Source organism: Tetrao urogallus (genome assembly GCF_951394365.1).
Source record: "Tetrao urogallus genome assembly, chromosome: 8".
Lineage (NCBI taxonomy): Eukaryota > Metazoa > Chordata > Aves > Galliformes > Phasianidae > Tetrao > Tetrao urogallus.
The window spans coordinates 7,553,627-7,841,984 of NC_136821.1; the positions used below are offsets into that span (position 1 = coordinate 7,553,627).

General features: G+C 37.9%; 1 protein-coding gene across 1 annotated transcript; it reads left to right on the forward strand.

Moving 5' to 3' along the window:
- Positions 1-16,327: 16,327 nt before the first annotated feature.
- Positions 16,328-213,131, forward strand: DPP10 (dipeptidyl peptidase like 10; the record flags this gene model as incomplete). Its single annotated transcript, XM_079538808.1, has 26 exons — positions 16,328-16,402; positions 58,879-58,993; positions 64,820-64,915; positions 120,915-121,009; positions 128,827-128,901; positions 157,857-157,909; positions 158,010-158,091; positions 171,509-171,629; positions 175,102-175,256; positions 177,844-177,941; positions 184,945-185,068; positions 187,103-187,141; positions 188,267-188,374; positions 191,558-191,649; positions 193,089-193,136; positions 193,814-193,935; positions 197,257-197,304; positions 199,361-199,459; positions 199,562-199,631; positions 206,331-206,525; positions 208,041-208,095; positions 209,839-209,938; positions 210,540-210,598; positions 210,680-210,752; positions 211,974-212,047; positions 212,994-213,131. The coding sequence occupies 26 exons, from the start codon at positions 16,328-16,330 to the stop codon at positions 213,129-213,131; spliced, it is 2,409 nt and encodes an 802-aa protein (XP_079394934.1).
- Positions 213,132-288,358: the final 75,227 nt, after the last annotated feature.

Below are 288,358 nucleotides of genomic sequence, written 5' to 3' on the forward strand. Positions count from 1 at the left end.
TTGAAGGTATTGAAGAGAAGTGTGGATCTGCTCCGTATGGGCATGGTTTAGTGGTGGGACTTGGTATTGCTGGTTGGATGTTGGTGATCTTGAAGATCTTTTCCAACCCTGATGATTGTGTGATTCCATAACTCAACATTTCAGAGATTAGAAAGCAGTCTGTCTTTCTGTGCATCTTGATCTCTAGGAATATTATTGACAGCTTGATCTTCCTCTTCCCTATCTCATTCAAGCTAGCCGTCATACTTCTGATTTTTCATTATGTTATATGTAGGTTTAATAGACAGAATGGCATCAATTCATAAATAGATTTGGTAGTTTTTAAAAGGAAATAAGTACAGATTTGTGACTTCCGGAATTTTCATATCTGTTAAGCCTCTCTGAATAAACAATACTAGAAAAAATAATCCCATTTTGGAAGTAAAGTAACATAAAATAATCAAGTATTAGATAAGGCTATTCAAATTACGCATATTTGAAAAGATAAAGAAGTAAAAGGATGTGAAGCAGAAAAGTGTTATGAGTGATGCTTTTTTTAAAAAAAGTCCGTGGTAAATGTTATTTCTCAAAAAAAAATTTTTGCTTGTTCCTCATGTTACTGACCTGAATTAATTCTGTGTTAGAAAGATTCCCACACTACAGTTTGAGGAATCCGTTGCAGAATGAGTTATACATTCATAAACACAGAGTTCATGAGCTTGTTCTGCCACTCAGTCAGACCCGTCAGTTTTCCACCCTTCCAAGACCTAATAACGTCAGGATCATTTTTCTTCAGTTGCAGTGTGTCTGTGGAAGCACAGCAGATATAATTTAAACCAGAAGAGAAGTGTGTTTATTTCAGAGTAGGAGACATGAAATGCCAATGTTTTACTGTTGGGTAATGTTCCACATCAATCTCTGGGGATGCCAGGAGTGAAAACGAATAAGCACCTTGCAGAACATCAGGGACAGGAATTGCTTTACATGAGGTGTTCCCAGCTGAATAAAAACCTTTGAATATTTAGATGTTTCCTTTGGGCTCTTTCCTACTTGTTTTGTGCAGTGGACAAAGAAAACAATAATTTTGTGTTTCTCACTAACAATCTCAACGGCTCCCCTAGATTAAAATGTGGGTTCTTGGGAGGTTTACTGAGTGTTTGATGCAGCATTGGCATAACATTGGTCATTGGGATCACTGAATTGTGATGTCAGCAAAGAGAAGTCCAGTTGCTCTAAGGGTTGTAGAGAAGATGAACAACAGATTTTCTGCCCCAGGTCTGAACAGTTTGAAGTGTAAGACACGGAGCCGTGCAGTGTCTTGGGTAGTATGACAATTATTGAGAGCTCCTAGGCATGATATGAAATTATTATTATTTTTTTAATTTTAAATGGCTTCTGGTGTGCTTTTGTAGTAGATATTTAGAAATGAAAGTCTTCTTGTTTTATAACATATATAAATAGTAAATCTTAAGAAAGTATTTCTATGGAACTAAAAATTTCAGATGCAAAGTTGGCTTTCATTTCTCATACTATGATATAGTAGGTAAATATAATTTTATTCTGATTGAGCTGTAGATTTCCTTTAAAAGGTTCATCAATACATGGGCCTTGTATGTGCAATAAAATAAAATTTATTGAGCGAGAACTGCATTTCAAACCGAAATGAGAGAATTAAGATTTAAAAAGTTATCTGCAGATTTAATTAATGATCGAAGATGCAATTAAACATTAAAAGAGTTTTAAACTTTGTTGAAGAGTTTCCGTAATGAGTTCCTAATAATGAGAGATAGTAAATAACTTTGAGAAGTAGTTTAAATAGGCTGTTGATTCTGGCAAGTGTAATACTTTAACGCATTTTATTTTAAATCAGAGAATAAAAAGTATATGCTAATGGAACGTGTCCAAGAGTGATTCAAGGCATATTTTCATTATCTGTTAACTATTGCTAGGATGCTAGAACTGGAAGTCACTAAGTGTACCCCTACTTTCTCATTATAGTAGCCATGATGAACTAATCTTCATTCTGTTTCACAGGGATATTCCTACAATATTGTTTCAAATTTAGTTATTTCAGTTAATTTAAAAAATTGCTAAACTTTATTTTTTTTTATTTTATTTTATCTTCTTTGCTCCTTCTGTTTGAATCTTTATAAACAGAGATTATGTATGTATTTCTTATCTTAAAAGTCATACGAGATCGCACTATGAAGTTCTTTGAAATTAATTTATAGCAAGAGGATGCTATCACCTTTCCTCATCTGTCTAACAAAAATCAGTAGGGATCGTCACATTTCTGGGAATAAGTGAGTGGGATGATTCAATTAAAAAAAGAAGAGTGATTTTTTTTGGTGAATTTTCAAACTTACCACAGTAAATATGACCAAAGTCTATGCAGGAGAGGTAGATGTGATGGTACGCTTTACACACGTCTCTTTGATCTCATATAATGCTATTGCTTAGAATGTCAAATCTGAGTTTCCCTATCACAATTAAAATCTTGATTTTTAAAACCAAAGAAAAGTGTGCTAACTTGAGTCCTTGTGCTTTACCGTGTAAGAAAGAAAAAAAGGTAACTGGATTCAGTAGAAGTGCAAATTATTTGTTTTCTAAGGGTTATATGGAAAGTGCCAGGGATGTGATGCTTTGGTATCACAACTGGTTTTGAAATCCGTGTTTTTGGATAGTTTAAATTTGGAACAAGAAGTCACACCTTTTCACACTCAATGCTGTAAATGTTTCCCTTGAAAAGTAAAATGTGTGAAATAATTGTTCATTTTTATACTGTCACCTTGGGTGACTGTTCTGAACTGAGAAAATAACAGCTCATGGAGATGATTACACTTGAAACAGGAAAAAAGTTTCATAAAATTAATAGTAAACATTACTTTGCAATAGAGTATTTCAGGGTTCTTATTGGAATTCTTCATGCAATAATACCAGAAACTTGTGATTTTTTTGGCAAGTTTATTTAAATGCTGTGGTGTGTAGTATTCATTTCATCTCGTCAAATGCCCATTTGTTAAATTTTCTCTGGGAAATGAGAATTGCTTTCAGATTAAGTATTTTAGTGGTGTCATTCTTTATTAGGATTTAATGATATTTTAGTGTTGTTCTGTAATGAGTGACTCATATTGACTCATTGTTTCCACAACACAATTTTCCTCTGCAAATCCTCTGCAAATTTTCAGGATCTCTACAAGTTTATAAGATCAATTGTGCCCAGTCTTGGAGGGATCAGCCTCTCCGCTCTGCTAATTTTGGGGACTGATTATATATAATTATTGATCAGATTAGCTGCGAAAGACCAAAACCAGGAGAGGGAACATTTTGAAAATATGGAATGTGTTATCAAGGATAAAACTTGAGCAGGGTCAACACAGGTTTTCCTTTTCTCGGCATTTAGGGCTGAGTGTGATTGAGATGGGTCATAGCCATGTGATGCAAACCCAACTGTGCATTGGGAGCAACCAAATGCAGTGCCATGGGTCCATCGTGGCCTGGTTTTGAGCCCATAAAGAGGCAGTGCTTTGTAGAAGCTGTGCTGGCTGTTAGCACTACAGGAGGTAACATAGCTGGGATCAGATGTGTGAGACTCACCTGTTAAAGGTATTAAAGTGTTAAATAGTTAAGCAGGCAAAGACCCCAATGTCAGCTTACTCTAGTTCATCTGTTTTATAGGGGTAGGATGTTAGAATGGATGCTGTTCCTTGCTGCACAGACTCTTCTCTTGCAAAGCCCCAGGCTGAAGTCAAAGGTGTGTGGATTTCTAGCAGGTTTCTGAGCAATTAAAGAAATGTATAAAAGAAGTGTTAAAGATAGGAAAAAATGTGGATCAGGTTATTAATGCAAATTATATGAAATGAAGTATACTAACTGAATTCATTGAAAAATGGAAAAATGGAAATACTAAAATATACTAATTTTTGGGTATTCCTTCCTGGTATTAACAAGTACAATATGTTTCTTTGGATGAGAGGTTGCTCTAGTTACATGGCAAGCACTAAATTGGTGGAGAAAGCTTGCTCTTATGTTTGACCTCTAGAACAGACTCAGCATCCACTGCTGGTTCTAGAACATTTTCAGTATTTTTGAAAGACCAGTGAAGATGGTTATTGTTTTAGGGAATGTGGATTGATTTTTGGGAATGAAGGCATGTGTGACTTTGTTCGCTGATTTTGCCTTTGAAAGTAAGCGCATCTAACATCTGCAGCTATTAGGTGTTTAATACTATAACTCTCAGTCTAATGTACATAAAATTCATGATCTTTAATGACTCACTAATTAATTTTTTTAAGCGTAAAGTCTTGACTTTTTTTTTTTCCTATATGTTGCTTAGTTCCACTTGGTTTAAGGGATTGATTCCTGAATGATGATCATTGATAAGATGACAAGATGTTAGTGCTTGCTGCAACACTTTATGTGAATGTTGTAGGTGAATGTTACTTTCAATGTTAGAGTTAAACCTTGGGAGGGGATTTTTCCTGTTAAATAGTAGGTCAGAAAATTAATTAAGAAATACTCCTGGGGCAGAATAGATGTCTCATTTACTGTTTTAGTGTATCTTGGAGCCTCAACCCTGAGACTAAGGAGAGGAAACACAGCATCATCACAGCTATTACTATTGTATGCTGAGCAGGGATATGCCCTTTGTGGAGAAGGAAAAAAATTGTAAAGGGAGAAGAGAGAGAGAGAATCCAATCTGATAAAAAAAAACGGAGAAATGATGTCACAAAGAGTTTCCAAAGGCCAAAAAAAGAAAAAGAAAAGAAGGTGGTAATTCACTATTTCTGGGATTGTCTTTCCTTTTGTGCCAAATCTGCAAGCTCCTGTGCAGGAGGCCAGAAGTGTCTGAGATGGCATCTCAGGTCCAGCACCAGCTGAAGCTCTGCACAGTGCCTCCTGGCAGGACTGTGCCACCCCCAACAGAGCTGCCAGTGTAGGTGATTTCAGCTTCTGTAGCAGAGGCTTTCCTCACAAACACCACAAGGTGAAGGCTGAGCAAGAGTCTGATGGCAGGGTAATGTAAATCTGCATTTTCTAATCTTTGTGCTTTCTTTTTTTTACATGTCTGTTGCTATAAGTCTTAAAGATGGGGTACAGTAAAACTGTGAAGCATTTCTTTTTTTTTTTCCTGATTTTTGTACGGAAATACAGATGGCTGAAGTTTGGCACATTGCTTTTCCATGATATACAAATCTATCAGGACAGCTCTCCTGAGTTTACCTAGAACATATCATTGCTGCTGTATCCTTTAGAACTGCTATGAAACAGTAGATAAATGGTAATTTTTATTTTTTTTACAATATTGTCGATGGCTTTCATCCACTTGAGGCTGCTTTTTTGTTGCCTTTTCACTCAGATATTGCATAAAAAACAAAAGTTCCTTTTTTTACCCTCTGTAATATGTCCTGTATTCAAGTTATCAGTTGCATTCTGTATTGGGAGTTATTTTCTTGTGGTAGATAATGATTTATCCAAGGCAAATGTGCTTTCATAAAGCTGGAGCTGTGTTAATCACTTCTTTATATGGAAATATAAAATGATTGACCTTTTTGACACGCTCCTCAAAGAAAGGCTTGCTTCTATTTTGTTCTTCTTTTTCAATTTGGAGATGACATTCTCTACCAACAAACAATAATTTTCAAATATAGAAAAAAATAGGGGTTAACAGAAATTTAGAAAGAGTAATGGCTATATATTGTGGGTTTGATTATCTCCTGGTTTTCACCTTTTGTGATTCACACAGTAAGTGTGTTAGCATAAATGCATATCTTGCCTGATTTACAGAGATGTAAAACGATTGCCAGAAATATACAAGGACAGCAAAACAGGCTCAATATTTGGCATTTGTAATACTACAGAACAAATACACTGAGCATGTACCTTGAAGAGGAGCATGTGTTGTATTTATTTTTCCCCTAGAAGTGAGGAATGATAAAGTTTTAACAAAAGTGAGCTACCTTCAGTTGCCACAGAGGCAGACCCAGCAGACAGCTTGTCTTGTTAGAAATCTCGCAAAACTGCCTCTGAACTGTACAGTCTCCACTTCTCATTTGGTTACTGCTCTAGTGGATAAGCTCTTAAAGAGAATTTGAAATGTTAGTGCTCTTTCAGTTCTGTTATTTTCCTCTCTTTTTGTTCTCCTCTTGTGACTAAGGGAATGTATTCTTAGGGGAAGATGAAGAAGATAAAACAGCTTTGCTTCCCCCTCCCATGACCCTAACAGGGTGCTCTTTCCAGATTGCCAGGTGGGCTTTGGTGTAAAACTTACAAAGCCTTGAATGGTTCTGCAGAGATGTTATGACCTCAGCACACTCCAGGCATGCTACTGGTTCTTTTAGAACCAAAAGTGCTTCTGTTATCACTTATATCCAACTTGGGTTTGAAATAGCTGTCAAGTAAATCCTGCAGTAAGTACCCTTTTATCACTGTAAGTGAGCAATTAATGATTTTTCTTGTGCTGGGAAATCACTACTTTTCACCCCACCTGTTCTGTCTTTGGGTATAAAAGTCAAAGATTTGGCACAACGGGATGGCTGGTAGAAGGGACTCATACAGTAGTTTATATGCATGGCAGCAAGTGAAAGCTGTGAAATGCTTTCAGCATCCCAGAGATACCAATGCAGCAAGAGGGCATGGAGCTGCTCCTGTGCCCCACATTTAATGACTGTTGAGCTTCACTTGGAGACTGAGCCTGAAGTCTTATTTTCCATTTTAAATGAGCTGCATATTGCACATTTAACGTGTACATCACATCAAATGGTTTCAGATTAACTGCTATAAATTACTGCTTTGGTCATGTACTTTAAAAAAAAAAACCCGAAACTGCTATACTAAGCTGGAGGCCTCTTCAATCTGAACAGTTCAATTCACATTTGTAGCCTTACAATTTCTGTTGGAATAAAGTGCTCTAACTCTGCATTTGGAGGCTAAGCTCAGTGCTGGGACAGTGAAATGCCCACTGAACAGCCCTGCTACTTCCAGTGCTGTGCTGACCCAGGCTGGAGCTTTCCCAGATTCCCTAAACAGAGGAACTCTACAGTTAGAGTCTGAAAAAGGCTTTAACTCTGGAACATTATCTGAAGCAGACATTAGGAACAAACTTATTCCTGAATGTCCAAGTAGTTGTCTCCTATTAAGTGGTGCTACAGATCATTAACTGTGGCTAGTAGAGTGTAAGCACTAATGAAACTGTATCATTAATGACCTCCAGAATGTACATTCAAGCTATTATTTTTAATGGAGCAATGAATGGTTACTTTTGTTTTCTTCAGTTAGAGCCATGATTTTTTTTGTTAATTATATGTCAAGAAGCAACAAGCAAGGACAAGTTGGTGGAGGGAATAAAGTCACATTTTGGACGTATTATCAAACAATAATTTTTGATCTATAACTCTCCTTAATGCGTTAAAAAAAGGTGTCAAATTGTGACCCAACCCTAGTGGTTAAGCGCTATTTCAGAGTGTTGAATACGTGAATGTACAAAGCATTTCTATCACTCCAACCTATCTTGGCATCACTGTGATGGCCTACTGTAATTCTGCAAATTACTTTGTCTTCTTGAGACTTTGCAATTCTTTTTCTTGATGATGTGTCACTGATACTGCCACTTTTAACAGCGATTGTATGACACTTAGAATTACTAATAATTTTCTGATACCGATTTTGAGATAAAGATTTTAGATGACTCCTATTTCCTATCTTACTTTCCATGGAAATCTGATGATAGTCTTACTGAGAAAGATTGCTTACATCTTTGTGTTTAAATACACTTTTCTTTACATGGAAGACTGTTTTCCAAGATGAGAATGATGAGGCACCTAATTTTTTTTTTTTTTTGGGGGGGGGAAGAGGGGGGAGGGGTGCGTGGGGATGGTGTTTAATGCCTTCAAATATTTAGAGAGCTCTCACTTTCCTTCTGTTTTAAAATCATGTTTGGTTGTATTGGGTCATGCTGCTTTGGACAGGCACACAGCTTGGTCTCAGGTTTATAGCAGTGCTATGGCCTGTGTGCAAGGAGGACACTGGGGATCCTACAGTTTGAGTTTGATAACTCTATGAAAAGAGTTATGCAGAAGGCTATCATTTTCATCACTTTACTCTGAAAAAGATGTGAATGCACTAAATAAAAATTTACAGTATTCTTTTGCATTCTTCTTTCCTTTTCTGCATTCTCTTTTTTACAATCAGGCAATTATATTCCCATACTGCAATAATTTAGACCTGTGTCACCGTTGTAATGACTTTGGAAAGCTATAAAGACACAGTTTGCAGAGTTTTAAAGTATGTGCTTAAAAATATATTGCTTTTGTGCAAAGCACTTAAGCATGTGCTTAATTTCAGGTATGTGGTAAAGTGATTGATTTATGCTGCAATCTAAGGATGAAGTTAATTCAGGACCATATTCACCTGCTGTGCAGAGCAGAGTGTGAGAGGGAATGGGGTGCTAGGAACCTTGGAAATGGAAGGCTTGAAGGAACTCCCCTAAATCCTCTGGTCCTTGACAGTATCTGGTCAGTTGAGATCTGGTTGAAAAGGAGGTTGTAGTAAGGTGAGGGTTGCCTCTTCTCCCAGGTAATTAGCAATAGGACCAGAGGTAATGGCTTTAAGTTGCACCAGGGGAGGTTTAGATTGGACACTTGGAAAAATTTATTCTCAGAAAGAATGGTGAGGAATTGAAACGGGCTGCTCAGGGAGGTGGTAAAGTCATCATCCCTGGAGGTGTTCAAGGAAAGGGAGGATGTAGAACTGAGTGACATGTTTTAGTGGTACGGTGGTGACAGGATGATGGCTGGTCTAGATCTTCTTAGTGGTCTTCCCAACCTTAATGATTCTATCATTCCATGAAATTCCTTATCAATGAGGACATGCTTCTGAGCTCCGTCTGCTGTTCTTGAACTTGAAATTATTGTCTTTTATGACAAGAGACTTTGGAAATACAGTTTCTTTGACTACTCTTCAGACATGTTTGTTGCTTCCCTTCCTGTGTTTGTAGACAGTGATCAAAATGAACCACAGACTCATAAGACTCCTACTGAGAAAAGCAACTGATTTTTTGCTGGCATATGTATGAGCCCTGCTGTTCATTCATCCCAGGACTAAATGTGCTTTTTTTGGGAACAGCATTACTTTGCTGAGTCATATTTAGGCCACAGCTCACTGCAGCGTGGAGCACAGAGAGATCTTGCTGTGCTGCTTTTGCACTGCAGCTCCTAACTCTGAGTTTTGTAGCTGTGTCTGTAAAAATGCTCTCAAATGACTGAAATAATATAATGGATTTGCACATAAATCCCAGAAAGGCCCTAATTGAAGACTTCCACTTTTGGCAATTAAATATTAAAAGATAACACATTGTGCAGGTTAACAATCTGCTGTGCAATGTTATTTTCATCTCAATCTCACTTTCTTATCAGAAGACCATGGCACAATGTTTGTGAAGTTCTACAGGGATTTCTCCTGCTTGTCCATGGTTAGCTGGTTAAAGAAGGAAGCTAGATTAACTGGGTGTCTAGTTAAATTAATGCTGGTGTTCCTATAACTTTATCTTCTGTAAACTTAAGTTGGTTTTGTTCTCAGAAAAAAATATATCTAGACTTAGCTGCTTGCGTATGCTTTAGCCTATTGCTCTTTATTAAGCTTCGTTCTTGGTTTTCAGGGTTAAATAGGAAAAGAACGACTCCAGTAGTATGGCACCCTTAGCTGTGGACCTTTTATCTATATTCAGAGTCATTCAGAAGTAATTCCTTCTGACTTGCTGAACTGCAGACCTCAGGACAGGATACATATTATGATAGAGATGCAAGGCCTCCTCTGTTATCTCTTCCTGCTCTTTAACAGTTTATTACGCTTCTATAGCAAAATCTCAATTTTGCAATATATCCCATTAATTCTATAGTGCTGTTTATGTTGTTGACCGTGCCCCAAAACTTCAGGTTCTTGCAGCATTTTTTTATTTTCAGTGCATTTACACATTACTACTTCAGAGTCTTAATGAGAGTCTCAACCAAACAGCCCACCTGAGAGTTTCATACTTTCATAATATCAACTTTTTTGCTCATCTGTGTAACTTTATCTTTTTAGCAGTATCAGCTTAGCTTATGGGAGTGATGTGAAGAATAGCACTCATCCTTAATAGCATTTCTTTCTCAAAGTGACTGGATTCTTCAGTGTTTGAAGCATCAGCAATTTTTAATCTGCCTCTCCTGCCCAATAGCCTGTTGAAATCCCAGGAGGGTTTCTGAATGCAGCTCCCAGGTGAGTAATGGTGCTAAGGCTGGATTTTAGGTGGTTATTTAGAATCCAAGTACTGTTGTGCCAATATTTGGTGATCTGTAACTTTCCCAAGAGGACAGTATCATCACAATTGGGAAGTCTGGGGTTTGCATTCAGTTCTCAAGGTTAAAAATAGTCCAGAAATTACTGTAATATTTCTTACTGCATCCCCTTAATTCTCTAATGATGTTATCTTCCCAGCGTCTTCATTTTTCATACAAAGTCTGCTTCTAGTTAGAGATTCTTGATAATTACATTGAAAGGATTTTCTGCCTCAAATCACACTCTGTGACTTCTGTAAGCACCCTCAAACATCTCTGCTATCTTCTTTATTGAGAAGACATGCAATAATGACTGCCAGGTTGACAACATTGTGAAAAAATTAGTGTTATCCCAATGAAATGTCTGGTCATCAGGATCAGAGCTCTGACTGAAGTAAGAATTCAGCCATTTGCAGTCCGAATGGCAGCATTGGACTGGGTCTATGTTTTTATTTGCAGACACTTGGTTGCAAAAGCAGGGAAAGAAACCATGGGAAATTATGCTTGGATAAACCCTGTGGTATGCATAGCTTATCTAAGCTCTCCATCAGTGTTCGACTTTCAGTGATTCTCTTGCCTTTTGTCCCCCCAAATGGTCCGTTTCCTCTTGGCAAGAGATGCTGGTATGCTTTTTTCCTGAGCCAGTTCTCCAGTATGAGGCTGGCTTCTTCATACTGCTGTATTTCAATCAAATTATTGTTTACTCTTCATATTTAATATGGGGATTATACCTATTATTACTGTACTTAACTTTAGTAAAAGTGTACTTATTTTACTTAGTGTGATTGCCAAAGTGCAGGAGACATCCTACTACATTCTGTGAAGGAATCAGGATTTTAAAGGGAAGGATCTTCCTAAATCCCATGCATTTACATGCTTTTTTAAAATATCTTCCTCACACTCATGACTGAAGAATACTTTCCTCATTTCCTGAAGAGTTTTGTTTTTATTATATAGCTGCTTTTCTTTGCCTTGGGCTGAAGCTGTGTTTCCTTGATGGATGAATAACTTTCTGCATGAGTAATTTGCATATCAGTTTGTAAAACATTTTCAGACCCTTTTGGGGAAAGAAAAAAAGGTATTATTCAAATCTTGGATAACATATGTGTGTGTTATTATACAAATGTTTGATAGCTTTCGTTATATAACGTGTTATGGATGAATAGGTTTTTATCATATAGTTCGGTGACAGCTCCATTTCATCTTTTAATAACATTATAGAAAAAAGCTCAGTAGTATAATTGCATACAAAATCTTTTCTCCTCCCTTCTGATGTGTGAATAAGTCCTCCAGGATTACAAAATCTACTCCTTCAGTACCTGTTAATCAGAACTAAGGGTACTGAACAGAGAACAGGCCCCAGAGATCTTCACTTAGAATCACAGAATCACCAAGGTTGGAAAAGACCTCTAAGATCATCCAGTCCAACCACCCACTTACCACCAATATTTCCTACTAAACCAAATCCCTCACTAGAACATCTAAATTTTTTTAAACACCTCTAGAAACGGTGGCTCTACCACCTCCCTGGGCAGCCAGTTCTTTTGCCAATGTTTTAAATGATCTTAGAATTATGGTGGCCAGACACAGCTATTATTTTTAGAACAAAACTTTTTATAATTATCACCATAAAATGCACTTAAGTCTTGCTTTTAAAGGAAATACAGTTCTCTATAGAAAATTGCTTTGTGATCATTGTTAGCATCATAACACTTGTTGCTTTATTTGGTGACTGGAGCTTACAACATTGGTAAGGAGCAATAATTTTAAAATATAATGGAACAAGTTAATCAGAATGGCAGCAACTCAAAACCTCTCCTCTGAGTGTAGGAAATGAATGAAATCCCTCCCAGTAGCAGTGAGGATGTGCTGTGGAATCCCAGCTGGCTTTTGGCTGTGGCTTCCGATGAGGTGTAGAGGAAGGTTCTGGAAGAGTCTGCAGCTCTTGTAACACATGGTGACTGTGGAGTTTCAGGCTGTGATTAACAGATGGGTGTGTTTGTACACCCCTATTTCTTGTGGAAAGCGTGGTGGTTTATGACTGTGCATTGTTAGGTGACGTGAAGGGATGAAATCATGCCTCCTGTGCTCTTCTGCTCTGAACAATTTCTTCTAACACTCTGGAGTGCTGACTATGCATTTTACTGATTAATGAGAGGTGTTTTTGGAAATATGTTCCTTTTCCTGTAGAGTTTAGCTGAAATATTTGCATGTGAGTTTTAATAAGTCCTTTAATTGTCCTGCTGGAATACATTTGCATTTATTTGTATTAATTCAGGGTTTGCACTGATTGTTTCTCTAAAAGAAGACAAGAAGAGAAAAACAGGAGTACAGTTTGTTCACAAAAAAAAATAACCTTTCGCTGACTGCATTAGAATATAATGTATTTCTGAATGCAGAAGGTGACTGAAATTTTTCCCTCTTACAGAAATTCACCGGCAGTACTGGTGGTAGGTGGATGGTTAGACTAGATGGTCTTGGAGGTCTTTTCCAACCTTAACAATTCCATAATTCTGTGATTTTTAAATTCACTTTGACAACTTCAAGGATTTTTTTAGCCCAGTTGCTGAAGTTCTAAAAGGAACCAGAAATCCGTATTCCAAGTATATTCTATTAAGTCTGATTGTAAAAAGCTGCAGAGAAACTCTCAGGCCATGACCTTACAGATTTCAAAAGCCCTGTGCTGCGTGCACAGAGGCTGCAGGGAGCATGGCTGGAGCCTTTTCTTCTCAGGCTGAGGGATGCTGAGCAGCACTGCTGATCTACACCTGAGGTGCTTGGCTGAAGCTGAGTAAGGAGCTTTTGATCTCAGCCAGTTGACTTCATGGCAAAAAAGCAGATACTGTGTGTAGGAATAGGTCAATTGAATGTAGAAGATTTAGAAGGCTTTTATTTTTATTGCAGTGCTTATAATTAGTGAGCAAGTAGTGTTTACATCTTCACTGAGCTGTACAGATATTGAAGTGTTGAGTGCCATCTAAAATAAGCAGAAAACAAAACTAGCACTTCTCCTTTGTCCTGGTTTTGTCCTTGGAAAATCCCCTCCAAGCCTAAGGAAGGGATGAGATCTTCATTGTGCCGTGTGCTCTGCAGGTAAATCTCTTGATAGCCAGGGCTTCATTTACAGCAGACTCTGTATCTGCCTTCAAATCAGATGCTGCATTTCCCAGCATGTCTCCCAAGTTGTGATGGATGTGTGCTCTTTCTTATCCCATACCAAGTTCCCAGGTCACCTTCTGGCGGTCCAAAATCAGCACTTTGCATGACTCTGATGCATTGATACAATGTGTCATCACATGGTGTAATTTTTAACTGGTGAATAAGGCTCCGAAGGGTTCCATATTCACTTTGATGTGGGATGTAAAATACTCGTGCTAAATCCTTGATTTTTGCACCCTGATGTTGCATGTGACAAGTAAGATGACAAGTAAGTGGCAAGCAGGCTGTCACATAACAGTGCAGGTGGAAGAAGTACAGGTGGCATTAATTAACACAAGGACTCTGCAAAGAACTTAGCAAGAACACAGTTCCAGTTCCTTCTGCAGTTGTTTTACCCAATCCTTTAGAAGGTACACAAATGCACACAAGAAACTTCCATCAGTGCTATGTGTGGCAGTGGCTTTTGCTCATATGGCATTAGGTTTAGTACCAGGGTCCAGTTTCAAAGATGCTGCTGTTACTTTCTGTAAAGCAATTGTTCTTTTAAGCAATCCAGTCAAATGATTTTGAACAATTATACATGAAACCCAACCAAACAGAAGTTGGTGTGGGCACAGCTGAAAACTGGTGGGGGAATTTGTTATCCCCAAAGCACCGCTGCTACGATTTAAAGAACCAGCACACAAAACTAATGACAAAAAGGATGAGTAAATGTTATCAGAGGTATTGATAAAACAAAGATTTTGATTTTAAGAAGTTTTAGAGCCCAGTCTCTTAGCCCCTAGATACTTGTTTCAAATAATTCTGGTTGATTTATGAATGCCCAACAACCAGCACACATGGTCTGTAATGAAACTCATGCTGCACATCCCAGTCCATTATAGTGATAAAACCTCACAAAGAATGCATTGTGAATTTCCTCTGGATTAATAGAGAAGCTCCAAAACAATGGATCTCATCAAAAACAAGCTGAAAGAAGTCTATTTGAAATATGCCCATTCAAACCCTAAATCATTAGAGTGCTTTGGCTCTGATAGGCTCAGCTGACTTAAAACAAACCTGTGCCATAAACAGCATGCTGTATCTGAATCAGAACATGCCTGTTTCTAAGACTTATTATTTGTATTACTGTAGCACCTAGAGGCCACAGGCAAAATCTGAGTCTCTGGCTGTTATGCATTGCTCGGAAAGAATGAGATCCTGAGCCCTGCAGCACACAGGCAACACAAATGAAGGATTTTAATCAAAGGCTTCTTGAGAGAAATAACACAGAGCAGTGGGTATCGATGTGCAAAAGGTGTTTTCTTGGTTGCCCTTTTCGCTTTTTATGTGCACAGCACAATTATACAAAAAGAAATAGCAGCAGAAGGCAAGGCAAGAAGGTAAAGGGACAGGGCTCACAGCAGCAAGGGTACAGAGATAAGAAAAGAAAATAATGAATGGTGAGAGAAAGAATAGGGATGTGAAATGGGGAGGTGAGAAGGGGCATGGATGGCTTCAAGAGAAGCTGAGCAGAGGGATGAGAGCCACGCAAGCTGGCACTGGGCTGAGCAATGCTTGTCTGCACTGCGGGTACCTGAAGGTGGGTCCCATGTACTAGGATGTGGGTGGCCCTCAGCATTGAGCTGACAAGGAATTGTGAAGCCAGGAAAAAGAAGTGATTGTCAATTAATTGAGACCATTCTCCTACCGTATCCCTCGGACAGACTTTTATCTAGCTGTCAGGGCTGAAGGCCCCAAAACTTTGCAGAAGCAATCCATTATGTGGCAGTTGTAGACACTCACTTTAGTTTTATTGAGGTGAAGCTTTCCTCTGCCTCTCACAGCTGTTCTGGAAGACTATGCTGGAAGCCCTTCTAAATCAGGGTAGATGACATTTACTGCTTTCCTATCCACAGGCTTGTTATCCTATTGAAGAAAGAAATTAGATTTGTTTGACACAATCTGCACTTGACAAATTAACGGTGCCTATTAGTTGTTATCTTGCTTTCATTTAAGTGCTTCCAAAGTTCATCTCAGTATTTTTTTTTCCTTCAAGAACTTTTACTGGGTCATCAAAAGAAGTGGTGTCTGCTGCTTGGTGGAGGAATCAGCCTAGTGCTGGGTTATATGGGCACATAGATAAGTCTGTGATTCCTCAGTCCCATGTCAGCTCCCTGCTCCTACTAGAGGCTGAAACTTACTGGCAGTCTTCGTTACTCCTGCTGCCTGTGCTTACCATCCAGCGAGAGCTGCTCTTTCTTGGGAATTCCATGCAATAATGTTAAAACAGATCAAACGCTTTCATTCTAATTTGCAGTCTCTTGAGAGCAGGGCTGGCCAAGACGGTACTGGGCTGCATTTCCACCTTACCGTGTCATCTGTTTCACAGGGCAGTCCTGCCACTAAAACCTCAGGGCTGCCCTCGGCGGGGCCGGTCCCCGCGGGGCAGTGCCGGGGGCGGTTCGGGCATCGCCCCCGCGCCGTCTGTGCCGAATGGTCTCTCCCAGGCCGGCAGGCACCGCTGTGACACCTGCTGGCTGCTCGGCGGCGGGACGAGGCAGCCGGCCCCCGGCGGGTGGAGCGAGGCGGGCGGCAGGGCAGAGGGTGCCCGGCGCGGGGCGCTCGGCGGTGCTGGGGGGCCGTCCCCGAGCAGCAGGGCAGGAGCACGGCTGTGGGGCCGGCACGGGGCTGGGATTTCCGCCCGCGGGAGCGGTGGTTCCGCGCCTCCCGCCCGCCTTTCTCTTTTATATTTTTCCTCCTCCTCCTCTGCCGCCGCGCCACTTCCAGGGGAGGTTGGTGTCATGTGGCTGGCGCCGAGGGAGGGCTGCCCGGGGCCGCAGCGGCAGTGAGAGGCGGTGAGAGCAGCCCAAGCGAGCGGAGCCGAGTACCCTGCGATGACAGCCATGAAGGAGCAGCCGGCGCACCCGGGCGGCAGGGGGAACCCGCCGCCGCCGTCGCAGCCCGACCAGGTGGGAGCCGCGGTGCCGAGGGGCTGGGGAGGGGGCGGCCGCCGTCCCGGTGAAGTTGTGCGGAGATGAGCACGAAGTGCGGGGGGTGCGAGCATCCTCGGGTCGGCTTGGCCGGGGGATGCGGGAGCCCCGCGGAGCCCAGTCGGTGGGCAGAGGGCGGCTCACGGGTATTCAACCGTGCGGGGTCCACAGCGAGGAGGGATGCTCAGCATCTCTGCCCGGGGCGGGGAGCGGCCCCGCTCGGCTGGGGGTGTGAGGCTTCCCGGAGGGTTCACCCGCATCTCGGCGCGGGGAGCGGTACCGTCCGACGTCCCAGCGCCTCTCGGTGCCGGGCTGCATTGGAATGCCCGCTTGTCGGGCAGGGTAGAGAACAGTGGAAAAGCTGAACTCGGCTTTGAGCACCGCAAGATCGAAGTTTCCATTCTCGGTCCGCGGGAGCCGTTGCTCCATCCCAGCCACTTCCCGAGCGGTCCCGGGGCGCTGCCGCTGCTGCAGAGGCGGTGCCGGCGTTGCCCCGCGGCAGTTGCAGGGATCCATAGAGCTCATACGTTTCAGGAACTCTGTTTTGCTTTAGAGGATCTCTGCTTGCAGATAGAATAAAAAGTGCTTAAACTTAACCAATCTTCATATTCGATTCAGAGATGCTGGATTGCCTGAATAGCTTTTTGTTGTTGGAGGTGGATATCTTTTCAGAGCAGCCTTCATGTTATATACTGAGAATCAGTGGTTTGACTACTCTTTCAGGTGGTAATGAGGAACAGGAGTAAGTTCTCGATTTAAATCACTGCAGATGTGAAAACTGTGTCCTAAATATAGAAATAGAATTACTGGAGCACTGTGGAGCTCTCTCCTCTCTCATAGTGGGTGCAGGGACTGCTGTGCTGCAGGGAGCATGAGGATCAGGTCCTCTGCGGTTATTTGTGTTGCATTTCTCCATACCAAGGTTGGCTTTACTGGTAAAAGTTGACATTGAATCAGTGTTGATCATCTGTTGCCATAGATGCCAGGCCTGTAGATATTGACATTGCTTACAGAATTTGGCTTTCAATGAGTGGGAATCTTTCTTTAGGCTTAAACGATCACAATAGGGATGTGGGCCAAAGTCCTTCCAGGAGCTCAATGCAGATTGAGGCTGCTGTTGGATCTCCTCAAACACTCCGTTCCTATGCAGCCAAGATCCAGGCAGCCATATCTGAGCTCCCTCCAGGGCCAGGATGTGGGCAGTGCTATGCCAGATCTATGTTAGAAATGCTTCGTAGCACAGCAGATTTGGGCTGTAGCCTTAGCAGAGGGATATTATGAGTTACAAGCTTTGTTGGCTTTCTGTGATTGCTGTTAGAGAATGTGAGCCCTTGGTGGAAAAGCAGCTCGTATTCCCACTGTCCACATCTCGTGGCACTGTTGCTGGCAGGTCTGTCAGGAAGATGTACCCTTCTTAGGCCTTCAGGATATCCATCTCTGTCAGGGACCTCAATGTTTCATTTTGCTTGGTGAGCGGGTATAAGGTTGTGTCAGTACAGGTGACAGCTGTAGCTTCTTTATTTTTAATGATAAGCCTCATCTGCACAGAGGGAGCTTCTGTGACTGCAGGAGCAGCAAAGCTCTTTTGGTAGAGAAGTGGTTGGACCTGTGGAAAGGCCTATGAAGGAGCAAGGAATTACATTGAGATTTTCTAAGCATAGATCTCTTTTCTGATTTCCAAGTGCAGTTTACGAATACTCCTGAGAACAGTCTTTCTGAAGCTGATACATTGTGGTTAATTTATAGGCTCGGGACCTGAGCTGCAATGTGAAATTACAGCAGGCTAATGCTGTGACTTTCCACTTAAATAAAAGCTTGGATCGACTGACTGAAGCATCCACAGCCATTAGCTTATAAATAAATTGGATACAACTTCATATCCAACGCTTGCTTTGATGGTAGTATTAAAGCAGCCCTCCCCTGGGCCAAGGCATCTAATAACAACTTCCATTAACAGTGCTATCAATGTTTCAGCAATTCATTTGATAAATCTACCAGATGTATTTGTAACTTTTTGCTAAATAATGACTCCTATTTATTGCTGAAATTACAGTTTTATATTTTGATGATGTATCAGTAGAAGGGAAAACAGCTGTAAATCACTTGTATTCCTCTTCATTTCTGGAAAGCTCTATCAAAGGACTCAGGCTTGTGTCAGAAGTAAACGTGGCTTCCTCCATACATCAGTACAAAAAATAGCATTTTCCATCTTGCAGCTTTTAGGAACTGTCCCAGGGTCATAGACAATGATGTTTAGCGATCAATTTTAGAATGCACAACCTTTCAGTAGTCAGTGGACACAACATACTTGAAAAATATAGTGTACCTGTATGGCTTGCTGGTTGATGAATGTTGCTGTCTCTGCAGATGAAAAACTAGGATAATTCCTCTAGGTGTTACTTCTGTGAGACTTCAGTCTGTTTACAAAAAAAAAAAAAAAACAACACCAAAAACAGATGATCTACACCACCTGCTGCTGCTGGGTGTTCTTTGTGTGTATAGAAGACAGACCTTATAAATTTATGACCATCCTCTCTTGAGCCTTTCTTACTCTCCCAACTTAAGGACTTTTAAAAATTTATTTTAAAATACAAGAAAAATCCCCCAAACAAACAGGTTATTTCTTTACTGTTTGTCACTTATAAGCAACTGCATTCTTGTTCTTCAAAATAGGTGAGCAGAAGTGAAATCAGACTGTACTGCATTGCATTAAATAAGGGAATTCTTTAGTAAGTATTTCAGTTATGTACATATACAGGCACAACTGACTTCTGTTTGCTCCAATAGAACTATGAGTGTTTTGATTAATAAGTTGAATTGTCTCTGTGTCAAGACCAGTTTCTGTGGTCACCATGCAAAGGTCATATTCTGAAAGTGTGTCTGAACAAAAGAGAACAATCTGTGCTTTATTTTTCAGTGCCAAGGCTAAAGCATAGCATACTGCTATGTCTTCCTTCACTACATCACTTCTTTTCCCCAAAATTAGACTCTGATCTTGCAGTGGGAAAAATGCTGATGGATAGTTGTGTCTGTCTGGAGCAGTATTCATCTTAATGAGGTTTATTGAGGTGATGGGTTTTCCCCCTGCCCCACTCAGGTTATTTTGAGCTCCATGGGTCAAGGAAAAGCTTGAACTCTTAATCATATACTTGCAACAGCTCCAGTAATTTGAAAGATTTTGTTGGGTAGTCATCTCTTTGTCCTCCACTCTTGATTGTGTTTAGAGTTGGCTTTAAGCTGAGATAAGAATCTTTGTTCTAGTACATAACCCAGAGGGACTTCACATTTCTCCTTCTTACCTACCTAGCAGAGTCTTGTTATATTGTGGCAATATACCAAACAGTGCTGTGCAAGGTTCAACATAATGTCAGAAGCATCAGGTAGAAAAAAACAATAAAAGTAGAGAAATAAGGTTGTATTATTATGCCTAGAATGTTTGTAAGGAGTTAAAATCTAAATCTTATCTTTAACATTTACATTCTATTTCTTACACTATATATATGCCATACTATTTCTGTACTGGATACAGAAGCATTATAGGAAGAAGTGTTACAGATTTGTAAGATCTGTTGGGTTTATGATCAGGAGCACAAGAAGCTGATGTGAAAATATGTTAGTAGCAGTGGTTTGGAATATCATTCAGGATTCATGTTCTAGGGGAGGGCAAGGAACAAGCACACTTTCAATAGCACGTGGCCTTGATTTGCTCTTTTCCATGTGGCTGTTGAAGTGTAGTTCTGTCATGTGCCTGATTGATGTGATCAGGACTAGAAAAAACTGAATCTCAAATCTTCATTGCATTTCTGATCTTCTAAACTGATCTCTGTGGAGAAGGGCTGAGTAGGATCTCAATTCTAGTGAAGTGCTTCTTGTGTTAATTGAAAAACATCACTTCATGTGATATCTTATAAACAGTCTGCTTGTGGTATAGGATATTGGGTAGCTTGAATGAGCAATGAGAGGATATTTTTTAGGTGGCAGTATAGCACATAAATGTGTTTTCTGTAGAGATCTCAAATTCAGAAGTGTCTCTTCAGAAACTTTCCAAATGCAAAGAGCTTTTCAAAGAGCTTCTAGTGCTTGATCCTGTCCTGGGAACTGGGATCACCACTGTGGAGAGGTCTTCTGTGAGGGACCCAGAACAGAGTGATATGTGAGCTCTTACTTCTTGCACTCTCTTCCCATGTTTCCATGCCTTTATGCAGGTTTTCCTTGTCTTGCTTTCAAAACAGCACACAGGAGCCGTGTAGTGCAGCACAGCACCTGGTTTTTCAGCATTTGGAGCTCTCTGCTGTATGGGTGTGTTGGAAGGATTACTGCAGTAATGCAAAACCTGGGAAATAGGGCAGCCTTTCTGGTTGTTCAGTGTTGAAGTGAGCTGCAGGTACACTGTACACTACTTAGCAGTCTCACATATTTGAGTATACATACTGTACATTTTGCGTTATTTTCAAACCCACTTCCTGTGTTTCTTTCCAGTTTCTTCCATGTGAAGATATTGCTTCAGGCAAGCAATTTTGATAACTAACAAGGCAGAGGAACTCTTTAAGCCCACTGAGATGATGTTTGATGTTATTCTAGCATTTGAAAGCCATCACCTTAGCATTTTTTAGTAACTTGAAGGCATTTGGAGATTACACACATACATTACTGACTCACAAACGTGAACACAGGCTTTCTTTCCATGGTGGTAATAAGGATAAATGTAACTTGTGATCCCTATAGAAGTAACTTAGCTTTTGTTGTTCTTGTTTTAAACAAATAGAGCTTTGAAATATGCTTCACTAGAGAAAAACTTCTAGGTGTGCAGGACCATACTTCACATTATCTTTTCTTTAATGTGATATTGGAGGACACTGGAAAGTCTACTACTGGAAGTAGACTGGAAGTCTACTGGAAAGCTACTGCGAATCTCCTGCCAGTTGGTGGCTACAATTTGTTGATGCTATGTTCATAACTGTTAGAAGACCTGTGTCTTATTTCAAGTCCACACATTAGTCACAAGATTTCAGCAGTCTCAAACTCTGTACCTTTCTGCTGTAATCACATGCTTCTTTTATACTTCACTCAGCTGCTTCAAATAACTTTCATGAATATTGATAGTAAAATGAGCAATGCTGATGGTGACTGATGATGATAAATTGCTGTATTTATCTATTAGGAAGGACAGTGGATGACCTACAGATCTGAGGCAGAAGCTGAAAGACCTTTCCTAATGATTTGTAATGCGGCTAGCGACAGTCACATAATTGAGTGTATGTTGCATTTGTAGAGAACCTGAAAATAGTTTTGAATGATTCTTAACCAACATAAATGCCCTCTGATGTTTGGAGAATGAAGTCTTAAGCAAATCAGTTAGGAAGTATCAAACAGTGTTATGATTTAAAGAGAAAAAAGATTATTTAAAGGCTTATGGGGGTTATATTATACTTATTGCCTGGGGCAGTATTTGCAATTTGCATTCTCTAGAGTAGGGGGGAAAAAAAAAGCATTTTGCAGCTTTCTATAAAACAAACTGGGCAAATATTAGTTTTCTTTTTGGAAATACAGGGAAAATTTCAAATGCTAGTGGGAAAACCATTAAACTTGTTTGAAATGCTGAGCATGTGAGAAACTAAATTAAACACTGCCAGTGCAACTGATCATTTGTCCTCATTGTTTGATCTTTCTATTCCTGCCTGCGCAGGGGCTGCTGGCTTCCTTTCTTCTTTCTTATCCTACAGCTTCAGAGACTGCTTAAATCAAAGCATTTAATACATATTAGGGGAGTCTTTCAGAGGAAGAACTTGAGCTTAAGTACATTTAATTAGAAGTACTGATATGCCACAGTTTTGAATTTTATGGTAGAACTATTTAAATCAGATTGTCCAATGGAAGTTCTAAACAAACACAAAATATCTCTAAGAGTTGGGTGGTGTTGGTAATTATACATGCAGATTTGGTTGGTTGGTCCTTCCAGAAAGTTTGTTTTAGGCATTCCTACCTTATTTGTGAAGGTTATTCTATCCCAACGTGAATAGCAACACAACAAATTCCTTCTGAAAAGTTTAGGCAAGGAGCTCTTGTTCTGTGATTGCAGCGGGTTGTCAAGCATAAATATAAACATAAATCTTCTCCAGGTAATAAGCTCTCAAAGTCAGAAAACTTTTAAATATATGATTAGCTGCTATGCAAGGAAATGAGTTACAAAAGGTTCCTTTTGATTTTTAATTGAAAGGTTCATTGTATTGTAGGTATATAGAGTATGCATTACTTTTCACTTGAGATGGTTGATATTTATGTATCCTAACATGTTTACATACAGGAGTATTGCTCTGAAATCATGGGCACCATTTATGTGAATAATACCTATGGGACTAATTATATAATTTGCACTACTATTGTTTTCATTATATCCTGGAAAATAAGTTCTTTAGTGTGAGGCAAGATGGGTCAAGCTTCAGTACTTAATCTGTGTGTAAGGTAGTTACCCACTTGTTGTCACTGGCATCTTTTGAAGTTTTTGGCAGCAAACAGTGTAATGACATATTTTTGCAAGTAGCAGAAGTACAATGCCAGTACTGTAAGCCAGGCTCTAAAAAAGTTCCTGAAGTCAGCTGCCAGTGTATGCAAATGATTTGTTCACCCATTAAAAAAAGGCTGAATTTCTATCTATAGGTTTATAGTAGTATATCCACTATATTCAGTATGTTCATGTATATCCAGTATATCCATGAAGGGTCTCTACAAGCAATTCTATACTGAAGAGAGGACATCTTTCTGTGTCCTGTTGGTATAGGCGGAAAAGGAACTTGATGCTATAGTTGGAAGTAGCAGTAGCAGGCTCTACATTTTGAATTTCATTATGGCGTGAGTAGTGATCACTGAAGGAAGGATGAAAGCTGAGCTGGATGGTTCATGAACCATCCATTGAAGTCTCTTTTTTTTTTTTTTTTTTTTTTTTTTTTTTGGTGACTATTTGGATTGAATCTTTAGCTATTTTCTATGGCCCCTTTATATTCTCTTTTTGGACATGTTTCTGCTTCAATGAAATGCTCTGTTCTGTATGAGCAACTCTCAAAGCTGTCTCACTACTCTTTCCTTTCAGATTTGTTATGACTCCATGTGATTCTCTCCTGTATTACACCTTTTTCTACAGCTTCGACCTTTAATTTCCTGCACTCGCTTTGTCTAACACTTTTACTCCAACAGCCCCTCTGCCTTTCTTTACCAGCGTTGCATTTCTCTTTGTAAGCTAAGCAGTGTCTTCGTTGTCTTTGTCATCTTGTTCTCCTTACTTTTATTTCCTCATTGTGAATCATTTGGAAAATGTTGTCTCATCTGCTTAAGTGCAATGCTAGCTTTTGTTGACGGTGTAAGAGGAGTCTAGGAGCAGAGGGTAATAACATATGTAAAGAGTGCAGGTGCTTTGATATTTCCACAGCAAACCAGTGATTCTGTTATGTACCGAGAATATATGTACACCATATAGATGTATGGGTCCTTTTTCATGGATCTATGAATTATTAATGGTCTTACCACTCTTCATAGTTAATATAAATGAACTCCAATGAATAAAAAAAAACCAAAACAATAGAGGTTATTATAATAATAATGGTTGGTGACTCTGCAAAATTGTGACAGTCTTTTGAGACCTTCTTGAACAGCGATCGAGCAGCCATATCTCTTACTTTTTTTTTCTTTCCCACTCCCACCCTTCTGCTGCTTAACAATGGTATAAAGTGCCTGCTTCCTTTTTCATGTGCTATTGCACATCTTTGTCATAATAGTGAAGAAATAATAGTTAATCTTATATACGAATTCAAGAGGACTTCTCCTAAAGAGCTGCAGTTTGAAATATGAAATTCTTACTATTAGTGCTTCTCCATGCAGCACTTCAGAAAACTTGATGTGTGTTTTCTGAAAGCTGCAGCTGTGACTATTTTAAAAAAGATTTTGAAGCCTGAATTACTGGTGTGTATGGTCAGTATTCATCCACAACCTACAGTTAGCTCTGTCTATAGACCCCCCATCTGGCTGTCACTACTATGTAAAGTTCTTTTTCCTCCCTATTTTATTTTTTTCTCACTAACAGCTAGAAATTTTTAGTCATACCAGGTCTCACTTGCTGTCAATGTGTTGAGGAAATTCCGTGGGTTTTTTTTTCCTGCTTTTTATTGTATTGGCTATTCATTGACAGTTGGCTGTTCATTGACAGATCATGAGTCCTTGTCAATATGCTCGATGTTGGTTCAGTTAAAGCAGGCGTGCCTGACACCAACACTAACACGTGTTTTGTGGCTTTAGCAGATACATGTTTGGCTGTGTGAGTTATATCCCTCCACCTCTAGTAGAGTGATTCCATCTGCTTAGTCTGTCAATTACTCTATACCTCTGAGAGGTATTTTCCTCCTAACAAGAAGTCTTGCTTTACATCTGCTGTATTGCTTTTGAGATAGGGTCATATCTACAGCGTTATTTTGCTGTAGTGCATCTCTTTTCTTAACACTGCACGTGATTCGCAGACAAGTTTTGTATTTAAAAGTTTGCAGAAGTGGTGTTCAGTCATTGAAAGTGAGTTAACTGTGCAAAGGCTTTCGAATGGAGTGGACAGATTACTGGAAGGGTTTTGCACTTAAGGGCTTTCTTGAGGTTTTTGGTGTGGAGAAAACTGTGCTTTGAGATTAAATTATTCAGCTTTTTTTTTTTTTTTTTCCAAGTAATTAAAGCTTCTAGCATTTAATGTTTTATGTATGCAGATTAAAAATTAAGGTTGATTAAATCACAACAAAGAGAAGTTTATTCACAAACAGCGGACGGCAGTACCTCCTTTGTGACTGGTGGAGCAGTGTTGTGCCTGCTTCATTACAGCAAGCATTGACTCCACCTCATTAGGGCAGGTTTTTTAGGTGTCAGTGTGATTAAAAAGTGGGCAGTGGATTGTGATGCAATATGGCCCTGTCTTTGCTTGGTAGAGGAGAACGCATCTTTTTTTTTGTCAAATCTGAATTATAGGCAGTTTTCTTGTTTCTGTTTTTTGAAATGGCCAGGTAAGATAGGTTGTTTACTGCTACTTCATACACTTTTACAATTACAATCTAGGAAGAAAAATTAGGTTTCAGAAAAGGATTGATAGGAGATTTGTGTTGCAGAAATGAACAGACTAATGGTTGGTGACTCTGCAAATAGCAGGGGGGTTGAAACTAGATGATCATTGTGGTCCTTTTCAAACCAGACGATTCTATGATTTGGTAAAGATATACAAAGATCAACAAGATCAAGAAGCAGGCTAAAGTAATGATTTTCTTGTTGGAAAGTAAAAGGCAAGCTGATAGAGCATGTACAAACAGCAGGTTTTGCAGTGTGGTGCAGAACAGTAGCAATGTGAAACCTATGTTATGTAAAGTAGCTGAGCATAAGTTTCCACTGAGTTTTGGGCTTCAGTAACTCAGAACTCATTTGTTAGAGGAAGAACTCATTTGTTCTTTTTCTACTCACTGAGTGTTACAGTGCATAAATTCCTGCAGCCTTCTAAAAATTTTACTTGATTATCTTCTCTGGATTGAGTACATGGCCATTTGAATACATATATCTGATGTTCAGGAATCAATGAAAGTAAGAGAAAATAAAATCTTATTGTTTCACATGCCAACATGAGTGCCTGCTAAGCTGTTTCACAGAGACATTTTTTTTCCTCACTTTGCTGTCTGTGCTGCCCAGGGCTGAATGGTGCTGTGTTTCCCAGAGATGAGAAATGCCTTTATCTGGCAGAAGCCACATATCCTTAACATGGATCAGCCCAGTTTGTTCTGTCATTGTGGGAGAAATACCCACCTGTGGCTCACCATGTGCTTGGCAGGTGTTGCTGAGGTTGGGTACTGCTTATGCTAAGTAACAATAATGTGCAGTATTTCTAATGCACTTCAAATGATCTTTATCATTTCTACCATTCATCAAGGACATAAGCTTTCAGTTCAGAGGGTGACTGCAATTAATTTTTCCATTAATACTTGCTTAAAATAACAACAGTTCTTCAAAAGAGAAATTGAAAGTTATCTGTGTGTTTCAAGTGAAATAATTTAGTTCTGGCTGGTTGATCAAGTTAAAACCAGGATAAAAAGACTAGCTTTTAAATGATAGTCTCTGTTTATTGATCCACATACACCATGATTAAAAATAATCTGAATTGTTGGCTTAGCACAGAGGTTGATTGGACTCTGGGCTGCATAGTGCATAAGAACTATGGGAAAAAAAGTGAGCACTTGCTTTTTGGGACCTACAATCTAAGTGCTAACACTGAAAACAGTTGGTGGAGCAAACTCAGGAAACGTTTCTTAGCACCCTTGGGCCTGTCAGAGTTATTCTGATGTTGGATCTGACAGAGCAGGGATGGGGAGCAGGGATCACAAGGGCCTGGCTGGAATGGGGAGTAGGCAGCAGACCATGAAGGGGAGCCAGATGTCTTTGCAGTGCTCTCCATAGCCCTGGGCTCCTGCTTGGGCTTCATCTCCCATGCATTTGGGGCTCCTCTAACAATAGTATCTTTCCTCTCTCCACCTACATTTGCTATATTTTTACTGAATGCCTCTGGTATCTAGTGCCATATATGTACCGTACATGTGTAGATTGTAATGGGATTTATCAGTGCTGCTATGGAAAATTGTTCAGTCCCAATTTCTCCTTGTTATCCCATTGGGGTCAAAAAACCCACCACACTGCTATGATCACCCCAAACGACAGAAGACCATTCAGTACACAAATGTAAAGCTCTTAGAAAGAGAACACCAGAAATTGTGTGAGTTTGAGATGATTATCTGTTCCAATAGTTCTGAATTGTTCTGAGTGCTTTCTGGGGTGCTTTTGTAAATCATCAGTCATATTTGCTTTCATTACTCTACCAACTCATAAGATTTTTGTGTTTTTTGTACAAACACAGATTTGCTGCTTTTTTCCTATAATATGTTTTGAGTGTTCATTCCTGCATACATCAGCATATACAGTGCATTATAACAGCTTGCCCTTCTGTGATTCTTCCACAGCAGATCTCTTTTACAACATCCGGAGAGGGGCTTTGCACTTCTTAATAATTTCTGCAAAATCAGTCACCAGATGTTGCTCCCTAACATCTCTGCATAGAATAAGGGATGTACTGTTTCAGGCTAGAAATATGAACACTTGATGAGGAGGGACAAGTGAAAAGTGTAAATCCTTACCGTTTCAAGGGCATTGGAGGGATTTGCAAGCCCAATTAAATAAACTAGTGAGCACTATGAAATATCTTGAGGGAATCATTAGTTTCTATAGAAAACATGTAGTAGCTGTTTCTTAACCAGAAAAGGTTTCATGCTTTCATTCCACTGGGAAAGGCAGTTCCAGCTGAAATTGATGCATTCTTCCACATGGGAAAAGATTCTGCCATTTGAATGGTTTTGTTCTACCTTTGAGAAAGGCTACACTGGAGAAAGGGAAGCTAGTGGTGGTGATTTTGTTATTGTTTGCAGTACTTCATGGCTATTCTTATCCTTGTCACTCATCTTGCTTACCAAAATATTCCTTGCCCATTAGCATCAGAGCCAGTGTTTAGGGCTTGTTTGAGAAAGTACTTAGGGAAAATGCATCTATTTTCTGATCATGTTCCAGTCCTCTTCTGAGACTCAGAAGTGTCTGCACCTCACCTTGAAGTGTTTGGAAACAACTCCCTGTTATCAAGATTTAATAGCACAGGGGGAAAATCAGAAGTTAGTCAGCTTTTAAGATATTGCCCAAAGGCATTGCATTCTGGATGCAGCTCTCTCTGATGTCGGTGAAGTGTGAAATTTAAGACTCTCCAGAACTTCACCTTCAGTATAAAACTTCTAAGCAAAAACAGCATTTGGTGGTTGCCCAGAGGTTAATGCGAGTGAGGGTGAGTTGTTTTCTCCAATAAAAATGCATTCCATTATGGATCTCTGAACCGGGGCTTTTGGTATTGGGGCACGCATCTCAGAGTCCATCAAGGTTGCTGCAGTATCCCATCCTTTTTAGTGAGCAACGGAAGACTTTGCCGAAGGCTGTGGGACCTTTCATTATTTCTTTTTGGAGCAGCCACTCTTTTTTTTTTTTTTTTTTTCTGAGGGCTCCATTCTTTAACTAGGTGACGTCTAAGACTTTATTTCTGCACTTGGGTACTTCAGCAGTTCCAGTTTAGTTACGAGGCAGCAGGTGGTTGCGCAGCATTTCTGAAAGTTTTGTGACAGGTCTTCAATCTTCATCAAGGTTGGATTGCTATTCTAACATCAGGGGAAATCTAACTGGATAGGATAAGAATCGGGCAGATGAACAATGAAACTGTGATCTCCATTTTCCATTTTTCTATTTCAGTTTTTCTAAAATAAAAGTGAATTGCTGTGGTGTGACAAACATACCAGTTGTTTGCATTGGGTGTCTCTGAAATGGAGACAACATCTTTTTATACAGAGTGAGAGCATAGAGGGAAAAGTATTTAATTCACTTGAAGTCAACAGATTGAAGAAAAAAGGAAAGCAGCAGCATTACAGAAATAGGATATTGGCTAACAATCTCACCAAACTGGAAAAAGAAATAGTGTGTTTTCTATGTTTGGGAAAGAAGTATCTTCAGGGTAGTTGAAAACCTTTAACTAGTACAGTAGGATCATTTTCATGGTGACCTTTCTTACTCCGGAACTCATGGTGAATAGTAAAAATTTTATGCATGTAGTGAATGGATTTAAATGAATATGTTTAGCATACCACATAGTGACTTTATCTACTTTAATACTCTATCTATGTGATAATTGATAGTGTGTACTGCCTTGGAGATCCCACTTTTTATTCGCTGTTGGTATCTTGAACCTCGGTGTAAGTTCTCCGTGTCCTTTTGGGCCTTGCCCCATACTGAACCCCTTGAGTTCCTGCTTTCCCATAGTGTCCAGAAACCTTGGATGGAGTGCAGTTAAGGTGCAGTTAGGGTCTTTATTGAGAGCCACTGAAGCCAGAGACTGCAAAAAGAATCTGAGAGCAGTAATCTAAAGACAAACAGACTGTCATTTCAACAACTTTAACACTGGCTTTCACTCATTCTTTTTGTGTATGCGTGTCCCTCAACAACCCATTCTAGAGCTGTGAATGTGGTTTCTGGAAAAACAGGATGGCTTATTCTGCGTGCTGTTATTTTGCCACTGACCAAAACTACCTTGTCATGCCTGGATTTATGATATTTAGCATGTCTAACAGTCAGTGTCTGTTCTTCCCCTCCTCATCCTTTTTATTTCATTCAAAATGCAATTGCTCCCCTGGACAGATGTGCTAGTGCTTATAGTTCAGTTTGGACATTTAGAGGCACTAAATCACTTTCGATACCAAACCACGCTGTAATTGGATGTAATGATACCTGCTTCCCCAGAAGATTTGCATTTTGGGTAGTTAACATTTGTGAAGCATTTTGAAATGCTACAATGAAAGGTGTTTTAAAAATGCAAAATGTTGTTATTATTCCCCAAAATACAGGGCTTCCCATCAGAAGTGCTCATAAACATGCAGCTCTTACTGTTGAGATTCACTCATGTCTTCATCTTGGGATATATGCTGTGTAAATTCAGTCACAGATTTTATTGATATTTTTCTTAGAAATTAATGGAGCTACAAGTAGCCCTGCTGCTTGGAGAATAGCTGTATTCTTATTCACTGTGCTACAGCTTTGTAAAAACCAGCCTTGCCAAAGCGTTTCCTTTTGTATTTGATACTGAATGTGTAAAGCTGGATGTGCTCCATACTAATGCTTACACTGAGCAAGACAGCTTAGAACAAATAACCCTTTCCTCTAAGCAATAACCCTTCTCATAACGATCTTGAGAAGAGGAACAGAACAGTGAGTAAAAAGCTTTAATCCAGTCATCAAGTCCCTGAACGTTAATCTAAAGCTCCAAATCTCATTTCCCTGTTCAGAAACCTTGCATAATAAAAACATCAGTTATTCACATGTAATGTGCCTCTTCCTACTGTGTTGCTGGCCAAGTGTGTTTGTGATACCACAAGTGTGGTATCACCGATGCTGCAGCATCACCTGGTAATTTTGGTGTTGGCTGGTACTGCATGTAGTCAGTGATGCAGGTACAATTGCTGGCACTGTGTTTCTGGTTGTGAATGCAGTTGTTTAGGCAGTGTTTGGAGCTGCAGATGCTGAAATGTGGTTTCATATCTCAACCATGGGAAGAGCTGAGAAAAAAGTCACAGACTGATTTTTGCAAACTCATTTCTCTGGAATGTGACTGATCGATATTCAGAAATGCCAAATGCTCGCAACATCCTGGTACAGCTGGTCTCCTGAAAGCTCCTCTAGAGGCAGGAAGCAATTATGAAACAGTAGACAGCAACCAATTTTCATGCCACTGTGACAAAGCCTTTTCAAATAACTGCTTGAAAATGCTTTGAAACGTGTATATTCTGTTGTTGCTATTTATCAGGTAAGCATCGAGTTGTTAGAATTAATCTTCATTTACAGACTTCATTCAAGCAAAATGCTGCTGCTCTATTGTTATTAATCCTGTGAATTTACCAACATGTGGACATTAGTGGGGATGTTGCTTTGCTTTGATTGGACTCTTACGCGTAGAAAACAGCACACACTGCCCATCTGCTTCATTAAATCGTAAAATTGATTCTATTTTTTAACATATTTTAATGCACAGACGTTAAGATATGTTTTTATCTGCCTTTTAAAGCACAGTCTTCTATTGCAGTTTTCTGAGTTGCTTTTTGTTCTGTAGGGTTTATTTTAATTTCTTTTTAATTTTGAAGTCTTATAACCTGACTTTAAGGCTTTAGATGAAGTTCTTAAATCAGTGGGGAAGATGAGATAAGTTTTAGGTATTTCTATGGAACAATTCAGGTCAGACTGTTAATTATGAAGGGAAGCCTAGTAAATGAAATGTCTGTAATGATGCTGAAATGAGCTTGGATCTCAGCATGGACAAGTTATTTCAGATCCCAGTATACGTGGATTAAATCTGAAATATAGTATTTCTTTTTTTGTTGGTGGCTATTAAAATTGCATGATCAGAATCAATTTTCATAAATTTCTTAAACATAAAACAAAACTGAATTTTCTTCTGATGTTTCCCTTCTTCTCCTTTTGAAATGGAAAGCAAATGTAAGAAACCTCAGTTTGAAGAGGAACTATGCAAGACAGATCTAGCTGGCAGGGAAAGGGGCTGGTCTGCAGTACCTTTGAGCCATTACTGTAAGAAGTGACTGCTGTCTGAATATCATGGCAGCTACTTCAAGCCTTACGTATACCCAAACAGGGCCAGTGTAATTGTGGCAATCTACAGGAATTATGTCATTATTTCATATCTAGCTCAGGCTGCCATTTCCCAAGAGAGAAAGTTGCATTGTATCAGTGTGTCCAGGTGTCAGAGCATATAAACCTTACACAATGGTGATTGACAAAGATTAATGGCTTGTAACTGTGGGCAAGAAAAAGAAGAGGAAGACCTTTGTAATGTGCGTTTTTTAAAAACAACCTGCAGGCTGTTGAGAAAAGTGTATGTGTGGATTAGCATAGGAATTCATTTCTCTTTGTACTGAGAGCCTTGGGTGGTGTTGAGTACATGCCACTGTGCTTGGTTTGTTTGCTGACCTTGTTCATGGACTTTGCTATAGTGAGGATAGAACATGAAACACATGAACATCATTGAAGCTTGTACCAATCCCTAAATCTGCTTGGAGATCCACAGTTAAACTTTGTAGTGCAAGTATTATGTTTTTCACCATAGAGGTGATGGAGGAATAATCTGTTCCTTAATGCATTGCCCAAGCTGGTAACTGTCTTGTTTTCTGCTTTAGCTGTTGCATGTAAAAAGTGGAAGTCATCATCATAGCACTTCTTCAGCTTTTAGAAGGGAACGACAAAAGAGTTACAGTTCTCCTTGAAACTTCAGCTACAGGACAATGTATTTTTTCCCAGTGTTTTCATTGGCATGTAGAAGGAAGTTGTTCTTGGTTATGTGCATGCTTTTTGGTGAGGTTCAAAGCCAGGTTCACCTGCAAGTGACTGACATCAGTAAAACTGGTCCACATGGACCACATCTCCCTGTGTGTTGCTGCACTGGCAAAAAGCTGGTGCCTTGCTTCTTGTTGTCCGTGACAGAGGCTGTGTAAGCACAGGATGAAGATATAGGCGGGAAGAAGGTAAGTATTTCTGATATACAAGGGCTGTGACTGAGCAGAAACACTATGGGATGAAACCTGGCAGAAAATACAGCCCTGATACTGTTGACAGCAGGAAGCAGTTAAGGAATGACTACTTCCCAGTACTGTGGTTTTCTCATATTTTTTTCAGTTGAGTCACATTGAAGACACAACCTACCTATACTTTTCTCTCAAAAGAAAAGAAAAAAAGACTGGTAGTCAGATAAATGTTTGATTAATTTTTGTGATTTATATATTTATTGCCCTTTTTAAAATACAAGACTCTCTAAAAGGAAGTGATAACAATTGAGCACAGCCTAATTTCTAAAGTTCTACACTGGGACTTGAAAGTTGCTGGGACTTGAAAAACATATCACAATTCTAATTTCAACTGGTTAAAACAGAGATAACCACAGTAGCATCTTTACGTGTGAAAAGAAGGTTCTGATGAAAAATATTTGCAAAGCATGCAAACTAGGATAATTTGGGGAACAGAACAGGTTGGCATTGCTGAGCCATCTGAGGCCCCAGGCCCTCTCTCCATCCAAATTCAGTTTTTTGAGTTTGGGCACAGTGATGGCGGCACTTCTGCTGCGAGAGCCACAGGGAACCAATTTCTCCTGTGCTGTATGCAGGGAAGCTATGAGTATTTAATTTGTTCTTAAGACTAGGATCTACTGTGGGTTTTTAATCTATAAATCTGCATCATCATGGTATGGGAGAAATTGCATGGACTGAAGCTTGTCTGCTGGCCCTGTGTGTGCCCCCTGCACCAGGGTCTGCTCTCTGTAGTCCTGTAGATCTTCAAATTAATGATGCTGCTAATTTATGTGTTTCTGGGGCATATTTAACCTGGAGCTGAAACATGGAGCTCAGTGACAGGATTTCCTAGTGGGAGAGAGCATTTAAAGTCATACTGGAGATGCTTAGAAGCGTGTTTGATATATTATTGGCAATGAAATAGCTTTGTGCATGAGGCAGGTTTTCAGTCTGCCCTTGTAGGGTACTCATGGTTTCCTATGAGATATTTACATTCCTTGAAAACAGCAAGGCCTGCCCTGAGGAATCTTTGCGAACTCTGCTCATCTCTGCAGGTGCTTTTTCCCTAAAGGCTTGTGAAACCATCCTCAGTTGTACCTCTGCAGTACCTCTTTCATCTGTTTGTGCAGAAGCAGTTTTTAAAGAGAGCAAATGTCATGTGTGGTCACTCCTGTGTTCATTTTTCATGCATTTAATTCCTGATGCTGAGACTTTGTTTTTCAAAGTGAGACTAGAATTGATGAGGATATACAAGGCTAGTGTTGCATACAATAATAGTGGGAAGTGTATGAAGTGCAACCGGGATTCCTTATTGACAAAGCCTAACTAAAAATGAATGAAATTAAAGATTTTGTTGTTGTTAATCAGATGCCCTGGCATGAGTTATCTCATGCAACTATTTGGGCAGTAACACAAGAGGGCTTAAGCTTGATGGAAGTTTGATGAAAGGCTTTGATGCCAAGATCTGGCCTGTCCAGGGACTCAGGAAACTGGATTGGTGCACACTGCTGCCAAGCCCAATCAGTCCCTGTTGCATAGCTGCCTGCACTGCAGGTATCTCATTTAAATCTTAAATCCATTTCCTGGAGCTGTTCCTCAGTGCAGCCAGATTAGGCATGAAAGGATTGCCCGTGGCCCTAGGGCAGAGCTATTTGTTAAGGCTAATTAACGTGATGAACATGCTGCATGAGAATTAATGACACCCAAGTGTACTTGACCTCTGAGAATTTGCAGCACATCTCTGGAGAAGCTAGGTAAGAAGCAGTGATACAATCACTGCTTCTGCATTTATTTTGAGGCTCTTTTTTTTCCCTGAGTTATCCTGCTTACTTTGTCATTACTGTTATATTTAACACTGTATAAAGTGGTTGAATGAATATAATCTTTGTAATAGTTAAGAAACATACAGGAAGTGTTCCTGAATTAGAATCTTTTTTGTTTATTTGTCTTCGGAAGACGTGAGTAAAGACTTATGAACAGCTTTGTGGTGCAGTGTGTTTTGCTTTCATTTTACTGACAAATGGTGTTTTCTTCAGCCAGCAAGCTGGCAGGGAATTGCAAACAGTGACCTCATTTATCGTACCAGAGCTCACTCTTGTTGATGGTTTCATCAGCCAGTGGGAAGGCATTTACTGTTCCACTGCTGCCAGCAAAGCTCACACTTGTTTTTAATCTCAGCAAACTCTGAATATGCTGAACAGTGTGTCAGCTTTAATGGCATTACACTTATCTTCCAGGGCATCAAGTTTTGTTGTTGATATGGCAGCAGGAGGAAAACGCGGTCTTGCAGGCAGGTTAGTGATGTATTTTATTATAGTTTTATGCAACGTGTGCTTTGGGGCTGTATACAAAGTTGAACCTCATGAGCTGGAACCCTTTTGCAAAATTAATGTAGCATACTGGTTCATTGAACATGGTGTTTTTTCCTTTCTTAATAGATGGAAGAAAACAATAGAAATATAATATTCATCCACAATAATGTTGTGTAAAATTGTCAGTAAATGGAACAATAGTGAAATGAAATACGTAAAAGAAAAAAAAAAAACACCCTGGTTTCTTACAAGGAATGAATTCTGTACTGTGTCCTGAAGGATCACCAACACAAGATTAATTTCAAAGTCCTTTAGTACTTGTTAGCACTGGGTGTTCTGTGCTCCTACACACAGCTGTAACTTGTTTGTGGGGAGCTGCTCCACAGCTGCACCTTGTTAATGTGAGTTATATATGTGCATATATATGTGCTAAGGGAGTGGTGTGCACACTCTGCTGGCTAGCTACCCCCTGTAAGGAAGGCTTAAGTGAGTTCTCTGCCTCCAGTGATGTGAGTACCTGTCCATTAAATTGATAAATATAACCTTGTCTCTGTGTACTATTTGGGGATCAGTGAACCTTTCACAGAAGTGCTGGTAATTTTGTTTAACAGTTGGCAAACTCTGGCTTGTTGAGTGCACATTGGCAGTCGTCTTTTGTACACATCCTGGTAGTGATTTTGATGTGTATTTTATACTTCTAGGGCCATTTTGAAGAATGTGCTACTGCTGTAAGAATCCTTATCAATAACACTCCGTGTTGTTTCCTTTAAATCGAGGAACACAGATAAATAATCAGAAATAATGGTTATAAATAATTTGATGAGGGAGTTTTTGGATTTCCTACTTTTCAAAGTATGTAGCTCCTTTATTGCACCATTTTGTGCTAAGTAACAGGCTTTATTGGCACAGATTTATTAACTTCACGATTAGTGCTGTTTTGTTGATGCTCTTTGTTTTTACTGTGTTTTGTCTTAATTTATTTTAAAAGGATAAATCTTGTCTTCCAGTGTTTCTTGTTAGGAATCTGCAGTTCTTCATAAAGCTGGTAGCTACAGTTTTGGCTTACTGTTCAGCCAAATTTGTGTTCATTTTATGTATTGATGGTTGCATTTGATGGGCTTGGTGATTTTGAAGATCTTTTCTAAATTCAGTGACCGATTCAGGACTGAACAGGTGTTTTCTGTAACGAGCCCAGAGCAAACATTGAGGCACAGAGGAAAGCCTCTTCGTTAGGAGCTAGAAAAAAAACATGTGTTCTGTGTTAATTTGAAGACTGAGGATGGTGTGTAAAGCATTTTTCAGTAGCTAATATGTTGTTAAAGCATTAGAGAAGGAAGAGGGGAAATATTCATTACAGAAATTACAGCAAATAATGTAGCTGAAGGGAAGAATTCAGTAGACTTCTCTATCACTTGGCTGAGTAAGTGATGCTTAGGGCGAAATTGTTAGTTTCCTGTGCTCAGTGTGTGTATACATATGTGTGTGTATGTGTATATATAGCCTATAGAATGTGTGTGTATATATGTAGTTTTAGTTCCTGACTAGGTTGTTTGTGTGCATTTGCTTCACAAGATTCACGAAGAATTTCTTTTTGCCTTTTACTGCTGACATACTTAGTTCAGCCCTGCAGGGTCCTTAGCAGACAGACGGTCAGTAGCTCGTGCAGATATGGAGGTATTTGTTATGATTCATAAACGCTGACTGCGTGGTGATTAGGTAGGAAAGGTAAATCCCAAATGGAAAACTAACATATATTTAAGAATTCAGGCAAATATGGTGTGTTCATAGGAAAAATGACTTCACAAGGCAGTACTTTAAGGCAGGTTTGTCTGTAAATACTTGATGGATGAGGATAGGAGCAGTTCACTGCAGAAGTGTATTAAGGTACAGGAAAATGTAGAAAGTCAACTTAATGACAAGGAAAAAGCAGGGAAGATGAGAGTAAGAAAATGTGTAAGAAGTGCAGATGAGATGTCTTTCTCTGCATGATGCCTCCAGGGATGATTTGTTTTAGAAAGGGAGGCTGTATTTAGTCCAAGTAATACCTCCAGGAATAGTTAGAGGTGATTACTAAGGTCTCTTTATAAAATACTGTGTACCAGATAAAGTTACATGTGAAATTAATGATAAGTGGTGAGCGTAGATGTTGCTAGTAATTGTTCAGCCTTGTTTATACATGCATGCAAAGCATCACTCAGTGAGTATTTAACGAGAGGCTTTGAAGCTGCTTTCAGACCCTAAGCAGAATTGGAATATAGAAAGATTCAGATGGAACACTGAATCTTCATTGAAATTTACACAGAAAAAGCCCCATATTTTCAAAATAGAATATTAATACTGGGTGAAGCTTGGTTCGTTATTATGGTGGGTATCTAGTAGTCCATGTTTACCACACTATAACAATTACTTCTTCAAATTAGAGTTCAATCTCAGAGGGATTGAAGAAATTGTAAGGCCATTTTCTGTTGTCTTAATTCTGGATGGGCAGTTCATTTATCCTGAGAGATCCACAAAATTTAGGGTGAGAGCACTTTAAGATGGTAGGAAAAGTTGATAAAGAATTGGCTGCTACAGAAGCATGCTTTGTTCAGGTACTGTGCAAAAGGAGCTTACAGAATTAAGAGCCTGAAACCTTCCAGGAGTGAAGAGTTTACTCAACCAGAGCAGAAGCAGCTTTGAGGGATCATGAAGGGCACAGCTTCAAAAAACGATTTATTTCTGAGTCCTGTCTTTGGACTTGATCCCCCTCTTCTGTGCCTGAAGTAATCAGCATGTCCCACCATCAGCAAAGCCCTGGTCAAGGAAGGGACAGTCCCTTTTGTAACAAGACTTTTCAGCAGGGCCCCCTCCATTTTTTCTGTAAAATGTGCCATTTTCAGTCTGAAAATTCTTGATCTGTTTACGAGGCGAGCTGCAGCAGGAGGGATTTGTCATTGTCTTGGAAACTTATATTTGGGTGACCTCCTTACTTGAGCCTGGTGATACAGTGCAGTGCTCTGCTGAAGTTAAAAATGGGCTCAGCTTGAGTTTCATCTATGCTGGAATGATCTCCTTTGATTTTGATACGGCTACTCTGAAGTTGGAATTAAAATCTGAATCTGGTCTACTGTGTTCTCCAAGAAGTTGTAAAAATATAACCCAAACCCTGTTAATATTCTTGTGAAAATGTATGCTGTAACATACAGCCTTCTGAAGTGTGAGATAAGCCTGAATCTTCAGGTCTCTCTATTTTTCCTTTATTTTCTGCTGAGAAGTGGCTGTTAACCCTGGAATAGGGGACAGACTTATAGTAGCTTACAAGAAGAGAATTATTTCCGGGTAAGTGCATGATCATTTCCAAATGCTGCAGGGGAGAGGAAGGAGGAAAAAAGAAAAAAGAAAAAAAAAGAAAAAAAGAAAAAAAAAAGTAGCAAAACAGCCTTGCAGATCTCTTTTTTTTTTTTTTTTTTTTGTAGTCAGAAAAAGGCCATTGTGGAAACTTCTTATACATAGTCATTCCAAAGAACTTCTAATACATAGGCATTCCAAAATTGTCATTGTCTTAATGTTTGGAAATATATACTATCTCAAGGATTTGTATGCAATACTAATCGGGACAGGTTTTTAAAGTAAAGTTACCTCAAGCATTTTTTTTTTGTGTGTGTGTCAGGTTCTTGTTTCTTTAATTATTTCATCATAATTTCTCTGGCAGTTCAGATATCTGTACTTCTAAGGCTGGCTTGGATTCATGTTGGTGTCTGGCAGCAGAGTTCTTCTGAGAAGCACAGGAAGCGCCAAAGAGAAATATTGCTGCGTGAGTTATCATATTCTGCCTAGTGGTAAGGAGGAGAGTGGGCAGCCAGGGAAAAATGATTCACTTCTAAACGTGCCGTGCAAGGGAACTAGGCTCAGGGGGTGCTCTCAGAAGGCTTTCAGAAAAATCACTGCTTCAGCATATTTGGAAAGTAATGCATAACCATCCTTCCATTAGTATCTTATCTTCATTGCCAACACTATCCGAGAGAGGTGTATGTGTTAGGTAACGGAGAGAAGAAAAGATTAATAGAAATACCTGCTCAGGGAAGACACGTCATGATGGACGTGTCACAGATAAGTAAGAATATCTCTTCTGAAGCAGAGTTCAAGGAATATTTATGAAAAGGTTTTTCTTAATAGCAGAAAGATTTGAGAATTTATTTTGTTGCCTGCAGTGGTGCATATGTGGTTGTGATGTGGAGCAGGCAGCTCTGCTGGCTCATCTGTTGCACAGCATTTATAGTCAGGAATTGTCTTCTGCTGCTGACATCAAGAGCAGAAGAAAAGAGACTTTGCTCCAGTAGGAGCTTCTGGGAAAGATGAGGAGTTGTTCTTGGTGTGGTAGGCAGCTTAGTACATGTGTGGATTTAAGATCTGAAGTGCTCTTAGTAAAGTTGTTTTGTTTCTGGGAGATCATCAAAAGACAGAGCTGCTGGCTACAGGTTTTATGCAACACTGCTGAGGAGGTTGTATGCGCTCTGCTAGAGAAGCACACTTTCTCTTTGCCAGCCCATTGAGCAGGAGTTCAATGACAGGAAGGGAGTGCTGCTCATCTGATGTTCCTGCAGTCACTGCCCAGCTCTATTTCTGCTGAATCCTGCATTCAACCAGGATGGTGCAGAAGTGGGAAACCTTCAAGGAGGAATTTTTTACTTGTGTGGGCCCCCCTGTGGGTGAGGGGTGAGCCTCCCCACTTGTCCACCCTTCCATCTGCAGCCCCTCTGCAGAGCCTTTCTCACAAACAATCCTACATGATTGTTCTCCAGAATTTCTTTCCATTCCTGTTTGCTTACTAACACCTCTTCCCAACACCTCAATCTGATTTGTCTTTTGAGAAAGATTGTAATAATTTCCACTTTAAATCAAAACATAAGGCTCAGACATTGGCTGATTTGCTTCCTGGCTGACTTGTGGTAGATGAGCAGCTATCTAACTTGTTCTCCAAGCAGGCTTGGTTCCTCATTTAAATCCCTCATGTGAGCAGCGGTGGTGTACTTTGAAGTGAAAGAAACTGTAATGTATTGCCCACCTGTTTTTTTTTTTTCAGGCAGTGGAGATGTTGGATGAAGCACACCCATCCTGGAGGTACTGCTGTAGGATGCATGGAATGGTTACTTTTCCTTCCTAGTTCTGAGGCAGCTTTATTATCAGACTGGTTGTGCTTTTGTTGACGCTTTAAGGAACGGTAATATTGTAGCTCAGTGATACAGTAAAAATCAAGTCATGCTTTGCTACCAACCCACTCATGTTTTCCTCTGGACAAGGTGCAGCCCTTGCCATTGACTCTGTGCAAATTTTTGTTTTAGGTTTGTGTGGGCTCCTGTTGTTGTTTTTCACAGTTGTGATTATTGTTTCTGGGAGTAGAGGCAAATTAGTGAACTTGACAGCAAGGGTTGGTCTGTTCCTTGAGATGGACAGACGTTTCCCCAATAACTGGAGGACTGCATAGCCTCAGCTCTTCGTGATTGCACTTCAGGGGAAGGTAGTGGCCTCTCCGTAGAAAGCTGTGTTGCTTTGTGCTTACGTTTTTGGCGAAGATTTGCATTCCATCTGCTGAACCAGGTTTAGAAGCTGCTCAGAGCTCCTGTATTCAGTGTGTTCGGCATAAAATGAATCTGCTTGTGGTGATACGCTGTCCCCTCAGTTCACCTTGCAAGCTGACAATTTTATTCTCAAGAGAAAACTAATACTGTAACTTTAGCTATCACTTTTCTTCATAAAATTTTGAGAGAATTGTACTTTCAGAGTTCTCAACTGTTGAAATAATTTTTTTTTAATGATCTGTTATATTTTAATTAAAAGGTCATATTTGACGACTGAAGTAATTTTTTACGTATAATGGATCTGCTTCTGGAGCACCTTTGTTCATTAAAATGAGAAAATTAAAATAGAAAAAAATAGGCAAGGGGAGTGAGGCATATTATACTGTTACTTTCATGTTTGGTTTTGAAGGTAGAACTATGTCAAAATTATAATTAGATTTTGTCCTTAAAATGACCTTGCTTGAGTGAGTGCGTAGATGGAGGCTGCTGTGCTGCTGCTTCCTCTTTGGAGTTAGGGAGTTTTTCGTTGAGATACAAGAAGTATTTGTAAGTGGTTTTGCTGAGTAACAACATATGCTTCCTCTAGTGGAAGAAATACAGTATGTGGATAACTTTCCACCATGAGGAGGCTTTTTCATCCTTGAGAAAGCTCATATGAGCCCATCTCTAGCACAGGTAAGCATCCCTTTATCCCATTTGGGCATGTGGCTCTTGTTGACTGCTTTGGGATCTTATGGGCTTCCCATTTTAGATGTTGTCTTTCACTGCTGCGTCCATTGCTGTATCAGTTAAGTTTTCTGCACTCTGATTTAATGACCAGTACCCAGATACACAGAGCAGTTGATCCTCTAATTTCTCAGCTAAGCTTTGTAAATAAGGAATGATCATATCCAAATAGATGAATTTCCTCTAGTTGCACAGTGGGATGAAAACACAAAGTTTTCAACTAATGCTTATTTGTTTGTTTTTACTAGAGAGAATTCCCATGTGGTGAGGGGTAGATGTGTCCTGCTGTTTGTAAATGCTGAAGTACAGGGCAATTAAAATGCCATGATTCATTGTACTTACTTTAACTTGGTTAGGACTTAACTGGAACTGATTGTTCCAGGATAAAATAATCTCCATTGAATTAAAGAGCCTTAAATCTGGTGCCATTGAAAGCCTGACCCTAACAGATTGCTGAGAGCTTCAGGTCTGGTCAGAGGTTGGTGCATTGCATGATTCTTTCATAATCATGAGCCCTTACAAAGCACACTCAATCCAAATACAGTTACAGAGTAAATACTCAAAATTAGTAATTCACATCAATAAAAACCACAGCTGATTGTCTATAAACACACATTGTTTTACCTCTTCTCTGGTGGTTATAAAATGAAGCAACTCTGAAGTTTCAGTGGAAGATCCTATTTTTCTATATTTACTTTTTTTTTTTTTTTTTTTAATGCTCTTCATTTAAATTCTTTATTTGTTTTAATTTCTAGCATCCTGAAGTTCTAGTTGTTGCCATGGGAAGGTGTTGCAGTATTGTTGTCCTTCCAGGTGTGCAGAGATGTACATTAGTTACATGGATGGCTGTCGTGTACACATAGCATTTCAGAGCAATGTAATATTTCCTTGCAAGCTCTGTGAACTCAGTGTTCTACTGTAATTCAAAACTGTAGTATTAGCTCAAAAGAATGGACGTAAATGATGTCTGGAGCAGCAAAATATATAGTCATTGGCCATGAATTTGGCAACCTTGCTTATGGCAGAGGGCTTGGAACCTGATGATCCTTGAGGTCTCTTGCAACCCAAGGCATTCTGTGAGTCTGTGAATTAGCTTTGCATCTTGATACTGTTCATATTTTTACTTAAATATTACCGAACACTGTTCTTTTTGAATAAAGCCATAAGTGCTTATACACATTCTAAAATGTCAGAAGTTTTTATTATCCCTATGAACTTTTGATGAAGCGAAGTGATTTGGCTTTACTTCCATATTCTTCATAGTCACAGTAGTCACTGTAGATAACGGGACTTAACACTTTTTACTACCTAAACTGTTAATGTAGAGAAAAATGAGAATTGTGGAAGGGAAAAGGAGGGGAGCTCTGCGGAAAGGGACCTGGGTGTCCTGGTGGATGACAGGTTGGCCATGAGCCAGCAGTGTGCCCTTGTGGCCAAAAAGGCCAATGGCTTACTGGGGTGCATTAAAAAGAGCGTGGCCAGCAGGTCAAAGGAGGTGATCCTCCCCCTCTACTCTGCCCTGGTAAGACCTCATCTGGAGTACTGCGTCCAGTTCTGGGCTCCCCAGTACAAAAAAGACAGGGATCTCTTGGAAAGAGTCCAGCGGAGGGCCACGAAGATGGTGAAGGGCCTGGAGCATCTCCCCTATGAGGAAAGGCTGAGTGAACTGGGTCTGTTCAGCCTTGAGAAAAGGAGACTGAGAGGGGACCTGATCCAGGTCTATAAATATCTAAGGTGTGGGGGGCAGAATGGTGAGGCCGGACTCTTTTCAGTGGTGAGTGGAGACAGGACAAGGGGAAATGGCCAGAAACTGGAGCATAGGAAGTTCCGCACAAACATGCGCAAGAACTTCTTTACAGTGAGGTGACGGAGCACTGGAACAGGCTGCCCAGGGAGGTGGTGGAGTCTCCTTCTCTGGAGATGTTCAAGACCTGCCTGGATGCCTACCTCTGCGACCTGGTGTAGGGAACCTGCTTTGGCAGGGGGGTTGGACTCGATGATCTCAGGAGGTCCCTTCCAACCCCTACAGTTCTGTGATTCTGTGATTCTGTGAAAAGGCATAATTACATGATGCCTGTAAAAGGTAAAATTGAGAGGAAGTGGAGCTTTGGAAGAAATAGAGGCAATTAAAACCTTTTTTTCCTCAGTATTAAGGGTAAGAGAAAGAGAAGGAACATAAGCATAGTGACTGAAATGATAACAGAAATTATGTTTCAATCAACAATTACAGTGCTGATTCTTGCATATACTTGTATTTATACAAAACAGAATAAGATAAATTATTTTCTTCAGAAGTTGAGTGTTGATGAGGGTTTTAGCAATTTGAGAAGTCTTTAAAAATCAGTGACGAAGTTTGTAGTGTTTGAACAGTTGCATGAAGACTGAAAGTGGCTGCTATATGGTAAAGCTGGAAGAGCTACTTGCTATATTGTATGATTTTTTTTTTCTGCTTGAATTTTCCATTGTTTTGCTGTATCAAATCCACAACACCAGTTTGAATATAGACTTAGGTAGAAAGCTGACAGTGAGACAGAAGATTTGGATAAAAGTGCATAATCACTACACAGTCAACATTTTAGGCAGTTTTTCAGGTGCAGATAATCATGTTTCTCTTGTGGAAATTTTCTCACTGAATATCTCATTTTCCCCAGACCTTGTGTCAGCTGTGTTATCTGGTAAATTTAAACTGAGTCAGACTCAGAACCCATTGGAGTGGATAAAATGCTTCAGTTCTGGTGATCTTTGTGAGGTGAATTTAGTATAAAGCAAAACAAAGTGAGGAGAAAGAGTTGAGCAGATGTTTTTGCTACTGCTAGTGCCCACATTGTTGTTGAAGTGAGCAGGAGTGGAATCTTTTTATAGTGCCCTGTGGTACGTGCCACAATTTGTGGAGGTTAACAAAATTTTATCCATCCTGTGATTATTGATCTAAAATAGGTATGAAAATAAGTCTTGTAATTGCAGAAGACAGTGACCTATAAAAGATGTACAATTGGAAACTAGATTAAATAATTGAAAGTGTGATCATTGTTTCTTTAAATACACACTTCTGTGTTAGATCTATTTGGCAACACCTGTATTTGCTCTCAATTTAGCTCTCATTAGCTGGTTGCTGAGGTACAGGTGTCAGAATAGATGTGAGTTATGGAGATACTCTCCTCTGAGATGAATGTCCTTATTATCGTTATTTTTTCTTGAAAGGAGTCTTTCATATACGAGAATTACTGGGGAGCTGTAGCTGCTTGCTCTGTTAGAGAAGAGTGAATTTCCACTTGGTTTTCATTTTGGCTATCAGTTCCTATCTGACATGGATTTTTCAGCAGCAGTCTTTTGAGTTGAAATTAGTTGTACCAATGATTTCTTCCATTTGTGTGCCTAATCACCTGATGGCACCTGCAAGTCAGCTTGGCTGCAGTCAGAGCAAAAGTTGCTGTAACTTCAATTTAGAGACCAAGTGGAGCACTAGGAAGATTTGCAGCCTAGATGCATGGTCGTGAAGGAAAGTGCAAGCATTTTTTGTGGGCACTTTCTGACAAAACATCTGTAGCAAAGGCATTTATTTGATTTTTCTCTTTTGTTCTATCACAGTAACTTCACTCATAATCTGAATAATATGTTTGTCTTCTCTTTGAAACCTTCACATTAATTTCACATTCTTTTAATATTTTTTTTTATGCCTCTTTCTTGCTTGCTGTGTTTAAATATTTGAAGTCTCAGTCTTAAAATAAATTACTTGGCAATAGTACCAAAGGGTTTCTTTCATTTTTCACTTGCAGGGTTGCCTAAATATGCAACTAATAACCTCAAGTAATGCGTAGAAGGCAGAAAATAAAGCAGTTTTATTGTGGTCTCTTGATGTGTGTTCACTATTGAGAGATGTAAAGACAGGTTAAGTGGGCTACATTTTTTTATTGCTAGATGCTGGGTGATGCTCAGGTACGTTTTAGGTTAACTGCAATTGTTTGTTGCCTCTGTAACAGGGGCATAGAAGGATTAATGTATGTATTTTTAGTAGCCTCTTGTTTGAGAAGCTGATAGATACGCTTGCTGGTTGCGCATTTGTACTTCACAAAACTTGTCTCCAAGCCTGGATATTTTCATTTTTATTTCTTCAAGAAAAAAATAAATCACTTTTTTCCATGCTTTCCTAAAGTGCAGTCTAGATTTTTCCTTGAAATAAGATGTAAATTCTCTTGATAACAATACAGAGTAATACCCATATAATAAATATACCTGGACAAATGTCCTAGTTTAATTTTGTTGCAAAATCCTAATTGCAGTATGCTGGAAGATTATTGTATTTAATACTTAAATGTTCATTATACAGTGTCTGTGTATGTATATATATATATATATATATATATATATATATATATATATATATACACATACCTCATTGCAGAGTGGAAATAATGGAGTAAGTGCCACCATTGTTTTTCTAGGTCAAAAAATGATTGTTATAAAATTGCCTTAGCTTGTTACTTCCCAACTATGTTACATTCAGCTCTTTTGACGTGTTAATGAAGAACAACATCAGTAATGTAAATATGTAGTTATTATTATACTGGACTAGAAACTTGAAATACTTTTCCAATGAAATATATTGTGGTTTTTTTTTTTTTTTTTTTTTTAACTGAATCATGTTGAAATACCACGTGATGAAAATATTGTATTGTCTTGCAGATGATTCTCTTGTGGGCAGGTAGTCTTTGTGAAACAATGAGGTTGATAATGTTAGTGATTTTCAAACGTTAGTGATAAGCCATGCTGTTCGCCCTTCAAAACTTTAGTTGGAAAGCATACAAGAAAATAGGACTCGAGACTACTAATTCCTTTAATTTTTTTTTTTTTTAAGTTTTTTTTTTATTGACTCTAATTTTAAAAAATAGAAAGTGAACTGTGTATTGTACCCGATCATCTCCAGAAAAATCTGGATGAAAAGACTTATAACACAGACGTAAGATAAAATCTTGGACTATTTTGTCGCAATGTGAGACACAATGGGATTATTTACAATTCTTTGAGTGACTGCTAGATGTCTTCAGGTGATGGACTTATGTCAGAATTGGTCGATACATTGGCTTATGTTTTCAGTCATATGTAAATTGGGGGTTTGGCTGAATGCCTCCATCATCCTTCACTGGAGGATTTGCTTCTGCTTCCTTGGAGGGCAGCCAGGAGCCATGGGTGCAGATTTGGCACTTGATGTGTGAAGCCAGCTTTGAGGAAGTGCATATGAAGCAAAGGTATATAATTGATTTCCTCCATGCAGGAAAAAAAATGTCACTCATTGACATTCATTGATGCTTCCTGAATGTTTTTTGGTTTCCATACAGTAGATGTGAACACGGTGAGGTGGTGGGTGGTGCATTTGAGCAGTAGCAACAGCAATGTGGAAGATGAGCCACATCCTGGATGGTCACGCACAGCTGTCACACCATGAAAGGAAGAGCATCTCAATCAGCTCATCCATGTGAATTGATGGATTACAATCAGGGGATAGTGTATGGAACTGGATATATGTTCCAGTGCATTGGAAATAATGGTGCCAACATTGGAATGTTCCAAAGTTTGTGCCAGGTGGGTCTCACAAATGCTTGCACAGGGACAGAAGGAACACTATCAGGACCTACTGACCCAATGTGAGGCTGAATGGGACAGTTTTGTGGATTGCATTGTTACCAGTGACATCATTGTTACCAGTGATGTAAATGTCACCTCTATGAGCTGGAATTAATATGGCGATCCATGGAAGGGTGATGTGATTTTCCCCATTGAAGAACAAGTTCAAGACATAGCCCTCAGTGGTTAAGGTGATGTTTTTTTGAGATAGGAAGGGAGAGATCCTTCTGGATTTCCTGGAACTGGTACAAACCATCAACCATGACCACTGCATTGTGACGCTGAAGGCTCAAACTTTTCAAGTTGAACCAGGGAAGAAGACAGCCACGCCCCGTGTTATTTTTAAGACTGTGAAGCACACTGCTAATCTTGTCTGGACTGTCCTACCACACTGACCTTGTAGTCTGGATTTGGTGCTTTCTGACTTCCATCTGTTTGAGCTGATGGACGATGGACTGTATGAGCATTTTCCTAGCAACAATGTCATCATTGCAGCTGTGGAACAGCTGTCACCTCTTCTGGGGCAGATTTCTGCAAGCTCTGCATGCAGGCTTTTCTTCATTTCTGGTGAAAATGCATAGCTAATGGTGGTGACGATGTTGAAAACAGTGTTTTGTAGCTGAGAGTTTACTCTATCACATAGTGTATGTGTATTGTGCTGTTTTAACTGTTGTAGTTTCCGTGGAAATAATTAGGAGGCGTTATTTTGGGAACAGCTTGGAATAGACTTGGACGTTTCTTTAATTAATAACAGAGAATCGTGGAGTATCTCAAGAATTCACTTCCTTTAAAAATTATAGTATTTCTCTAAGTGCATATATATATATATATATATATATATATATATATATATATATATATATATATATATATATATGAAAGCCACAGTATTATAGCCACTCTTGTAGTCTAACATCTTCATTTGATTTGCCCTTTGCTCACTTGAAACTCTCAGACATTTCAGTAGGAGTTGTTCAAGTGGATCTGAAGAAGTTATTTGGCTCTTATGTTAAGGCTCAGAGCCAAGTAGAGATGTTGAACTGAATATCTGTTGTTAGTACTTGATCTGATCTGTAGGCAGCCAGTTGCCTTCAGTGAATTAATGGAAAATTCAGTGACAAGACTTGTTTTGAATTTTTCATCCAATTAAGTGCAGCAGCTCTGCCAACAGTACCTGCCTCTGCATTGGTCAGCTCTTTGTCTTCTTTCTCAGGATCTGTTTAACTGGCTTCTAATTAAAGCTCTTCTAACTCTCAAAATGGCAAGAAACCAAAAAGCAATAGGTTATACATACTTTTTTAAAAAGAATTATCCTTACCTTATATGACATGAGTTAGGTTCAGTAAGTTCTAAGAATAATTTACATTGGGAAAAAAATTGAAGATGCCACTCACTTCTTTATCTAAGTTAAAATTACTTCTTTGAATGGATTTCAGGTAAAACATCAGAGATAATGAGTAAACACACTTTTCTTAGCACAAATATTAAAGCATGTATTTGGATGCCTGACAACATCATTGCCTTTCAGGACATTGTCTGTTGTTCTCATGTTGAGAATATGATCGAGTCCCAGAGTCTCTCTGTGTAGTACTGCCTGTTCTCCTTTTGATTCCGGTGCTTTTCTGTTACAATGATTTTAAAAAATATGCCAAACTGACTTCTGTTGCTTGTCTTTCCCATGCAGGAGCTGCAGGAATGTGTCTCAAAAATAATTCTGTTCTTGGCAGTGATAGCACTTGCATGGATCAGAAATAAGTGAGCGTATTACAATTTATGTAACATAGCTTTAAAAACAGCTACGCTCTTCAGAGGAATTTGTGATTGTTACAGTAATTGTAATTCCATATTTGTATTGCCAAATCTGATCAGCTCCTTCTTACCCACCAAAGCTGTGGTGAAACGCAATTGGAATATTTTGTGTTTTCATGCAGTGCAGACATCTCCTTCTGGATTTAATAAAAAGGATAGTTTAGCTACAGGGAAGAACTCAACCATTGCTATTTGACACTGCTTGATGTACAACTGCCTGTCTCACAGCCTTATATGGCTTTGGGCTGTGGGCACCCTTTCATAAACCATTTAACTGAACTAAATGAGACCAGAGAGAAGTCATGATTGGTTGGCAAATGTGTTGGTAAAACAAATCTCACTGTGACAGAGTGAACTTAGTCCAGTTGAGCCAGAAGTAGTGTTCTGAAGAAGTTTTTTTCCCTCACTTCTCCCACAATGGAACTTGCCCTGGCTAGGTGCTGATGGCTGTGCTGGTGTGGCAGAACTGTTCTGACAGCTGGAGGGCTCTGACTCACCAAGAGGCATTCCCATCTTCCTTAAATCAATCAGCTGCTAAATTCTTGTGTGGCTCAAGTTTTTGCATGAAACATAGTGTATAAAGAGGCCTTTGAAGTAGGCAGCCTTGGATATTAAGAGAAGTTTGCAGGAAGAAAGAACAAAAAAATGCAACTTCTATTCTGCTGAAAGTATATTGCTGAAATCAATAAATCCTGTAAAATTGACAAGACATTCCTGATTTTTTTTTTTTTCCTCCTAGCACTGTGTTTGGTTTTTAATTGAGTAGAGTATATGTAAGGAGACAGGTTGATTACTCATAGTCTCTCTATGAATGCCTTTTTATAAGCTCGTGTGTGTGCAGATGGAAAATGCAGTGTTATCAGCATCATAAGGTGCTTGTACTGTTTTTAAGTGAGTTGTTTGGTTTCGCTCGGTGAAACCAAGGTAACAGGGATTATATATATATGTGTGTGTGTGTGCGTGTGTATCTAGTATCCAGTCTGACTCACTTCCTGTTTACACTCCTTTTCCTAACTATATGCAGGATAAAATCATGCCTTTATTTATGTTGAATCATAATATTCATCTGCTTTACATCAGTTTTTCTGAAAAGCAGATAATTTAATCACGAAGATAAAAATCCTAATAAGAACTCAGTGATGCTGTCCAACTAAGTTTGCTTGTTACATTTTTGCAGGTATTTATTTGAAGAGATGCTGGCTGGGAACCTTTTACAACCTTAGATTCACCTGTTACTCTTAGATACTACCTTAGATTCCCCTCTCTCCCCAAAAGTGGCAATTTGTGTGCACTTCTGCACTGATAGTCTCTGGCTTATTTATGTTTTCATTTATTTATAGCAATGTTGTTTTTAATAATCAGTATTTGCATATTTATCCAATGTGGATGTATATGTAAATACACGTGCACATAAAAGATAAAGGCATGCTTGCATTTAAATTACTTGTTTTATTTGTAACTTTTGCATAATCTGAACGCAAATAGTAAAATACTAATTGAAATTTGCAAGGTGTTCTTTAAAAATTTATTCCATGATTTGATAAATCCTAAATTAATATTATTAATCTAAAAATATTTTTGTCATATCCATTCTCCAGTGACTCTTAAATGTCATAAAGTCAAGTAGGTGCATGTATACCTGACCAATGAGAAAGTCTGGGTGGTGGTTTTGGTTCTTGTAGTCTGAGAATGGTCTGAAAGACTCCACTGTATAGTGTGGTGTTAGACTGGTAAATATTGTACTGTATTTAATTTAAATGTGAAAATGCCCTTTTGGCTGTAAAGGACTATATCAGTATTTTTAGATGCTTCCTCCTGTAGATCATAGTCATATACGGTATAATCGTGTTTGTGCCTGCTATTTTGCCATCCTTGCCTATCACTAGTGGTGCTAGTTTTAGTAAAATACAGTGAGAGTTTTATTTAATTATGACAGATGTATTGTTGCTTTTCTGTAGATATTAATGATGCATGGGCTCACTGGAAATGAGCCACTAGCTCTATTTCCATGTAATCTTGGAGGCAATCTTCAAGATACAGAGACAGATTTTTTTTTTTTGTTTTTGTTTTTCATCCAAACAAAAATATAATTAGGTTTGTGTGGAGGGGAAAATGTAGCACAATGTGAATGTTAGAGATCTGACGAGGATATTGGGAATGGAAGCTGCAGTTCCTCCAGGGCTAGCACTGACTCCCAAGTCCCCAAAAGAGGTGTGACTGCTTTTGGCACTGTATTTTTGGCCAACGGTATGGAGGTGAGATTTTTCAGGGAGTGTTGCAAGCAGACTCATTAAATAAAGGAAATCTTCAGTATTCTGCTTAGGATCTTAGAAAATTCACGACAGGTGGCTAAATAGAACTTAAATGTACGCAAATACATTAGAATTGCAAGGTACTTACATAATACTGGAAATAAGAGCACAGTATTTCTACTTGTGAAGCTTAGGATCTGCAAAAGATTGTGAACGCAAGATTAAAAGGCAGAAAGACTTTGCAATACTGTGTCACAATGAAGTTGACTCTGAAGGTGCATTAATCATACATGGCTTTATGTCTTTATATGCAACTCAGTTTCCAAAAGCCAAAGAAATTTCCTTGCCTGATGTAGTTTCTTTCTCTGTAACTAATAACCACCGTTTTAAATTCTTGTCCTGAACAGTGATATTTTTTTTGGTAGAAATGTTTTAGATGTTGTGCTTTTACTTGTGTGGTGTAATAGCATTGTTAGTGTGTTTCAGTAAATGTTACAAGGTACACTGCAGAATGAGTTGGAAGATGTGAAATGCCTTCTTAATGCTAGCTATATTATGTTGAGTAGTTTCCATAAATATTACTGACTGTTTTTGCGAGTAGTCAAAACTAAGGGCATTGACATAGCTCTTCTAAAACGTCATCCAGACTGTGAATGGGCACTTGCAGTGCTGAAGGAAAATCTCTGCTTAGAACAAAAATGATCAAGACTGAAAGAAGCACAACATGTTTTGCAGGGTTAAGAAAATACATAAACAGTGTGGGTGGATGAATCAATAATTTCTCAGAATTAGGTGCATATTTATTTCTGCTGTCACAGGTGGGTTTTACTGCTTTCAACCTGGTGTGGGTGGGGCTGCTTTTCTTTCCAGTTTAGTTCTCCAAGAAAAGGCACTGAATGACGTGGGTTAGTGGGTCCTGTGGAGTTGGGTTGATGGTTGGACTAGGTGACCTTAGTCTCTTCCAACCTTTATGATTGAATGATTTTAAGAGGGGGTTCCTCTTACCAACACATCTCAGAGAAATAAAAAGACAATGATTGATTGGACCCATACCCAAATCCCACATGTATTCTAAGTAGTGTGGTTGCTCTCTTTTTAAAAATTCCATTATCCACAGACCTAGTGAAGTCATGCATTCTGGTGAAAGAGGCTTCTGAAAGGAAGCTGCAACATTCTGATGAATAAAGATACTGACTGAGTAATTGCATGACCATAACTCAGACAAGAACTGGAGCAATAGGATCTTATAGCACGGTGAATTGGAGAGGAATGAAAATGATAGGTACTTATGCAAATGGATTAAAACCATCCTGTGCCACTTTGTGGGTCTGTCTTTTAGTCACTCTTGCTATCTAGGCCATGCGATTACTCAAAAACAGCTGGGAAGGAATGGATGCAATAATTTAATCACAAATTCTAAATGCTTTTTGTGGTAATTTTCCTGCAAATAGCACACTACAAAATCAAGGCAGGTAGTATTTACTACCAGTTGCAGGACTAGCTACATAATGAACTCTGGAAAGACTGCATGGTTTTTATTTATCCCGAGTCTGCCTTTTTTAAAACACCTGAGTGTCTCGCTCCAATTTATAGGAGGGAGATGAGGTTCTTTAATATCTGTATACCCGGTGTGAGATTAAGAAACAACGGTTCATATGTTGTTGCATCCAGTTTATTACTAAGACCTAATCAGGGAGACGGGGAAGGGAAGGAGGGCGATAGAAAAGATGGAAAAGAAGCAGGAGTTGCGTAAAGCGGGGATAGTCACCAGCAGGATCCAGCAGCGGTCCCGTTGCACGGGCAGAACGCAGCAGAAGACAGAGAGCAGCAGCGTGGCCGGACTTGGGCAACAGGCAGGTAGACGAGGAAGTCGAGGAGCCAATTCTTGAAGCAGCAACAGCAGTCCGGCAGCAGGCTCAGGAGAGTTCAACAGTATGCAGGAATCACCTCAATCTTCAGGAATCCCTCTATCTTCCGGAATTCCTCTCTCTCCCTGAATTCCTTCTCGTGGTTTTCAGTTCCTCTTTTATCCTCCTTGTTCTCCTGCCTACGTGACAAGGATGGGCTTCGAGCAAGAGTCATTGAGTACCCTCTAAGATGGCCCATCATCCTGAGGTAGGTCCACACAAAGGAGCACTTCACAGCTATTTAGCTGCAGTTCATCTCGCTCTCGTTGCCCCTGGCCTTGCCCATCTGCGTTGCCCCAGACAAAGGATTTCACAACCTTTGCCTAGGACTTGCCTGGACTTGTCCATCTGTCTCCTTGAGACAAAGGTTTTCACCGTCCTTGCTCGGGACTTGTCTGGACTTGAACAAGTCCATCGGTGTCCCCAGCAAACTTTGAGACACAGACGTTGACAGAATAATATCTTACAGAGTAATATCTTACACTGAGATAAAACATGAAACTATTAGTCTTTTTAGGTTTATCACCTTTTCTTCATGTTTGGGGAATGCAGATAATAGCTTTTAATGAAGTAGTTGCTGGGAGATTTATTAAGTGATATTGTCCTGATTACATCTAAGCTACAGAATGAGACTCATTCTCATTCCTTCTGCAAAGCAAATTATAAATTTGCTTTTCATAGCCTTATAAACTCTGCCTCTGAAATTCCTGCCAAAATAAGGGAAGGCTGTGACTCTTCTTAGAGCTTTCCTCTGTAACCTTTGTCCTTGTGGCAGTGCAGGAACAGCTTAGGCAAAATAAAAAACTCAAAAGAAAGACAATTCATTCAAGTCTTTAGAAGATGCTGTGCTGCTACAAAGTGCTGCATGCCCCAGTCTTCTGAGATCTTCTGTCTGTCTGTGGCACCTCACAGCAAAACTGTGCAAGGTCTGTGCACTGCTGCAGCTCAGCACTGCTGGGTTTTCTGTTCCAAATACTCAAAGTCTTGGTGCAAATGCCAATGCATCTGTATACATGTACCACTGAGCATGTAAACCTGGTGAAGTGCACCCAGGACTGCAAGAAATAAATAATGACAGTCTCAGCTTCAGTGTTGAACAGACTTACCAAAGAAGAAATAACAAAAAATTGGTGCAATTTTTATTTGTATTTTTTATTGATAAAGGAATATTTTTATGTTTGAGTCATCTCACCATTTATCAATTATTTTGGTGGCAGCATGGAAAGGTAGTACTATGAGGAAAAAGCAGTGTGGCAAAATTCCAGCTCTCAGGAAGGCATAATGTTTCTGTAAAACTTTGTTTTTCATTTCTTGTCCCAGTGGGGGTGCTGTGCTTTAACTGACTTGCCTCTCCTGGAGAAGCCTGTCACAGGCTTCAGCACTTCAGTGCGACTTCTCCCACAGACAGCTTCCTTCTGCTTCCCTCATTACAATGTGCTGTGGCAGAAAATACATTGTATTGTGATATTCCAAGGAGAAGATAAGATGCTATTAAGATCATTCAAAGACCAGACTTATTAATGCAGCATGTTAAAGCATTATTTTCTGATGTTGTGTTGTCATCTTAGCTGTATATGCACTTGTTAGAAAAATTGTCATGAAGGCTTTTTATCCTCATTGATTAACAATAAAACTGCAATTTGATAAGCTTTAGGAGGAAGCTGGATTTCTGGGTTTGCTGCTTATGAGAAAGAAATGTTTATTCAAGTGGAAATATGGAAATATTGGAGGTTTTTTTTTTTTTTTTTTTTTTTAAGACATTGCATATATTAATTTGAAGTGATTTTCTTTTTCTTCCCAAAAAATCATTATCTCCAATACTGCTTCAGAGGGAATAGTACACTTAAATTGTAAGCGCTTGTTTGTGTATCAAATGATGAAAAAAATCCATACATGAAATAAATTTAATGGAAATTTGCTTCATCTAATTAATTCTATTGTGTAGGATATTGGGTTATATTTGCTTGAATCACATTAATTATGGAAGTAATTTTGTAGTTTTTAAAGTGAAACATCTGTGTCCATATTTTGTTCAAAAATAATGAACAAGTCCTCAGCACTCTTGGATGAGGTTGCATACCATAGTTTAAGATTAAAAACTCACATACTGCTAAAAACTTAAAGGATGTTCGTGCTTGTGCATCAGTTCAACATCAGTCAGTCATTTATATTACGTTTAGAAACAGACTAGTAGAGGAGAGAGAAAAATGCTCCATTGTATTTAATTGATATTTGCCTTTTGTAGCTGTAGTTTTCCAGCATGTCTCTGAAATGCTTTGCCATGGCAGGGTGGTATTTAACACAGAGGGATGCTGAAAGGTTGAAACCATCTATGCACTCCTTTGGTAGCCTCAGCCTCTCATCCATCTCCTATTCAGTCTACAGATTTTAGTTTCAGCTTTCTTTTTAGAAATAGAGATTATTGAGATGTTCTGTCTGTTCAGAGTGGAACTGTGCACAACAAAAATGAGCTGCTCTTTCTTGTCTTAATTGGAACACTTACCCTTGCCAAAGAGGAGGCCTGGAGTGTTCTGACCTATAATATTTGTGTACATTTTTTTGTGCGTGCAGTATAACAGACTTTTCCCTTTGGCTGTATTTTAATAAGGCATTACTCAATCACAAATTACTTTCAGAAACGTGTATTACTTAAGGACTTTTTGGCAACAAAGCAATTAAATGGCTCATGAAAAAGATGCTTTAAATAGTGAGAATACTTGCAATTATATTATGCTTTGAGCAGCCATTTTCTGATTCATTGGAGTTAGATTGTAAAATCTGTAATAGCATTATAGATAGTATTGCATATAAAACGCCATCTTTGAAAGCTGATAGTTTTTCAAACTGCTTTAATGTAAGAGCCTACTTAGAAGATTAGATCCTTAAATCTCCAGCTCCATGCTCATTGTTATTTGTGATAGTTAGCAGTTAGTTATGATGGCAGGAGCTTCTAATCACAGAGCTTCTAATGATGTTTTCTCTGATAGAGTGCCTCTATCTTACTGTGTTCAGAAATGACATCTTCTGTCTTGCTAAATGTGCATGATCTAACAAGCTGTTTAACTGACATTTATTACTGTTTCAGAAAGCAGTGTGAGGCTGAATATATTTCTTTAACAACATACTATTATACTACATATACTACATATATACTATACATATATATATATTATATATATATATATATACACTATACACACATATATATATAATATATACATGCATACTATATACTACATATATATTTTAGAACTTTCTAGCCTGTAGTCAAGCACCAAAAAAGTTGATTAGGGATGTCCTTGATACTGATTGCATGGTTAATTCCCATTATTATGGGAATTTTCCTATTGTACATTAACTTCACGTAAGTCTTACAGAAAGCTTTCACTCAAACATTACTTTTTAATTACTTTGAATAATTATGGACTCCTAAATTTTATCCAGTTATTAAATTAAAGCACTTTTTTCTTAGAAATAATTCTTTCCCTTTATGCTCATTTCCCACCTTCTCTCTCACTATGAGTGTGAGCTTTCTATGCTCAGTATAGGATTCATCCATTTCTTGTTTTCCTTGCCAAAATTTGTAGAAGCATTTAAAGTATGCTTTTATTTTTAGTGACTGAGCAATATTCATGTCTGCAGAGGAGAATCTTCTGCATAATGAAGACATGGCACAGTTGTTTTTTTTTGTTTGTTTGTTTGTTTTTTTTTTTTTAGAAGCTTTGGTACAGAGGACATTCATCAAGTGGTCCAGCTTCTGTCATTTTAAGTCAGTCCTTTGGAATAGGCTTTCACAAGTCTCAGAATAACTACTATTTTTCCAGTACAGCTTGCTTATACAAGCTGCTGTTCTGTTTCAATTGAACTCTAATAAATGTCATATGAGTAAGGCTTATACTATTATGTTTAGGATAAGTCCTAATTTTCTAGACTGTGCTAGTAAGATCAAAATAATTTTTATTTGAGTGAAAATAGCACTGTGGATCTCAAGTATATCCAGTCCATGAAAGAATTGAGATTGTCTTGACAGCATCCAGTCCTCATAGCCTAGGGATTAACAAACAGATGCACAACAGTGGACATGCAGCCTTGAAGACCAACCACCTATAAGGCTATATAGAAAGTTGTAGCATTCATTAGTTTTAAATGAGGTGGGAGTGAAGACAGTGAGGTGAGCAGACAGGTCTGTTTGGAAATCGGGAATTCAGTGAACAAAATACAGGTATCGGGGATGTGTTGTTGGTTAATAGTGGCTGGGCTTCACCTGCATGGCTGCTCAGAGATCAAGCTGTGCATGCTGGCATTTTGTCAGTTATCTGTAGTTTCATTGGTATCAACACCAAAGAGTAGTGTAATGATTATTAAAAAGAAGTGTGGGTAGGGTGAGTACTGTACTCTATTAACCACCTGGAGGAAAGGGGAGGAGAGCAGCTGGGGGTCATAGAATCATAGAATCACCAAGGTTGGAAAAGACCTAAAAGATCATCCAGTCCAACCGTTCACCTATTACCAATAGCTCCCACTAAACCATGTCCCTCAACACAACATCCAGTCTTTCCTTGAACACCCCCAGGCTCGGTGACTCCACCACCTCCCTGGGCAGTCCATTCCAGTGCCTGACCACCCTTTCTGAAAAGTAATACTTCCTAATGTCCAGCCTGAATCTCCCCTGCTGTAGTTTGAAACCATTCCCTCTGGTCCTATCACTAATGACACGAGAAAAGAGGCCGACCCCCAGCTCACTACAACCTCCCTTCAGGAAGTTATAGAGAGCAATGAGATCTCCACTGAGCCTCCTCTTCTCCAGGCTGAACGTTCCCAGCTCCTTCAGCCTCTCCTCATATGGCCTGTGTTCCAGACCCCTCACCATTTATCATTTATCATTAGGTGCTCACCAAGGGCTGCCTTAGGCTGTGGGTTGCTATGGGACTCCCCTGTGGGATTGCTTACAGTCTGTGAAGTGAAATTCCTTTCAAATTTCCTAGGAAAGAGGACCTTTCCCAGGTAGAAATGAGGAGATGTAGGATTTAAAAATAAAATTTAAGACACTGTTAAAGATGTTGTTGCACATAACTTGTGTAGCACTCATGTAATGCAACTCTGCTTTGTAAGTAGGCTGAAATTGTACCTTCTGAGAAGTTTGTTTTTGTTGTGAGTGTTATCACAGCAATTTATTTTAGAGATACTAGGGGTGTGCATGGCTAATTGTGGCAGATAACTCGATATGGGTAGAAAAACTGTTGATTACCATCAAAGCAAGTTAAGATTGCATGAAATAATTGTTGAACTGGTTTTGTCACTCTAGTGTTAAATGCTAAACCGTTGTTTGGTTTAAGTTGTACTGTGAGTATAAGCAATGCATTGCTGCTATTGACAAACCTTAATCACATAGTACAAGTTAAATATGTAACCACAGAGAGCATAGCTTTATGTATGCTAGTAGCTACAGGAGCATTCATTTAACATTTATTACAAGTTACTGTTGATTTTTTTTTTTTATTAATTTTTTTTTTTTATTTATGGGCAGTGGGGGAACAGTTCGCAGCTGAACTACTGTATAGAGGAAGAAGATCTATTCAGCTTTGGATGAAACCTCAGGCAGTTTTGTAAATGTTTTCTATTACAAATAAGTTTAATAGGGTACATTAAAAAAGATGTATATTTAAACCTATATGGTCCATACTACGTTGGTAGAATTACAGTAAATTGCTGCATTTTATTTCTGTAATTATCTTACAAACTGCTAGTTGGTATTGTGCAGAATGTTATGTTCAGCACATTTTAAGAATAGTCATATTTTGGACAGCTTGTATAAGCTCATTTTGTTGTCTCATAGGGATATAAAATTACTTATCTAGAAAGAAAAAAAGGCATCTATTAAAGGGGGATAACGTCTGCCCCTTTGGAATTATGCATGTCTGCTGTTGAGAGGGGAGGGATAGTGATCATCTCCTGTGTTGTAGTTTTGGGTATGTGCAGTGCAGTTTTGTTATCAATAATATTTCTAGAAGTATGTGATTATGAAATGCGATCTTTTCCTTCTATTTTTTTTCCATTCCTGTAGGAACTTGGAAGTAACAGCCCTCCGCAGAGGAACTGGAAGGGAATTGCTATTGCGCTGCTGGTGATTCTAGTTGTTTGTTCACTCATCACTATGTCTGTCATTCTTTTAACACCAGGTAACCTACTTCTTTATTTTATCTTACTGAAGATGTATGATTCATAATGCACTCATTAAAATGACACATATGTTTTAAAACATCTTACCTTAAGCATTTTTAACTTCTGACTCCTATAAACTTGGTACTCATAGGGCCTTCTGAGCTACTGGAGGCTTTATGTAGCACAAGTACTACTGCTTCAGCAGTAGGTCATTAGGGCTGTATCGGCCTTGGGATGGCTACAAGCATTAGCCTCAGTGGGTATGAGCTTGAGTGCATGATTTTTGTCACTTGTGTCTTAGTGTAATTTCTCATTTAGAGATGAGCTGTCAGAAGGCTAGATGTCCTGAAAAACTAATAATGAGAATGAAACTTACAACTGAGCCAGAAGTATGCAGGTTTCATATAGACATGAACAAACTGTTGCCATTATCTTTCTCGCAGAAAACAGCTACTTAACTTAAAACCAAGGAAACTACTCAGCAGCTCACTCCCCAATAAGAAAAGGGGTTTGGGTAGGTGAAATTAATAGACAAAAAAACAATTGCACACGTGTAAAAACATATGCTTAATGGTTATTTTGTTCTAATTTGATCTGGGTTATTTTTCTGAAGATTTTATTGCTGGGACAGCAGCTGTTTGGAAACTTAAGAGAAGGAATCACTGCACAAGTTTTAAAGAATCTTTGAGTTCTTTCTACCAGAATTGAGTTCTTTCTGTCAGGTTTAAAAGCGTGATAAAATTTCAACTTTGAATGTTGTGTCTATGTAACAAATATTGGTCTTTGGCTAATTGGACTTTGTTATGCAAGTGTTCAATTTACGTAAACCAAAATACTAATGAAATGCCCTTCAGATGGTTTCAGGCCATTTGGCCACCGAATGAAATAATCAAGGGAAGCTTGGTGGGTTTGTGGATGAGCAACTGTACTAGTGTACTGCTGCTGAAAGGAAGATGGTAAACTCAATGGAAAAGGTGTAGGGAAGCTTTGTCCTCGTTTTACAAGTGAGAAAACTGAACTGATGTTTTCCTTTGCACAGAGCCAGGATCAGAGGGGATATTTCTGCCTTCTAATCCTGTTCTCAAAGTGCTCTAGGTTCATGAAGATGGTGGAGGGCCTAGAGAGGAAGATGTATGAGGAAAATCTATGGCGCCTGGGTTACCTCAGTGCTGAGCAGAGCTGGCTGAGGGGAGGCCTCATGGCAGCTTCAGCTTCTCACAGGGAGTGGAGGGCAGTGCTGAGCTCTGCTCTCTGAGATAGTCGCAGGGCCCAAGGGAACAGCATGGAGCTGTCAGAGGAGAGTCTGGTGGGGTTGAGAGAGGTCCTGCCCCAGAGGATGGTGGGCATGGAACAGGCTGCCTAGGGATTGGGCACAGCCCCAACCAGTAGGAGCTCAGGGAGCATTTAAGCACTGCTTTCAGACATATGGTCTGATTCTGGGCAGTCCTGTATAAAGCTGGGAGTTGGATACAATGACCTTTATGGGTCCCTTCTATTATAAGAAACTTTTCTTCTTAGAGGAAGTGAGACAGCTAAGGAAAGTGTGTAGGAATATTGTGGTTCATTCTGTTTCCCATTTTGTAGAAGTATCTAAGTATGCATAATGCTGTCCAAGGGAGTGATAAAGAAATGATTGTTTAGCTATTACTAATTACAATATTTGGAAAAAAGTAAAAGCAGATGTGCTGCTGTAGTCTCGAGATACAGGATTTTCTTTGGGGAATAAGAAAAGACAGACTTAAAAGGCAATTGGTGGCATATCCTGATGTGCTTTAAGGCAGAAGACTGTTCTTTTCAAGGAGAGGATTGTTTAAGGCTTGTAAAATCTAAAAGATGTTGAACTGGAATTCACAGTAATAAACATCAGTTCTGGGTCTAATATTACAGAATTATTAATGATGTAAAAATGTAAATGGAAGACTTTGAAGACACTCATCAAAAACAGAAATAAACAACCCAGGGAAATGTTAATTTCCTTTCAGTATGGTTTTAAAAAAAAAAAAAAAAAAAAAAAAAAAGCTTAGTGAAGTACAACATCTCTGGAGCTGTTAGAAAACCCAGAGAGTTTACCTGAAAACTTGACGTGATCTGGGACCTACATTTCAGTTGAAATCATGTGAGTGAAAACTAATTCTGTCAGCTCAGATGTTCTAAGATATCTCAAAGAGACTGTAGAGCTTGATAAATAAAAGCCTTTTTCCATGAATGGCCTAAGTTTTATAATATGGGTTTTCTTGCAGGTTAAAAATGCTTACCAAAGAAAGCTTTGTAGATATGTTGTAGGACAGCTCCTTTCCCTACTTTTGACCTTAATCTGTTCCTCTTTCAATGCATGATTAATATGTTTTTGAAAGTTATTTCTTACACTCTATTAGTTTCCTGGAGGGTGCTGAGCACTGCAGCAGAAGCTTTCCGACTCTGAATATGTATCCTAGGTGACTCTGGGTTATCTAGCACATAAGGAAGTGGAAAAACTCAGATTGTCTCACAACCCTTTCTGTCACTAAGTGCTGAATGCTGAGGTGCTAGAGATCTGTTGTTTTAAATATTTGGTTTTGTAATTCATTTGTAATGTTGCTATTTAAAGTAGCAGACTTCTTTCCCTGTTTATTTCTGCCTGTAGTGATAGCTGCCTTTTAGACTTGGTACAGTTTTCGTAAGTGCTATCGTGCTTCATTCTGCTTCTTTTTGAGGATATAGGGATGATTTTAGAGAGCAGATGCTTAGAAGCCTGCTTAGTTGTTATAAAGCATTTCAATGAAAATCACGTTAAGGCAGAATCGTATGTATTGATATGCCGGACAGATAAGCAGAATCTTTAAAGCAAAGTTGGGACCAACCCCTCCATGCCATTTTTCATGCTGTTCTTTAAATAAATAAAAAAGAAACTGAAAGTAAGCAGATATTCATTGCCAAAGAAATTCAGTTTCTGTTTTAATATGCTATAGTCTCCATGTAATTTCTGTATATTAGCAAGCAAGTTTTGATATCTCCTTACAGTCACGTTTTTTTCCTTTCTCATGTAAGTGTTATACAGACTATGCCAATTACCAGTTAGATCTGTTAGCTTGTGCACCTCTAGCTAGTGCTGGTTTTCTGCTTTTCAGGCATAATTTAACATCAAACAAGTCTAACTTTCTTTTTCCCCACAGAAAATTCAGTAAAGAATGTGTGTAAATAATGTATTATTACATATTATAAGTATTATATGTTATATATTATTTATAATATATAATATAATATATAATATATTATTTATAATATAATATATTATTATAAATATTATTATAGTTTCTAAGTTCGAAGGTAAACTTTGAGGTGCTTAAACTATTCTTAATTACTCATTTGCCAAAATCATAGAATCATGGAATCCTTAGAGTTGGAAGGAACCTTTGAAGGTTATTTAGTTCAACTTCCCTGCAGTAAGCAGGGACACCTACAACTGGATCACGTTTCTCAGCGCATGGTCCAGCCTAGCCTTGAAAGTGTCTAAACATGTGAAAATGAGTGAAGCTATTATTTTCTACTTTTGCATCTTGTAGTTTCCTAAACACAAACGGTTTGTCATTTTGAATGAACATACATCAGCTATTGAATTGTTAAGGTGTTTATTGTATAATCAAAAAATGTAGCCATTTTATTTTTAACCGACTTTCTTTGTATCTTTTGTAATCAGTGTTCATTTTCTATATATCATGTATGTAGTTTCAGAACAAAATATAGAAATACAGGGGAAACAGTGGGAGAACAGTGGAAGATGATTCAGTAAAATTTAAAATGGAAGCAAAACAGAGTAGGCTATTTGGTAATGTGGTAATAAGCATAGGATGGAAAAAAACTGTCTTTAGAAATAAAATAAGTGCTTTGAGAAGTGCATACCACTTTGTGCTTATGCTGTAGAAAGATTAACCCAGTATAGTGTGAGAGAGCTGAGATGATGTGTACAATTCATCTTACTATACATAAGTAAGCACTTTGGGAACTTAGAGTAGTATTTTATTTTTTTTAAGGTCAAATCAACATTTAGCTCAAAAATAACAGAATCTGCAGTATTGTCAGAGTGGGGAAAATGGGCATATGAAGACCTCAGTATTGATACTGTTAAGTATTCTGAAGGCAGGGGGTGTTAATATATGCTCTACTCAGCTCCACAAATACAACATATGCTTACTTAGGAGATAAAAATTCAGTGTGTAGCAGAAGGAAGAGCTAACAAGATACCATGACGTGTAAACAGAAGGATTAGGTATACATCATTAAAGATAATGCTACTCTGCTGTAAAGCTCAGTGAAGACTACAAGTGGAGCATTGTGTCCCATGCTGACTTGAAGGCTAAAAAAAACCCAACCCAAACAGGTTGTTTTGATCCCTGGAAGGTAGGAAGAATCCTAAAGCTTATTTGAGGATTAGAACATTTGTCTTGTGAGAGGTGATTTGAAAAACTCTTCATGCTTAGCCTCATAAGATATCAAGTGTGAGAAGAGCTGGTTATGATGAGTAAATGCTTGTAAGCTCCCACTGAGCTGTGGGAGGAGTGCATCAACACACTGCTTCACTGTGACATGGGTGTCTGTGTTGGCCTTGTCTCTCCTTAATTTATGGTGTGCATTAAAAAGGAGTTTGTCTTCAATGCAGCGAAGATGCACCTTATTAATACTAAATGAAGTGGCTGCAGCAGGAACACTTAAAAGGCTTGAAAACAATTGTTGTTCATTTCAGACAGCTTTCAACCAGGCCTCCGACTGAGCTATTTGGGTGAACAAACACTGATAAATGAACTGTAATGATCTCCATTTGCTGTTAGGGGGTCACATTTTCATTTGAAAGGCATTACATACTATCTTTCCAAAGCATGTTTTGTTAGTTAAAAAATGTGCTGTAGGACATTGGGTCAGCATAAGGATGACAAGGTTGTTCCTTGCTTGCTGTGATTGAAGACACTCTTGGCTATGGGTCTGTCATCAGTGGTGCTAATACCAACCATCTATAAAGATGAAACCAAACTCTAACCAAAAGAAAGCTTCTCTCCACAGAGAACATACTTGGGGATGCTGATATATTGGAAGAAAAGCTCACGGAACAAAGAGATGCTGCATAGTCTGTAATAATCCTGCCCAGTGATGATAAAAATGCTTACAAGACCGGAGTGGGCAGTTATCTGGTTGGTTGCTTACTAAGTGAACAGGGGACATAGCACACAGCTTTTGGCAACTGCTATTCTTCTAAGTAGCCTAAAGCAGTTAGGTGAAGTGCATAGCTGCTGTGTATGAATATTCATTGGAAACTTCATCTTTTGATAGCAAAATAGGACATCTGCTTTAATACTATCTCTGATATTGCATGTGTGTGGCAGTACACTTTTGAATCACTACTATTTATGACTTATTCAACCTACAGCACAAGAAAAGCAGGATTTGGCAGAGTTTCCTTTTCATTTCTCAATCACAGAAATGATTTTAGGAGCTTTGTTAGTTTTGAAATTAATACTGGCTGTGTCTGTCAGGAAATTCTTGTAATGCTTTGAAATCAGTTTTCTTGTGGAATAGAGGTGTGTAAAGGAGGACCTGTGCCACTACATTGCCAGAATAGTAAATAGTCAAGCACTTCACAGTTCACCTGTCATGTCTCTAAGGTGTTAGTGGTGGTTTGTTTTTTTCCTGAAGCTGTACTGAAGAAAAATGAAACTTTTCTTTCTAATGAATAAAGATAGAGCAGTGCAGTGTCATCAATTTCAGCAGCACCTCTGAATGTGTTCTAGTTCTTTAATTCCAATGTTTAGCAAAGTACACAGAATATATTGTTTTAATAACCGTGTAAAATGATTCTGTTATGTTTATTTTAGATGAGTTTGCAAATTCTTCTGAAACCAGATTGTCTTTGGAAGATCTCTTCAGAAAAGAGTTCATAGTTCATAATCCAGAAGCCAAATGGATTAATGGTAAGCGTATAACTTCTCATATAATTGGAACCTATGTAATTGCTTTGACTATTAAGTAATGTCATTGCCCAGTCATGGAAAAAGAACCAGTTAAAATCTAAACTTTTGCAATTCTCCATTGTCCTGCTTTTCCTTGTAGTTCTGAATCACATCTGTTTCATTAACTTCAGAAGTGGTTTTCTAATTTCAAATCTCTACCGTGTAGGAACTCAGTAAAATTTTCTGTTTTTTGCCACTGGTTCAGTTGGATGCACTGATGAAGAATTGTTAAGAACTGGTTCTTGTTGATGGATTCACAATGAAGATCAATTAACTGTATATTATTATATTAATATATTCTCAAATTTGGGAATTTGAGTACTGAATCATCTGCTTTGTATCTGGAATTATTCTTAAATATTTTAAAGTATTTTTGAAATGCTTAGGCAGTTCTTAGCAATTTTCTAATGTCTACAAACCGCGTTTAAGTTTCTACTTCGGGTATCTACATAGAACTTATAAATAATTAAAGAATACCACATTTTTAATGAAAAAAAGCAAATGAGTAGTATTAGTAACACAAAATATGTTATCTGTGTTATTCTTGAACTCTATTCTATGGCCTGTGTTAAGAAAAAGAAGAAACTTCTTTTGTAAAGTTTTCCAAGTGTGGTAAAAAGATGTTGAATTTGATGGTAAACATTTGAATACATTTCTTCTGTGGCACTCAGAATCCACCTGGAGAAACTCATGGCGGAAAATAATTTTGCTTGTGTTGTTCAAAGTAACGGAGGGTGTAAGCATTCTGATAGTGATACAGTTGTACAGTTACAAACTTGCTATTTATTGAATGTATTAGACAACTTGGTAAAATGCTCACCGTCTTATTAGCAGTACTGGCTTTCTAGAGGTGTTTTACTCAGCCAGGGTGAGAACTTGTTAGCAGTGAAGTGTTTGCATGTACTTATTTATATATAAAGAAAAAAAAACAACCAAGTCCTGTGTTTTTTAGAGGGGGGAAAAAGAAAGGGAAAAATGGGAGTTTTTATGATTGCTATGATGCCTATATGTGTGTGGAGAATGAAATACGTAACTTAATAATCAGCATTCATTAGTCTAGGGCTAGAGGGGGGCCATTAGGCCCTTTCCTTTGGTATTAGGAGGGTAAGTACTGCTTCTGAGCTTTGCACGGAAACATTTTGGTGGAAAATAAGTAGCTACTTACTACTACTTTATGCACACCTTGGGATGCAATAATTTGTATCTATCTCCAAGTTTTATCATCTTGACCTCTTAGGAAAGGTCAATGTCACGGAGTTGACCAGATCAATCTATGTCCATGACAGGGGCGACAGGCCTCTGCCCTCCCCCCCCACCCCAGTCCCACAAAAATGGGAAGGAAGGAAGGGAGGAAAAGAGCAGCGGCAACAATCTATGGAGGAAAACTTATTTTACTATAATATCGGAATACAAAATAACACAATATATACAATTTAGTTGAAGTTGAGATTAATAAATCAGACAAGATGAGAGAGAGAGTTCCCGGGACCGAGTCAAACCTGAGAAGGTTGGAACGGCTAGGAAAGCACCCTCCAGCACCCACTGCAAGGCAGCAAGAGCGCGCCCCCTCCACCCCGGAAGGGTCAGATCCCGTGACTGCTGTAATGTACAGGGATAGGTACTTGGAATTGGGGCAGTGACATTTTAATACCCCGTACACTACATGATGTTTTGATGTGGAATACTGAAACCATAAAAAAAAAACAAAAACAAAAACATAGAACCATGACATTCCACCCCTTATTCTACATCGTTACATCATGCTTAAAATATATATACATATAAACAAACAAACAAAAAATGATTAAAATGCATTACACACATATGGCTATATACATATACATAGAATTAGTAACTGCGCTCCCCCGGCATCAAGTTTCCTTGTGGTACACACTGAACATCCCCATTCTTCTGCATCACCCACCAAGTGGATCCTGGTCCCTGGGCAAAAACTGTACCACGGAGAGGTTTGCCCTTTCCAGAAGCTGGAAGAACCCAAACTGCCTTTCCTAACATGTTCTTTACATGTACAACAGGGACTTTATCTCCCTCTATGGTATGTAGGGAACTGGATTGGTTAGGACCATCACGATTGACAGATCCTCTGGTATTGACTAACCAGGTGGCTTCTGCCAAATGCTTCTCCCAGTGCTTAAATGTTCCGCCACCCAGTGCTTTTAGCATCGTTTTTAACAATCCATTGTATCGTTCAATTTTGCCAGAGGCTGGTGCATGATAGGGGATATGATAAATCCACTCAATGCCATGATCTTTGGCCCAAGTATTTACAAGAGAATTTTTGAAATGAGTCCTATTATCTGACTCAATCCTTTCTGGGGTGCCATGTCGCCACAGGACTTGTTTCTCGAGACCCAATATGGTGTTTCGGGCGGTAGCATGGGGTACTGCATATGTTTCAAGCCACCCAGTGGTTGCCTCCACCATTGTAAGCACATAATGCTTACCATTGCGAGATCGTGGCAAGATGATATAATCAACCTGCCATACCTCCCCATATTTGTACTTTTGCCATCGCCCTTCCTCCCAGAGAGGTTTCATCCTCTTGGCTTGTTTGATGATAGCACATGTTTCATAATTATGAACAACCTGTGCAATGGCATCCATAGTTAAGTCCTCCCCTCGGTCTCTAGCCCATTTGTATGTTGCATCTCTCCCTTGATGACCTGAGGTCTCATGGGCCCACCGAGCTAGAAATAATTCACCCTTGTTCTGCCAGTCCAGGTCTATTTGAGCCACCTCGATTTTGGCAGCTCGGTCTACCTGATGGTTGTTTTGCTGTTCTTCAGTAGCCCGACTCTTGGGCACATGAGCATCTACATGGCGCACCTTCACAACCATATTCTTTGTTTCGGGCAGCAATGTCTTTCCACAGTTCAGCAGCCCAAATAGGTTTACCCCTTCTTTGCCAGTTATTTTGCTCCCACTGCTGTAACCACCCCCATAAGGCATTTGCCACCATCCATGAGTCAGTGTAAAGATAGAGCATTGGCCACCTCTCCCGTTCAGCGACATCTAAGGCCAGTTGGACAGCCTTTACCTCTGCAAATTGGCTTGATTCGCCTTTCCCTTCAGTGGCCTCTGCAACTTGTTGTGTGGGGCTCCACACAGCAGATTTCCATCTGCGATGCTTTCCCACAATACGACACGAGCCATCTGTGAACAGGGCATATTTCTTTTCATTCTCTGGTAGTTCATTGTATGGTGGGGCCTCTTTAGCACGTGGCACTTCTTCTCCTGGTGGTGTTCCAAACTTTTTACCTTCAGGCCAGTCCATGATGACCTCTAGGATTCCTGGACGGCTGAGGTTCCCCATCCGTGCCCGTTGTGTAATCAGTGCAATCCACTTACTCCATGTGGCATCAGTAGCATGATGGGTGGAGGGAACCTTTCCTTTAAACATCCAGTTCAGCACTGGCAGTCGAGGTGCCAGAAGGAGCTGTGTTTCAGTACCAACTACTTCAGAAGCAGCCCGAACCCCCTCATATGCAGCTAAGATCTCCTTCTCAGTTGGAGTGTAGCCCTCTTCTGACCCCCTGTAGGCTCGACTCCAGGATCCCAGGGGTCGGCCTCGGGTCTCTCCTGATGCTCTTTGCCACAAACTCCAAGTGGGACCGTTCCCGCCAGCAGCAGTATAGAGGATGTTCTTTATACCCTGTCCCGTCCGTACTGGCCCTAGAGCCACGGCACGGGCTATCTCCTGTTTAATTTGTTCAAAAGCCTGCTGCTGCTCAGGGCCCCATGTAAACTCATTTCTCATTCGTGTCACATAATAAAGGGGGCTTACAATGAGGCTGTAGTTTGGAACATGCATTCTCCAAAAGCCCACTGCACCCAGAAAAGATTGTGTCTCTCTTTTGCTAGTGGGTGGAGACATAGCAGTGATTTTGTCGATCACATCTGTCGGGATGTGACGACGGCCATCTTGCCACTTTATGCCTAGGAACTGAATCTCCTGGGCAGGTCCTTTCACTTTGCTTCGCTTAATAGCAAAACCAGCACTCAGAAGAATTTGGATTATTTGCTCTCCTTTCGTGAAGGCTTCTTCTGCTGTATCGCCCCACACAATGATGTCATCAATGTACTGCAGGTGCTCAGGAGCACTGCCCTGTTCCAATACAGTTTGGATCAATCCATGGCAAATGGTCGGGCTGTGTTTCCACCCCTGGGGCAAACGGTTCCAGGTATACTGAATGCCCCTCCAGGTGAAAGCAAACTGTGGCTTACATTCTTTGGCCAAAGGAATGGAAAAGAAGGCATTAGCAATGTCAATGGTGGCATACCATTTGGCCGCTTTTGACTCCAGTTCATACTGGAGTTCTAACATGTCCGGCACAGCAGCACTCAGTGGGGATGTGACTTCATTCAGGCCACGGTAGTCTACCGTCAGCCTCCATTCTCCACTGGCTTTACGCGCTGGCCATATGGGGCTGTTAAAAGGCGAGTGAGTTTTGCTGATCACTCCCTGGCTCTCTAGTTGACGAATTAACTTATGAATGGGGAGCAAGGAATCCCTGTTGGTGCGGTACTGCCGCCTGTGCACCGTTTTTGTGACAATCGGTACCTGCTGCTCTTTTACTTGCAGCAGCCCCACAACAGACGGATCTTCTGACAGGCCAGGCAAAACAGACAGCTGCTTAATGTTGTCTGTGTCCACAGCAGCTATTCCAAAGGCCCATCGATACCCCTTAGGATCCTTGAAATGCCCCCTTCTGAGATAATCAATACCTAGTATACATGGAGCCCCTGGGCCCGTCACAATAGGATGTTTCTGCCAGTCCTTACCAGTGAGGCTTATCTCAGCCTCCAACACAGTCAATTCTTGAGAGCCCCCGGTCACTCCAGAAATATGGATTGATTCTGTCCCTTCATGACTCGAGGGCATCAGAGTGCACTGTGCACCAGTGTCCACCAGGGCCTTATATTTCAGTGGTTCTGATGTGCCAGGCCATCGAATCCACACAGTCCAATATACTCTATTATCCCGTTCCCCCCTGACTGAGGGCAGGGCGCCTCTATTCATTACCTGTGGTAACTGGAGCAACTGCACTGGTGGTTGATCTGCCTTGTAATTCTTTCACCCGGGCTCGTAGTACAGGAGTAGGTTGGCCGTGCCACTTCTTCATGTCTTCTCCATGGTCACGTAGGTAATACCATAAGACAATTCGCGGTGTATTACCCCTTACTTGAGCCGGAGAGCGTCTGCCTCTAACAGCTGAAATTTTTGATGGTGCATGTGAGAAGGAAGGTTCATCGTCTTTAGTTAGGTGGGCTCGCATAAATTTCATCATCTCCTTCACCTCCTTTGCTAGACTCATTTGATTATCCTGATCTTCATCAAGCGTCTCTGATACTGTTACAGGTTTGTCACGGTTAATCAGTTGAGACATTTGCTCCCACGTTTCATTCAGTTGGTCGGTCACTTTTGAGATAGCGGCTACAGCAGCGTGAATGGGGGATAGCAACTGCTGATAGTTTTGGAGCGTAAGAATTAATTCATAAATTAAGGGTGTTCTTTGTTGTTCATTGTATCTGTCACACGCTGACATTAGTGTAGAGGCATATTTGTCCGGCGCTGTTGTCACGAGTTTCTGCCATATCTCAGGCGTCGTCCTCACTCTTTCAGGGTCGCGGTTTTGGTGTGGTTGGTTAGGAACAAAGTTAGGGTCATACAACATTTCCACCACGCCTATTTCCCTCAAATACTGGATACCCTTTTCTACTTTATCCTATTTTTTCATCGCAATCTTCAAGCCATTTTTGAAGGGATACTTTTCCTTCACGGCTATTAACACTCGTTCCCAGAGGGAGGCAGCCTCATCCGAACACCGACTAATTCCTCTATCAATAGCTGGATCTCTGGCAATGGCGCCTAGCTGGCGAGCTTCATTACCATCCAGAGACAAGCTATGGGCCCCACTGTCCCAACAGCGAACCAACCAGGAAACAAGACTTTCATTCGGGTGCCGTGTAAACTCCTTTCTTGAACCTTGGATTTCAGTCATCTTTAGAGGCCGGCGAGTAGTAATAGAGATTTCCTCTTCATCACTCTCTTCTGCATGTCTCTTAGTTTTCCCTTTTGCCTTTCGCGATGGTGGTGGTTCTGAGGAGGGCCCCTCGCCTGGATCTTCCTCCTCCTCCTCCTCCTCTTCTCTTTTTCGTTCAAGACGCGAAGACACTCATTTCCATTTCTTGCCCTCCACAGGAGCAACCGGTATTGTTACTGGTGTCTCCTTTGATTGATTAGATTTGACTTGGGGATTTTCCCCTTTGGCTTGAACCTCAGCTCGGAAACTCTCTCTCTCCAGAATGGTATTATATAGGGCACGGTAAGCACAAGCCAAACCCCAAATAAGTTGTACCTCCTTAGATTTATGTAAGTCGCATAGTCCCTGACTCAAATACTGGCTTAATTTCTCAGGATCCCACAGGTGTTCAAGAGTAAAATCCCATGACGTTGCGGGTCCCCATGCTTCTAAGACCTTTCCTAAACCTCTCCATATTCCCTGCCAGTCATCATTCTCTAGTTTTGGAGGAGACTCCTTATTACGAATGCGTTGGAGTACATTCAGGAAAATTAACGACATGCACACCAACGTGAGTATTAATTCAAGATTCGAAAAACGTTTGACAAACCGAGAAGAAAACCTGGAGACTGGTCTGAACATCGTGTTGTTTGTAAAATTAGCTATTCCATTTGGGATGTAGCTGTTTGTGAAATTAGCCATTCCTTCTGGGATGTAGTTGTTTGTGAAATTAGCCATTCCTTCTGGGATGTAAATGTCAAAATTCAAATCATACCACATTGCAAGTAGGTAAAACATAGGTGTCTCCATCAGTGCCCTTAGGTAGCTATATACTGATGCAATTCCAAAACACGTAAGTGTGAGCTGGATTATTGGCCAGTAGGTTGTGAGTAACACCATTGCTTTAAATCCTTTACACAGTGCCCCCACAATAACGAGTGGGTTCATCGGTGGTGCCTGCTAAAAGGGGTTAATGAATTGAAGCTAACAAGAGGAGGAGAAAAAAAAAGAAAAAAAAAGGCACTACCCAGACTAAGTAGTGCTCAAAGTTTACAAATATCCCAGAACACTGGCAGTACGCCTAATCTTTCAAGGTCAGGTTTTCCAGCACAGAAACCTGAACTACTGATAATGCTCCCTAACGAAGCTCTCTAAGAGCAGAGAGAAAAAAAGATTCGTTCTAAAAGCTAAAAAGCAGTCGTGCCCCATGTTGGGCGCCAAAAATCTGTCACGGAGTTGACCAGATCAATCTATGTCCTTGACAGGGGCAACAGGCCTCTGCCCTCCCCCCCCACCCCAGTCCCACAAAAATGGGAAGGAAGGAAGGAAGGGAGGAAAAGAGCAGCGGCAACAATCTATGGAGGAAAACTTATTTTACTATAATATCGGAATACAAAATAACACAATATATACAATTTAGTTGAAGTTGAGATTAATAAATCAGACAAGATGAGAGAGAGAGTTCCCGGGACCGAGTCAAACCTGAGAAGGTTGGAACGGCTAGGAAAGCACCCTCCAGCACCCACTGCAAGGCAGCAAGAGCGCGCCCCCTCCACCCCGGAAGGGTCAGATCCCGTGACTGCTGTAATGTACAGGGATAGGTACTTGGAATTGGGGCAGTGACATTTTAATACCCCGTACACTACATGATGTTTTGATGTGGAATACTGAAACCATAAAAAAAAACAAAAACAAAAACATAGAACCATGACAGTCAAGAAGAGAGATTGAAATAATAGTTCCTGCTGTAAGCATTTTCTGCAGTCTAGAAGATAATTTGCAGTAAAATGTCCAATCTTGACTTTAGGATTCCAAGTGCTGTATGAATCTTAGGTAAGGTCTTGTGTTTAACTGCTGCGATTCAGTAAAACTTAACTTTCTGATTTATGAATTTGTTTAGCACTCTCTTCCCAATACTTCCTTGCTTTTAAATTCTTCCCCTACAAATACCATCCCTGTGTAGTTACCTCTAAAATAATCTAGTCTTGAATAAGAAAAGGTCCTATATATGTTTGTACAGTCCATTTCCTTTTCTGCCTGAAACCGAGTCCCCTCGCCACCAGTAAATAATAATCCAAATGATTAAAGCTGCAGTGAAATGCTGTTCTTTTGTCTGAGAAAATCTGATGTTGCCAAGGGGAAAAGAAAAAATCCTCAACAGGAGTTTTAAAAGTGTGTTAGCATTGATCAACTGTCATTTTAAGGTACACCTTTCCTTTATCATTTCTTCACAAAAGTACCATCCTCTAACACCTTTTTTTCTTACCTACTTGGTTCTAGGCTTGAGAATGTCTGTAGTATCTACATCCCTCTGTTTCTTTCTTGCTTTATGGATGATGGCTAATATTTTACTTGAAAATAATCACTCAGTAATTTGGTAAGCTTTTTTTTTCTTCAGTTATAAATTGATCCCTAGTGATATTTAAAATGACCTTACAGAGAGTGTACAGAACCACCAGTTCTCTGTAAATTGAAGCACTTGATTTCAGAAAGCATTCCTGTTCCTTCATGTGGTTTTGGAGAAGATGAATGAGAGACAATCTTCACTTAACATTAATGATCTTAAGGTTTCCTAGTGGGAAGTGAGAACTTAAAATGCTGCCAGTGCACAATGAAAGTACTTAAATCTGACAGCATGCAGTAGCATGGTAGTAACTGCTACTGTTTCCTTTACTTCAGTCTGAGTACAACATTGTAATGGAAGTTAAAAATTGCAGAGTGATTGAGTTGAAGGAAGTACTGAGTTAATCTTTCCCTATGGTTTCTGTTGCCAAAAAGCTTGTTGTGAGACTGACCTGTCTATCATATTACTTCTGTTTTGCAACAGGAGCCAGTCTTTGCCTTAGGTCAGGCATAGAATCTTGTTTCATAATGGCAGTTCTTTGAGGAGCCCACCTCCTCTGCACTAGTACAGCATGTTTAATGGAAGGTAATGATTTGTGATGTTGTCATTGATACAGCTAGTTTACAGCTAATACAACTGTGTCACTGCTCTGTTAGTTCTTCATAAACTGATGTATGAATCATAGCTTATGTGCCACCACTGGCAGTCTGCAGCTGGATCTTTGAATCAAACTGAAGGGTATGTTCAGTGTATTTTCTTCACTTCTTTTAAGAATCAACTTGGAAATATTTATGCTGCTTTGTGAAAAATTCTGAGGGCTTGAAAGGTTTGCAGTCTAATCCCTAGATCTTTGCTAATTTCTTTTTACCATCAGGGACCCTGGCTGTTGGTGATAAGAAAATTTTGGAACTTTGCTTGTATTTGTTCTGCTAACATGGGAGTTTGATGTTTAGATAATCTTTGCCAACCTGTTCTATATGTGGGAGCATGCTGGCTGCTAGTTTGTATTCCTTCAGATGGCCATGTTGTCAGCACATCAAGACATTTTCGTGTATCTAAATTAAAATAATTTAGTATCTAAATAAAAAGCGTTGGAGAAGAACCTGAAGCCTGAGTGACAGCCTGCAGCAGGTGCTGGGATCCTGTGTTGTGCTAAAGCTCAGCAAAGCACCTGAGTATGTGCAGATGTGCTTTACAGAGCAGAGAAGGATTTGGGCATCTTTAAAATAAAACTTCTGTATGGTGCTTTGCTGAAATGGTGAGACGATAAAAAGAAAATTTCTTTCTGCCTTGCTTGCCTCTGGTGGGGCTGGCTGTTCCTGCATTGAGTAACACTTGCAGCAGAGTCCTGCAGGGAGAAGTTAAGAACAAATGGGATATGTAAGGCCGTTCAGCATCACATTTCTGGAAATTGATGCAATTCCATTCCATTTCTGCAGATAAATGCACTGCTTTTTTTTCAGTGCTGCTGAAGGAGGGTGGATATTGGGACTGGTTGTCTGGTAGGCACTAGCATGGAGAGAATGGCTAGGGAAGGTTTTCAGTGATGTTTTGTGGAGGGGACTAAATGTCCAGAGGGGAACAGGAGATGATAGCAGGGATTCCCTTCCCCTTTAGGACCCTTTTGTTTAATCTTAAACTGTCTCATCTCGCATGAAGCAGCTGCCTCTATCTTTGGCACCAGGGGAAAGAAGAGAGAAAACATGGGAATCGTGGAGAGTCAGAAGCAATAGGAGAAGGAAGACTCTGATGTTTCTGGCAGGGCCAAATTGCTTTAAAAATTTCAATGGGTTTCTTTGAAAATGGTAATAAACAATTTTATCCCAACTCAGAATTATTTTCTCCCTGCTTTGAGAACTGTAACAAAATAAGACTTATTTTGTTTTTCTCTTTTTTCTATTATTTCCAAATGTCCTGTATTAGCTTCAGCAGAGACATGGTTTTTATTTTCTGAGCAACATTTACTAGCTTTGATGTTGTCATCTTTATTCCATCTCACGCATCAATTTTATCAGCATGTAGGGGGAAGGAATTGGTGATGCCCATCCTTGAAAACATCAGTGGAACCAAGGGACTGCTTTTTGGAGCAACTCTTGCTCCTCGTTTACATCTTATTTTGCAAACACTTACAGGGTTTGCCAATGTAGTATCTGTGCTTTTTTTATTGCAGTTTTTATTTTAAGGATGGAATCATGTTGTACAGCTGTACAATCGCTTCATTGCAAAGATCTGTAGACTGCATGTTAAAGCCAGCATGGCAAGACATTACCTGACTGAAGAACAATTCTTGTTGTTAGGCTTCCTTAAAGAGCAAGTGGGACAGTAGTTTCCCCATACGTATTTTTACAGCTTAGCACCTTATGCCAGCTGTGCACTGTCTTTATCACCTCGAGAGTAAAGTGTGTAGTTAGTGGTGTTTTTCTGGACCTAATGCTCTTTTCTCCTTGAGTCTCTGGCTCTAGTCTATCCTGAAAAATTGAATGAAAATCGAGTCTGGGAAACTCAGCATGAAGACCATTGAAATTGCTTTAAGAATTGTGGATGATAAAAATGAAAGTGGTTTGGGAAGCAAAGCACACCAAGATTCCATAGTACAACCTGTGCCAACTTCACATGGGAAGCTGTAATTTAAACCATTTGACATTTTTAAGGGAGTTTTTCTTGTGCACGATGCGAATGTGAACTTCATCAGAGCTGAGCATGGAATGTTGTTTGCCTGTGGGTATGCATCAAGTGTAAGGAGTCAGTCCATCACTGAACAAGAAGAAAATTCTGCTCCAGAAAGTTGCTGCTGAGTTAGAGCTGAAAAACAGACAAATATATTACAGTTACATAGCTATACAAGTTGGTATTACTCTTGTAATTTATAATGGGTGTCATTATAGAGGGAAGTCTTTTTATTTTTATTTTTTTAAATTTATTTTTCTCCCACACGAGAGTCAGAAGCAGCCAGGCTTGGAAGGCAGCCTTTGTGTACATGAGCGTTTTCAGTCTGTGCTTGGCATTCAGATGTTTGGAGTGTGATATGATGCCCTAGTGCTTTGGCAAGGACTTGGGAAGAAGTGAGAGAGGTATGTACATACAGTGGTACTCTTGCCAACTCTGGATACAGCTTTCATTATTTATCTTCCAGGAGCTGGAAGCCAGGCCAGGGAGTTGTTTTGTTGCCTGTGGTTCACTGTGAAGGGTTTATTTCTGAAAGGCGGATGCAGGCTGGTTGGACTTTGATTCCCCATATCGTTCCCCAGTTAGAGCCCCAATATTTGGAATACTTTTATCTGAAACTGTTCTTTCATAAAGTAGTCACATTGGTGTGAATTGTACTCACAGTTTTTTGTCAAATCTTAAGACAGGGTTTTGGAAAAGACCTAGAGAATGTGGAAAGGTAGATGGAATATCTGTGTATTGACTGAACTTTTTCTCGGAAACTACCGAATAAGGGAATAAAGGTTTTTATCAGCACCATTCCACTAAAATAAAGAGTTAAAAAAAAACAAAACAAACAAACAAAAAAACCTGTTTGTAAAAGGGATTGGGATAGCAGCATGATGAATTTCTCTTGTTAGCAAATTGAACTGAGGAGTTTGAGACTGTGCACTCAGGCTGAAAGCTTCCCTTCAGGTCAGTAGTAGCTGGTAAGCGCTTGCTAGGCCTGAGGTTGTGGCGGCAACTCTCTGTGGTCCCCTTCTCAAACAATGACCAATCTTAGTTGAGAAAGAGATTGATTTTATTTTTTTAGTTGAAGCTTAGGTGCTTTTCTCTGCATCTCGCTTTTTATGAGATAATTTTATTTGTAAGTATTATTGGTGAAGGATGCATGTAAAGCAGATGATGAGGTATATAAAGGTATATACTATAACCTTAATGCGAACAGAAAATAGAAACAGATTATTTTACACAGCATTGCAAGTAGGACTGCAAGGCATAGAACTAGAACCTGGACAGTCTCATGTGGATGTAACACACCCTTACAAAAGAATTTGTCTTAAAGATTATCAGAAAACAGATGGCCTTTTTTGTGAATAGTTCTTAGTGTGAAAAAAATAATTTTCTTCAATGGTGCAGAGATGCTGTTTTGCTTTAGATTCAAAGACTCAACTTGTGTATTAATTTTCCTTGATTACATGTGGCTTTGTAGCCAAAGCTGGCAGCAGAGATCTTCCCTGTGGGAGAGGGACAGAGGTCTGTTTTCCTCCTTTTATCCTCTGCCCTGAGGTTGAGAAGTTGCATGTTGTATTGTTCAGAAAGTTTTGTTCTCATTCTAATTGTTGTATTACAACTGGTGACGTTCTTTCCTGTTACGTTACTATTCTTCTGTATATGCAGTCTATGTAGTATTAGTGACTTCTTAAACTGAATTTCCCTTCCCATCCACGCTATTTGGATCTGCTGCATGTACTGTCCTTTCTGTTCCTGTGTTACTGATGTCTCTAAGGCACTATGTGATTTGTTTGCTTAAAAGTGGATCTTGGTGCTCAGATAAACTATGCTAAGCCACACTGCTACATCGATATTGGTGTCAGTGTTAATGATTGTTAATAAGCATTAAATAGTGATGTGTATGCAAAGCCATTAACTTGTGCCACTTTTGCGTTTCGTAAGTGACAACTTGACAACTTAGTACACCTCATTAGAAATCTCCCTTCTCTCACAGATGTTCTTTGTTCACAAATACAGCATTGTATTAGATATTGCCTCTATGCTGTCTTGTACCTGTCTTCTTTGCTTGTTTGATACCACTGACAACAGCATTTTTACTTTTTTTGGAGGTGGGAGAGAAGGAGCACTGTTTTCCAATCTTTTTTTTTTCTTCACTTGGCATGTTGCAGGGTATTTTGAATTTATCTTCCTGAAATCTTTATTTCTTGGAACAACTTGCAGTTGTATCATTGTAAGACGTAAACTGATTCTGTGCTCAGTGAAATCTGATGGAACAGGATTCATAGTTGTAAATTGGGGTGTAAGTGTGGAAAAACAAAATTAGGCATTCCAATTAGTTGAACAACAGACGAGTTTTTGCCACCTTTATCCAAAAATACAGTTACTCCTTACAAACCTTCGTAAGATTTATGTTCCTATTGACTTTTGATTTGTTTCACAACTCAAAACATTAAAGACTTAACAAAGAGGTCATTATATTTACTTAGAAAATACTTGGGCAGAATACATCTGTCATATCAGAAGAAGTTAGCAGAATGATTTACATTTTCCAAGCAATCCTTATAGATAACAGCCTAATTTTCAGAGGTTTAAGTATTGTAATCATGTATGTAAATCCTAGGAAAGCAGACCAGACACTTATTAAATCTGAGTTCCTACTTATTTGTTGAAGTAAAAGTCTTCTGAGCATAGTAAACATACTAATGTTACTATTCCAGTTACCATAGCAATGCCTGTTTCACAGTAATACATTTTTGACTGAGAAAACAGCCCTGAATATGAATGAGCGCAAATTGAATGTGCTATGTCAATACTCATAGGTTGTTGTTCTCTATGACAAATGCTTTTACCATATGGGGAAAGACTCTAAATAGTGGATTGCAAGTAATGGAATGAGAGCAGATGCTTTCATCTTCCGTATAAGAGTTCTGAGTTTCCTCCAGTGTGCCCGTCTGCTTTCTATAATATCAGGATTTCAGAGATGTGTATGCTCATGTTTCAGCATGTTTATTTACATACATATGAAGTGTCACTTTGTTCTGTTTTCCTCATGTTCCTTAGAAGAACAGTACTGGATTGCCAACTGGAGCTGTAGTAATTTCCCCTTGAGTTGGGATTGTAGTGAACAATTAACTTTCGCTTTGAAAGCTGCTGTTTACATGTGCAGCTAATTTTTCTGTGTGAGTTTCTAAGTGAGCCTTCTTGTAAGCTCACTGAAGTCTGCATTAATCTGTTTATCAGCAATTGAAACCTCCATGAAGGAACGCTGTGTGAGAAGAGAGGTACCTTCTGCCATAGGTACAGCACAGCACTGTTGGCTGATGCTGTGTTGTTCCCATTCACCTTGAGCAAATCTTTCTTCCTTCAGTTTTCTTCTCTGATTAGACAGTCCTCTAACAAGTGCTGTACACTCACTTGTGTTTTGCAGCAGATTAATAACTTTACAGTGTTAAAAGTCATCCTTAGAGAGCAAAATTTTTCATATCTAATCCTTAATTTTTGTTGTTGGTTCTGTTCTTCTTGAATTAAGAGGCAGCAGTGCTTTTTGTACCGTTCTGTATTGTTCAGATGCTTATTTACTGAATTCTTAAAAATGACTTTTTAAGCATAGATTTATCTACACAGATATGTTTATTGAATGTTTCCTTTTTTCTTTGCTGTCTTTGGATTCCACTGTGTATTCCTTGATTTTTACAATCTGGATCAAATGGCAGATTTCAGAGATGCTCATTTAAATTTGCCACTCATTCATCTGTTACCTGCTCTGTTTTGCTTTCTGTGCCATGGGTGCTTCTCCTTAAATATCTGAACAGATCCCCTATCTCCGATGTTGTGAGGTGATTCAGACATACAGCTTCCAGGCTAAGTTTGTTCTTATAAATATCTTGTTAGTCCATGAATAATTTAGTGTGATGCAGAAAGATGGACTTTTGGCTGTAGTATGTTTGGGATAAGATTGCTTTGAGGATCTGTTCAGTGCATCAGTGCTGGTGTTGATCAAGTTTGCCTGACAAATGTTTGTACTTGAAAGTCAAATACTGTAGGTATATCTATGACCCAAAGGATGGGAGCAGGAGGAGGCAGTGTTAAGTCTTGTATGGCTTTGAGGAATTTGGAAAGTAACATGGAAAAAGGAATATGGAAGTAGGAAAAAGGAGAAATGAAGGGAGACTGTCAAGTGGAGATTACAGAAGCTTGTTTTAGTACTGCACTAGTTTTTGCAGGGTGCAAGAGTTTCCCACTACAGACATCTCTCTTTGTGTACAGCTTTAGGCAGTTTATTGGAAGACATGAACAGTGAGAATTTTCATTTAATCATTGTGTTCTTGGTCTTTGAGAGATGAGTGCTGGCCCTTGTAACAAGCAGGAGACCTAAGGTTAGTGGTATGGGCACCGATACGATGTGTCATTCATGTGTCCAGCCCCAAAACTGGACAGAAGCCTACTAGTGCTCCAATCCCCCTGACACAGTGCCCTAGGATCATCTAGTGATGTGACCTGCCAGACGTTCTGTCTAGCTGGAAGTTGAGCTTTGTAGCTATGTATTTATTTGTAGCTATGTGAAATGTAATAAGAAAAAAAATGCTATAAACTTTAAATGATGACTTTTTTGATGCTCTGATTTAATCATATTTTTAATTTACTCTTGCAAAAATTGAATGTGACCTGCATATTTTCTGTAAGAGATTGTCTGATTGAGATGAACCAGAAGCAACTGATATATTTGTTTATCCATTCTGACAAAGTTTCTAGGCAGTTTGTGTGAGACACTTGCCAGCTGGTAATCAGCGTAGCAGCTGTGTGTCTCTTTGCAAAATCAGTAAACTTAAAATGATTTTGATCCATTACTAGGACTGTGGAAACCCATAGCCTTTCTAGTGAGACAATCACATTTTAAGCATTTTGAGGGGAAAAAAATGACTAAGAATTACCTAAAACATTATACTGTAAGAAAGAAGTACCTAAAATGTACTGGAGGACCAGATTTACATTGTATATAGGCCTCTCATATTGAGAGGGCTTCAATTTCAATCTGGTTTGAGCTGATGTTTTCCATGATACCTTTCGCAAGTAAAGCCCTCAATAATGAAGTCACTTGTGAATTTTAAGTCTTTTTATCCATTGTTGAGAGTTTCCTTGAGCACAAAGACTGTTCTAAATGACAGGTGCTTCAAGGGGATATGTAGAGTGTGCTTTCTCTACTCAAGGGTACTTTAGGCATATCACTGATAGTTTCTTTTGCATCTGGAATATTACTTTTTAAGTTCAGTCAAAACTACTAGGAAGCCTAAAGTTTGCTGCAGATCTGTGAATTACAAGTTGAAAGTAAAAGTGGAAAGTACTTAAAACTGTCAGTGAAAGCCAGAGTCCTTGTTGTAAGTAATAATAAAGCAAAGATCAAGCATCTGAGTTTTACTGCAAGGCAGATGCTACGTGTGAATTCGTAATAGTCGTGTCAAAAGTAATATAGTAATTGAACTCAACTAGCTTCTAGGGTAAGAAGGCAGCTTCTTATGTTCTTAGGCCTGGAGTGTGATGTGAATCTTGTCTGCAGAAATGGGCTTGTTAATTCTTTGTTGTTCTTTTGGATATTTATGTCTTTGTTACTGAGAACTTGGCTGCCATGGCTCATCGATCACTACCGAGTGGTCAGATGATGATGACAACTTTTCAAGTGTGGTGGGCACGAGTTGGCTTTGGAGTGACAGTGATGGTTGACTGAGGATATTTTGTCAAAAGACTTATTTGACTTTTTCTAAGTCTTCAAGTCTGGTATTAAGGCATACTTCTATGGAAGCTTTGTGAATAAGGTAAAAAAAAAAACCTTTGCTTCAGCTCTCTTACATTCTGGGAGAAAATATTTGTGTTGAAATCCTCTTCTTTTGTTTAATCATTTCATTTTTACATAACTTATTGTAATGTTTTTTATATTACTTATTCACACTCTTTTACTAATGCCAAAATACTCTATTTTAACATTATCAGTGAACATTTCAACATTCTAAAGCAAATATTTTAGCATATTCAATTTGAAATTCTGAGAAATCTTTTCATTTAAAAAAAAAAAAATAAAAACAGAAGATTTCCAGTTTATTGTAATACAAAATGAATTGCAGACTTCAGTGTTTTGTTTTCTGGTCAACAGTCAATTAAAAGTTACAGCTTCTGTTATGAGTTGTTTCAAAGGGAGAAGCTAGTTCTTTGCTTGTTGGATTACTGCAAATGTAACAAAATTTACTTAAGTTAGGAGTTTTTATCTCTTTTCCACTTTCTTACCAGCATTGTGTCTTATCTTCCTGGAGTCAAGGACTCACTGTTCTAGCAAGTTAGTTCTTTCTTTTTTTAGTCATTTAGAATGATCATCTAAAATGTTACATAAATGTTCCTCTATTTTAATACTGTGCTCCCTTTTCCAGCTGTTTCTTGAGCTCCTGTGAAGGTAAATTGTGTTGAAAATAACTTGCCTACAAATACGCGTGTTTTTTTTTCTTTTTTTAAGACGTTAATTAATCTATATGTGTTATGATAATGGAAATAACACATAATCACAAATAATAACAATGGTTCTACTGTATTATTCTGGTATACATTATAAAGTTAAATTACCCTTCTGACTTCTTAGCTATTGTCAGAGTACTGGGAAAAAGAAAGCTAAAAATGCAAGAGCTGGGTTTTTCCTACTGTGGGGACCATTTCCTTCCCCCTCCCTTTGGTAAACAGTATATGGAAGTAGAAGACAGTATGCCTTTCTTTAAGGAGTAAGTGCTTTCTATCCCATGACCATCCTGAGTACTGCTATAGATTAAAGAATACACTGAATTAACATCATATCATATCACTTATTCTGTTTCTTACTGGGGAAATAAAACTGGGTGTTAAATAATTTACCTTCTTTCATTCTTTTATGTGACTGCTTGGGGGTGTTTATTTTTTGGGGGGACTAAGTGACGCTAAATTAAGACTTTGTGGAATATCATTTGTTTTTTCTTTGTGAAAGACTTTATGCCAGTCTCTATTTGGGAGTTTATTAACTGATGATGTTTAAACAAATATGAAGACCTGAGGGCTGAGGAAAATCATTCAGTCTTCTGGAGAATGGAAAAAACTGATGCTGAGAAAAATGGGCACTGACTTGGATAGCACCAGCAAATGCACAGTGCTGAGCATGGAAGCTCTGGTTTGATGTGGCAAAGGAGATCAGTTGCATGCCTTGTCAGAAAGCTTTGTATTTTTTCATAGATGGTGCTGAAATATGATGCAGGCTGTGGTTTTCTGGGAGGTGTTTTGTCTTAGCAAACAAACATTGTCAGAAAAAAAGATGGACATCTCTAAGTCCTCTTATGTTTTCCTCCAGGGTTGATCATGGTTTCCCTCCTCCCCACTCTCCAATGATAAAGCTTACTGCTGTATCAAAATATTTAATGAATAATTGGGGAAAAAAATAACAATCATGAACATGTTTTTCATTTTTGAAATGCCATCAGTTCACCATCTTAATACAGACATGTTCTGTGTAGAATACAAATAACCTATGAATACAAAAACAGTTTGCTGATGGAGAAAAATCTTGGTGATTCCTTGGGAGAGCATTAAATAACGGACAAGAATCATCAGAATATATCTTCACCTGAACAGCAAATAGAAGTTATTTCAATAATGTTTATTTTTAAGCATTTACAATGACAACCTTTAATTATGAGGGTAATTATTTTTATTGCATTTCACAATGTATGTGTTTAACATAATGGCAAACGGATCTCCTGCGTTCAGATCTCCTAGTGAAGGAAAAATCTTTTCTAAGTGCCTAATTTGAATTTAAATGAATACAAACCTTTGTACTCAGCCCATACAGTGCGAGTTATAACTTCAGAAAAATTGAGCTTTGTGAAGCTGATTAGTCATACAGATAGAAATATATTCCCCCATTGAGCATGACCAACTTCCATTAGTGTTAATGGGGGTTATTCATTTACTCTTTGAAGAGTCTACACTCCAATTAATTATTAAAACTTTAAAGAAAATGTGAGATGTTACTGAAGGTAGAGAATCTTTGATGTTAAAACATTATTATTAGTATTATTTTTCCTTCTGGCTTTCTGTTCTGTTTTTTGTGAATGCTTTGGCACTGACTGACATGTTATCATGAAATCTTGTAAATACTATTATTGTGTTTAGCTGAAATTGCCTTGTGATACAGCAGTGGTTCTTCTTCTCGTATCTGGCTCTTTCTGAGATATCTAGTCTGCTTCCTGTCAGTCCTTTTTTCCTGTTTGCCTTTAGCTGGCAGCTGAATACCTGTTCCACCCCAGTTAACAATTACAAGGTTAACCACAGATTAGATTTTATTGGCCTAAAGTTGAGATAGACATATGAGCTCTGATCCTTGTACCATTCCTACATGTTTGCAATGTGAACAGAAACCAATGAGCTTCAGAATACAAATTGTTCTTCTATGCAGAGTTTCAAATCTGATTGCAAACAGGAAACTGCATAGGAAAATAAGACTGAATGTCTTTGAGGCAAGCAAGGATAAGTTGCTGACAGTTGCTCCTCACACTGAAAGTGTTGAAATATGTCCATATGGATACAAATGGCAGTTAAGCAGGATATGTAACTGATAGAAGATCAGCACAAAGTAAAAGGAGATGAATCAGATTGATCGAAGAGCCCTAATTTCCCAAAAGTAAATTATAAATATTAGTCTCTACTTCTTACTTTTGGAGCTGTCTAGGCATCTGACAGGTGCACTGCAAAGGGAAACATCCCTGTGAACTGCAGAGATTATTTGAAGATGGAGATATAAAAAAAACTTGCATTCAAACTTTGAATCATGGATCTCACATGTAAGCAATATTGATAGAGATGTAACAACATTTTTTCTGTTTATTCTTTTTTACTCACAATATAAAACTGCCAGGTCAACTTCATCAGTAGCTTGACTCAGAAGTCTTTTGTGCTCTTTGAGAGACAGTGCTGATGGCAAATGCATCACCTTGAGCATCTCCTTGAAATAGGGAATATGTTTATGGTATCTGTGAAGCAGAAGAGCAAAGGCTGAGTCTAGTATGTAGAAGGACACAGAGTATGTGCGAAGAGGCAGGCAAAGAAGCAGACTTTCTTCTGCAGTGGTGGAAATAAGACAAAAATCTCTGCTGGATAAGACATAACAATTTTAAGTCAAGCCAAACCAAACCCAGAACTCTAAAGGGTTAGAGTACTAGAGCGAATTGGAGGGTGGGGGGAAGAAGTTGCATGTTTTCCCTCTGGATTTCCTTTGAGTGGAGAATGCACGTTATCATTTACCTTCCTCCAGATTCCGTTTCTGTTGAACAGAAGGACAGGATGTATGGATCCAAACTATCCAGAGGTTGTCAAAATTCAGCTTGTTTGACAGCTAGAAAAGAACATTGTTGGTGACTCCAGTGATCTGCAAGGAACAGAGGGAAAGCCTCTGAAAGCCTCAGTGAAAAAGTTCACAACTACTTCATACTTTCTTGCTCCATATACTTCAAGAAAGTTGCCTGTCACACAGGAGAGGGTGCCTTGATGTGTAGTTCTCTCCACAGAGTTTGTGACCTTTTAATACACAGCAGCAGGCAGCTGGATGACGAGGTCACCAAATAAAGACTTGGAAACGAGGATTACAAAACTGTGCCAGACTGCAAACTCAGTCTCTTTTTCAAGGGCAGAATCTTCAGACTGTTGCAATGGGTTGCAGGGAGCTATCAGGCCACTTTCCGTGATGATTTTTGTGTAACACAAAAAATGAAAACGTGGCACTCTGATATGAATCAGTTTTTTTCCTACTGTGTTGATGGATACTGTTTCTTTTTGTCTCTGGTTCACTATTATCTAAGATAAAAATTCTCTGCATTTATGGAGCTTTCTTTTATACTTGCATACTGAGTTTTGTGAGATAAATGTTTTCTTTGTGGCTTTTGCTTCACTGCAGAACTGATGATGAAAGTCCTGACAGATCCTCCACCACAGCAGTGTGAATGTGCTGGTAAGGTAGTTAAGTTAGTAAACATGTAATTATGATAGTGCCAAAAGAGCAAATCTCTATGGAGATTTAGATTTCCTTCCATAATGCAAACATAAAATGATCTCAAAATGTAAGTTCAGTTGTTTCATCTATTTTAATGGGCAATTAATCAAGACACAGAAGACAATACTGATAGGGGTGAAAGCTGTCATTTGAGTCTGTAATTGGTTTTCTAAGAAAACTGAGAGATCTAATCGCTACAAAGAAGGATGTTAAAATAAAATTAAACCCGTGATATGAAATGGCAAAGGAAAAAAAAACTGAGAGCTAAAGATGATGTTTTGTCTTATTTGAAAACAGCTGTGAAATGGAAGAAGCCTGTCTGAATGGCATGGGTTGTGCTGAAATGGATGAGCTGTCAGACCTAAGTGCACATCTCTGGCTTTGTATTTAGTTATGTTACATCAATTGCACTAACGGTGTATCATTTACAATTGGAATTAACTGCCTAAGCCTATCTGGTTACCTGTATTGAGACTGGTTTATTAATAAACATACATATTGCAGTCAAAAATATTTATTTTGATTTTGTATCAGAAACAAAGACTGCTTTACAGCTACTTACGGTTATGTTTAGTTAAAACTGTAATGTCAGCAGAAGTTATGTATTTTTTCTTTTACAAAATAAGCTGCCATATCTGAGTATGGAGATAAGACAGCCTTTTCTTCACACTCTGTCTGGCACAGTTTTGTAATTCTCACTTCCAAGTCTTTCTTGGTGACCACCTCATTCAGCTGCTGTGTTTTAAAAGGCCATGTAGAGTAGGCAGGTAGCTATACCTCAAGGCATCATCTCCTGTGTTACTGGCAACTTTCTTCCACATACTTCAAGAAAGCGTGCTGTACCTGTCTCTTTAAAGAACTCGAATAGAATAGAATCATAGGGATGCTCAGGTTGGAAAAGACCTTAAAGATTGAGTCCAATCACAACCTAACCATACTACCGTAACTGACAATCCTCTGGTAAATCATATCCCTGATCACCACATCCAAATGGTTATTAAACCCATCCACGGGTGGTGACTCAAACACTTCCCTGGGAAGCCTATTCCAGTGCTTAATAACCCTTTCTGTAAATAAGTGTTTCCTAATATCCAACCCAAACTTACCCTGGTGCAACTTGAGGCCATTTCCCCTCATACTGTCATCAGTGAGAAGAGACCAGCCCCACTCTCGCTGTAAGCACCTTTCCGATATTGGAAGAGAGAAATAACGTCTCCCCTCAGCCTTCTTTTCCTCAGACTAAACAGCCCAAGTTCCTTTGCTCTCTCCTCGTAGGGCACATACTCCACACCCTTGACAATCCTTGTTGCCCTTCTTTGGATCTGCTCCTGTCTCAAATGTCCTTTCTGTACAGAGATGGCCAAATTTGAATATGAACTGGTTGTTAACTAGAGCTGCTTCCTTTGAGTAGGTTTTTATTACTTATTTATTTTCCTGGAACTACAGAAATACTGACTTTAAGAAGATTATTCAGTGTCTAGATAATACATTTTGCTCGTTTAGAGACTTGGATGCTTTTGTTAATGAAAGGCAGAGTCATTGTCCCTGCTCTAATGTGAGTAAATTAAGGCATTGCACTGACAAAATGGGAATGATGGTCAAAGAAAAAAAATAATCTATTTGTAAAATAAATAAATAAAAAACCCTCTGAAGTTGCAAAAGATGGTTTTGGCTATGTCTGGGCTGGCAAGTAGTGTGGGTTAGTAAGAGTAGGTTTTGAGAGTGAAAAGCTGTTGCTGAGTTCCAGCTTCCACCCTGCTCGCTCACTGAGATGTTTTATTTCAATGTTGGTCACATGCATGGGGGAGGACTGCTGAATTTCATCATGAGTCCTTCCTGAGAATATCTTTGAGTTTAACTGTGTAGGACTACTTCTTGTATGCCTTGAGACCATTCTCTGGTGTGAAAAAAAGCATGGTTAAAGGAACAGATATGAGACCAGTGTCTGCCCAAAACACACCAGCTGGTCCTGAGCAGTGCAAGGGAAGCTGTGAGAAAAGGGGGATCAGAGAAAGAAGGAATTTGAGGAAGGGGAGAAATGATTTCTTGGTGTCTGTTCCAGTCTTCTGTTTTTTAAAGAGACAGTGTTCCTGGTAGATGAGGTCGGATTTCTTTACTCATTTTCCTACGTTAGAATTGTTACAGGGCACTCCTCCCCATCAGCAGTATGGCTTTTGAAGCCCATCACAAGCCTTGTTATGGCAATTTATATCTCTTGCATGTTACAGTGATGACTACCTTGCAACACCAAACCCTGACAGAAATGCATTCCAGGGCTGAAAAACCTTCATCAAAAGAGTTAAACTTTACTCAAAGTTCTTGGGTAGTAATTAAGGGTAAAGTTTAATAATAATAAAAAGAGAATTTGCTGATACATATTTCCATGTAATATATGTTAAATCCTAAAAGGCGTTTCCTGCACTGTTGGTTTTTTTTAAAATTGGATTTAACTGATTACGAGGAGTAATCCACAAATGTTTACGGTGTATCTAGACTAACAGTTGTGTGCTTAGTTTGGTGTAATGGCTATTTAGTTAATTTGAATTAAAATGAGAATTCATGCTGAGTGGTCTTTTTCCCATTTCATCTCATGATGGCTCAGAAGTGCCAAGGTGTGTAATGTGAAGCTATGCAGTTAATCACACAGATACTCAGAGTGGTGTTTTTCATGAAGTGAGTTGAAATATCCACACTCTCTGATAAAGCTCGCGTATTTTGAATTACAAAGCATGTTTTTCTGCTTTTCTTTCTTTTCCTAATTGAATGCAAAGTAAAGAGATGCTTGATTGCTTAATGGCAATTGTATGTTTTTGAGTTAGGTTTTGATTTTGTGTGCTGAACACTGGGTATTTCTTTTATGCGTGTGCTCAAAACTGCATGAAAATTATTCTGATTAAAGTAGAAAGCTACATTTTAAGTTATGCACAGTGATAGGCAGAGATGTTTTTTATTTGAGGTTCTCAGTAAGTTTTGGTTACTGTGATGCTTTTACAAAGAGCGTACTCATGCACTGGTGTTTCTACTGAATGAAGCTCTATGGAGATGAAGTACACGTTGCTGGAAGAGAGCCTCTTCTTAATCTAGCCTCAATACATATCAATTCCTTTGTTGGCTGGCATTTTTAAATAAACAGTCCCCAAAAAATACTGAAGGCTAAGCAATTGAAGACAATATAAGCAAAGAAATTGTGGCGTCTTTGAACTATAATAGCTAGCAATAGCATCCAGACCTGCAATTCTTTTCAGTTCTAAAATAGCTTTTAAATGTCCAATGATAGGTTTTTAACTTACACGTACATTACAGTGTCTGAATGCCAGCATTTCGTTCTTAATGCTAAAAAAAAATGTGACTGTCAAGCTGCTTGATAGGAGTTACAGCAAATTTCAGTTGCTCTTTTACATAATCATGTGAGTTGGAGAGGGGACCTCTGGAGATCATTCAACCTCCTTGTTAAAGTAGGTTGCTTGGAGTAGGTTGAATCTCTGCATTTGCTCCTGCTTCAACATATGTGCTTCGTTGAGAAGTGAAATTTAGATCAAACATAAAAAATATGTAACATCAGTGGAAATAAAAGCCCCGGGCTTTATTCAAGGGAAGGAGTTTCTTCCTGAGAAGTTCAATGTTTTCACACCACACACATTGCAGCACTCAGTGAAGCAGACCTGCCAAAACAAACCAAAGAGTAAGCAGAAAAATGTCAAAATGTTCCCTGCCTGCACCCTGCTCCTGCTGTACCTGCTAAGGTAAGCCGTATTTTCCAGAAAAGGTGTTAAATCTATGAATGACTCTGTGAAACATTTCCAAGAGAAATGCATTGCAGAAAATGTCAGTTGCCCGTGGGGAGGTAGTACAAGGGCAACTCCTTGCTCTGTAGTTGATGAGATATCACGAATTCGGAGCAATCTGATTCTATCTGATTCTGTGCAGAAAGGAATGAGTGCAAATTAAACCCAAAAGTTGCAATATGTGAAACTGGAGTTTCTTTTATTTTACAACTCTGTTAATATGTTAGAGGGATATGTATAGCTTTTTTTGCTTGCACTGATTTTGCATCAGCACATTTCCAGGAATTTTAAGTGTTACCTTATTGTTTTCTATAGGAATAAATCTAGACTATTATGTTCATTGTCTGCAGGCTCACTCTTTCTTGCTAATGGCATGACAGTGACCTTGACCAAGTCAAGTATTTTATCTTTACTAAGTTACGTGAAGAAATGAGAAATTTTAGAAAGGAATCTGTATATCATCATACAATTGAAGCGTTACATGTGCAGGAATTATTTTTTTTCCAGCAGCTTAAAACATAATAATTTAGGTTCTTATACTGTAATGTCATCTTATGAAATGAGAAAAAAAACATGCTTTCATGAATACTGAGTTCTTCAGGCAGTCTTTGTTTTTGGAGGTGACATAAATCATCATATGTCTAGGCCAACAAGTTGAGTCTAATTTCTTTTCATCTTGGAAGTGAGTACGCTATCTTCCTTTCGGAGTTTTGAGTTCTTTTTTTTCAGGTTTTCTCTACAGAAAAGTCTTGGTTCCAGACTTCTCAGATATGTGTACCTAAAATGCTGCTGGTAGAAATCCTTGTTAGTGGTGTAAAACTGCAGGATAAGTACTGTATGTGAGCAGGTGAATGAGTTGAGAGGTCAGCTCCCGTGAGCCATTCTGAAACCTTGAATCTGTTCCTTAAAGCATAATAAGACATGCTACATGCTTGCCTATTGAAAACATCTGTACTGGCAGCCTCAATCCAATATATTTAGCATGACAAGGGCAAATGTGCAAAAACCTTAAGTGAGTATCCAGTTCAGATTCAGAATTAGTGATGTGTTTCATGGCCAGTGATTTTTCCCAGAGTTTATTTGTTTTGAGGCTTACCCTTTACCATGGAAACCTCTAAGTATAACTTTTCTAGAGAGATAATAGTATTTTCTGATAGAATGAAAGAAATTCAGTAAGTGGCCAAGGTAGAACCCTTAGTGCTTTAGTGCTGTGGTATATTGTTAATTCAGAAACTCTTGTTGCATGTGGCCTTTCATTGTAGAGATTTTGGATTCTGTAGGCTCTGATCAACCATCTCATTTGTGTGTTGATGCAGAACGATATTGGTGATGTTCAAAAGTTCATGCCACCTTTAAAAAAGAAATAATAAAAGAAGTTCCGTTTGATAGGATTGTGAAGCTTAATTTTCTTAATTTACAGAAAGCATGATGGTAGGTATATAGTGGTCCAGTATACCAGAAATCCACAAGTAGGTAAACTCTCTTATTTTTCAGAAATGCTGCTTGTTCATTCTGATCCAGAAATGATTATTTATACACGAACAATATTAAAACTGATGGGGTTCTGGACATTTTACTCAGGGTTATGCTTTCACTATAAATCTAAATCTGCTGTCAAATCTTTGCTTAGTCTTATTAACACTTGACTTGAGATTTCCTATGACAGCAAGATCAAAAGGTTCATTATATTTTCAGAGAAAATCTTTATTCGCATTATGTCTCCATTTTATTGTAATCAAGGAAGCATTTGTTTTTAGGGAGAAAGAAAAAAAATATGTGTGAGTGTCTTGTTTATTACTGTAGCTGAGGCATTCTTCTGTCATCTTTGTTTTTTTTTCACTGAATTGAATGTATTGTCTGTAATTTTTTAAATGTAAAATAGAAATATGTATTTCTAACTGTATTCAGTTGTCTTCTGTGGGTTTTTTGTATCTTAGGTATAAAAAAGGAATTGTAGATATACTTCTCTGAAATGGCTGTGATTTTGGTATCTTTCTCAGTGCATCTTTTTTCTTTATGTAGTTTGACTATCACAGTCACATGCTGTACCGCATTGAAAGTATAGTATATATGGCTTTCTTCTGCTTTCTTTTCCTGAGAAATTATAGTCCATTCAGAATTTGTTCTTATACACAGAATCTTCAGAAATTATTCCCAGTATATATTCATTTCTGTTTATCTGTGCTCACAGTATTTTATTCTTGTGGTAGTAAACTACTGCTGTTTACTGAAATTTGGAAGAGTGTGTTGAAATGCACTGCTAGGGTTGTAATATATACTCTGTTCTCTGGATGGAATGATGTGGTGGTGGCATTTAAAGCTTTTCTTCACAAATTGGAACTCAAATTTGTGGTTCTCCCTGAAGATCAGCTTCACGCCCAGTGCCATATTGGCCCCTCCATGTAAATGTAGACTAGGCACTGATGTAAAGCTTCTGGGATGGCACCCATTTAAAATAGAAGCAGGCTGTAATTTCTCCGAAGCCACAACATGAATTTTGGACAGTGGCAGTTGTGAACTGAAGTTCACTTTCCTTACTGTCCTATGTCTGCTTCTTTTGATGTACATCCCCTTCAATGAACAACTAGTTAGAAACCAATACCTTTTCATTTGTCCCTCCATTTTTATTTTTTTCCATTTTATTGCCTGAACTATGAACTATTCCTCTGATCATTTTGGGATAAAAGTCTTATTCTGGTGTTGTCAGTGAAAAGGTGAACTAATTTTATGCCAAATACCTTTCTCATTTTCATGATGCTTCCCTAGAAAGCCACTCGCTGCCTTAAGAGACAAGTTAAAATTGCCTCTTTGACTCTTCCCTGATGGGTCAGACAAAGTCATGTTTCTTACTGACATGCACAGACTTCTGTGGTAATATCACTGAGATCCATCATTACAAGAGCTTATGCTTTGGGTTGCGTGAAAAGCAACTTGAGATGGAATTTTGAGAGAAATTGAAGACAATGTACACTCTGCTGTGTATAGAGTGAAGCAGAATAACTAGCTAAGAAATGGAGGTTGACATAAGGATAGTATGGAAAAGAGAGTTTCGACATGATCATCTTTAGCCAACCTGCTCTGTTCACATATATGTGGTCTGGCATTAAAGAGGAAAAAGGTTTACAGCATTAGGCTTTCCCTTTCTTGTTCTCAAAAAAATCCAAACCAAGTCTGACTGCCCTATGGGAACTGCTGGAAGACTAACAACCAGTTGAGGCAAGACAAGGAGAAAGCCCACTAGGGCTTTTCTATGTTAAACTTACTCAGACTGATATTGAAGAACAGGGGCACAAAATCCAGAAACAACTGAGTTAAGTATTTAGAAGAATTTTCACAAATTGTATCTCTGGGTTAAAAAATGAAAGTTGGCAAATCTACACTCTGTTTAGTATTGATTTTATTTAATTATGAAAATAATCAATTAAAAGACCAAGAGGTGAAATACTGATGATGATAGGCTTTCATCTTGATTTAAACACTGTTAGTTCTTTAGTCCTCCAGTGTTTGACTTCTAGAAATAAAACATTAGTGGATAAGCTTACATAAATATGATTTGCTAAATGTTGATGTCCTAATAGATCTGAATTAACAAATACAGGGAGTGGCAGAGTCGGGCTGTGAAGGTCAGTCTAGTCTTTTAAATTATATTACTTTTTATATCTTTGTCTGCTCCCACGTTATCCTTGTTATTTTTACTTTGGCCATATCAGATGTATAACTCATGATATTCTTTGGGTATTAATAGTAAGAATAATAATAATTGCAGAATTCAAGAAAAGACGAGACTGTCCCGAATCTTCTAACATCCTCTGTCCAAAATGACGCAAATAATTTCCACTGTTAATTTCAATGAACTTCTGCCAAGGTTTCTCAGTCCTTACTCCAGCTGTTTGTCAGGAGGAAAATAGATGAGCTTTTGATTAACATTCAGGTGACTACTTTTTTTTTTTTTTTTTTGTATTGACAGATTTTATGATCACTCACCCTCATCACTTTTGCATAGGTCCAGTGTCTTTCCATGTGTTGGACACGGCAAAATCAGTTTGGTTGCGCCTAATGCTCTTCTGTCCATAGGGTAGGACCTTGCTAGGCACGTAATATGCAGTAAGCATAAGCAGTAAGGCCAATGGCTTACTGGGGTGCATTAAAAAGAGCGTGTCCAGTAGGTCGAGGGAGGTGATCCTCCCCCTCTACTCTGCCCTGGTGAAACCTCATCTGGAGTACTGCGTCCAGTTCTGGGCTCCCCAGTACAAAAAAGACAAGGATCTCTTGGAAAGAGTCCAGCGGAGGGCCACGAAGATGGTGAAGGGCCTGGAGCATCTCTCCTATGAGGAAAGGCTGAGTGAACTGGGTCTGTTCAGCCTTGGGAAGAGAAGACTGAGAGGGGACCTGATCCAGGTCTATAAATATCTAAGGTGTGGGGGGCAGAATGGCGAGGCCAGACTGTTTTCAGTGGTGAGTGGAGACAGGACAAGGGGAAACGGCTGGAAACTGGAGCATAGGAAGTTCCGCACAAACATGCGCAAGAACTTCTTTACAGTGAGGTGACGGAGCACTGGAACAGGCTGCCCAGGGAGGTGGTGGAGTCTCCTTCTCTGGAGATGTTCAAGACCTGCCTGGATGCCTACCTGTGCGACCTGGTGTAGGGAACCTGCTTTGGCAGGGGGGTTGGACTTGATGATCTCAGGAGGTCCCTTCCAACCCCTACAATTCTGTGATTCTGTGATTTAAGTTGAATGTTTGGTTTCAACCTCTAGAATTTGATGAGGAGTTTATTTTCCTCTTTTTTTTTTTTTTAATTTTTTTTTTTAATTATTTTCCAGACTCCAGTGTAACTGTAATAGTACAAAGACTGCAGGTTGTGTACATGATATGTCAGATTGTCTAGGAAATTCTTGCTGTTGGGATCTGAACCTGTTGTTTCCCAGATAAATTTATTTGGCTCTAAATTAAAGACTTGATTACATTTGATTGTAAGCCTTCAATTGTGGCTTACAATTAAACTAACAAAAGCCTCCTTAGATCTGTTGTATGATTTAGAATGATAATCTGTGTATGAATCTAATAATTCCACCAATTTGATTATTTAATTCAAATACAATAATGGAGTTAGCTTTCTATTTTGACCTTGATTTTCCTGGCTTAATTTGCATTTATTGATAGTAGGTTTCTTTTGTTCGTTTTTTTTCTACTTTATCAATGGTTTATAGCCTGGTTTGGCCCAGTTCTGTGACTAATTGTGGACCCACGCCTTGGGAAAAAGGGGAAAAGGTATGGAGGTGAGCCTAAAAACAAAGCAGCAGCTATGAGCTAAGGGAGAAAATTAATTTACTAAATATGATAGCGGAATGCAGGATATCATAATATAATTGAAATTGAGGTGAATAAATCAAATAAAATGAGAGAGAGACTGTTAAAGGTTTCTGGAGCAGAGGGGGAGAACTGTCATAAAGTGCCATTTTTGAACCTGATGAATCTACGTGCCAGTCAGCTTCTGATGATTTCTTATCAGGAAAGCTCTGCCTGGTCCAGTAGAAATACACACATCAGCTTCTTGAGATGTGTTTAGAGAGCTAACAGACTGAGTCCTCTATGAAGACTCAAACAGGAGAGAGGGGAAATACTGGAATCCAAAGGAGCTGTAGGTAGTTTGTCTTTTTTTTTTTTCTAAGTTGATTAAGAGTGAAGATGGATTTTCCTGTTGCACAAATCCTGTATCTGCTAAGACAATGCAGAAAGCAGAGTAGTAAGCTCTGATCTATGCACGCAGAAATTATGCTTTAAGATACTGGAGCAGCCTGAATATTTGTCAGCTGTATCTGAGTGCTTAGGTATCTTCGGAGGCTAAGTACTGTTCCTCTTCTTGTTCTCTCCTGCCTTCCGTGCCAGTAGGGCTTGGGAATAAAATTGTATGTTGTGTACGATGTGTGCATCATAGAACTTGATCTTCTTGCAACTGCTGACAGTGGCAGTGATGCCCACTTTGGGCTGCCACTGCTTTGTTTTCTCACTGGCCACGTGCCTGTTCAGCCAGGGCACACCAGGAGACTGCATGCTCTTTGTTCCTGGAGCCAGTGGCATAACTGAGCCTGAAAAAAATCTGCTAGTTCAAACAATATCCTGTGTTTAGATTTATAAGTTTACAAACTTATTTCTTTCTGTCGCTAAAAGTAGACCAGGATGGAGAATACATAACTATGCAAAACCAAATTAAAGTAGATTAAGAGAAATCATAAAATGATTTCTCAAAGAAGTGAGGATATTGTTCTTTACCTTTAATCGGAATTAACCCTCCTTCCTAATTCAGCTTTGTGAAGGCAGTGGTGGAACAGCTACTAAGCTGAATGGTGTTTGGTGCTGGAAAATGACAGCTCCAGAGCAGTACTTCTAGCTGAGAGGGCCATTCATTATAGGGTTATTGGAATAATCTCCAGTAGGAAGCAATTTGCAATGACTGCAATCTGTCTGCCTGTCTGTTTTCATTTCTAAATAACGTTACTTTGTGAAATGATTGCATACATGGTAAGCTGCTTACTGAAAAAAATCCTTAAAAAAATAAAAAATGCTGTGAGGTTGCATTAGGAATGCAAAAAAAAAAAAATAAAAAAAATTGTTATTTCTGTAAACTCATTTGATAAAAATAAGTTGCTTACCAGCTGAAAGACTACAGAGGGCAAGTTTCAGTGACACTGATTACACTAGTAATATAGCAGTATAGCTATTTTAAAACCCTTAAAGCCAGGATAAATTATAGAATCATTAAATTTGGAAAAGACTGCTAAGATTACCTAGTCCAACCATCAACCCATCCTCACCATTCTCACTAACCACGTCCCTCAGTGCCTCATCTCCACAGGTCCTGAACAGCTCCAGGGACAGTGACCCCACCACCTCCCTGGGCAGCCTTTGCCAACACCACATCACTCTTTTTCAGAAAATTTTCCTAATATCTAACCTGAATCCACAGGAGGAACTTAAAGCCGTTCTTACTGTAACGAGTTAAACCATATAATTTCACATCTCAGACTTGAACTTTTGCCTGGAAGTTGTCTTTACTTTGCTTCCTGGTAACTGAAAGGCTATTATTTAGGAATGAAGTGGCTTATCCATATAATATGGCTTATAGCCTCTTTCTGAACAGGGCTGTATAGTATGATAGTAGTTTAAATATTTTTGCTAGATGTAAAAATTTCCTTTGGTATTTATTATATATTTCTAAGGTCATAGTAAAGTCTTTTGCTTGTCTGTAGTTATTTTTGCTTGAACTATGGACAAGAAAAAGGTACAGCAAAGCAAGATTTCTACAGCTTGCTTTGTGTTTACTTCTACCAGTTCTAACCCTATTTGTCTCCCTATTTAGTGGAGTTACTGTTGATGAATGATTATACATTATTGTATATTATACATTATTATTTTATAGCATATATTATTTATGCATATAAAAAGCACATGTGAACAAAAATTTGCGGCTATTTTCTAATCCAGTACTTTGCAAACATCTCAAATAGAGGCTCAGGCTTTCAAGCTCTTGAGCAGAGCATAACTGTATGAGTCATCGTACTGATACTTGTGAGTCAGTTTAGGTGAACTGTTACAGCTCTTTCACAACACTCGGAATCATAATAGAAATGCTGTTGGAAAGGATCTTTTTGATATACCAGATATCTCCAGATGTTTTCCCAGTGAGGATGACTTGTTGGTTATTCCTGGGAAATGTGAAGCATTTTGTTCTAAGTTAGCTTTGTTCTGTGAAAATGCAAAGACAATCATGCACTTCCTAATTATATGGATATGTAGGAGTTTTTGAAGGTGGTGGTGTTTTTGGGGTTCATCTTGTTGCACCCAAAAGAAGCTTTTTGCTTGGGTGAGGTTTGCAGTTTCGAAGTGAGATAACCATCACTCCCACTTACTTTATTATTACTTTACTGGTTGCAAAGATGAAATGGATTCTTTCCAGATGGAGCTTGCTTGTTTGTGTGATCCCAAAGTGAATGTGCTTCAGCTAATGGAAGCTCAGTCTTTCCTAACATACACATAGCTTTTATTTACTTCCTTTTCTACAGAAGAAAGAGATATTTGTAGGATATTTTTGATGTAGACGAACATAGTATAAGGACTTCTTGGTATGTTCAGACTCTGGAAACTTTTACACCACAGGCATTCTAGTCTTTGATGCTGAATTTCACAAATGGACTTTGTTACAGCTCTAAACCATGGCTATGTGTGAAGAAGTACACCTTAATTTCAAGCACCTGTTACATAAATGCTCCTCATAAACTAGGGAAAAAGCATTTCTTCTTTGTTCATAAAGAAACATTTAAATTAATACTGTTATTTGCATTAGAAGGGATTTGTGTCTGAGTACGTGGTCATTGGTACTGTATCTCTATCAGAACAGAATTAGTGATACACTTTTGCAATTATGGAATCATTAGTTGTATGATATTAGCATTTACAGATTTCACTGTAGTATGTTCCTTATGCAAATAAAACTATTATAGAATACTGCATATAAACCAGATGCTAATACAAAATGCAACAGTGACTGCTAAAATGTAATGAATAATTCCTGAAGCACACAATGGATTTCTTTTTTTTTCTTTTTTTTTTTCTTTTTTTTTCTTTTGAAAGATTTGTTTTCTTGGTATTGAAGATTTTAGGCTTGATAAGTTTGGAGTAGCGAAATGTGTAGACAGGTGTGCTTGTGTCACTGAAATTTAAATTAGTTATGAATTTGGAGGAGCAAAATCAGCTCTTTCTCTCAGGAGTGTCTTGTAGAATATCACAAAAAATGCAGTCACAATTGCCTCTGGTTATGCAAGTGTTTGTTTTGTGTTGAAAAAGAATTTATATAGAATCTTAACACAGTCAGAATGTTTACTATAATGTATATTTAATTGAGAATGTGGAGGCCAATTTTGTCCTTATGTATTTGCAGCTGTATGGTTATTTTTTTCTAAGCATCAAACACATTCAAAATTCCAAGCATTGCCTCTTGATCCTCACATTCAATCCCTGATGAAAAGGTGCGTAGGGAACTCCTTAGAGGTCAGAAGGAAATGAATCTCTCTCATCTGAGGCTAGAGTTCTTGAGTGACCAATAGTTTATGCTCAGGGCTATTGACAGCTCAGGCACATGGTTTCTTCTGAGCCTTTCTATCAAAGACGTCTAATTCTCAACAGCCCTTCAGCCACATAGTGTTATTTTTCATTCCAAAGCTTTTCTAACCATCCCATCTTTCTCTGTTTTACATGGTTTTGTATCCCATGTTTGAGACAGAAGATTTTGCTCCACAAGGTCAATTAAATATACATTACAGCAAACGTTCTGACTGTGTTAAGATCTGATTTCCCAGGTCTTTCCCAGATGAAAGTCTCAACCACTAAGCTTCAGAACTGTGTCCACATTAATCCTGCTCATTAATCTAATGAAGTTCCTATTATTTTAAATAATTTCAGTTAAGATTGGTGGAATGTGCTTCCTAAACAAAAATAATTTTAAAACTGATATGCAGACAGCATTTTCAAGGGAAGATATGTGATGGGAATTCTTCCTTCTGACTTTTTTTTCCCTTTTTCATTTTCTTTCTTTTCTTCCTTTTTCTCTCTACACATAGAGTATATTTCTGTTTAGGTCCTATCTCTGTATAATTGCATGTTTACCTATTGCAGTGTTTGTAAGCAAAAGTGTCAGTCTAAAAGTGGCTCTGATCATCGGTTAAACCACAAAAGATGCAATGTCACTTGGCAGGGGATAAAGTGAAGCTCATATGACTGCTTTGCTGAAATATCTTGTCATAGCTTGTGAGTAGGAAAGGGGAAAGCACCTCTTTATCTTGCATTCTTGGTTTTGTCAGTTAACCTTGAGGTCTGATACACTGTCTGAGAGTTGGGAACACACCGTGATACTCTGCAGGTTTCTGAAGCAATTGCAAAGAACAGAACCGAACGCTCCAAACAGTTGACACTAGTTTGCCCTGACACATGAAAATCTTACTTCAGATTAGCTGTAGTGCTTAGCTAAAGACATCTTTGGATAGACCAACTTGTACCACAGTTGGTATAACAAGTTAACCAAAATTGAAATTTTGTTCTAATACCAGTCTGTAGTGTAAAGAGAACAGTCTGAAATTTGGTTATGAGAAATATCCCTATTGCAAACTATCCCATCCTCTGTGGTGTTGTACACTGTACAGAGAGCTGTTGGGATTGCATTTTGTGGGGAAATAGCACAGTTATAAAGACAAATAATACCTAGAATGTATGACTAAGCTGAGAGACAAACAAAATAATTTAACTCTACTGCTTAGAAAATGTTTAGCTGTCAAGAGTAAAAATCGCTTTTAGGTAGGTAGCCAACAAAACCATCACTTAAGCTGTATTTAAAAGCTGTGCATAAATGCTGAATAGCACCTAGCGAGGTAACTTCACCTGTATTTCAGAGGAAGGTACTGTCTGTTTCTCTTCACATTCTTTCATTAAAATACATCTTGTGTTTTTATTTCATTGATTAAAAGCAGTCAAACTGCAAAATAAATTCTAGCATGGATTATATTTGTATCTTCAAAATAAAAAAATCTTATGAATAAAAGGTATATCCAGAGCCAGTGTATATTTGCATAGTGTCAATAACACTCAAGATGACAAATTATAACACGAGAGAGGTAACCTGTACCTTTTCCAGCCTAGAATATGTTATCCTGGGAGAAAGATTTGAAAAAGAATGAAGCATGAAGTCATAAAATATGCATATTGATAAGAAAGAAATTTGTTTTACTGCTTTTTTTTTTTTCTTTTTGAGCCTCTAGAGCTGATGCAGTAATTTATTAATCATTCATGACAACTCTGCAAATAAAGTTGACAGCAGTGAAATACATGATTAATAGACTATTCTTTAAGACGATTACCAATAGGAATTCAATAGATAATGCCTACATAGTATTTCCATCTGCATATGTGTATTAAATATTTGCCAAATGTACTTTTTTCTTTCTCTGTGCTTTGATTGCATCTCAAATAATAAAACTTGGCTCAGCTTGAGCTACCTCCTCGAGTTTTCCTATTTCCATGTGTGCACTTGATCATTGCAATGCTAATGTTATTGTTTAATACTGAACTTTGTGTGATTGATCTTGGCACAGTTATCCCTATTGATCAGAGAGAACAGGATTTCAATTCTATTCAGAATGATCACATGCTCTCCCAATCTGAAATTTTGTACAGGTTTTGTCTGAGTAGCGTAATAGCTGCATTATGCAAACACAGTATAGTTCTGCAGGCATTATCGTGGGTGAATCGTAATGGGTTTGCATCTCAGTCTGTGTCATCAAACCACTAGGGAGAAACATAACAATAGTAGTCATTGTGAGCAACTGCTGTGTTCTTCAGGAAACAAATGGCAGGAAAAGCTACCATTTCTTTTTCTTCCATGTCACAGCAGTGGTATAAACCACTGTAGTGACTGGCAGAAACACGGGTATGTTTGATGGCCCCAAACCTATCCCCACTTATTAGACCATGGGATTTCAAGTCTCCCACGGTTTTTTTGAAAGATAAAGATAATTCTATAGATAACTCAGAGAAAGTGTTATATACTGGTCTGGTTTCTGAACCCTCACAGTCTTATTATCCTTAAGAATTGAAGCATAAAACTATGTTACCTTTTTAATGTCCTAAAATTATCTGTTTCAATAGCTATGAGTTTATAACTGATTTTTTACAGCTCTCTTACAGCTTGAATGTGTAGGATACAGCAATACTACGTTATCTTATATGGGAAGATTTTTGTCAGGGTGAAAGTAAAACCTGCTAAATAATAATCTTTGTAAAAAGTTGCCATCCCTAATAGCAGGTCAGAAATTGACATATAAGAAGTTTTTGAGGAGGAGAGAATTAGCCCTTGCAAACTTTATCCTCACAAAAGAGAAGATATAAGTGCATATGTAGGAGACCATTCACAAATATAATTTCAGATCTTTCTATACTCTGCCTCATTATAGAAATACTGTTTTTTCAGATACTGACTATTCATTTCTCACTGTCAGGACACCCAGAGAGGTATGCATAATTTCTAGTGATTGTGTATGAAATACACAGGAAAATAAAACTAGTGTTTGTATTTATGACCATTTTCATATATTATACCTGAAGCTTTATCTGAAAAGCTTAGTTACTGTTCATTCTTTGTTCATACTTAGAAAAAAAAGCAGTGATCATTTCTGGTAGTGGAATTAGGTGATGTCCTTTCAGATATGCTTTTAGATATCCCAGTCTGAAAGTCCAGGGAAGGAGTCCAATATACAGAGCAGCTGACATTTCTGACAACACGTTACTGCTAGAAACAAAAGTAGCATAAATTATTTACCTAGAAGCATAAAACTGGCTTGAGAACACTGCTGGAATCAGAGGGAATTCTCATCCTTGTGAATCATTCATGAAGTTTCGTTTAATATAACCTTTCTCTCTTCACAGACCAGTGAATTGTCTTTTTTAACTTACAGGGCGTTGCTGTGTGTTTCATTCTACTCAAAAATAACTTTTTTTTTTTGTTGCTTTTTTTCCCCCCAAGATTTTCTAATGAACCAGTGATAAATAGTGTTATAAGATTATCTCGACCCCTGATTACCTTCTTACTTTGTTCACAAGTAAATAAGGACAGAAAGAAGTGAAGTGGTGTGGTGAAGGCAGAATTTTTTAATAGTTCCTGTCTGATTGTATACTTTAGCCTGTGGATAGTATGGTCTTCAGCTACTTTTGAGATCTGCTCATCAGCTCCCACCAGGAAGCCATTATGTTCTCTACTTTATGATTCTAAAACAATATTATTATTAAAATATAAGAGTTATTTAAGCAACCCATTAAAATCTCATCCTTTGAAGTAGCAATGGAAAACTAGTAAGCAATTGGGTGAGAGGTAATGGCCTTAAGTTTTGCTGGGGAAGTTTGGGTTGGAGATTAGGAAGAGCTTATTTTCAGAAAGAGTGGTGATGCACAGGCTGCCCATGAAGTGGTGAAGTCACAGTCCCTGGAGGTGTTCAGAAAGCATGGAGATGTGGCATTGAGGGACACAGTTAGTGGGCATGGTGGGAGATGGGATGAATCTGTTAACAGAGAAAAACAGAGGATCTGTTTTTCCTCTCTGTTCAAGAGCAGAGGAAGTAAGCACTCGTAGAGGTCTTTTCCAGTGTTATGATTTGATGATTCTGTTTGTCTCAACAGTCTTCCCTTTATTAGGCCATTCCTGAGCTTATGCTGCATGTGGCTGAAGACCAACGTACACTCAGGACAATCAAGTTTTAGAACTTTTGGCACTCCTTTTTCTTGTAAACGACATCTTGACTACGTTAGTAATTATTTAGTAGATGTGGTCAAACAGTTTAGTAATGAGACTTGACTCACACCTTCAAATGAGAACAAAAAAAGTCTTTCCACTGATCTATACAGGATACAGTGTAGGCTTTTAGAGCCACATTCATACCACGGCATTTATTATACATGGGCACAGTTTGACATGAGAAAATATTTCAGCATAGTCTTTAACCACTAATATTAAAAAAAAAAAAAAAAAAAAAAAAAAGTGATGTGCTATGTTTATTAGTCAGGAGATTTATGAATAATACTGCTTAATATGATTGGAAATTTGTTTTCGTATGTATGAATATTTACACTGTTCACAGTTAGTAAGGGCATCAGTTACTGCTGATTTGGTTTAAATGTGAGCTTTTAATAATCCCCTTGGAAAATATTAAGCAGTTTTGATGTCTTGAGAGCTATATTGGTGTAAGAATAAAAGGAAAAATAATGAGTTTATCTGAAAACTCAGTGCTGACACTTGATGTGCTATCACATGGGGCACATGGGCTTTCTCTTTTAAGTCAGTGGTCACCTCAGGAAAGCTGTTTGTTCAGATATGTGCCAAAAGACTTTGAATTTTTCTTACTAAGAGATGCAATTGAGGGGGCCATGAGGCTGAATCATAAAACACTGAGGTCTCTGTATGCACTTCTGAAGACTCTGCTTTGGCCCCTGTGCCTGCAGAGCTTCTGACAGCGCTTGCTTTTACCCATGAGCCTATGAGTCCTCCTGGCTAGGATGATAGCTTACTTTATAAAGTTTGTTTGAACGACTTTGAGTCAAAATGTTTCACTTATGTGAAGAATGGTCCTTCTGTCATAATATTTTTAAGGAAGTTTGAAAATATAAGAGAAAAATAAAGAACAAGTTGTAGCTGGATATGAGGAGAAGAAGATGAACACTAGAAGTATCAAAATCTCTCAATTTCTAGTAAGAGTCCTCCTCACTGATCAAAGAAGAGATGAGACTGATGTTTACCCTGAGAGGCAGAGGTAGGATGAATTACAGTAATGTCCTTATTCTTGCTTGTAGGCCTATAGTGTATATAAAAAAGAAGCACACTGAATAAAACACTTGAATCTATTTAATTTCAGAACACCTCATGCAATGAAAGACATACAGATATGATGATGTGGCATTTCTTTGTATTGCATTTAGTTGTAAAAGATGTGGTAAGATAGATTTCTCAGAAATTCTGTCCTTTGCAAATATAGATACAACGTGAACAAAAATAAATAGACAAGATGTGTTGATAGATATTTGATGAATTACTTGCTTGTAGTACAGGTCTGACACTGGTAGCTGATAAACAATCTGACTTTTTTGTGCTGGAAATTATACACGTGTAGAAAAAAAAAACAAACAAAACAAGTAAGGTAGATTTTTCTGTCAGATAGAGTTTCTCTGCTTCATGGCCAAGATTTCTCCATCAAAAAAAGTGACCTGTTGTCCATGTATACTGAGGGAGAGAATGAAAAAAAAAATCTTAACAGTAAATGATTTCTGCTGATAACATTATTTTTCCAAGTCCCATGAGGGCAGTTAACAGTAATGAAAAAAATTTGTTCCCTATTCTCCACTGCTTAAACAGTTCTTCATACTTTTTTCCATAGCAAGAGGTTTAATCATCCAGATCAGCAAGAGTTTATAGTCACCTGACAGGGGGAGCTGTAACAGAAATATGCAAGTAGCAGAAGTTGCTATACAGAGGTTTCCAGGGACAATTCATGAAACAGCAAAGGAGGAAGTTTCTTTATCTTGCAGTGTTTGGAGCATCTGTTAGAGATGTGGTAAACACCTTTTAAATTTTTTCAAATCACTAAACTTGAAACCTTATTTCCAACCTACTTACAAATTAAGAGAGAAGCTTTCTCCTTTCTGCAAGTTGGTTAGTGCTGTTTATTGAAATTTGCAGTGAGGGCTTTTGACCCTAAATTTCATGCTTGCCAAGTCCTACCTGCTGTGTCAGAAGGCAGAGCTGCTATTAAAACGTTTCAGGCTCCGGTTGAAGCAAGTTTCTCAATGTGTTTTATTTTCAAAAAGCTAGTTTAAATGGTGACTTTCTTCCTCTTTCCTGTATGCAGAATACTCCCCTAATGATCAAACTCTAAACATGGTTCACAAAGGTGCCTCTAGTATTAAAAAACTTTTCTTCAGGACTACAAAGTAATCCTATGGTGAAATTTCAGAAGACTCTCAACTCTGTAAATTTGATGGAACACTTTTATTTTTTTTCTTTCACCTTTTAGTTAGTTACCATTGCACCTTTTCTGCAGTTTTTCCAGACCCTTCTCTTCAACCTCATGGGGATTACTGGTGGAAGCTGAAGGTTCAGAAATCTTCAGTCATTAGTCTAAGTGCAGGGAAAAGTCTGATATCTTCTCTATTTTTCAGGGCATCATTAAAAATGGGAGTTTGAAGTACATTATAATGGAATTGCTCTTGTTATTAGCTCTCTTGTTGAGAGCTAATATCCTTTTCAGACCTGAGGAAGCAGTGATAACAGTATATCTGCTCTATATGTCATAAAAGATATTTCTTCTCAATTAGGGAAATATTACAGGCCAGTATAATGAATGATTTGTGTATGCAAATTACAGCATACAGTCTACAGAGAGTAAAACTATTGTGGATTACCAGAAGGGTTTAGATAATGTTCTCAGTATTTTAGAATGCCAAACTGAATTTCAAGCCTAAAGCACCTATTTTGTCTCTGTTGGACTACCACCGTTATCTGCCAGGATTGTTAACATAGGTACTTAGTTAAGCTGGGTGTAGTATTCTGTCTCAAACATGTTTATATCAACTTCTCTGCCTTTTACTTAAATATTTAGAGCCTGTGCTGGCACTGTACATGACTCCTGGAGTAATCTGTGCTACGATATTCAGACTGCAGTTAAGAACAAGACAGTAAGTGATGTCATGTTTTGTGACCCTCCAAATGGCCTTATTTAATAGGAGTTCTGTATGGCCATATTATATACAACATTAATTTCATTTGCATGTTATCTTTAAAGGCCAAAAATACAATGAAGACATTATATGTATCACTACACAAAGTACTCAATATAGAAAATAAGCAGTTAAAAGTCATTGTGAGGTTACCCAAAGCCAATATTAAAAGCCCCATGGCTGATGTTTTGTTGCACCTGAAGGAATGCAGTTTTGTTTTCTAGCTGCAGCAACACGGAAATCATCATACTTTCCCTCCTGACATTTGGTGCCATAATTCTATCAAAGCGACTGCTACCTGATTCAGGAGGGAATGCTATTCTCCCAGCATTTATTTATACTGCACGTACAAATGCTGTACTTGTGCAGCACCCGACTGTAATGGGTTTATGCTTAAGCCCTTGATTTTGCATGCAGACTCCAGCACCATCGTTGTGGAAGGTTGGCTGGAATCTGTTCCAGGATCACTCCTGACAAGTGTCTAGGAGAGCCTAGGAGATATCTCTTCCATTTATTGAAAGATAGCAATATGAGAAGTGAAAGGTTTGTCAGCTCTTTTTATCTCCCTCAGATTTGAAGAGACTGTGAAATGTTTGCCTGTAAGTATGTATTTGCTTTTGAATTGAGTGAACTGACTTTTTATTTCAGTGCCTTCAATTTGCTGTCTGTGAGTACCCTGTAACACTTAAACCTTACTGGCTTGAATCAGCCATGAATAGCAGTAACTCTTAATGTTGACTGAATGCAAAATTTAAGCATTACATTTTACTGAAATATTTTCAATTTCTGTGCCTCACAAGTAGAGAAATGACCAGCTGGTGAGCTAAACCCATCTATTCAGTAATAGGCAGAAAACTCCTTCTGAGTATTAGTAATTCCTGTGAAGGGAAAAGATTTGTTTAAGGGGTTCACTGTGAACTTTACAACCAAATATAAGCATGAATTCTGCCATTTTATATGGGAGAGTGAGTAAATACCATGCTGGGTTGTTTTTTTTTTTTGATCTAGACTACAAATGTCTATCCTGATTCTGAAACAGGCAATGCTAGTTTTCTTCAGCATAGTCCCCCAATCTCTTCCAGTCTGCATAAAAATAAAAGCATACCTCTATTCTTTTCCCTCAAAAATACTTCCCTCCGTGATGTGGCATATTAGGAAATGCACTTTGTGCAATTAATGCCCTTCTTAATGCCCTAAGTACAGGGGCATCTCCTTTTCATCTGTTACTCTAAGATTGTATAAAGTGACATAACTGCTGATTCTCTATTTTGGATAGGATAGGGACTGTCCGTAAGTTGTTTCTTTGTTTTTTATTTTTTAATATGATTGTAGTTCACTTATTTCCAATGATTAAAGGAATCAAGTAAATTAAAAATAAGATAAATTTAAAACCACAAATTCTTCTTTTATTAATATATCTAATAAGCATGAACTTAAATTTTTCCGTGTTAATTTCTCTGTCATTTTTAATGAGTTCGTGTGATATTTTCTAAACAAGACCAAATCTGCCAATACCTTCATGAAGTGTTCATGACGTGCTGAGTTACTGAAATGTACATCTTTTATTACAAACACATTTCTCTAAGGTACTCCCTGTTTTGCATATACCTGTCTTTTTGCTTGTTACCATACTTTTAGAAGATTTTCTGGCTTTTGATAATATTTCATTAGCAGAGTGATTCATTAGAATCAGGCTTGGTGACTTTAACTGTTCCTTTTAACATCATTGTCTGGTCTCTTGACTGCATGCATGAATTACTCTTGAATTTTTTTTTCAGGTAGCTGACTCAATAAACTATTTTTACCCATTTAACTGTCAGCCTTCAGTTTAACTGGAAAAAAGCCTGATGTAAATAGAATCAAACCTGGTGGGAAAAAAAAAAAGAGCTGTCATCTTTACTATTCAATGACTACTAGTGCTGGTATTTCACACTGACTAGATTGGAAGCTTTCTTCCTCTGCTCTATTATTGAATAAGAAGAGTAGAATGCCTTCCTTAGATTATCTGATATCTGGCTAGGCAGTGATGGCCCAAACTAAGCATATACTTGGAAGAAGATATTCGTCCTCAGCAGCTGTTGTCTTACATGGTGAAGAAATTCAGGGGAACTCCATTTGGGCATTGTACAGGGCATAGAAATTCATATTTACATTGGTCAGTAGAGATTGTGTGACCTGTTTCTAGATACATCATTGTTATCTATGACTTCCAGTGGCCTAAGTACAAAATAGGTTTTCGAAGTCATTATGGACCATTTGTAAATACTTGGATTTCCAAGTTCATCACTGAAAAATTCACATGTCATTAAATGGTGCTGTAATGAGTAGGGGAGAAGGTAGCTGAAGGTGTTTGCTAAGGCCCGAATGGCAAAGTGCTGAAGCAAGAATCATTTAATTGGTACTGTAGGGCCAGTCCCCACAGATGTGTTTGCAGTATGATGGATATGTTTAGATGCAATTTTTGTTACCCCAGTAGTGAATCGTTTTGGTGACACAAATGAGTTCAGGCAATGGAAGTGCTGGAGCAGGATGAAAGAGAGCAGAACGGACTCTGGCTTCCTGTGTTGACTTAATGTGTTTCACGTTACACTGTAAAATCAAATTAATTTCTTTTATTTATAGCTTCACCCCACATGTTATTATAGTTAAAAGTCTTGGGTAAGATGATTATGGTGACATGATAGGTTTTATTTTTCTCCTTTGTCAGCTCATGTTATATCAAGAGATACCACGCATTCTGCATTAGCGTTTAAATCAAGTCTTCATGCTGTTCATAAAGGAAAACCCAACAGGAAATTGTAGAATTGATGCAGGAATTGTAGATCAAAATTCTATAATGTAGGTTCTGAAAGAATTCAGAAGTCTGTAACAGGCTCTTTTTGCCTAGAATCTCTGAATTGACTGTGAGTAATGAATGCAATTTCCTGTACTTAAATCAGCTTTTTCTGTCCAGCCTTTATGTAGTTGGACTATACTGTCTGGAAGACAAATTCTGCTTCATGTACTGCAGATGGCTGTGTGGAAGTGCTAAGTAGCTTCCCTGCAGTGACTTCGATTTCAACATTTAAACTAGAGTAAAGTTAAAACAGAATAAAGACTAAATTGGTCTGAATTTGGGAAAGCTTGTCTGTATTGCAGATTTGGTGCATGGAGGTTTTTAGCTGCATGCAAAGTGAAAATAATAGAAGAAAATCTGCTTCATAAAGTCATCATCAGAAAAATGTTTCATAAAGATGATGAAAGAAACATGAAGCAATTGAAGATCTCTTTTAGTTATTTGATCTTTTTCCCAAGGAAAGGATTTATGTCTGAAAATACAGAAATTCTGCCAAAGGCACAACATCTAATTTTGTTTCTATTAATATTTGTGGATCAGCCATTTTTATGTGTCTTGCAGTATGCCCTTGATAGTGGCATACAGGAGAAGAAATAAGGATGCTTCAGTTACGGGTTTCTGCATGACATAACGGTGCTTATTCTGGTTCCATTTAATTATTATAGATCTAAAGCTGTTTTTGACAAGTGTATATTTACTAATGGAGTTAGTATTTCAGTGATGCAGTGATGGGGTATCTACTTTTTCTTTGGGAAAACCAGGGCTAATAGTTCTGGTTGGTAATAATGTTAATCTGAAAGTAATTCAAATGTAAAATAAAAGGCGTCTTGCCTTAATTATCTGATCAGGAGCAGCTAAGCAGTCTAATTCCCTGGAATAATCAGTAGAATAAATTTGAAGCCATAATTTAAATATTTATTCTTTGATGCTAATCTATGACTGAAGTCTGGAGAAAAGTTCTGTTGTTTTGCTTGCACACCACACCTGGAGCAGCGTGGTGCTCCTCCCCCTGTGGGTAACATGCAGTCTAATTGCCTCCAGATGCTCATGCTGTTAAAGAACAGTTGCTGCCTTGCCAAGAGAGTGCCATTGTTCAACTTTTCCTTGATTTTCTTCTTGTAATGCTTCTGTTCAGCTACATTTTATTTTCAATTAATTGCCTAGATTAGCTACACAGAATGTCTTAACATATCACCTTTGTAATTTTGAAGGAAGTAAAATAAAGCACATGAAGATAATTTTGAGATAGAAACTTAATGCCTTATCTCTTTTCCTATGGGACAAAACTTCATCTTTGAGCCATATAAAATATTCTGATGGCTGTTCCACAGTACATCAGAATTCTTTCCAAGTTACTATGAGGAGTGTTAGTTGATTACCTGTATCAGAAAGGTAGTTTGGGTGAGTTTGAGCTGTAGGACTGTGTTTTCTGTTTGCATCCTGGAGATAAGACAGTTTCCTGAGACATCTTATCATCTAGTCCTGCTTTCTACTTCTATATAGTGTGCTCTGACTGTGCCAAGTGGGATGAGAACCTGCTGAATCAAGATAAGCACTGTCCTGGTGATCTGGTGCACTGGAACTGTTTGCCTAATTCCTGTTTCATGTGTCTTGTACATGTCCACTCCAGACAGTGACATCTGCAAGAACTGAATGCCAAAGGAAGTTCTGCCAATGTTTTCAAATGTTAATGCCAAATCTCTGTTTTCATATCTGTGTTGATTAGAGGCCTAAACTCTCAGCATTTAATTTTCAAATTAGGGAGCATGATTATTTTCTGAGAACTCTGGTAGTGTGGTAAATAATGCGAGTAATGAACACATATGAGAACAAAACCTCTTAAATGCTTACATTTCATAAATTAAATTGAGATACGCAGGATTTATTATTTCTGGGCCAAAATTTTAATGATATGTGTCACTTTTGAACATGAAATTCCAGTCCAAAGTCCAGGCAAGTGTTTAGTAGAAAAGAAAAAAATATATAAGTTACTATTTTAAGTTCACAAAAAAAGATTTAAATGAAATCAGCAAAAAACACCCTGATATGATTTACGTATTTCTGGTTGCATGATCTCAAGTACTAATGATCTTCATTGAATCAACATTTATTGTCATAAATTAGAATGACACACCTGCTGTTCACACATTAAATATTTCTGTGAACAGAAAATTGCCTACCTTTGTTTATTTTAATAACTTGGAATATTTTGTTTGTCTTTCGGTGGTTACAAAGGCAAGTCCTCTTATTATGTTGTTCAGTGACATTTGCCTGCAACTAAGTTTCTGTGTCCATTGTGTGTGAAGCAAAACTCTCATTACCTCCAGTACAGCCTGGATGTTAACAGCGATGAGTTAAGACTCTTGCAAAGATGTTGACTTTCATGCAGTGAAATTGAAACACGTGGTAAAAATCATGCTGAAGAGAGCTAAGATTAAATGGACTAAAATCCAGCTGAATTTTTTATACCTTCAACCATAGTGACAAAAATGTATTAAAATCATCTGTGTTGCATACAGATGTATTATTGTTCAAGTTTATATTTTATAGTTCTAATTTCACTTTCAGTGGTAGCATTAATTTTGCAGTTAATGACTGCAAAATAGAAGAGAGCAGGTGTATATTTTTGAGCAATTTATATTTTTGCTGGTTAATAAGCATTAATATTTCTAATATGATTAAATAAACCTAAAGCAATTTTTAAAAAAATCATTTTTTGGCTTTACTGTGGGCCACATTCAGTACCATTTGTGAATGAGCATGTAGTCCGTGGTGCACCAGTCATGGAAAAAGAATTAGAGAGTCATTCAAATTAGACTGGGTGGAACTAAATGTTTTTCTAGTTGTTGCATATCATGGGACAGTCCAATAGGCAATAAATATTATTTTTGTTCTTAGATTATTCTCTCCCTGTACTGACCATGGCCCAAGGTTTCTGATGATCAACCCATTCTTTATAGGGGAAGGTTTGCTTGTGTAATGACTAATGAAGTAATTTTTTCTGTAGTAGCGAATACAGGAGCAGTACATTTGTTTATTGCTGTTTTCATTGGAGTAGAAGGCTTATTCTGAAGAAGTGAATAGTTCATTAAAAATTAAGGAAAACGGAGGACCAAACTGGAATGTTATTTGCAACCATTATATTTCTAAAAATTAGTATTTAATGAGATGCTATGAATTTTTGTTTTGAGACATTATGTATTGTCCTCTGATTTCATTGGCCAAAGATGGAGTCAAAATATGTTGGTAAAGAGTAGCCAGTTCTGAATCAAATGTTTGGTAAGATCTGTGTAAAGCTGATTTGATTATGTAGATATATTTATTTCTCCTTTTAAGTGGCTGTGAATACTTATGTATACTTATGAATGCTTTCCACAAAGCCATCTGTAAGTTTGTGCACTGGCAAATAATCTGGCTCTAAACTATCTTTGCTTTCATGCGTTGTTGAGAGGTTACATTGCATAATGGTTATGCTCTGTATCCTCTGTTTTGATTATGATCTCTTCAATATGAAGCTTACTTCATCCTTTACCGGAGTTGGCACAGTTTTCATGGATCAGCTCACTGAGACGTGTTTATGGGGGCAAGTGGGGCTGAGCAAGCTGCAGCCTTGTGGCTGCTGCTGAGACTCATCTTCTACTGTGTTAGGGATATAGTCACTGGATTTTAATTGTCTCACTTGTTGGGCTTGCCTGTGAAGGTCCCAGTCACACATAGAGCACCACAGTAGGAGCAGTGCTGAGCTGTCAGGAGTTTCAGAGGCATGAGAAATTCACATTTCTGTTGCAGGTTGAAATGCCCATCTTTACTTGAGAATTGTAATTATACAGAAGCAGAGAAGCGTATAAATCTTCCTACCTTGAAATCATTGTTTATTATCCAAAATGCAGCCCTGCCAAGTCTGTAATCTGTGTGAAGTCTGACCTGGACTACGCTTTCTCCTCCAAGGGAGATCTGCTCCTGTCCCATCTGACTTGTCCTTTCAGTACTCTCAGCAGAAGGGTCAGCTTCCAAGGCTGTCATAGAAGTGCTGCTGTACTGATAATCTCTCTGGGGAAGAGCCTGGGGTAAGCTGTGACTGAGGCTGACAAATTGATCCCCGATTTTCTTAATAGTCCAGGGACATGTAAATTATTTGGACAGCAGCTGAGTGAGTCTGTTGCCAGGCTGGTTCAGTAATGAGCCTTGGTACAATGCAAGATAGCAACTGGAGATCACCTTTTTTATTCCTGAACAAAAATGTTTCCAAAGAGTTGGGGAACCTGAGCAGCTTTGTGTGATGCTTAGGAGAAGATGGACTGTTCTGTACTGATTAAATGGTATCTCTCTGTTCTGTGGTGACAGTGAAACAGTGTCAGAGGAGGGGAAAATCAAATAATTTTTAATTTAATTTTCATTATTTTACACCTGTGAAGTATTTTGCGTCCTCAGTACAGTAGCTTTTCTGATTTGAAGTCTTTATTTACTGTTTGCAGAGAGAACAGCAAAATAAAAGTGCTGTAGTGAACCCAGTGGACCCAGAAGCAAACCAGGTTTGCTTTGCCTGCATCGCACAGTGCAAAAGCCATGATGTAGCCACTAGGAAAGCTCTTTGTCACAATTACTGTCATATCCCCTACTCTTGCTCTTGGTTCTGATTTACTGTTAATTGCATTTCAAACAAACTGGAATGGACTAATAGACTCAAGTCTATTACCCTGGATTTTAACACCATGAAACCACATTTGGTGCTTTCTTCTGTGGTGGGAAATGGGTGTCTGTAACATTTTCCTTGCAGTAACGACATATACAGCTGAAAATTTCTGCATTAAAAGAAGTGCGGTGTTGAAAGGATGAGGAGGAATGATAGAAATAGTCAAATCTCATGCTTTTGTCCAAAAGCTGATTGCTGTTTGAGTTAGATAATTACTTCCCATTTATAGTAGCACACAATTAGATCTTTGCATTTTCATTTATTTTTATTCATTTCCTTTGTAGTGCTTTGCCCAATTATTCTCTAAACTTCTATCACTTATGACAGGAAATGAGTTATGGCATAGCTCCTGTTTTCTTTCAACTTTTTGTTATTATCTCCTTATATAATGTGAGAGCCAGATGTTAATCTGCATGATGAACTGACCATTTCAGAAAGTTGGAACTTAGCTGTAGCTGTGTCGTTCCAAGAGTGCCCTTGAAATAGAGAAGTGAAAAAGACTGTACTGGAGCAGCCTGGATTTGGGAAGTCTGAGCAAGTAGGTCTGTGTACAGCTGCTGCACTCAACCCTAAGCTGAGTCCCAGGGAAACAGAAGAGAACCATAGCAAAATTTCTTCATCCAGGAGAAATAGCAGAAATATGTTTTATGCCATCCAGCAGTACTGGAGAAGAAATAGGTCTGGCAAGCTATTTCTGCTCTCTGCCATAGAAGACAATAAGATTTATTAAGTTACCAGTGAATAAATTGGTAAACTTTAGGTAAAACTTGGAAATTTCCAACTTGCAATGACTTTGTGTTATCGTAGCAGTACATAGAAGAGAAATGTATCTTTTTCAGAAATCTGGATATGATGGCTAAATTTTGTTGTGACAGTTAAGCTAACAGAACACTAGAGTTTCATAGCATGCGTGTGGGCTGAGCCCCAGTAAAGTCTCTGGAACAGAGCTATACTCTGTGATTGGATGCATTTCACATTATCTGTCTGTCTGTCTACTTTCAGTATATAAGGAGACAGACTCTTTAGCATAATCTGTTGTGATAAGACAAAGGGAAATTGTTTCCAACTAAAAGGGGGGATTTAGATTGGATGTAAGGAAAGCATATTTATGATAAGGGTGGTGAGACACTGGAAGAGCTTGCTTAAAGAGGTGCTGGATGTCCCCTAATTAATGGAGACATTCAAGATTGGGCTAGATCAGTCTGTGATCACATGATGGATCTGTAGGTGTCCCTGTTCATTGCAGAGGGGTTGGACCAGATGACCTTTAAAGATCTTTTCCCACTCAGACAATTCTGTGATTCTATGAAGATAAGGAAAAGAAGAGACATTGGTAAAGGATGGAGATTTTAACTGTCCTGGCCCATCCAAATGGCTGATTGCTTTATTCTGGAGTTTTATGCAAATGTCCGCACTCCTATGTTGTGCTCATTGGCCCTTTCTGCACGAATTTACAATATACAATAAAGTGTAATTTAAAAAAAAAAAAAAAAAATCCAGGTTTTTTTGTTTTTGTTTTTTTTTGTTTTGTTTTGTTTTGTTTTGTTTTGTTTTTAATATATATTGCTGAATCCATCAGTATTTGTCTTCACATTAATAGAAGTGCAGTAACTGGGAAGCTGACCTTCTCAGCAGAGCTAATTTGGTTGTGTCTGGAGGGATGCTACTCTACATCTGCTGCTTCCATTTCTCTAACTACTGTGCTAGAAGATCACCTGGTTTTGGATTATAAGGAAGTGAGAAGTAGAAGGCCCGTGGAAGTCAGGAAGTACAGGAATTAGGTACCTGTGTCTATAACACTGCAAACTGTTTTGAATAAGGTATTTTCTATGTAATGAAAGACTAATTCTAAAGACAGGAGATGTTTTACATTATAACACGACTGTGAAATAAATGTTCTCCTCAAAGCAGCACTAACAGGAGACTAAACTTTTAGAAAAGAAGTGTTCAGGTGACATGTGATTTGTGTGGCATATTGGAATTTCATCTGTATCTGTAATATCTTTGTAAATGACTATTTTATTTAATTAGCACTTAATTAGAAAAAGATTTGTCTAGCACCTCCTGTTCATTAAATCAGAAAGCTTTCTCTATTTTAATTAGCACGACATTTTCTATAATCAATTTAATGAAATACCATCTGCAGTTCTAATAATACTGTGTACAGCAAAGGCTGATTGGCATATGTTGACAGCAAAGTAACAACCTTTTTCTATTTCAAGAAAAGGTAAAATATAAGAAAAAAGAGGAGTGATAAGCTGTTTTGTGCTGCAGTGTATAACATTATTTAAACAAACAGAAACTCAGTACCTTCAGTGGGAAAATAAGCTTTTGCAATTTTCACTGTAACACTACCAGTAATTTCAAAATACTGCCCTGAAATTTCCTTATTAGGTATTATAAAGCATATCTTCAGTATTTGCGGTGTGCATTTCCATCTCTTTTCTTTACTTTTGAAATGTTAGTTACACTCTTAATACTGTTCTATTACCTTAATATCTGATAGTTTCAAGTATATGAGACCTTGCCCCTTTCAGCCTAGTCTGTAATTTAGATTACAAGAGGAGTTGCTTAAGTTCAATGACATGTGAAATGAAAGCCTATACTCATCAAATAAACCACCACGGTTCAATATTCTGCTTTCAGAAAGCTAAATTTGTTAAAAGGCCACATAGACCCTGTGCCAAATTCTTCTGTTGGCTTAATTCAGGGTTTGATTTTCAATGATGATAGTATAATTCAGCTTGGAATTTAGTCTGTTTTTTTTTCTTCCTCCAAATAACAGAATTGTTCATTAGAAATTAAAAATAATTTATTTTAGTTAACGTGAACTTGTATGATGCTAGTTGGAAAAGCAAGTGTTGCAAATGAGCCCTGTAGCTTTTCAGTTGTGTTGTCAATTCAGTAAATGAGGGTAAAGAAGTTATTATAGAATTAGCTAAGATGGGGCTCATGCTGCTGGTTAAATAAAACAAGTTTTGTATTTTGTGATATTTAGTTAAACTAGGTACTCTAATTCTGATGAAAAACTTTAAACGTGATAGATGCAAAAAATCAGGGAAGATTTTTACAGGCATTGAAATCCCTGCATACAAGAGAATCACTTTGGTAAAGCATCCTCAAATGGACCCTGCAGGTAAACGGATCTGCACACTGCAGGTTAGGAAGTGGAAGGGAGAAGGAAGGCAATCTGTTTTGTCTGCCTGGGAACAATTTTTCTTCTGACATGGGGGGATTTCCGTGCTGTGACTGTGAGCATTGTAGCAGGTGTACACCCACATGGATTCTCTGAACAAGGCTGCACCATTAACCAACCCCAGCATCTCATCGGCAGCTGAAATCAATATTTGATAGCTTGTAGGAAAGTGGAGTAGAAGGCACAAAAAGGAGACAAATTATGAATCGGATGAAAAAATAAATATGCCTTGATCCCATAGGCAGTCAACCGAAAGACAACCACAAGGGCTTGAGTTTTTATTAAAATGGTCTTAACACAAAGCTACTAACAGAAGTTATATTGGTCCTGTATTCCCACAGATTCATTGCAAAAGGGGATGAGAAAATCAGTAGAATTAAATTCACAGATTCCAAGCCAGAAGTGATCATAGCAGCCATCTGAAATAAACCTTTAATATTTTTATCCGCAGTCAGACTAAACTAATTCTTGACATAAAGATATAAAGTGTGAACCAAAGGAGATAGATCACTGACCGGAGTAGCCTATCTTTCTTATTATTTTTGTTAGTTGATACCATTTTTGGTCCTCCTAATGTGTTTTCCATTAATACGGTATAATGTAAACTTTGGAATCACAGCGTCATAAAAGAAGGCAAATGCTTCAAAAAAAAAAAACCCAATATACAGATTCTTAGTAGTTTCCTCTGTCAAACATAGTCCTGTCAAAATTTTTTTGGCAAGATTTATACCCCATAAAATGCTGTCAAGTGTGAATTATATTGCTAGCCTGTATTTTGTAGGAAGAATCCTGGATTTATTGTGCTGCTATTTTATTGGGGAATGATGTCAAGTTAATTTCTGTAAAGACCCTTGGTTATCTTTCTTCACCTTTTAATAGTGCAGAACTATTACATGTGGGACATTTTCAACGTGTTATTTGTGTACATTGCTTAGGGAAGGTGGCTTGAAATTATGTGGTGTTCTTAGAGGCTTCCTCACATTCTGCTTAGCTCAGGACATTATGCCTTCTGTTTTAGTGATGTCCTCAGATAATACAGCTCCTCAGTGCTCTGTTTTCTGCATGGTACTATTCTTAATTCATTACAGATCAAGCATTCTTTGTTTCTGCTCCTTTGAGTGACTTTGAGAAGTGCTGGGGATCTCTGAACATCTATATCACAAAGATACCAAGATAATAAATCAATCTGTTTGAACAGGCAGTTAAGGACTAGGTATTATTTTCTACTGTAGACTTTATGACTCTGGTTCAAAGGCGAATTAGAAGCAAATATGTTTACAGCTCTTATTTGCGTCTAGGTTATCAGTAGAAAAAATCATCCTGTTTTGTGGCCATTAACTACCCCATTATCCAGCCTGAGAAGTGCCCTGCAAGCTTTGACTGGAATAAGACTTCAGTATAATTTGATATGGTTACTTTTGAAGATTGTATTTATTCTTAGAACTTGTGTGATATTTTGATGGATTTTTCTTATATCTGAGAGTCTCCAGGCATTTTGCAAACATTCATTTAAATTTATGCACTTCAGGAGTTAGCAATTGAATCCAGTATAGAGATGGAAGCCAAGGTTTAGTGAAAGGTGTGATTATCGTCCACTAACATCTGCCTTTTAAGGGGTCTGACTGTCAATTTTCAATACTCATAATCTAAATAAAATATCATTCTGAATTGAAAACAAAGGCCTTGGTTTACATCATTCACAGTATCTGCAGTTCCAAATGCTATTTCACATTATGTGAGAAGAACCCTAAAAGCCACTTAGTCTTGGTTCTGTTAGTAACTTTAATGCCAACTTCTTTATGTGAGTGAAAATGTCTTGGTAGGATTTAATTAATAAAACACAAAAAATCCTGTTGAACAAGAGCTGATGGCACGTTGGACAACTGGAAGATTAGATGATTGAAAAGGAGTTCTATTCTGATATTGTTTACAAGGGTTGATAGAGATAAGACAACTGGGAATGGTTTTAAACTGAGACAGGGGAGATTTAGGTTATAAATTAGGAGGTTTTCACACAGAGAGTGGTGACACACTGGAACAGGTTGCCCAAGGAGGCTGTGGATGCCCCATCCCTGGAGGCATTCAAGGCCAGTCTGGATGTGGCTGTGGGCAGCCTGGTCTGGTGGTTGGTGATCCTGCACATAGCAGGGGAGCTGAAACTAGATGATCAGTGTGGTCCTTTTCAACCCAGGCCATTCTATGATTCTATGATTGTTGTTCAGGCTGGAAAGTGCATTAGGCTCACCTATGCACCATGCACTGTACTATTGGAAGATGAACACTGATCATTGTTGGTGGATGTTTAGTGTTTCTCATTTATATGCTCCATTTCTTACACTCTGATTTGTCCATGACTGGGTACAGCTCTTTGTCTAGAGAACTGGTTGTTTTTTTTTGTTATTATTATTATTTTTTTTAATGGTATTTTAATATTGCTTATAAGTGTGGTCCTCAAGGAATTTTTAGTGCTGTCATACCTGAAAACACATGCATGAAAATCTAAAAGTTGCAGAAATTTAAATGTCCTGTGGTAGCCAGTAACCTGAAATCAAAATAACTCTCTACAAAGTGCTGCCTCTTATCTTTCAAATGATTTTTTTTAATGTTTATTTTGATATTAAAAAGAAAAATCCACATTTCCTAAGATACATAATCTTTTTTCTTAAACAGCAGCTCTGAAAATCCTGTCCTAGATTCCATCCACCCAATCCCAATTCCCAGCCACAATCTGAAATAGCTTAGTGTTCTCTTTAAATGAGGCTTCATTAATTTTACAGAATGTACCAGAGGACATTCACTAATGCTATATATCTGGAGTTTCTGTGCAGTCAATTAAAATGTAGCTACATTTTTTTTCTGAATAAGTGAAGCATATTTTTTATGATAGCATAACCTTTTTCTCCAGTCATATTTACTTGCTTCTTCATACAATTCAAATAAGTGTAATGAATTTCTTAGGAATTAGTGCGGATTAATAAAGTTCTTCTGTGTTTCCTTTAGGCTTAATTTAGAACTTTCCACATTTTTATTGAATAAAAAAAAAGTTCTGCTTGATTAAATACAATTTTTTTAACAATAGTTTTAAATAAAACACAGAACTAGCCAGTGCTCAATCTCTTTTCAGAAACAGTGATAAATTTTGAACTGTTTTTTTTTTATCAGGGTTTATGAATTTATTGTATATTATCTATTGTACCATTGCAGCTATTATTATGAATAAGGTAGAAAACCTTTTTTTTGTAAGAATGACAATTTTTTAATTCGTATCTTTTTTTCTTTAGCTCAGGTGTATTTTTTTTTTCTTATGTAAACTTCTCAAGCAATCTGTAAAAAGGGGAAAAAAATGCAAGGCTTTATGACACAGTGGTTTTATGTTTTACAAACATATCGTTTCAATCCTTTCTAGCAGGCCACTGAGCTGGCGATCTGATATTCTGTGGCCTTGCACTCATCACAGAGATCACAGACTGTCTGCAGATATTGTACATATCTTTATCACCAGAATTGCTAGAGATATAAAATAGTACAGAGGTTTTCTTAGAAGTGCTTCCGAGGAGATATGGGACAGTGGTGTCCAGAAAAAGGTTTTTTGCAGAACTTCCCTTTGGTAGACAGCTTTTGGTATACATAGTGACAGTGATTTCTAGGTCAGAGTATTTTGTTTTGTGGTTCAGGGTGTTACTTCATTCCCATCAATCCCAATGGATATGTTCTTATCACATAAAATGTTTCTTTTTAAATAAAATCATGTTTCTGAATGAAATGAACGTACCATAGAGCATGAACTCATTAAGCTCATGAGGCAGGTGAACATTGAATCACAAAATGGTTTAGGTTGGGAAGGAACTTAAAAACTTAAACAGCATCCAGTTCCACCTTCTGCCATGGGCAGGGACATCTGCCACTGCATTATGATGTGTGCAGTTCTTCTCTCAGTCTTGTTTGCATATCATAATAAAGGTATTTGGATGACTTCAATATGCTGTTTTTCTCTGTTGTATTATTTACTCAATGTGTTTGTTAACTGTTAATGCCTTTGTTGTTGCAGATACAGCAGTGGTGTATAAAGATAGGAATGGACATGTTATTGAACTGAATGTAGAAACAAATACCACTACATTATTACTGGAAAACACAACTTTTGTAAGTAACACATTTTATTTCTTGCTGGAAGTCTGCTAACTTTTTTCCTGTAACAGCAGTGAGAGAGTACAATATTTAAAGATTGCAGAATATATGTTTGTAACCTAGAGTAGGATATGTATAAATGGAAAGTATAATCCATTCCTGTCAGTGCATGATTTCTGGCTTGTTATTTTATTCAACCTACATGCAAATAATTAATTGGTATATATGTTTTTGGCTGTAGTCCATGTTTTGTTCAGGCCATTTGAAGGATTGTCCCTGACATATCTGTTAGTGGATCTAGCTGTGTGCAACATTTCATAAAATAGGGAATTCTACCCAAAATTTGAAAGCTTTCTGTTATCAGAAGTGGGGGAAAGTGTTCAAAAAATCATATGAAGATTTTCCTTTAAGCAATTATGCAGAGGAAGAAAAAAATATTTCCTATTCCTGGTAATCAGAAGTTTAAGCATTCTTTACTGCTTTAATGGCAATTGGATGGCTGAGGATTTCTCTTTACCAGTAAATATTACATTCATGAGTAGCTTCAATATATTTCTAAGCAGCAGTTAATTGCTAAAAAATGTTACAATGCTTAGTTTCCATTTTCCTTTGCTTGGCTTGGGGCTGTTAGTCTCCGTGATAACCTCTTACATCCTACCCTGTAATTCCTGTTTGTCAGGACTTCATATTGTGAATGCATTGCTTGCCAGTCTTTCCTCCTATGTGCTCTGTATGGACCACTGACTGTTACTGCTTGTCCCTGTATTGTCCCTTGTGTGAAGTAGTTTCCACCTGTAGACCAAAAAAGATTACTTTTTCTTTTTTTCTATCAGTGGTGTTTGACAGGGGCTGATTTTATTTCTGGTGTGCTTTTGGCCTTTGCTGATACCAATTCTTCATTTCAAAACATAAAACCCTCAGTGAAGTTTCCTTTTAACTCATTGAACCGGAAAGAAGAGAGCAGAAGTTCAGGAAAGTGAACTTGATCCTGATATCCCAGGTCCATGTAAAGATGAAGGAGAAGGGAGGAGAAAGTTGTATATTAAGGTAGAGTGTGCATAAGGCTCCTTTTGTGTAAGCTGCCCCCCATCCATATGCTGGGGTGTGCCTCACTTTACATCTTAGCCCAAAAAAGACTGTCAGGCACAATGAAAAGTGAGTGAAAAGGTGAATTTCTGTGAAGTACAAACAAAGAAATATTGGAGAAACATTTTCCCTCTTAATTCTGTATATCTGTGAGTGCTTGTCTGGCTAAGTGGAGGACTCACTGTGTTAGGCCTATACCTTCAGTGTGTAACTTAAATGCAAGCAGCTACTTGGACATCTCTGACTATTAAAGATAAATTTAATTACAGTTCTTGAGTTTCCTCACAAATGAATGCATACACTTTTGGCTGCAAGTGTTTGGCTTACACTATGTAGTGCCAGCATGAGAAGCTGTTCAGCCTATTATGCTAAACCAGCCGTGCCAATCAGTGATGAATCAGTATGGACAAACTGCTTCACACTGTGAGCGTTTCGTCTTGTCAGAAAGTTGCTCATGTTTTTTTATGGAGCTGATTCACACTTAACTGATACAGACTGACAGAGCTCTCAACATTAGATATCTACACTTCATTAAACATGGGAAACTGATCCAAGATGGCTACTGTTCAAGCAACCATTGAATGATTGTCTATGGAATAGAGCCAAATAAAAATGTGTGGGGTTTCTTTTTCTTTTTCTTTTTCTTTTTCTTTTTCTTTTTCTTTTTCTTTTTCTTTTTCTTTTTCTTTTTCTTTTTCTTTTTCTTTTTCTTTTTCTTTTTCTTTTTCTTTTTCTTTTTCTTTTTCTTTTTCTTTTTCTTTTTCTTTTTCTTTTTCTTTTTCTTTTTCTTTTTCTTTTTCTTTTTCTTTTTCTTTTTCCTTTTCTTTTTCTTTTTCTTTTTCTTTTTCTTTTTCTTTTTCTTTTTCTTTTTCTTTTTCTTTTTCTTTTTCTTTTTCTTTTTCTTTTTCTTTTTCTTTTTCTTTTTCTTTTTCTTTTTCTTTTTCTTTTTCTTTTTCTTTTTTCTTTTCCCCTCCCCTCCCCTCCCCTCCCCTCTTTTTTTTTTTCTTTTTGTTGTTGTTGAAGCTCCACTCTGTATGGAGTGATAAGCTTTCAGTGTTAAATAAAGTAGATTCCAGACTGCCCAGGGAAGTGATAGAGTCACCTTCTCTGGAGGTATTTAAGGAAGGGGTAGATTGCAGTACTGAGGGACATGGTTAGTGGGCATGGTGGGAATCTTTGGGGATGTACTTGATAATCTTAGAGGTCTTTTCTATTCTATGATTCCGTGTTACAGAGCCAGGCTATATGTCTGAAAGCCTTATCTTCTAAGGTCCACTGTCCCCAGATTCGCACTTCTGAATGTACTCTTCCAAAGTTAGACACCTGGCTCATTAATCAAACATTTTCCTCACTCATTGTCACATCTGTTAAATCACCAGTGCATAATTAGAACAGTGCTGGTTTAACAACTCTTCAGAGCTGTCTTATTTTAATGAATAGTATTGTGCAGATCCAACATAAACAGTGGCAATACAAGTTCCCTTCTTCTGTGTTAGAAGGTTTCCATTGTGGAACAGTCAGCTTTAGATGGGAATTATTAACTTGCTTTTAGTCTGTATTCCCTATCCTGTTTGTGTGTGCTCAAGTTGTTCAAAGCAGGGGCAGGTTTTTCTTAGTAATGTCCGTTGAAAACAGAACTGCTGTGATAAACTCCTTGTATAGGGAAAAGGGGCTAGCAGTGATATAAGGGAATTGCTTTTGAAGCATGAAAAATATCTGTTAGGTTCTCTGGAGGTCTTAATTTAAAGACGTTTTCTAAACCACATCTGTATGTATGTATTTGTGTAGTGCATCTTGTTCAAGCTGTCTAGGAAATAGTTAATAACTAATAAATAGCTGCTATTTTGAGCCAGCAGTATATGAATGTTAACAGCTGGAGGCTGGGCAAGTCTTCTGTTAGATAGAGCCAAAAAAAGCCCGCACATTAATCACTGTATGGCATCCTGATGTTTGTGATGCTGCCTCAAGACGTGATTACAATATGTTCTCCATCATCTGTTTGAGGTGCCTATCACCAGGAGTATAAGTGACATGCTTACCAGTCAATTAGCGCTTAGCAATACTTTATTGCACGTTACAGTTCCAAAATAAATGACATGATGCCACATTTAGCTAAGCAATTTCAGTGTTTAACAAGCATTTTATTTATACCTTTTGCTGTCACAAAGCCACGAAGAGCAGGTTGCCAATTCACCCACAACCTACCTACAAGGCCTGGATATTCTGGGTATTCAACCTAGCTATAAGGCCTGGGTATTCTGCAAGGGGGAGAGCTGCGTGGTTTCTTTTGCTTGTTGGAGTTGTTTGTCTGTACCCCTGCGATGCTTCTAGGTCTGCCTCCCTCATCAGTTTTATAGTCCTACAACCCAAAACAAAAATTAAAAAAAAAAAAAGATGAGAGGAAAAGTGTATGGGACTGTGTTCTGTTGTGGTTGTTTCCAGATGGAGCTGGACTCAATGGATTCCTATGAGTCCCTTCCAACTCAGAATATTCTCTGATTCTATGAAGTGTGTTTTAAGACTCCTTTAGAAATTTTGTTTCATTTATTTCTCTTAACAAAAAAGAATAACTGTGATAATGATGGATGTATGCAAAAATATTCAGATGCCAGGCATGCTCCCTAACAAATGCTTAGCCAGTAATGAATGTAGCACAACTACTTAAGGCTTTCCATTTTAGATGATGAGATATATTTTGAATAATCAAATAAGGAGCTTTTGATTTGTGTGTGATACCCAACAATGCAAGTATTACTGTTTTCAGCTTGGAAACTAGAATACGGTCTTGCATCCTAACAGGTTTCACCCAGCTATATGCTTTGGACTCTTCTAAAACCCTGCCATTCGTGACCAGGTTTCCCATTTCCCATCCCAGGATTTCTCTGCCTTTCCACAACTCTCCTCAAACTCCAGGGGAAACTGCATCAGAGTGTGCAGCAAGTAAATCTTACTGAACTGCAAACCTGTTTTTCAGTGGCTTGCTAGGAGCATACCCTAGAGCATCATATTGTTGTGTTACTGCGGGCCATCTTTTACACAAGGATGGAGAGGAAAGGATTACTTCTTGCTGCCTGCCAATTAGTGGGTGGCATCAGAAGGGTGAGAGAAACAGAAGCCTTGGCTCATAAATCATGATTAGGCTGTGGCAGCCCAGCTGTGAAAACTCGTAGAAGCTTTGCAGCCAAAGGCAGAGAATGAGAGTTTTAGTCCGAACAGCTTTTAGCAGGAACTATTTTGTGCTGTTATATACAACACTGTTCATAAATACCCCTTCTTGTTAATAGTTCCATTTTGATTTTTCTTTTTGTTTTGTTTGTTTTTTATCCCCACACATCCTTTCCTCTTTTGATGGGAAACTCAGTGCAGCATCTTAATGCAATTACAGCTCCTTTGTTGATTAATGTAGGTTTAATTGCAAGAGTAGCTTACATGCTTGTATTTTAAGAGTCTTGCATAAGAGATTAATGAAAGATTGAATAATGCTGAATGCATTAAACAACATTGTATTATATAATCAAACAAATATTAAGAATTGTTACAACAGTGGACACTTTAATGAACCCCACTTTTGCTAAATAGGTTGTAATGAATGCTGAAAATGTGATGTCATATTTAGCAATGTATGGAAAATGGATGACAAATTTAAGAAGGGAAGACTGTACAGGTGAAATATAACTAATTTACGGATAACGATTTATTTGTTTTAAGTATTTTATAGTTGAATAGAGCTGATAGCTTTTGTAGGGATTTTAGATCTCGATGTGGCAAGAGCAAATGTGAAGGAGATAAAGAAAATGAACTTTCCTTCTGCCTTTCTTCTGTCCAGGTTTGAAAGGGGACATGGGTGTATATATAGGGCACAGTGCAGACAGAGCTCAGTTACCATCAGTCTGCTATCCAGCTTATTCTGTGCAGTGATGCAGAGGGAAACGAGCCCTGATTCTGCAGCCAGGGACCAGGCCTAATTAGCTGCATATCTCCCTGTTTCAAAGCTTATTTGTCCAGGGCTATAGTTCTTACAAATCAGGCAAAGAAAGATAAACATAGAGGCAGAATCATAAGGGACAGCATTTAGATCTGTTTTTTTGAATAAGGCTCAACAGCTCCTCACAAAGCAAGGAGCTTGAAAAGTGGCTGATATGCAGACATGGCATTGGAAGAAGCATTTTCCAGATGACAAAAAGATGCCTAAGGCTTTTTTAAATTTTTTTCCCCCCGCTGTTTCCAATATGATGTTTTTTCATTACTTTCTTTTTCTTCAAAATTCAAAACCACTCTTCTCCTGAGAAGAGAACCAATCATTAAGGTCAAACTCTTGACAAACTTCTATTTAATAAATAAACATATCTATTCCCTGTAGCAAACATCCCAGTACACAATCTCCCCAGGGTTTCAGCAACATACATCTAGTTTCCCATAGAAAGGACTGCAGTTTTCTTTTAAATCCACCACGTAGTGATCTTATCACCTCAGTCAGTGAGTTGGTTGGTGTTACCTTAGGCACCTATACAGGGAAAAAGGGGAATCTGTCTCTCTTTTGTTTTAGTCCATTGATGAATTCTGAGTTTATTTTCCATGGTGGACAGGAGGAATGGTTATAATGTGCTTTTTCTCTGTTTTTGAACTAGAAGGGTTTATTCTATGCACAGAAGTGCTATTTCTGAATTTATTTCTAAGATTGTCTGAAAACAAAAGAAAAAAAAAGTTGTAACTTAAACCCCTCTGAAATTCTGTTTGAATTGAACATTTGATTCCTGGAAAGGTTGACTGTAAATCCAGCTTTAAAAATAGGTTAATAATGTTTTTAGCGCAATATCAGTAAATCAGCATTGCTATCAGCTTTGGCTGTGCAAACTTGTTTTCTTATGGCCTAATTTTTATTTTCTTGGTTCTTAAGTGGAACATTAAAAAGTACAAAATAGCTTTATGGTTTTTTTCACGAGAATTCCATTACACTGAAAACTGTTCTGCCAAAGCCATTCCCTGCAATCAAGAGATTATGTCTCAGTGGCACTGCGCTTATACTGTGTGTACAAGGTTTTGCTGGAAGCATACAAAATTTTGCAGTTGAGCACAAGCTGGATGAACAAAGTCATTTTCTGTAGGATTCAGATTAGTTTAAATCCCAAATCCACAAGATTCCACTTGGATACAGAGTATGAGAGTAGCTCCTGGTGGTGGTGTTTCAGATTGCCAATACTTTGCAGCTGAGCTAGTCAGGTGTTAGCATTAATTGTATCACTTTTGTGGTGGTATAATAAGTAACTGAAGATTTTTATTAAATGCTGGAAATGTTAAGTGCCACATTCCCTAAGAAAGAATTGGGATATTTGCCTGCGTTGCATACTGCTTATGAATGAGGCAGTAGGGACAATAATTAATAAACTGAACCAAATCTGAGAATTTTCACATCTAGAATATTTTCAGTGATGTGCTAAACAAAAGGCACGTTGTCCATGCATTTAGTTTCTGGTGGTTATCTCATGAGAGGTTCTTTGTATGTGGTGGAAATCTATTCTTTGTACTTTATAGATTAAAAATTTCCTCACAGCCTTAGAAGATCCTTTTGTCTTCTTGCCTCAGGACAGCTGATTTATCTTCATTCTGTTTGCTATTGCGCACAGTTTTTTTCTCCAAAAGTTACTTTTTCCTTTTGACTGGATTTGGGTAATTTGGTTCTAGTTATGTTACATACTACAGTTTAGATTGTATGTCAAAATGTTGCATCTTCTTGGCTTATTGGATGATTAGCCTTATGAATGAATTGGTCTGTGATTTCTGGTTTGTGTACCTTAACCCCTCCCATTTATCTCTTTAGATTAGCAGTGGGATTAGGCTAAATGTAACAGGATGCCCAAAAAGCAAAATCAGAAAAGGTCTTTATATGTTGTTCTGCAGAGCTATTCATACATTTTTCCTCATCTCGTACCTGTGTGCTTCCGTTAGTTTTTCTATACTACTTCTTATTTTAATTCTTTTACTTCTCCCTTCCCCTCTCATTCTGCAGATACCTCAAGATTCATTAAAAATTACTTCCTGCAACACACTTTAAAGCACACTTATCTTTCTTCTACATTAGATGCATTAAATTTTTTTCAACATCAATGTTATCCTTTTATTGAGTTACAACCCTGAATTCTATTGGGTGTCATGTAATCTTAGCTAGATATAAAACAATAATAGTTTTATATTGGTATTTTATGTTCCACTTTACCTTCCACTAAGCATTTTACTTCCTATAAGAAAGAGGATTTTTCTTTAGTGCAAACTGGCATGCAAAATGTTTCTGTGTGGTGTTGAAAGAAACATAGTAAGGACACAGTGCACATCTATTCTTTGTAGTAGTAGTAGTAGTAGTAGTAGTTGTGCATTATCTTTATAGCTTAACCAAGTGACGGGTCTCTCATGTAGTCATTCCTGATGAACACACCAACCAAAACACCTTCCCTCTTCCTTTGAAAATGAATCGGTTTTAATTGCTACCTTTAAGCTTAGTGTCTGTAATCATGACAAGAAAAAAAATTCATCAGCTTCTGAATTTGTAATTGGTCTTGAAGCCAGATTCATGTCACCACTCTACTGACACCTGCAAATTAGACTAAGAATTATTGCAGTCCATCTTTTGTGTAAATTAAGGTTTTCCTAATCAGAACTGTTATGAATGGAGAATTATTAAATTAACTGTAATTTGGAAAAAAGTGATCTTTCCTTTTGTGTACTCACTTTTATTGTTACTTCATTTGTAGGTAACTTTCAAAGCATCGAGATACTCAGTTTCACCAGACTTAAGATTTGTTCTTCTTGCATACGATGTAAAACAGGTAAGCCAACAGTTCGTTGGTAAATAATCATTTAAATTAAAAAGCAGAAGCCCTTGTTGTTTTGTGTATTCTGTATGTGACTCCACGTAACACAGTTTGAATCAAGTACTTAATTTCTCTTTCCATGACTTTCTAATAAAATGATGGTAACACATGTATTTAAGCAGAAATACTGCAAGATTTTCAATTGAAGTAAATTGCTCTGACTTCTCTGTAGTGTTCTACCTGTTGTATTGTGGAGGTTTCATAATCCTTAAACTCTTACTAGCTGATTACATGAAACCCAATATGAAATATTCTAGAGGTATCAGTGTAAAATTACTCATTAACTTGAGACTAGATCCAAGTAGATATTTTTCTACTGATTCTGCTGGATTCATCAAACTTTTCTTATAGCATGTATGGACAGATCAGCAAGAAAGAGGTATTGTTTGGTTCACTGGTTTTGTTGTGGAGGGTTTGATTCTTTCGTAAAAAAATTCTTTCTCCTTGCTGTTTCCCTTCTTCATTGTTCCTTATTATGGAAAGAGTTCTTGTAATCTTTCATAATAACTTAATTTCCTTATTTGACCTAGTGAAATTTTTATTTTGAATGAGTTTGTTTAGGATTTTCTTAGCAATATAGGCAATAGAGAAAAATGGAAAGTCATGAAAATATCCTCCTCACTAGACTTAAACGCAGCAGGGTCAGTGTTGAATCTGTCCCTCAGTAAATGTGATCCACTGACATCAAACAGCAGTGATGGTGGTTAGCTTTGGATGGGGGTTGTGATGCTTGTTCTGGAGTCCTGTGACTGATCTCATGGTTTTCAAACCAGAACAATGTTTACATGCTCTAGAAGTGATAGTGGCAGTGCTAAAACTGGTTAATAGCATGCTGTTGTCAGCTCGATCCTCAGTTCTTGTTAGCAGTAATGCCATTGAATTTTCTCACGTTCTGAAAAGAATCTATTCCTTAAGGTAAGAAGGAAAATTACCAAAAAGTGTAGTCCACTTTCAATACTTAGTAAAGTTACTATTGTGAATATGTGGTAAAAAGCAATTTTTTTAATTTTTTATTTATTTTTTAAATATTCTGATTCTTGAGAAATTTCTTAGGCTGGTGAGGCACTTCCATGTTTTCTCAAAATCCTGGGGGGATAAGGTGTACAATGCCTTGAGAAACCTCTGTATGTCCGTGTCATTATTTCTTGTATCATGAAGGAGTAAGATAATGCTCTTTTCCTGGATTGCCTTGTGTTTTTCTTCAATCAGAGCCTGATGTAGTGATTCTGGAAAAGAGGCGATCCACTCATCTTTCTTTTTCCACTTGTTCACCACCACTCATTAAATCAATTGTCTATAAAGTTTAGAAAAATAAACTTTGTAAATAAATTGGAGATTTTTAAATAACTAGCAGGAGAATCAGGGGAGACTCTTTCCTCAGAAGAATGCATTTGAGTGTAGGACGATACATTTGAATATATCTTCTTACAAAAGTGAGGATTTGCTTCTTGTTGCATATTAAAACACAGTGGATTTTAAGGGGCAATGGTTTAATACCCTGTAAAAGGAACTGCAAATAACTTGCAGGCATTTAGGTGGCATCTCTGGAAGTTTTAATAGATCTCTGGACCTGTTTCCCTCTGTTTGTCACTTATTTTTCCATCTTTGTTATGGTTTAGGTGATTTAATTGCACTGTAAGATATTTGATGGGTTTTCTGCTCTTACTGAGTATTGAGGCTTTTTTTTTAATGATAATGGTTGTTTACATACATTAGTATGTGTTCTTTGTAACATACAGTGATGCAGCTGGAACAAAGTTATTAATCAACAGTTTTATGAATAAGCTAATGTGCTTCAGCTGAATGGATTGAAAATAATAGAGGCAAATGTTTCTTCAAGACATTTTTTCATGGAATCAGAAATAAGGTTATTTTGATGTTTCGGTTAAAAATAAATGTTGAGTTAAATTTAGTAGTTGAATATTTATTTTACTATTGTCAGCATTTTCTTTAATCTATTTTATTTTATTATTATATTATTTTATTTTATATTATTTTTATTATTATATTTATTTTATTATTATATTATTATTTTATTGATGACCTCGATGAGGGCATCGAGTGCACCCTCAGTAAATTCGCAGATGACACCAAATTGGCTGGAAGCGTGGATCTGCCTGGGGGTAGCGAGGCCCTACAGAGGGATCTGGACAGGCTGGAGAGCTGGGCTGAAGCCAATAGGATGAGTTTCAACAAGGCCAAATGCCGGGTCCTGCACTTCGGCTACAACAACCCCAGGCGACGCTACAGGCTTGGGGCGGTGTGGCTGGAGGACTGCGTAGAGGAAATGGACCTGGGGGTATTGATTGATGCTCGGCTGAACATGAGCCGACAGTGTGCCCAGGTGGCCAAGAAGGCCAATGGCATCCTGGCTTGCATCAGAAACAGCGTTGCAAGCAGGAGCAGAGAGGTGATTGTTCCCCTATATTCAGCACTAGTGAGGCCGCACCTCGAGTACTGTGTCCAGTTTTGGGCCCCTCACTGCAAGAAAGATATTGAGGCCCTGGAACGTGTTCAGAGGAGGGCAACAAAGCTGGTGAGGGGTCTGGAACACAGGCCATATGAGGAGAGGCTGAAGGAGCTGGGAATGTTCAGCCTGGAGAAGAGGAGGCTCAGGGGAGACCTCATTGCTCTCTATAACTTCCTGAAGGGAGGTTGTAGTGAGCTGGGGGTCGGCCTCTTCTCTCGTGTCATTAGTGATAGGACCAGAGGGAATGGTTTCAAACTACAGCAGGGGAGATTCAGGCTGGACATGAGGAAGTATTACTTTTCAGAAAGGGTGGTCAGGCACTGGAATGGACTGCCCAGGGAGGTGGTGGAATCACCGACCCTGGGGGTGTTCAAGGAAAGGCTGGATGTTGTGTTGAGGGACATGGTTTAGTGGGAGCTATTGGGAATAGGTGAACGGTTGGACTGGATGATCTTTTAGGTCTTTTCCAACCTTGGTGATTCTATGATTCTATGATTCTATGATTATGCTTGAAATAGCTAACTTTAATTAAATTTGCAGTTGTTTCAGCACAATTAAGAATGTCCTCTATGCATAATGGCACATAAATCTGCATGAAAATAAGGCATCTTTGAGTACAAAACTAATAATTGAATGAATTATTTGAACCATGCTTAGTGGAAGGAGCAAAACTGTTCTATTTGGCATAGCGGTTGTTTTAGTGTATCTCTATAAACTTGGAATTCCTTTGCTGTGCAATTCAAAGTGTTGTAAATTGATTTCTGGACATCAGGATCTCCCCATCCTTATCATAGCAGATCATAAGATGTAAGCCAGCATTTCTCGCATAAGCACTGCAGCTGTCTGGCAAATTCCTATTTTTTTTTTTAACATAAGTCTTTTGCAATTTTAGAGGATCTTTCTTTGTACTCTTTGCTGTAGCATTCCATGTTTCTGAAATGCTTTCATCAATTCTCCAAGTATTTGACTTTGCCATAACTTGCATGGATTGACTGTATGTAGTTCAGATTGGTCATTCACTGTTATTTGATTGGCATCACTGAAAAAGTCTAATTTTTGCAAGGCGACAGATCAGTATGTAGGAATGAATTTGAGAAATTAACACACGTGTTCTTGCTGAATGTCCTACCAACCTGTTTCTTCTGGGACCATGCGAATGCAGCAGCAGGGAAACCTTTGTGTGTATTGTGTGCAGGGGGGGGGACAGTTCTGCAGTGATGTATCTTTTTGATTTTGATTTTTCTTTGAAGATTATCAAGGTATGAGCAGAGAATGTGATACTGTGAGAGTTCGAACATCTAAGCCAGTTGAGATTTCCGGAGGAAAGGTTGTTTCTCTATTGCTTTTAATAATGTGTGTGTTAAAATGACCTTTAAACCTTTTCTCACTCTGCTGGTGGTATTATTCACAACTACCAAAAACTGCATTATACTTTTGATTAGAAAATGGAAATCAAACATTCCATTCTTGTGTTAATGGTAAAGGATGGGGCAGTAAATCTACAATTCTGTAGTGCAGTGAACACTCAGATACAGAGAATTTCTTTTTGCCAGTGAGATTTTTGTATGTCTCTCAACAGAAAGTTGTCCCTGGAGACCGAGTGAAACTAAAATAAATTTTTTTTCTAGATACAAGTGCTTTTTTTTTTTTTTTTTTTGTTATTGTGGGCATCATAGACATCTTCTCACCATGTTCTTGCTAGAATATAATATGCCCTCATATAATGAATAATGAGCAAATGAATAAGTAAATGGGATCAATGTCTCTTTTTCTTTGTAAATCCTTTTGTTATCCTCACTTGGTTTAATAATTTCTTCCTTGTGACTTACTGTTGTTTTGTTTTTTTTTCCTACAAAATACCCTTTCCCTTTTTTTGCTTTCAAATCCCTATTGAATACCAACTTTCAGGATTTTTTCCTTCTTTATTCTCTTTTCTATTACTAATGCTTATTTTCCTCTTTCAGCCTATACTGTATTATTTGTGGTTTGACTTCAGCTTTTGATTCAGAAACACGCTTAATAATATATTAGAGTTCATCTCTAGTTTAGAAGCATAAAGATTTACAAATTCTCTAAAGTAGAAAATGCTTTTCCTGAGATGGGGCTTCAAAGTGTAATGTCTTTTAGCTAGATAATTTTAATAAAATAGTGTATTTAGCTAACAGCAGTGTAAAAATAATAATTCTTATGGTAAGATTAGGATAAAAAAAATAATACTCTTCACAAAGAGGAGCTGTGAATCTAAATGGGTGGAATGTACATTTTTCATTCAGTAGGAATGAAATTTTTTTTCAAAACTGCTTCTGAATATTTGTAAATTACTGTATTGAAGGGAAGACAAGAATTCAGCAGCAAACCCCAAGAGAAAGAAGTTAGTTATCTGCGGTGCGTTGATGCCTGTCATCACTTCACTGCTGTAATCTCTATTTTTAGAGGATAATGATAGGGAGTACTGACCACAGTCTATGGCAAATGGAGAGAGAATAGCACAAAGGGTTGTTCTCATCCAACTCTCAGAGTTTGTGTGTGATATAGGCAGCGTATCAAGTGCACTGAAGTGCTCTTCAGTAGTTTATCTGCAGATTAGAAGAATCCATGAGGGGAAAAAATTCAGTGGAGCCTTAAATTATCTGATTGACATTAAGAGATTATCTTCCCACTAATTAGATGGAAATTAAATGTTCAGTTGTTGATAATCTTCTCAGTCAGTGAAATTAATCATTAGATTTTTTTCCTTTGAAAATTAAAGGATAAAGAAATTACCTTGTGTTATTTCTTAATTTTAGTCTAGGCACTGTTTGCTGTTAAATACTCAGAATGTGTGCAAGTGTTTCCAACAAGATTTTTATTCAGTACTTCTGAAAATCTGACTTTGAAGAGCATTATCTGGAGTATGAGCTGAAGTTTGGTAACATACAGGAAAAAAGATCAAATGAGAGCTGTCTTCCAACACAGAAAAAATATTTACCGTGAGGTCTGTCCTTTCAAAAGATTTCTTATATCAGTAATGATCTAGACAGTATTTTATGTACTGTGTATATGAAGCAAATATCTGATATAAAATTCCTGCTATTGTTTTTTTTCTCCAGAAATGCATGTTTCTTCACTATTTATATCTTTCTTAGATCATTCTCTCTAACTAAAAAAGCCAATAACCTAGAAGATTAAATATTAAGCCTGATCTGTAATATCAGAGAATGAAATCAGCCTCTGAAATTTAATTACTGTTAGCAGATTTGAAGTAAGCAAACCAAGTGAATGGGTTGAAAACATATTCCTCTTTGTTTGGAAATTACAGGAAGTATTTTTTTGGATGAAGACTGTGGTAAGGAAAGAAAGCGTGGGATTACAGTCATATGTTAAATTATATCTTTTAATTATTCCTGAATAGAATATGTGGAAACATTTGTGATAAACCTGGGTTTGCATAATATTTCTCACCTTTTACTGAGCCTCCCACATCTTGGCACTATGCTTATATCCTGTTACAGTTGTTGTCTTTTGGGTTTGACTTTAAAAATGTGTATATATTTGCTAGGTTTTTAATGCATTACCTTTTCATCACAAAAAGGTACTTTGAGCTTTTTTTATCAATTCCTACAAAAGTAAAATTCATGTAGAAAGAAGGAATCGGTAGAAGCTCTTCTGTTATCCTCAGTAGGACGGGGAGTTTAGTTCTAAAGTACACAGAAACCTTCATCTATGGAATAGGTAGAAACTTTCCCAGAACCCAGAGATTTTTTTGGTTGTTTTTTTTGTGTGTATGTGTTTAATGTTTCTCACCATTTTAGCAGTTCTCCTGTTCAGTACTAAGTAATAACAATTTTCAAGTATTGCAAAATGCATTTCCATTTTTGAGAGTGAGGAGGGTTTTTTCCTTAGATTGTCTTACTTATGCTTGCACAAAGTGAGCTGTAAGTTCAACAAGCTGAGAATCAGAAGAGCTGAAAAATGGAAGGAATTAATTTGTGTATAAGTAGGAACAGCACCATTAGGGCTATGATATTTATGCAGTTCTGCAAATTTCAAGTTTCTTTCCACTTGATTGATGCTGAGGGTGTTGGAGAGGCTTTGAGTACTGATGCATGAAGTTAAGACACCAGACACAGTTAGCTCTTGGAGTATGCAACTGAAATGGGAAACTGTGGCAGCTTTCCAGCATGTAGCCATGCTGTCACTTCATACTAGCACAGGAAAATAGTTGTCTTCAGTCTCCCTGCTCCAGAGAAACGCATGCTGTAGATGAAGGACTTTATAATATCCAGTAGTGCTAAAAAGTGTTTGGTAAACAAAATTAGATAAAATAAGAGTATGCAATAAAATGCATTTTTTTTTTTTCATGGACTAATTACACCCAAATGTCTGTGGTTCTTAAGCAGGCATTTGTTCAACAGAATACACATGTTGCTATGGCAATCACTTTGTTTGTCATGTTAAATAAACTTTAAAAGAAAAAAAAGAAAAAAAGAAAGCCTTGGAATGTTTCTGTTGTGACTAGTGTCTCCAACCCACACAAAGCTGTTCTGAAATAATGAGTTGTCTCCTAGTATATAGGATTCATCTGACAGAAGTGGCAGGAGGATCATTGCTGTCATAGGTGATCTCTGCATTGCTTGGTCTCTGCACTCTTGTCAGCTAATATGAAATAGGCTAGACCCCATTTTCAACCCCTCCACCTGAGAGTGTTATGCCAAATCTGTGGCACTATTTGCCCAAGCTGCGTTGCACTTTCCTGACTGAGCTTAGCATGACTTCGCTACATGTCTAAGATTGCTTTCAGGGTCTCTAGGATGATTCACTTTTCCTTATGGCTTCAGTGAATTGGACATTCCAGCCAGTCATCATACACAGCTATACAGAAAATGTTCAGTTTTGTGAATTCATGCTACAGAGATGAAAGTGTAGTTTCTTTGGAATATCACCTACTTAGCTCAGCTGTTACACGGCAGGGCAGGTTTGGGGTGGATGGATTGCCTGCCTTCCCTTCCAGAAGTGGAGGAACACTGGTATGATACACATGTTCTGTGCAGTCATGCCCATCATCTCTCCTCAGAGAGTCACTATGGTCAGAATGAATGAAAACACTTTATCATTTCCCACTTCTTTTTCTTTTCTTTTCTTTTTCTTTTTTTTCCCTCAAAAATGGTGAATATTATTGGTATAGATTTTTTCCTTCACTGTTCAGGATAACAAGGACAGTTATGCAAGGACATACTTGACAAATGCTCTTCATACAAAGAACGATTTTGTTGAATGAAACTGTTTTTCTATTTTTATAAGTGCTCTCTTAAATTCTGATCTGTGAACATCGTGCTTTTAGAGCCTGGGACTATGCATTGAAATATACTCTTTGGCAAGCGCTGGAAGGCGTATAACAATGACAACACAGTTCATTATTTGCCTTTTCCAAATTTATGTATTTGCACTTTGGCTTTTGCAAATTAAATTGTTTCTTCTACATTGGCCATCTGGAGATATATAGGTACGGTATTATTTTATAAAGGGAAAATTAAGAAGCTCCCCCTGACTGCTGTGATTTTGTTGCTGGTCAGAGAAATGTCGTTTAGAAATACTTTGGGTGATCATGCTGCGCTTGTAAATCTGGTGGAAATTGCGAATAGTCAGTAGTAGATAAGTTTTCTGGGCTTTGCAGACAAGAGGCAATGGAAGTATTACCCAGGAAGTTACCTGGTATCAGCAGTATTGCCCAGGGGAACTGCAGACATCCCTGATTTGCAGGTCACATCTCTGTCTGCCGCAGTTTGAAGGCTGTTGCTCTTCATCTTCCCTTCTGTCTTCTTCCATTCATTACAGTAATTTCTTTTAGAAAAACTATACCATATAATAGTTATATCGATTTGAATTGAGTGTGATATTTCCTGATCCACTAGTCTTCCAATCTGTTTTGGACGTATTGTTTTAATTTGGGAACTTGAAGATTTGTCACGCAATACCTGAAGTTCCCTTCCGCCATCCTTTGTAAATTTACTGTTGCTTAACATCACTGTGATAGTATGCATTTTCTCTTACTGCATTTTATGGCACTTTATGAATAGCTTTGGTTCTCTGGCTTTTCTGTACATTTAATGGAACATACTGTGCATAGGTTTTATTAAATAAATACCTGAAAAAGAATTATCAGGAACTGAGTGTAATGGGACTTAAAAGAACCATCCCTCTGCCTTCAAAGAGCTCCCTCTGCCTCTAAGCTCTCGATGAACACAGTGGCTCAACTTCAGAGAAAGCCTGCCTCTGTCTAAGGTACTCACTGCCTTCAGCCACTCTAGAAATATTGGAGTGACTTTGAAGTTTAATTACTTCAAATTCTGACCGGAGTTTCATCTGATTAGCTTCCAATTTAAACAGAATTTTGTTTCTGTTGTTTTTTCTTTTTCTGAGCTAAAACTTCATAATGCCTTCTGAGGCAGAATTCTGTATGGAATGGGCAGAGTTGCTGGGGAAAAAAAAGGACTCATTTGGAAATGTGACTTTGTGGCGTATTTCTTGCTTAAACACCAAGTATTTATGATAAATATGTTTTCAGTGTTGGGAAATGTATCACTCTTTCTTTGTGTGTGTGAGGTTTTTCACCCAGCCCTGTGCCATGATGCATGTAAGGGCGATGGACAGTTGACGCATGACCTGTCTTTAGTCTGAACATCCAACAGCAGTATAAGTGTGACAGCATGAGTTTAGCCTGAATCATACAGCAGGTGGAACAGAATGACAGAGACTGCATTTGTGTTTTTCCCCCTCTTTGTTGCATTTGAACCAGTAACACTATTAAAATTCACACAAGGGGTTGTTATTCTCAGGTCTTGCTTTGGTTTTGTTTCACAGTAATGTTGCAGGTTTGGTCCTTAACATAGCTCGCAAAATTTCAGATGTTGTACCAGGAAGCTTTATCACATGAGCTATTAGCTGTGAAGTTGAAGACATTGGATGTGTGTATGCATGTAAATAAGTGGAGAGTAAGAGAGGAAAGATGTCTGTATAGAAGGATAAGTGCAATGTATTTCAGCTGTTTATGTATGAATACAGCTTGCACTTGGTAAAGATTTCAAGTTGGCAGAGCTTTTATTTCCTTCACCAGTGACTACCATCAAACTCTTCACAATACTGCAGGAAAGCTTTTGGTGTTTATCATCTGAAATAACTCATAGAAATTTACAGCCTACTTAGGCACCATGTCTGTTCCTATGGATGGTAGCTGCAGGTTTGTTGGATGCATTATTATAGCTTGAAGTGTTCCACATTGCTGAACTCTTGTTTTAGTGAATAACTTTGAAGAGGATAAACTGATCACAGAATGTGAGATTGGGAAAATCTTTAGACAGCATTACATATTTTAACACCTCATTAGTGTATTAATCTTTCAAAGTTTGTAACTTGTTTCTTGGATATTAGTTGAAGGAAGTGTACTGGGAAAGGAGTTTGAAGTTGATACAAAGAGACACAAATGAATTCTGTGTTTCATGAGTTAGTTGTCTGTAATTCTTCTAACAATCCTCTGGGCAGGTTTACCTTTTTGGCATAAAAAAAATCTCTCTTCCATCTGATTTTTCTTTTTTTAAATCAGTGCCTGCATAATCTGCTGTGGATACTTTCAGGCTAAGGAATGGGATAAGTATCCTTGACTTGAGCGGTGATTATTCTGACTTTCTCATCAAGTAACACACTGTGATAATACCCTTGAAATCTGGGATTCAGTGCTTGACTTATTAGCTTCTAAGCTCTAAAGAAATAATGTGATTAAGAGCTGGCTCCTGATCCCATTGTCTTCATTGACCTGATTCAGTGGTGGTGGATCAAGCTTTTCATGTATAACATACAAGAGTGAAGTAAAACTTTAAAACTACTGTGTCTATTGAGTTAATGGTGATCATTCTGAGGCTAAATTTTCTTGAGAAAAAGTTTGATAGACAGGTGGGAAATTGAAAAAAGTCAAATAGCAAGAGCTAACAAACTGTGATGTGTGAGCATGCCTGTAAAACTCCATTTTGTTTTGAAAATATTTTTGAGCCAGCTTGAAGGCTATAAGTGACTGTATGAGTGAAATACTTTTTTTTTTTTTTTAAATGAGAACATCACTTTTAATAATCATTCTTTCAGTGTGATAGTCATTTTATAGAGCTGTTGGACTCCAGAGTTCCAGCCAACTAGCAGCATCCATGGTCCTCTTCTGCACAGAAGTCCTATTGAGAGCAGAAGCCACAAATGTTGCCATATACACAATTAGGATATTTGAGAGCCTGTGTTTTCCAAACATGGCAGAAATGTGTCATGGGACGATGATTTATTACAGCAGCTGAAAATGAAGAGCTGTCTGTACTAGAAGAATGTAGGTGATTGTAGGGAAAATTTCTGCTCAATGTTTTGCATCAGAAGTTTGTTCACAGGGTCATTGGTGCTTTCATTTCCAGGGTAGTGGAATCTTAAATAAAATCTTAATTTGAAAATCCTGTGTCAACCAGTAAATAATAAGTGCAGGTTAAAAATTAAGAGAATTTTTGCTAGAATTGGAGACTAAAAGATGGTACTACTTCCAGTTCTTTTAAAGTAACTGTTTAACAGGGACAGCACATGATCTCAAAATAGAAGAATTTTAAAGCATAATTTTTTAAATAGAAAAGCCTAGGTTAGTGTGAATTTTCTGATTCCTTGGGGATCTGTACTGGTTCTCAAAAACAGAGTTGACAGAGTGGAATAAGAAAAGAAATGGGATTAGTCAAGATGTCTAGGTACAATCCATCATTTGGATGAACAGTGGTGTTGGGCATAAGTTAATAGTGACGATGCTTTACTTTAAAAAGATATATTTTGTAACCTAATAAAGCTGCTATTTCTAAGGTAGGTAATATGATTATAAATATTACCAAACTGAACTTTTGCCTTTCAAGAAACGTTTAAGTCAGACACTCCCCTCTTTTAGTGAAGACGTTTAGACTCTTTCTTCTATGGGATTTGAGGGCTTTCTCAGTGGACATAATGCTGCTAATGTTGCTAGAAGGGATTGCAATTTTCAATAAACGTTTTATAGTTATTTCACTTGCTTTATTTTTCCTGCTGAAATTCAAAAGGTTATGAACATTGTTATTGCTTCCATTTTTTAGACTGCTTTCCAAAAATAACCATGTTTCTTGGAGTTGCCACTCCTCCTCCTCTCCCATCTCTCAGAGTTTTAACATTTCTTATCCAGTTTCTATATTTTTTTAACTGAATACAGCATTCTTTGTATTTCTGTCTATCTGTTTGCAAAATCTGCGCTGAGTTTTGTATCATTTCTGTTGTCTCTGCTTGGACATCTTTCCAAACTCTCGCTTTCTCCCACTGTTTCTAAGGAAGCTATCATATGCTGTTAGAAAACTATCATTTCTAAGCATAATGGGTTCATAAATACTATTATCAAACATGATAAGAGGCCAGTATCTAGTTAGAGGTGCATTCAGTATATTTACCAAATCAACTTTTTACCTTCTTAACTTTTTCATATATCATTTCTTTTCAAGTCATTTTATCTCAGTCATTCTCAACTCTCTTCCCAGTTGGTAAATAAATTTTGATGTTTATTTGTATGGTACCCATTGTATCCTTTCTTCAACTTCAGCAACTTGTATTTTGATCATCTGACAACTTGATCAGGGTATTAGCATTGACCTTCTTTATTTCTTAGCAAACTGTCTGCCCTGCAGGTGGATGTTCCTTACTGACACAAAATTGGTTCAGTGTAATGCAATGGAGTTGGGTTTTATTTAAGCAGTATATTTTAACATTATATCCCTGGTAAAAAATTGGAGCATTGACAAGTTAGAGAATGTCATGTAATCCTACAGTGTCAGGAAATGGTTAATTTTCTCCTTGCTTCTTTAGTTAACTGAACTGTTATCTTATGGCTTAGCATTAAATGGCCTCAGAATCCTGCAGACCTGCTTTGTCTTTGCAGTCTCGAATGTAAAACAGACAAAATCTCCCTGATCAGATCACTGTTAGGAAAAGTCATTTATTTGGCCTAACAACCTTGACTGTATCCTGTTAATCCAAGGAATTGATTTATTTATTTTTACTATCTTATGGGAGTTTGTAAAGGGGAGCCTGCAGTTTTCTTGGTACTTACAGTTTTTCTTATGTGTACATTTTACAATTCATTAAACCAGCCATACAAGTTAATCATCTTTGGTGCCACTGCAGTATTGTCTGAATGTGCTTGTGTATGTTAAGCAGTTAGTGCTAGCTTTGATCAGAGGTAGAAATTACGCCTATGGGCTGTGACCTATTTGGAGAATGTGACTAATTTATTCATTTTATTAATGATGTATGTATCAATAAATGAATGACAAAGTTGCATTATTTTGTGTGGTTCAGTTAAGATGCATGATACTTTACAAAGTACATAGTAAGTCTCAAGATAAAGGACCTTTGGGTTGAAATATTAGAGGCACTCAGGACATAAAACAAATTATGTCCTGCTATGTAACAAATTATCTCTTGGTTATAGACACACTCTTTTGACTGTGAGCAGAATGCACATGGATGAATTGACTTCCAGAGATACTCAAAGTGAATTAAAGATAAAACTGTTGAAATCTTAATAGTAATTTTGTACAAGTTCTGTTCTCATTATTTTTTATGAACTGTATATGCCTAGGCATTTCTACCTAACTCTCTTCAGTGTTTCTATATGTTTATGTATTTTTAATGTCTTCTGGTTTGAATGTATCAAACAATCTGTTTCATCATCACCTACTATGAGAAAAGATATACTTGATTGAATTTGAAATAGAGTTCAGCCAAATTTAAATTATTTTAAGAGTCTACAACATACAGCCATCATGTTCAAAGACAGAATTTCAGATCTGTAGGAGATATTAACTTTCAAGTTGACATTTCTTTTCTCTAGCAGTGATTGCATCTGCAGATTCTGCATGAGTGGTACACTGAATAAAGTGGAAGTTTAATTATAAGGGGAAACTTAATTGAATATTCTGTTTGATTAATAATAGAGAAGCAGGAACATCATGTTTGATTTCATGCATAAGCCATGTAAGGGGTGTTGAAAGATTGCTGTTGGTGTGTGAAATGAGTTAGAATGCTAAGGTGTGCTTTTCTTACTGGGTCACTGTATTTCTGGTGACTGAGTATTGGCCATGACCTCTATGAGTTGTAAATGCGCGGATCACAGGAGCCAAAGTAAAGGTCACAAGGCTTTTACTGCGAACACTCTCAGTTGGCTGTCAACATATTATCTTCAGTATAGTGAATGGAGCACTGTCTCCTAAGTAGCAATCCAACAGCTTTATTTAACTAAGTAAAAACATACTGTGAAGAGGGAAAAGGATGAAGGTTATCCTTTCCTCAAACTACTCAAGGAATAACACACCCAGCAATTTCAGAATCAGTGGGGCCCAGTTTGCATCCTATGTAAAATAATGTGAATCTCACATAATTACAGAGTTAAGATCACTCTGTGTGGAAACACCACCAAGAAACAAGATTCTGCACAAAATTCTTATTCTTTAATACATAGAATAACTTGCTTTCTTATTTTAGTTAAAATTGAAGACCCCTAAAGCATGTTTTTCAGTATTCTTGGTCATGATGCATGTGGAATGATGAGCTCATGTCTTGTACCCAACACAGTCTTTTTGATTGATTGATTGATTGATTTTATTTAGGGAATGGTGGAGAGCTGTTGGTTTTTGTTTGTTGTGACTCATTACAAAAGCTATGTTTTCAACACTGAAAAATATGAGATGCATGGTAGAGAATTTGTTTTGATTTTCAGTAATATTATTTAGCTTTATTGAGACTGATACTTGTAAATAGATACAAATGTTTTGCCTTTGTGTTTTATTTCTGGTAACAGCAAGGTTTAGTAGAGCACTAGCACTGCTTGGCATTCTGATAAAGGAGGCTGCCCTGGTGATGATACTTTGAATTTTCACCTTAGGAAACTTGTACTTTCTTAGAGACCTATGCTACATCTAACTGTTGTATCTAACCCATATGTTTTTGCTCTTGAAATTGGATAGAAGCTTCTAAAATGAATGCCAGCACTCCTGTGATAAGAATAGCCTTGCAGTATAGCATGGGAAAGGGGAGAAGCTGTTGAACGTCTCAGTAAGGGTATAATGTATATAATGGCAGACAGACTGAAGGGTTTTTCTTCAGAGAATTTCTAGGACTGTATTTGCTCTATTTTATTGACTCCCTAAACCAGATAGGGCTCTGTATTGTAATTCTGGGTAAAGAAGAAAGATGAGTTGACCTTAGATTATGACAGTGACTCAATGGATTTTTTTAAAGAGATGTTCAAAATCCTACAGAAATGATGATAGTGATGTGTTAATCACTGAGTAATGTCTGCCATTACCACAAGAATATATTATTATCTTAGTTACTTTTGGCCTTTAAGAGTAGGAAAGTATAATATTATCCTCATGCATACCTTTTCCAGTTTTATTTATTGCCTGAAAAAGCATGTTTTCTTACTTCTTTGTAGTAGATTCAGCTATTGCAAATAATCAGTTTGTACTGTTCATCTTCTAATCTTTAATTTAGTGTCACACTCCTAACTAAAATGACTGGTGATGTCTTCTATGAATTGAAGAAGGCACAATTCTGAAAATGGCATTGCAATTTAATAAGAAATCACTTGGGAATGATCACTGTCACTCAAAGTGGCCTGTATTTATTTCCTACTCTATATACTTGGTAATTATGTTTATTCTCTTGTAATGACAACTAAATAACCAGAAGTAATAGATGTTTTGCCTGGGGAAGCTGTGGATGTCCATCCCTGGAGGTGCTCAAGCTCAGGTTGGATGGGACCCTGGGCAGACTGATCTAGTATGAGTGTCCCTGCTTGTGACAAGGGATTGGAACTGGGTGGGTTTTAAGGTCCCCTCCAACCCAAGCCAGTTTCCACTTTAATCACTGGTGTGCACTGGACTTGCAAAGCAATAGTTATTTGTAAAGGAGTACATCTGGTTTGTACATAGGCACTCTGTATATTGGTATGGGTATACCAGGCACTGCCCATGTTTTTATGTTTATATGGTACTGTTTTCCACCATTCCTGTTGCAGAGTAGAGTTAGACCATACCTGAGCCTAGACCCTTAGTTAAATAGTGTATTTCTCTTTTCTTGGAATTTATTGTTTGATTTAAGACACTTTCAATTCACAACAAATCCAAACATCCATCCTAGGCACAGATATCACAGTAATACTGTAGAACACTGAGTGTTTGCATGTTTTTGCATATTCCTTTCATCTTCTACAAAATGGAGTATATGCTACATTACTATGAATAACTTTAATTCAGCAATTCCAAATCTTTCTCTTTGATTTCCTGAGATCATAAGGATGTGCAGTGGCTGCTTTATATAATGGCCGATTTAATGAGTATGGAGTCATCAAAGTTGAAGCATCAATTTCAGTTTTTCTGCTACCAGCAAAGTTTCACTCTTAGAAGATAGAATATTATGTATGTATATAATACTGAATTTTCTCTTTTTTTTTCCTATAGAAGTTCATATCTTAATTTTCACATGTACCCAGAATCAAATGGAAACTTGTGTAAAGGTATTACATCATTTAAGTGGAAGTAATATGACCGTTCTGTAGCTGACTTTGTCTGAAGAAGGACTGCAGAATGAATATATGGTGATTTGAATATGTACATATGTGTATGTAGAAATCCCTCTTCAATCCACATTGGCCTTTCTTTGAGAGTATTCATATATGCAGTTCCCGTTTTCTCAGTGGAAAAATGAGTTTCCTGCTCTGCCCAGGGCAAATCTGGAATCTCATTTAGTTGGGCTCTGAGCCGTGGGCTGGCAGACGTGTTCGGGTTGGAAGGGACCTTTAAAGTAGTCTAAGTTCTGCACCTTTGTAAAATGTTTGAATACATTTGAAATGAAATTGTTCCTCTTACAGAAGAATAAGGAGATGGATGTACCTGCTTTCTTTATTTTTGAAGTTTGGAGGCCCTTCCAACTTGAAATTGAATGCAGATTGGTTCTTGCAGCAGTATGAAACAACAACAGAAACAGTGTTTTCAGAGACCTTTTCTTTAGCATATTTTCTCCATTTTTCTTCCAGCTCTTTGTGTAAAACTTCACACTCCAAGTGGATTTAATTCTGTGAAATTATCAACTTTATTGCATAACAGCTGGAGATGTTTCTCTAAATGTCAGGTATTATCAGAGCACAGAACATTTAGAAGAACTCAGACTATATAACCCCAAGGTTATCTGTATTTAAATCTGACTTCATTACATTTTCTATGAGACAGAACTTCTCTATCTGAAAAGGCCTCTAATGTTTTTCTCTCATTAGTTGCTATACTTCAAAATCAATACATAAAAAAGCTGCACAAAGCGTTGGCGTACTGAGGTTGTATGTGTTTACTTAACTGTGAGATACAGTTCTGCGTTCATTATTCCAAAAAAATACCTCTCCAAGAACAGGTCAGTTTCTTCTCTTGGAAGGACTGACAAAGGAAGATACTGTTATTTATGGAAATGAATTCTTCCCATTCTTCCCATTGTAAGTTACCTGGCTTGAAAGCAGCCCAGAAAAATATTACTGTGAATCCAGCTTAGAATTAGTTAGGTCTTTGAGTCCTTGCCCCAGGGAAGCCATGAGCCCTGGGCACAGTGGGGATGGATCACAGAATCACAGAATTGTAGGGATTGGAAGGGACCTCTAGAGATCATCGAGACCAACCCCCCTGCCAAAGCAGGTTCCCTAAACCAGGTCGCACAGGCAGGCGTCCAGGTGAGACTTGAACATCTCCAGAGAAGGAGACTCCACAACCCCCCTGGGCAGCCTGTTCCAGTGCTCCGTCACCCTCACCATAAAGAAGTTCTTGTGCACATTCGTGCGAAACTTCCTATGCTGCAGCTTATGTCCGTTTCCCCTTGTCCTGTCTCCACATACCACTGAAAAGAGACTGGCCTCACCACTATGGCCCCCACACCTCAGATATTTATAAACCTGGATTAGATCCTCTCTCAGTCATCTTTTCTCAAGGCTAAATAGACCCAGTTCACTCAGCCTTTCTTCATAGGAGAAATGCTCGAGGCCCTTTACCATTTTTGTGGCCCTCCGCCGGACTCTTTCCAAGAGGTCCTTGTCTTTTTTTGTACTGGGGAGTCCAGAACTGGACGCAGTACTCCAGATGAGGCCTCACCAGGGCAGAGTAGAGGGGGAGGATCACCTCCCTCGACCTGCTGGACACGCTCTTTTTAATGCACCCCAGAATGCCATTGGCCTTTTTGGCCACGAGGGCACACTGCTGGTTCATGGCCAACCTGTCGTCCACCAGGACGCCCAGGTCCCTCTCTGCAGATGGATGGATCTCAGGTGCAGAGTATCGGAAAGTCCTTGGAGGCAGGAAGAGGGCTCTGCTGATGGCAGCTGGTAGGGAGAGCACTGAGGGGCCTTCACCAGTGAGGCATTTTAAAAACAGCAATAGGTGGCTGCCAGGGCATGGAGTGTGATGGTGCAGCAAATAGAAGAGGTGAGCTGAAAAGAGAGGAGAGAATAGCAAAAAGTTCAGATTAAAAATTTTGCTTGATGATTTAGATAACAGAATAGGGAATAAACTGATGTAAACTTGTGGATTGTACCAAACTGGGTTACTGGAAGCCAATTGTCTCTTACAATGTTAGAATTCAAAGCTATGTGAACAAATTGGAAAAATGTTTTAAATAAGTACTATATAATTCAGTAACCACAGAGGCAAGCTGCTACATTTAAGCTGGAGTAAAACAGTAAATAAGTGCTTACTAGACAATGTATTGTAGACAACAGTATTGTAAAAATAATAACAAAAAAAAAAAAAATGTGGGATTACAGCAGTTAACAGATTGAACGCATAAATAATACTCCTTAAGAAAAATGAATCACATTTCAGTGTATAATGATATATATGTATTGTTGGATGTGAAGTCTTGGAAGCATTATTTAGGTTAAGGCCTGAAAGAACTGTGTTTCCTTTGCCTCAACGCGGAAAGGATGGGGCTGTAAGTCTTCAAACAAGTAAAAGGTTTCTGCAAATGGTAAGGTGATAAACTTCTCTTTTTGCATGCTCTTTTAGTAGGAAAATGATTAGTCTGTAGCCTACCAGATATGGATTAGATTGAATATAAAACTTTCTAATTATAAAGATAAAAACTGAAATTACTTTCTTAGAAGGCTTGTAGAGACAAGACATAGTTAAACCAATATCTCTGGAATACTTAATGAGCAGTTCAGTTCTGTCTTAAGACTTAGTTTACTGATTGTCATTCTGATTTTTCCATGATTTTTTGCATTAAGAATTGATATTTTAGATAATTAATTCCATACTGTTTATTAATGCAGTTCCATGCACAATATGTTGCAGTGCCTTCTGTGTAGAAGTATCTTCTAAAAGAAATAGCTCAATAGTATTTACATAGATACATGTTCAGGGTCAGGTATCACTGACACCATTTGAACATAAAAAGAAAAATGAGAGAGAAGGCTAATCATGGAAAACAGCTTTGCGCTCAAGATAGCTACCTGAGATTATATGTAACAGGAAAAGGTGTCCTACAATAGTTGGAAACTGGTATTGTTTGCTGCTGTGGAGAGTGATAAGAACTACCATGGAGTTGGTCAGTTTGTGAGCATGATGCGCTGCGTTGTAAATCTTTGATAAGCATTATCAGATCAGGTCTTTAATGAAATACTTGAAACTGATGTCTCGATGGAAATAGGAAAGCTATTGTGTTGACAGCTGGGGAATTCTATAAATATCAACAAAATTATGAAAAATTGAAAGACAAAGGAGAAAAGGTCTATCAGCACAACAGAATTAATTCTCGGGAGAGCTACTTTAGCACAAGCCACACCATCTGTGCAGTCAGTTGTGCTGAAGTGTCTGTGCCCTGTTTTTTGTTGGCTTTTTTTTTTTTTTTTTTTTTTTTTCATATTCTGTACCAGCTAGCACAGATTAATAAAATGCAGATATCTGTTCTCCTAAATTCATTGAAGTTGCTTTTTTCTGTTTTGACAAGGCATTAGGTTGTTGCCAATAACCTCTTAAATGTATTAGGAGAAGCACGCGTGGAACAGGAAGCAAACTGTCCTGTATTTTATCAGCTGGGTTATCAAGACAGGATCCAAACTATGCTACCTGAAGGCAATGGAAGGGAGATGTGTAATGCTAATTAAGAAATTAAGCTTCAGAGATTCTGGTGGAAATAGCATCAGTAGCCATTGCTGTATACACCATTAATGTCGATCCTGTCTTATGTGACAGCAAACAAAAACAGGGACAAGCAGTTTTGCAATTACTAAATAAGAGCAAATAGCTGATGTAGCTTAATAAGTGGTCTGTTATGTACTGTGACTGTATCATCAGAGCAGAAAAGAGTTATCTCAGAAATATTTAACATCAAGAGCAAGTGAAAAAGCTTCTGTATTAAAATAAAACAAAAGATCTGAAAATAATGTTTCATAAAGGAAAAGGATGAAAAAAAGGTTTTTAAAAAAATATCTAGCAGTCACTTCCCAAACAATAAAAAAGCCCTGGAGAAATAAGGCATTGAAATATTTAGCATTTCTTGAGTTCATAGGGTCTCTTCATCTCCAGTGTTATTTGTGAGCAAACAGAGTACCTGCTGACTTAATGCTACCAGAGTCAGTTGGAGAAATAAAAATTAGATAGGGACTGTAATGTTTTCTTCAAAATTGTCCTACTGTATGCCTTGATCTCCATTTGCGTCCTCATTATTTGTTGGCATCTTCAGCTCAGTTTTGTGATCAGAAACTGGACATGATATCTTATATGTCATATGACTTTAGACTCTTTTTTTTCTTTTTTTTTTTCTTTCTTATTTCTTTGAGCATGTTTCACTTGAATCAGCTAGTGCACATTTTTGTAAATATCATCACCACATTTCTTTCTTCTGAAAGAGTAAATTAAATTAAACCTTCACAAACACTCAAAGGAGGCTTGATGCAGTTCTGCTTTCAACAGCCAGTGATGTGTAAAATTTCTCATGAGGGATGCCTTTCACATGGGACTCGTAATGTCCTGGAAGGAACCTGTAGAAAGATCACACTATTTGAAGTATTGAGAAGTATTAAAGTGCTTAAGTATGTATCCTTCTTAGACAGAATTAGGATCTTCAGCTCCAGTGACCAGAAGTAAGCACTGTCAACGGCCTCATATTTCTATGGAGATAAATTCATGGATGGATTGTCAGAAGTGCGTTTTCCATTATGCAAGTTTGGGTCAAAATATGCGCGCATGTTATGAAGCTGCCTATAAGGCAATTAGACAAATGAAAAATTTCTATAAATAATGACATATTTGTAAGGTGAAATTTTTGATCATAATGAAGTTGGATATGATGATGCGTAAGAATAATATGTGTGTACGTGTATAAACATAAAAGACATGTTGTGCTTGAGGCTCATCAGTTTTGCTGTCATATTACAATGACTTCAGTGAAGTTACACTTGGTTTTTAATGCTGTTGATGAATAAAGCAGGAAAGATTCATATAAATTTTTTCTGTAAGTCATCTCATACAAGACTCAGGAAGCATTTTACATGATAGTGTAACTAATAGAATTTCAAATGGCAGAGATATATGAGGCTTTCAGAAGTAGTAATGCAAAGCATTCTTTTTTTGAATAATTGTACTCATCTGAAATTATATATTGAAAAGGGATTGAGTTGCATATCCAAATATAGGGTGGCCTATCTCAATTCTTGATAAAGCAGAAGTTGTTTCTGCAGTTACTCTCAACTGCAGTTTGTATCATTTTACTGTTGGCTAAGTGAACTGAGTTTGATTGTGAATTAATTAACATTCTGCAGTAGATGTCTTTTTCTAGAGATAATTAATCTTATTGAAATGTTATATATGGAATGGTTGAAGCTATAGCTATAGCAGATTTTTTAGAGGTGCCTTTTTTGTTTGAAAAAGATAAATTACATGTCTGGAAATGTCTCTTTTATATTTATATCACTTTGGCAACAAATAGTTGTTGCAGCTGGTAATATTTCATACCCCGAAGTATTAATGCTAGCCATAAATTATTACCAGTGGTATGCAGTGGTTCTTACCAATCATGACAAGTAATTGTTGCTGATTGAAACAAATAAATATGATGCTCTCAATAGTTATAACCTTGTTGTTTAACTTCAGTGCTGCAAATTCATCAAGCTAGTTGAGATTAACTCTGCAATTAGATGCAGAACTTTCAGAAACAAGATATTCCACTTACAGAGGCTGGAAATTACCTTAAAAAAAATTTAAAAAAAAAAATAGAAATAGACATTCAGATGTCAGTTCTAGCCAGACTTCTAGTCCAGCTCAGTTTTTTCCTGAAACTGAGTGGGAGCAATTGGATTCAAAGATGTGTAGAAATTATTTTCTCAATATTACAGACAATAATTGTTGGTTATTTCTCAGGGCTTGCTCTGAAATCCATTGAAGAACCTGTTGGTAGTCTCTGTTTTTCTGTCATACTGATCAAATCCTGAAGAATCATTAGCTGTATTTCACATGTAGGAGGTCAGGGTTGATGATAATAGCAAGTGTTTCTAGGTGTATGAACTATGAAGTAATGTATCATCAGCTGCAGTTTAGAATTAAGGCATGCTGAAAGGATTTACTGGATTGTGGTGCAAATCCACAGTTCATGAAGGAATTAAATTCTGTGCCTTTGCCTGCCCCAGATACAATCCAGATGAAATTGGTCATCACCTCATCTGATTAAACTTGTGTTTAAGTTCTTGCTGAATCTAAAACTATGCAAAGATCAACCAAATGCTTCATCTGCCAAGAACGGAACGTACTATTTTATTCAATCACATTGTGAACTGTATCTGGAGAACATTCACGTGAGTGGTCAGCTTTAGCGTCAGAAGTTGCAGTCTGAGGTTCCACTGTAATTGTTACCAGGCCTGGTAACAAAATTCTCTTTGTTAGCCTGCATTATAATAAAAAATGAACATAAATTAAAAAGAGTTGTTCTGTTACTGATACGGTGTTTTATTCAAACTCTTCATTTGTGATGTAAAAGTTAATCCCTCTTGGTTTTGTGCATCTGCGCTTTGAAGTTGATACTGCAGAGCTTTACTTGTTTTGCACTCAAGCAGCCAATTACGTGAAACTCAAACTTGGCGTAGCTTGTGTGCTAGCAGCTCCTGTGTTGGAGAACACATGGAGTCATTCTGATTGAACAAATGGAGAAGAGAAAGTGCAGTTTTAAAGGAAAGTAGATCTCACCTAATAATATTATTGATAATGTTATTAAATTATTTAACACATAATTTGCAGAAGGAATGGAGAATTAATCCAGCAGTTGTACTTTGGCAATAGTCACGCTGCTGCTAATTTCATCTTATTAACTGCATCACAAATCACACCAACACATCTTGTTGTGCAAAGGGAAAAAAAATGCATCATTTTTATTGTTTTGTGAAACTTATATCTCAGCACATTGGATACTTTTTCCATTGTGTTGGGATCCTAGCAAATTAGGCTTAAAGCTCATTAAAAAGAAACAAGGAATAACTCCTTTTGGTTTGGGAGTGAATGTTGATCCATTTTTTGGAGTGCATAAGGTTGCTGCATTGAATCCTGTTGACACAAAGCAAAGACTAAAGCTCTCCTGATATCACTCAGTTGCTTTTAAGACACTACTACAAAGAGTGAAATCTGGCCATATGTATTTTGGTGTTTTCTGAATGTGCAGTAGATTGAAGTGCTTATGTATAATATTAATTACCTGCTAGAAGTCTTTCCTCATTTTCATTGCTGGAGATCTGAATTAAGCTAGTGTATGAGTAGCAGAACTGGGAGTGAAATACCACTGGCTAGAGAAGAAATAATTCAGATAATTTAGATAATTTATTTAGATAATGTGTATAGATTTTGTATAATTTGTATAACCTGTGATTTTGTTTGGAGAGTGGATCCCAGTATGTAGTAACTTGTGTTACTGTAACTAGGTAAGGTTAGTTCATATGATTCTAGCTGAAAATTAAGTAACAAAGGTACTTCTAACGTTTGCAACAAAGTAAGTTGTACAGACATCTAGCCTCATTTTAGTTGTAATTTGTACGTTGTTGCATCTGTGTATATACTACTGGCAGTCTGAAATGCTGTGGCTCAATCAAGGCAGTGTCATGCTTGAGAAGCTGTACCACAGCCTTGCAGCATGAGCAACTCCTGCAGCACTGCATTTCATGGCAATTCCCTTAACTGAAGTGAAATCGCATGCAGGTAGATGTGTTGTTTTCATCTGCAGCACAAATTTAACCACCATCATCACCATGGTCTCAGTCTGCGTGCTGTGTGTCTTCCTTCTGAGGTGGCACAAGCTTAATGCTACAGTACATTAATTTCAGTAATCCCTCCAGAATGTGTCTGTAGCAATCCTGTACATCTATACTTCACTGTGTTTCTGTCATATTCTTCCTTTGCTTCTTGTACTTATTATTTGTAGTTCTGCCTATTGTACAGGCTCCTTTTTTTTTTTCTCACAAGAGGAAAAAAGGAAAAAATATATATTTGCATTTCATTTATAAAATAGATTTTTTTTTGAGTGCTTAGTGCTTTTATTGTAGTTTTGGTTTTCAAACTGTGAATGAGGTTCCACGTATAGTTGTGTGGGAATATTTCCTTGCATAAAGATGAGTGAATCTTAATTGTGGCCTTGGAATTGCTTTACCATGTTGAAGTCTTTTTGCTTGGTTTTGAATACAAGTAGTTTTCTTTAATTATTCAAATGCTGAATTCAACTGTAGGAAAGAGGATGAAGGCAAAATCCTACTCATGTTGCTATTCCTCAAGCTGTGTACAGCAGCCATCTGCTCCTTTGTCTGGCACCCAATAAGGCATTTTGAAGTCATGCCTACCCATTCCTCCACTCTATTCAACAGAGGAATGGGTAGGCATGATTTTGAAATGCCTTGGTGGGCACTACATATCATCTTAGATACCATAGATGATACATATCATCTTAAAAACTGAGAAAGGCCATGGGTGAATGAACAAGTGAAAGCATTGCAAAGTGTATTTCTGTTTGTTTCACTGTTTTGGCGTGTCCTCACCCTGTGATTTCTTGATTCACAGATGTTTTATGATATGTTCTTAAAAGGCTATTAATTAAGAAATACTATTTTTAGTTTTAGGTTTTGTTGCTGTTGTCATTATTGTTTTTCACTTGGGCTCGGGAACGTTTGTTTTTCAGTAACACTTGTTATAGATTACCTGAAGAGGTGAGACAGGATCTGTGAGAAAAGGTGATATCTTTTATGAGACCAATTGATGTAATCAGAAAAAACAGATTAGCTTTCAGCTACGCAAAATTTTTCACACTGGAATCTGACAGCTTTGAACTGCCTAATAACTGCCTTCTCTGCCTGCAAAGGAAGAAAAGCAGTTTCTTCTTTCTCTTTTTATGAATAATTTTATTTGGGAGTCATGCAAGATATTGGAGCAGTTAAATTTTTCTGCAACTAAGGCTGATCATTGTGTTTAGAACTGATTCATTCTTTTAGTTCTTAGGAAAATAATGTAGTAAATTTTCATTCAGGACAATACTCTCTTGTAATCCCAGATTATTTTAGAGACGATCAGAAGTGTAAGCGAACCCATAAAAAATGTGGTATCTCACTGATACCTTTATGGTTTGGAACCTTAACTGAGAAGCTTTCTCTTCATGTGTCAGTGTGTTTTGAGGCCATCACTTTTAGATTATGCATATTCTAATTTTCCCATTACTTTATGATATTCTTTTTTAAAAAAATAAAATAATGAGACAGGCATGGCTTCTCAGTAGTCTTCTTGCTATTTGTTAGATTCAGTACAAATAAATACATATCTACTGCAGGAATATTGTGTGTTAGAGACATATTCCATCTGAGTGGTAAACTTTGAAATAATTGGAAGAACACTGCACATGCTAAAATGTATATTTCATAATTATGAAATGTATCTATGTATGAAGTTATTTTTTATTGTTCTTGCTCAGTCTGAGTACCATTATGCCCCATGAAAAGTCCAATTAGAATCTGAAAGGAGAATTTACAAAGTAGATTACAAAGAGCTGAAAACCACAGGCTGGTTCTTATTATGGGTATCTCCATGGGTTAAAACAAAAATAGAAGACAATCTGTTCACTACATTGCAAAAAGCCATGCTAGCAAAGAGGCATCATTATTGCTCTAAATAAAGCAATTGTGTTATTTCAGATGTTTTTTATAGCATAGGAAATGGATGTGGGATACATTGAGGTATTTGGCATTTTGTGGTGGTAGTGCTGCAAGATTCTGAAGTCATCAGTCTGCCTCCATTTCTGTGAAGCTGAGGGCCCTCATCATCCTGTGGAAATACTGCTGGCGAGGTTTCCCTGGGAGCTTTTTAGCACAAGCACTATTCTGCTAAGAGATGTTTTCCACAGGTCCTTGTCCTTGTTACCCAAGGACAGCAAACTGAATGTTTCCTGGCGTATGTTACAGGAATGCATCTTGCTAAGAGTGTATTGAACACTTTTTTGCATCTTGCTGGGCTATATACATTGAGCTTCATGACACTATTTCATTTTTAGGCACCTTAGAAGGGCAGAGGCGTTCCTTGAAAGATAGAAAATAAAGGGCATATAAAACTCAGAACAATGTCATCTGAAAATTCACATCTTGATTGATAAGTCTGGATTTTTGTTCTTTTTCTTTGATATGTTCTTACTTTTGTCTGTTAGCTGAATAATAGATTGTTATTTCAATATATTTTGACTTGGAACCATTTGTCTTGAAGGTACTTTTTTCACCTTTTTCTTTTAGATACTTTATGATATAGTTCTATAATTTTGTTGTTGTTTTTTTCCTACACAAATGCAAATAAATTTTTCAGCGTTGAGTAGCACCACATGAAGTCCTACCTTCATTTGATGAAAGGCTGAATTCAAAAGAAATCATAGAATGGCTTGGCTTGGAAGAGATCTCAAAGATCATCTGGTTTTAACTTCCCTTGCTATGAGCAGAGTTGAAATTGCTAAATCGCAAGATCAGGCTGTCTAGGGCCTCATCCAACCTGGCTGTAAATGCTTCCAGGTTTGGATCATCCACAGCTTCAGTGGGCAGCCTGTGGCAGGGCCTCATCACCCTCTCAGTGAAGAATTTCCCCCTGAAACCTAGTGTAAGTTTCCCCTCCTTTAAAACCGTTACCCTTGTCCTGTCACTATCCATCCATGTAGAAAATTTTATTTCCCTCTTGCTTAAAAGCTCCTCTTAGTATTGGAAGGCTGCTATCGGATCTCCCCTAAGCCTTAATAGTAGGTATGTATAGTATTTAGCTACTCCTTTCTGTGACAAAAGTTTTGTTGAAAGGGGAGGTTTGCTATCAATCTTATCTAAAAATCCATTGTCACCATTCCTAATACGCCAGAATCCTAGCAGTGCATGCCAGCCTTGGAGGCAAGAACCCTCTCAGTGTTCCACCTTAGTGTGTACTGTTACATCATTAAGTCTTACTAGGTTATCTTGCTTCCTTTGTATTCTTTCACTGATACATCAGTGCAGAAATACTTGGAATGCATTCAGTATTTAAGGCCTTGCTCTACTGCTTTGTTCTACTTCCTAGAAACCTTTCTGGTGTCTGTATTCATTAGTTAATTCCCTTCCCTATACCTAGAAGATATATCTATCACTATGACCTTTCTTCCTTTTCCTCAGTTTCACCTAAGTGAAGTTTGTTAGGGCTTTTTTTGTTGTTGTTCTATCGACTGAAGTAATAAACTGTCTGTGTTTAAATCTTTAGCCTTAGACTTTTGATACTGTCCTAGTTAGAAGGCATGGAGTAGAGGAAATATTTGAGAACATTGCAGCATAGGAATGACAGCACTTCACATTTGAATGCCGAAAAAGCGATCTCCACTGTAAATATGCAATGATAGAAAACAGTGCAGCCTGAGTTTTACTTTTTGAGCTGTCAGTCTGTTTCTTTGCAAATTCCATCAGAAATTATGAGGTTTTAAAATTTTATTAGTAGACATCACACATGAAGGAGCTGTGAGGCAGTATCCCTGAAGCCTGTTTGTGCCTCTTCCATAGAGAGTGTGGCTGGTGGTAATGGGGAACGTCTGATCCTGATACTTTGAGGACGGCTGATAAATCTATTTGTTTAGTGCCAGGCTCAGTGCCTACAGCTAGACTCCTGCATGATGCCAGTTGTGGTGCCAGATGTTATCTGTTAGGGATCAGAAGATATAGTCGCAGTAGCTCATACAGCTCCATGCAAGATGGCTTTAACAAAATAGTGGAGGTTCTAAGAGTGATGCTGCTAGCTGGAGGTTAGCCTGCAAGAGCCTCCCAGCAGTGCAGTGCTTATCTTGTATGCCAGGCTTAAAAAAATAAGATTTCCTACACACTCTCTCTCCTTTTAATTTAAATTATGATTATGTTTTGGTTTATGGCTATTGCAAGCAGGACGAATTTGGAAACTTTCTGAAACTTTTTACTTATAGCAGATATGAGTAATTCAAGGAAAACATCAACATCCCTTTTGAAAGTGACTTCATTATAATGATTTTCTTGTGTTGCGGAATTCTTTCAAAGCATCAATACTATTAATGCCAAAGACATTAATATCTCTACATTAACATTTAGATAGAAATTTTATTAGAAGAGGAGAGTTTCAAATGAAATATGAAGTCTCCCTCTTGCTGTTATAGCATATTTCTATTAAAAAAATGACTTGCTTGTTTAGTTTTTTTGTTGTGGAAAAAATTTTGTGCAGTAACTTCAAAGATACTCTGTTACAAACTCTTCTTAACTCTCCAGGCATTTCGTGATACACTTCTCCTTTTCCTGGAAAGACAAAAGACCAATTCCCCATCACTCTGAGACTGTCCCCTTCAACAGCTGTGTGCAAGTGCCCCTTTGGGTAACATCTTGCAGTATGTGCCCTGTGCAGAAACCATGATGATGATTTAACTGTTTATGTCTCTTTGATCAGCTTAACTTAAACATTATATTATGTAAGCAGGCAGTCTACTATGTATATAAATAGAAGCCCAGAAGATGTCTATTACTGACTACATCTGTATAACAAAGTCATGTTTGACAGGACAGAAAACATACAATAATCTGCTTTGATTTAGCAGATTTTTGCCCTTTGGCTTGGTGGTTGGGCATATTATGCGATGTACTGTACTGTTTCTCTGCATGGATCTTCTGGCTCCAAGTACTTCAGCTGTTATATTTTTCACTTAAATGACAATCTTTTTCATTTTAGTACAGCAAAATGAAGACAGCAGCATAAGAAAATGTGTTAACTCTGTTTTTCTATCCTGTCCAGAGAATACTGGCTTCCTGGGATTTTTATAGTAGTCAGCCTTTGGTTCAGTATTTGTATTTGTAATCCCTATGTTTTCTTTTCTGCCACAGGTTTTTCATTATTCTTATACAGCTTCATACGTGATTTACAACATTCACACACGGTAGGAAAAACTGTTCTTTCAATTTGATGTCATTGTCACTAAATCTATAAATAAAGCAATGCCAAAGTATTCAAGTAAAAATCTTTACTTTCTTTTCAAGGGAAGTTTGGGAGTTAAACCCTCCAGAAGTAGAGGATTCAGTATTACAGTATGCGGCATGGGGTGTCCAAGGGCAGCAACTGGTAAGCACAGTCATTCAGAATGCTATGAGAAGCAGTTTAATAATTTATTTACTTTAGACAGAAGTAAAAACAAAAATTAAAAACCTTAAGGTCACTTTTGTTACATGGCTTTTACCTAGAAGCTGCATTAACTGTATACTGGATGTTAGTATCTTTTTGTTCCAGGTCTTTGGGGATGTTTTAATTTTCATAAAAAGTAATATGTCTTTGTTTCTTTGTTTTTTAGTTGTTTTCTTCTTGTTGTTGTTTGAGCTTTTTTTTTCCTAATAAGCAAAGTCTTTAAATTTGTATTTATTGAAAGAGTCAAACTTTCATCTAAATATGCACCCAAGTAATTCTTATGATAGGCATTTTTATGGCCATGACTATGAGAACAGCAAAATTGAAAGTAAAGTTTTTAACTGCACGATCAATGAACACTGTGTACAGTAGCAAGAGGCTTAACATTCAAAAGTGGATGTGATAAATCCAATCAATTATTTTTCATTAAGAGTGTTACTGCCAAGGTAATTTGTGCTGCATTTAATTCATAGTAGTAAAAACAAAAATACTGTTTTATATAATGTTTTCTATCAAAAGTTTGATCACGTTTTATGAACATAAATCACTCTTTGTGACCAACCCCAATATGAGAAGTAAAAAATAGTGATTTTTGAAACAGTGTTGATTTTAAACTGATGGTAGATGAAGACAAGAGGAAGACTTATAAAAACCTCTAAGTTTCTACTCTCTGAATAGAGAATTCACATATCTTTGAGGTAACAATCTAATAAAATAATTAATGCTAACCTGCCTGATCTGAGAGCCTCTTTGAATGTGTGACTTGTTTATGTAGATAGTTTGTAAGTTCAGTGTCTTGCTTATTCATCAGGGTGGTGGGAACATAAAAAATGGTTCTGGTTGGAAAGCATTGTATCAAGTAAGTGGAGTCAGGAAGGAAAAAAAATTGGTATGTTTGATATGCTTTAATAAGTGACCACATTAATTTACCAATAATGAGAGCATGGTGACAGAATTGATGGTAACAAATATGTAAATTGTTTATGAGATGGTTTATGGAATGCAGCGGGCTGTGCATGTTGTAACAGAATGGTGATGCATTTGCAAAACAGAGCAGAATTAAAAACCATTTTAAATTAATTGCTATTTGTAAGACTTTTTCTGTACTATTCTCTAATCTAAAGTGCAACTAGAAGTACATGCGGTGATTACTGAGATGTGAATTTTTTGTTTTCCTGAGGTTTGTCTTAAGGACAGGGACAGACTTAACTATCAAAAGCTTCAGAAAAAAATAAGAAATCAGAATAACACTGGATCTGTTTTACCTAGATTGTCATACTGGAAATAGGTATGAATAACTTTACATACAAGCAGAGATTGTATCCTATTAAGTCTCAGAACTGGAAAAAGAAAGAAAGTAACCAGTCTTTTTTAGGTCCCGTCTAAATCATGCAAAATTGAAAAATCGTAATTTATACTTTGATGAAGATAATATTGCTTTTCTTTTTAATGTCCTAGTAAAGTTAATGTCATGCTTTAAAAATATCTTTTCCTGATTCTGAGGCTTTATGGTGCCATATGGTCTGCAGAATCAGAAATTTGTATCTTTGATTAAAACACAAAATCTGTGCACTCTCAATGATACCAGGTATTGCTATATAGATGTAAACTTGCAATGGCAGCATACTTAGGGTCACTTTGATGAGAATCTTTCACAAGAGTGTTCTCTTGAAGCTATTTATATGGCAAAAGGTGGTTTCTAAATGACAGATGTGCATTGCCAAATTACCCTTGAACTTCAGCATTCATGTTGAGGTAGACCTCTGAAATGAAAAAGAGTAGAACCGTTCCAGTTTTCACTAACTTGGTGCTATGACTGGTCCTTGATGAAATAGTTTGGGATAACACGTGCAGTTGAATCAACTGTTTCTTGCTCTTTAGCTAGAGTAGTGGATTCTGTAAAGATTAAGAGAAAAGCTCAGAGAAACATCTGCTGTTTGAGTCATGACATTTTAGTGTAAAATTAAAACTGCCTTTTGGGAGAGCAAACTTTTGTCTAATGAGTTAATGCATTTTAATGTCACATAGCTGTTATTTTTGAGGACTGTTTCCAAGGTCATATTCTTTAAAATACAGTGTTTTGAATGTGTTAAAAGTGTGCTAGATCTAAATACTATTTCTGTGTATTTTGATATGTTAGGGATTTTTTTATGTAGTTGTTAAGTGTTTGTCATATTTGCTGAACATGAAGTTTAGCCAAATAATTCCAGGGAACATAAAACAGCACAAGTAAATACCTAACTGATTTCATCAATATTTATCTATCTCTTGTTTACTTGATTAGAGAACTCGCCACATGTGTCTGAGAAAGATATCCTACATGTGGCAGGAAGGCCTTACCAAGGAGGAGAATGTTGCTGTTTTCAAAATACCCTATTCTTATTCAATGTCTGCTCCAGTACTTTGTAGCAAATGACTCCATGCTGCACCTGGCATGGAGGCAGGGTTGGAAGCACTGGACAGCAGGAGAAAGCTGTCTCTGTTTATTCAGTGAGACATACTAGAAGTCTGAATGTAAAATCTATTTCCAAAATACGCGGTTTCCTATGAGAGATACAGTGTTCCTCTAGAGCACTTGATGCAATATGGATAGTTTTTATTGTCTGTCACCAGAAAGATTACTTAAAGTAGCAATCAGTGATGTGCGGCTAGAAGGTCTTCAGTTTGTCTGATCTTTTAAGAAAAAGTTTTGCATAGTTGACACCTTAATTTCACTCTAGGTGGCACATGTTTATTTTATATGACGTTCTTTCTATTCACTTCTATCCATCTAAATCACTTTGCCTTTGTATTTACAGTAGGTATTTTATGTTATTTATTGAACTGAGCTTATTATTCTTATGATATACTATGTGATTGTGAAAGGAACTGTTGGATAAGCATAAATAATGGTAGATTTAGTTATGTATGAATGCTTATTTGTAAATAAATCCATATTTTAAAATGGCAGAAATAAAGCATATGGTTTAGCTCTCTAGAATACTAAAAAATAAATAACTTTGTAGAAGCTTGATAGCTTTCTTCATCAAAAATTGATGCCATCAACAGGAAAGCATTATTAAATGGTAGAACTGAAGATGAGCTTTTATTATGCTTTAACACAATTTAACTCCTCATTGTGTAGAATTATCTATTATCTTTTACACACAATGAATGATTTGTTGACTGCAGCTGAACTGTGGGTTCAAGTTGCTCTCATCAAATTTTGGAAAATGTATAAAATATTAGAGAACAAATTTTCCCTCTTGTTCCAATATTGGAAAGGATAATCATAACTAAAGAGGCACACTTTTGTCTAATGAGTTAATGCATTTTAATGTCATATAGCTGTTATTTTTGAGGACTGTTTCCGAGGTCATATTCTTTAAAATACAGTCTTTTGAATGTGTTAAAAGTGTGCTAGATCTAAATACTATTTCTGTGTATCTTGTAGCTGAAGTATTTACAAAAAGAAAATGAGAGAAAGAAGAAAAACTGAAGGAAAAGGACCTCACTTTATATTAAAACTATGTAAAACCAGACAAAAGGAAACTTTTAACAAAATAAAGACAAACTTGATTTTATTATCAAAAATAAACACACTAATTCAAGAACCCCCTGCTTTATTGTCATTCAGCATTGTCAAAGCTGTACTGCTTGGAAATCCATTTTATCTTCTCTTCTTGTCAACATTTATAGCCCTGCCAAAATGAAAGCACCCTTTGGACTTGTGACAATTCCTTACTGCCTTATTTATTTATTGTGTTAGAATACTGTTTTAGTTGATACTGCAGGAAAAAAAAAAAAATAGTTTTCTGATGTTATATTGTTTGCCATTTGACCACAAAGCTAATTTTGGTAAATAAGGAGTTAGTGGGACTGTGCTGGACACATGCCTTGCTGAGCAGATTCTTTAAGAACCAGGATTTGCTAAAAGCTTCATTTACAATTTGTTCTATCAAAGTTCAAAACAACATTTCTGTAAAAATGAGGGTAACTTTCTGGGATATGTTTGTGTTTGTGCATAATAAATGCTGTTGGTCCTTGGCACCCCCTCCTGGCAAAAATCCGGTGTTTGCAAATGAGGAAGAAAATATCTCAGTGTTCGTGAGCCAAGTAGAAGCTTAATTAACGCTACTTAAGTAAGTCTTAAATAAATATATTTAATCTGTTTTTACTTTCAAATTCTTTTGATCTTTGGACTTGAAGTATTTTAATGTAAATAGCTTAAAATGACATATGGAAATGTCAAGGTTTTATTTCATCTTCCCTTTTGCTCGTGATGCTAATGAGGCAAATGGCAGTAAAACTGAGAGGAATATGTCATCTTCAATTTATTTTGAAAACTAGAAATAAACAAGAACATTTTAATATGATATTAAACTTAAGTATGATTATTGTTATTTTAAAAACCCACTGGGAAGTTGGTTGGGCACTGGAACAGGCTCCACAGGGCAGTGGTCACAGCCCCAGCCTGACAGAGTTTAAAGAGCATTTGGACATTGCTCTCAGAACTATGAGTTGGATTCCAGGTGATCCTTTTTGAAGCCAAGAGTTGGGCTGGATGATACATGTGGGTATTTTCCAATTCAGGATACTCTTAAGATTCTGTGAATCTATTTTCTTTTCCAAATATTTCTATCCATAATTTTAGATTTCATCTGGGAAACTTCTTAGATAAAATATACTAAATGGTCAGATGCTGTTATGAAATTATATGGAAGACTTACTAGCATACTTGAAAAAGGTCTTTGCTTCTTTTATTTTTTCTTCCTAAACTGATTCTGTTTTTTAGGATCTCTGTTTAACAGAAGAAATATAATATTTCTCTTCACATAAGAATCAATTACCTGATAGTTTAGTGAAACTATATTCTTCAGTAATCTACTGCTAAACATTGAATTTGCGCTTAAATTTCTCAAACCAGCATTGTAAAAAGTAGCTATTCTTTGCCTTTCCATCTAAATTATTAAACTCAAAAAAACTGAATGATTAGTTTCTCTGAAAGTATTCTACAGATCTAATTTCCATCTTCTATTATTAAGTGCCCCTTCATTTAAAAATAGAGTTGGAGAAGATAAGTGCTAAATGCGTGCTCTCTGGTTTCAAAAATGATACTCAGTATGAAATAATTTTTCTGCATCTCAGAAAAAAAAGGAAGTGGAGTATGCCATTTGGGCAAACAGATAAAAATACATTTTTATCAAAGATTGGGTGTATTTCTTATAGTTTTTGAGAGCTGTAAAGAGCATGGACATTTAGGAGTGGAAGCAAGGCGTTGCTGAGCACAGAAGTTGCTTTGTCACTTAATTGCTTAGTGAAATGCAATGAATGTGTCCTGGTATCAAAGGTAACTTTAAGATTTCAAGTGGTAAAGGTTAGATATTGCTAGCCCTTTGTGAAGATAGCTACTTGGCACCATCTGAAAGATGTGAAGGAATAATGAGAAAATCATGTTTTATAGGGGCATTATTCCTCTGCTACAGTTTTTCATGTGAAACAGTAAAAGGCCCAACATCTCTATAGTATATATAGAGTACAGAGTACATACAGAGTATATAGAATAATATGAGAGTGGAGATAAAAGATGTTTATCCTTCCCTCTCCCGGATTTTCACAATAAAAGATGTCTTCTCACTTCCTGATTCTTGTTCTGCTGTCACAACTTTAGAATGCAACTAATGTGTAAGTCAGTATCTAAAACATGCACGCATGTAAATGAACTTGTGTATTCACTTTTGTATCTGTAACTGTTTCGTAAGCAAATATATTGGAAATCTGCCATATTGTCATGCTAGAAAGCCAATTATTTTTCTATATTTGTTTATTTGTTTATATATATTTACACACAGTTCACTCAATGAGGAGTACGAATAGACATAGATGCAGACGTTTGGTAAGAGCAAACACTGGGATTTGTCTTCATAGCAGCCTGCAGGGAGCAAAGAAAGCAGAAGTGCTTCCCTCTCATCTAGAGTATCCAGTTGTTCAACGTGTATGTGTAACAAACTGTATCTGAATGTTCACACTTAATTCTGTTAGCTAATATTAACTGCAGTTCCAATGGCTCGTAAAATAGGACTGCTGTACTTCTTGTGTGAAAATTGCATACCTTTTGGTAATGCAGAAACAGAAGTATAAAATTCTTTAGATACAGTCACCCAGGAAAACTAAATATACAGTCAAGGAGAAGAGAGATCAAAATCTGATTGTACTCTTTTGCTAAATCAGAATTGGGGAAGATGAAGTAGCAGGATTTATTGCAGATTGCATTTTCACAAACTCTGAAATCCACACAAAAGCACTGCAGGCAAACCTATAGCTGTGGATCATTAATGTATTCATTTAGTCAATTTATATTTGCTATCAAAACCAACTGAAAAACAACAACAACAAAAAAACCACTGAAGTCTTATACCACAAAATGGGATGGATTTTAGTGAATGTCATATTCTGATATCATTGGAAAGGCATCTTAATTAACATGTATCAAAAAAAGAAAGGGCAGTGCTTCCTCAATTTTATTGGAAAGCGAGGATGTAAACATGAGAGTTATTGTAGAATTTCTAATATCCTGTGAGTTCAGCCCTGGCATATTCTGTGTTAGTGATAACTAATCTTTTAGCTACATTATGAGTGCGTACCTGCTGTTGTTTACAGTACATTTATAAGTGTTCTAAATTGTAATTAAATATAATAGCCTTGTGGATTGTTTGCAGTTGCTCAGAAATGGTAGTGCTAACACGTTACTGTGATGCAGTAGCATTAATCTCGATAGCAGAGAGGTTGTGCTTCTGTGTTCTGTTCTTCATGCCATGCATGGTATCTTGGTTACTAGCAAAATATGGTTAACATATTGCAACTGACAAAAGGAAAAAAAAAGACTGTGTATGACGTTGGGTTGTATGTTTTGATGTCCCTGTGTTTCGTAGTGATCAACAGCTGCTTTCTTTGTTCTTTAATTGCAACATAATCAAAAGGATTAAAAGGCTCCCCCAGTGAAAGTTCCTGCCTCGATCAATCATAATCTTTAGAAAATTGTTACCTTTAAGAATGAATATAGTTACTATTGCTTGTAATTATAATCATTTTGTTATTAATTTTGATTTGCTTCATGCCTTGTTTGCAGTGTGTCTGATGATTTTGACACATATTATGTGAGGGTAGATTTTTGCCTAATGCTACACTTCTTCACTTCTCTTAAATAGCTGATTTTACCTGCTGTGCCTTTTGTCTGTGTAATTTAGTTGATCATGGTGCACATGGAACTGCGGAGTAAGAGCTGGAGCAAGCTGGAGATGAACTGCTCAGAAAATGTTATACGTGTATAGACGGTCCTGCAAAATAAATAAATGCTGTGAGGGTCAGTCATTCCATACTACTGGTGATGTTCAAAGCAGTTGTACTGCAAAATGTATCAAACATTGAAGCTTGCAATTGCTTTTCATGGGAGCTCACATTCCAAATAGACAACAGATGCAACATCAGGAAAAGAGATACAACAAAGCTATTTTGCAATACAGTTCCACTAAGCCTGCCTTGAAATTGTCCTCCTGCAACATGCATTATCTGAATAGAAAAATTGTGAGGTGAAAAAGGATACAGCAAGAAGTCAGCATGATCACAGTGGGCACAGTCACTAGTGAATACTCTAACCATCTAAAATTCACACTCGTGGAAGCTTAGTAAGTCACTTTCCTGTTTTATATTATCCAAAACATAGCGATTCTCTTTGGCTCTGGGGATATCTGCATGATCTATTAGAAAGACATTAACAGAATAACGACCAAATTTACTATAATTTTGGGGGGGGTAACAGTTTCTTATCTTGTCTTTTGCTAGTTTCTCAGTATGAGAGTGTCCCAGTTCATTTCCATAGAGTTTCTTGCTCAGCTCATTTCCATGAACAAGAATGGCAGGCTTCTACCTTGCTACTTTTCCAAAGTGTGCAAAGCATTCCTGGAATTCAGATTCTTTTCCCAAGTGGTTTTGGTATACACTGGCTCTCAGTTTCATATATGTGGAATGGTAAATCAATGCCTATCTTCCTCCAACATATATAAACATGTGCAGAGCATCATCACAAGCAGGATGGTGGTGCATCTATCATTCTTACGTGCCTGCAGTATACCTTATCATGAGTCATTTGAGTTGCTCCTGCACCAGCACTTAGTTTGGCAGTTTCACAGAATTGTAGTGGAAGAGATCTCTGGAAATCATCTGCCCTAACTCCCTGCTAAAACTGTTTCCTTATAGTAGATTGTACAGAAAAGCATCCAGGATGGTCTTGAATATCTCCAGCGGAGGCTACACAACCTGACTGGGCAGCCTGTTCTAGTGCTCCATCACTCTTACAGTAAGGAAATTCTTTGTGTTAGTATAGAACTTTTTACATGGATGATTGGAATTATCCAAGTCTCAACCTGCAGGAGGAGATGAGCTAAATGACCACTTCATCACAGAAAAATTAAAAAGACATTTCTTTCTTGCAACAAAATGAAGATCTTGAAGGGTTTCTGTGCTCAGTGCAGCACATGCCCCATGGCTCTTGGCTATAAAGGAGCTTGCTTCATTGTGGACCAGGATATTTGGATTGCCATTATGGATCTTCTAACTGGGTATAAAAAAATAACTGTTCCACTTTGTTTCTGTATGTCCAGTTCTTCTGAATAACTTCAGAAAGTGTTTTCTTACCAAAATAATTTTTTCCCCCTGTGAGAGGAAACCAGAAGTTACATTTCTGTTGCATCAATACACAGAAATATCATTTTAAGTACACCTCGTTCTTCAGTAGAAAGCTGCTTCAACTGAATGGCATTAAGTCGAGGGAAAAGGGCAGAAAGGAGTACTTATCTTCTGTAACAGTGGGTATAATAATGGTCTGGCAATCCCAGTTAAAGTCTGTAAATCCCAAGGGTATAGTAAGTGAAATCATAGATGGCAAGAAAGCATCTGTTTGAATAGAAGAGAACAAACATTACACTACGACTAAAAGTAACACAGTCTGTAGCTCTATTAGAAAAAGAATGCATTTGTCAGGGCTTTCAAGGATATTGAAGGGTGGTAGAGAAGATGGCAAGCCAGGTCTTTTAGTTGCAATGGTAATTCTATGACAGATACTGTTGCTGCTTTGCGGTGTTTTTTGTTTTTGTTTTCTTTTTAAGTAGGTAAAAATATATGTTCATTGTGTCATGGGTGAGTTGCTTCTACACCCAAAAAAGGGTTTTATTTGTATTGGGGACATCAGTGACATTACATTATACCTATATTTATATGCATTTTAAAATATATTTATAAGCGTTTATATTTATGTATGTATGTTACCCAGGAGTGTCTCTCTCAACTGCCAGTTTTTTGGCAGCTGTTGGTAGAGGAGCTGCTCCCCCTTGCAGAGCTTAAAGCCCTGCTCCATTACTGCTCTTGCTCACAGTAAGCAATTGTACCTCCACACAGCTCTGGACACACTTCTGCTGTTGTCTAACTGGTGAGTAAAAAACTTATCTGCTGCTTATAGGTTATCTTGTAGGAATGTGGTTATGCCTGTACTTCAGCAGTGAACCTAAAGTGAAAAATAAAGTTGTATTCTGTCATTTAAATAAAAACATGCAATTGTGAAACATTGCAAGCAACAAATAGAAATTAGTTTAGAAGATGGTTTTTGAATGAATAGTTCAGAGTCTGACAGATGTGAAAGAAAGGGGAAGATTGGTGCAGTAAGTAGAATACCAGAGCAAGCAGAGCTTCTCATCCTTCCCAGTCAGTTGAAATAAAGGTGATCAAGAATTAATTTCTCACTAGTCCGAAATATTCGTACAGAAAGGAGTTATTCAAATAATTAAAGAAATACTGTGGTTTTGTTTGACACTTGTTTTTGAGGTTGATGTATTTAGCTCTGCTAAATGTCTAAGAATACAGTCACGTAATTTTGAAGATCATTGATTTTGATGTTTACACCATTTTAGAGCATTATTAGCAAAAGATCCTAGATAAAAATAATTGGAAATTGTTTAGAAATGCTTGGGGAGTAATTAGTGAGAAGGTTAAAAAAAAAAAAAAAAATTATAATAATAATTTCTAAGATAGCATAGCCCAGTTCCACTTTATGCCTTTTTCAATTTGTTTTCTTGTCATCATGCCAAAAAGCTATGAAAGCATTTTGGGCACAAAGCCACTGATGTGTTCCTGAGAGTAGCTGGTTGATACGCAGTTAGCAGCTCCTCCTTTTAGTAATGTTGGAAGATTCAGTAGTTACTATGAACATTTTAACACTTATGATGTAGTAATAAAAAAAAAAAAAAATAAATGTACAGAATCATAGAATAGCTTGGGTTGGAACGAACCTCCAAGATACCTGTTTCCCACCCTCCTGCTGTGGACAGGGTTGCCAACCACTGGTGCCAAACACCAGATCAGACTGCCCAGGGCCCATCCAATCTGTAGTCAAGCACCTCCAGGGATGGGGCGGCCACAACTGTGCCAAGACCTCACCACTGTCTTGGTTGAAGGTGGTATTAAGAAAAAGTACTAAAAAAAAACCTTTTAGTTTTACTTGCTCCCTAATCTGAGTGAATTTAGATTAACGAGATAAATTTTTGGTTTGGTTCATTGCCCAAAATAATGTATACAAAGTGATTAAGTATGTGAAAGTCTCACCTGGAAATGTTTGGGTTCACTTTTTTAAGTCAGGATTTTAGGCACATGTATCTGCAAGATTCTGGTCAAAGAATATTTCTTCTGTTTTGATCAGTAACTCTTATCCCAGTGTTGTGATTTGCTATGTGCCTGTCAGTATTTGACAGTTTAAACTTCTGTTGTAGGAAAAGTAGTTGTCTGAGTTCTTGTCCAGCTACTTACTCTGTCGTTCACACAATTTGAAAGACCAAACTTGGGGAAAATGGCTCAAAAATTCATCTTCAGTGTTTTGCCATACTGCAACAAATCAGCAGCCACAGCTGCCTCCTTAAACAAAATTTCAACCTAGTTTTTCTGTTCTGAAAGGAAAGCTTGAAAGCATATTCTGATGAAATATATAAAAAAATAAACCTTGGTGTTTGAGGGGGAGGGAATTTGACGATGATGTTGAAAGACTTCCTCTTCTTTTGGTCCCTAATGTAGTGTTGGATGTTCAAAGCAAGCGAAATCTATTTGTGTCTTGTGAACAAAACCAGTTTCGAATGGTGATCCATTACAATTTCAGGGTTTTTAGGGTAGTATGTGACATACCATATTTGGCAGAAATGTAAGATCGGGGATTGTTTTCCATGGCTATACAAAATCTTTTTACCTAGTTGGGCTAAACAAATTTGGAGCTTGGATTTGCAGACAGTAGAGCAAAGAGCCTCTCAAGCCACTGCTGGTAGCCTTCATCATGATGCCATCACTCCTGTTGCAGATCTGCAACCTGATTTGGTTTACTAGCACAAATTGGCAGCTTAACTCCAAGTCCTTACTCCCAAGAGGTGAAGGAGATAAATAATAATCAATGAACACTTTAATATGGTCATGAATGGGTGCCTGCCTTCAGGGCTTGGCAGCTCTTTTGTCGACAGCATGCATGTATCCATTCCTGCTGGTTTAAATGGCGGTTTGTTGGCTTGATGTGGCAAATGGCAAAGTGATACTTATAATCTTGAAAAATTAAATAGTTAGAGCTCGTTACTAAAAGAAACTTAAATAAAATAGAATCATTTGATCAAGGAAGTGTTTTTGTAATCTTCTGAAAGCAGTTGTTAAAATGAGATTGATGAGATTGTCAGCTGTAAAAAATTGCTCCTTACTAAGCAGTGATCAATATAGTGCTTTGCATTGCCTATGCTATCTGTAATTTAGTTTGGTATTAATATTTTGAAATCGCTTTAATAGAGAGTGCTGGGATAAATTATTTTATTTTGCACAGCGAGGTAATTAACCATTCCTTGTTATTACTTCTACTTTTCCTTTTATCTAAGGGAAAAAGAAACAACTTTGAGTGTGGAAATATATATTGAAATATATATATTGACAAGAAACATTTGTCAGTATTAATTCAAAAATCTGATACCTCCAGAGTTCTCTATTCTTTGCTTTCTCCTGGCATGAATGCTGAATCACATCAGCTTCCATAAATTCTCAACTACATCAAATATTGTTTATTAAACTATAGTTAGAATAACATTTGGATTATTCAAACTGGATCAAGTATTTTTACTTCTGTTTTGATCTCCCTGCATAGTTCTGATTTACTGATAACTATCCCAAGTCACCCTCTATTCAAAGGAATGGTGAAATCATTGCAGTGCTCATGGGATGAAAAATCTCAGCTTTATTGCTTTATGCAGTGGAATCATGAAGTGGCTACTATTAGATATCAAGAAATGCCATTAGTTTGAGGTCTCAGAGGGAAATCAATTTCACATACTAATTTAGAGGAGGAATGAACAGCAGTAACAGCAATAATAGTACTTATCTCTCATGTTAGTATTTTCCCATAAATCATTTGTTTGTAGAAGTATGAGGGAATAATAAATGACTAGGCTTTTAAAATGCTCTTCGGTGGAAATACATCTACTTCATATTAGCTGCCCCTGCGACTCCATACATCAGCATACAATGATTAAATGTTGTTACGCAAATTTTGTACTGTATATTACTTCTGTTGTTCTACTAGTTCCTTTTTCTTTTAGTGTAATATCAGTATTAGATTGATTCCATTGTTAAGCTGTGCAAAGACATATGTAACAGTTGTAGTTTCACAGGAATGGAAAAAAAGCCCAAATCAGGTGTTTATTTGTTATTAACTCATCCACGGGAAAATGAAGAGAAGAAATTTGTGATATTGCATACCCAAAGTGTGTGGCAGTGAAGTGCTTAAAGGTCTCCTTGTGGATGGGAGAAAGGTGGTGATACAGCAGTGTGTGACTTAGTTTTGCTTCTCTCAGTAAGCTTCCACTCTGATACAAAGCTACAGCTTACATTTATTATGTATGTACTGTACTATATGTACTTGCAGAGCTATGTCTAATTTCTTGGCTACAAAGACAGAAGATTTTATTAGATGAAGTGGGATAAGTGGATTTTTTAAAATTTATTCAACTATTATAAAACTGGCCTCCTCTATCATTCTGAGGAATGCAGTAGTTTTTCTTAAACTGAATAAAAGCATTCCAACTGCAAAAACTTATTTCAAAGGAAGAATTTGGCCTAGCATGAGTATTAAAAGTTTGCATGCTTTGTCCAAATTGATAATAAAAGGAAATATGTAGCCCATGTCAGAGGAAACTCATGATGAATGATTCTGTTGACTGTACTGAGCCTGAGAAAATTGTGTATTGTTTGCTGAGCATTCATTTATATCAAAGAAAATGTTCTTTTCTCTTTCCTTCCCTCTTACCTCATCCAGATTTATATTTTTGAAAATAACATCTACTACCAGCCTGATGTAAAGAGCAGCTCATTGCGCCTGACATCTTCGGGAAGAGAAGGAATTATTTTTAATGGAATTGCAGACTGGTTATATGAAGGTAAGCCAGACAGATATTTATGTTTATTAAAACAGATGAGAGGTTCTTGTACAGAACCAGCAGCAAAAATCTATTTCAGAAAATGCTCTCTCATGTTGCTTTTGCTCCTTTGTCTTCTCATTTTCTTGCAAGATTGCCTTTGTATCTATTCATACTTTGTATTGAGTAGTGTTTTGCATATAACAATACTTCATGAGAAAGAGGAATTTATTTTCAACTAAACTGTGTCAGCTGAACAATGAATGTTATATGGTGTGTTAAAAATATACATAGTAGTGAAATCCTAAAAACAGTGGGTTTTCACTGCCTACTTCAGTGGAGCTGACGTTTCAAATAGAGCTATTCAAATAAAACTAAACACCCTGTATATTTTGTTTATTTAGAATCACTCCATTTATACCTTTGAGGCTATCTAGATTTGCACACAGTTAAAGAGGGATAGGAGTCAGTTTGACGCTTGTGTGAACAACTGTGCCAGTCCATTTAAAATTAAAACATCCTCACTGGAGACAGACAAATCACAGCATAGAGATAGACTTGTCTATATTTTCCTTCTTTACTGCTGGATACATATCAGAAGGTCATCTGGTGCAACGCTTTTTTAGCTGTGAATTCTTCAGTGTTCAGTATTTGGCATTAGCATGACCTGCAAGAGACTCCAGCCCCAGAAAGCAGGCAGTAAGATTGCATTTGTCTCTAAGATACTTGAATCCAATTTGAATGATATGGCAAGTTTTTAGTGCTGCCATTAGTGCTACCTCAGCAGCAACTGCTAATTTTATTTAAAGCAACTCAGAATAGACTCCAGGACTTGGACTTAGATTATCCTTAAGGGTCCCTTCCAGCTCAGGATATTCTGATTCTCTGAAAGTGTGCTGTTGCTGATAAGCAGTGCCAAAATGCAGTGGACAGTTCAGTCTGTGTTATCTCCCAACTTCTGAAGATACCTTCTGTACAGGTATATTTATTTATCCAGGGTTTCTCTCTGCACCTGAAATGCTTTAATATAAATAAAAAAGTTTGGAGGAGGTTATCTAGCCTTGATACAAGAAATTTAAATTAATACACACATCAATTATTTTTTCTGTGGTACTCTGGGACTCAATTTTATAGATTAATAGGGTGTGTTAAATGCTCGGTTACCTTAAGTATCTTACTTATTGTAAGTAGAGTTTTGCAGGGCAGAGTGTTTTTTAAGAATGGTGGTGCACAGGATAATAAGACACGTTAGTGGAGCCCTCAGAAATGATGTTGTCTGTACCTCTTGGCATCTGAGTAGTTATGAGAAGATAGCTCACATAGACAGCTTTGAAAACTGCCAAGTTTTGCTTTCTGTTCAAGTAAGCTCTAAAATTAGAATAGTAGTTTGCATCCCTTTGCGTGTATTTGATAGTTAGCCACTTGCAGTGAATGTTTTCCAGTGTTTTCCTGTGTTCATACATTTTGTCATATTCATGGATGCAACAGGGCAACTTTGAGCCCATTCTGCATGCACTTGGGGGCACCAGCACTGGAGAGGGCAAGCCTGTGTTTTCTGTTCTCCTTTTGGTGCAGAATGGAGCTGCCGTGAATGCTGTATACTGAAGGATCATCTTAAAGCTCTAGTTTGTAGAACAAAATGCAGCATGAGATTCTTTATAAAAATAAATCTTTTTGGTCTGCAAAGGATTATAAGGATATTGAAAAATGAATCAGGCTAGAAGAGATCACAGGAGGTTACCTGATGCAACTGATTGGTATTTGCCAAGCCTTTTATCAGAACTGTCTGGAAAGTATGGAGTAGATCCTGGCTGAGAATTATACAAATAGAAGTTTAAGGCATATTTCAGTGTGTGAGTATTGAATTTTATGTAGTTTGGAGTTCTGCGTTAGCAAGATCTACACCTGAGAGAACTAATGAGAAGCAAAACTAAACTTTTCCTTGACGCATGCCAATAGTCAATACTTTTTTTTTTTTTTTTTTTTCAGTTTGTCAGTGTATCAAGCAGTATCTAAAGTAGATTGATGTAGCTTTTCTGTAACTTCATTTGTCTTAAAGATAAGAGAAGCTGTTGGTAAAACAAATGACTTTTCCTTTAAGCTGTAGACATTTCACAATGAACAGAGGAAGAAAGTGGTTGAACTTGGAAAGAACAGCAGCCAGCTCAATAGTGGCAGTGATGTTATTTGGGGTTAGGCTTCTGCTTCTCTCTGTGTGCCCATCCTTCATACTGACACATATGAAAATATCTTTGTGTGAATAACCTAGTTTGAATACAAACACAATTATTAAATGATTTCACTATTACAATAATTAAAGCAAGCTCAATTATGATTTTTGCTGTCTGATGTACCCCATTCATTCTCTGTTGGTCACCTATGTAAAAGGCTTTAGATATGCAGTGTGGGAGCAGAAACGTGACCCAGAATATACAACTTTGAAGATAGCTTTGGGCTTTGTTGCTCCTTCCCTAGAGGATTCAACTCATTCAGGCACTTCAATCCTTTCAGAATCTGATTTGTGTCCTGGAGAGTGTCCTTTGACAATTCAAGTGAGCTTTGTAGGTAGATTCTTAAATTATGTATGCTGTCAGACTTCTATTCTGGTTACTATGTTATTCTCAATTAGTTTTCCAGTCATGTTCTTCAAATTTAAATACAAAATACTTGCAAAAAAAGAGTTATCAAATACATAACAAAAAACATCCAAGTCTTTTCACAGTTGGAAGACAAATGACCTGTACAGGGTGAATTTGGAATTGGTTGCAGGCTGCTTTATTGGTATTCCAGTTGTATGTGCTGCTTCTGTGAGTGCTTCTGTTCTTAATTCCTAGTATGAAACACAATGACAATAAATACAAGAAAACACTGCATTACATTTAGAGAATGATTTTTATTTGGCAAATAGAATTTGGATTAAAATCAAAATTTGGATTTAAAATAAGTTTTTAAAACTATTTTGGAAAAGTTAGATTAAAAAAAAAAACAAAAAACAAAACAAAACAAAAAAACCTAAATTAAACTAAACTGACCCTAAAAGCTCCCAAATATTGCACCCCAAAAATCATTACATAAGTGCAATGTGTGAAGATCTGCACGCAGAGAAAATCAGGCATAATAAAATTTCATATTAAAGAAGAAAGCAGATTGTCAGTTCTAAAAGAACTCTCAATTAAAGTTGTCCAAAACATTTAAAAATTAATTAAACATGTAATGAAATGCAACAGAACTAAACATATGACAATTACATTTATCTTTCACATTACAATAATGTATTGATGTCAGTGAAAGTATTCATTTGAGGAAGATGGGTCAAGTTTGATCTTTTCCTATGCCTTCTTATCCAAACATTCATTCAGTATAATGTGAAATTAGGGGAATTAAAACAGACACGTTTCAAGTAGCCACAGAAAGAATAAATCAATGGCAACTGGATGAGCTGGGAAGTTTGAAGTACTTACTGTTACGATGCTAAGGCGATCTGTTTTTGCAGAGGAACTTCTCCATTCTCATATTGCCCACTGGTGGTCTCCAGACGGTGAAAGATTGGCATTCCTGACCATAAATGACTCCCTGGTTCCTAGCATGGTTATTCCCCGATTTACTGGAGGCCTATATCCAAAAGCAAAGCAGTATCCATACCCTAAGGTAAGATAAATACAACTGTAGTCCATACCCTCCTATTTCCTGTGCAGTGGTGTTCTGTATGAAAGGAGCGGAGCGTCTCTGGAGGGCAGTAGAAGCTGACTTGGTTCACATTGCTTTTCAGGAAATATTAATTAAATGTTTTTTTCTAGTAGACTGTAACACTTAATGCTAGAAGGAAATTATCAGGTGTGGGAGCAGAAGACAGAATGATTCATAGCAATTTCATCCTCAGTATATTGCATGCTAAAGTCAATGCACCACTTCTGTTACTTATGTTACGAACATAAAATGTAGGACTGCACAGGAAAAAGGATGCTGTCATATTAAGTAAAATAATAATAAATTAAAATATGTATATATATGATATATGTATCATATAATATTTGATATATGTTGTATAATTTATATTATATACATATGATATGTATATATTTATAGATGTATATATCTATGTATATATATGTATATATTTATGCATACACATGCACTGTCACTGATTTTGAGAACTTGTAGAGAAAGATTTTTAGGTTTATGTTGGAAAATAACAGAGCAGTTCAGGAAGGGATGATGTCTGAATTTGCTCCTCAGTTTCTGGGAGTTTCTTGATCAAACGCCTCCTTAGTCATCATTATTCTGATAAGTTCCAATGCTGATATTATCTTCCAACTTGACAGGTTTTGTTTGTCTTACATATAATTTTAAAGTGCATGAGTTTCCTTCTTCTATGAGACATAAGTCTCTGTGTATGGTACTCCTTTGAAATTTCAAGGGAAATTCATTGGGAATTTTGAAATAATATTGCTCTAACCCTATTCTTGCTGCCAATTTTTGGAGATGTCTTTGTTCGTAATGGGTGGAGAAACAGATTGCAACATGTACTATGGAACAACGGTGTGTATGATATATAATGTGTGCTATGAAATAATACTCTGAAATAATAAAGCAATAACATTTTTAGAAGTAGTTCACATGCTTTCACTGACAAAAGGCCTTGAGTGACAGAGAAAAGAAAAAAATGTAATGATATTTCTAAAAAATGAGCTTTGTAAACAAGAAATGGGAATTCCACTTGATTAGCAGTTCAGCATAACAGTGATGCACAGTACTATTCTAGTAATCTCATTAATGAAATAACATTTCTTTATTTAATGTGTCTATTTAATGTCAATCTAGCTACCCATTAAACATCATTAATTTGTAATGAATCTTGTGGTACAGCATCAGAGATGAAAAAAAGGTTGGATCTTATGTAGAATAAAACCATTCGAGAAATGTATAATTGTGATTAAAAAATAAAATGAAACCCACGTGTATTTGTGAGTATTGGAACAGGCACTTCTGTGTACATGTTGCATATACAGACTTATAGGAGATATTTGTGACCAAAGGACTTGATCTGTCATTTTCTTCCACAGTTCTGCATTTGTGTAAGCTGCTTCCATATTGAGAATGCCTTTGAAAGATTGTATTTGCTTTCAGGCAGATGTAAAACTTTATGAGAAGGAAATAAATTCCAAGAGTCAATTTAAATGTCTTAGCAATAGTAAAAATACACAAATACCACCTTCTTCTTCCTCGTATCACTTAGAAATAGACACCGCATTCAGACTGCCTATATTTTGAGAAAAATCTGATTTCTAAAGAAAAAATGCGGAGGTATATTTCAGCCAAGCCCTTTTTTACTTCTAAATGTCCCTTTGAAGAGTCCAATGTACTGCTTTATAGATTAATATGATTAAAGCCAAATATCAATGACTTCACTTTGTCCTTCCAGTATATCAAAGTCATTCCCATTGAAATACACACTTGTCATTCCCAATATCCTAAAAAGGCTGGGTAGTGTTTTGTGGCTTACAGAAAAAATAAGCTTGAATATGATATTGCAGGGAGATTGGTATGGGACTAGCGGTATCTACTTGCTAGTTTTATATACCTTGGCTTTCTGTCACCAGTCTTTTCTCAAGAATGTCCCATAATAATGTTCCATGTTACCAAGAGTAGCATGAGTCTTGGCTTCTTATAGATACTCAAGTTTTATCAGACTCTTCCCAGTGGATGTATATCAAACTACCATTTTATTTCTCTTTTTCAATAAGAAGTGTTCTTTGTTGTTTTGTTTTTTTGTCTTATGAACACAGAATCCTGTGCAGTGCCAAAAGTAGAGATCTCCTTCTCAGCAAGTCAGGAAGACCTAGAGAAAATGGTGATGAAAGAGAAGGGAGGGGAGGAAGAGGAGGAATGCTGTGTCAGATAGAGTTATGTAGCTTTTTGGAAGAACGGTAGGGGCTGGAAAAGACTGCTGGAATCTGGAGCTGGCTGCTCTTTTAGGAACTGACCAATGCACTTCCAACTTTGTCCCCTTACCCTGCACCGGAGGGCTGCCATCACTGAGGGACAACAAGAGGATTATAAAATTAATACTTAATATCTTTATCTGTGTGACTTGTATGGCTGTGAAATTCAGTTTTAAAATTAAAGAGCTTTCTCGTTATTGTAAACATACTTTATTATGCTAATGAGCAAGTCTATTTTAGCTGCCACTGATTCATTCAGTACCTCTAAAACTCCTGTTTTCTTTTTTTCAAAGGCAGGTCAAACAAACCCAACAGTAAAGCTGTTTGTAGTTAATCTGTACGGACCAGCGCATACACTGGAACTGATGCCACCTGACAGCTTTAAATCAAGGTATTTTAATTTCACTATTTGGTGAAACTTGTGTTTGATTTAACGTAACTGTCTCTCAGGCTACTGATTGCCATTTTTACTTCAGCACAACTCTTGTATTTTGCTGGAACACAGTTGACCTTGTTCTCACAGCTGGGCATAAAGACAGTGAGATCAAGTACAATACTATATGATTTGCTCCTCTTAAAAAAACTCAAGGATCTGGAATTTGCTCATTTCCAGTGCTCTGAGATGCTTCATTTCTCTTGGAATATGTGAAATTAGGAATACTAAGATGGAGTCAAGAGGTCCAAATGCTGCTCTGTGCTTGCCGTGGCATTCATTTGTAACCTTTCTTGCTGTGAGCCAACTTGTTGGTTTCTGTTTCTGAAATGAAATTACAGAACACAGACATGTACTATTAATGCATAGAACATGTTGCCAGGATGTTCTATCATTTAGAGATGAATATCTTAAACTTGTCAAATGTACTAGGTTATGGAAATAGTTTTCCCCACAGTTCACAGATGCAAGGAGGTGGCAGGGGGAGAAGCAATGCCATCAGGTCACACAGACTAAGAAGGACTGTGCTGTGTCTGTGCTTGATAGGAAGGTCATTAGAAGAAATTATGTTTAGGACCACTAAGCTAATGTAATGGTCCTTTTGATTTTAGGACTGGCTGCAACTGGTAACCCTCCTGATAAAGTTACTATCTTAAGGTGAGCTCCTGGTTTACCTGTACTCATTGGAGATCACTTGAAACTTTTCCTTAAGGGCAAGAAAATTTCCATTTCTTCCCTTAGGGTTATTCCAATTTGGCAATTACAGTTGTCCTGTTGAAATTCCCACTGTGGTTTCAGTGCACATGTTAGTGGTCTTCTAGCCCTAAACTGTTATATGGTGTAGGTTATGGTAATAAAGAGTTGCTATAGTGCAGATACAGCTGCAGTCTAAGGGCAGAGATGTGCCACTTCCCTCTTCTCTGAGGGCATTACTGGGTGGAGAAGAAAAGAGAATAGAAAGATTGGCTTTGAAGACATGTATTTCTAAAAAAAAACGCTGTGTCTGGGTTGTTCTTGCAGTTCCGAGAAAAGATGGTTTCCAAAACAATCTAGAAGTTAATGGTGGGTAGTGATTCACAACCATCAATACCAACTTCAAGCTGTCCTCAGCTCTCTTCCAAATTGAGGTATCCGAAATTAGTGCAGGAATAATTTAGTAGTGAATTATGCCTTGTAATTATTTGTGTCAGCGGGAATGCTGACTGATTGTGTTCGTGGAGAGAATTATTTTACTGCATTGTGCATTTTGAAGTATTTTCTTTCTATTGGTGCTCAGAAACAACAAAATCTCCTGCTGTTTATTAGCCCCTCACTAATGAGTGCCTGTATGAGATTTGGAAGAGATTCCCTGCTACCAAGGTTAGCATCTTCACTTGCTTAAAGAGCATTAAAATTGTTTTATTGTTTAAAGATGTGAAGATGTGAAATGAGGAAGCACTGTGTAAACCACCAAGAAAAAGATAATCTTGAAAATGTAATGGTTTCATTTTAGATTTTTAGGTTTCATTCTTTCTGCCTGATTTGTTGAAAACAAAGATAGAATAAAACAGGCAAACACTGATATCTTAAATAGTATTATTTGCGTCATGAAGCTAAAGTCTAACTCAGTTTGTAGAATTTCTGGTGTGAGCCTGAGTGGCATCTTCCCCAGAGTTTTGAGTCCTTGGTGAAGATAATGTTCTCTGCTCTCTCTGTTACACAGTGCCATTCCTTTAAATTTCTGTAATACTTCTTTCAAGAGTGTTAAGGCGTTGCAATGAGCTGCGCAGGGTGGTGGTGGAGTCACTGTCCCTGGAGGTGTTCAAGAACCGTGGAGATGTGGCACTGAGGGACATGGTTAGTGGTATGGTGGTGATGAGTTGATCACTGGACTTGGTGATCTTTGAGATCTTTTCCAACCTAAATGATTCTATGATGTATCAGAAGGCTAGTTAAAACTATGTAAGCCTGGAAAAAATTAGCTTTATCTTCATTTTAGCTATCAGGGCATAATATCTGTGCTATAAAATATAGGAAAGTTGCATAGATATGAGCCAGATAGTCTGAGAATTTTACATTTTAGCTCTGGTTTTGAGTAATTGACAATAATCACATAGGTCATCAAATGTGTATATGCATACCCACATATATCCATGTGTTAATATGTATGCTGGTATGAGGAATGGCCTCTGAGCAGGCCTTTCTACAGTGGAAATCTTATAATTTTGGGGAAGGTTTTTTTTAATTATCGTATTTTTGAAGAAAAGCATTGGCTGTACTCAGCAGTCAAGTCTTTTTCACTGCCTTTCTATTCAATTCATTGTGGAGTCATTAGTTAAATATATAATAGTAGCATTTCACAATTGAATAGTAAGGAGGACTATCAGAGCTTTAAAGATCTTTCATGATTGACGCATTGTGAAGATGCATATTGCTCACGTCATCACCAATTGCTATTATAGGAGAGATATAATCCCATGCATAAAGGGATAGGGAAAGTGGTTTCAGTTATTTATAACCCCAAAAAGTAATGTTCATCTTCTCAACCCTGCCCAACTCTGCAGTGTGGGACCTCTGAAAGCAGAAACCTCTTTCTCTGTTCTTACGGTGTAAGATTGAGTCAGTTCAATGCTCTACTGTCATTTACTGCTTGTGAGGATTCTAAGAATGTAATTGGTAATACTTCTCAATTTTCATTCAAGTTCTTCTGAAAGAAAGAAAGCAAAAATATTTTTAATTTTACTCCGTAAAGTTTTAGTCTGTGGAGAAATTTATTTAAAGCAATGCATGAAAAATTATTTCTACGCTGGTTCTTGAAAGTCTCTCAGTGTAGGGGTCATCTGCTGCTTCCTTTCTCTGCTCTCATAGTGAGCAAACTGCATTGACTGCAGTATTTCCAGTCACTGCTGACCAGGTAGTTTTAAAAGGCACTTTAATAAATTAAGTCAATCTTTTTTCTTATTTTTTTCCAATACTGCTTGAAAGCCTAAAAAAGGTAGATGACCACATCCTGTTTTCATATTTCAATCATTTTGATTGATTTTAATTAATGTTTTGTAATGGAACTGGAAATACTTAGGAAATTGAGTTAACATAAATTTAAATAACAATCTTTAAAATCTCTCTTTTTTTTTTTTTTTTAATTACCTACGCATTTCCAAATCAACAGAATTATTTGGATGCTTTATACACTTCTAGCTTGAAATAAGCTTTTGATTCTGAAAAAGTTTCTGTACCTCCTGCAGCCAGTTTGTCTGAGCCTTGCAATGGGATAGAAATCTTATTTACTTCTAACTCAAGTGGAAAAGATGCAGGGGGCAGTTTTGTATTAAGAAAACAAGGTTTCGTTTTCAGCTGTTCTTAGACATGCTGTCTAGTCACTTCTTTCAAGCTTCTGTCCCTCCTCTCTTCTATAACTGTGCAAGAGCAATACCTATCTCACAAGGTTAATGCAAAGGATTTATGCATTACTGCACCTTTTATCAAGTGGCTCTAATATATTCAGTCAAAGCCTCCAGGATAAAAGTATATTCATGGGGTTTATTTTATTGAAGCTTTCCTGCTCAGTGCCAAGATACTCATGGATTATTCCCATCCCTGTTCAATGGGAAGAAATGCAAGTTCTGCAAAGGGGGCAGAACCAAGCCTGGCACAGCTATCCCGTGGGGGCTCATGGCTGGGCTAGGGTGCAGCAGATGACCATCACCATGGCTAGGCTGGGTCTGAGGCTGTGATTAGATGGGGAGTGAGGCTACGTGGCCTGGCTGTGGTGGCTGCTGGCACCCACGGAAAGGGCGCCATGGACGAAATAGTCCGAGTGGAAGGCTACAGTTCATCAATGTGTGCCTACAGCAAGCAGCATGCCAAAATGCTAACTGCAGTTATCTTCACTACTTTGCACACCATGAAACCATTTGTGTTAAATTTTTCACATGGGCTTTTGAGAATGGCATTTTTTATTAGCATCTGTAAATACAGTTTTCAATATACTACAATGAAAATAATTTAAGAATATAGCAAATATTTTAGAGCATTGTGCACTGTTTGAGTTTCTGTTTCTCAACAACTTGCCAGCAAACAAGTAGGATGTAGTGGTTTGGCTTTGTTAAGATAAACCCCACTATCCTTATTGTCCAAGTCTATTAATACCACCAATGAAAGTAAGATTCCTTTCATTCATTGCTGTTTCCTATTTTTAAAACTTTTTTTTTTCTTGTGTTAGCTCAAGGCTATTTTAAATTTAAGTATCTGATGTTCAAACTTAATTAGGACTGTAACTATGCTTCCAGCATAATGCAGTGCAAATCCCTTTGCTTTGTTCAGCTTATTGCCTCTGCTGACTTTGTTGAGAACTTACAAACAGCAGTTAGCAAAATGTGCATATATCTCTCTGCATGTACAAGTGAAACAAGGTGTGCTGAATATCCTTCAGTAATGATAAATATTTTAGAAAAATGCTCAACTGCCTCCCCAGGAGTGCATATCAACTGAGATAATCAAAATAAATGGAAAACATTCAATAAGAAAGGAAGATTAAAAAAATTCAGGTGTACAGGCCTGGCAAAAGATGATAAGCATTTTTGATATCTAACATGTTTTTATCAGCACTGAGAAATAAACCCAGATTTCACCAAGTTGCAAGCCTTCAAAAAGAAAAATATTACTGCCATATACTCAGGAAAAGCATTTGTTTTCCTCACACCTCTCACTGAATATCCTCTGTCTCCATCAGGCTCCAGGATGTCACCTGCACCTCTGCAACACACATAATGTGTTCAGTTTTTCTCTATTTTCAGAGATTTCTGTCTGCTTTTGTAGTGTGAAAAAGAAAGCTTACTGCTTTGAATTCAGGAAGGAAAAAGACTTAGAGTAGATGATGGGGAAGAGACCCTAAAATATTGAGATGAAAATGTGATTAGATATGAAACGTAGACTGGCTAAAAGAAAAACCACAGGTCTGTGAGGTAAGGATTGAATGAAGTTTTATTGACAGTCAGGGGTTTTGATGGTTATGCTTAGAGTTAGATGGTCCAGGGATAGAGGAGATGAGTACTAGCAAATAGGTTTTATGATTGCCTTGATTCATATTACAGTGTCTCTGATATGAGAACAGTGTGCTGGGAGAAGAAAGCTGGGAGTGGGGTGAAAAGATATTTTGAGTGAGAGCCAAGAGGGTAAGGTCATCTCTGATTAGGCCAATTGAATACTGAAACTGGGTTATATCTCTGCCATACTGCACCTCTGTGATATAGTCTAATAAAACATGTTTTTTCTCCTACAAACTTATGACTATGCTACATGTGTTGGCCTACAACAGTGCTGCTACCCTGTATATGTTTGTGCAGTATGTCTGTTCTGAATTACAAAGGAATATTACTTGGAGGCAGTATAATTTTGGAAGGATATATGTTGTTACACTGTACTGCACTCCTCATAAACAAGTCATAATGTAGTGAAGTTTGAATTTATTATGCAGAGTTGATGGGAGGGGAGAAAAAAGAAGTTTTTAAATGATCTTTTGCTTTCGCCTCAGTGATCATGGAGTTTATGTCCTTGATGGAAGATGGGGTTATAGTTTGATTTGTACTATTAATTACTATATCAGCTGCTTTCCAAATGATTAAATCTCTTGTTTCCATCCCTCCCTGCAGATGTTTTCAAATGGAGCAGGTCGGGCTCTATTTTGTAGAATTTGGTTCTGGAATAATCAGACACTGGGGACAGTGGATGCTGTCTTGGTGCTGAAGTACATGGAGAGAAGCTGTTCTTATAGATGTATTTTGAACATTTCCTTTTGGCTGTCTTCAGGCTCCTGTATGTAAAGGGAAAGGCATGCAGTTCTTGAGTTCTGCTCTGGGGAAGCAATTACCCGAGGTCTGGTGTTGCACTTGGATTGTATGTTGGATCCTTGCTTTGTTGGCTTTGTCACAGAGCCTTATGTTAGATCTTGTGTTGTTTTGGTGTACATTTTTCTCCTTGATAAGGATTTGAAACAATTTTCAAACAAACAAACAAAAAACAGACTCACAGTATGCCTGAAGTCACTGTGTCCAGTTATCATTCCAGTACCTGCATGTGAAAATATTTATTTAACTAAAAGCAAAAAAATAAAAGCTAAAATCAAGTTGTGTGTGTTGGGTTGTTCAGCTGTGTTGCTACCAGAGAGCACCTTATAGGCTGGTTGACTGCAGGGAATTGCTGACTCCTGCACTCAGTATCAGAGTTGGACTCAGCTTTGCTGCTGGCACTGCTCAGCATTTTGAACTAGTAAGATATCTTTTGAATGCATAATTAAATATGTGTTGTCAAAACATAATGAGATCTCCCTTGGTATTAGATTAAAAAACTAGTTGTATGCAAATGATGACCCTTGTTTTCAAGTGGGGCTGAGTTTCCAAACAGGTTATCACCACTGTTGCCTGTAGCTCAGCTGGATTCTTTTCCGCAGAGGTCTCATTGTTAAATCCTTGATATTTTATAGCAAGTGACATTTTAAAGCAGTCTCAGCTTCTCTATAAACTTGCAGACCTTTTTTTCTGAGCTGGGTTCTTTTACAGAAACGTATATATTCTGAGGGTGTTTGTTATGGGAAAATACTGGCTTCTGTCAGAATTTCGTATCAGTTTTTAAGTTGACTGGCAAGTGCTTATGTGTGTTCACAGACATATACCTCGTAGGCTAATGTTTCCCAGTTGGAACAGTTTATGCCTTACCAATGGCTGAGAAGAAGGTGCTGATGGAATACAGTTATCCCAGGGGAATGGGAACAGCAGGCTGGGATTGAGCCTTTCTGCCCAGTGCCTCCAGGAACAGATATTGGGCATTTGGGGTTATTTTCCCCATCCCCATCCCATAGTGCTGATCTTGTCATGAAGTACAAGTCTTCATGTACTTTTTTATTCTGTATATTTTCTGTATTTTTTTTGAATGTTTAATCTGAAGCAGGACTGATATGAACATTGTGATTTTATTGTCTGTTTAGGGAATACTACGTCACCATGGTGAACTGGGTAAGCAACACCAAGGCTGTGGTGAGATGGTTAAATAGACCCCAGAATATCTCCATCCTTACAGTCTGTGAAACAACGACTGGCGCTTGCAGCAGGGTAAGTCAGATTGCTCTCTAAGTTTTCTTTTCAAGTTTTCTTCCTGCATTTTGTTTTCATATTCAGAAAAAGATTTTCAGAAATCGGTTTGCAGATGCTGTAGTTGCAAGCTGAGTGTAATTAGTCAACAGGGAGGAAATGGATGTGAGGACATTCTGAATCTGGTTAAATGATTTCATGCAATTAGCAAGTTTGAGTGACGTTTTCAGAATTACTCAACTTTGTTCATTCATTAGCATCAGTGGAAACTGCAGTTGCTGAACATCATATACTATGGATATAGCTAGTACAGTAGCAAGCTTGTCTTCCTTTGGATATTTTCATGTTGCTGATCTCTGCTCTCTCCCCTTACAGATTTTCATTTTAAATCTTTCTGGCTCTCACAGTTTACATACTCTTAAGAAAACATGTAAATTTCTGATAATTCTTACCAATTCAGCAGCAAAATTAAGTAACTTCAGGAAAAAAAAAAAAAAAAAAAAAAAAAAAAGCAATACAAAAGCAACAGAGATGTTTTCGTTTTGAGAGTAAACCAAGCTGAAATATGTTTTTCTTCTTGAGTGCAGACTCTTGACATTCTTTGACCCAGGCTTTGACTTCTTAAATTCCTGAATTCCTTCTCTCCATTTTCAATCTTGTATCTTAAATGCAACTGGCTGTTTTCCCGTTCTGAGTCACAGTTTCTTCCTAGAACAAATTGGAAGTATAAGTATTATCTGTACATGCTCATATCAGTAACAACAAAGGCTTTTGAAGTAAAAATGATTATGGGTGATTAGTGTAGGTTGGCTTTTGAGTCAAAAATTTCTTATCAGGGTCTGCTACTGAAGTCCATTGTGTTAGAGTGTTAGGGATCATTTCTGAGCTCGTTGCTTATGTGCAGTACTTTTGAATAGTGCAGGTTGCTTATCCTGACTTGTAATCTGAGAGTTAGTCCTCATTCTATGTGTTAGATTATGAAATTTGCTGGTTGGGTTGCTGCCTGGTTCCTTTATTTTTTTTTAAAAGAATTAATCACAAGTCACTGTGAGCAGTCCCTTCTGAAAGGAAAGCTTAATGTGCTCCAAGATCAGTGGACTTATGTGAAGTAGGTATCCAGGGAGCCCAGGAGATAATATGGAGGAGAGGGATGGAGTGAAATTCCACTCCAAAATAAATGAAGTGCAGAGGAGAACCTTGTAGGTGAGCGAGCAGTGCAGCGAGCACAGCTTGGCCAGGGCTCAGTTTGTAACCCTGGGCAGTGCCTATGCTGGGATGAAATGATGGGTGAGCAAGAGCAATTGTGTGAAAATGCAAGCTTTCCTCATGCCATTTCATTGCAACTGTGAACCTTTAATTATTTATTTTTAGCATTTTGCACGTTCTGAAATTCCAGAAAGTACTGTATGGAGCCAGTTTTATAGCAGCCATAGAATTTCATTTTCAGGCCATGTATTTACGGATGTATTTATCTATAGCTAATAAATATTGATTACTTCAGTGTGACCGTGACAATTTACAGCGGTTGACATATATTCTATTCTATTTTTTTTCCAACACATGCATGACAACTATTTGTGAGTTTTTGTATTTGTCTGTTTTTTAAGATGGCACAATTTGAAATATGAGCATGACCATTAAAAACCACCCTTTGCATTTATTTTTTTCTTTTTGCTTAATGCCACACTGCAACCCATTGAAACAAGGGATTGTGATTTGAAAAGATCTCTCATTTTGAGCTTGATGCTGGCTGTTTGCCTAGTATTGATGGAGGACCCTAAAATATCCACTTGTCAGATGATATCTAGAGCTAAAAACCAAATAGAACCACATGCATAAAGCATCTTGATAGCTAATCAAAAGGGATTGAAAAAGGCATTCTTTGGTCCCCAGTGGTGTTCTACCAAAAACTCAGAATAAAGAAACTGACTTTTGAATTAAATTATCATTTGTTTCAATGTAAGTGCCAAAAAAGAAATGTGACAACTGTAGCACTGTAGGAAAAAAAACCCACAAAATGGCTTGAGGCCATAAATGCTATTTCTTCTGTTACAGAAATATGAAATGCAGTCAGAACTTTGGGTTCCTAAACAGGTATGGTATAAACACCATTTCTGTGTGTCTTTATTGTCATTTTTATTTAATTGCATGATTTTGTAAGCTATTATGTAATAGTTTTATAAGCTATTAAAATCCTTTTAAACTGGCTGTGTTTTAGGATCTTTTAGGGTTTTTAGAAGTAACTGTATAAACATTCAAGTAGCATCTTCTTAGGTAATTGAATTGCTGTCTCTCAGCATCTCATAAGACATTTGGCTCTTTAAGTGACTATGTCATTGGTTGAAGGAGACACAGCTTTCCATAGAGCAGTTCAGATGTTTGAGATACATGTCTGGGTTTTGGAGGCAGTGTTTCCTTCAGTTTTTGATCTCTCTTCATCCAGCAACTCCATCCATCAAGCTCAAGTATTAGAAGTCATATGGGTTATAATTGGAAAGAATAAGAGTAATATTTTTAAATTCATGCCCAGAACAATATGTTGAACTAAATATGTCAGCAAATGATTTCATTTGCATAGCTTCTGAAAAGCCATCCAATCAATGTATGAAACACAATCTATGTCAGGCTTCATTTTGCAGTGTGAAAATGTGAAATCATTTTAAACATCTGTGCTTATATAGCAAGCAGTTGTCCTTTATTACTTCTGTGTAAAGTTAGCCATGGAGAAATGATGTCACATCAGCCAACAAATTATGGTAAAACCATGATTAAGAATATTATTTAAATGTGTATATTTTTATGTATAATTTTATTAAAACTAATGAGTCCTAAATAAGTACTCACTACAGTACTAAAGTTTTTCTGCATCCAGGCTATGGGAATATTTTTTCTCCTGATCAGAAGTAGGACTTATTTCTGTCATTAATTGCATGCCTGTAAAGAAACGTATCCTGGAAAATCCCATTGCATTAGAGATGAGACTATCAGACCTTTCCACAATGAGGAACAGTTTTGCAAGGACTGTACTTATGCTTCAGGACAAGATTGCATAATGATAACTACCTGCAGGAACTACAGTGTTTTAAATCTAAGGGTATTTCTCCATTTGTTTTCATGGCAACTACAGAAAGCAAACTGACATGAAACCTAAGGTTTCTTCTGAAGCTTTGTGAAGTGAAAAGGAAAGCATGAGAAGCTAACATAATCTCACACTTACAGAATGAAGAACCTGTTTTCTCCAGGGATGGCACTAAGTTCTTCATGACTGTCCCTGTGAAACAAGGAGGCCGGGGTGAATTTCACCACATAGCCATGTTTATTGTTCAGGTAAGTTTTTTGTATCCCATTGGTTGTCTAGGATTGAGAATGTTTTTGGAGGTAGGTGGTCATTTATTCTGTCATTTATCTGTCTCACGAAATAAGTGATGCTTTCTCTTTCTTTACTGTTATGTGCTATGGTAGCATGTAGGATTTGCATTTGAGAGGTTTTTCCGAAGTACACTCTTTGGAATGTTTCCTGTTTCTTTGTGCCTCATTAAATGCACTGTAAATATGTATGTACCATTTAAAATTTCGATTCAGAATGTTTAGAATTCTAGGTGTGTATACAACAAGAAAGGGAAGCAATAGCAAAAACTTAAAATATTGTAAAAATTAGTACCCAGTTATTACCCACTGCAACATTTTCCAGTTGCTTCCATTTCCCAGGGACATTGCTTTCCAAAGAAGAATCTGAAAGAAGATACATTCCTGCTATGACTTTGAAGGTCACCAGTAAGAAGCTGTGATCACCTAGGAAATTATGCCCTGGAACAGAACATTCCAAGGCTTCTATTTAAATCCGCAGTGCATTAATGTAGGTACTTTAGCAGAGCCATACGACATAGGAGGGATTATCAAGTCACTCAAACTATCAGAATAACAGACTTGGCACCAGATGACTCTGTTATCTTCCCTCATGACAGTATTCTGGTATGAACATTGAGTCTGAAATATTCGCAGTGTACTGCAGACAGCATAGAAACAAAAGAGTCTTCATGAAATTTTAACTTGAAGAAGCGAGAAGATATTTGGTCACTGGAGTATATGTATGTAGAAAGAATGAGAGAAGAAAAAAGGAATCAGAGACTTGACAAATACCGTCTTCTAAAGAATACAATAGCTCAGATGAGAACCTAGTAAAGAGGTATTAACGGGATAACCACACAAAAGTTCACATTGGAAGAAAAAATCTGTCAGTCAATGATATTTTGGTTCCTTTCCCAATATTGTGAAGAAATATCTTCAAAATACAAGAAATAATGATGAAATAAATCCGAAAACTTGCAGAATTCCCAAGGATGTTACTGATACAATCAAATTTGGTTTAAACCTACAGGTCTTGATGTTTTCATTACTATGGAAACTTGATCTGTGTTTAAAAAAAAGTTTAAAAAGTTAAGCCATTCCTATTCAATCAGATAATTTAAATATCTACACGCATTTAAATACAGCTTTTAATACCTCCACAATTATTTTAATGTCAAGATTATGATTAGGAGCTTAGTATTCTGTCACTGTTGGGCAGAATTAGAGTTCTGGCTACTGTAGAGCTCCAAAAATAAAATAAAACTTAATTTTTGCCTGCCATTGACAAGAATAAACATGTCTAAATCATGCAAGCTATGACAAATTTGTGTTTAAATATATAGCTGCTCCCTGGAAGAAAAGGAAATGCAGTATCTCATGTAGTAACCATTAGTCATCAATGAACAACATTCTGAGTGGTAATGGAGCTGATACAGAGCAGTGAAGGACTGGAAATGTGTTTATATGATGTGCTTTACACACTGCATTAATCTGATTGTCCATTATTTCTAAAGCAAACATGGAGGCATAAAAATTATATTAACCATTGCACATAAGTCTGTTGTCCCATCAGATGTTTGTCACACCTTGTGAGAGCCACAGTGGCATGACAGGCGCCATGAAGAATGTAAAGCAGCTGCCAGATGATTGCGCTTTCATCATGTTGGAGCTCAGTTCAAGTTAGAGTTTGTCATATTTCACTATACTACTCAGTGTAGATAGCAGCTCATGAACAGAAATCAGCCAAAGTATAGGCTTCAGGAAGTTTAAATGATTTTACAGACCAAACATGAGCATACAGTGACAAAGCGAATTTTAATGGCTTGCTTTAGTTTCATTTAATCATGGGTCTATTTGTCAGTCTTCAGCTGAATAGTAACAAATGATGATTTTTCTTGGGCTGCATTTCTTTGTACTACAGAAATGCATGTGTCAATGATATAATCCAAGCGGGTTAGCAGAAGCGTCTAATTAAGTCTTCTTGCAGAGGGAGGTTACTGTTTGAAAGGTTACTGTCTATCATAGATTATTTACAGTCTGAATGCAGAGGGCTAGATATGTGTTTTATTGTATTCAAATGCTTTTGGTAACTTATGAAATATTTAAAAGAAACTAATCTCAAAATGGGATCGAATCATAGGTCATGCATCTAGAAATTTCTTACTTGGGGTTTTGCAACTTTAGAAAGTTCTTTTTCCAACCCCAGAAGAAGTATTATGGAGAAATTTTAATGGATCAAGGCGAAAACTTCCTGCAGGCTTCATAAATTATGCATTATGGCCATAACCTTGAAAGGTGACCGTGTTTATTAATGCTTGGCCAGGCTTTTTATTGCTGTTTTTTGTTAGATTCTGTGATCTCAGTATGAAAATGTCTCTTTCAGTAGTTGCAGTTCCCATCTCTCCAGAAAGGAAAAAGTTGTTTGTAGAAAACCTGTAGAAAACTGATTTGTGTATTTTCTGGAGACATCAGTGAATAGCAGAACCTTTCTGAATAAGGGAGCCAGCATCTTAAACATCTGTAAAGCACCTAGCACAGCATTCCATTTTCAGTTGATGTTTGCAAGTCTTTTTGTAGTGTTAGCAGACCATTCCTTCCTTGTGGATCTGTTCAAAAAGAGATCAGTTCCAAGGAACGCATTTTTGTCTTGCCAGTACCAATTGTGTCTCATAATTGAATATGAAAATAGGACATTTTACATCCAGGCTAATCATCATCATCTCTGAGCTGTGCCACTGTAAAGGAAAAAAAAAACAAAACAAAACTAAGAGAAGTAAAATAAGTACAGAGATAAGATTCTTAGCTTGAAATATAGGAATTCTCAAATGTGTTGGCATATGGACAACTGAAAGAAACATCTGGTGGAATCTGAGATAATACTGACTTTGAAAACTTTATATACAGGAAAGAAAGATTACTTAAAGTTCCAACCTGTAATAACATGAGCCTACAGTGACAAAGCAAATCTTAATGGCTTGCTTTAAATTCACCTAATCATGGGTCTATTTGTCAGCCTTCAAAAGAACAGTTTTTGTGAGTTAAAGATATTATGTTGAATGTTAAAGATTTGACAGCTGTAGTTGGTAATGAGATGCACAACAGTCCTGCTAGGTAAAGAAAAATGTAACAAGATGAAAATTAATGTTTTTCATCTCTCTCCAGGCTAAAAGTGAGCAGATCACTGTGAGACACCTGACATCAGGAAACTGGGAAGTTATCAGAATACTGGCATATGATGAAAATACTCAAAACATGTAAGCACTACTCTCTTTATTTTTGCAAATATCTGAGCTATTAAAGTGGAATCCACTTAACTGGAAATAATGTATCTGAAATTAAGCATCAATATTTCTTTCATAACTTAATCATAACTTCTATGCCACTGAGTGCATAAAATGCCACTGTCAGACAATTTATCTGCCAGTGTATTGTTCTGTTTTTATGCACAGAGAAAAGGAGTGTATAATGACATGAGTTGACTCATTGTGGTTTAAGAGAACACCACACAATGCAGCAGTGATAACATTTTTTTGGCCTTTTCTTGGATTCCAGAAGAGCAAATCATAGTAAATGTTCAGTACTTGATAAAACCCAAGATACCTTAGTTTTTCAGCTCACTTGGCTACTATCTGAAGTCTGAACTTCAATGATCTGATTTTAAACTCCAAAATTCCAATCAAATCATCCAGCCCCCAGATTTTGACCCAGGAAACAGATCTTCCTGAAGCCCCTCTTGGCATTACAATGGGAATAAGCACCACATAACTGGTGATTTCTGCTAGCAGAGAAGAACTGAAGCAAAACATTTAAAGGTTCCAGTTGACTTCAGTGGATCTTAGTTAGCTTTCCGATGTATCTGCACATGGCAAAATAAATCAATACGTAAATGAAAATCATGTGTCAAATCCTGATTTTCTTTGAAGTAAATCATACTTCAGCAAGGACTTTTTTTGCACCTGCAACATCTCTGGAGTCAGAGAAATACCTTTTTTGGCCAATACTTTTATGGATTTAAGAGCTGTAGGTGTAGAGAATGTCACGAATCTTCTCCAGGGCTCAGCAGAATAAATGAGATCAGGATGCAGCCAGCTTGCAGAGAAGTGGCAGACTGCATATGTGCTGTCTCAGCCACTTGAGAGGATTTCCATACCTTCCAACCTTGCAAACAGAAACTTTGAGAGGTGTCATCTGGAACACACCAAGAACTTGCCTTGTTACTATGTCAGCAGCTCTACTAATCCTTTTTCCACCCATGTAACCTTGCTGTAAAAATTCCCTAAGGTCTCTAGACAGAAGAAAGAGTTGGTCAACAGCTCAAAAACGTTCTCAGGTATAAGAACATCTATTGTATTCTACGATATAATTTCAGTATGACCTCTTTTTTGCTCTTTGGATTTATATTGGAAATTCCTGAAGTGAAGGAAGGACTTGTTCTGTATTTATAATATGCAGAAAGGGATCCTAGTGGCTACTGGAGCTGCTGGATGTTACAGAAATTGAGCAAAGCCATTAAATGTTATGCTTATCACTGTTTAACTGTGAAATCATATAGCATTTGTAATAAGTATTCTGCATAACAGGTTTTAAATAAGTCTTGGGAATTGCTAATTAAAAAAAACGTGCTTTACGATGTCCTGCCCCAGTCAGACAGTTTACCAAACTGAGTTTAACTTTGTTCATCTTTTGGATGCAGTTATTTCTTAAGCACTGAAGAGTCCCCAAGAGGAAGACAGCTGCATAGGTAAGGAGTACACATGGTCTGTGTTAATAGCATCTTCATCCCAAGCCATGAATGTTAAGATGACATTATGTGAGCTTAATTGTTGCTGTATATTATATTATTTATATTATGTATATATTACGAACTGTAAGAAGGAAAGAATCCCAATTTTTTGAAATTAAAAAAGCCAACAGAATTTTGTGTTAAAAAAGAGAAAAAATGTATTTGTACACAAAATATTTTTACAGTTATCTTTACTAGCCCTGTAAGAACATTGAAAATGCTATGCATAAAGCAAGAATGTAATACATGTGTTTGTAAAAATAGTGAAAATCTTGCAAATACAGATCATGTTTGTTAGACTCCAGTCATGCAATTTAAATTGTGTGGCCAAAGAACATCCTTCTTACACAAACTACAGTGCTTAGGTCTGAAGTTAATAATCGATTTCATGGTGTCCTTCAAATGTTTTTACCCCAGGGCACTGCTATTGAAATCCCTGCTTTGGGCAGATTTTGGATTCTATCCACATTACCCGGTTTAAAGAACAATGCACTCTGTTCTCTGTGAACAGTTTGCACCAGACACAAAATAAGATAGTGATAGTTTGGCAAAATAAATTCTATCACTCTGGTGAGCTGATTCTGTGTTTCTTGTATTTTATTCCAATGGAAAATGTTTCTGATATTTTTCCCCAGTGTGTCGACAGTGGGATCATTGAATCGACAGTGCCTCTCATGTAACTTCTTGAAAGACCAGTGCACATACTTCAGTGCAAAATTTAGCCCCAGGAACAGGCATTTCTTACTGCACTGTGAAGGTAAGTCAAATGCATAGTTTGTAATAGTACTGTGTTTGCTTTGAATTAATGTATACCCATAAGAAATTCATTAGGCTGGAGTCTAACTTGTAGCACGTTAAAGGATTATTCAAAATTCTGTACTGGGCTCCTTGAAAGACACTGAGTAAAGATGTTCTGTGTAAAAGCTAAATAAGCACATGACATCAGAAAGCTGCTTCAGTCCTAGCCCTTCAGTTTTACAAAATCACACTGTCTTTCAAATTCAGCCTCATTGAAAATCCTTTACAACAAAGGATGGGATTTTATAATGGTGATACTGTAGTTCATAACAATGAGTGGAGTAATTTACTTAATTATATCATGTTTGGGGATTGATCTTGCACAACTATACCTAGTTAAAAAATGAAGACTTTTAACTTTTTATTGCTAGGTGCATTCCAGTAGCACTAAATGGTATTAGTTGGTTCAGAGTTGGTATATACAAACAGAAAACTAGAACTAACACTCAGGAAATAATACAGATAAATAAATGATTGTAGGAACAGGTTCACAAAAGCATGTAAAAATCAGGAATAAAATTTATATCTTGGCTTATCAACCTTGAAACTTGCAATATTTTATAGGCAGTGCTCTCCTAACATTTTTGCTCAACATCAGATTGAAAATAGTAGAACACAAGTCTGAAACATGACTGGCTCATTCTATTTACATGCATTTTTTCTACTTCTTTTGCGACTGCAGATTGTTTTACACAAAAATAAAATCTGCCAGCTTGAGAATTGAATCTACTCAAACAAACAGTGAATATAAATTGGCTAAAATAAGTTGGGTTTTTTTATTTTTCTTTTCTTTTTTTTTTTTTTTTTTTTTGTGTGTGTGTGTGTGTGTGTGTGTGTAACTGTACCTATAATACATCACTGATTAGAAAAATGAATATACCACCTCTATGGTTTCTACACGGATAAAGCTGCAGCAGAAGTTACGGAGATAATCCCAAGGCCCAGTATGGAGCTCCTCATTATTTAGGCAGAGTTCTTCCTTGTGCTTGACATTGTCTCTATGGGGGAAATCTCAGATTCCTGCAAGAAGGATCACTGGTAAACTGGAAGAGATATTTGCTTTGAATCAGGAAGTATGCTATGGCCTAGAAACATGACTTCTTGTTATTTTGTTAGCAGAATATACTTAGCCTGTATTTTTTTTTCCTTTGGTATGAAACTGTGGATGCCAGTAGGAGCTTGCACATAAAGTTGCTCATAAGCTTTTGATTTTCAGTGAATTTGGAGATTCCAGTTCTCTGCTTGAGTTTGTAAGATTGCAGATCACCCTCTCAGGATTAAACCTTCACTTCAGTGAGTAGGCTGCTCTACACTGAAGGTGACAGTCTGGTAGCAGCATGGCCCCAAAGTATTGTCACAGGTCTGGAAAATGCCTATGATGGCATGGATCTCTGAGAGTATCTGACAGTTGACAGCAACATTAGCGCAGAGTTGCTTGCAAGTGTCGAAGTAAACTACTTTCAAAAGAAAGTGATGCCATATCTGTGTGCATCCACACTCATTTTCCAACAACGAAAAGCCTGAGTTGCTACAAAGTCAGGTGTCACCCAGTGACTTGAAAATCTATGGGGATCTCTGATCTGGTTTGATCTATGAAAGTTTCTTCCACCTTCTGTTTTCTTAATAAGCATCTTTATAAGGTCATTTTTTCTTTTTAATTACTCTCAGCCAGACCTGTCTCAGTTATACCAGCTGTATCCATCTCCAGAAGGTCTCCAGAGGCCTTCCTGAGTGATGTGTTCATTTTTAATCTGGTAGGAGGATCAGCTCCACAGCTCTCAGTCTTGGCAAGCATCACTTATACCTTTTCTTCTACAGTGCTTGTGGACATTTCCTTTAGCACTTCATAAACACTAGCAGATGTTACTCTCTCCACTCAGATAAGTTAGGGAGTAATTAGAATTAGAGATTAATTGTTTTTTTCCCCTTTTTATTCAGCAGAGAGTAAGATGTGCTTAGCGTCAGTTAGAGGAGACCGATGGCAAAACCAGGAATGTGCTTAGTTCAGATGAGCTGTGATATGATGCCTGTAGCACAAGTCTTTCTCCTTTCTGACTGGTTGTTAATGTACTTTAATGTCCTTTTTTCTAAATCTGATGTTACCCTTATTTTTTAGAACAGTAAATAGAGATAGCCTTGAAAGTGCCAGTGCTTTTCCCTCGAAATAAATAAATAAATAAATAAATAAATAAATAATTTAAAAAGCTCAAAAAACTAAGAAGGGGGAATTGAAGAAATTCTCCTCTTGAAGAGCTAAGGAAGAAAGCTTTGATTGCCAGCAGTATACCTGCAAGATTTTTGTCAATGTTCTCCCTGAATGAAGATAATGAAATTGGTAACATCTTCAGTGGAAGCTTTCTGAGGCTGTGAGTGGCATCATACCATTTATTACAGGTACTTAAGTTTCCCTAGGCTTGTGACTCAATCGAAAGAAACAACTTCCTGAGGATGACTCAAAATGTGTGACTTAGTCTCTCAGTTGGTCACAAAGTGAATACTTTTTTTCTCCAAGGAATATATAGGGAGTCTCAGCTCCTAGCTGAGTCCATACTTTCATTTGCCACAGGGTCCATAGGGACCTCATCCTTCCTAGCCCAACAGTGACTACCTGTGTCACTGTTTGACAGAATTTGAGCAATTTGAGCTCTTGTCTTATTGAGATAAATCTAAGTTTTGTGTGCACAAATTCTGTTTTTGGGAGGGGTGTCAAGTGGGACAATTCATTTACTGTGAAGTAAGATTAGATTAGATTACATTAGATATACCATGTTATTGGTGCTATTAAAGAGCTCAAATGCCCAAGAGTTTCTTGAGCAGAGAATTAAATGAAATATGTGATAATTTTTCAACACCTCTGTAGCTTTTCCATAGAGAATAGAAGTGGATATTATCATTAATTCTTTTTTTTTTCAATCTAATGTTACAGCTTCTGAATGTCAAACTGAGCGTCTTCTAGCTTTCTCTAGCTTTTGAACTCTTCACTTGTTGTTAAAACATGGAGATGAATATATGGAAAATTCCTTTTAGATGAGGGAGCTAAACTGCTTGCTTATGAGATGGAATGCAGTTTCAGTTTGGCACTGTTGGTCTTGTAATCTTCCTCACATCTTTCCCAAGAGACAGTGGTGAAATTACTGCTGCATTTGAAGTGAAGCATGTGTGTGGGGATTACAGCATCTGGCCTTACAAGGTTACTATTTTTTCATTCTGTGTTATTTACTGAAATACTGAGTAGTAGGCGCCCTATACTTCCTCTGTTTTTCTTCTGTCTTCTCAACAGGGCCAGGTGTTCCAGTTGTTAGCGTGCACAGTACCAGTGACACTGGAAGTGAGTATTCCCCATGGAATGGGTGAATTTTATTATTGTCTTTGATTTGGAGAGTGTGGAAGAGGGGGAATAAAAGAAAACTAACATATGTGCCATTCATAGAAAGTTCTACTAATTGCCTGTTAGTGATATCCATGTCTGTAAATGATATGGTGAAAGGGTAATAAAATGACTACAACTTTTCCAGGCTTTTTGGATATGTTTTATGCTAAGTGCATATCTTTTATCTTCTGTTTACACCTGTGTTAATTAGATGGCAAATTGCTCTTCATCCCTTTCACTTGCTATGTAAATTATACTGCCATTACAATAGACCTCCTGTATTTTCCCAGATGTTTTCTAAAGGTTATAATCCAGTTATCTTGAAGTAAAGTGCAAACCTTGGAGGATGGATCATAAAACCTGACCTACATACAGCGAACTTAGACCCGTTTTCACATTTTTCAGATCAGAGCAACTTCAGTGACATTTTCAGTGTTATTAGCAAGTCCAAAAATAAGGCCTTTATAGGAAGGTATTCAATGCCTCTGAATTCTGAAATTTTACTCTTTACTTTATGTATGTTGACAGCAAATCTATAGCCAGGTATTTTCTGGTTGTTTGAGGTGCACTGTAATATAAGACTGTCCCTGAGCTGTAGAATTGGCCTCATGAGATCTTCCTCTAGTGTAGTACAGGTAACCACACTACCTCCCTACTTCCAATTCCACTGTGGTTTCACATAGCATGAAGATGTGGATCAAAGGAAGAGGAAGATCTTTGCATTTGAAATTAGACCAATCATTACCTGTCCTGATTTCATTCAACAGTTCATCTCCAGAGTTTTTCCCAGAATCCAAAAATTTTGTATTCTGCTTTTCTGCATTCCTTTTGACCTAAGCCAGTTGCTGTTGAACTGCAACAGGAGACCTGATCATGCATTTTGAATTAGCATACTGATCAATGGTATCATGCTATCAAGTGTTCATCTGTCCTTTGTCTTCTTTTTTTCTTAATGTCACTTTTGATAGTGTTTGTTAATCTCAATGCCTTATCACACTAAAGTGTAGGAGTTTTATCCAATTCATTAAGAGGTAGATACTGGTAAAGTAGAATCCATTGACTTCTGTAGAGCTTCTGAGTTCACTGAAGGTACACTTTGACTCTTTATTATTTGTATCTAAAATACTATTGATAGTGAATTATTCTAAGAGATTTATGTAGAGCGTCTTAAAGCAAAATAAAGCAAGTTAGAATAGAGGCAAGTTGTTTGCTGTAGCAGCAAGAAACCAAATAATAAGACAGATAATTTATCTATAATATTTCAGTGCAAGATTAGATTATCCTCTTCAATTAACAAAACAATAATTATGGATTACTTCAATTATTTCATCCTGAGAGTATAATTACACCATTTTGGTTGACTGCCCAGAAAAGACATGCTCCTTAAGTCCAAAAAAGGACTGAAGTGGAGGGTTTATTATTTAATTTTTAAAAAATTACACTTTGGAATCAGAATTGTTAATTTGAATAAAAAGAAGAAAAGAGGGGAAAAAAGGAACTAATTAATCTTCCGTATGCAAAATGATTGTTTCAAATCTATTTGCAGCTTTAAACAAAACAGAAGTCTTGTTCTTAGCTGAAAAGCAGAAGACAGATAAGGACGTGCAGTGGTCAAATAGAGCTGTAATGGTGAAATATTGACGTGTAATATGTAATCTGAAAAAACAGGATATAGGATATTGCCCAGCAGACTGGTTCTTCTCTTCTAATAACTACTGTTGATATTGTTAAGGATTCTGGCATTCATGTAGTTTATCAGCAATTTCACTATTAGTGTTCAACAAGGCAAAGCCTGCTGGAGTCAGAAAAGCAAATAGATGTATATGTTTTGAATGAAGCTAGTTGCTCTCAAATTGCAAAGCAGTTCCATTATAAAAAAGTAGTTAAAGAAAGAGATCACTGAGAGGAGTTATCAATGCACATTTGTCTTTAATTTCTTTTTTAATCCCAATTTCTATATGATATGATGACTCTCTGTACCTTTTAGTTTGACTGTTCTTGCTGTTTTCTACAGAGTTTTATATTTTGGAAAACAATGCTGTGTTGAAGGAAGCTGTTTTTAAGAAAAAGAATTCCAGGACTGAAATTAAAATGCTTCACATTGAGGATTACGGTAAATTTCGCAAAATTTTATTTTAGCAGACCAAAACTTTTCTTGGAATGTTACTGTTTTTCAACTATGTAACTGCGAGTCTTTTTACTCTTTTCTCAAAAGAACTCCCTTTACAGTTGTCACTACCAAAAGATTTCACGGATCGGAACCAGTATGCCCTTCTGCTAATGATGTAAGTATCAGGATTGAATCACAGTAGACAATTAAAAAATATATTTCATAGAAAACATTTCATTCTCTAGTTAGAAAGTGGAATTTGTGTGTGTGTGTGAAATTACCCCATGGATTTCAATTGACAAATGAAAATATTTGTTCTAGGGAAGATTTTGTTATAGGCACTGTCTGGAAGAGATGCCTAAAGTTTTTGTGACCTTGTCAAAACTAGTTCTGGTTGATTTTATTTTGATGAGGTGAAGCACCAACCATTCTGAGATGTAGCTTCAACTAATTCTTTCTTGGACCCATACTGATCGCTACCCACAGAGGATCACATGCAGAGTGTCTTCTTTTTTTCTCTCTTTTTTTTTTTCCTTGATAGAAACAGTTAGAGCTTCTGAGAGGGTCTGAGTTAAGAGGCATACAGCAAAACTGTGTTTAGGAGCACTGGACAGAAGACAAAATGATTTTTGAGCATTGCTAGCTGAAAGCATTTTACGTGTGATTCAAAGCCTGTTGCTATTTATAGAAAACATCTATGGGAGGTACACTCCAGCAGTGTATGCTGTTTGTTTGAAAAGAAATAATGTGTATTCCTTGCACAGACACTCTTTAACTTAGTTACACAGAGACTGCATACCTGAGGAATGAAGCAGAGTCGCGAGCATGGTGACAGGCTGCCTGGGCTCAGCCACCTGAGCTCAACGTGTTGGATGCCAAGGGTGTAGAGGGCTTTCCTGTGTTTACAGTTTTATTTCTGGTCCTTTCTGGCCCTGAATTTGTCTGTTCCTCTGCAGTAAAGCTGTGATTCCTAATGACCACAGGGGAGTTTGTCCTGATGTTAGAGTGCAGCTCTGTTGACTTCTGAATCTCATGGAGGGCTTCACAGTTATGTTTAATATCTCCAAGAATAAGCCTTCTTCCTGAATGCTTGCCCCTTGGGTAGACGTTTCTGTCCCAGATACAATGAACTGATATGAATTTTACCATCACATATGTATTTTCATAACTTTGGTAGAGCAGTAATACAACTTCTGCTGAGCTGTGTCACCTGGAGCAGACATCCTCTTAATGACAGTAGAGATCCCTGTTGCTGTGTGCAAGGTCAGCTTCACAAGCTTGAGCTGCTGAGTGTTGCTGAATTACTCTGTTCAGCTCAATTCTTAGATGATAGGATAGAGAGGCGTGAAACTACCTTTTTCTAGGCCCTGTTTGTTCAAATCTTAGGTTTTTCAGTGGTACTTGTGTGCATTTGTAGAGGTTCTCTTCCTTAAGTGGCTCTTGAACACCTTTTTATTTTCCTGTGGAGAAAGAGGATGCATGGATTATTTTATCTTTGCAATATTTGTTAGTGTGATCTTGGAGCATGATGGTATTTTAAGGGTGCTGAAGTCTAACAGACCGTGTGAATTGACACCAGCAGCATTACAGGGAGCTGCAAAAGCTTGAGCTTGTTCTTTTTTCTTAGGGTACAGAGGCACTAAGGTGTTAGCAGTGTAACACTTCTCTTTTCATGTATCCTAGTAAGTAGATAATCTGCCATACAGAGATGTGGTAGAACATGAAGCTGTTTCAGATAAAACCTCAGGAACAAAGGAAAGATCAGAAACCTTAAATAGGCCCTGGAAAAAATATGATAGGAAAAAGGAAAATCAGAGGAAATACCGTTATGAAATGTTTTTACCTATATACAATTTAAATAACCAAGAACAGTATTGAGACAGAGTCTAAATCTAGGGTCGCTCTTGTTATCAGTGCCTACTGAGTGAATAATGTAGCCAGTTCATAATATATTGATATATTTTGTAATTGATTTGTTTTTTATGGTGTGCACATGGGATAAAAAATACTTTAGTTGTGAATACAAGCTGTTGTATTTATATTGTAATGGAGAGATACAGCCTTTTAGTCAAATCCTTGTCTTTATAATACTGAATCCTCTAAGGGAGATGAGGAAAAGAGAAAGTGAGTTTTAACAAGAAATTCACCAAATACATATCTACAGTCCATATTAAATCCCTGTTTATGTTTATGGAGGTTTCTGGTGCTTTGTTTCCTAAACTGGAGGGCAAATATGGCACATAAGATGTAACAGAGTGCGATGATTGCTTCAGAGTCTCATACCTTCCCCGAACCACGTATTCTGCTAGGATCTGCTTTGCTTATGCGGTCCTGTGTAAAAACCAGTTTTGTCAGTTAGAACTGTTCTTCAGTCTGGTTTTGTGATGCATAGGCTGTAAAGTGATAGATTATAACGTTCTCCTTTCTTCCATTTGTTCTCCTAAACAACTAATGCATTTCACAATTTCCTTCTGATGTAATAGATACATTCTAGATAATTAGAGACATGTACACTAATTGCCTGAAAGCGTGATTATCATATCTTTTCTATATAATGAAGATCAAAGTTTAAATTCCATAATGATTTGCTCATTATCGTTCCTATTACTCATTTAAAAAGTTGGAAGATGCACTCCTTAGTAACACACAGGAAATGATTAAGTAAAGTCTTTGGCATTTAATCTGAGTAATAAGATGAGATGTGATAATCATCCTTTATATTTTCTTGAATATAATTAACCTCATTCCTTCAAAATCTTTAGGTAATGCATCTTAAATGTCAACATTTATTATTGAACATCATTTAAAATATTCCAATATTCAACTGGATATTGTAAAACTGAATGATGGAGAGATTGTTCTGCTTTTCAAGGAAAGAAACAAAGTTTTCCCCAAAGTAACAGTGAATTGTCTCTAAGATGCTTGTTTACTTGTTTTCATATATGTTGGTAATTATCAGGAATCACTTGACCTGTTGCCAAAACAATGAAAGCTTTAAGCTTTGCACAAGCAATCAAATCTGTTTATGCCTTTAGTCAGTACAGTCTTGGGACTGATCTCAGGACAGTAAAGTAGAAGTGAAGGCTTTTTTTTACAGCTTCAAGAATAACTCATCAAAAGGCTAGCAGAAGTGCAGAGGCATAATTCAAGTATTTGGAAATAGTCTAAGATCTGAGGTCTGATAACGCTCTGTATAATGATAATCATCCTGCATACCTCTCATTTGTTATAAAGAATATTACTCATTTCAACTGTCAGTTGTTTTAAATGAAGGGTAAATGCTTAGCTGCAAGGTAAAAAGGAAAAATACATGGTGGATTTCAATACTTGGACTGCAGTACATTTGCAAAGGATGTTTTTTTTATTTGGCCAGTCCCAGTTTCCCCTGTGAAACAAAAGCTTAATTTTGTTGGAGTCCCAAAGTCATGTGATTGACTCACCAATTGCTTTGCAATCCATCCATCCAGTGCCTGCGTTCATTCAGTCTTTGCCATGCTTGGCAGTATTTTACTTCTCGATTGTGCTTCTGTTACTACAAAATCTTTGATTTTCTTCTCTATTCTTTGAGCTTCATAGCCTGTTTTGTGGCCTAGAGAGAAAATTAATTTAGCTTTAGGCTAAAAGAAGGCCAGGCTTGAGCTTTATCCCAGCTGTTTCCCTTGCAGTGTGTCCTGGTTTTGTGGGACTTAGTGGATCTTCTCACTCCGCTTCTCTTCCGTCTAGTTTCTGGAAAGGGCTCGGGGAACAGTTCTGATAAGATCTCTCCTCATACAGCTACCCCTGTTTTTAGTCTCTTCCCTTTCCTCCCAGCAGTATACATTTTATGATGTGAATAAAATACATATTTAGTCTTTCTTAGAGAAAGACAAGAGGAGATTCAATACTTCACCTCCTTTTCCAATAGCACAAGACATGGTTTCACTATAAGAAGATTTTTGTCATTGATATTTATTTGTGGATAGATTTTATCTTCAGAGATGTAGTCTTTCTAGTTATTGTTTTCAGGGTAGCTTTTCCATGTGTAACATCGAATCCGTTGTTTGGAAGAAATTGGAGGAAAGAGATGTGCAGGAAATTAAGCAGTAATGATAACAGTGATTTTCCACTTTTGTTTGGAAATTGTTTTGCCTTCTGCTTGGTGAAATGTATAACTTCTGAAGTTGTTATTAAGATATTGCCACTTGGCTTTTAAGTGGTGCATATCCTGGAAGAAATTTTTCTGCAGTGACAATACTAGAGTGGAAGGAGTGGAACTCAGAGTACAGCAGCAACATCCTGATAGCACAGTACTGTTCCCTGTATGATGTAAATCCTGTCATGGACAGAGACTTCAATTAAAGCTTTTGGTTACAGAATCTGAAAGAGCAGATTCTTCTCCTCAGCAGTATGTTAACTTAGATGAGCTGCCCCTCTTTCCAGACAGGTATGTAACTGCCTTTCAAAAAGGAATTAAAATTAGCCCCTAAGGTCACTGACTTTGGTATGTTCTTGATGGTTTTTGTCTGTTTAAATGGTACCTCAATGATGAGCTTTAGCAATCTGCCCAAGTTGTCAGCAGTAGTGATGACACAGTGGACTCATAATCCAGAAGTGTAATGGAGTTGCTCTTGAAGACACAAACAAGGCAGCTCTGAACTTTGGAAATTAAGATTTAAAAAAAAAAAAAAAAAAAAAAAAGTAGGAAAAAGTAGGTGCATATGCTATCACATAACAGGAGAATAAACTGAATCAGGACCAATAAATAGGGTACCACTGAGTAGAAGTTAATTGTAATTAGTTTGTAAGTAGTGATGAATGTAAGACAAAAAACGACCTTAGAGAAAGCTGGAATGCTGGGACAAACTTTGCAAATCAGGGTGTGCATCTATTACTGCTCTGCAGTAACGAGACTGCTTTGTTACAGACCTTTCAGGGTGATGCTTAAATTTACATAAAGGATTAAATGCCTCGTAGAAGCCTCATTTAAGGAAAAAGTGGGGCCTAAATGATACATACAGAGATACAGCATAAGTGCTTTATCTCTGTGGAAAAGGGTCACACCTCAAGTAATCAGCATCATTTTACAGTAGCAGCTGAGGAGTAAAGAAACCTTCTGATGCTAATGGGAATTTTGACGTGTACCTCAGTGTAAATGGCTTTAAATGCCTGCTACAGACTACTAATGTGGTCAATCTTGAAATAAATTAGCCACTGGAAAACTGTTTCCAAAAGCAGTATGTCCAACAACCCAATCAAGAAGGAGTGCTAGAGATGTTTAAAGTCAGCTGATCTTAAGCTGTTGCTTTTGGAAACAGTGGTGGAAACTCTGTGAAACTGTTGTCAAATGTAGACAGCTTCTGACAACCTTACTCTGTACCACTACCATAAATTGAAAGACTTGTTCTGCTCTCGCCCTTATTGCAAGTGGTAATGATAATACACTTCTGAAGCTTGTGTTTTCTGCCAAGCTCATTTGACAGTCAGTGTTTCCTAGTTAATTGCTTTGTGTTGTTCACAGCTGTTGCAGTTGTGTGTAACAACAACTGAAGTGATTAAGAAAACAAAAAACACCCTGCCTTTACTTTTATAAACCCATGTGTAAAAGTGATGCACAAGATAATGATGAATCAAGTGTAAAATATTTTTATTAACTCTGCAGCTGAGTAATCCATATTCCAGTGCATGTTATGGAAGCTACATCTACATGGTAAATCCTACTGAATTTGTGAACATATGTATTCATCATACACTTGCTAATTAGTAAGACAATTACTGTGAAGGTGATCTATGCTATCCACAACAACAAAAGATAATGAATGGGCACCCTATTGTAAATACGATATTGTAAATACAGTAGTTATTATACAAGACTTTCTTTCCTCTCCTCAGGTTTGCATGACTCCCTTTAGCTGAGACTTCTTTGGCAAAATAATAATTTCTGTCTTCATATGTCTTTCACCTTAGGTGGGATATTCCCGCAGACACTGTCCAATCTTATTTCCATATGGCCAGCACAGAAGTTGTTATGTTTTAATTTGCATCCAAGTGGCGGATGCGGTCTGCATAGAAGCATTTTGCATTTTGTACAGCTTCATAGTAGCTTGCTCTCTTGTTCTGTGTTTTTCTTGGGGGAAAAATAATGACAAGCTTCCCTTTAAAAACTGTCATTTTATTTTATATGGGGGAAATAGTGTATTTGACTTCAATGTAAAATGCTTATTATTCCTGTAGAAAAAGCATTCTCCCATTCTTTCCACCATTCCTACTCTGAAATACTTTTTTTTCTGTCATAAAATAGACTTATCATTCCCGCTTGCATCCATTCTTTGCTGTGAATTTGAGTGGTGAAAATATAATTTTCTTCAATGTGTTCTTTAGTCTTCCTTCTATACAATTTCAAAACATTCATTTGAGGACACAATAATGCAATTATTGTTTTTAACATGGCAACCTTCTTAATAGTATTATATATCCTACAAAATCTTAACCAAGGTACTGAATGAATTTTCCTTTTTCTGTGTTTAATGCAACTTAATTGTATGTGAGCCTTCTCAGAACTAAACTAGCCATTAGAGATTATGGGGTTTTTTTTGTTCAATTTAACCTATAAGCAGCACTCATTGATTTAATTTTCTGGTTTTCTATAAAACATATTCATCTATTGGCATCACTACAGCTTAGTCGTTATAAAGTTCAAGAAGTCATTTTGCTTACTGCTACTGCAGGGACAGCAGCACTGTCTAATGGAATGGTATCAGTGGAAGGGACAGTAATTCAACAGGATTACATAATCAAATGAACTCTGCCAAGTAGGTTAAATAAAATATTGAAGAGCAGCAAAGCACATCACATTATCAATAGTCTTCGTTTGTGTCTGGTGTGTTGGTATTTGCAGTGATGAAGCTCCAGGCAGCCAGTTGGTTACAGATAAATTTCGCATTGACTGGGACTCAGTGCTTGTCAACTCTGATAATGTCATCATAGCTCGATTTGATGGCAGAGGGAGTGGATTTCAAGGCCTCAAGATCCTACAGGAGGTGCACCGATGCTTAGGATCAGTGGAAGTGAAGGACCAAATAGCAGCTGTAGAGTACGTATGTGCAAACTTCTCTTCTACCACGCTTCTACCTTGATAAACATTTTTAATTGAAACTGCCCAGAATGTTTTGTTTGTATAATAAATACCATTAGTGTTTGTTTTTAATGCAGTTGCAGATTTTGAAATAATAGCCTTTTAATTATGAAAACCAAGTTAAAGATCAGGGATTCTTGCTTTATGTGTTTGTGCTTCTCATTGGTAAACCTCTCCATCTGAGCGAAGATGGCCTCTGAGCTAATTTCTATTTGTCCTAATTTCAATTTTCGCAGTAAGAATGGTAATGTTTAACTACTTTTGTGTTGTAATATTTTATAACATTTTAGATCTATATGATAGGATGCTGCTCTCATTCTCACCACAACATTCTCAAGTTATTGTACAATATAACTGGAGTTAAGGTGTAAATGAGGTCAAAACTTGGGCAAGCGTCCACTTTTTTCTCATTTGAATTTTTCATTCTTTGGCTGATGTAAATTCATCCAGCTGCAGAAGAGAGTCATCTGTCTCTATAGATGAATCACACACAGCCTTGGCAACCATCTTTACTCAGGGTGCAGAAGTCCAATAGGTCTGGATGGACATTTTCTGGGGATTCTCAAGGGATGATAAGGGCAGGCCTTAAAACCAGCTATTTATTTTCTTTGAAAAGTATCGATCTTTCAAACAGTAAGTGAGCATAGCTATGGTATGACAGACCTGGGCAGTGGAGCTCTTCACATTTGTATCAGTCAAGAATGGGTTGTGCTGAGCAGAGCAATTCATCCTGCAAGTGTCCTAGTGACCTTTGCAAGAAGGGCCGCTGGGAGCAGGCCTCAGAAGATCTCATGTGCTGTGACATCTGAGCTCTGTTTAAATACTCTGTTTTAGACTAAATTACATCTGTCCTCTTTTTGGATGCATTACATGGGAAAAATGGAGGGTGCCCTTAACCAGTACTGCAGTTTGTTTTTGTCTCTTCAAAAGTAGGTGGATTTGGGCCTCAGGTTACACTCTCACCATTGCTGATTAATTGCTTTGATAATTAATTATTTGGTTCACTATCTAGACGTAGGAAGTTGCATTCATTTTACCTTTCTTTAGCTGTCTGCATGCAGATTTGGCAGCTGATCAAAGAAAGTCATTTAAACTCTAGTCAGTGGATGTTCCTGGCATTTCTAGAGGGTGATTCTCCTGGGCTGAGGGAAATGCCTGATGCAAATGGGAGGAAAGACTCACTGAGAGTGCTCTCTCCGTGCTTTTGACCAAGGAACAGATATAAATGGGCAATTTAGACAAGTGCTCAAATCCAGATATCTAAAGTTAGGTGAGGTGGGTCCAATACCATGTGTTTGCCATACAGAGAAGAAATTTGAAATAAAATCACATTTCTCAGTGTAATATCAATTTATTGCTGTAATTTGTTCTTCTGCCTTATCCACAAATATAACAATTCCTCATAGTACAAGTAATTTTCTTTATATAGTAGATTCATTAAAGTAAAAAGGACTGTATTTTTTTTTCTTGCAGATCATTATTGAAACAGCCCTTCATTGATCCTAAGAGACTGAGTATATTTGGAAAGGTAATGTGCAAAAGACAGTTGGATGTCTTGTCATGATACTTCAAGAGAATATTATCAGTTCATAATAAAATATGTTTAACACTTTTCCTAAGACAATTCTATTTGTTAAAAGAAGTCCGTGTGTGTAAGGGATGAACTGCCATAATTTACTTTATATTCTGTGTGGTTTTTTTTCTTCTCAGAATAGGTATTTGAGGTTAATCAGGTTGGCTTTATGTTACTGCTATATTTGCTTTCCAGAATCTGCAGGAGAGAGTGTTGCTTTCTGCTTTCATTAGAAATTTTTAATATGTGCTTAGTGTTTTAAAAGCTTGGGTCTTGCACATTTAGGCTGCAGTTAATTGACTGTTTCTTTCTAATACAACTTTTATATCCAGATATTCTTCTGGCTGCCTCTATTTTCAAAAGAAGACTCAACAGTTTCCTAACAGTGACATGACAAGCCACAGTTACCACAGAGCACACATGTAAACATAGTTCTGCTTATCTGCCAAAGGCTAAACTGAAATTCTTTTCCTCTTCAAAATATTACTGATGATTGCATACCTGCATTTGTTTTCAGAAAGAAGGAGAAATTAGAAATGTAAATGTGTGCAGGCGAAGAGCAAGAGCTGGGGATTTCACAAGCTTCAGCACTGCTTTGAATTCAGGGAAATTTGCCCTTTCTGAGCTAGTTAACCTCTCAGAGTTATATTGTACTGACAAAAATTCATAAAATCGATAAGTCAGTTTTGGAATTAGGATATGTATGGATAAATATATATACTTAGCAGCTTTATAGGGTTAATTTTATTTTTATCTTTACTCTGCTTATTTTAGAGTCAATTATACTTCTTTAAAATTCATTTCCTTTCAACCATATACCACAGTGTGATAGAAAAAGTATGGTTTTTTTTCTTTTGTTCTGTGCATTACATTGAGCTTACTGATGAAAAAAAATAGGCTTTGCATGAAAGTAAGATGACTTTGGAATCACTTAATGCTACTCTCATGATGCTGGGCTCATGCGCACAGTCATGGAGCTCTTTGAGAAGTTCTGGAACTACACAGAAGTAAAACTCCTGTCACAGTCAGCATGAATCCATGTTTGCTTCTTTTCCGTGTTGGAACTTCACAACCAACCAGCTTCTTGAAAATAAGGCATCTAGGTAACCGCAGAAATCCAGCCCATGAGTGAGGGATCATATATTCTTACGTCAGGACAGAGAATTATTTTCTTTACCATCATGCTGAAGCAATTCTGAAAATCTGCTTTCACAGTGTAAATCTTTTGTCCTGGAAAGTCTTGCTGGAAGTGAGTGCACAAGCACAAAGGAAAGAAATTCCTAGGAGAATTAAGCCAAGCTCTTGATAAATATATTTTATAAATAATAAATAATGTGCCAATAGCTGTCCGAGGATTAAAACTGTGTTGTGAAGCTACTGGAAAAGATACAAACAGAATATTAGACAACAGAGAAAGTAGAGAGCACTGAGGCAGAGGAAAGTTGTTGTTCTCTTAAACTCTTTGAATTATGAAAGGCATTGCTGCCCACTTAAAAAAATTTTTCTTGACTTAAATCTACTCCTGCATATGGACAGTGATGGGTTAGCCTTCTGGTCTGAAATTCCTGTGGGAGAGAGGATAGCCCAGATAGGCTCCCCAGCGCCTTACCTTCTTTGTTTGGTTTTGGTCACTTGTTTTTGTTGTTCCCCTCCCCCAATAATTCTCAGATCTCTTAGTAACTGTGCGTCCATTTTTAGGGATACGGTGGCTACATTGCATCAATGATTCTGAAATCTAGTGAGCGGCTTTTCAAATGTGGAGCTGTGGTGGCACCAATTACAGACATGAAGCTATACGGTGAGTATTCCCCACCCTTCAACTTTGGGATATCTTTTATTCATCATAACTGGGAGGTAATGCAGCAATATCAGCTGAGTCTTACCTCACTTTAAGTGAAAGGACAGCTCACGTGGGACGGGTTACCAAAACACACAACAGATGCACTATTGGCAACACTACAGATTTTTGTCGAAGGGGTTCTGTTTTCCATTTCCACTGAAATTCCATCACATTCCCCATTTCCTTAGAACTCGTATTCAATTCCTGAATCACAATTGTAAATGCAAAATGAAGCTTTTAAAGTTAGTGGTAGAATTCCTTAGAATATCATGTCGTTATGCAGTCACAGGGTACTGGGTGCTGTCTGTGAAGCATCTGGCACAGGTGATGGAATGTGGGCTATGGTGCGCAGGAAATCAGACCACATTGGTGTTTTAACAGATTCTGGATTTTAAGTAAGCACCTTGTGTTCTACGTAATGCCATAAATATCTTCTCCTCGCTGTAAGTCAGAATTGAGGAATTTTAAAATGGAACAAATTTTAATGAATTCATGAGAGTTTATTGTTGTTTCGTGGTGTTTTTTTTTTTTTAATTTTAATTTTTTTTTACTTACATAGCATCAGCTTTTTCAGAAAGATACCTTGGTATTCCATCAAAAGAGGAAAATGCCTATCAGGTAAGTTACCATAAACAAGTAACTTAAAACAGTAATTTTGCTTTCAGAATACGCTTACACTTCTGTATGTTTGTTTACTAGGCATCCAGTGTATTACACAATCTTCATGGTTTAAAAGAAGCAAATATGCTAATAGTTCATGGGACAGCAGACAGTAAGTATTCACAGATGCAACTGCATTTCGAGTCAGAGATTGTAACAGGCAGAGGAGGCAAACATTCAGTGAGACCATTTGGAGTTACGTTATTCCTCTATTCCTCATTATTCATCCTAAATATAGGATCTTTAATATTCTGTTTCAGTGGTCACTTGTAACTAGACTCATGACATTTTTCTTTGCTGAATGTTTGTACCTTTCAGGTGCTACATGTTGAAATCTGCTTAAATCTTGTGGAGTACCATCTTGCTAGTGAAAGTTATTCTGTGGATTATTAATGGAAAAACATACATTTTTAATGGATTGTTAAATTCATAGAGATTCTGCAGCTGAGGAAAGAGTTGTCAGTGTGTTTGGTGAAGAACGGTACCAAATGAGGAGTTAACTTCAGCTAATTAATTACAAAGTAGTGCCAAAGCATCTGAAGCCAAGTCTACAGGGTTTCTTTTAATAGCACCGATAGTTTCATCAGTAGCTTAAGACAGAGAGTAAGTAAATCAAAGTAACTCAAAGCACTTTAAATGGAATTATAGGATGCGTCAATCAAGAGAGATTTAAATGTATCTGCAGTGCATTTTTCTGAACTTTCCTAACTGATGTGGAGCTAAAGAATGCTCTTCGATGCAGCACAAATGATAGAATTGGGATTCTGATGGCTGGCTGAGCAGCATGGGATGTTCAGCACTGTGGTTGTGATTGCTGCTGCCCGTATTTAATACCACATCCAGTGACACTGCCCAGTCCACTCAGCACTCGGCAGGGGGAGGACACAGTAATAAAGTTGCCTGTTTTCACCACACAAAGATTAAGTTGCTGATATGTTGCAGAAAGTCCATTACCTGAAGAAGTATGGGCTGTAATAACCTTGTGCAAGCAGTAGAAAATCTCATGTGCTTTCCCTTGACGCAATTATAAACTGTCATGATGTTCAAACAGAATGGTTTCACACACTCTAATCTATCTCAGTGTGTGTAAATCAAGGGGAGGCCTTCCACAGTGCCAGTTCAGCACAGCTTTCCTGGGTCCCAGCTTCTTCTCCAGAATCCCGCTGTTAGGTGCTCTGTGGCTTTTGCTAGCTGGGCTCTGCATTTCTGGGCGGAGGGCCACTCAGTTCTGGCAATAATTGAGACTGGAAATGTTTTCAGTCAAAGCTATTTAACAGATCAACATTTTATATGACTTCATTTTTTCTAATAATATCCAAATGTCGTCTTGCAGCTAAAGTCCACTTCCAGCATTCAGCAGAACTAATTAAGCATCTAATAAAAGCTGGAGTTAATTACACTATGCAGGTATGTACAGCTGTGGCACCTCTTGTGAACACGAGTCAACATTTAACCTCCAATCGCTGTTTCTACAAAGGACACTTCCAACCACAGCACCGGTATCTCACACCAGTATTGTGACTGTTTGCAGCTAGAACATTGTTTCATCCCAGTTTCTCACTGCTGTTATGGACTTTCTCAGCTCTTTTTCCTCCACTAAGTGCTTTATTATTCAGACACACTTTTTGTAATATGCAAAATCTTGTTCAGCCTCACTTGGAAGAATCCCATTTGAGATAAAACTTCCCATAACCACCTGCTAGAGAAAAATGGTGGGCTTTAAATGAGATGGGAGGACAATTAATTATATAAATAAAAAGATTTTTCACTGAACACCTAGAATATCGGATATTAGGAAATATTTGTTCTCATAAAGTGTGGTGATGCGCTGGAGGAGGCTGACCAGGGAGGTGATAGAGTCACCATCCCTGAAGGTGTTCAAGAATAGTGGGGAATGTCTGATTGAGGGACATGGTTAGTGGGCATGGTGGGGGTGGGTTGGGATTGGACTCAATGATTTTAGTGGTCTTCTCCAGCCTTAATAATTGTATGAATCTAGGATAATAAGTATCTAAAAATACAAGGCAGTTGGTCCTTGTTGATGATGGTGAGATGTGAGTGCTTGGACACTGTTGAAAATGCCAGCAAAGTGAACTGGTATAAGCATAGGGACTGTAAATATAAATTTGTTCATTTCTGCGGAGCTCACTGCAGCTGTTTTCTCTTTAATTCCAAATTCCAAGATAATGAATTTTACTTTGAGTTTTATTACCTTTTCTCGATACTATAAAACTAATGTTATCATCCTATTGTCGTCTGAAACATTTTAAAGATCAGGGAAAGAAAATTAGAGCCCTAAGTATTTGAAAGACCTTTGAGAAACTATTTGCTGTTCTCCTTTTTCCTCTGCTAGATCTACCCAGATGAAGGTCATAACATTGCTTCTGAGAAAAGCAAATATCACCTTTACAGCACAATCCTTGGGTTTTTTAGTGCTTGTTTAAAGGAGGAGACACTGATTTTACCACAGGAACCTGAAGAGGATGAATAAGGAAGCCTATTTGTGTAGTACTGAAGGGGACTTACTTTGCGGCTCAATAAAACCTTAAAGTGACTGTGAGATTGCAGATTCTGCAGAAGCTCAAGGGCAGCTAAAGGATATCACAGTGGAACAGCACACTTACAGACAATGAGCTAATAAACTGGAATTCGACTACAAAGTCCAGACACATTGCCAAGGGACAAAACCTTTACCTTTGTGGAAGGTCAACAGTTGGTTACAGTTTCCTGGAAGAACATAGTTTTGCATAAGTGTAGGGTTAGTGCATGTTTGTTATGTTAAGCCTCACTGTTGGTTCTGTAAGTGGTTGCTTGTTTTTCATTTAAATGCACATCTTTATTCATCTTTGTATAATGCACAACTTATCGTAAGTATTATGGCCACTAATATTTTAAAAGGTAAGCTGCAATCTAACACTTCACTGTAATGTTACAATAAGTGCAATTCTTCTGCTGTCTATTACCCATAAGAAACCACAAAGATAATAAAGGGCACGATATTTTCTCTAGTTTCTGCTCCAAGGGGATATACTGTCTATTGCATCATGTACACTTATATTGAAAATGATTTTTTTTTTCGATTTCAACATTTACTATTATTACTATACCCAATAGTAACCACTGAGGAATTATTTGGTAGTGTATCCTTGGTCTTTATGTATATACTCAAGACTCCCTAAGCAGAAAATGTTTCCGAGCTTGAAGAAGTTTTTTGAGACACAGTTAACAGCTGTATTTAGAACAACATCTGCAATTGAAATCCTTCCCCAGTCCAAAATGTATCCATTGTTTCGTCGAAGTATACTTGAGTTGTGTTTCGGTATTGTTTATAGTAGTTACTAGTTTTGCTGGTTACATTCTAATTTTAGAATATGCTACTCTGTCACCTGTAAATTAGATACATAAATATTATAGTTTCAGATAAAGAAAATTTATTTACAATGTATAATGCCATTGAGTAATAATTTACTCTTCAAATGAAAAATTATTTTGTATAGTGCATGTTCCTTTCTTCCATCTGGTCTCAGATTTAGATCTGAAGTTCCTCGAGGTGGCCACGTAGCTAGAATACTCCATACATTCTTATTGCAGGGCTACGTCTCTTGCATCCGGATTTAGATTCTGCAGCATCTCAAAGAAATGAAATGTTTTTCATTCAAGGCAAAGGAAGATCTGACAAGTGAAGTTGTATTTGTTCAGAGGGTGAGCCCCCCCATACATCCATTTATTTGCCAAGGTGAGTTCCAGCAGTAGAAAATGGATCTATGAAATAGAAAAGACAGCCAGTTTGGATTTGCAAAACATTACTTCCAATCACTGAAATCAAGTGCAGTGTTATCTTAATTTGAGGTATCTTTGGGAAAGTGTGTGAAAACTCCTGACGGATGCTGTGCAGCGTAACTGAGAATAGCTAAAATTTCTTTCTGGATATGCTCCAGGTGCTTTTCTACCAAATTAAGGTTTAATTTTTTATGAAATTAGAAAGCAAATAATTTCTGGAATGTAATTTATAGAATTTAAGTTGCAAAGTTCTGCATATTTTATGAAAAAATAGGGATTATTTTTAACATAATCAAAAATCACCTGAAGCTTTCTACTTGTTATTTTTTTTTCTTTTTTTTCTTTTTTTTTTCTTTTTTTTTTTTCTTTTTTTTCCTTCTGGAGTATTTTCTTCAACTTAGCATTTTTTATGATGTAAATAATTAATTTGACTGAAAGGTATGGTTTTATGGTGCCCTGAAAAGTCTCTGTCTTTTAATGTTTAGTATTTATCTTGCTTTATTAGTTACGTTTATCTGTTTTTAATATGCAAGGACAACTTGTCTGGAGCCTGGTGTCACTGCATAGAGTGGCTTTGCTTTGTACACAGTACATGTGTCAAGTATTATGATAAGGCCATAAAAAAAAAGAAGAAGAGTTTTTTAAGATGAAGTTTTGCAAGTCTTGTTTTTTACTAGGTGAGCAACTTTTTAACATCTTGTATTGACTGAGACTTCTAGATTGTGATTTTCTGAATTACACACTGTACTTTATAAATCCACTTGACAATACCGATGATTTTCGTAACCAAGCACTGTAGAGGAGGTCTTAATCCAGTGGAACACCATGGGATGTTTTTCCCAATTGCAGCTAAATGTACACAAAGGAGCACAGCCGATGTGCACGTCTTGAGCATGCCACATGCCCAGTCAAACTAACGCACATTGGCTGCTGCCCTGAGACACCCAGCGTGTGTTCAGATTTACTGCATTTCATGCCTATCACCTTTAGTTGTCTTGCAAAAGCAAACAAACAAGGTTTGTATCTCAGCAGTAAGGTTATGTATGTGCTCAGGAAGCATTTTATCTTGGACCTGTGCCTTTGGCAGTATGTTCCTTACCTCTGAGCACACATTCTATCTTCATTTTCCCCCCACACACCTTTCTGTTTCAGGCCACCATTCCCTGTTCTTTCTGTACCATCATCTCATCTCCCATTTTAATCAATTGAGTTTAATATGAAGATGGCATGAAGACTTGACTTCTGTAGGAATGCTTTTGCCGGGATTACTAGTGTGCTTAAACTGTGTGTGTTATCTGAAATGTGGGTTATTTGTATGGAAGTGTAATCTGCTTTTTAATTTGTTGTCCTGCAAATACTGATATTTTTATATAAAGATATGTATACAAAGGCAAGCATCAGAACTATATTGTTTTTTGTGAGACTTTTTAGTGTGAGTTAAATGCAGATACTGCAAAAAGATTTGCAGATGCAGCCTCTGATTCGAGCTAAAGTATTTGATGCAAGAGGAGGTGCAGAGCTATTATTACTCTTGCTAACTAGTTCAGGTATTTCATTCAGTTCCAGCACAATTATGGTTATCTGGCAGATTCTCCATACGTAGCAAGTGGCAGTCACGCGTTAATTAGTCTGTTATCAATAGTATTGATTGGGACATACAGCACAGAAATACCATGTAAAGCGTAGATTTTTCTGTACCTTCACCCATTGTTAAGCACTGTAATACTGTTTTAGGACTGAAAAGGTACTCTTTGATTCAGCTGTCCTTACTCTGTGACATTTACTAGACTAGACCTAGTAATTTATGGAAACCTAGAGAATCAGCACATCTCTTTATTGCTTGCTAGAGCTTATCTGACATCCTTGACTTTTGTGTTCTTTTTCTACTGTTAGGACTTGCAAAATCTATTAAAAGTGTAGTCATATTGAAGCTTTGGTTATATTACAAAATCGGTTGTACTGTACATTAGTTGGAATATATTTCCCAGGTTGTTGAGTACAAAAAAAAAAAAAAAAAAAAAAAAAAAAAGGCTGGTTACTTTTACTTCTAAATTCAGTGTTTTAATCTTTTAGCAGAGGTATTTATGAGTTAGTTTGATGAATATTTACTGTGGTTTCCTGTAACCAACTGCTTGTTATTCCTGTGCTTCTGACATATGTAGATCCACCCATGTCTGAAAATGAAGGTGATAACCTCTGTTCTCTCAGTTCTGGCACTTATTTCAAGTGTGGAGTCAGATTTATTTAGTTGAGAAATTGTGCTTTTCAAGACAGAAGAGCTTGTATTTGATCTGAAGCCAAAGATTCTCCATGGAAATTCTGGAATTTTGAGTGTTGGCTCCTGTAATAAAATGCAAGGGATGCAAGGTGTGACCTAGTATTCCTCCTTACAGTTCTATTAGATGTCACTGAAGAAACTGGAGCAAAGAGAAGGCTGGCCCAGAGAGACTGAACACAAGTTCCTTTTGAACAGCCTTAAAACACATAGGTAAGATTCAGGGCTCTGAGCATTTTTTTGTTTACCTCGGGTAAGTTCTGTTGCCTCTGGGGAAGGAAGAACCTCACTGCTAGTGATTACTGGTGCATCTGTTGCAAAGCATCCTTCAGCACTATTAAGATCACTCTTCTTTTCCCTTTGAATGATTTCAAGAGTGCTTCTGACAATTGGGAGCTCATGGGATGTGGCAGCTTCCAAGGTATCTGGATCTTTGAAAAGAAAAGAAAAGAAAAGGAAGAGGTAAAAAGGAGGTAGGTGGATTGCAGATGGTGGTGATTCACTCACCAGGGTGTAACACAGGTGCTTCCTACACTGCTCGCAAAATTCTGTGATGGTAAGTAAAATAAATATCTGTTTTCTAAAAGGAAATTGACACCAGAAAATTATGGTGCTGTTAGATCTATTTGGCTCTTTGGATAGAATTAAGGAAATTTAAACCACATGAGTATAAGAGATCCAGAGTTTCCATTTAAGTTGTAATTAGACTTCCTGCCTGTGTAATTAGTTTAGAAATCCAATATCCTACCTTTTCATAAATCTAACTCAACTACAACAAAATTGATTTTGTAATGACTATACCCCATGAGGACATGAATGATACATTCATACAATCCTTCTTAATTACAATATCCCATGAAGTGCTAACAGCCCTGCTTTAGATTTCGTGACCGCAGAAAACCAAAAAATGGAATGAAAAAGAAAAGTTTCTTATCAATAAAAACCGCAAAGGGATTGTGACTGAGGAAAATGCTCAGGAAGTATTTCCCCAAGGAAAGCGATTAGAAGAATGTGTTTTGATAAAATGTATTTTGTGTGTTAAGTTCCAAGTACAGCCGTCTGGTTAGATGCTGACCTCTGTCTGTTGTCCAGAGGACTTAGAGAGATGGAAGGTACAGCTAGTCCTGTCCTATACCCAGCGCTGAGCCTTTCTCTAAAGGACCTATTTCTTTTCCTGGCACATACAAAGAAAGAAGTAGTACACGATTTCTTATGGACTTCTAGTCCTGCATTTAACTTTTATTTCTATCCTACATTTCTGATATATTTAACAATTCCTATTTTATGACTAATTCCATGCTTCAAATAGGCAGTTGCTGTGAAATATTTTCTTCTGAAACATATTGCAAATTGTTACATTTAAAACTATTTACACTGTCAAGCTAACTGTTCTTCCTTTTTAGCTATACTATGCACTACATTTTGTAGGCTAATGGATTGATTTTTTTTTTTTATATTGGAATAGAAATTGTACAGAAGAGCTTATCTGCTTCTGTAAGAGTTGCTTGTAAAAGCGCAATGACAATGAATGCTAGCAGTATATTTGAAGGGGTTTTGCAGCTCATTGTATGAGAAATCTACGTTACCCCAGGGAAACTGAGGACCACGACTGAAACAACAAGATCATTTGGCGGTGTAATCAAAATTAAGCAAGACAAAAAAAAAAAGCAGTGTGGAAAATTGATTTAAGCAGAACTTTCAGGCTTAAAAGGAGCATGTGGCAGAGTGTATCAAATGTTATCACTTCATTTTATACTTCAGTTTTGGGTTCAGTAACTTGTTTCTGAGCTGGAGGCAAGGCAGGGTTTTTTGGTTTTTTTTGCAGCAAGGATCACTGTTCAGAAAGCCTCTCTGACAATCACTGTGTTTTCTTGACCGAAAAAAAGCGTTGAAGCCCAGAACATAAAGTAAGAGCTCAACAGTGACAAAGTGGGAGAGCATGAGATTCAGCTAATTAGAATAAGCGGCACGTTACTTCACAGAGACCTCGTCACAGTAGGGAAACAGAGCAGGATGCTATTTACCTTGAGTGGAAAAAGTAAACTGTGGCTCACAAGCAGCATTAGGAGGAGACTCTTCCCTGTCTTAATAATGTGTAATGAGAATAGCATGAGAATGTTTAATTCCTTTGGTATGTCAGTGATTATTTGCTAATTATAGCACAAACTAAAATTGTGGGGCTGTGCAACTGCACAACAGAGCATCTGACAAGAAGACAGCATCAGTCTTCTGCGAATGGTCAGTTTCCTTTTGCATGGCATAGATAAGGAAAAGACAAAAAGCACCCAGCCTGGGGAGCAGCACCACAAAAGCCTCTTTGGGAAAGTGAGGAGAGGAAAGGAGCTGCGTGTTTGAAAGAGAGCCTGTCTCTGCTTCCCCTCTGTTTGGAACAGGAAGCTCTAAAGGGAAGGGTTTGGGATGGTACCTGTGGCTGAAGCTGGCTCCCAGGTGTTCTCTCACACCTCCTTGGGGCTGTTGATAGTGTGGGTGATGGAAAAGGCTGAAGTGGGTCCAAGGATGTGTTTGGTTGGCTTTCTGGTGTCTTGTACGAGTCTTCCATTCACCGTGCTGGGAAGGAAACTACATGTGGTTGGCCTGGGTTAGTGCTAAGGTGGTAATGGGTTCATGAGTTGACTGGGTGATCTTAGCGGTCTTTCCAACTGCAACGATTCTATGATTCTTTGCCTTGCATTGGGAACCAGCCAGAAGCTGAGCACTCCGAGAGGGTGTATCTAAGCATTAATCAGGTATGTTGTTTTTTTTCTTCATTCTTAGTGGAATCTGATGTTTTCAAAACTTTTGTGTTTTATCCGAGCCTCTAAGATACGTCACAACTTTATGTACATCTTAATAGTTTTGCATTTTAACTGGATTGGTGTGTGTGTGAAAGCAAGCAGTAGCAATTTAAAATGCAACAGGCAGGGTTGTGTGACTGCAACTGCACCCCAAAGTGCACTAAGAAATCTCTGTAAAGTAGAAGAATAAGGTTTCTGTTAAGGGTTGTTTTCCTATCACATTCAGCTTCCTTCTGTAGGCACGGACAATTGAGTGATGCCAGCAGATTTGTCTCTATAAGTAACGCCTTCCTGCCTATATAGCACTTTTCTTCCCTGCCACAGCTTATTGCTTTTTTTCTTAATTGAATTTGTAAACCTTCTGGGATGGTTTCACACAAACACCCGGTGTTACCGTGCCTCACTTTGAATGGGGCTGTGCGTGTTACGGAGGTGCATACTAATAGCAAACGTATATGTGAGGTAGCCCTGAAGGGTAATGATGTCCTGTGTGTTTATGCAAAGGGTGGCAAATACTCTACGTATATTCCAGTATTCGATGACACTCATTGATTTTTAGTGTCTTCAGGGAGTGCAAATTGTGAATTTATTTTGGGAGTTTTGTGGAATTGCAAATCTCGGCAGTTATCCTGCAGTTTGGTTGTATATGTCCCGCGTGAGGTTCTCGCTGCAGTGATACAAAGAGTCCTTGGATCCTACTGGCAGGGACTCATCTTTGTCAACGGCTTGATACTGGAAAGGCTGAGCCTTCCTTGGGTCTTGCAGCAACAGATTTGGAGCATGTGCCATATCTAGCCTCACAGCCCTTGAAGGATGGAAAGTAAAAACAATCTCAACCTCTTCTGGCAATTCAATTTATTACAATTTTGATGAATAAGTAATAGAGTCAGCTTGAGAACATAAAAATAATTGAGTGATAAGCATCCACTTTTTTGGCCAAGAAGTTTTTAAATCCATCTGCAGAGCTAACTTTGTCAATTGATGTGTTTCAGCATATACCAGTCTTTGTTCTTCTGTGACTGCCATAGTGTGAGTATGGCACCTGGGAAGGTAAAAGAGCACACCTCAGAAATGCTGTGACAGAAAAAGCTTCTCTATAGTAGTGGTGCAGCTGCTGATTATGGATGCTGCACTGCATTTGCGTTTTGTCCCAATTAACCTGCCACCTTTTCTAAATGAAGCTTGTACAAATGTTTCCGTGCATGACTACCAAATGTCGCTGCAGCTCTGTGCACTCAACAGAGAGTTGTCTGTTTTATGTCTTCTTTGTTAAGGCATTAAATTGATTATTTATACATTATTAGAGCAAGTGCATCAATTTAATGCTATAATAAAATTGCGGTTTAATGTATTTTAAGATGTGCTAAGTGAAAAAATGTATATAGTTGGATGTTGTTGAATTGTAGGAATGTGAACCAGGCAGAGAGCAAAAACTAGAAGCTGCTCGAGACATGTAATGACTGTGTTAACATTCCTGACAGTAAATTACAAGGTAATTTAGGGGAAAAAAAATACAGCAACAAAAGTGGTTTAAGCAGTTCTAATAATGTCATGAAAGTGAAAAAAACACATCCAAATGGAGGATGGGTACATCTCAGACTATCTAAGTAAATTGGTTACTCAGACTATCAATGTCTCTTTATGCATCTCTAACTATATAGTATAATAGGGGAATTGGCACATGTAACTGTTCAAAGTGATGCAGAGAATTCTAAACTCCACTGGGCAACAAAGGAATGTATCTACACAATTGCAGGCACCACGGATACAAAATCTATTAACAGGGCTGAGGAAAACAAACAAACAAACAAAAAAACAAGGAATTAGTTGTTGTTTTTCCACAGTTGCTGCTCTGTAAGAAATTCGTGCTGTAGCTAAATTACTGGAAAGGAAATTATGAAGTGGAAGGTTGTACTTCGTAGTGCATTAATAAGAACTAACAGTAGAATTTGTTGGATGATCACTTAGTGAGGCTTATCAGTGAGGAGCCAGAGAGCTGGTGATCTAGTTCTGCTATGGTGTTGCTATGCCTCTGGATGAAAAGATGACCGTGCTTCCATGTGATATTGTCTGCTGTATTTGAATGTGCCTGCTCTGTGTCTTGGTTCTCCAGAGAACTCTGGGAATTGAGTGTAGAAGACACGACTTGTTCAGAGGCAGTGAAATTGGAAAGGTATCTTTTATTTTGAAGTACTACACCTCTCTTCGGGTAAAGGGCAAAAACCTGGGAAGTGAGACTTCTGAAGAAGGAGTGTATCAATATCTGTGCTGTATTTCTTTCCAAGGGAACAAGACTGTGAACGCAAAGTTTTAGAAAGTTTTAGAAAAGGTTTTATTTATTAGCCATGCTATTTATGTCCAACTGTTGCACTGAGGAAATACCTGTACTAAACACGAGCTTGTAGACAGAAGGTAAGTCATGCTGGATTTGAGAGACGGATTCCAAATCCTGTCTTTATACATGAATGAAAAGGTCAAGTGGCCTGACGCCTGGTACACAAGTAAGTCATCCATGCCTGTTAGTCACTGGGCTTTCAAATGGTAATCTGTTGAAAGGCTGCAAGAAGAGTAGCAAATTAACGTGCGTCAATGGCACCATTCAGTGCTGTCAGAACTTGAGACTACAGTGTAGGTACCCAAAGATCTTGATCTCTGGATTAAAGCTGAAGCCTGGGATAAGGGGGCTCCAATGCATTAAGTACGCTAGGAGAAGATCTGCAAGCCAAGGAGTCTTCTTTGAAATGTAGTGTTGTTTGTCTGCCAAAACAAAACAAAAAAAACCCCTTATTTCTCCATGGATGACAGTAGTGATAGTCCTCCTGGGGGAAATAACCCTGTGCAGGGTTCAAGATGCCATAGTTTTACACACTGTTCATAAACTTCCCTTTTACCCAAAGCACTCTTATTTTAATCCTCGTTTCTTTCTTGTACGTAAAATGTGCATAACACTCCCATATTGTTTGCTCCTTTTTTTTTTGCTACGAGTATTTTCATTTTGCAGCTTTGCAGCACTCTCACCTCTTGCTAAATAGCTGAGAAAATGCTTAGGAGTTGTTAATTCCACCCACCTCCCTACCACTGCCCCTTCCCAGTTTACTCCCTCTATTTTAATTGATTTGATATTTGCATTTTTGTTTACTGTGCATCCTCCTTCTTTTCAGGCAGATGAAGCTGTTACGTTTATGGGGGAAAGCATTTTCACAAAGTTTTTCAAAAGAACGTGATTAAATGGAACTTCTCATTCCCTCCACGTGAATGAAATCATGCTTTATTATACATCTCAGAATGCCTATAACATCAGACCAAAATTCTGCTGGAGGTGATAAATAGTAAAAACTATTTTTTATGGCAAAGTGTAGTACCCAAAGAAAAATATCCAGAGAATTGGCCTGTTCTACTCCTCCTCTTCCCTCCTGCACATACTCTCACCCTTTGTCCTTTATAAACAGAACTCCTCAACCTGTTACAATGCAAAGAGTATGTAACAGAAAGGTGCGTGGTGAGTAATTTGGAAAAGAGAGAATCTGATAATTTTGTGGGTTTTTTTCTTCAGCAATTAGCTTAGAAAAAAAAGCCAATAGAACTCAGAAAGCATTAATGTTAACGCTTCTCAATATGATTGCACTCAAAGCACATTCAAGCAGAAATTATCTCTTCCTCACTGATTGCCTTGACATCTTGGCAATTGCATTTCTGCATGTTAATAACAGCTAGGTCTCCTTTTTGAGTCTCTTTTTCAGCAAGACAGCAAAATTTATAGAAGTAATAGGAGATACATGCAAATCCTTGTCCTCCCACTCCTCTGTTAACCTCACTGAGCATTGTGCCCACGTGTTCCGCTGGGATGGTCAGCAGCAGCCCAGGTCCGTGCTGGTGGTTCAAGCATGAGTCCTGCTACACGGTGCTATAGGAAGTCTTGTAGCAACTCTAGGGATAAATGAGCCCTGTGCAGTCAGTGAGTTTCTTTTGCCTTCAGTGGATTTAGGTCAGGCTTGTCCTGCTCTAAAAAAAAAAAACATCTGCCTGCTATATGTTTTTTCCCAGAGTCTGAATGTGCTAGAGGTGGCAGAGGTTTGGGATTTTAGTGTGCTGCACTTGAGTGGAGCCTGGACAAACTCAGATGGGGATTTTGGATGTTGATGGGTACTATATTCTCTCTCACTGCAAATACTTGATGTGGGATCATAGTTTCTTATGTGGCTCATTCTCACTTTGGAATGGGGGAGATCTCTTCTGCTGTATGCTAGGCATGCTCTTTCTGCCGGAGTGGGAATACAAGTCTCATTTACCTAATTGCAAATAACCTCTCTGTAGTTGAATGGTGAGGGTTCAAGCCTACATTTGAAACAGACTGTCCAAGGAGGTGGTGGAGTCGCGATCCGTGGAGGTGTTCAACAACCGTGGAGATGTGTCACTGAGAGACATGGCTATTGGACTTGGTGGGGATGAGTTGGGGTTGCAGTTGGACTTGGGGATCTTTAATGGTCTTTTCCAACCTTAATGATTCTGTGATTCTATGACAAAGGTACTGTATCCTGTGAATTGGAAAACAGAGCTCAGCTTGGAAGAGCGGAGAGCTTCCAATATGTACTTGTGAGTATGCCACATTTATTTTTGACATTTTACATCATAAAGCTCTGAGAACCTTACCACTAGGACTTCTGTTTGCCGACCTACAAAACAAAGCATGGACATTCAGTGCTGTTAAAAAGCTCACCCATAAATAAATAAATAAATAAATAAATAAGAGTAATTTATTTACCTTAAGTACTTAGGGGTATGTAAGTTCACCAGAGCTACTTAAGCTGTACTGACAGTGTTTTTGTTGGGACAAGGGCAAAGGGATCAAGCAAAATAAGCCGTTGGTACCTATGCATGGTTAAATAATTATTTGTATTGATTCTAGAACATTTCTTTTCAGCAGAAGTGTGGTGCGTTACCGCTGCTGATTGCACTCTGTTTTATCAAGGTGTGGGAATAAGAAGCCAGCAAAGTATACTGCTGTCTTGCTGTTCACACTGTTCTTGCTGTCTTGGATGGCTGGTGAAACTGGGGTGTGGGGTAGACGTGAAACACACTGGGGTTTTCTCCTGATTGATGGCCTTTCTCACTAGCGCTGTGTGGAGCAGCAAATGTCTGGCAGGAGATGAGAAGGAACAATAAACAGATATCACGGAAAGTAAGTAACCCAGAAAATAAGGTTTCTGGGCAAAATATTCTTTGCCTTCAGTGTCTGCAGCATTTCATCCAGTGTCTTTCATGGCTACTCTTTTTTTTAATGTCTTGTTTTGAAAATATACCGTAGGGTCGCTGGGATGGAAAAGTAACTGCCTAATTTCTTCTCTTCTTCCTACTGTTGTCTCCCTCCCTACTCCTGTTTACTAGTGAGAAGCACGTTCCTTTTTGTTTCACATTACTATCCTGATGGGGCAGGTAGGTTGTGGTTAACTCTATCAAAAAGCTTTGATTTTCCATTTCTACCCCCCTCTAAATGTAGCTCTTGCAGGTGGGACGTGACCAGGAGGAATAATCAGGACTGTGAATGCCTAAATGCTGCCAAAAAAGGGCCTGCTCTCTTCTCATTACCCATGGTAGATGGGACTTTTAATTGGTATCTCCAATGCTGCACACTTCCAAAAGTCTCACAGGCTGTTTAAATGAATTCATTTCAATTACACTGCAGTGTAAAAAGAGATTTTTGGCTCTAATCAGCTACTGTTTTTAAGCAGATTTGCTGGAAACAAAATATCTCCCTTTTTTGCACATATAGGGTTGCTGGCACCTACCTGGTGTGAAAAGACATGGGACATCAGGAGATGAGACTTCACCGAAGGGGATATCTGCTGTCTGTGATACACTGGGCATGTGGCTGCTGTTGTGCTTCAAATCTCTAATTTTAAAAGTAAGCATTGAAAAATTTTTATTTTATTTTATTTTATTTTATTTTATTTTTTGAGGAAAGGCATAGCTCTAGAAAGAAGGCGATTGTTCCTGATCTGGCAGAGAAATTCTCAGAAAATTGATCTGCAAGGTCTCAGTATGTGTAATAACATGAAGTTCCTGTCCTATTCTGGGCAGGCGGGGGATTTAGTTGTTATCTGTGAGGACGCTTTACAATGAGAAGGTAAGAATTCTCTGGATTTATAGTGATAAACAGATATTTTGTCTTCAGAGCTTGAGAAACCCCCTTTCTTTGGTATTTATATGTAAAACTGCAGTTTTACATAGAGTAAGAGATGTTGCCTCTTCAACAGATTGAAGACCTCTGTTGTTGCTATGAAAAATTAAGTAAGATTTTTTTGATCTGTTCATCCTTATGCTTTCCTCAGTGACATCCCTGCTGCCTCTTTAGAAAGCGTCTCTTGATGAACACATTTGTTGTTTTTTTTTTTCTCCTGCTGTCGATAGCTCTGTTTTCTGCCAAAAGAATATTTTCAGGAAATACTCTTGTATAATATTTTATGATCTTTATCCTGATGAAAACTAATGAGATACACGAACGCTCTCTCATTTGCATTCGATGGGCATTTGAAACTTGTAGCCTCCCGCTGGATTCATTTACAGTTCCCCCCAGCAATCAAAACCATAAGCCAAATTCCCTGGGAATTACGACCACTCTGTACTATGCGGTTGCCATAATCTTGTCCTAAACAAGATTAGCTTTCATGGGCCATCTGCATGGATTTGCCAGAGCCACAGGGGCTCAAGATAAGCTACTACTCTTCTTATGACAGTGATCATTCAAGGAAAGCAAAGCAGCTGGAATACTGGTGAGGCTGTGTTGGTTTCCAGCACATTGGCAGCATTGGCAGCCCCTACAGGGCTCTGTGTCCCACAGTGCTGGAGTGATACTCACACAGAGGCAGAGGGAGAGCAGAAAGAGGATTTCTTCTGTCTGTAATGACTTCTGTCATCCTCATGCCCAATGGCTTGGAGTTGTTTGCAATTTTAAAAGATTTGGGGGTAAAAAGAAGCCAGGGATGCCTAGTTTAGCATTAAAAACAATTCTAAGAAAGATATCTGAAAAAATAGGAAAGACAGAAAGAGGTTTAATATCACATTTTCTTAAAATCAGCCAGCTACTAAAAGTTTTTGCTCTTAAAATTGGATTTCAAACTTTATACATATACACACATTTTGTACCCTGTACTTCATAAAGAATAAAGAGCAAAAGCATTATTTTTGCTCAGATCATTTATCAGATATCAGGAATAAGTTATTTAAAAGCCCTTTTAAAAGCATTCAACTTTGGCGCTGATGAAAGGCAATTCTGCCAAAGAAATGTTCCTCTATATTGCTCTAACTGAAATAATGACAAAAGAAGGTGCTCAGGAATATGAAGCGTTATTTATAGATGCTTTAAACACAAGCGGAACTGTGGGTGCTGTGCAGCAGAAATGGTTTGTGGCAGCAAAGGTGTTGGAGCTGCTTCTGATCCTGGCAAAATTAATGCTTAAGTATACTTGGTCTTCTCCGGGAGCACTTCGGCCAGTAGTCTTAAAGCTCGCATGGTGAGACAAATGGTCTGTACGATGGTCTGTGAAGCAGCAGCAGCCCTAAACTAGCATGCCTCGGCTGTCAAATTGGTTCGTCAGGGCAGTTTGTAATTAAAGGCACAGAAAATGGGCTCACGGTTACATTTTGCATGGCCTGTTGTCCTTTCCAGAGCTTCACAAGAACAAGCCAACCACCTTTCTACTGAAAAATATATATATATATATAATGTCCCCAGCAATAAACCATGCAGTTGCCAAATTGAAGAAGATAACAAGCTAAAACTTCACAGAAAGCACATCTGTGTGAGCTCTGAATTTGTGCTCACAGACGAAGTGGGACTGAAGCCTGCCATAGAGTATAGAAATAATCCTTTTGATGAGTGGGTAACGTAGACTGCCTCCATAAAAGTGAAAAGATGCTGAAAAATGATTGCCTTTAGATATGTATTTATACACATCAGGAGAAAGAAATGAATTTCATGAGACGTACTTTAAAGAAAATGGAGGTTTGTATTTTGTAGCCTGTAAGACAAAAGCATGCCAGTTAATGCTACTCTCAGACAGATGATAGTAAATCTAGGAGTCTCATTAATGGATTAAAGTGAAAAATACAAGTGGGATTAAGACAGTAAAAAAAGTCATTAACAAATCTAATGAATTTTTCAACCATGGGAGAGCAATTCTTCATGTCTGTGCCTTGGGTAAATTCTCCAGCTTCTTACAGAAATTCAAGGCATGATTATGAAACTCATTATTTTTGCCCTCAGCTTTTAAGAGAAAGACCTGACTGTAGAAGTAGTGGAAATCACTACATTTTGTTATTGGTTTCCTAATTCGTGACAGTTTGTGGCTGAGGTTAGTCTGTTTGAAGATAATACCCTAGCCCAAGGTCTATACAAATGATTTAAAATAAGTCACTTGATCGATTTCATAGAATCTGTAGAATCGTAGACTTGTTTGAGTTGGAAGGGGCCTTTAAAAGTCACCTAATCCAACTCTTCCATCGTGAACAGGGACTTGCACAGCACTAGAATGTAATCGTGGCTTTCAGCGCGGAATAGAAGTCTTTGGTTCTTTTAAATTTCAGGAGGATTCTTACATTGAAGAACTGTAATCTGCGTTGAAATGCTTGGGCTTCAAAATCCGCTCCCATCCTTAAATGGCAGCTAAGGGTGCCTCACGAGCCAGTTTGCCCAGTGCTCGACTTAGGAACTTGTATCTGGCATCGATTCCTGTAAGTATAAGCAGGTGATGAATCTGAAAATGCCTAACAGAACTGGAAAGTGAGCACACTAGAGGCAACCGAACCTCAGGCAGACAAGGTGGATGTAGTAACAAACAAACTCCTGGTTTCCTCTGTAGAGTCATCCCCAGAGGCTCGCATCTCTGACTGCATCCAGTGAGAAGAGCATAAAACAGTAAATAAGGTATTTTTAAATAAGGTTTTAGATAACATTAGGAACCTTGGTAAGAAAAAAGTTTGTCTGCGTGGAGAAAATCAAATCCCGTCCTAACAAGTGCATCTCTGGTCCCTCGCACATCCAGGCTTTGCTCTTTTCTTCATATGCACCCTTGGGGAGTCTTGTAAATTAGAAGTATTTTCTTTATTCTCCTGGCTCATTTAAAATATTCTCTCAAGCAGTTAATAATGTGTATTTGTTTTTGTTTTGACAATTCCAGTTTATAACATTTGAATACTTTAGAGGATGGGTAAAGCTTTCCTCAGCAGAGTCAATAATGGAAACATAATAGCATAAATTAAATGAGATGTGGAAAGCTTATTTTTTGTTTTGTGAAACTTCATTTGCAATGGCTGACTTAGTTCATCTTGAATGTTGATAGAATGTCTTATTCAATCTTTGAAACAAAACGCAATACATTTTTTCTCATTTATCAGAAGTGTCTGTTGCAATATACAACACTAGTTTCGGTGGAAGATGCTGCTGTCAAAGGGAAAAGCTCAAGGTAAGTTTCTCGTTTGACTTTGGTTTGCATTACACGGCCATCTGTGGAATTACTCTGGATTTCTACTGTAACCCATACAGTAAGCCTGCAGTGATTCTACTTGCAGATGTCATATGACCTTGTGAGCACTTTATCACGGTGAAATGATTACTGCATATGCAAGTACTGCTTCCCAGAGGACTTCCAAATAGGCTGGTTAGGTCCACATGCTGAGGTGCAGGCTCCTTGGTTTGCTCAGCGTTCGGCTTTTCTGTACTGCTTTCTTTTGGCTTCTTGTATATCAAGTACTTCTGCAAAGTTCCTTTTATCAGTATTCTGGCAAAATCACTGACTAGCTGCTGCACCGAAGCATGCCTAAGCACATATTTCAGGAATTGACACGTTTTAATTCAGCTGGCAGATTTGCAGTTTATCTGTATAGTTTGAATGTGGCATAGCTTGCTTTTGCATAAACACCAACGCATGCTTTTTTTGTTGTTGTTGTTTGTTGTTGTTGTTGTTTTTTATTTTTGTTGTCCCAGATTCCTGAGAACTTCATCTTTAACTTATCCTTACAGACTTTACAGAATGATGCTGTTTAAATTCTTATGTGCAGTAGGCTGTTTCTTTCTGAAATATCCCGAAATTGTATTATCTCACAGCGGAGAAAAAAGGAGAAGAAGAAATTTCATAGTTGTGCATATTTTGTCGCATCTTCCCTAATTTAGTGGTTGGTGGCTGCCAGCTGTCGGGGACTCAGTGAATAATACATAGAAATAAGTGATCCAGAGGAATATAAATTCCCTGTTTCCTAGGAAGATCCAAGCGTAGATCACAGTCTTTTAACTCACGCTCAATATTTTTCACTGATTTTCTTTTCCCATCCGGGGTGGTTAATGGAAATAAAAGTAAGTCATAGTATAGTGCTCAGCCACGAGCCCTGAAATAAGTTTTTGATCGCTCATTGGAGATAAGTGCAAACGTGCCAGTTGAAGGAACCTGGCCCTAGAGGTGTAGTCCGTAAGCACAGTCACAATAATGAATTCGTGCATACAAAGAAAGTATGTGAAATGCACATAGTCGTAAGGAAAACTTGGTCACTCGTGTGTTCGTGGTAAACAAATACCGATATGTTGTCCCAAATTGATTTGCGTATTCAAGAGCAGATCGATGAGTGACGTTTTGCATTTCCCTCACCTCTAGGACTGACAAAACTATCCCTCGGGACGCTGTGTCAGAGATGTAGAATGAAGCATCTATGCTTTGGGATTCGTCTGTAAGGCCCAGGAGACCGCCACAGCTCTGTTACAGGGACCAGTGTCAGGTAAAGTGTTGGCACACGGGGCTGCGAGTGTTCCTGAAGCACAGGCTATTTCCAACAGGATAAATCTCTTCCTATGATGTGAAGTCACCATACTGCGCATCGACTCAAGGAGAATCAGGCAAACCACCGGTAAGTGCTGACTGGTTTAGACTGCTTTAGATTGCAGGGTGTGTTGTCTCATGCGTAACAGAAGTGAGCTGTGGCCTTTCTAATTCTAATATATGAGGATGTGAGGAGGTATCTGAGGTGTCATTCGCCCACTGCAGTCCCACTTCCAGCTCTGAGCTGCTTTGTGTTGCGTGTAACTCCCGCAGCGTTGCCTTGCGCTCTCGTCTTCCTGAGATGGGTGGGATCCTACAGGGAATCGTTAGAGAACATTGGGCTCTTGCCTGAAAAACAAATAGAGTGTTGGTGCATATATTACAGAAATAAATTTCCTGGCTTAACGTGCTTGAAATTCATTTATGCTAAAAATTTCGGCTCATCCGTTGCCTGGATATGGCTGAAGCCTCTAGAACAGACCAGATGGAGAGAAGTAGAAATACTAGTTCAGCAAAAGGCACCCAACAAAGTCTGGCTGGAAGGAGAAGCGTGGAGGCACGGGAATCAGAGGCAGTCCTGAATGGCAGCCTGGCCTCTCCCAGGGTTCTCCTTCTGGCAGCAGAGTGCCCATGGCTTTGTGGTGGTCTTCTGTTTCTCAGTGCATTGTCCGAGTCTCCGTGTATTTTCTTTGCATGGGCTGTCGTCTAGTCAATGCCTTTATCTCAGGCTAAATGAGAGTGGCATCTGCCCTCTCATTCAGTTTGCACTGCTGGCCACACTTTGCAGCGCACAGAGACGCTTGTGAACAAGGAGCAGGTTAGGGGAACAGCTTAGAGTTGAAGTGGAATAAGCTTACAGCTTTAGAGAGGTGTTATCGTGTATTTCTCCTTGCCTCTCATTGTAGTATACAATAGCCACAATACTGTAGCTTTCAGCAAATGATAGCGACAGAAATAAGTGCCGTGACTTGTATCAAACGGTTCTGTAGTAAAATCCCACCGTCTTCCCTGGAGATCTAGAGTAATAGTCTCAGTGTGGCAAAGGCCACTTACATTTCTCTTCTTGACGTGTCCCTCAGAGCCCTGTTTGCTTGAATGCAACCACCTGCCCAGGGTCTGTGCAGCTCATTTACTGCCGGTGTAATAGGAATGCTAGGCCATGGAGCCACAGTGCAGTGTTATCTCCTTTCCCTGGGATAACAATAAGCCCTGCACGTTTGCGGGTAAGATTCAACCATATCGCACGAAAAAGCAGGAAACGTGAAAATGTTTTCCTCAAGCATTTTCCATCTCTGTCCCCTTCCCTCGCCTTCGGTACCCATCCATCCTCTTCTGTGAGGAAAATGATCACTTCAACAGTAGTGGCGTTAAAGTGTCAGTCACGCTATAGAAAAATAAGAGAAGCCAAGGCTTAGGAGTCAGAGATATTTCACAACACTTCTTCAGGCTGCACAATAGACGTGTTAGGAAAGGCAAGAATGTACTGGACAGAGGCTGCTTTTCTGCTAAGACTGCATGAAGTCACCACTTAATGTGGGGACTGATTAGAGAATTCAAAGCACCGTCCATCGTGTGAGAGCGAGGGCAAAGGGACGCGTTCTGAGCAGACTGCTTTGTGTGGCAGCTGACAATAGGCCGAGCTTTCTGAGATGTGAGGTGGATTTACAGGAATTCAGATGTTACGGTCATATAGCTGTTCCCCACTGTGTTAATTCCACCTATGCTTTCTCTACTCAAACTGAAATTCTCTTTTTCGCTCAATAACAAGGTCACGGTCATTTCCACCCCTCTAAAAGCAAATAATGTATGCAATGGTGGAAATAAGTCAAATTTAACAAGCTGACTTTGCTGCTGCTGCTGTCCACATTACATTGTGTTGCACAGCGGCGCCCTCTGAACAGCTACCACCGTTCGGTTCACCATGAGCCATACACGAATTGAAAGTCATGTCGAGAGCTGAACTTCGGCAACTTCTTTTTCAGCTTCTTATTTTTGCTGGCTCAAAATGAATATCACTTTCTGCCCCTGTGGCATTGATCCCTTTTTGCTAAAACTGACCCAACAAATTTATTAGAAAAAGGCTGACGGTATTACTCCTAAATTACATTACATTATCTTGTTAAGTTACATTAACTTGTTACCTTATGTTACCTTTGGTAGTAACGCTCATGTAGCTATGAGCAGTATACGGGGATTGTAAACCTCCTGTGAGAATGAGAACTCGGCCGTGCATTTGTTCATAACTGTTATTAGTTAGGCAGAATAGCACGGAAGAGATAATTCCGTGGAGGTTATAAGGACTGTCACGCTGTGAACAGTCAGTGAGTTTGGATTATGATTGTGGCAATAAGTACAACGATACCTGCCCACGCGCCAAAGTTTAGGTAAAGGGCGCCAGTGTCTTGATGGATAGTTGAGAGCAGTCATTCCTTTACAAAGGTCACTGGCGAGATGGCCGAGTACTGTAGCATTAGGCTGAGGTTCTTTTTACAGAGGTTCAATTCCTGTTATTGACCGTGCAGTGAAATTCACGTTGAGTTACAAGCTCAACGATTCACAGAGGCATGCCAGGGTCTCATAGGCAGGAGCCAGAAACAAAGGTGGTTAGCTTTTAAGCTAAGACTCACCTGCGAAGGAAGGGCTTTAATTTACTGGGAGAGTCTGCTTTGCATTTGGAAGGTACAGATAAGTGTCCTATTAGTCATAGCACTCTGCAAAAACCAAAAGAGTTTAGCTTTTATTTAAGGCATTGGTGGCCTCCACTTTCTGTATTCTGCGTCCTAGATTTCTAGGTTGTGGTGAGAATTGTGGGATTGTGAGGCAAAGGTAGTGGTGTTTGAGTATTTACTGGTATACCGTAGCTTCACGCAGTTGGAAGAGTTGAGAGCAAGCCTCGCTGAGTGATACGTGAGGCAGTGTTAAAAGGAGAGGCTGCATAGTGATGATTGTGGCTGCTGGGGTTATTAGTCGTTCAGTAAGCTCTTGGGTGCTGAGTAATTTAGGTCCGAAGGCGGTTGGCGGTTGGAGGCCCGCTAGGGAGAGCAACGTCAGCAGTAGGCTCGCATTTGGCATTGGGGTTTTTGTTAGCGAGATTGTCCATAATTGTAGGATGTTGTCTAAGGATAGGAGTATAGCTGTCATTACGATAGACTGGTTAGAAGGCAAGGAGGGTGAGTTTAGGATTCTAAAGGATGATTACAGCCCTTCAGCAGAGGTGGGAAATAGGTGAGAAAGCTAGAATCTTCTGCCATCAAGGTAATAGCTGGGATGTTAAGGAGATTGGTGTCGGGTGATCGGGATGTCAGTAAGAGGAGAGTGAATTTGGAGAATTTTATTAGCGGCAAGGGCAGCAAGGCAGCAGTCCGGGATGTTCCTTGAAATGGTTTTGGAAATCCAAAGTGGAATGGAAGTAAGTCTAGTTGATGGCAATTGCTCTTGCTGATAGGAGCCCTGCGGTAGGGTAGCTTAGTTGCATGATGTCTTGTTGGCCAGTGACCCAGGCATTGATTACGTTCAAAGAGAATAAGGTCCGTTGAGGCCGACTGGGTGAGGAAACTTTTGGCCGTGACTTCAATTGCTCACAGGTGACGCGATTTGGAAGTGAGCGAGGTGACGGTTAGGCTGGCCGTTTCAGGCCACTACCCGATTGCGGCTTGAAACTGTGATAGTAGTTCTTATGATTAGGCTTAGGATTGTGATTAATTTGGCATGTGGGCTCTTCAGCAGGGGAAGGGGTTGAGCCATCACTTCTGGGTACGGTCTCCCCCCATGTAGCTTAATTAGCTGACACTACTGGAATGTATGACATAAGAGTACAAAGAGAGCGTTGACCTCTTTTGTGTAAGTTCGGTTCTTTTCCACATTTTTCTTAGGAAATGAGAAAGCTGTTGTACCTCTATATTCACTTTATCGTAGCGCGCCTTTACGTTCAGATACATTTCTTTAGATAAGTAGGTAGGCCGGCATAGCAGACCGGCATGCTGGCGGGCCAAAAGTCCATACCCAGCGTTGCGGGCAGGATGTTTTTTCATAGAAGGTGCATCAATCGGTCATAGCGGACGTATGGATATGGTGTGATTCTGTGACTTGGAGTCGTACAAATACCAAAGACAAAAGCAGCATTTTTGTGGGTAGTGTGATCAAGAATAGTTCAGAAGGGTGGTTTTAACGAGCTTGGATTTAGGGTTTTATGGTTACTGCGTTTATTAATGCAATATTTGTCTACTTGGCTAGGAATTATTGTGAGGAGTCGTGAGAAGAAAATAAGGTAGAGGATCTCGGGTGATGGCTAGAACGCTTAGGGTATAGTTTTCACTGAGTACAGCTAAAGAGAGCAGGATGGGTAGAGCGATTTCACAGGTGATAGCTTGTGCGGCTCCTCCCAGTTCTCCGATCAGCGCATATTTTGAGTTTGAGGCCCATCTTGATCAGAGGAATGAGCAGAAGGCCAGAGAGAAGGTCCAGTTTTAGGACAGAAGGGGAGAATGGTAACAAAAGAGGGATTCAAACGTTGAGGGCTAGGAGGGAGGGCTGGGATAAGGGTTACGAAGAAGATGAAAGGGAAGGAGATGGACAGACAGATAGTTTAAGTCCATCTGCAGCTGGTTACAGTAGTCCAAGGGGGCCTACGATGTTTGAAGCTATAGGGGCTTCTGCGTAGCTTAGGACTTTTGTTTTTCTAATGGTAGGAAGGCTGCGGTGACTCGGATGGAAAGTCTTTTGCATTTGCTGAGCTCTGCCATGCTATCTCGAACTTTTCCTAGGATTTAGCGTGGCGGTGTTAGATGGCAGGAGTGCTTGGAGTATTGGCCCCACTTCTGCGGTCCTTTTATACTTGGAGAAGTATACCACAGAAAAAAAACTGGATTATTCCGGTGTCTGATCAGATCACATAGGACTGTTAATGGTTGAACAACCTAATCCTTAATAGGGTGTCCTGATCTCACGCTGAGGTCATAAAATGGAATCGCATGTGTTTTTGTACTTGAAATGTATGGGTTTCAGCGCGCTTGCTGCAGATGGCTGCTTTAGAGCCCGCAAGGGCCACGGGGTGGACTGTTACCCAGTAGCACAGGCTGTGTTCTTTTTCAAGGAATCTGTACCTCCCTTAAATAGCACATCCTGATTTTGTCACGCAGCAGTTGGCCAAAGTTTACAGGAGGGAGACTTAAGGGGAACTTTGATTGATTCTGCAGGCAACCGGGTATCACCTGTCTATCTCGGTCTGCTTTTCACCTCTACAGACAGGTCTTCCCACTCTTCTACAACATAGACAGGTTTGCTCTCATTGGCTGCTTGTAAGTTTGCTTGCATTTCATTACAGAAAACTGCAGTTTGGCTTGGTTGTTCTCAGCGAATCATGAACAAGAAGTATAGGCGTTACTATTTTTTTTTCCTCGCTGCTCTTATTGTTTCATCTTTCCCTGTTTTGGGAACTGTATCACACCACAGTATCTCTTCTATCAGCTAGACAAGGTTTGAATGTTTTAGTCTGGTGAAATACTGAGTTCTTTACTGTCTCAGCAGTGAGTGCCAGTTGGGCTAGAGGAGGGAGGGCGCTGTCAAAATAACCTGGTGTGTGGCAGATATATTTCAGGTATAATCTGCACACACTGCAGTTTGTTAGAACTCACTCACCTCATATTCAGTTCTTCGGTTGTGCTGTTTATGTAGATGGGTTGCTTACAATGATGACAACAGACCCCAGAGCGAACTTAATTAAAGCGGGCTATGACACCCTGGTTAACTGTTAAGTCAGTCCTCCTGTAAAGACAGTTTTATACCTTTATTCGTGGGCACTCTTTGCTGGAAAACGTTGCTCATTTTATCCATCCTGTGAGTTATACCTTTACTTGTAATGTTGTGTTAGCAGAGCAGCTATCAAACCCACCATCGTACCCTCAGGGCAGGCGGTCTGGCAACAGCAGCGTGCATACCGCATGGACAAGATGCGGCTGCGCGAAGGACAGATCATCAGTTTCAGAACAGGCTCCTCTAGGTAGATTCTGGACACTGCCAAATCAGTAGTTATTGTACTGATATGTATTAGGCAGATTTTTTTGGCGTGGAAAGATGTAGCTAATCCCAGTTTGCGTCCTGGCTGTCACAGGTTGAAATTTTTCACGTCTGCAAAGATGATTGTGAGGGTCGGTTTAAGTGCATCTTGAGATAATGACAACTTAGTTGTGTTTTGATGTTTGTTATTATTGTATGATTTAAGCAGTCTTCTTGCTGAGTAGGAAATTAATTTTGGTTTGTGGTGTGACCGCAATGGCCGACCCAGCATTCACCCACATCACTAAGAAGAGGAAATGTCACGATCGCATTCAAAAGCAGTGAGAGAGTATTCTAATACTAGACGCTTTGTGAAGCGCAGCCTGATGGGGGTTAGGAATGCCACGGGCCAGATGAAAGAACGAGAAACTCTGAAGTGGTAGATGGGCCCGAAGCTGGTCATTCCAGACATGACATGAAAGGTTCGTTGAGTTCACGTGACATGTATGATCAATCAAGCCATCAGGTACGTCCAGTATAACAACTGCAAAAGAGTGGGAACTGCAAAAGAGAGGTTGTAGAAGTAAGTACTGTGACCATTAACGGTTAGGTGATTAGTTAGTAGTTATCAGTGACAGTATAGTTGCATTAATTGTATTAAGTGTTCAAACATTTATCTTTACTAGGCTGGAAGAAATGTGACTAAAGAAGGGACCTGAAAGACATGCACTTAGGGAGAGGGTTACATTAACTTGAAAGTAGAAATACTACTACTAATAATATTAATAATAAATTGTAATAAATTAATTTCCCTAGTTGAGAACAGCCGTGGCTTTTCAAACCATGTTCCTTGGAACATAACCAAGTGGCAATGTATGAGGGACTAAACATTTTACCGTTGTTTTTTTTTTTCCCCTCACATTAGGTACTTTGGGTGTTGTACAGTGAGTTGTGAGTTTGGTACTGGAGCCTGTGACTGTGTGTGGGTGGTTGAATAATGTATTCAGCAGTTTCTTGTATATCTTCAGTGTTGTTTTTATTTATTTTTATTATTGCCTTTAACAGCCGATCCATTTTTGGCTTGCCTTCCTGGGCAGGGCGTGCGCACACTGCACTGGGGGGGGACAGGCGACGCAGACGACTGACTGGGGCGGCGCCTTTCGCCTTGGCGCACACTGCACTGGGGGGGGACAGGCGACGCAGACGACTGACTGGGGCGGCGCCTGCCGCCTGCCTGCCGCCTGCCTGCCGCCTGCCTGCCGCCTGCCTGCCGCCTGCCTGCCGCCTGCCTGCCGCCTGCCTGCCGCCTGCCTGCCGCCTGCCTGCCGCCAAAAAATTACTCAGATTTTTCAAAAAAATTTATTTATATAAAACCCACACAGACACATTTTTATTCTTTATTTTGCCTTTTTTTCTCCTCTTGTTTTTTTTCCATCCTCCTGAGTTGCCATTAACAGATGTTCTCATTTCTAGGAAGCAATGACATGATTAATGCATGACCATGAAACATTTTTTCTGCTTTTTCCCCCTCTACATTTCAAAAATCGTACATTTGTTCTCTTCACCATGTTTCCATTGCTCATTTTCCTTACTAGTTCTCTGTCATTCCTTTACAGTTGCATTTCAATCTAATCTTTTCAAAGCACCATCCAGGCCACTTATTTCTCAGTTGTTCACAGAGCCAGTCTTAACACACCAAATGACCAGTAACATTTGGCATACCTTATTTCAACTCTGCACTACACCCTTCATTTTCCTCCAAACAGCATTGACTTAACCTCCTTTTAGTCCATGTACTGTTAAAAGCACACCATTGCTTACTATTCACAGGGCAGACATGCATCAAGCCCAATTATGTTTCTGGTCTATACATGGTTGCCACCATGATGGCAAGGCTGCCGCACGCAGGCCACCGTACAAGCAGTGCCAGAAGGTACAGGCCCTGTGGACCCTTTTAGACACACCCCAGACAGAATTACAAGCACCATGTTTCACTGGACTGACACATTCTACTTCAAAGCCAGCATAGTCAACGCCCCGGCACAATGGGGACTCCGCACCTTAAGTCAGTGATATAATGAACACATGATTAACCCTTGCACATCATGATTCAGAGATAACAGCCACACAAAGCAAACTTAAATCTTCCCCTGAAGTACAAACAGGATATTTTCAAACAGCCACTATTAATTAAACCCATCTCAGTTGTAAAAGAGCAGGATGACTTCTTAGTAGAGGTGAGGAGCAAATGAGATGGGCGACAGCGACCCTGCCACTGTGCCCTGAAGTGACCTAAGGCTGCCTAAGCTCATACCCCTCGTAATCCAGAAACCGCTGACATTATTAGTATCCCAACCAGGATTGAAGTCCCAAGCCGATTCAACAATCTGCACTGAGGGACAAGAGACACTTTCCCATACTATGGGCTCCGAGATTCATCATCCTGTTTATCATCTGAAGCTTAACAGATACTGTACTTCTCAACCCCTTACTAGATAGTACCCTGCACAGCACTTACTGCATAGTAGCCCACTTCTGTTATCACATCCTTTCAATAGAAGTAGTCTCGACCACTCTAACAGAATTGCCAGTTCCAACCTGTTCAAAGGCTTCACCCTTCAACCAGATGAACTACATATCACACTTAAGTGATATTTGCAGGGAGATGGTTGAGTCCTGCAAGATTTCTTCAGCGCAAGAGCTACATCCCACCAGACATATAACTACCCCGATACACACACACACACACAGTCCTCCAACACCGCCTTAATCTCATTAACTGCTATAATCATACAGCGATTCTTTAAGCACAAAGTAACATAGCTAGGACTAACCACGACTAATACTGAATAAATCCTTGGTTGCTTAACATCATATCGGACCTTTGAAGAACCAGCCTTTGTTTGCTGCAAGAAAGGAAGGAAACAAACCCTCAGATGCTGGTGGTTTCAGGCCAACCGCAAACTACTCCATGCTGCTTTTGGTATTTATAAACCAACTCAGTAGCCTTGTCAAGACTAAGTCACAGTTTAAATCTTGTCCATTTTATCAATGTCAATTAGAATTTCAACATGCTTCACCCGCTACTGTAGAAAAAGTCACTTTCGCAACTGTGCGGTTAGCTACGTCAGCTGTCTGCTAAATACTTTAATCTCCCAGCCCCTTACTGATGAAAGAAATAGCCAACACTGTCAATGCTCAAGAAATACAGATCATCCTAAACATCCTACCGGTCATCACGCTAATCCTGTTCACCCTCCACTGCATGCATACCCTTTACATGTTAGGCAAGACTGAAGGAGTACAAACACATGGTAAAGCTGCCAAGAGAGAAAAATCAGAAAGGCCAAAGCCAAACTAGAACTGAACTTGGCCACTAAGGTGAAAGACAACAAGAAATATTTCATAATTGCATCAGCAGTAAGAGGAAGGCTAGGGAGAATCTCCAGCCCTTGTTGGACACGGAGGGGAGCAAGGATCGAGATCAAGCAGCGGCACTAAATGCCTTCTCTGCCTGAGTCTTTAAAAGCAGGACTAGTTGCTCCCCAGGCACACGGCCTTCCTAGTACTGGAAGATAGGGATGGAGAACAGAATAGGCCCTGCATAATCCACAATGAGATCCAAAAGCTGCACTCTCACAAGTCCACAGGGCCGGATGAATTGCACCCTAAGGTGCTGAGGGAGTTGGTGGATGTGGTTGCCAAGCCACTCTCAGTCATCCTTCAACAGTCCTTGCTAACCAGGTATGTCCTGGTGGACTGGAGACTGACAAATGTGATGCCCATCTTCTAAAACGGCCCAAAAGATGCTCCTAGTAGCTACAGACCTATCAGTCTCACCTCAGTGTCAGGAAAGGTTTTGGAATGGACAACCTCAAGAGCCATCTTGGATCAATTACAGGTCAGTCAGGGAATTAGGCCCAGCCAGCATGGGTTTGTGATCCTGCTTGACAAACCCGATTTCATTCTATGACTAGGTGACCTACTTAGCAGATGAAGGCTAGGCTGGTGATGTTGTCTACCGGGACTTCAGTAGAGCCTTCCATGCTGTTCCCCACTACAACGTCATGGAGAAGCTGGCTGCCTATGGTTCAGATGGACATAGGCACTGCTGGGTGAAACAGTGGCTGGGCCAATGAGTTGTGGTCAGTGGAGTTAAGTCCAGTTGGCAGCCGGTCACCAGCGGTGTCCCCCAGGGCTCAGAACTGGACCCGCTCCTATTTAACATCTTAATTAATGATCTTAATGAGGGGATTGAGTGCACCCTCAGCAAGTTTACAGACAACAAGTTGGAAGGGAGCGTTGATCTCCCAGAGAATAGAGAGGCACTACAGAAGGACCTAGATAGACTGGACTGATGGGCCCAGGTAAAACTGTACAAGTTCCAATAAGGCCGACTGTCAGATCCTGCATTGGGTCACAACAACCCCAGGCAACCCTACATGTTCAGGGAGGAGCACCAAGAAAGCTGCCTGACAGAAGATGACCTTGGTGTATTGATGGACAGTTGGCAGAATATGAGCCAACAGTGTGCCCAAGTGGCAAAAAAGGCTTGAATCAAGAATGGTGTGGTAAGCAGCACTAAGGAAGTAGCCCTGTCCCTGTTCTTGGCACGGGTGAGGCCACACCTTGAGTCCTGCGTTCGGTTTTGGGCACCTCAGTGCAGAAGAGACGCTGAAGTGCTGGAGCAGGTCCAGAGAAGGGCAACAAGGCTTGTGAAGGGCTTGGAGTATATGCCCTATGAGGAGAGACTGAAGGAAATAGCCTGGGGAAAGAGAGGCTGAGGGGACACCTTATTGCTCTCTTCAGAGACCTGAAAGGTGACTGCAGCAAGAGCGGGGTCACTTCTCACTGGTGACAGGATGAGGGGAAATGGCTTCAAGTTGCACCAGCAGAGATTTAGATTAGATACCAGAAAAGCTTCTTTACAGAAAGGGTGGTTAAGCACTGGAATAGACTCGCTAGGGAGGTACTTGAATCACCATCCCTGGATGTATTTAAAATCCATTTGGATATGGTTGCTCAGGGACACGATTTAGCAGTGGGTTGTTAGAGGTAGGGTAGTACAGTTGGGTTGCAGTTGGACTTCATGATCTCAAAGGTCTTTTCCAAGCTGAGCAATTATATGATTCTAATAGTCACCACTGGTCTCTGTTGACATACCTCAGTATGTTACCTTTTAAGAATACCCCTGGCCAAGTCTCATCCCTATTTCTAGTATCATCCTTGACTCTTCCCACTTACAGTTATGTGCCACAGTTATCTACATCAACCCCTACCACAAATAGCTGTTTATTTTAACCGTAATTATAAACAAACCATCCCTCCTAGCATTCTCAACCACAGAACTTGTATTATTTCATTTAAAGTAACCCTAATCCCAACACTAGTTTTCAAGCCACAATCACAGAACAAGCAGAGAACCTAAATACTGGCATCTAGCAACCATCCTACATTCTCGTCATCTCATTACTACTTCTAATCACAATCCCATACCTGCACATAAAATCCAGCACTCTGCACCTACTTACTCTGAAACCCACCCTCTGTCCTCACGACCTCAGGAACATCCTATTTCACCTAGTCCTTCTGATGAATTTGACAGGAAAAGCCTCCCTGTGTGGTCTCCATGCACACCTCGCAGAAGTCCACAGAAAACCCCCAGTGCAGGCTCAGTGCTACTCGCTGCCATTAAAGCTAGGAGGATACGGTGTTATACATATTGCCCTTCTACCAAACCGCCCACATCATTCTTTCTTTACCCTGGACCTATGGAGAGCTTGGTCAGTTTGCCTATGCCAAACAGATCTAATATCTTATTGCTTATTTATGCGTTAGTCATAGGTGCGAGTGTAATTCCAATCCACAGATTGTTCTCAGGGGTAGAAGTGCTCATCATCTCCCATGGACTTACCTCCTCATTTCTTTCTGCCTGGCTAATATCAACTGTAGAAGAACAAACGGGCAAATCCTCATTCTACCTCTCATAATCACGTGACAATTACTAGCTAACAAGTACAGTACTACTAGCTAACAAGCTTAGTTGGACCCCAATCAACATACCTAGTGTCAGAACTGAGATCAGTGGAACAAGACAATTATGATACTAACAATTATTTTAACCAGTCACAACCCTCTCTACTGCCTCTTACACCATGCATACTATTAATAACTCAGTGAGCCACCTCACCAACCCCCCCATCACACCTACTCAAAACTCAAACAAGAGAACAATTGTCTCGTATTCCTACACATCATTCCTATACCAGCCTTAATTCTTAAACCGGAACCAATACACAGAAGTCCTTTAAGATTGAAAAAGTTAAGCATCCTTACCTTCTGAGAAGTAGTCCAAATGAGCAAGTCGTATTGGCTCTAGGAACCACTCATCATGGTGCAAATCAAGTAAAAGAAATAGAAACAAGTCCTTAGCCCCATGTAGTGATTAGGCAGATTAATACGGTGGGAAAGGCATTATGACAGAGGTACAATGGCAGAAGGACCAACACAATAGAAAGGTACTATAAAGTAGATTGCTCACCTGTAACAGGAGATTCCAGGTTCACAGGGAAAAGATCCACCAAGGGGGAATCTTCAGAAAAAGATCCTTCCCAGTAGTGGTTGATCCTTAAGTGAGGTTGAAAAGAGGTGCAGTCAGACTCCACCCCTTCCTATCACACATGTGAATTGCCTTCACCTGTGCTTTCAGGGCTGACCAGGTCTTCAGGTGCTCAATCAGTGGCTCAGGCCCTGACTTCATAGTTCCCAAACAACCCAGTTATAGTGTCCCCACTACTAAAAGCATTAAGAACATCCTAGTAACTATTACACAACTCTTAGAGCTGCTTTCCTACTCAGCTTATCCTCAACAACTACCTTCACCATTCAGAAACTGTACTGACAAGTCAAGGTATCAACTTTGAAGTTTAAGATCATTTACTTCAGCGGTCTTAGTTATTAACGCATACAGAAGTAGTAGCATTAGTCTTGTAAACAAATAATTGAAGACCCACACCCTTCTGAGACTATCCTTCAGGAAGAAAATACTTAAACCTTTATGTCCAGCTCTGTAGTGATCTATCATCATAAACACGTTGACCGTTTGACTTGTTGATCCACCCCCTTCCCCAGGCAACCCCCACATAAACTGCAGTATGGCAAGGTTGTTAACTAACACACAGCTGCCAGGGACAGCTTCACCCTAGAAAAATAAAGCACATTAATAATCCTACTGAAGTTTAACTGTACGAGAGACATCCTCTCACTAAAAACAGTAACAACAGTAGCCACATCAGTCTTTCAAAGCACTTAAAAAAAAAAAAAAAACCACTAAAAAAAAAAAAAAAACCATTAAACAAAACACAGTAAAGGAAAGTCTAACATCAATTTCATCACCCAACAATCTTAAGCTCTAGAAGATAAGCTAGCTCTAAAATGCACAGGGTAACAAAAGCCACCAATATACCCTCCCAAAACACGATACTATATATAACATACAGCAAATAACACAAAATATAGATTTTGCCTTCCCACCACCAAACAACCACTCAAACCAACCCTACTACAACATACCAGATACTTGTAAGAAGAGAAGCTCACTGACTACTCACTGTAGACTCTTTGCTTCCTTCAGTCTCCACAAACCTCACTGAGTGCTGCCTCCTCAGCCCTGACCTGCCTTTTTATGCTGCCTCCAATCACAGCTTGCCCAATGAAGCAATCAGCCATATCCAATAAAAAGTGGGAGAGCTTTTCTTGCTCCTATTTATTCTAGAAGCTGGTGGTGATCGTGCTGTAGCTGTAGGTCTTTCTCCAGGGAAGCAGATAGGAAAGTATAACCAGGTGAGCAACAAGTGCTAGGGAGTTCTCCCCTAGAGTGTTCTTTCTAGGTGTGGTGATTGCAATATGGAGAGATGTTGACCTGTTGGGCATGTCCAGAGGAGGGCTACAGAAATGACCCCGGGGATAGTGCATCTCCCTATAAGTAGACTGAGAGCTAGGGCTGTTGAGCCCAAGGCAGATCTGGGAGCAGCCTTTCAGTGTCTAGAAGAGGGCTGTAAGAAAGAAGGGGACGGACTCTTTAGCAGGGTGTATAGGTAGGACAAGGAGAAATGATTTCAAACTAAAAGAGGACAAACTTAGACTTCCTATAAGGAAAAAGACTTTTGCAATAAGAACGCGAAGCACTGGTGCAATTTGCCAAGAGAGGTGGTGAATGCCCTGTCTTTAGTAGTTTGCCACCCTCCTCCTCCTCCAGCTGTGGAGCCTGCTAGCCAGGTGTGCAACCTGGCAAGTGCTTGTTTATGTGCCCTTAAGGTTTCCCAGATAGGGTAGGACTGAGAGGCTAGCCAAGGGATTCTATCTCCCACAGTGCAGATAAGCCAAAGCTATCAGATAAAAAAAGTAAGCATTCCAGATTGTTACTCTTTGTAAGAAAGCAGAAGAAATCCTCTAGGGAGCAGAAACCTATTTCGGTGATCGCTTGCTCCATCTTGATTGTTCCCCAGAGCGCTATGAGCGTTGTTAGCAGCTCTAATTCGAATTTGAGAATCGTCAGAATTAGTACCACGTTACAACATAACGTGTCTGTGACTTCTCAGGGAATGTGTTGTAATTCCTGTAACTTTTCAGTACCGTAATGTTTTGAAACTTTTGAATACCACACTTATCAAGAAATGCCCCTTTTACTGGATTAGAGACTGCAGGCTTGGGAGGTGTACTGCTCCATAAGGTGTAAATAGGATCAGGTGTAAATGGTTTTCACCCTCTTCAAATGGTCACCCAAAGAATGATACTGTTTTAATTCCATTCTATCCATAGATGTAATATGTTTCATTTCAGATTTAAAGCATTTCCTGAAATACTTTACCTTAGAACCATTTGAAAGGTTATGATCTTTTCTCATTCTTTTTGGCTGGCTGATTGCTTTCTCCCTATGGCTCCAGCATCTTGTGTTCAGTTCGTGCTATGTACCCGTTATGCTGTATTTGCATGCTTCCCAGTCTGTTCATCCTCCTGCATAAAATACAACAGGTGCGTGTATAGGCCTTCATTAACATTTTGATGGGCCATGATATGATGTTCTTTAGCATCAAAACTTTTTCTGTCTCAATTTCCTAATTACTGCAGTTACGCAGTTGTGATAGTTATGTCTGGCAGTTTTTGTGACATTACTTAAGCACAAAATGAATCTCAAAAAGCCTTAGGTAGGTGAAAAACTTGATTTTAAGTTTTATTGTGTGCTAAAATATATGCATCAAGTGTCAATTCTTAGCAACGAAATGCTGACCTACATAGCTTTCTGCTCTGGCCTGGGAGGGCCATTTTGATGTATCGCCTATTATTTCCAACTCTCATTCATCAGAAATCAGTTGTGAAAAGGAGTGCAGCTGCCCAGTCCCAAAGCTGCATAAATGAAAGCCTCATTTTATCCAGCTAGCCTCAGAAAAATGGCAGGAATTGCTTGAAGTATCCTTGTGCACAATCTTATGTCATTAAAGAAAAGCATTAAAACCCATGTGTGTAGCTTGTGCAGAATGCTGGATTCAACCCCTTTAATATACTTTTTAGATGTGTTCTGTCAGCTGCAATTTACACTTGGATCATCAGTATTATAACTCAGGAAACGTTAATTGAAATTTTTCTCATTTTTTTGCTTGATAATGTCCTCGTTCTCTCTCTCGGTCCCTTCCCTAAAGATCTTGCGCCATATATTCTTATTATGCGTGAAGCATTTAGTGAATTATAAGATAGTACTTGAATGGATGCAGTTAAAAGATCAAGGAGTGCTAGAATTTTGCATAGACAAAAATATTCTTGAGGCTATTGTGTAGCCTTTTTGAAAAGGAATAATTTTTGGCCAATTTAATACAAGAGTAGCAGCTAGTACTGCAGTTTAGGTAGACTTCTGGAGTAGAGCTGTTCATTCTTATATGGCAGGCCATGTCATGCCCGAGCCTGAATATACTGCATAAATGTTGTCCGCTCCAAACATATCTCAGAGAAGCAGCTAGATGTCGAATCGTCCAGTTGGAGAGGTCCCAAGCTGCCATTTATCTTTATTTACCTACATTTTTCTACCAGGCATTTGGTGCTTTCACCTCTGAAAACTTAAGTGTATGCAATCTGTCTTTTTTTCTTTTCTTCTTCCTTTTTAGTATGTTAACAGGAAGAGACTTAGCAGAGATCAAAAAGGGTGCAGCGGTCAAAAAGGAATTGATGTCTCAAAGAGGGAACTTCTCTCCTAAAATGACAAAATTAGAGAAATGTCCATAAGAAAAAAAATATATATATACACATTTTATTAAATTAAATAATGATAAATTAATAATTTAGTATCCATCTTTCTAATTTGGGTTCGGGCCCCAAAAGGCTTTTGAAAAATAACTTAATTTTGTGACTGTTTTTATCCAAATTTGTAGCAGCATTACCTGAACAGATTGATACAGGCGATGGGAAATGTTCCTGTGTAACAAAGGACGTGATAAATTACCTGGTGGCACAGAGTACAAATTAAGACAGGGAAAGATATTTTGTCCAAAACAAACAACACAGGGAGATTCCCAAATAATCAATGGATTTAGGAATGATATCAGAAGTTAGTAGGTGTTCAGTAAGAGGAAGATACAGCTACAGTAGCTTATCCTGTAAACCAGGAAGCCCTGCAGTCCCTAGGGCAATGCTTGTGAGGTGAGGTGCAAGTCAGGAGCTTTTCTCGGAGTGCTCCTCAATACTTAATCCTAAACTTAAACAGATTGATTTCTCTGAATGATTGAAAACAAAGTCAGTTGCGTGTCTGAGAACAAAATATTGTCAAAGCAGAACGATGGGATCTGTTGCTCCTAATGGCATTTCTGGAACTGGAATATTTCGCATGCAGCTCAATAGTATATGGCCTTTCAATTCTAACACTGCTTTGTAAATTCATTCAGTTATTCTGAGAACAGAATGTATCCCTTTAGGAACAATTTTAATAAAACGTTTTTTTTTTTTTTTTTTTCTTTCTAGCTGATAGCACTTCATTCCCCTATGGTACGAAAGTCTCTTGTTCCTAGTTCTCACACTCCAGAAGATTATCATTAAAATGCAGCACATCATCCTCTAAATCTGTAATTGGAAAAACTTTTGACGCTCTGATAGGCAACGAAATCTGAGGAGAACTGGCAAAATGTGGAGGGGAAAATATAAAAGGTTGGTCTGTTTTCTGCATAATGATTAAGCCAAGAACAAAAAAGTGGTACAAAGTGAGTGCACTAATGATGACTAAATTAGTTTGAGACCTGTGCTTTGTATGAGCCTAGCCAGGTACAGGTAGTGACGAGGCAAGCAACTTTGGGCAAGAGCGATCCTGAACAAATGAAGTTTAAATGACAACAACTCATTTCCCTTTTGGAGTCACATTTCAAATGACAGAGTTAAGAACTACATTTAGTGAGACACAGAGACTCATCTCTGTTCTTTAATATGGGTTTTGATGTATTGAATGAAAACAAGTGCTTGACAGGCTGTGTCAGTAATGGTGCTAAGATTGGACGTGGTCTAGAAGAGAGCCTGTAGCTGTTCTCACTTATTTCATTTCAGGGGAGGATGTTCTTTCCATTGCTCTTCTCCCATTTGGTGAGCCGGTCAATATTTAATGATTAAGATGATTGATTTTATATACAGGGAAAAAAAAAAAAGCATATCGGGATTTAAACTTTACTTTCTGCCTTTGCTAAATGATAAATGACTTTCTATCATTGCATTAAAGTCTATGTTCCCAGCAGATTCACTTGCTGACATTATGACTATTGCAGCATCTCTCACAGTTGAGCACAGAAAAAAGTTCCAAGTAGCTGTGTGCTTTCGATAGTGCAGAAGAGGAACTAAACTCTTCAGCATGGGATCCACAGCCAACAAGGCAAACTGGACATGATGCAGCGTGCAAGATGAGAGAAGACCTTGTGCATTCTTCTAGCCTTCTTTTACTTATCAGGGGATTGAAAGTCAGTCTCCTGGAAGAGTGGATTTCAGGTTTTGTGGCTTGATTTCCAGCACTGTAAGGAGATATAAGTAAGGCCGTTTGTATCACTACAATACCAGCTCATGTATTCAAGTGTTAGGGTTATCTCCACGTTGTCCTCTGGAGCCCTGCTGGTTTTATATGGAGGAAGACCATTTTGTGTTTCTGTAGAAGACTAATTACCAGAATAAAAAGAAGGGTTTTGCTGATTTTCTGTGAATATATTTGAAAAATTATTCAGTGAGGCTTCGGTGAAATGGTTTTGGTTTGTTGGAACCTCAAGAAATCCTCTTCCGAAATCGAACAGAAGCACTTTAGAGTCCTTAACATGCATGTTTTGAGTGACTATGTTATGGCAGCTTGCATAAATTATGACAAAGAAACTTTCTAAATTTATTTTAAAATAGTAGCAAACCACTCTTCATCTTGAGCAAAGCCTACAAGAACTCTTTCCAAAATGCTGCCAGTACTCTGCAGTGTTCTTGTGAGCTACTTAGTGAAATATTACTTATTCTTTTTATTAATTTTGAGTTTCTTCTGTTATTCCATCACATGCCCTCTTAGGACTTTTTGTCCCATCTATACGCTGTGGTTATTTACATGGACATATGATGGGAATAGGCATTCGAATATGCAAAGAAAACTAAAATTCACTGAGGATGGTTATTAGTGTGTTTATAACCAGCAAGAGTGACATCTTATCCCAGGCAATTATTGGAATCCACTGAAATCCTGCCATGTTTACACTTCATGTTATTCGAGAGCCAGGCAAGTCAATTAGCTTTGGCTAATAACATCAGAGCTGTTCATCAGCGTACAGTCATCTTCAGCTCTGCAAAGCAAAAGATTTTGTTCCACATTCACAAGCTACATGAAAAGAAAATCATTATGGTTTCCTATTATCAGACAGATGCAGATCGTATTGTTGGTGTCCGGCAGTGGCTGGTTAGGAGCGGGCTGTCCATATCTTCTTCTTGGCATTTATTAAGAGTTTTGTCAGACTGCATTGTGCTATGGCCACATAATACTGATCCATTCTGGATTTCCAATTGCAAGTCACAGATATAACGAAGAAAGGAAAATATTCTGCAGCAGAGTAGGCACAGGCCCTAATGAAATGTGGCATATTAATTTCCGAGTTGTGAAATAATATAATCCCAGCAAATTTATATTTCTAATTTGAGGATCCTGAGGAAGAAAAGAAAGAGCCAGTTCTCAGAAATATCTGTTCACTTAGCACGTCGCTTCTGAGTTTTTCTCCATCTTCTTCTGGTCTGTGGAAGCAAAGTCATTCTTCAGAAACTAGAATTCCTGAATTAGTTTATGCATTTTTACGTGTCCCAGAGATTTTTTATGTACTGGGCAAAGAGATGATAGACGTAGATAAGTAGGTGTGTTCTATCTGACAAAATGCCTTGAAGAAAAAAATGTAATTCGTGGCTTTTTTTTGTTCTTTAACTGATGGATGATGGTGATAAATAAGTTCAATTTAGTTTTCTTGAGAAACTCAAACACCTCAGATTACAAATCCATTTTAAACAGGATGCGTCTGAATCCTTATTTCCAGTACTGCCATTGAGCTCTCGGCTACCTCATGGGACATCAGGTTTATCCCAATACGTACGATACATGAGCCATAAGAAAGGAGATGGTTATGTCCCATTTCAGAGACGGAGACAGTGAAAAAAAAGGATATTACTGTGAATAAATGTACCTTTTTCTCTCTGTGTCCCAAAGACGTGCAACATGCCAGAAGCCTGCAGCATTATGCTGGGCATAAGGTCTCAGTTTTCCACGTTATGTAGATCAAAGCAGGGATGTACCAGAAGGAGCAGGCTGCTTTCATCTTTACAGGGTGAGCTGTGCAATTGTCCCTGGCCTTTTCACATCCGCTCAGTATAATTTCTTCTGACGTGAGGCCAAACCAAGAAGGTTTCTAAAGCACTGGGAAAAAATCTCTCGTTTAAAAAATAAAACACAACAGCATCACAAATCACATGAAAATAGAATTAGCTATTTTTCTTCTTGATTTTCCCCTTGGCTGAGCTGGTTATCACTGTACTGCGTGGCAGGTTTTTATCAGACAGTGTAATTTCCATACTTCTGAAGTTTGCTATTCATTATTACTTTGCAGTGGATTACTACAATACAAACGCAAGTACTCAACGAAAACAGCAACTTCATCCAAAATATTACAGTTAAATAATATTTCTCACTGACAAATCAAATTATTCAGATTACATATTTATAACCATTTTGACTTAGTGCTTTCCCAGAACCAGTGTGAATAGAGACATGATTATATACAAAACTTCTGGGCAGCTATAACTATATTCAGTTGCTAAGTGTAAACCCATAAAGGAAAAATATCTTTGCAGTTTGAGTTGACCATGAGACTGCAAACATATTCTGAAAGTGTCTCAGAATGATTCTTCTTTTCCTAGGTATTAGATGTGAATTGTAATCTATGCGTTAAAAACAGCCTACTGTGTGTGGCAATGGAAGCAGTTATTCTGTTGGCATTCTGAGGTTTGCCTGCCAGAAAGGAGCAGAGGAGAAAGAGTTCCTGCGATAGATACAGCATAAAGAAATACATACAAAATTCCCACTCAACACGCCAGAAAAGACTGTTAATGTAGCAACTTGCATTGCTTAAAACATTGGTGTTAAATGGCGCTGAAGTTATTCTTTCTGCCCAGAAACATGAAGTCTCCAGTATTCAATTAAGATATTCAGATCAGTCTTTATTGCTTTGCAAAAGTTAATCGTTTTGCCCCCATTTTTCCCCATTTCAACTTCAATCTTACCTTCTTATTTGTTTCAAATTAAATCAGAAGAAAATGGAGATTTTAAAAAATGAACTCATTAATAAGCACCCATTTTTGGCAGAGTAGTGGACGAACGGCATTCTTTCCATAATGCATTTCAAGTGGTATCGACAGAATTTCAGTGTACAAAAAAACTTAGGAAATAGTACCTATCAAATGATTCTCAGTCAAAAATGAGGAGAGTTGGAAAGAGAATCACACTAAGAAAAGCTAATAAATACTAGATCACATACATCCAGAAATGTGTCAAGTTTATACTTTCACTTTTGCCAAGGCTTGATTTATAATGCAAGATCTGCCACTCAATCACACGACAAAGGTAAATGCATCTATATATAAAAATACATACCTACACCTATCGATCTGTCTATCAGTAGATATGAGATCATAGCTTGCTTCACAGCTGTTATCAAAAGAAATCCGAGTTGGACCACAGTATACATTAATCATTCATCCTCAGGTACAGATCAATATGTTGTGAAACACTTTCATCTTTTCTTTAGAAATAACGTTCAGGTATCTGTCAGCCTACTGATGTCTGCAAAATCTCCTAAGATGCTAGTAAAAATTAGTCTTGGCCCATTTTGATTTCAGTGCGTGATGGACGATATAATAACATTATCCACTGACAACACGTTATGAAGTGTTTGCTTGTTAATTATGTATGGGAACACGACAGCTGTGAAAGCAGTGATAAAGCTCCATCAGCCCACGACTGATGTGTTGGAGCACATGGTGCTCCCAAAGATAGGGTACATCTTGGTTATTGTGTTTGTAACACCAATGAGGAGTCAGAAATTGTGAAACAATAAATGTGGGTTGAAGCTTGAAACTTTGCAATTCAAGTTACCGTCTTTTTCCCCACAGATACTGATCAAGAAAAATCCGTGAGCACTTAAAGAGCTCCATGTGTAATACTGACTGTTTACTGGTGCTGATAATGTCACGTGGAATCAGAGCTATTTGGCATGCCTGAAAGTCAAATCCATGGTACTGATTACCCTCAGACTCTTCAGCAGACCTGCACCCTCATAGCCTCTTTACATATATATATATATATTTTTAATTTAACAGGCATTAGAGTTGAAGAAGCAGCAGACAGGAAACAGCAAAATAAAACTGTGAAATGCACAGTTTTGAAAAGTTGCGCAATGTATTTTCCCAGAATCAAGGCATTATATAGATCAAAATGAGAATGAAACCACTTCTATTCTCTGTTACCCTCCTGGACAGAAGGTTTCCTATCTTGTCAGTTTTAGTGTGCCAACTCTCTCCGGGCATGACCCTCCCAGCACCTCGTACCCATTACTTCAGATATAAGCCTCATTTCCAGACTTCTTTTTACACTTTCTACCTACCTCGGGAGGATGCTTTCCCCAGCACTGCCTTGCAATGAGAAGGTCACTCAATTGCCGTGGAGCATCTTCTTGAAATCTCCAGCATCACAGCTCAGCCCAGCAGGAGCAAACATCTGTCAGGTTCCTCTTTGAAATTCTTCTATGCGGAGAAGCCGGAGAAGAAGCCTTTAGCTGGGAAAGCTGATCAATAGTATGGCTTTTCCCTTTTTTGCACTGCGACTTTTTAATCTGCTCTGCATAACACCGTGCAGCTCCTGGTCCTGGCAATGCCTAAGGACTCTAAATAATTCAGTAATACAAATACCAAGTATACACCTAATAAATTTAATGCAGCCAGAAAAAAAATGCACAGAAGTGGGCAGGTAGAAGGAAGGGAAGAGCACATAAGATTTTCACATCTCTGGAAATCATTCCAAAATGTTTTGTTTTAATGATCTGCTCTGTATGATATACTATGCATTAGAGTAGCAACTAATCCAGTATGGATAGGTTTCATGCAAATTCAGATTGAACCATTAAATATTTTTCTATTAAAAATTATTACTGTAAATACCTCATAGTCGGCAAACTCTCTGATTTCTGAATCTTGTTACAACTACCCATAGGAAAGTACAAGCACTCATAGGAAAGTCCTCTCTTGGTAATAAGTATTGATTTCAAAGCTCCATTTGCAAGAAACTGGATCCAAAACGTGCCAAAAGTGCCATATTTTCTAGAGATAATGGAGAATATTCTTTGACTAAAATTATTTTTTTGCTGCTCTGTCATTACTCCCTTTTATATGTGCCCCATGGCACCTACTGTCAAACAAATATGGCCATTCTCTTTCCTTGCTTAATTGTAAGTTTGTAAATGAGATATAATTTATTTCTATTACTGATCGATCAAGGAGAATTTATATTGTGTATTCCCCTCACTATCGCCAAGCACACTTACCCTCGAAGGTAAAATGACTTGCAGTGAGTATAAAAATTGAATTAAATCAATATGTTTTTATTCTCCTCCGGCTCTTTTTCCACCGTTGTACAATTAAAATTCTATGAGGAATGTAATATTGAAGAAATAAATCTTACAGTGCTTAATCAGACTAGATTCAAATAAATAAATCATGAAGAAAACAGTGGAGCATCTTTCAGTGAATGCATAAAGGAAGTGTTGAATCTTCAATGAATGAACTATTCTGTAAAAAGGTTTTTCTTATTTCAATGCATCAGATTATGTGCAGTTTCCCTTTACATCAGCCAGGTCGGTAATGAAGTATGCAAACTGGTGTTCTCACTACACCTTAAACGCAGTCAGTTGTGTGTATGGTTAAATTACTTCTATAATCAATCCACGGAACTCTCAGCCTGCACCACCTTCCACCTTGTCAGTATGGCTGTCAGTCATGTATTCACACAACGCAGCACAAAAGCACACCTCTAAAATCTAATCTAAGCACAGTTTACAACTGCTAAAGATCTGGATCTGAATACAGCATTATTTTCTTTTCCCGTTTCACTGCGTGGGTGCAGGCTGTCACTATCTCCGTAGGCTGCTCAGGGAAGCTGAAGACCAGGAGGGCAAAGAAATACCTGATCTCATGTGTTCACTGAGCTCCCAGGAGGACTTGTGAGACGCATTCAGGGCACAGAGAGAAAGTGGTATTGATAGCAGTGACACAGAATGATAACTACGGGTTCTTTAGGCTCTCGTCCAGAAAAGCACTTAAGCCTCCTTCACCCTATACGCACCTGAGTCACACGAGTTCAATGGATTGTCCTTCGGGTTTGTACTGAAATCCTCTCTTCACTGGGACTGTAATCATTAGTTATTGCAAAGCAGATGAACAGTAAATATGAAAAGAGGAACCTGGATCAGGGTGACTTCTGCAGACTGATTACAGTACTCCTGTTTCTATCCTTTCGCAGGACTAGAAGACTGAGGAAACTATGGGTGTGCTATTGTGCTTCTACAATAAAAGTATTACAACGTGAGTGACACTGTAGAAGTCAAAAACAGCAAACACAGTATCTGCATTTAGGAACAAGGATGAGTAAGGAATCGTAGAATCATTAAGGCTCAAGTCATCAGTCAGATCATCTAATCCAACCATCAACCCACCACCATCACATTACTAAATCATGTCACTCAGTGTGACATTACACTTTTCTTGAACACCTGCAGGGACAGTGACTCCACCACCTCCCCGGGCAGCCTGTTTCAATGCTTCGCCATCCTTTCTGAGAAGAAATGTTTCTCAGTATCCAACCTGAACCTCCTCTGGCTAAGCCTAAAGCCATTACTTCTTGTTCTCTAGTTACCTGGGAGAAGAGGCCGATCCCTGCAGTTGTGTTTGTCTTTGGTCTATTAATCTGACTTTGATCCATTAGTCTGAAAGAATAATTAAAAACATGAAGGTAAATGGCAAATAGAAGAAAGGGCAAAAGAATTGGATGGAAAGAGATACAGTCAAATGAACTTAAATCTGCTTTTGTTACGTTAATTGAAGGAAATGCAGTAACTCGTCTGCATCTGTATTTCATGGAGCATTTTATGTGAATCTATATGATGGTTTAAAATAACATGCTGGAGAACATGGAAATTAGTTAAAAAATAAAAGGAATATCAAGAATAGCAAAAGATGAGGCATCAAAGGGAAAGTACCAGATGAGAGGAATGGTTGAAACTGAGTTTGCCAAAGATTGTTCTCATGATGACCTAGTTATAATGCGTATTATAATTTTATTAATCTGTATTTACTCTAACAGCACAAAATAAGAGTACATCTGCGATTTGCTGATGACACAAAGGTGGGAGGCAGTGTCAGTATTGATAACAATCTCTGTGATGAACTGACCGTGTAAAAATTACACAGCCTTGAGGAATGAGATTACAGATTTGGGGAGTAAAGTAGGAGTCAGGCAGGTGGTGATCAACAGTACATGCTTCTGCTGCAAAATGAGACTTTATCAGTTAGAAATGACAAAGTGATAAAGATCTATGAACACTAGCTCGAGGAAGGTCTGCCGTATTAGCGGATTATAGGGTGACACTGAGCCTCAACTTCATCAGCCATGAAAATGTCACCTTTTAGGAGATAAAATGACAGAGAACATGGGTGATATGTCCCGTCATCTGCAACTCAGGCTGTTTAAAGGTGAGTTTACAAGGGATATAACAGAGATATTAAAATGATTTGAGGAATGAAAAGTCACCTGAAAGTGGAAGACAGAAGGGCCTCCCTCTGCTCTCCCACAGGTTTAACTTAGGAAAACAGGAAGGTATCAAAGAAGATACGATTATGGCCTGTAGAAACAGCTGACATAAACATTAAAAAAAATAAAATAAATGCAAGCACTAGTTAACATTAAAAAGAAAAATAACGGGCTCATGATTTAACAAGTTAAAATTCTCTCTCATTTTTTTTTTAACTGGAAATTAATAAAAATAAAAACACCTATCAAAGCAGAAAGACACTTTAATGGGCTTACTGTTGGAGGAAAAATAAAACACCACTGTAAAGTACAAAAGAGACTGATGGAGTTGTTTATAAAAAGGATTATATCACGTGGTTGTCTGGATTTAGGGATTTGAGGAGTTTGCGTTCGCTCCACACATCTCAAGAAAGTGCTGTGAACTGAACATGCTACAATCCACCTGCTGATCAAATCACTGAGTTTGTCCCAAGACTGAAAAGCCATGTTTTGTTTTGTTTTGTTTTTTAAAAAAGGATCTCATCATGTGTGGAACATCCCAGAAAAGTGCAAAGAAGATTGCTGTTATCTGAAGAATGACGAGAGTTATTATTTGTTTAATTATTGACAAATGAGTGAACTACAAAATATCAATTTATTTTCTAGGACAAACCAGTGGTTTTGCTTAGAAAAGTTTTTGTTTGTTTGTTTTGGGTTTTTGTTTTTTAATGCAACAAAAGGGAAACAGAGAGGATAGCTTTTCGGTTGCTTTGTTACAGGAGTTTGCTTGTTTATGGCTAGGTTTAGAAGGCAGTGCTTCTAGTTCAGTACTGTATTTCAGGAATAAGATTACAACACTACAACTTCGATCTCAGGAATCAAATACAATCATGACTTACATTACACAGTTTGTAATTATTGGCATAAATATTAAATATCCATGTAAACATAAATACTTCACACTGCACACAAGTAGGCACCATCAGCTGCTGGGATGCTTTGTTTCAATACTTATGGTCATATGCTTGAACTCTGTATTCCTATTTCTACTGTTGCAGATTAACCTGATTTCTAGGAATTCTGATTATACGCACAATGTGTCATTGCCCAGCAATTTACAGCTGAGAGGTGGCTGTATGGGCCATGATTTAAACGGCAGTTCTGTAGAAATGTCTTGCCTGTATCTCCATGGGTTTCATTCAAATAAACTGAATGAATAATTCTTACCAACAAGAATTTTTTAACAACTGTGAATAAAAGAGACTTTACAAGCCATAGAAAAATGTCAGTTATGGAGCATTATGGATTCATTTTTAGGGTTGATTCAAGGATACAATGCCAAACAGACTGTAAGACCAAACAGAACACACTATTCAAGTCCAGGTGATTACCTTCCATTATTAAGCGATAAAAAGTAGAATTGCTCTCATTTCTTACCTGCTGATTTACTGTGAATTCAAAGAAATTGCTTCACCTTTTCATTATTTTTCTTCTTTCTGGATAAAATGAAATTAAGGTATAATTTACTATTGTCTAGCTGAGCCAATGAAAAGTAGTGAAATCACCTGAACATTTTCAACAGAGCGGTGTCAGATGTCCCATATTTTATTTATTTATTTTTCTAAGCATCAAAAAAATCTCTCTCAAAGCTGCTCTTTAATCAGAATGATTCTGATTATGTTGTTTGTGGAATGGAGCAACAGAGATCTAGCCTCTTTTTTTCCCAATAAAGCAACTCATCTTCACATCATTAAATCTGACATCCTGAAATTGACTAGAATTTTGAGGGTTGAAATGTATCATTCCAGTACGAAACACTTTCATATTGCAAGTCATGCTATTAAAAATTCTGTTATTAAAAATAGTCACAAAAAGGGGGGAAAAAAAAATCAATTAAAATAAATAAAAAATCAAGCACATACTTTCCACTTACCTTGCCAGTAGAAAATATATAAATAAATAAGTTTTAAACTAATAGTTTCTTAACAATTTTGAACAGTCCTAAAATGCCAAAACAGGCAACTTTAGGAATAAACAGAGCAGCAGCTTCAAAGCAGTAAAGCTATTGCAGATGGTCACAGAGCATGGAGTTGAGATGAACTCTGAAGTCTGTTAGCTGTGTTAGTGCACTTGGCATCTTTTCCCCTTGTAAATCCGGTATTAGGATATATTCTATTACTTACTAAAGTTTATAGAAACAAGCAGAATGAAGGAGAATTTATCATGAAACCTTATATAACAGGCCTTAAAGAATTCATGATTTCCCTATTAAATTGCTGTTTCAGTGGAAGTATCTCAGACCTCTGGAAATCTAACTAAGACATATTTCTGAGGGTCTCACAATGCCTTCTGACACTTAGATTGATAAATCTGTAAGCCGATAGTTTCAAATAAGATAATCACCTGTTGATTTCAAATAAGACACCAAGTGCAGGCTTGCTTTTACTCACAGGTTTTCTGGCAAGTAGCAGCAGTATTCCCATGAACAAGCAGTTCTTGTAGAATCAGTATTTTCAGCCTTAATCTCACTTGCTTCTCGTTGCTCAACGGTATTCTTTCCATCCTCCATTACCTGCTGATACTCAGCACCTCTTTGGACAAATCCGGAATGCAAAATGAGCAGGGATTTCATTAGGATATTTGCTGGAGGATGTACTAATCAGAAAATCAAATCAAAGAAAAAGATAAATCAAAGAAAGGTCAACTATTCTGTTTGGGAAGGACTGCCATACATGCTAAATGGTGCTTTTTACATTAAAATGAACTGCAATTGCATATAGTTGACTGCCAACATACCTTTTGGAATAGTAGCCCTGTCCATGCTAAATCACAGAGGACAATTGCCAGCAATCCCAAATCTTTAATGTTTTTTAATTTGTCTACTTTAACAGGTGACAGTACTCTCAGATCAATAAAAAGGGATGCTTTCTCCTAATCAGCAATCCTTTTTTCATAGACAAACAGCTCTTCACATATAAAGCTTCCAACAGTAGCCAGGTGTCACATCAGCCATTGAGGCAGGTTCGACATGGGAAGCTGCTGGAAAAACATGAGAATTATGAATGACTTAGTAAAGATTACTTAGCAGATTGGCATGTCCTCCCTTGCACTTGCTTTCTTTGTTGTGAACAGGCAGAGTGTAACAGTGTTTAAAAAAAAAAAAAAAAACACGGAATAGTTCAGTTAAAAATTGGGGTTTTTAAAATGGGGTCACTTTATTTAGCAATAGAAGTAAAAATCTATAAAGCACTAGTTGGAGTTGAACACCCACAGATTTGTTGATACCTGGCTACCTGTCTGCCTTTGTACCTTAGAAATTAGCAAGAATTTTATTAATGCTCACCTTTAGAAGTTTGGAACTTTAAAAGACTTAACTAGCTGTGATTCCTATTTCCACACCTTTTCCAGCTGGAATTCTTATGAAGGTTACAACCAAAATAACCCTCTTTCTTGAAGCATACTAAATAGCATCTGACAAAAACAGAAGCTGATTGATTGATGTAATGGACACATTAATGAAGGACCATTAATTGCTCTCATTTCATATTAATTACTATAAGATATATAGTCAAATGATCTTTGATTACTAGGACATTTGAAGGAAATTCAAAACTTATTAACTCTTTCATATTGAAATTAATATACTTCTGAATCCAACCAACAGCTTTTACCATGATCATTTAAAGAAAATACATTTAGTTTGCTCTTCTTTGTCTAAAGAACTTACTTTCTTGAAGGACATGCACTTTCTTTTTCTAATTTCTTCCTTTTCTTTCTTTCTTTCAACTCCTTGTGAAAAGCTGATTTTTCTTCCTGTTTTCTGTATCTCATTCTCCAAATACGAAAATGAAAAGCTTTTAAAATTTTCTATTTATAACTAACTTTGTTCTACTTTTTAAATTTTAGTTTAGTTTATCTCACTAATCCATAATGCTTTAATCTTTCTTTTTCTCCTTCCAGTATCTTGCAGTACTCTTCTTCCTTCATCTACCAAAGCAGCCACAACTATTGTAAACATAGGCTCTCTTTCAAATTTTGCCTTTTTTTCTGTCAGACCTTGTATTTGTTGCCAATTTATTTTTTTCCATTGTTTCCAGCTAGACAGGGTTACAGATCAACACAGTTGTTAACTTGGTAGAAATCTGAAAGTGAATTAGTAACTATTGCTTTTCAGTGGTATAAAGCCTATTGGTTTTACTAGTCTCATTAAGTCTTAAATCTTTTTGTTTCACGTCCTCCTCTTCGCTGCCCTGTCTTGACCAGCTATTTGGGGATCCATTAGTCTCAAATTTATCTTCGCCTTCACTATTCTGTATGAAATATCTCTGTGGCTCACACAGACATCTGTCATATTTGTAGCATTTCATATCTTGGACACTCTCTTAATACCTGATGGCAAGGAGTTCAGTAGCACTAAATACAAGAAGAAAAATCCAGTTCCTTGCTTCTTAATGGAAGTGGTTTTAAATCACACCTGGTGCCATGGTCTTGAAAGCCTTGGAAGGAACACGCTCTTAGTGCAGGAGCAATATTATGCTTTCAGTAATGCAGTCTTTGACACATACGAGTTGTGGGAGAGCAGAATGTGTCCCGTGGCTGCTGAGGTAACTTCTGATTTTACTGTCAAACACAGTTTGTTCTTTATGTGACACCTGGTATCTAAACCTCCATTAAAAAACTCAGTCTGCATTTATTTTTCTGCTATGTATTACATAGCAATAAAGGAAAGTTATATTGCTGCAATATATCGAAATGTAACACCTGACACACCCAGTGGATTAAAAAAATGCAACCAAACAACTATAATAACAAACTCAGAACATCTCTCCACAAATGTAGAATACCTCAGATTTTTGGAAGTGAAGTGATTAAAAAAATTTTCCTCGTATCCAGCTGGGATCTTTCATCAGATATTTAGCATCCATTTTTACTGATTCAGTAAAGTAAAAGGTAACTTACTCTTCTAGTAGAAATTAAATTTAACAGTTGTTCTTTTATTGCTCTAGGTGGAGAATGTCTCTCCAGAAAGTTTTAAGACTTTCAACAAATAATCCCAATATGCAGCTCAAATAAACAAAGCATACTCTTTCCTGAAAGGAACTGCAAGTGCACCAGTCACTTCCTTTGGCACTATCATATTTGCACTGAGAAGTCTGTTCCAGCCCAAGGTTATTGCCAAGCACGTTATGGAGCAAGCACAGAAGGAAGTCAGAAGAGAGGCATTATAGTTCTATTGTTAGCAAATAGCATTTCCTGGTGCCATTAAAAATAATTTATCTATCATTTTTTGTTCTCAGCAATTCCCAGATGAGATGAGCATCTCATCTTTATGAGGTGCTCACTAGGATTACTGCCTTACAATCATGCCCAAGGCCATTTCACTACCACATAAAGAGCAACGTAACACAAGATATTCAACTCAGAACTGCAGGTAATGAGCACTTAATAAATGCACTTCTTTTTATAGTGAAAAGGTTTAATAAAAGAAATTACATTTCTTAAAACTAGACAACGTCCCTGCAGTTTGGCTGAGCAGGACAAATGATGGTCAAACACCATTTTAGCCCTTTAATGGAGGGCCGGTCCTGGAGGCTGCTGTAAAATACAACTCCTGAGATGCACAGGATCAGTGTCACTGCTGTTAGGCCCTTCAGAAAACTCAGTGGAGAAGAAGGAAATAGCACCAAAGAGCCTTTCAAAATTCAAGAATCAGGCCAATCTAAAAATTGTTTTGTAGAGAACTATAAATCCAGACACTTTTTTTATTATCTCAGTGTTTTTGAGCTTTACTGGAAAAGCCGGATCTAATCTATGCACTCATGCATACATGACATATAGGTTAAATTATGTGCAATTATTCAGTTGATCAATCAAAAATTTTGAAAAAAAAAAAAAAAAAAAAAAAATCAAATCCCCGGAGGGTAAAAACATGGCAAGAGCACTGGGAAAGCTACTTGGTAATTTAAGATGCAGAAGTAAATTTACATCTTCTTTGTTTTGACAGTTCCATAGATGGTAAAATCTGATTGCTAAAAATTATTGCAGAGCAGACTAACTGGAATGAAAAGCGAGATTTTTGACTGATCTGCTGATTGCTTAAAAGAGAAGGAAATGCTGAGCGCTATGATAAAACTCAGCTCTGCTGGCCATTTTTGTATAGTGTTCTCCCAAATGGCAGTACAGGTATTCTAGTTCAATAGCTGGAAAATGTACGTGGTAACTATCACGTCATTTTTTTCTAAAACAGATTTTTAGGGATTTAACTATCATTTTAAAAAGCTGTGTCTGAAGATTCTTCACTATGATTTCCAAATGAAGTATTTCATCAAAGCTACAACATCTGTTCTAACTTACCCAGATCTGTAGGTCAAGTCCTATCCTCCGTCTCCTATTCTTCTGTATTCATTGCAGCATAAATTTATGCATCTTTCTAGTACAGACATTCAAACAGTTTCTCTGCCATACGGGAATGAAAATGGGACATTAAAAATGCCATCTTCAGATAATTAGATAATAAAACAGCTAATTCATAACAAAATACAGTAGTAAGATTGATACTAGTTTGTGTTCATCCTTAGAGCCAGAAGCAACTTCTACTGGATCCTCCAAATGACCACAATTTAAAACATCTTTGGTGCTGTTTTAAAGCTGTATCAGTCCATAGATGGGTTTTGGATAGATTTCTTAACAAGCAAAAATGCATCTTTGATCTTACAGGTGTGCACATCTTAAGAGCTGCTCAGATGGCATCTGAGAACGAGGCTGGCCTCTTCGATATGCTGCTGCTTCGACCCATTAGAAATGCCAACACAAACTCAGTTTAAGTGAGTTTTTTTGTTAGTAAACATCAAAAAAGATATTTGTGGAGATAGCCATGCAATAACTGTCACTGTTGTTAATGCAGTTCCCATCCAGCTCTCAGTGTTTTTACGACCGTATTCTGCTCCAGGAATGAAAAAGAGTGGGTCCATAAAAGAGTCAAAGCCAGGTCAGAAAGGCTGAAAAGCGGAACAGTAAAGCAAGTAAAGAGCTGTCAGTAACAAGACCCTTCAGCAAACCACATCAATGCAATATGATGCCTGCACCATCTACAATCTACATGCAGTATATACACCGTATATACATCACATATAGAATATACACCATATTCAGTATACATGTAGTGGGATTCCTTGCTTTGAACTTGACACTCTGTACTAAGCTAAGCTCTACAGTGAGCTCAGTGAAGTTTTACTCTTGACCTCTCTGAGGAAGGAGTTGGTTATTTCTCTGGATTGATAATGCCAGCCAAAAGAGGCAATTCCAGTCAAAACAGGTTTTCTCTGGAAATCTCTGAGGAGATTCTCTCACCATACCTAATGCTGGTGCAGTCTCACCTTGAATACTGTATGCATTTTGGAATCCACAACATAAAAAGGTTGAGAATATCCCTGAAAGCATCCAAAGGAGGGCAACAAAGCTAGTTGAAGGGCTGGAAGGTGTGTCAGTTGCCTCGCATTAAATAAAATTTGAATGGAAAAAAAAAAATAGAATGTGTGAGCATTTAAGCAATGTTTACACTTTCAGATGTTAGAGTAGTGCTGGAAAACAGAACCTTGAATATGTTTCAGAGCTTATTCTCATAGCACAAAGCAGAAGGGATTTTAGTCTACATTTGGAGAAGTTATATTTTGGCACTCAGAGTCTGAAAAGCTGATTTTCCTTAACTGTTCTCAAACTGATCTAACAAAAATTTCTTGCTCATTCTCTTATTCTATACATCTTTTCTTTATTATTATTAAAGCAGTGCTTTTTATCTCCACTCATGCCTGTTAGTAGGAATGCGTAATTTAGAATTATAGGTCTTCGCTTTACTGGTTTTTCATTTTATGTTACTGTTTTTATGTTACGTAACTGCTTCAGAGAAATGGTAACTAGATGATAATGTATTGCACATCTTTACAATGTCCTCTGATAATTGCAACACTCATGCTTTTTAATTAAAAGCAAATAATCCAGTCTAACAGTCATATAAATCTATAGATTAATTTCAGTAATCTACGGTGAGCTTTAGGCCAAAATGATATTTTATAAGTATCGAGTGTTAAAAGCCATTTATATAAAACAAGAAATAAATGACTTGCTTTCACATAATTAAGAAAATAAGCTGAAGACAAACGATTTCTTATCTCATTTTGCTTTAGCAGTACCATTATGGGATGGGAGCACAGCTGCCATTTATGACAAACACAGCCTCCAATAATACATTTTATGGCTTTTGATTTTAGACTCTCGCTTCTGACATGCATAATGCTTTGAGGTATCATTGTTTTTACATCAATAAAAAACCTGATATAAGATTTTATGTATGTCATTTTGTCACATGGACAGTGCAATAAGATCAGTTGAAGCATTTACCACATATTTTATTGTCTGCTTTGAAATGAATATCTGGATAATTGGGAAAGCAAAAATCTTTGGTATAAGGATTTATGAATTGAATAAAATTATCTTCTGCAACACAGATTTCTGTGAGATGTGGTTTTTTTCTTTTCTGCTGAAAAGCATCAAGAGTTACGAAGTGTATCCATACATATTTCTTCCAAGAACTGCTCCTTCTTTTTTGTATTTAATACTGAAACTTTCTCTTGCCATCCAGTCCTGACCTCCAGCTTACTAATATTTGGCTTAAAAATAAACTTGAGATATCAATCCAAATTCTCTGTTCTCAAAACCCAAGCTCTTTTGTAGAAAATTTAACTGGTAATTCTGTTCAGGAAAATCTTTTTTCCGTTTTACTAAGTGCCCATTATTCAAAAATGGACTGCACCTCCTGTAGTCTGATACTTGTCCTTGTCATGCCCTTGAACTGTGTTTCATTGCCAAATTTGGGAACCTTTCTTAGGCAGGGAGGTAGGACTAGATGATCTCCAGATATACCATATTGCTTTCTACAGCTACCTAAAGGAGGTTGTGGTGAGGTGAGGTCATTCTCTTCTCTCATGAAACAGCAGTAGGACGAGAGGGAATGGCTTCAAGTTGCATCAGGGTAGATTTAGGTTGGACCTTAGGAAATACTTCTCTGAGAGAGTGGTGATGCACTGGCACAGGTCGCCAAAGAAGGTGGTGTAGTCACCATCCCTGGAGGTGTTCAAGAAATGTTGATGTTGTACTGAGGGACGTGGTTTAGAGGAAAATTTTGGTGACAGGTGGACAGTTGGACTGGATGATCTTATAGGTCTTTTCCAACCTTGGTGATTCTATGATTCTTTGGTCATATATAAAGCTACTACAAAGCACTTGTTAACCTGCTCCTGTGTATTTCAGGGTTGTTTTCACGATTTCTCTTGGAGGGCATTTACCATATTTGTCCACGTCAGGAATCTTCATTTATCAAGAATCACTAATCGTTGAATCATAGAATCATTAGAAGTGACCTTTAAAGGCCACCTGGTCCAATTACCCTGCAACGAGCAGGGACATGTACAGCTCAGTAAGCCATGTACAGCCTGACCTTGAGCGTTCCCAGGGACAGACCATCTATCCACCACCTCTCTGGGCAGCTGGTTCTAGTGCCTCACCACCCTCATTGTGAAAACCTTCTTGCTTATATTCAGTCTAAATATTTTTGTAGGCATGATCCTCATCTTGCTCATGCCGAGTTCTGCTCTGTGCAGCACAGCCTTGCAAAAGCATCATTCTATTGGCTGCAGATGAATAGTGCAATGAAAAGCATGGTTCAGCATGGTACCAAGGCCTTGCTGCAACTCTCAGTGCTGCCCAAGGAATCCAGACAGCCCGGTTGTGCCTCAAATTTCCTCAAGTAGTGAAGCACGCCTCTCTGAAATTCTATGATGAAGCGCGTAATTATCACCAAAATCCACATCAAATACCCAATATCCTAAGTAATTACTGCAGTACCCAGTAGCTGCTGCCTCATCTAGAATACTTAATTGGAAAAAAAAACATGTAAAGAAAGAATGCAGAAAAACTTAAAAATTAAAGAACTGTTAAGGTTTTGATGCAATATTAATTTGCACATCTGCTACTGGATGTAGTGAAATGAGATACGTGCATCACAAAAGATGCTGAAAAGATTTTTTTTTTCCTACTGTTGAGTGACTTTAAGAATGTAACACATCAGCTGTCCAGGCTTTTCCTGCTTTAAGTGGAACAGCAGTGCTGAAAAGAAAGCTACCTTCCCTTGTTTTTCTTTTCAGTTGCTTATGTAAGGGAGACATAATTATGCAATGTGCATCCTCTTTGGACCTTACAGTTCTATAATTAAATATTAAGCAAGAACAATAACCTGGAAGAAAGCGATGTAACCCTATTATCTCCTAATTTGTTAATGTTGTTAAACTCTTGGCAAAGGGTATCTACCTGCTCTTTGACAAATGTGTACTGTAGCTAATTAACTCAGGTAAAATAGAGAGAATCCCACAGGCACGTGGCTTTCAACCTCATGTCAGATGCAATAATCCTCTTCTTCATTTAAAGAAAAAATAAATAAAAAAGTCTTAATGTCCTGCTCATCTGCATGGAATTGGAAGAAACTCCATGAGATGGGTCTATGAGCCATTTCAAGTCATTTCATTCAATGAAGTGGCATTTTAGCAGTTTGCTCTCATTCTTTACATTGGTATTGAAGCTTTAGGATTAGCAAAGTCTGTCCTTGAAAAAAAATAAAGTACAAAGGGAACAAGCAATGTCCTTCCAGCTTCATGGCGATATTGCAAAGTTTCTCAGGGCGAAACATAATTTTAAGAATAGAGAATTTTCTTTTAGCAGGATTTTAAAATTTCACCCCATTCCAAAATGTCACTTTTTCATTTAAATCACTGCCTGGAGTGTTTAAAAAATGGCAGATATGAATTCATTCGATTTTATGCAGAATGTAGAAATTTAATATACTACTTCACATTTAAATATTAAATAGCTTAACTAGATGGCATAATCTACCCTTCTCCTGTATGCAAGAAAATGATTTTGAGCAGAATCACATTACTCCAAGCATCCTTTGTGGTCTACACATAATACTGATATAATTTTCTGTCAGAGATATTAATCATTTTGAGAAATTTCTCTTGGAAAACCCCAGTTACAGAAGACCAAATTGCATTTTCCAAGAATAAATGAAGGAATAGCTTTTTCCCCTGTTTGGGTTTCATAATTTGCATGTTAATTGAGATTATCCTCATGATTTTGAAGTTACTGAATTTATACCAAGAAAGATAGCTTGCTGCTTCATACATATTTAGCTGATGCCAAAGTTTTACTTTTTTTGCACTACACAGCATTTGATGCTAGATGGTAAACACTGGCTTTAGAAGACTGTCCCATGTAACTCTGACAGGTTTTCTGGATGCTTATTTAGCATGGCCTGGTCTAAAAAAGACTAACCTTGCACTGGATAAAATTGATAACAAGCAAACATTCCTAGAAATAATTTTCTTGAATGTTGCAGAATTTATTTTATTATAAGCTGGGGCCATGCTGTACAAATCAGTATGCATTTTCCTCCTTCATTTCCAACAGTGAGGGTTGTAATACCCTATAAAGGTGAGTGCCTGTGAAAATCGGTGGTTTTTAAAATTTATTTATTTTGTTTTGTTTTGCATTGTTCAATATTTCTCTAACTAAAAAAAGTTTCACTTATGAAAAAGTAAAGGGCTTAACCAAGGAAAAAATGCATATAGATCTGTGATGCTGTGGACTGAGAAAAATGGACACGAAAGGGAAAAAAGATAAAACCAGATAACTAGAGGAGGAAGAAAAAAAAGGAAATTGTCATTTGGAAGATGACAAAGCATTAGGGAGCATTTCTAAAATCTTGCAAGAAATGGGCAAGACGACACCTCTATGGGAAACATAAGACCAGGATGTATTGGGATGGCTCTGCTACTTGGGAGCCCAGTTGCCCATAGGGAAATGTCCAACCAGCGGCGGGGCACAAGGAATGGAGGGTTCTCAGGCTCTTTTGGGCACTGAAAAATGTAATTTGATCCAAAAGCAGCAGAGCCAGAAAAGCACCAGGACATTATGCATCACTTTGGTAACATACCTGGAACATCTCCAATTGAGATGACACTGGGGTTCTCATGCTCCTCAGTGGTTTCCAGGTGGCTCACATAGGATTGGAGGAGAAGCTTGTTAGTCTTCATGTAGGCAATGAAGTATGCTGTACTGACCTCCTGGTCTCCCATATTTTGATTCCTCCTGCTTGTGAACTCACAAAGGACAAAAAAGCAGAAAAATACATGAGATTGATAGATCTTCCTCAGATTATTTTCTGTAATGCAATCTCTACTACGTTGAAAAGTCATGTTTCATATCACTCAAGTAATAGAATTATATTCATTTTCTTATGAACATATCCTAACAGCATTATTTTGGTACCTTTGTAGCTGAGGCTCTTTCAGAATCAAAGAAAATTCATCTGCAACTAGGTTCAATGACACCAAAGCACCAAAATACAGCACAGTGAAAAAGCAAATAAATGTGGGGTAAATGATGCCACGGGCCAGGTTTAGATGTGCTTCTCTGTACTGAATCCAACATTTGCACAGTAAGAATCAGTTCCACAGCACATGAAACTCATTTAGGTTTTAGAATAGACTTACACAGCCCAATTCAGGTATGATGATTATTTTGTTGTTGATTTTTGTTTTTCAGCCTCTGATTCTATTCATAATTTTAAAAAATCGCCAGCAACGTTCTAACTATAATTACAACAACTTGTCATTTTTCTTTTTCTAACCAGATTTTGGTAGCGTGCTAGCAATATGGAAACCTGTCACTATCAGCTTTTGAATGTTTGCATGTGTTCATAATTGTCTAGATGAATATGCTGGTACACTAAGGCCCCTGGGAGATTCTAAACTTAATTATAAATAGTTTACTTATAGGGAAGGTATATAAAATTCTGATTCCAAATTAATAAATAAAAACTTACTAGAATATCCATTACTTGCTGATAGATCTAGCGTAATCCCATAGCTACAGGCTTCTAATATACCATGAAATACTTCTGAAATCATTTGGCGTTTTGAGTCTATTCCATAAAGAATTTGCATATCTTTTAAATATCTGAGTTTTCTTCTGGCCTGAACACAAAAAAGTCTCTAGAGGCACAAATCTCAGAAAGTGTGTAATGAATAAATGGACTCTGCATACTAATATAACCCTTTTCTTACATATTGTCTTATGAAAAGCCAACTTTTTATTGCTCCCCATTTTGGCACAAATAGATATGTTATCAGAGCTGCATGAAAGAAAGCTTATCAAGTCCTGTTTACTTCAAAATTGCTTACATAATGCAAAACCTGAAAAACCTTCAGACAACTGTCAAAGAACCAAAATATACCTATGAAGAAATTATTACTTTTTTCCCTGTTTCTTCTATTCTATAACACATTCTTAACATTCTAACATCCATTTAAGAGAAAAGAAGCCATAAAAAAAAAAAATCTATTACAGTGAAAAATACTGCCAGGGGAACATAAGCAATAAGGAATTTGGAAAGTGATGCTCTTAACAAACAAATGCCTTTCTTTATCAGTAGTAGTTTAAGCATTTTGTTCACTGTCAAGTGCTCACTGTGAAGCTTTTGGTGTCAGCAGGAAGATTCTGAGTGAATACAATGCAAATTAAATAAATCGCAAAATCTCTTCATATTCTTTTCATTTGGTTAAGGTAAAATGACCAAAAGATAAGCTGAAATCTCAAAACAATCTCAAAATTTCCATATAAATGAAACAAAAACATCACATACCTTACTCTCAGAAATCTGTTGTTAGTCACAGAGAGATATAAATTTCAAAAAAAGACTTTATAAAGTAACAGCATAATGAACCTTTCTAAAACATTTTTTTTAAAAAAAAGCTGTAAAAAACTGTAATAAACTGTGAAAGCAATGATATTGACAATTCAAAATAAAAATAGAAAGTAACTGCACATGGGATGAAAAGAATTTCTGGAGGCATAGGGTGCTATCCCTCAAGGAAGGCTGGGCCATACCTATACCACTGAGAACAAATGTTTGCTAAACCTCTGGGCATCACTGGCAACAGAGAATTGAGAGAATTTTTCACTGTTGAACTATCTTCAGCATCACAAAGCTTTTTCTACAGCCTAACCTAAATCTCATTTGCTGAAAATTAATCCCATTATTTTGTACACCAAGTGGACACAGAATAATGTATTACTCTCTTTGCAATAACTCTCAAATGGCTCCAATTATACTACCTATGCTTTTAGATGGTTATAATTTTAACTAAATCAGGAGATTGGAAGATTAACTACTGACTGAAAATTACTGCAAGCTTAAATAAAATATAGCTGAGTCCTGCTCCTAAAAATTATGCTTTCAAAATGTGAGGCCAGGCTAGAAAATTCTTTAGTTTAATCCATTATCAGGAGAGATAACCATAGTGAATTTACTTTGCAACTGTGATATTATTCTCATATATCTACTTCTGGGTAATTCAAAAGTGGTGGGATATAAGGCAGTAACCGATACAGTTGTGAATAAAAGTTGTAATAGTTCCTGAGCCTACATGCTTAGATGGGTATTATGATTTAAATAAAGGAGCTACTTACACATATTGATTAAAATCAAGCTGGTGTTTAATTATTTCCCTGTGCATGGCTGTAAAAATGAGTTCCCCGCATTTCTGAGAGTTAAGCGGTAATAGATGTATAATGCCTGAGTGTTGAGAGTCTCTGGACACAGTAAAGGTAATAAAATTCCACCAGGTGAGATTACGCTCCAGGAATCTGGTGGTGAGGTTCAGATTCTCATCCACCTGGAGCTCACTCAGCCATACACTGTATATCTGTGCAACAGCAAAATTGAGCAATTGATTCACAAGTGTGCAGATTGCTGTAACAAGGACCTAGCCATTTAACCGTCGTGTTTAATGATCATCTATCTAACTAATCCTGGGAGAAAAGGAATTGTTATTTTCTGAATCATATCTCTAGTTATGCACTGTACTCACAGCCACTGCATAGGAATGGTTGCTCTATACTGTGGATGCTGCAAGAATGAAACCATGCCACAGGACCTAATCTTGCCACCTTTGTTTCCAGATTCCTAAAAAAAAAAAAAAAAAAGAAGGAGAAAAAGCAGCTAAATATTATTTCAAGGCAGATTAAAGGAAAAATATTTTTCAAGCAGATACTGTGAAAGAATCTGAGAAGAATGTAAGAAGTTGAGAAGTTTCTATTCAAACAGAAATTTACTGTTTGAAAGTGCGTGTTGTTTAGGAGGAAAAAAAAGGTTGAAGAGTAGTTTTCATCTAAAGGTTTAATCTTATTTTCTATGATATTAAAATATATTTATTTTTAGCAGTTCAGGATACCGAGCATTAAAGGATTTGAATCAACACTATATAGACAGGACAACTGTAGTTGGAGAAATGGCAAATTACCACATATTCCTCTACTGCAAGAGAAGAAGTTAGGCAAACAAAATACCTGGCATCGTCCAGTGCCCTGAAGAACTAATGCCCACCGCTGATTTGCTGCACAGGCTACATTCTTACTTGGCCTGTTGACCTATCTTCTGTGTATATCGCTGCCTTACGCAAGACATCAAGATTTAGCTTAAGGGTCAAATCCAACAGACTTAATAAAGGCTGACAGATTTTAATATATAAAGTATTTCCTACAGAAACAGACAACAGATTTTATTTTCACTCTTATATATAAGTGAAATATTTATTCTGCTTAAGGCTTGTGCAACCTCTTTGATACCAACTTCGTCTGGTGGTACAGAAGAGAACCTGACCTTACTGGAAGAGTAAATGTCTTCTAGTCCCAGTACACAACAGGAATTTTTCTTTTGACTTTCCTGGCCAGCGATCACGCTCAGAAGTTTCTCTCGCAGTACAAAAAAAGTCCTAGACAATAAAAGATTCTTGTGATATTAATAAATAAAGTTGATGAGAAAGTCCTGTAGTTATCAGGGCCCATATTTTGGAAGGATATTAAAACACTTATTTTCCTTAATAAAAAGCAAAAATAAAGTTATTTCTTCTCATTGCTCTCCTGAGCACTCATACCCACTCCCCCTGAGGGTCTTCTATCAATACTTACAGAGCTGAATACGACATATCACAGTTTTCCCCTGGCAGCTCACACATCATTCATTACATCATTTATGACAAACATGGAGCTTCAGGGGTGCTTGAGAAGACTTAACGTTTTCAATATACTTCAGACTTTCTAGATGAGAAGAAAAGTGTATATTTTTAATAACTCCCACTTCAATATTTTTCTGTCACAATAATTAAACACTGCTGGTACAGATTAGGTAACTAGAAACTAAGACTGTTCATGAAAGTATTTGAAGCTAAGACAGTAAACTCAGAATACTAAGTATCCACAACAGATTTTCCTTTGCAATGACAGAGTAAAAAATACGAGAGGAGATTTTTGAAGATAATAAGGTGAAGGAGATATAAATTGAATACCAGTTTATTTTGGAAAGCCTTGAGGAAGCTATACTCTTCATGTAAAAATTCTGGTTTTGAATTAGCAAGTTGTTTCATCTGCCAGATAAGCATAACTGAAGAAAAAGGTTTCCAGAAAAACTAGAAGCAAGCCCCGTCTTTATCCTTTTTCTTATCTCTTAGTTGTGGTGCCATACCATTATTCAGAATAAGCAGCCACTGCTGGAAACTGATGAGGAAGTCAGTGTTTGTGAGGAGCCATAGAAAGATTTTAATTTGGCAAGTAGCTAAGGGGAAATAAATTACCTAAATCCAAGCCTGATTGCAGAAGTGGATGGTTACATCTTCTATCCTCTGAACAGAGAGAATGTAAAAGGCTGCAGAAAAGTCCGGTCAGAGATGCATGCACTTAAATTTACCCACCAGTAAAAAAAAAAATCCCATGGAAAAGAGTACCCTTTTGAATTTCTTTGAAACCATTGGATTTCTCATGCTTATTCATTTATCTATGGCTTCCCCAGCACACGAAGTAGCAATGCTAAAAAAAAAAAAAAAAAGTAATGCCTCTTATTTACTTCTACGTATTCTCAGCTGCACACTGTTTTTAGAGTTGTAGAATCACCAAGGTTGGAAAAGACTTCTGAGATCACCAAGTTCACCCATCAACCCATCTTCAACATTCCTACTGACCATGTCCCTCAGTGCCAACATCTCCAAGGCTCTTGGACGTCTCAGGGACGGTGACTCCACCACCTCCCTGGACAGCCTAAGCCAGCGAAACACAGAAACAGAGAAAATTAACATTTAGCTTGAATTTCCCATACAATACCAAGTAGTATATTTCTTCTTATAAGGTATTAGAATTTACCTGAAAAAGCAGTGGCTCAATTACTTCTCAAAGTATTACTTCTACCAGTTACTAGCTCAAAACTAGCACTAGAGAGAAGAAAAAAAAAACAGAGTTCAAGCACTCAAAAAAGATGTCAAACTTCTAATTTGTACTTTAATCTTAAATGAGCTTATGGGATAATTAATGATCTATTACATTCTGCGATTCCCTTTTATAATGTGAATACAATGCCACTAAACTGGCTGAGTAGAGGTGAATGAGAAATACATCAAACATATTAGAAACATTTCATATTATTCCCTCTAAACAATCCATGATAAAAACTAGGCTTTAAATTAGGTTATCTGAATTAATTATCTCAGAGCTATTTTCTTTCTATTAGCTGTTAAAGTAATGACATTTCTACTTCAAAAGTAGTGAATGAGCCAGTTGAGATCTTTTCCAGCAAACATCAATGAATCTGTACTGGTTTATGTAAGATCTTGCCTTCAAGCTTGGAAAAGTTCATTCTAACCTCTCTTTTACATGAAATGGCATTTCTACAACCACTGGATGAAACACACCTTTAATCCAAATACATCAAATGATAGGTGCCAGATAAAACAAGAAAACCGCATTTTTAAATATAAAAAAGTGTTTTCACACCCAACATCCATTTTTTTCCCTAACGATTTATGTCTGCAGTATACAATATATTTTGTCTCACCTAGATGCTTAAAAGATATGAAAATGATTCTAGTTATTGATTTCCTTTCACATGTAGCACATAAATCAATAGGCTGTGAAGATGAACGTCTATTAAAATGATTTCTGGTGACATCACCTTTGCCTGAAAGTTTCTACTATGATGACCCTGGAGTTTCTCTATGAGGGGCCATTCAAACAAAATAATATAGTAAAACCATATGCCTTTTATGAGTTTAAGCCATAACTTCTCCTTTGTAGGAGAGCTGTATGTCTTAATATTTCTGCTACAACATAAGCACGATTTGCTAGGACAAAAACAGAAAGCAGAAGAAAAGAAAGCAGGTATATTATTTCATTGTTCATTTAAAGTAACCCCAACTGACTCTCAAGCAAATGAAAGCTACAGTCTAATACAAGAAAGCCCACATATCCAGTGTTTCTGAAAAGCTGTATACGAAGTGGTGTATAGAATGTTAAAGGTGTCCCATCCTTTGTACAACTGTTGTGCAAGCTGTAGTGATTACTGTAGATCTAATAAAAACAGCTCTTTAAAGTTTTCTAATGAAATGTCCAGAAAGATCCCCAAAAAGGATTCATGATTTTAGGGCTGCTGCTATTATGTTATAAGCATCATGTTCAAAGGAAATTTCAAGAGTGACTTGAAAGGGATATAGTGTGAAATGGCTTTGCATTGCTCATGTTGACCTGCTTTTTCTTAGCATGACAGGCAGTATGAAAAAAGTACAAAACACCTTGAAAATGTCACAAGTGAATTCCAAGTGCAGTATCGGAATCTCTGGCTGTTCAGAAAGACTTGAAAAAGCACAGAAAACTTCTGAAGATTTCTGAAGTAGAGACAAGAGCAGTTATGTGCCATTCTCTTCACTTCCTCCATCCCCTTCACATGCATTGAAAGTGAGGTGGGAAAGCCATCTCCTTACGAATACCCAAAACAGGAAGAATGGGTAAGATGGGCAAACAGGCAGGGGAAAAAGCATTTTATTTTATCCTGAGATGCAAGATGATGAAACCTACACAAGATTTTTAATATGTTTGAATAGGAAAAGCAAATTTTAGAGTTATTATGCAGACCACAAATCATGGAGATACGTTGTGAATACCAGAGTTGAAGTCAGGCATGCTAGCAGGGAACACTGATATTTTTCCACTGATTTTTTTGAGGGAATACTGATATTTTCTACTGATGACTGAGAATGTCATTAACAAGAAAGCTTTTAGAGGCATGGGTTGAAGACCTATGCTTAATCAAAGTTTTATTGAAACCAGGTATATCTATAGGAATATCTATACTGAAGCAGTCAAAAAGACTAGTAGAAATTTTATGTTTTATCAAAACAGAGATGGATATAAATGAGATGTAGATCATGTAAACATATTGATAGGCTTAAAAGAGAATTCTGTGGAGAAAGGATGAATAAATAAATAGTTTGGAGGATAACTGGAAGAAAACTAAATAATCGAGGAAGAGCAATATTTCAAGAAGAGAGCGGTGGCAGTATTGAAGGCAGGTATCAGGTCACAGAGGTGAAAACAGAGTACACGTTCTGTCTATTCTGGCTAAGAATAGGTCATTAAAATTTTTTGCATTAGTGTTTTGAATTGACTGAGTGCAAAGGATGCAACGCAGAGCTAACAGGTCTGAGCATGGAACTGAGGGAATTGAAAACAGCATGGTAAAAAAAATAAAGATAAATGAGAACACAAAGGGAAAGTATTCTCCACAGAAGCGAATGGGCTGAAGTGTGGGATTGTTTGTTTTTAATGGGAAATATGACATAAGAATTGTATAATGAGAAGGAAAATCAAAACTGCAGTATATTAGAAAAAGTATATTAGAAATATAAAAGCAATGTGACAATGAGTGAAAGAATGCTCAGCAGATGTAATGGCATGCAAAAAAAGGTCACAGCTTGGAGAATGTTTCTGAATCAATATCGAGGAAGAAGAAGAAACGAGAAGTGAAGGATGAACAAGAGAGAGAGAGGAAGAAGATCACAGAATCATAAAATGGCTTGGATTGGAAGGGACCTTAAAGATCATCTAGTTTCCAAGTGCTGATTGCCACCAATGAGATAAGGGTGCCCAGGGCCCCATCCAACCTGGCCTTAAGTACCTCCAGGGATGTGGCATCCTCAATTGTCTGGGCAGCCTGTGCCAGTGCCTCACTTCCCTCTGAATAAAGAATTTCTGCCTAACGTCTAACCAAAATCTCTTCTATTTTAGTCCAAAGCCTCATCACTTTGAGATCATATAAAATGTCAATTTCCAGCCTGTTTATAAGTTCCCGTAAACTACTGGGAAGGCCGCAATGAGGTGTTCCTGGAGCCTTCTCTTCTCCAAGCCAAACAAGCCCATCTTCCTCAATCTTTCTTCACAAGAAAAGTGCTACAGCCCTCTGAGCATCTTATGGCCTTCCTCTGGACATGCTATATATATTGGATTGCTCCAATACAAATGCAGTGTCTTGCACTTGGCTTTGTTGAACCGCACTATGTTCTCGTGGGCCCACTTTTTAAGCCTTTTTAAGCCTTAGGTCCCTCTGGATGGCATCCCTTTCTTTTATTGTACCAACTGCACCACTCAGCTTGGTGCCACCACCAAACTTGCTGAGGGTACTCTTGATCCCACTGGTCACGTTACACGCTTGATATTTTTCTCTTCAAATAAACTATTAATAAATTGAGGAGACACAGGAGACAGGATGCAGAAGAATGTCTCAATCTTTTGAAGAAACTATGATAAAAATCAGCTGTGGAGGAAGTAAGCAATCAAGAATTCATTGATGTTGTTAGACTAGAAATAAGTAAAAGCCCAAGTGACAGGACTTGACGGAGTTTAGAAAGAGAACAGGGACTGTGGGAGGAGAAATACGAAATCAAATGCTCTGAGAGTGCTGACAGCATAGAGATCAACTGATCAAATTCTTTCTTGTAGAACAGAAAAATACCATGAAAATCCAGTCAGTGAAGGAAATCATCCTCTAGACAGATTGTGGGAAACCATTGCATTTCCCCAGTGCCCATAAGGATCAGAGGGACTCTGGGGCTTCAGAGACATTGGCAAGCTCAGGGGGCTGAGCAGAAAACTGAATTTAATTTTTGTCTTTGTATTCAATGTGGAAGAGCTTATGTAGGCTCCTACACTGGAATCCTTCATTGATGGAGAGTCACTGAACACATTAATCAAATAGAAGAGTCAATAAATGTTATGGGGATAGCAATTAAATTGAACAGGATCAACTTAAATCAATCAGCATTTACCAAAGAATTCAAAAGGAGTTCAAGGACCAGAAAATCAAAAAACTGTCAGTTGTATATAAAAGTCTCACTTAAAAGCACTGAGAACAACAAAACCGCAAAAGATAATTCATTTTAAATATATATATTCTATGATGAATCCAAGGAACTACTTGAACTTAACAGCAAATCAAGAAAATCATAAGAAAAAGAATGGATTTGAGGAATGTGTAGGTAAACACTTAGCATACAGTGAGGAAGAGTCAATTTTCTTTTTGAAAATAAAGTCCTTAGTGTACATGCACAATAATAATTAAAATACAGGCTGTTTCAAACTAAGTTTGCAAATGTATTATTTAAAGTCCAAGTCTAGTAATGGAGTTTGATGTGATTCCAGTGCTTTAACTTAATCATCTTTCATGCAGTGAAGGAAAAAGAAAATAATGATCTGTCCACAACATATAGAAACAGGCTTATTTTCTGAAAATATTCTGCTAGTGGACAGCCCATTACCTTGTAGTATAGCTTTTTATGTCTTGCTTTTTTTCTTTCTGAAATGTAATGCTTGAGTTGGGTTGAATATGAGTTTGATGATTTCAGCTCTCACTTTCCCATGGGTATTAATCTTGTTCTGAAAAACACCTGTCCTCTCTGTTTTGAGTAATCAAATGTAAAATGCTATGGTAATTTCATCAGACCTTATTTTTTTGCTTTGCTAATGAGACAGAAAATGGTGCTAAAATGCTTTCATGAATCAACGTATGCGTATACTACACTTGCTTTTTACTTATTATCCAGTAAGCAAGTCAGATTGTCAACCAAAAAATTAGCTTGGTCTGACATAACTGATTTTGACAAATCCAATTTTATTGACTTTATTACCTTTTTTCCCTCTGCTCACAAATTGATTTTTTTTAACAATTTTTCAAATTATGTTGGTCTGTTCCAGAGTTTGCTGTATTTCTTTCACAATGGCCAAGTAAATAAAGTTCTCCTCTATTATCAGATTCTGTACTTTGAATGAATTTTGTGAGGGCTAAAAAACTTTCATCAATCCACTTGCTATGCACTGCAAGACATTTCCTTTCATTGGCATCATTCACAGGAAAACATGACTGTTCCTAGATAATTTACGAACGCTATCCAGACACATCATTCAGGAAACCAGTTATTTTGCATGAGTTACTGTATGCTTTGTTTCCAATTTAACTTGAGAAGTGAGAACCCTATTTTTATATAGCAAGACCTACAAAGCTACAGTACAAAACAAGTTCAGGGAACAATACCAGGAGTGAAAGCGCATCTCCTATTTTAATTAACAAAGCAGTCTAAACAGTTGAGAATCCAAAGGCACCAATGTGCTGTTGGGCTCTGGAACAACTACAATAGTGTTAAGAGTTAAGTAAATTATTTAACGGCTTCCTATGCTATAAGCAAAGCATAATTGCAGCTCTGCTGGGTAACATATTGAACAGACTTGATTCAAAGCTGCCTTTCTGCTTTGTCTACTGTACCAGCCTGGTTTTTCCTTACAGAGCTTCAGACTGGTAAGTGACCCACTTGTTGCAGTGCAGTTTGGCAGAGAAGTGGCATTTCAAACTGTTTTGTCTATATGTGTCTCTGCATGTTCAAATTTAGAAATATTCATAAAGTTACCTTTTTAGTGGCATGAAATAAAGAGTAGCACAGCCCTTATCTGTTCGCTATTTCTGTAGTGGAACAGACTTCTTCCACTTATTGCTAGGATAATCCTGTCCTGTCCTTTTGGATTGGATAAAGCAAACATTTTTAACTTGGAGTTACAGATCAGATCTTGGTAGATTTTCCAAGACTCAGAGCTATGTTTGGGAAATTCTGGCTTTTAGTACAATGTATAAACTAAAATGCAAAGCTTCAAAAAAAATCACTAGTGAGGAAGCTAGGTATGCTAATAAATTACAAAAGAAACAACTTGTAAGATACAGATAAACATATAATTTCTATAAATTTAGGGATAACTAGTCCTACTAGTCTAAAAGGATTCACTATGGGCATTGCATTAAGATGAAACATGATGCTGATAGGGATTAAGTCGCTCAAGGAACGCTTATAAGTTACCGGCCACCCATTCCCAGTTTCTCACATTTATCCTGTGCCATAGGCCGAGTGATTTGGAGGATGCTATGCCCATTCATGAAGGAAATCTATTTTTATAGCTATTTTTGCCCCATTTGTTTCGCCTATAAAGTTTTAATTACATTTAATTTTTTGAGGCCCTGTTGAGATTTGAAAATCACAAAATCATTGGGGAAAAAAAAATGATAAGTAAGAAACTGAAAAATAAGTTGACTTTATACGGTATCTTGGCACCCAATTACCTGATAATACTAATGCTATATTTGTGATGTTTCTATTTTAGATATGAGTTTGTCATACAACTTTTAGGAACTTTCTTGGACTCTTTTGTACAGGTCTTGTTCTGGCGATGCAACAGGCATACATCGCTTAGGAAATGTGCTCCATTTCAGGGAAGAAATCATGTACACTTGTTGAGAAATCACAGAGCCATCTCCTTCTTTTTACATATTATGACATGCTATTCTGACTAAAACTTGCCTGTCAGTTCTCCAGAAGAACTGAATCAGGTTTGCTTAAAAGGGGAGAATGTTTTTTTTTAATTTATTTCCTAATTAAAATACCAGTTCTAAAGCCAGTTCCCACTCAGATCTTTTATGCATTCAAATACTATTTTTAACATCCTATGACATTTTTTTTCTTTTAACGGCCTACTTGCTAAGAAGTGTCAAGTTTTTCTCTTAGAGAACTCTGAACAACAGATAATAAGGTTCATATTAATTAGTTGAATTGCAAACAAAATTGTACTGCCAATCATTGTTACAGACTAATGGGTAATGACATGAAATTACAGTGAGATAAATGATTACTCTTGTTAACTGCAAATATTTTGTTTTGCGACTCAGAATTTTCTAAAATAGACAAATGAAAACATAAAAACAACTGAAGCTATATCATTGAAGAATTTCATTTTGCGAGTTGCCAAGAAAGATAAAGATGAGAAATAATTGAAAGTGAATGAATAATTGGAGATACTGTTTGGAGAATGCCGTGTTGCTAGTCTTGATGTTTCTGGGTTTTATTCAATTTATCATTTTTTTCTTATGCAAGAATGAAGATGTGGAAAACGTAACTTCATGTCTGACCTGAAGGTTATGTAGTTTTGTGAAACAGAAAGATAGGAGATAGGATAGGAAAGTCATTCAGACACAGGCCTCAGATGCTTACGCTAAAAGCAACAGGAAAGGAGAGAGAAACAGGAAAACCACCAGCAGGCTTAAGCAATGTAATAGAACAGCTTGAACATATCATCTCTAAGTGTTGTGGTTGAGAATCTTAAGCAATAAGAACTTGAATGTACCGGTTAAGCACCACTCCTGTTACATGAAGCATCCTATGTCAAAGCCTCTGTGAGATATCTTTGGAGTTGTGGTACAAACTGAGAGGAAAAATAAATTTATTATTCGGAGATATAAAGCTTGAAGATATGCAGCTGCCAATATTTATAAAGTAATGTAATTAACCACAGTGTATGGCAGGTACATTTACAGAAAGTGGTTACCAATACAGAATTTATTATAGAAGAGTAAACAAAACTTTGAACCTATGAGAAGGAAAAGCTATTATTTGCTTTCACTGATCTGAAGTGCTGGACAACCATGGCTGGATTCAGTATGTATGTGGGCACAACACTGAAAAGGCATACCACCAATGCCAGGAGTATCATGGGATGTACAGGATTGCCATATCTGCCAGACATCCTACAGAACCATGAATGGCCTATTTTCACCAAATCCACTGATCAATATGAAAACTGCTAAGCTCAGTGTCAACCTGGTTTTTAGACTGCCTGGAAAAAAAGAGAAACTCACTGACAAATACTCTGCTGAGTCCTTCTCTGTGGAGCATATCCCATTGGTAGACAAGGTGAGATTTACAGATAGGCTCTTGAGAGGTGAGATGTGGCACTGTGTAGGGCCAGCAAGAGAGGAGTCTGCAATGCCATGCTCCTTGCAGCACTATCATGCCTGTGCGATGGAGAAGGCAGCTGAAAATGAAGGAACTGTCATAATCAGCATTTAATATGTGAATGCACATCACCAGAATTATTCTCACTGAATTTAAAAGAATTAAACATGTAATGATAATGAGCCACTCAAATTTACTGGAATTTTTGTTTGTTTGTTTGCTTTAAGATAAGACAGTGAAGCCCTGGCACAAGTTGCCCACAGAGGTGGATGCCCTGCCCCTGAAGACACTCAAGATTAGGGCTCTGAGCACCCGATGGAGCTGTATGTGTCCCTGTTCACTGCAGGGGAAATGGAGCAAATGACCTTTGAAGACCCTTTGAACTCAAATGATTCTATGATTCTATGATTCACACCATTTGAAAACTAGTTCAGAAGAGGCCACATACCAGAATTATTTTTTCTTAAAAAGGCATAAATTTTGTGTGGAAGAAATGCTCACAATGAAAAGCTTTGTAGGAAGAGGGAATATTTCTTCTCATGCTAATAGGTATGTCATTACATAAAAAGCTTATAGGGAGCAGTTTATTAAACAGCTATCAGGAATAAATATTTTGACCCAGTGAATAGACAGTCTATCTGAAATGAGCTTGTATGCAACAAGCAAAGCCACCCACACCGGGAAGAGAAGAAATATTTTTGAAGGCTTAAAAAGACCTTTAAAGGTTTTTCTATCAAAACACCTCCTCAGGAAGTGGGACAGACCTCCAAGTATAAATGCTCTGGCAGATGGAAGAATCAGCCATGGTGAAATGCGCTTCTTCTATGTTCTGCTCCTCACCCATCTTCCTAAGTGGCAGCATAATCTGGAAAGAGTGATCTTGTTTGTCCCCATTGGGCACTTCATTCTTGCTCAGCACTTTCTGTGGGGTGTGAAGAACAGTGTTCTCCAAGGAGGCAGAGTTTTAAAAACTAGCTGCAAATGAAAAAATATGCACTTCACTCACACAGCAATTCATAAGAAATTTTGGTCCCAGGACTAGCTGTCATCCACAGTCAATAGGAGATTTCCCTCAGGAAAAGGAGAAAATAGAGCCTAAATCTACAGCTGTCCTTAGAGGCCTATAAAGGCTGTATAATCTTTTCCTCTAGAACTCTTCAGAGTAGGGAATTTTGTATGCAGGATATAATTTAAAGAATACATGACATTTTCTTAATGCCATTCTCATAGACCTGAGACTGCAATAATGGTCTCTATGTTTCCAGTCCCCCAGGATGCATGCAGCAGAGTCTGATCTACACAGCATAAGATTTTTGCCATTTTAGTACTTTTATCTTGCAGCCCTGCCCAGGCTCAATTTCAATCTCTCCTTTCCATGGACCATACTCAGCCACACAATATATTCTCCTCAACCTTTTTCAGCAGTTTCCCTTCCCTTCCCTTCCCTTCCCTTCCCCATGCAAAGAACAATAAGGGAAAAACAACAGCAACAACCATATTTCTTAACAACACCATGCATCAACAGCAGAGGAGCTGAAAGTAACGTATCACCTTTTCCATAGGCAGGCTTTCTTGTTTTATGTCATCTCCTACTGAGCATCTTGCTGGATAAGCCTGATCATAATTATGTTCAAATTGAACAATGTTAACTATAGAATTATTTGTTCACATAAAATCTTTCTTTCCTCTGAGACTGATTTTCTAGATGTTCCTCTGCCCCTCAAAAGAAAAGCAAAAACCACAGCAAAACGTCAGCAACTGAGATGAACCAATCCCCTGCAGAAGAACTGAGCCTTGAGTTTTGAAAATTAATCTATGCAACTTGACAGGTCCCAGGAAATACGGATCTGTAACAGTCAGCTAAAGATTCTGTATATGCGGAAGAGGATTACAAAGCCAATTGTTTTCATACAATGGATTTAACAGCAGGAGTTTTAAATGTAGCCATTTTAACTCAACAGCCTACAGTGCTTTAGACAGGGAATCCTGCAGTACACTATATGCATAGATGACATACGTTTTCAACAAGCTCTACTTTCCTTCTATTCTGTTGACTACTTACCTTTTTCTTCATTCCTTTGCTTTCTTTGAGTTTCAGTTAGCTTTTCCAGTGTTTTTGTTTTGACAGACCTTCTAACAGAACTGATGGACTGTAAAGGGTTAGATAAGCTACCTCCCTTTCTGTAGTACTGAATGTAAAATAACATGTCTACACAAATGACTGAAGTTCATCCCATATCTGAAATAACTTTTTGAGATATAACATAGAATCCAATTGCTTGCACTTGTTTTTACAACACTGTGCTTAAGATACAGCAGATACATCATTATTAGCTATTCTAGAACAATTACACCCCCATAAAAGCACAGTAATTCTCCTTTCTCAGAATAAACTATGGAAGATTTCATTGCATTTACAAATTCAAACTGAAGGGAGGAGGAGGTATGTACTTCTATCAACATTTAGAGCTGGATGATTAGAACTTTTCAGTGGAGTCATATTTGTTGATAAACTTCCCCTGTCTAGCTTTGTCTCTGTAGTCCAATGAAACTGTTTAAGGTGTAAGAATACCTCAACACTCCTTCATTTTACTTCACTGTGAGTATGGAAACCCTACACAAATGTGATAAGTACTTTCTAACAAGAGACAGAATCAGACAGCTGAAAAATTAATTTACAGTTTCAGATTCTTGGTGGCAACTAGGAATTAAAGTCTCATTCAATTGAAATCAGTGGTGGAAGTATCATTAATTTCACTTGGGCTGGGATTCCGTCTGGTTTCTCTTGTCACATCTTGTATGGCTCAGATCCAAGAAGTTATTCTCCAACTTCTGTATCACTGATGAAACACAAATGCTTGACTTCAGCTTATTCTACATACTAAATAATGCTATTTCTTCCCCACTTAAAATTGCAACAATTCAGAATTTTAAGGACAGTCACCACCTTGTTTTGTTTATTGGTTGACTTCTTCATTTGAGTGATTTTGTTGCCACCATTGAAATATGAAATTCCTGCCTCTGCTCACGTCCACTTTTGGATTCTTCTCATCTTTCTATAAATTCCTATGACTTCAGCATCCCTGGACTAGATTGTGATAAATAAACTCTGCACCCACTTCTGCTAGGGACTGATGTACATTGCAGCCTCTTTCTTACAGGTTTCTGAACACAGCATAAATTTGTTTGCTTTGGATTCTTTACAGGGCAACATTCATTCTCGTCTAAATTGGCAATGTTAATACTGTCATTACCACAGTTTTGAATTTCGTTTATCTAACACATGGCACGATCAAGCTTAAGAGTAGGAATTTATATGCCCATTGAAATCCATTACTGTCAACATATATTCAAGTCCCAGAGTGCAGAATATCTAGCAATCTTATCCAATAGGTAATGTCTTCTCAAAGACGTCCTCCCTCCACCCAGTCCTCAGTTGCAGCATCACTTTTTGACTATTCTGACTGCATAAAGCCACTTGCTGCTGAGTGGCACTCAGCCTGGACATTCTTGGCAGGTTCTTAAATCTGCAAAGCTGATCCTGCACTTACATTAAACCCATGCCACACACCAGTCAGCTCTGCTCTATAGTGCCAATGCAACTGAGACAAAGCTTTCCAGTAATTCTTCATTTGGCACTGGAGTTGCAGTGATGCCAACTCAAGTTTGAATAATCTAGAGAGGCAGATTCCATCTTGCATATGGGGCAGGATAGTCCCCAGAGTGTCTTGAGATTATAATCTCAAACCTTTTTATGCTTTGAGAAGCTGAGATTCATGCTCATCTGGAAGTAAGACTCAACCAGGTGAGGGACAGCAGAGGATTGAATTGCTTCTGATGTTTTCTGACTGTATCCAACTCAGTGTAAATTTCATCCTGACCTGAATCACACATTTAGCATACTGAGATACAGTTATTTCGACTCAGAAAGAGAGCAGCACATATTTTTTCCTGTTTTCTTTGCTGAAATTCTTGGTAAAATATTGCCATTAATGTGAACTCTGCCATAGAATGTGATTATATCTGTAAACGCTCCTGCAATTTGAAAATCAGCCATAAAGAACTACTGACTTTCTCCCCTATCTGCTTCTTTCCATATTGCCCAGTGTTGGTTTCTGATAAGAACACGCTGTAAGCTCTGGGATCCATTTATTTCATTTCTTTCCATTACTACTTTCATTGAGCTGTTATGTTTGCAGTTACAATCTGATAGATTTTAAATTAACAGTATTAGAAAGAATATTAATTTGCCGGTGGACATAATGTTATTAGGAATAATCATATAATCTGATGTTCTTCTTTAATGTTCAGTTTTATGAACTAAGTATGAAAATATTTAAATAATGAATGTAATTGCTTATTAAAATCATTAGCATGCATAAATATTTATATTCCCAATCACTGTTTCCTCAGAGGTACAGCACTAGCTGCAATGAAAACAACATAGTTATTGTACATGCAAAAACATGTTTCCAGTTCTTCTGTTAGCACACATCACCACCCTCAGAGTGACATCACTCTGCATGAGCTGAGGATCTGACTTTTTCAGTCTGCACTTGTCATTTCAGTGTCTTACCTTTCAGTACAATGCTGGATATCAGACACCAGTGATTCCAAGCAGCAGGAACTCAACATTTTCTGGCAATCAAGCACCTCAGTGGGTAACATTCTGGTATCATGCAAGTCAATTCAATTTTCCCTCAGGAGGTCTGGGTTCTCCATAAAAACAGCACTTAATACTTGCAGCTATTTTCGAAAGGGTAATCAACTATACATTATTAGTTTTTTGACTTTGTACCATGGCCACTTTGGAGAAACATACAATACAGTAGGATAAAATGTCAGATGCCTGATTTCATAAACAAGCAATGAAGTTTACAAAGAATACACTAAAGGTATATCTTTTATATCTATATCTCCCAGTTCCTCCAAATCCTGCCTGATTGCACATTTCGTCTCCATAAATAAACAAATAATGTGATATTAGAATAAAGAAAAATATAGTTTAAAGGTAGCACAGTAGCACACCTCAGCTGGAAAATCAATGATGAGATGGCATCTAATTGCTTTTCATTTCCAAAATGCTGCAAACCATTGTATTAATTCACTGCTATACAGAGCATTACCATATGTAAACAATTACATTAACCCCTATGCTCCTCCACCTTGTTGCATATCACAGGGAAGAGCAGGTTGACAGGGAGGTCACACCAGGGCACAGCAGAGCGAGGTGCAGAATAGCAGTCTTCTAATTAAGAGTCAGGAGTCTTAGATAACACATTATTACTGGAGCTGAACGAGGATAAAAGATGAATGCTTAATAAAATAATAAATAATAAATAACAAAGAGGTACAATAGCAATGCTCTATTAAGGTACCCGTTCCATTCCAAGGATTTCCATTAATTTTGGTAGGTCTGGAGGACAGGGAATGTCTGTATGTGCAAGCAGTTGAGCACAACTGAGTGATGACTGACGTGTAATCTGAGGTTAGCAAATCTTATCTGCGTTTGAAGAGAAACTCAAATTCCTTGTGGCCTCCACAGCCTGCTTTCTGTTTCAGGATGAGGATTTGGTTATGGTTCCTGAAGGCTGGTTTGTCATTTATTAGATGGATTACCATGTCCAAGGTCATTTTGGTTTTTTTGTGCATGTTCCAGGAAAGTCTTTCTCATTCTTTTGTAATGGAATGTGTATAGTAATGAGGGAAATAACCTGTAGATATAACCTGTCAATATAAACAAATTGGCTTCAAGGGAAAACGTCACCTATTTATGTATTTAAAAGTTAATTTCTGCAAATACTCAAGAAACATCTATATTTTATCTTTTCATCTCTCCAAAGGATTACTGTTTCCTTTCCCAAGAGTGAGGACGAAGTCAGTTATAACTTAAACTTATCAGCTTAAAATGAAGTAGGAAAAATGGCTGCATGCATGAATTATGAAATTAATACAGACATCATATTTTATTAGATATTTTAGAATAAAGGAAAATGCATTTTCCAAGTGTGTCCTGATGAAATAGTCATCTGATCCTATTGTGCTAACATCTCCTTATCAATTTTTCATTCCTCAGATCATTTCACACTTAAAATATAAGCACTTCATGTCAGAATTATAGCTGCTAGTTCAATGAACTGGCTTCTATACCTTAAGTACTTCATATTTTAAAAATAGCATGGACTTCTTTCCTTCCATTAAATCAAATCTTAGTCTTATGTATCCCTTTCTGAACACCCACATCACTGATTGGAGAGGAAGAAGAATGTTACTGAAGAATTAATTTTACATCTGATGGAAAGCATATGTATTTGGATCCAACTTCTGTGCCTAGTCAAGAAGGCAAAAAAAAAAAAAAATATATATATATATAATATAATATAATATAATATAATATAATATTATATATATATATAATATATATGTATATATTAATAATGCTCTGCCACACCTGAGTGACACAGGGCAATCTGTTTGCTCATAGGTACATTCTGATTTAGGAATGCTGGTGACCTGTGGAATTTCATCCAGTCCAGAACTCAATCTCACTTGATAAATAAATACTAAATAAATAGTTTGCAGCATGGTTTTTTCTAATAAACTCCATCTGGATTATTGTAGCTTGTGACAAAGGCTGTGACGTAATGCTGAAGTTGGGATTGCCAACAAAAATCAATTACTCAAAAAAAAAAAAAAATTACTCAAAAAAAAAAAATTAGAAAAGTGAAAAACTAGGACCTTTTCCTCAGCTACAAATTTAGTTTCAGTCCTTACCCTAAGAAAAAGGCATAGGTTAAAATTCCCTTACCTAGAGGAACGAGTTGAACCTATGTTTCTGATGCATTTCAGGCCATATTTAAAAGAAAAATGTTGGCTTTCCTCAAGCTATTCTTGAATTGGACTACAACACAATACGTACACAGGGCTGCTCTGAAAGTAATGCCTCCTACATTGTTATGTTGACTCACAAGGTCAGAGGCAGATCATAGAATCACAGAATCTCTCAGGCTGGAAAAGACCTTAAAGATCATCAAGATGTTGGTGGTGTGGCAGGAGAGGCTGAACCTTCCCACCGACATTCCATTACATTTTGTTGCCATGCAATAGATGACAGCAGGGAGGGGCACTCTGACAGAATGTTGTCTGACAGGGGTGCGTGCATGGAGCAAAGGTGTGTCACTGAATTCCTCTGTGCAGAAAAAACAGCGCCCATGGACATTCATTGATGCTTGCTGAATGTTTATGGAAACTAAACAGTGGAACTGAGCACAGTGAGGAGGTGGATGGTCCATTTCAGCAGCAGTGACAGCAACATCAAAGCCAAGCCACATTCTGGACAGCCACACAGATTTTTGGGAGTGTGGCATGCAGCCATTTGTTCATTGCTGGCTAAAATGGATAGATAATGGGGGTGACAATGTTGAAGAATCGTGTTTTGTAGCTGAGAATTTAC